This window comes from Ceratotherium simum, chromosome 5 (genome assembly GCF_057802395.1).
Source record: "Ceratotherium simum simum isolate JZ-2026a chromosome 5, ASM5780239v1, whole genome shotgun sequence".
In the NCBI taxonomy this organism is placed as follows: Eukaryota; Metazoa; Chordata; class Mammalia; order Perissodactyla; family Rhinocerotidae; genus Ceratotherium; species Ceratotherium simum.
Genome location: NC_141904.1, coordinates 248,463 through 512,622, shown reverse-complemented (window position 1 = coordinate 512,622; position 264,160 = coordinate 248,463). Strand labels below are relative to the sequence as shown.

The following is a 264,160-nucleotide window of genomic DNA, read 5'->3' as shown; positions in this document are numbered from 1 at the left end:
ACGAGTGATGAAAGTGGATACTTAGCCGAGGAGATTTCTAAGCAGAATGTTGAAGGAGCAGCATGATTCTTCCTGACTGCACACAGTAAAGTGCAAGTGGAGAGATGAGTTGAGGTGAGGAAGGAATTATTAAGCAGAAAGGAACCAGAACTTCGAGATTTGGAAAATTCTGAGCCTATCCATATTGCAAAAAATGAGAAAGCTTGTTCTGAAAAGAACACTCAAGGTGTAACTGAACAATCATTTGATGGAGATCACGGTGCAACTCATGGACTTAACAGCCATCTCCACAGAAGTCAGGAAGAGAGATGGGATAAACCAGCAGAGACACTGCCAACTGGGACTAAAGGGAACAGAAAAAATGGACAGAACGACAGAAGATTGTCAGACTTCTGGGATTCTACAGGACCAGACCACAGGAATAGAGCTCTTGGGCTGCAAACATCTTGATTCCTCAAGAAGAGGGAGGAATGCCCTGAAGGCAATTCAGAGCTGTCAGTCTGCTACTCCCACCACAGGCCGAGGCCCGAGGCTGCTTCCTCCTGGTTCCAGGCCCTCTCAGAGAGTGGTGGGGGTGGCGCCCAGTGGGGCCACAGGGGATGACTCTGCCGCCCCAGTGGGCCTGGGGGCAGAGCACCAAACCAAAGAGGATTATTCCCAAGCCTTAAGACCTCATGGAGGGCCGGCCCTGTGGCTTGGTGGTTAAGTGCGCGCGCTGCGATGCTGGTGGCCCGGGTTCGGATCCCGGGTGCGCATCGAGGCACCACTTCTCCGTTCATCCTGAGGCCGAGTCCCACATACAGCAACTAGAAGGATGTGCAGCTACGACACACAACTATCCACTGGGGCTTTGGGGGGAAAAATAAAATAAATAAAATCTTTAAAAAAAAAAAAAAAAAAAAAAAAGACCTCATGGAATTTGTTTTGCTAGCTTTGGGACTGGCTTAGACCCACTGTCCCTTTCCTCCTCACAGTTCCTCCTTTTGCACTGGGGACGTCTGTCCTGTGCCTGTCCCACCAATGTACTTTGGAAGCACATAACTTGTCTGGTTTCACAGGTTCAGTTGGAGAGAAATTCTGCCTCAGGTTGTCTCACCTGATTTAGATAATATTTAAATAAGACTTTGGACCTTAGACCTTAGAGTTGACGCTGGAATGAGTCAAAACTTTTGGGCACTATTGGGATGGAATGAAGGTATTTTTCATGCAAGAAGGACATGAATTTGGGGGATCCAGGGGTGGGATGTTGTGGACCGAATGTGTGTCCCTCCCCAAATTCACGTGTTGAAGCTCTAACCCCCAAAGTGATGGTATTTGGAGATGGGGCCTTTGGGAGGTAACAGTGGTTAGATTAAGTTATAAGGGTTGGCCCTCACAATGGGATTAGTGCCTTCATAAGAGGAAACTCCAGAGAGCTTGCTCACGCACACACTTCTCTCCTCCACGTGCAGACGCAGCAAGAAGGCAGCTGTCTGCAAACCAGAAAAAGAGTCCTCACCAGCAACTAAGTCAGCCAGCACCTCAATCTGGGACTTCCCAGCATCTAGAACTGTGAGAAAATAAAATTCCAATGTTTAAAATCCCCAGTCTGTGGTATTTTGTTATGGCAGCCCCAGCTAACACAACATCACCTGGGGACTTGTTAGAAATGCAAATCCCCGGGCCCCAGACCAGCCCTGGTGACTCAGAAACTGCCATGTTTTAACAAGCCCTCCAGGGTGTCTGACACTTTTCTCCAGTGCTCGAAGTGCGGTTTTTACTCTTTCATGTTCCTCCATCACGAACAACTCAGAATATTTTTATAAGAATTCAGCGTTGGACTCTTTAGAACTGAGAGGCTCCTCATTCCATTGTCAGCAGGATCTCTATCTCCATCAAGTTCATGAATACGAAATGAGGCTGCTGTTGTAATCTGTGATAAATTGTTATACCTGGCTAAATATACCAAAAGAGTCAGACAATATGCTCTATCTCCAAGAATTTTCAGATGCTTCCTTTTGTTTCAAATACAACATTTTTTTCATACTTTCATCTTCTTTAAAATCATGATAGGTCTTAGAAAGGGGTTACTAAAAAGCACATTTGGGGAAGACGTATCTCTCTGATTTATCAAATTTATATTCACATAGGCGTAAAAATCACGAGGGGACATGACAGCTGTTTGTTGCTTCAGCTTCTTTCCTGAGCTTCTTGGGAGAGCCACGTCTCCGTAATGATCTTTAAATGAGAAGAGACGGGGAGGGAATTGGTATAAAATAATGATTAGTGTGTGGACCCAGGTAACCACAGGCTGCAGGGGTTGGTATGCGCCCTGTGAGCAGAGCAGGACAAGGCCTCATACGTCCAATCTGCTTGCGAGCGACTCTTCGCACACCCCATGTGTCATCCGACCACAGCACCTGGGGGTTGGGGGCATCGTCCCCATTTTATCAGTGAACAAACGTAGACGCCCACGGCTGCACATGTACCCTACTGACGGCAGTTGTCAGTAAGTGGAGGCCTTGGGATTTGAACCCAAGTCTGTCCACCTCCAAGGAAAGCCTACATTTTCCCAGAACGTCCCAATGTCCCTTACACTTGAGGACACTGCACTGCCTCCTGACAGCCTGACCTTCTCTGGAGAAGCACTGCAATGTTGCATTTCTTTGTTCTGGCTCTCATAATTCTTTTTTATTTTTATTTTTTTAAAGATTTGCCCTGAGCTAACATCTGTTGCCAATCTTCCTCTTTTTTTTTCTTCCCCAAAACCCCAGTGCATGTTTGTATATCCTAGTTGTCAGTCCTAGTTCTTCTGTGTGAGCTGCTGCCACAGCATGGCTACTGACAGATGGATGGCGTGGTTCCATGACAGGGAAAGGCACCTGGGCCACCAAAGCAGAGTGCCCCAAACTTTAACCACTAGGCCAGCAGGGCTGGCTCAGGCTCTCCTAATTCTCGCTGCACTTGCTAGAAGAACCTCCCAACAACTGTCCGCATCTCCAGCCCGAGTCTGTCCCCAACCACTGCTGGAGGTTCTCTAAAGGGAATTTAATCATGTCACTCCCCCAACCCAGAATTCCCACCTCAGCTTCAAGATGAACCTCCCTAGCCTGCCCCCCGAGGCCCTTCCGAACTTGACCACTAGGTAGTCACCTCCCTCTCACGTCTCCTCCCGGCTCCACCCTTCCATGGGCGGCGCAGCTCTGCCCTGACCAAGCCACCTACAGGCCTGCTCACATCCTGCCTCTTGCCTCTACCGGCACCACCTCTTCCTTCTGCCCAGAAGGCCCCTGCTGACCCTTTTCCTTAACTGCTCCCACTTGTCCTTCGGGCCGACGTGCAGGATCACCTGTTCTCAGGAGCCAGCCTCAACCTTCAGAGTCTGACTTGAACGTGTCTCTGGTGTGACTCCCTCTGTCACGGCCCTCACAATGGGACACGGGACAGTACACCTGCACAAGCGCTCTGCCCAGCTGTGCCACCCAGGACCACTGACCTACGAGCTGCAGTTTTCTGGCACTGGCCCCCTGTGAGGGACCTCCTGCACCCTCGAAGTTGCACATTCGCTCATGAGTGAGTCCTTCACCTGCACCAGTGACCGAGGTCCTACCGGAGAGCACTCCTGCCCCTGTTTCCAGACCATTCAGTGGGGCTGCTTCACCTCCCACTGCTGCTGAGCATGCTGACGCCGTGAACCCGCCATACCCATCCTCGGGTGTGACAGAATCCACACTCGGCCAGGGGAGGCCAACTCTCCTGCTCCCATCAGAGGTTTCTGTGTGAAAACAGTTCTTCCCATTTTATTTTGTCTTTCACTAACAGCTCCCACTCTCTGCTGAGGCTGCAGATATCCAGAGGATTGAGGAGGTCCGGGCACCACTCTGTTCTCAACACCACCATTCCACCCTGACGGCGGAGGCCGTAAACGTGGGCACAGCTTGTCCTGACTCTTTATGTCTCAGGAGAAGTTCTTACTTCCACACGCAAATAGACTCCTGGAGGTCCTGTTCCCAGGATTCTAGACTTGCCCAGAAAGCTCCAAATCCCAGAAATAAACTCAATTTAGGCTCCAACTGTATCCCCACTACCATCTCACCCATCATGTGAGGCACTGGCCATAAACATGGCGGTTATTTCTCGAAATTGAAGATACGATTATAATTGAATCCGTCACAGAAAGAAAAAATGCACACCTTCCAGATCCCCCTTTTTGGTAAGAGAGAAAACCTAAGGAACTCAGGTTATTCAGGATTCTACACAGGTGTCGGCCATGGTCTTGGCTTTCCTCAATCTTCTAACTTCTTCCAGCCCCGGCAGCCTAGCCTGCAGAGGGACGGGATGATCGATGGGCTGAAGGAGTCAGAGCTGAGCATAGGGACCCCAGTGGGCCAGACAGTGGTTGAACCTCTCTGGGGAAGAAGCTGTGCACATGCTTTGTAGTTTCCAAGCATCCTCAAACAGCTAAAATCCCCCCGAACCCAGTGTTTCACTTAGTGCTGCTTTCTTGGCAGAGCTGACTTGGTCTCCCAGAAAAGTCAGATAAAAACCTGGCCAATGGCCTCCAGAGACGCCTACTGTTTTAGGAAGCGGATGAGTACCATCAAATTCCTTTCTTTCCCTTCAGATGTGGCAACTTGTTAGATCTGGGGCATTCTACCCTGAGGAGTGTCTACCTGGGGAAGTCCCAACTCAGAAAGTTCTACCTTGTGGCCTAAAACCAGCCCATTGGAGGCAGTCTAGTCTGGGATGATCATGGGCTCAAAGTGAGACTAGAGACGCTGCGGCAGGATTCAGGAAAGAGAAAGCCTATCTTCCCCCGAAGTGGAAGGCCAGTGCCTGGCTCTCAGAAAAACAAGCACATCTCTGGTGCAAGGAGTGCAGCTGTTGCCATGACACCCGTCCGGCCAGAGCTCCAGCCGCTGAGGAGGCTGCAGAGACCAGGTCCGTGGAGCTGACGGCAGCAGTCAGATGCAGCTGCTAACCGTATACCAAAGCAACAAGAAACTCTCCTTGACATGCTGCAGATGGGGTCACGATCTGAGGTAAGCTCTTGGCAACATCAGAGCAGCCATGAGTAAATTCCTTGTTTGCCCTTAAGAAATGCACCCTGCTGGGTCACGTCTAGGGCAACCAAACGCGATCTATGGACCACGGAAAGTATACGCCTCCTTTGGTTGTCCCTACAGTATACACGGTAATTCCACCCTTTTTTATCTTTAGCACGTTGGGGCACTATTTTTTTATTTTCATGGTATGATCTTAGCATCCATTTGTCCAATTCTCTCATTTAACAGATGAGGAAATTCATATCCCAAGAAGTATATTACCTTCCTCAAATTCACATGGCTAGTAAATGATGGAGCCAGGATTTGAACCCAGGTCTGTCTGATTCCAAATAAAACTCATGCTTCTCTGTGTCAGTCTGCATTGTTTCCCAGGATTAGTGGGAACTATACTATGTCCTGTGGCAATTAGGAATGATTTCAGCTGCAAGAAACAACAACAACAAAAACTAAGAGTGTCTTAAACGAAAAAGAAATTAGATCTGGACATAGGTGGTTCCAAAACTGGCTCAGAAGCCCCACAGAGGCAGAACCCCAAGGCAGCATCTCTGCAGTTCCCAGGCCCTCTTCACGTGACCACACGACAGTCATGCAAGTGCAGGCATCAGGTCTACACAAGAGTGTCCAAAGCCAGGATCAGGGAACAGCACAGACCAGGAGGAGGAAGCGAAAAAGAACTATCGTGGTGGGCTTCTCTCCTTTTATCAGGAAGCCAAATCCTTCCCTGAATCCCCTAGTTGACGTTCTCTTGAGTTTCACTGGACAGAACCACGTTATGTGGACAACTAGCTGCAAGGGAGGCTGGAGGAGTGGGCACTGGCTTTTCTCAGCTGCCACAATGGGAGGTGGCTAATGGGAGCACATTGGAATGGCCACTAAGTGACCAATGACAGTGTCCATCATGTGTCCTCACAACCTCCAGGGCACCTTGGCTGTGGCCATTCCTTGGTTCGGTGCTCATAATCTTGGTCCGGCATCACTGTAAGAGCCTCGTGATGGATGTTCCGTCCATGATTCATCACTTTAGTGGAAGGATTTGGCTGAGTCCCGGTTGCCTTAATTCATACCCCCAAGCCCCTTCCACCAACAGCCCTAACCAACCATCCACGCATTTAGCACAAAAGCATTTTGAGAACAGTTGTTTAGATTTTCTATGCATAAGTGGAAAATAGTCCCAACAAAAACACAGCAGAAGAACCCACTGTCTTTCTCTTCCCCCTGTTAAAATAGAGACAACAGGCCCCAAATGGAGTCACTGGTGCTAAGTGAGCCCCATGCCAGCAAACCAAGACTTCACACCCAACCAACCGCAGGTGCAGCCTGGGCTGGAATGTGACCTTTAACCCATCAACCCGGGATTTCCTGGTCAGCATCAGTGAGGTCATCCACCGACAGACCCCTTCCTTCCCCCATAGGAAGGTGACCTCACTGGAAACAATCCACTCTTTGCTAGAAACTTCCTTTTCCCGCCCCTTCTGCCTATAGAAGCCTTTCATTTTGTACAGCTCTTCCAAATTAGATCTTCACATTTACTCGGTTGAATTTTGGTTTTTGATGCCCCCACCACCGTGCTCACCCTGCTCAGCCCCAGGGTCGTTTCCTACAGACCCTCCACATGATCCAAACCCCAGACAGACCTGAAGTATTGTACCTTGAATGGAGGAAGACACACACACACACATACACACACGCACACACACTCAGATACTAAAATCAAGAGCAAGACTTAAAATCCTTACAGACTTACAAATTGACTACATGGAGACTTAGTGGGGTTTTTAATGTAATCATTTCAGTGTGGCTGCTGGTTTTCAGATTTATTGACTTGGAAAATTAAGACTTTCCTATGGGATATTTTCACTCGATAAAGTCAATGCCTATTTGATTTAAAGGCCCAGACTTGTACACTTCATCCTAAAAGCCACGGAAAATGTCTGAATTGACTTTTCATCATAAACAAAGGCTAGAATGATGCTCATTAAGAATGCACAGCGGCATCTCCCGAGCTCTGCAGCTCCAAGAGCACTCGCACTCTACCCACGTCAACGCAGCCCTGGGGCTCTGCAGCACCAGTCCTAACGCAGCCGCGCCAAAATATTCACCTATTATCCCAAGAGCTCATCCCCACGGGCTGTGCCCATAGCCCCGAGACAGTCTCCTGCCAGTGCCAGAGCCCATCTGTGGAGGCTGTGCGCAGGAAAGGCTGTCCTGCTCAGAGCCCAGGTTGACGCCCCCTGAGCGGCCAGCTGCTCCTTCCGTCCTTACAATGCAACTCACAGCTCATCTTCTCAAATGACATGAGGAAAGGAACCCCAGTGTTCCAACCCCCTCCCTTCATAGAGAACAAAGACAAAGGGCAGAATGGGGTGAAGGTTTGGTGAGGGGCAGAGGCGTGTTCCAGGGAGAGAACGGGGGGCACACAGCTGTTGGGTCTCTGAGAAGAAGATGCAGCTTATTTTCTAGGCAGAAAACATGCCAATCTGGGGGAGCCTGAGTAGAGTGTGTTGGAACAAAGAGAAACCCCCACAGTGAGATTAGTCTGTGGGGAATCAGATCGAGAGAGCAGTCACAGAGTTTTTATTGTGCTTGTGCTCTTCATTCATCCAACAGAAATGTCTCCTGTGTCTGCAGTGGGATTAGCTGTGGAGGCAGACGCGGTCCTTGCCCCCAGGAAGCTCGCTGTCTGGTGGGCAAAGCAGACTTTACCAAACAGCCACACAAGTGTGCAATTTGAATTGTGATCGGTGACAGGGTGCAGGACCTGCTACCCCAAATTACGGCACCTGGCACGTTGAATATTTCAAGCTGAGGTAATCTGAGAACCGGCCCGTGCAGGAAGGACTTTCTGGCTTCCCCTGACGCAGGTCATACGACCCTCGCATGAGAGGTGCCCTCCCTCTGCCGGAGGAAAGAGCAGCCTCGTCTGTCCTCGAGGACAAGGGACAGAGAGAAGCCCGAACAGGCCCTGCTGTTCCCTCCAGTCTGGACACTTGGCTCACCTTTGTCCTGTCACATCTGTCCACTCTTCACCAAACCGAGTATAAAAACACTGGTTTAACCATTTCTCAGGTCTTCATTTCCTCATGAAGGCTCCTGTGTCACATAAAACTGAAATAAACTTGTGTGCTTTTCCCATTAACCTGCCTTTGTCAGTTTAATTGTCAGACCCAGCCAGCGGCCCTCAGAGGGTCAGGAAAACGTTCTCCTGTCCTAAACCAGCACTTCAGAGGAAAAACACAGGCACCAGACTGAGGGAGCGTGCACCCAGGGAAGGACGCTTGAGCCCTTCAAGGATGGTTGGGGTCCCCCAAGGGCAGAAGCGGAGAGCATTCCAGGAGAGGGAACAGCAGTCGGAGACCTCAGTGGGAAGAACTCGACACACGGGTGGACAGAACGGAGGCCAGCGGGAGCAAGGATGACCGCAGGGGAAAGCCGAGAGCTTGGACTGGCTGCAACGTGCAGGGGCTTTCGGAGAAAAGGCCCCTCTCGGGTCCTGAACCTCAGTTCTGGGTCACGTCTGCTGCGAGGCACCCATGGGTCAGCTCATCAACCCCGTGCACAAACCATCTCTGAGGACACAGGTCCCTGCTCTGAACCTCAGCAGAGTGGAAGTGTGTGCCCTTCAAAACTCAGAGGTGTCAGCAGAGGAAGCGCCGGTTAGAGCAGCCAACGGCAATTCAACTGGGGGACATTCTGGGCACTGTGTCAGGTTGGGAGACCTCCCTCAAACCACACGGTGACAATGGGCACCACACAGTGACAATGGGCACCACACTCTCCCCTCCCACTGCAGACCTGGGTCTGGCTTCCAGGTCTCCTCAGCTGTATCTCCTACATTTGGAAAAGGAATCAGTTTCCACAATACGAGGTTTCAGATTCTAACTGTTTCGCTTTCCTGTTGCACCAGCAATTCCCCCCAGCTGACGGGAGAGGAGAGATCTACCTAAGTGTAAGGGAGCTCAGGGGCCCCAGTCACCCGCAGCCAGCGCCTCCACTGCCCCTCGTGTGCTGCACACTCAGACCCTGGGGCTCCACAGCCAATAGGAAACAAGTTCTTCCCAAGGTTGAGGTTGTCATCCTCATGCAAATAGGTGCAAAAAGTTGTTCATTCCTCACATTCCAAACTCTAGGCACGGGCTTCGCATTAGCAAGGGGCCAGAAAGAATTTTCCCACGCTAACTTCCACTAAAATGCTAACGTGGAATTAGCTGCAGCTCTGAAGGTCTGTGCACCCCAGAGAGGGGCTGCTCCAGAACTCTCCAGAACAGCTGCGGGCAAAATAGCAAAGTGGAGGGCAAACTCTGGTCTTGTTTTTTTAGTTTTTAAAAAACTAAAATCAAAAAAGGACTCAGTAAGGAGACTAAAGATGCCAACGGACGATGGCCAGAATATATACAAAGCATAACCCGGACCCACAGGCTGCAGCCACCAGCCCAGGAAAACAGTCCATCACCCACATTACCCAGGCTGGGAAGCCAGCCTGCTCTCAGTCTGCGTCAACCCTGCAGGAGGTCAGACGACTGCCCCCAGGAAAACCCAGGAATCCACACAGAACCCCCGTCACAGTCAGCCAAAACAGCCAGGACTCGATTAATATCTGACACTTCCCTAATTTCTGCCCCAGCTTCCAACCTAGGACCAATTAGAGAAACCAGACGTGCATCCCTAACCACTCCCAGCCCCCTCGCCTCCAGTCAGGCATCTCAGGCCGTCAGCCTGGGGGTCCCTGCCACACGAGGGTCCCCTCGTCCAGCGGTGGATGCCCCGCTGGACCAAGCCCAGACAGACAACTCTGCTTGCTCTCGGTATCTCCGCAGTAGGGGTCCACGCTTGCTGGGTCCCGGATACAGCCCTGATCCTCTCTGGACCTCAGTCTCCTCCTCTGTTCAATGGAGTTAACATTACAAGCGCTGCCTCCTTCCCAGCGCTTCGTGAACTGAAGCAGGGAGGCAGCAAAGCCGACGGCACCCCCTCTGCCCTCCTTTCTCATCTCACTGTCGTGTCTCTTGGCCTGAGGCCAGCATTTTAACTTTAACATATAAACACGTGGGAAGTCATACAGACGTATCAATTTACATGTTAGCAACAGAGACACGGAGCGTCCCTGCTGCAGCCCTCCCAGCCGATGCCCTCCTCCTCCCTCTCCACCGTCTACCCTCCGCCCTCCGCCCCCCACGGGCCTCTCCTCCGGAGTTATTCTCTCTCCCTCCTCCTCTCTCCTTCCTTTCCTCGGTGTTGTGGATTGTTTCTGTTCTCTGATGCTAGATTTAAGGATTTTCAAAATTATAAAACCCTGCAAATTTTCCCTATTTGAGGACAAATGTCAGCCTGGCGGGTCTGAGAGCATTTTAAAAGAAATACAGTTTCATTACTTCCAAGGACAAAAAGAACTCTGGTTGAAAAGAGGATAAGAAAGCCTTGCTCTCGAAGGGATCAGAGCTGTGATTAGCCTCTTCATTGTCGGAATGCAGATTCAGGCTCAGAAACGGATGAACAGTTCCCTTGCTTCTGCTCTTAATTCCATTAGCAAATTTTACTCTCTTGAATGCACAAAATCCCATTACAGAGTAATATTCATCACAAAAATTAATCCCAGGGTCTCTCATAATCACAAACATTAATCCCTGGGCCTGGCCCTGTGTTTTGTTCACATGATCACAACACATTTTTCACACACGATAACTTCATACAATAGACGCTGGGTTGTCCTGCTGTGTGGGCCTGGGGGGGATTCCCGGCCGTGGTTCTCAGACCTGAGGGTGATTCTGCACTGCTGCCCCATCCCCACCCCGAGTTTCTGAGTCAGGAGATCTGCTGTGAGTGAGAAACAAGCACTGCTAGGAAGTCCCCAGATTATTGAACCCAGGGACCCACTTTGAGAACTGCTGCTTCGGGTGCTCGAGGGATTGGGATGCACTGGAGCCCAGCCGAGCCAACCCCTCCACTGACACGTGTTCTGAGATTCCCAGCTGAGACCAAGCCTTCTGTCCTTAGAAAACAGAAGGTATCGGAGGACCTCAGTTCATGCAAAGGTGCGGATGACATCAGTTCCTACACGACCCCACCTTGGGAGTAGGCTGGAGGGAGGAAGGTGATGGTAAGTCCACTGGACCGGCAGAGCCAGAGGCAGAGGGGAGGGCTGAGAGCTGGGTCCACACCATCTTGTCAGCCCCAGCCGTCTTTCTAAATGAGAGCCTCTCCCCATAAGGAGATGCCTGTTTCTCTTGTCTTTGGGTTGTCAGTGAAACAAGAAATGGAGAGCTGAGAGAGTCGGCTGTTGAATGACTCTGCGTCCTTGTTGAATGATTCTCCCCAACCTGCCAGTCACCTCCTGTACCGGCGCGTCTTACAGCTCCGCCCACAGTTATCTCGCTCTGTGATACTTGAATCCGACAGGGTGGAGCCATATTGGATAACTGGTATGTTTGGTTTAGATGCAACGAACTGGATAGATCTGTCTTGGTCCACTTCACCTTGGGCTCTAAGAAGCATTGATTCCCAAGTTCACTAACTGTGTGCACTGAGCACAATTAGTAATAATTAGGTTCCCCCTTCTCTTAGTGAGTCTGAGGAATAAGACAGGCAATAAGTTCCTGCTGCTGCTGGAATAACTTGGGGTACAAGGATCTGAGAGGAGGAGGATTCAACAGGCTTGGAGAAAAATGCGGAGCTCAAGACAGGGGCTAAGTGCAGGCAGGGTACCACCCGGTGCCCGTCCACACGACGAGTTGAGGCCCCCTTGACTCCACTGACTTCTTCAGCGAGAAACCAAGCAATCAAAGGACGTGCGGTCAGAGACAAGTCTGGCCCCAGAGCAGAACTGCAGCACATGGGGGCGAGGTGGGTGCTGGTACTGTGAGCCACTTTCTCCCCGTCAGGGACTTCACAGCAGCTTTCAACGTCACATATGGACGTGGTGGTTGTCAAGACAGAGATGAAAGAATTTAAGGATGAAAATAAAACTTCCTATACAGGCCCGTTCTACTCCTTCGAGTTCCTCTGATTCATCGTGGGTTGGCTGATGGTGGAGTGAGGACACATCCTATGCCAAGCACAGTTTGTAGGCTGATTATCTGGGAAGCCCCAGGTAGTGGGGAAAAGAGCACAATTGCTAAGTGAAATAATAAGACTACAATCGCCTCTAGGAAGACTTCTATTGAAAATGGTGGGCAAGCAGGTCCTCTGGGTCCAGACTGGTATGGACTTGATTCTTCTGTGACTGTGTTTCATTGTGGTCATGAAATTGTGATAATCACTAACACAGAAGTGACTAGTGTATTAAGTGCTAGTGATTGTCTTAAACTACTCTTCTCTTGGCTTTATATCAAAAGTAGCTGATTTGAAGTCAGTTATACAACCAGTACTTGAGAAGTAGGCTCCTCATCGATAAGTTAATACACGGAAGGGTAGTCATGACTTCTACAAAGGGTCGGTATCAGACGGCAGCTTCTAACCCAGTGCTGATTAGACGTGAAGTGAAATCTTAGTTGATGCCGAGAGCACGCGATTAGGAGTGCTGTGTCGATAATTGCACGTAACCCGTGACATCCTCTTTCTCTAAAAAACGTTGAGCCACAGATGCTGTCATAAATGGTGACCCTCTTCCATAATATTCTGAAGTGTGTAATAATGTAAACTCCTAGAGCAAAGGTGATAAGCATGGGTTGTAACATTTGTTTATGATTTCCTTCTATTTGACAAGTAATAACACCAGAAGCTGGAAGGATTGAAGTGTTAAATAATGGCTCTTCTAGTGCACATACGTAGCCTCTTGTTGCTCAGCATCTGCTGAGTTCTAGCATCGGGGTTGAGTGTGAGGAAAGCCAGAAAAATCCTGCAAAGAAAAACACTTCTGGGGCCAGCCCTGTGGTGTAGCGGTTAAGCTCACGCCCTCCGCTGCCGTGGCCTGGGGTTCACAGGTTTGGATCCCGGACGCAGACCGACGCACCACTTGTCAAGCCATGCTGTGACGGCATCCCATATAAAGTAGAGGAAGATGGGCAGGGATGTTAGCCCAGGGCCAGTCTTCCTCAGCAAAAAGAGGAGGACTGGCAACGGATGTTAGCTCGGGGCTAATCTTCCTCACAAAAAAGAAAAAAATGCTTCTGACAGAACCAAGAGGATTTTTTCATATCAAAGTCATCTTATACAACTGATGTGCAACAATCTAGGAAAATACACTCCCATACAATGCCCCATTGAACACCATTAGTATATTGTTAATGTATTGGCTAATAATCCTAGTATTAATAGGGTTGATGAGTTGAAATGGAACCATATAATCAATCCTGAGATCACTAATAGGTAATAGGATCAATACTACTCCTGTCAATGGCCAAGGGCTTGGGTGTCCTAGATGGTAAGTATATATTTGGTGAGTCTTGACGTATTTCCTAAGAAGGTGACGACACATGGGAATTAAGGCAGCTGTTAGCTGTTCAACTGTAAGAAGCACTGAAATCATAAATCAGTCAAGAGTGCCAATGGGCCAATGGACAGAGGGGCTAATCTTCCTCCTCTAATCAGTGAACTATAGACAGCAGCTGCCACATTTGCTGTAAGTTGCACGGCGAAGACTGTTGGTTGACGACTAATATAGGGATAAATGAAACAGATGTTCCTTGGGGTAGAAAATGTACAAATGAGGTTTTGGTTTTATAGTGGAAACCAGTAATAACTCTTCCAGCTTTTAGCAGGACTGCTATTTGTAGAGTTTTTAAGATTTGAGTGAGTGGGGTAAATGTCTGTATAGCACCCATAACAGGTTTGTAGTCCCAAAAAATAAAGTAAGTGACATAAATATTAGAGACCAAGTTTGTCCTCAGTGGCTGTGAATTAACTTTAGTGGTTTTTAAAGCAATTAGACTAATCACTGCTGGAACGTAATGAATTATGCAGTTCTTAATAAAGCAGTTTGGTGAGAGGAACAGAAGTGTTGGAAATATAATCAAGATTACAAAAGGTAATTCTAATTTTGTGAGGTAATGAAAGAGGCAAATACATTTTGCTTCATTTTGTTTCTCAAGGGGCTGGGTGTTTTGGTGTTTCAAGTGTTTTGAGTGAGGACAACAGTGTAAAAATAGAACCAGAAAATTTAAGTGGAAAATTGCTAAATGATGTTGGAATTACTGGTAAGACAGCAATGGTTCCTGGTGCTGTATCTAACTGGGGCATGCCACTGAGGAGCAATTTAAACTCTCAATGTTTAACTGAAAAGGTTAATGCTACGTGAGCTCCTCAATCTATAGTGTGGATGCAGATCAGCTTCTGAAATATACTGTGGGCACGATTTCAGGTGCTGTGGGCTGAATCATGACCTCGAAGCACGGCCCCTAACAAAGATCAGGTCTCGTGAATGCTGACTTTCTTGATTTAAAACTCCTGGAATAGCATATGTGATTTTAGATCTAAGGATGGCTCAGGAGTAGAGCACATCTTTTCATGAGATTAATGTATGGATCAGAAGTTCTATGAGTAGTATTATTTGATTATCAAGTTCCAGTAGATAAAATTGTCCAGGCTTTAAGTCTGTTGTTGATATTATGTACAAATCAAAGTTAAGATTTTACAGTCTGTATATTCATAACTTCAACATCATTGATGTCCTACCATTTTTGTGGTTAAGAATAGATTATTAATTTTATCCATAAGTATAGAATTAAGCAAAGAATTCATAAAGATGAAAAAAAAGAAAATTAAAATAATGGCAGGTAACAACATTCCTGTTGTTTGTACTTCATGAGTGTCTACTGTACTTGTGTAAGACAATTTTGCACATAATGAAATGCAATTATAAGGGCAGTGTCATGGAAATATGGAAAATAATAGAAGTCACACTTTGAAACTACAGTTGCAATGAGTACACCATTATGGTATAAGGAATTTTAACAAATAAATCACTTTGACAAATTTATATAATAATTTTTACCAATAATTTGTTAAATATAAGATTGAAACTAATTTTGAGGAATTTGCTTCTCAAGGGGCAGGATATTTTAGTATTTCAAGTGTTTTGAGTACTTAAGCTTTTATATAAGTTGGTTCTTCAAATTTTGATATGATGGAGGGTTATACTTCTAGTTTTCAGGCAAATGCTTCTCCAATTATAAATATTGTTAGCATTCCCGTTTTTAGTGAAATAAATCACCCTATAGATGAGACCTGTGTTTCATGTTGTGTAAACACGTAGCATCTAGATACCCTGAGTATTGTCATAGCACGGGTACCAGAAAGACTGAAAATATGTTGGGGAGGGAGGGGTTAAATTAACACCTAGGAATACCATGTAAGGTGGGTTTTTGGCTGATGTAACATATGGTGTATATCCTGAAAATAATAGGAATCAGTCTACAAGGCCACCTCCACTAATAGACAGGACATAGTGGAAATAGAGAAAAACATAATGTATATTGTTGTGATGGTTAATTTTATGTGTCAACTTGGCTAGACAATAGTACCCAGATATTTGGTCAAACACAATTGGATGTTGCTGTGAAGGTATTTTTCAGATGAGATTAACATTTAAGTCAGTAGACTTTGAATAAAAGAGACTACCCTCCACAATGTGGGTGGGCCTCATCTAGTCAGTTGAAGGCCTTAAGAAAAAAGACTGACCTCCCTCAAGGAAGAGGGCATTCTGCCAGCTGACCACCCTTGGACTCAAGCTGCAACATCACCTCTTCCCTGCGTCTCCAGCCTGTTGGTCTACCCTGCAGATTTTGGACTTGCCAGCCTTCACAAGTGTGTAAGCCAATTCCTTAAAATAAATCCATTTCCCTCTCTGTCTCTCTCTCTATATATATATAGATAGATAGATAGATATGATTGGATGGTTGGATATACATATCTATCCAATCAGTTATACTCAGGGTTCTGGATCACCTGTTTGTGGGGACTGGTAGATCTGAAATGTGTAGGGCAGGCAGGCAGGCTGGAAACTCAGGCAGGACTTGATGCTGCAGTCTTGAGGGAAAATTTCTTCTTCTACAAGAAACCTCAGTTTTTGCTCTTACGGCCTTCCTGATTAGATGAGGCCCACCCATATTATCAAGGGTAATCTCCTGTACTGAAAGTCAATTGATGGCAGATGTCAACCACAGCTACAAAATAACTTCACAGCAGCACCTAGATTAGTGTTTGATTAAATAACTGGGTACTACAGCCTAACCACATTGACACAAAAACTAACCAAGGCACCCCCAACAGTACATGGGAAAACCAAGCCTAAGGCTTACAGCCTGTCTGACCATCACTGAATATTTCCTCTGTGTAAAGCAGCTGGAGGAATTTCACCCTTCTTGGGCAATCAATAATTATTGTAGTAGATGTGAAGGATGCTATTGTCTCTAAGACTATTTCTGTGGGAAATATATGATTTACTCACAATATATCCTAAAAACCCAACTGCTAGTATTGCTCATATTATTTCTATAGAACCAAAGGGTTAATTTTGCTCCTGAATAATATGTTATGATACGTGAAATTATTCTGAATCCAGATAAAATTAGAATAAATCCTTCAAGAAGGTCAAAGAATCAGAATAAATATTGATATGAAATTGGGTCTTCACCTCCCACTTGATCAAAGAAGGCCTTTTAATAGTACAGTAGTTATGGCTTTAAGTACTGGAAGGAATAATAATAATACAACTGCAACAATTAATTCAGATAGAAGGGAAATTGGTGTCTTGTTTGGGATATACCAAGAAGTTCCAACTCTACTGATAGAGCAAATTATCTTCATGGGTCTTGGGGAAGATGATAGACTGGGAACTCAAGATCATAGCTGGGACCCTGGGTCAATTAGTTGGTATATTAGCCAGAGACATAAGGCCCTCAGGATCTGGTATCATCTCTCTTCACTGTTCTCCACCCCCATCCCCACACTCCACTTATGCTCCAACAATCACATCGTGTGTATGCACCCCCTCCACACTTTTGAACATGCTGCTTCTTCCAACTAGAAAGCCTTTCCCCTCCCTATCATCTTGGAAAGTCCATACTGATTCTTTAAGACCCAGCTCTGTGAAGTCTTTCCTGACCCTGTCCTGGGCAGAACTCACCACCTGCTCGCCTGTGCCTCTACAGCATCACACCATTGCACCGCTAGGCTTTTTCCATGTCTGTCTCTCCACCAGGTAAGCATCCTCATGGCAGGAACCGTATCTCAATCATGTTTGTATCTCCTAATTTTTTAATCTCCTAACATATGGCCTGGCACAGGGCAGGCACTCATTAAATGCTTGTCGAAAAAATAATGACAGACAGCAGATTACAATCCTCAACTGCATGTGTGGTGTTTGTCAACGTGACCGACTCTCTTCCCTCTGACCCCACCCCCAACCCCCCACGAGTCACTGGTGACACTGTAGCAGAGCTCAGGGACAGGGACACAGTCTTGTTCACTGGAAACCTCTCCAGAGCTCAGAGGGCTCCTATGTTGGATGATTTCCAGAGCTTCCCCTGGAGTCTCCTCAAGGCAGGACCAAGATGCAATGCACCTTGTTGGGCTTTCCTCCCCCAGGGGTGTCCTCCCACAAGGTACACCTTGTGGTTCTACCCCCTTCTGACACCACCATGGCACTGGCAATGGACCCGTGTCCTCTTCACGGCATCCCTCACGAGGATGAGGAGTGGTTCTATTGACTAAGTCTGCCACAGGCCACCTGTTACATTTGTGGAGTTCTCTGTACATTTTGAAGCAATTTCACACATAACGTTTTCATTTGACCACCACCATGGCTGCCTGTGCTAAATAGCAGAGTAGATCTAGTCTCCCATTCTGCAGATTTGGAAGAACTCCAAGAGTCCTCAGCCACTAGGTGAGGACCCTAACCTAAACTTGACCTCAGATCTTAAGACACATCCCAGCACCCACACTCTGTGCACCAGACCATGTCACCTACATTCCAAGCTATCTCCAGGATCTGTTCATCTGGTACCAGCTAACTCAGTTAACCATCTCCTGAACTAGTTTAGGGAATGCCCAGCTCAAAGAAGCAACACTAGCAGCAGAGCTGGTAAGCTAAGCTAGAAATACTAGCTAACAAAAGTAATCTCAACACAAGTCCCTTGTTAGTTACTGCTGGAACTGGAATGTGACCAAACTGAAAATATTTTTATTCTTCTTTGATTAAAAATTCCTTTCATTTCCCTCATGTCTGTCAAGTATACTGTGCATTTCAAGAGGTGGGGAGAGACTGTGTATCTCAGCTGCCAACAAAGGAGACTCTGAGGCTCCCGCTCACCCTTGTGTGAACTCACCCCAGTCCTTCCCAGAGACTTCTATCCTGAAATGTCAAAAGGTAGCTGAAGGGGAGAGAAGGTGAATTTTTTTCCAGAAAGCCATAGTAACGTGTTATTTTCCTACAATCTATTCTGTTTCTTATCTCTCTGTCCCCCCCTCCACCCTTTCTCTCTCTCTTCCCATGCCTATTTCAGATTTAGTTCTTAGAGAAAATCATCTCATCCCGTTCAAAATAAAATTAAAGGACAATTTATTCAAAGAATACTAATAAATGACAGACATTGTCAGAGGAAAATTAAATAGTCTAATGATTTTTCTCCCCTTTTGGCAAGAATTCATCTTTAAAGAAAAAATAAAGTACGTGTTTTGCAACGTTGAAGTGATTCATCTTATTCCTTCAAGGTGAAGTGACCCACACCATTTCATCATTTCAGACTGGCAGTCATGTGAGATTTCAAAACGAAATGTGATTGCTCAAAGGAAAGAACCAAGCACACCACAGTGAAAAGTCACAATATTCAACCTTTCACCTCTCTAGTTTGCATTTTTTCCATCTTTCCTCCTTACATCTCCTTCCTGCTTGCCAAAATGAGACTCTTATGAAACCAAGTGTTTAGATGTGGAACTGTCTGCCTCAATTTCACTGTATATGGAAGAGAAGGGTCAGAGGGAAAAATCCAATATTTTCTCTGATCTCCCTATACATCCCAGGACCCTGACCCTGTTCTTTAGGAATGGCCAGAGCCTAAATCTTATTTTCTTAAGAACCATAATCCCGACATTTGGAATGAGAATAGTAAATTTGCCTACTCCAAAATGGCATGGATTTCCCAAAACATTCCCCCTAATCTATCAGATTTTCTAGCTTTCTTGCCCAGACAATATAGAATTTTATGTTTACTTTTTTGTTCCTCCCCCTCAGTTCCTGGGTAACTCCTCAGGATGTAGTCTGGATGTAATCTCTAAGTTTCCCTCCCTCCTCCTCGAAGGTGGGCGCTCCTCCCTCCTGCTCCCACGGAGAGCTGTGCACAGTGGCTGAAGTGTCTGAAGGCCGAGATTGGAACCCAGGTTTTACCATTCATTAACTTTTTCTCTACTTTATTATTTTGGTTTCAATGTTCTCTATGCTATTTAATCCCTTTGTGAGCTGCTTCAAGAACCAAGACTAGACATTTACCACCAGCATCAGGGTTTCTGCTACAACCAAGAGAGAGCCGAGATGGAGCTGGGCAGGGGGCTGAAAACGTCCCATTGCCCTCTGGAGTGACACAGGGACACCAGGACAAAGAAAATCACAGCTGTGTTTCTTTCCGGGAATGGTGAGGAAGATCTAACGTAACCTAAGGGAGAAAGAATGGAACATCGCACGAGAATTAACACATCTTCAGCTTGGAACACACCTAAGTGCTTATTAGCAGAAACTAAAAACCAAGAATCATCTATGCTTTTAAAAATGTGACCCAAATATATTTAAACTATCTGGAAGAGGAGGCTTTACAACATATGAACATTCATAAACCTGAGACAGAGCGAGTACAAAGCCTGCGTCTTCCGGGTACGGGCATTCTGAACAGAACCAGGTTAATTCCAGGTGAATAAACATGTGGACGCAGCTATGAAGTGTGCACATTTATCCAAGTAATTGTTCTCCCCTAAGGAAAATATTTTACAGCCATAACAGGCAGTAAGGAGAAATCAAGCAAGTTAAAATGCCCTTCACCTGCTGCGTCCTTCCCTGCAGGGCCTCACCCAGAAAAATGTGCAGGTTCCGAGGAGAGACCCGACTGTACCCTCAAAACTAGAGGTGGGGTTGGGAAATGGGCAGAAACACCCAGAGAAAAACGTGAATAAATGTAGTGCAGGTCTCTTGTCACTGGCTCACCAAGAACCAAAAATAATTTTCCTCCTAGTTTCTTGTTAGGGGCTGCAGAGCCCCTTGAATATTAATATCTGTCATCTCAGGTTATATATTAAAAAAAAATAACCGATTGGTTTCAGAATTCCTAGGAAAGTTTTCTGGGTCCCATATCTCTCAGATATCACCTACTGCATTCTGTGCTTTCTGCCACTGAATGGAGCACGTTACACAGGAACTCCGAAAGGAGAACATTCTCTCATGCGTTCCCAACCCAGTATCACAACCACGGGCCAGATTCAGAGATCCTGACAAATCCAAAAGAATGTCAGCATCTCCCCCACATAAGTGGTCTTGTTTACATTAAGAAAGAAGATGGAATACTACTCAGCCATAAGAAACGATGAAATCCAGCCATTTGTGACAACATGGATGGACATTGAGGGTATAAAGCAAAGTGAAATAAGTCAGAGGAAGAAGGTCAAATACCGTATGATTTCCTTCATTAAGTAGTAGATAATAACAACAATAAGCAAACACATAGGGACAGAGATTGGATTGGTGGTTACCAGAGGGGAAAAGGGGAGGGAGGAGGGTGAAAGGGATAATTCGGTACATGTGTGTGGTGATGGGTTGTAATTAGTATTTTGGTGGTGAACATGATGTAATCTATGCAGAAATAGAAGTATAATGATGTACACCTGAAATTTATACAATGTTATAAACCAATGTTACTGCAATAAACAAAAAATTAAAAAAATAAAAATAAAAAATAAAAAAAAGAAAAAAGAAAGAAGAAAACTTACTGAGAACAACCTGTTAAATATGTTCACAAGTACAGCCTAAAATGGACAAGCAAATGAAACTCTGATCTCCTTGTCAAACACAGGCAAGAATGGCCAGGCCCAGATTTTCCTCCTCTGATGGTGAGACCTCCGAGAAGCAACATTTTCAAAGGTTTTGTTTATCACTGTTGACTACAGGAGAGTCTGAAATGTGCAGTCATTGAAACAAGCTAAATAGCAGCATATCACCGCCATCATCTGTAGCCATTTGGGTTTCAGTTTTCACTAAAGGTTATTTCATTCTCCCCACCACAATAGACCTGATACTGTCAACTCCATAGCTCTTCTTTGCTCTTTGATCCAATGAAATTAGTTGTTTCCAGAATATTTTGCATGGCTAAGAAGAAAGGGATTGAATAAAATATTATAATTTACAAATCTCACTTAGCAAAATATGTGCATATAAATCAACATTTCTCGTGAAAGCCCCCAAATCCTTTTAGTCTCCCACTGAATTCACTGTGTTCCACATATGAATACATCCAGAGGAATAACGCATTTTGAAAGGGCCTCACTTGATAAAGATGGTTAAAAAAAATAATTCAACAAGACAATCCCAGCGTTAAGCCTCACTCGAGCCTTCAAGATAGAGGTGGGATCAGTCATACTGTTTTGTCCTAAAGCTGCCAAGGTGACGGCATAAGGGAGAAAGGCCATATAAGTAATGCCATTCTACTCAAAATAGGACTCTTTACACACACACCCATGCACGTTCTGGGAGACGGTGTGGTAAAATGAACAGAATCTGCTCAGGGCTTTGGAGCAGGGCAGAACTAAATTTGAATCCAAGCTCTTCACCATGGTCAAACCACTCTTGACCTTGGACAAACCATTTCACCTTGCTGAGCTTCAAGTCTTCCTTTGGAAAATGGAGGGCATAATACCTACGGGAGGATTTTGTGAGGATTAATAAGGTATCATGTGCCCATGAACCTGGCACATAGTAGGCTCGCATTCAATGGCGGTCATCACACCTTTCATCCTCCGCATTCCCCAGATGAAAGGCAGGCAAAGAAAAATAAAAGAACCGTAAGTCAAGCAGTGATTCATAAATTATGTCAGTCTTTCTGGCTGTATGCCCTCTGCCTAGGAAAAAAAATCGCATAAATGCTCCTGAAACGCTAGTAGCATTGGCTTTTTGTGGAGAGGGTGGGGTAGTAAAGTCTAGATCTACACTGTCTTACTGTTAGCCCATCGGACACATGAGTCCAAAAGAATGTATACAACAGTGCATTTCCTTAGATTTGACTTCTCACTGGGGAGGGACCTTAGTTCTTAGCCCTTAACATACCACCACCTTGGACACAGCAGAGAAGCCTCCTCTTCCACTCCAGCTTTATCTTCCTCAAGTCTCCGTGGACACTAAAGAGGTTCCTCTTTAATTTTACGCCTTTGGAATATTCTGTTTCTCTGTGCAGGAAATCATCCTCACTCCACCAGTGCCATCTGGATGGCCCTTGGGCAGAGCATTCTGGGAGGCAGAGGAGAGGAGGGGCAGATGGAAAGAGGCATTCACAGATGTCTTCATTTAAAATGTGATGGCTTCCCGGTGAGGAGCACTTGCACACCACCCAGAAATCCTGTCAGCATCTCCAATGTGTTCTTATGTGTTTTTCCACCAATGAGAACAGGAGGAGAAAGCAGCCCCGTCCTGCTTTGCCCCCTCCATGGAAGCTTTTCAATCCTCACAAAGGCCAGTGCCTCTCCCCAACCCCACTTGAGGGTGAAAAGTTCCTGATGTTTCTCCATGTGTACTTTGCCTACACCATTCAGTCTCCAGACTCATTGTGGCTGGTCTCCCAGGACCAACAGCTTGTGCACAGCTGTCCACCACCAGCACCTCCTCTGTCACACTCACACACACCACAGGTCACTCTGCTCCCCGTATACCATGTGCAGTTCCATCTGGACACTGCTGGCTCCAGATCAAGCTCTTTACAGGTGTGCCCCTCCATCCTGTTTAGGAATGGTAGAAATCTCCCCCACACCTGAGGGGAGGAGTCACTGAGCCCTGAGCCCTCACCTTCGACTGTCACCCTCCACTGTACATACCTCCTACCCCTAGATGGAGTGGAGGGAACTCTTGACTTTGGAATCAGGCCTATTAACCTCCTCATGGGAGATAAGGTGAGCCTCCTAAGAAACAGAAGGACAGCATCCTGAGCCCCAGCTCGGTCCAGCCTTCAAACAGACTATAAACTCGAATGTATCCTAGCTGGCCTTTTGTTAGACTGACTGTTGGGTTCAAATTCTGTTTAGTAGAGATCTGGTAAGCATCCTGGATTGCTGATGCCTCTGCTGGTGATAATGGACTAGTCTTAGACTTTTTAATCCCAAACACTGAAACTTTTCAGGTGGTAAACAACTCACAATTTCTTCCTTGATCAAAACGGACCCAAGTGAGAAATCTTCACATTGTTAAGATTTTTTTCCTGAACCTGCATGTTGTGTGCCTGGGTGGGGAGGAGTGGATAAACAGTCCACTGCTACCAATATATCACCAAGGATTCAGATGTCTAGCCCTCAAACAAAAGAAGTCAATGTGGATTAATTCTCAGGTTTGCTGATTGAATGATTTCTAGATGTGCTGCCTTTGGGGTAATCCTCTCCCTGAATGCAGTGACCCGGTGGTCTCATTCTGCACCACCTTCTCCACCATCAGAGGCAGAAGGATGGCCCTAGTATCCCCAGTGCTTCTTTCCTTCCCAAGTGGCTCGAGTTTGCATGCATTGGCCAGGGTCCTAGAAGGCACTGTTTCCAAATGCTCCCATAGCCCATCTGCGGTGCACTTGACGACCATACAACACTCCATCTCTGGAGAGAGCCCTTGGTCCTGGAAAAGCCACATACCTTCCCGCTGCAGGGCTCGCTTCCCCTCCTCCACTGCCCACAGCTCTGAGGCTCTTCATTGAGGGTCTTGCCCACCCCAGTCCCAAAGGGGCAGTGGTGAGGAGCCTTGCCAGACAAAAATTCTATGCAGAATGTGGCCATCTCTCCGGGGCTAGGCTACACTGTCTGCCATGCTGTCTCCTTGATGGTTGTCTCATCTTCCTCATCAGGAGTCCCCAGTAAGCCCCACATCTCCAACATGAAACTGAAAACAGTGACGCCCTTCCCAACAGTCTGAGGCATTCAGAGTCTGCAGCACAGCATGTGGGTCCATTCTTGCCCATTTGTCTAATATTATTATGCTTTCTTAAAGAATCCGTCTCCTTCCACTATCCTGGCATTTTGTATGTCCAGTGCTGGGAGGAGGAAGGGGAAGGAGGAAGAACATGTCCTTCCACTCACCCACACACAATTTCGTACACAATTTCAGGACACACACTAACTGCCTGCGTTAGTTGCTAGGGCTGCTGTAACAAAGCCCACACACTGAGTGGCTTCAGTAACAGCAATTTGTTGTCTCACAGTTCTGGAAGCTAGAAATCCAAAACCGAGGTGTCAGCAGGGTTCTGGGGGCTGTGAGGGAAGGATCTGCTCCAGGTCTCTCCTTGGCTGGCAGACAGCATCTTCTCCCTGTGTCTCCACATTGTTTCCCCTCTGCCTGTCTCTCTCTGGGTCCAAATTCTCCTTTTTGTAAGGACACCAGTCATGTTGGATTAGAGCCCACCCTAATGACCTCGCTTTAACTTGATCACCTCTGTAAAGACCCTGGGTATCTTTGGAGGAGGGAGGGGTCACACAATTCAACCCACGGCATTGCCCATTCGCAGACTCTGTTCAAGAGTCCCCAGCCAAAGCGCCGTCCTGGTACAAGACCAAGATTCCAGTGGCCATTAGGAAGGAACTCTGTCTGGTTCCTGGGTTGATGCTCAGTCAACAAAACAACAGGCTATACTCCCATCCAGTGATTCATCGATCCTTCCTCTACACAGAGTCCACAAATGTTTTTATTCCAAGTTTCTATAGTTAATGTCAATTCTCTCTGGCATCTTAGAGCTCGACTTTCAAATGGGTAATTTTAAAAATGCTCTTGCAGTGCCGGCCTGGTGGTGTAGTGGTTAAGTTTGCACACTCCGCTTCAGCGGCCCAGAGTTCAAAGGTTCGGATCCCAGGCACGCATATATGCACCACTTATCAAGCCATGCTGTGGTGGCGGCCCACATATAAAGTAGAGGAAGACGGGCACAGATGTTAGCCCAGGGCCAGTCTTCCTCAGCAAAAAGAGAGAGATTGGCAACAGATGTTAGCTCAGGGCTGACCTTCCTCAAAAAAAAAAAAAACATGCTTTTGGTGTTTTTCAATTATTTTGTTCACAATATTATGCATAGTTATGGAAATATTTTTTGAAATTTATTGACTCTAATGAATCAACAATATGTGCTGAACAAGTGGCCAGAGAGAATAAAGCTGCACAGGAAGAGTGTCCACTTGCCTGGCACTTACCCACCTGCTTTCATACTCCAGCAAGACCAAGAAATTATCATTGCCGTATTTACCTATTTTGGTTCAGGGCTGGCGGGGTTGAGGAACAAATTGGTAACGTTTAAAGAAATGTTTGGTGACAGTTGAAAATTTTCACCTACTTTGGAAGTTTGTTCTTCAAAAAATAACCCTTCTTTCACTGTCCTTCAAACAAATGGCTCCGCAAGACAAATTAAGCCAGACAGGCAATAACGTTTTTAGGAGTATTGGTTTTACACAGATTTGAAATTTCAGAATCACACCTGCTCCTCAGGCCCAGAGTCTATTTCAGAAATGAAAATCAGTTTTTGCTTTCAGCTTTCAAAGCTTGACAAAACCTAAATCCTACATTTTTCACCAAAATTCCCTGTCTTAGAATGACACTATCTTTTAATAAAGATCAAATACTATTATATTTTTTTCTTTTATATAATTCTTTAAAAAAGAATTCTGGAGATTTCCCTCAAATAGAAACCCAATGAGAAGAATCAATGGTGGGACGAAATGTGAGCTCTATTCTCTCATCATTCCTTTAATATTTAGGTTCCTGAAGTGTTTAGTGACCCAAAGTTTTCAGGAAGGGCAAGGTCATCTCAGCCTTAGGCCTTGAATGAGGGCAATTCTAGATGGTGAAACTAGGGGGAAGGAGCGGGTAGCCGGGAGAATGTGTCATACTCAACCGCTGTGACAGCTGGTTGATGACCAACATCACTTTTGGGGTGCAGACAGTTGAGACCCTTCTACACTAACTCTGTTGGACTTAGTTTTCAGAAATGTGTCCTGGGTGATCTCCCAGCCTATTCATCCACTCTCAGTACTTTTCATCTGAACATTTGAGGGGGTTGGCCCTTTGAACTCACAGTAGCACAACTATGCCTGCACGTCAGGTACAAGTCTGAGAAACTGACAGTCTAGCTCACCTGGTTCCTAAAGGGTAACCGCCATTTCTGTCCTTATGTTTCTACTTCTGGGTTCCCAACCCCAGCCAGCATCTCTGGTTTTGCTTGGGTTAACCCAATGGACACAATTATTAGCATCTCCATGGTTGGAATTTGTGAACTAATTTGCATCCCAGTTTCTTCTTCGGGAAAATTATGGATGATACATCAATACTTAGCCACCTAGATTTGTGGCTTGGTGGGTAGACCCAGTGTCATATGGAATGACTGGCAGTAAGAAGGTACCTTCTTTTCGATTGTGGCTCAGGGGGTTCTGGGCTCCCACTTCAGTTTCTGATTTAGTGGAAATTGGGAAGTGAAATCAGATCTCAGAGCATTTCCTAAATGCGCAGGTTACTTTGGGTCCTGTCTTCTTCTAGTGTTTTTTCTCAAGTCAATTATTGGAAATTGGGGATTGTTTCTCATTGGTCTATGTATTAGTCAGAGTTCTCCAGAGGAACAGAACCGATAGGAGATACATATAGAAAGAGATTTATTATAAGGTATTGACTCACACGACTGTGGGGGCTGAGAAGTCCCACCATCTGCTGTGTGCAAGCTGGAGATCCAGGAGAGTCAATGGTGTCATTTGATGTCCTGAGAGCTGGAGGGCTGAAGGTGTAGATTCCAGTCCAAGTCTGCAGGCCTGGGAACCAGGAGTGCTGAGGGCAAGAGAAGATTGATGTCCCAGCTCAAAAAGCCAGGCAGAGAGCAGATTCAACTTTCTCCCGCCTTCTTGTTCTAGTCAAGCCCTCGACGGATTCGATGATTCCCACCCACACTGGGAGGGCCATCTGGTTTACCCAGTCCACCAATTCAAATGTGAATCTATTCCAGAAACATCCTCATAGACACATCCAGAAATAATGTTTAACCAGTTATCTGGCCATCCTGTGGCCTCGTCAAGTTGACATAGATTTAATTATCAAAGGCCCTGTCCCCTGGGATTGCCACATGAAAAACAGGAGCTTACTTCCCATTCACTCACTTCCTTCTAAGTCATGGAAATGGGGATTTATTTCTCTTTGACACACAGCTTATATTTTCCTTAGTAAACCATCATTAGCAACATTGGGGACCAGCACGTTTGCAGCCAGCAGTTACTGTTTCATGCAGATTCACTCGGCTAACTTTAAATGGTATGTGCTGCACATAAGCTAACTTAAGGCTTCTCTCACTCCCTTCTCTTGTAAGGCAACAGAACAGAACATTGAGAATCCTCAGTATATTCGGGGTAACTTGACCTAGAATTACATTCCTGATGAAGACATGAGGGGGACACCAACACAAGAGAAATGGACTGAACAGACAAAACGGGAAGTCAAATTCTTTCAAGCTGCAAAACAAGGAATAACCTCCCTCCACCACTGCGTAGATCTCACACCACACGAAAATGACCATCGTGGTGGAGACACGTCCAGATTCGCTCACCAACCCTTCAATTATCCAGGCAACGTATTTTATAAAAACTCCACTATTTACAGTGTGGAATATGTCTTTTCTCTTCCCTTCCCCTTTTTTTTCTCTTGGTAAAGGCTTAGTGGTATGAGGATGGAGGGCATTCATAAGATTGCAGTAAATTGTTCTCCCCTATGTACCTTACGTGATGGTCTGCAAATAAAGGGAATTTAAATCAGTAACACTCTAAAATTTTAATGGGGAGAAGACAATGTTAAATACAGCAGTTTATAATTACTGAAGGAACTACTACCCATTATATTGGTTTTTTCTCATTAAAGAGTAATTTGTATTAATTGTAAAATGCTTTATGTTCAATTATGTATAATTTTCATATAAAATTCATCTATAAAAATAGTCTTACGATGTAAATCATTTTGTAAATGACTTTTTCTTTACTTAGCTAAGTAATGTGAATTTTTTTGCCATTGATAATTTTGGACAAATTTTTTAAATTGCTCTCCAGACAGGTTAATTTATATGTCTACTAGCAATAAACGAAAATCTTTTCCCCCTGTAATAGCAATGATCTTCAGATAAAGACCTAGTTTGTCAACATATAATTGAAAAAAGTAGCTCATTGTTTTGTTTTGAATTTCTTCGATTATAAATGAAAAATCTGTCTCCAGTTTAATGCCTGTTTCCTCTGCAGGTGTTCTCATTGGGGTCTTCACCTTGTTCTCTCTGGCACGTGAGAGCTCTTCATGGATCAAGGATATTAACTCTTCGTCTTCCACCAATGTTACTAAAGCTTTTTTCTTTTCTCTCACTTTATCACTTGTCTTTCTATTTTTTAAGTGTTTTTAATCTCATGAAGATTTGCATTTTCATGACATCAAATCTGTTTATTGCACCTGACTGTTCCTACCTCTGGTGACTGTTACCACCTTGGTTTGATATGCTCCTACTTGTAGCTGAAAGCATCCTAACTGATACGTACATAGCAATTTGACCTGCAAACAACTGTTTCTGTAAAAGGAGAGGGTTGCATTCATGGTGAAATGGATATCCACCATTCTCCCCTGCCAGCTCCCCGTCTCCTTCTTCTAGTAACAACACCCCAGTTTTGCTTCAGGAGACCACTGTCACAGACACGTCTGTGCCTTGACCATATCTTCTCAGCACCCACTTCTGCTCACAGAAGTCTGCTCACTACAAACTCCTATGAGTCTCTGAGAACTTCTGTCTAGTTATTACAGCATGCTCAACGCATACACAGGACAAGCCAGAAGTGCCCAAGAGTTCACGTCCCAGAACCCTCCACAGACCATGTAAAGGGATGTGGTTGGAAAATGTCTTAGCTTCCTCATCTCTTGTTGAGATAACTCTGGTGTGTGTTCTAAACTGTCTCCCTGTGGATTAAACTCCAGCTGCCCAGAGTGGGAACTGCTTTGATGACACATCTTTTATTGGCGTCTTTCCCTTCGCTGCCTCTCTTCCTTACTCACAAATAAACCTCCCTGGGATCAGCTCCCCACTGAACCACTTGCTCCTTGTTTCAGAGTCGGACTCTGGGGGAACCCAAACTGAAACACCATCCCTGCCAAGTGGACCCCATTTGCTGGGACTGTCAATCAAGGTACACAACTTTCTCTGTCTTTGATATTTGGACCTTGGGTGGAATTAACAAAGACTATCTTCAGGGAGGCAGAGGCTCTGACAGGGTCTACTCCTTAGTTCCTTCCTTGTGGACTCCTCAGCCTCCTGACAGATTCCCTAGTTGTTCCCCCACATCCTTTCAATAAGTTCATTTTGGGATGAAATAGCTAGAATTGCTTTCTGTGACTTGCAGTCAAAGAGACCAATGAATATAGATGATATATTAGGCCTCTTTCAGCTATAAAGATTTTGTGATAAAAATGAATGAGTTATAAAAAGTATAAGAGCACTAAATGCTACATATTTATTATTCAGAAAATCAAAACCATAGAAGTCACTTTAAAATGTCAATGTTTTCATGTTTCTTCACATTTTACTTGAAATAGCATCTCTAGTTGGTGAGAATGTCTTTCTAACACTTCAACACAATTCCCACCAGCAGGGATTGATCTGGGAAAGTAAGATGACCTGGCTGTGGTGGGGGGTGGGGTCACGTGGCTGCTGCCGTTTTGTTTTGTTTTATCCGGGCTGGCTGTTAGGTTCCCACTATGTAGTGTAGTAACTTTAATTAAATGTTTTTCAGAACAAAAAGTTCTTAAGATATTTCTATGCAAAGAAATCTGTAATGCTATAATCATAGAGAAATCTTGTTTATTTCCAGTAATCTTATATACTGAACACGAGAATTCACAGAGCAAAGCTATTTAAATATGGTTTGAAGAGAGGCTCCTAACACCCAAATCTAGGACAAGTTGAGAAACAAAATAAACAATGAGAGTAATGGACTATAACCCAGAATATAAAATATGTACATTCATGAGTCCATACTAATATAAATAATTGAATAAATAAATAAATGGGAGAGAATTCCAACTGATAAATGTAGAAGGAATGATGGTGATATAAAATCATAATTTGGTAACATTACAGTAATGATTATCTCAGTCAACAATCTAATAGATGCTAAAATTAGCGGTGAGAGTGTGATGAGAAACAGAATGTTTACATAGTCTCAAGTATCTCCCCACAAGACACTCACCAGATACAAAGAGGAAAACAGTCGTGTCACGGCAGAGAAACTAGCAAGACTTTGCCTCATGCAAGTGACTCAAGTCAATATCACAGGTCACGAGACAAAATGACACCGTGTGCCTCCTGACTGAAGTGCTGAGAAGGAGCGATGGTTAGTTTTATGTGTCAACTTGACTGGGCCGTGTGGTGCTCAGATATTTGGTTAAACATTATTCCGGGTGTGTCTGTGAGGGTGTTTCTGGATGACTTAACATTTGAATTGGTGGACCTAGTAAAGCAGATGGCCCTCCCCTCTGTGGGTGGGCCCCATCCAATTGGCTGAAGGCCTGAGTAGAATAAACAGGTTGAACAAGGAAGAATTCTTTCTCCCCGCCTATTGTCTTTTAGCTGGGACATCAGCCCTCGCCTGCCTCTGGGCTCAGACTTGGAACTACAGGTCTCCCCTGCCATCTGAAAGCAGAGCATTCCCATGAAAACTGTCATAAGCCAAAATGGCGTAAAGTGAGGAAGCAATTACCATTCATTTGTATGGGAAAAGTTTTCCAGCGTTCCCAGACTCCAAAAATAACCTACCAAATCATATCAAATAACACACAAAACCTGAGATGACACTAACATATAGTGAAAGCAGGAATGATCTGATAAATACACAGCCTGTATGGAATGGAAGTTATGTCTGTGCAGTGACGTTTCACTTACCAGAATCGGGTATACAGCAGCACACGGGAAGGCTGAGAGGTGGGGGTATTAGGTGAGTCGTCGGAGGTTGGGGTGGGGGGAGGCGCAGGAGACTAGGGTGTGGGAGAGAGAGGAGGAGGGTCATCTATCAACATCTCGTCAGTCTTCTGATCCACGAGGGCAGGCAGGTCACTGACATCTACACCTTCTGTGTCAGCGCCTCGATGTCCCAGGTGAAGGTTTGTTGACCACTGTGGCTGCTGTGAAGGCTTGAAATACGACAGCATGCCTGACTGCTGAGCCTCTATCACGGCTTGCTGCAAAACAAACGCTGAACGCTAGTTTTGATTTTCGCCTTTTTTCGTCAAAGCAAAAATCCTCTTCAGATTTCCTTCCATTGGCAAAAACAGGTACTAACGTAGGTCTTGCGCAAAAGCAAAGCGGTGCAAAACAAAAGTTTGGATAGTGGGGGAAACCTGCATACCATTGTCTCTCCTGAGTCTGGATTTCTCAGTCTCCATAATCGCGAGAGACAATTCCTTTATATATAAAGTGTGTGTGTGTGTGTGTGTGTGTGTGTGCACTATTGGTTCTGTTTCTCTGGAGAACCCTGACTCAGATATTCTGATACTGAGAGTGGTTCTAGAGGAACAGAATTTTAAGGATGAGTTTTCTGAATTAATTCTGGGGTTTCTGGAATTAGCTCTCTCATCTGATTAGGTCTAAAGAGGCTAATGACTCTGTTGCTAGTGGTCAAGACAGCACTGAGAGTCCATGGCAAGATCTGGCAATAGAGACATGCAAATATCCGCACTGGATACTCCTAATGAACCCTTATAAGAAGTAAGGAGCTGGGTGACTATGTATGTGATACTTGAAACATTTTTGGAAATCTAACAAATATAATGAGGTTGGCTGGTTCCTCCTAAGGTTGCTGGACGAAGTGATGAGAAAAAGTGAGTTCATGGATTCAAGTCCCCAGCTCAGGCACCACATAAAGGACCGGAAAGCTTCTGTGCGTGACCTGAAGGGTGAGATGCTGACAATCAAAAGCAGAATCTCCTCCTGTGACAAACTAAATCACAACACAAGCTGAACTCCCAGCCTCACGGAGCATCTACTCTTAACGTGAGGGCATTGACTGGGAAGGAGTGGGCTCCTGCCAGTGGGATGGGACATCCCTGATGAAGCTGGGGACATGGAGCCCTAAATTCTGATGAGTCTTCTTACCAGTGGAAGAGGCCTCCCCACCCCCATAGAAACGACATCACATCATGTCTGTGGGATCTTTTCCAAAAATGCATAACCTGAATTTAATCATGAGAAAATATCAGACGGACCAAAACAAGTGACATTTTACAAAATAACTGGCCGGTACTCTTCAAAAGTGTCAAGGCTATGAAAAACAAAGGCTAAAGAACTTCCACAGATCAGGGAGACCAAGAAGATACGTCAGATAAATGTGATGTGGGATCCTGCCTTGGAATCTGGTCCAGAAAAAGGTCATTAGTGGGACAGGGGATAAAATTGGAATAAGGACCATGGATGAGCTAACAGTACTATGGTAATGGTACTGTGGTTAGCTAAGACGTTAACACTTGGGGAACCTGGCTGAATGGTATGCAGAAATTCTTTGTGCTATTTTTGCTGTTTTATAAGTCTTACATTATCTCAAAAGGAAAACTTCAAAAATTAAAAAAACTTCAAAACATTGTTTAAAGTAAATTACACAAACATGCACTCAAATGCAACAGGAGGTGAAGGACACACCGAGGGAGTGATGTGCACAACGTTGGAGTACTGCGCAGGCCCGGAACTGAACTGTGTCCCAGTGAGCTGCAGGCTCACCCTGGAACGCACAGTGGGGATGAGAAACTCACTGCAAAAAACTCACAAAGGAGCATGAAGAACAAGGCAAAACGACCGCTTATCCAGCCGTGAACGTAAAGGAATTCAGAGCAAAGACCCGAGTGAAGAAGGGGTTGGGAGCGTTAAGAAAAGTCTGACTGGAAACAAGTGAAGGATTTTTATGTATATGCGTGATTTCCTTCCTCTGCTAATTTCTGATAATAAATTATAAATATATATTTCTCTTTAGGTGAATATATATATTCTATTTCTTCTAATAAGTATGCACATGTCTATAAATTATAAATAGAAATCTCTCTATCTCCATAAGAAGAAAAAGGAACGGTACATAAGTTGGAAAATTCTGTGAAAAAATTGGAATTGTACTCCAGAGAGAAAGAAACTGATGGCCCCAGTGGTCACACGAGAACTAAATGGGAAGATACTCAGTGTGACGCAGACAACGACAAAGACAATGACACAGTGTGGCAGCAAAGACTCGAGCCTTTCCTGTACGCCCAGCACTGCTAATGAAGGACTCTATGTGTTAACTCACACGATCCTCACAGCAGACGAGGTGGGTCTACTGCGATTCCCGTTTGCAGATGATGGTAAAACCTAAGTGGCACAAACGGTCTGACTGCGAGCAGCTCGACCCAGATGCGAAGCTTGTCACCATAAGGCTGTGCTGCTTTGAATTTGCAAGAAAAGACTTGACTAAACAGACCAGTCTCCCTTCTGCTGGAAGATGAGGCTTCCCATTTACACAACTCTTACGCCCTGCCATCAGGAGTACGCAGAAGCAGGACCTTCCCGCCACCTGAGGCGAAGGACGAGGGCCAAGCGGCAAGGTGAGGAGGAAGGCAGGAAGGGGTGAGGAGGAAGGCAGGAAGGGGTGAGGAGGAGGAGCCCGTGGCTGTAGAGCCCCCACCCTCACTCCTCGCCCGCCGTGGCGCTGGGGAGGCCCTGAGGCCAGGGCTCTGACCGACCCGCGTGACCACTCCTGTCACACGCGCACACCACGGCCTCGACCCAAGTCTCCTGCATGTGGCATGGGCGGAAAGTGGTCTTCCGGGCAGCATTCGATTTGAACTGGCAACGTCAGGCCTTGTCGCAGGAACCACTTGGCTGGGAGGAGAGTCCGCGGGAGACAGTAGAGAACGCCCCTGAGAGTGAGTTCAGGTTTGAGAAACGTCCTCAGAAAGTGTGGAACCAACAGTCGGGCCTCGCACAGGTCAACCGAACAGGCAAGAAAACCCAACGAAAACGTGAGACATGTTTGTTCTGGGAACCCAACTTGCAAATGGACTTAGAGCAGGGTCAACTCAAAAGCCTATGGGAGGAGGAAATGGATCTTAATTGAGTAAAACAGGCAGCGTTCCCTTCAGAGAGGCTTGTTTCCTTACTAAACACATGGACTACTCTTTGCCTCCACAAAAAAACACGCCCTCTCCGATTTTGCTTTAGGACACACGGCTCTCTCGGGTTACCCTTGTTTTCCTGGCTTTGATGGAGAGACTTGCGCACAGAGAAATCGTTCCCGCCCGCAGGACCTTCAGGGCCATGAGCCTGGCGATAAACGAGGATGACAGGCCCGGGTGGCAGCGAGAGGAGGGTTGGAGGATGGGAAGCCGGAGCGTCCACGCCACTGACCAGCCAGGCTCTGCGCCTGCAGCCAGCTTTCCCCGGAGAACACTGGGCAGGGTGAGAGCCCAGCGCTGTCAGAGCTGCCCACTGCTCCAGAAAGCTGAAAATCGACATCTTTATATGAAATGCCTTGACCTTCCAATATTTACTTTAAAAAGTATGTGCAGACCCCCTCCTTAAAACACTCTTGTTTTTTCTTCCTTGACACTCTGCTGAGCTTCCTCCTTCTTTACTGGACACTCCTCTTCTGCTCAGCATCTGAAAGGACGGTGTCCCGGACCCCTTCTCTGCTCTACACCCGCTCCTGGGCAACCTCACCCGATCCCACGGCTTCAAGTCCCCTGTGCCCGACACTCCCACTGCGCAGCCCCGACCTCCGCCTGACGCTTAGACTGTCAACCCCACAGCTCCCACCGGGAGTTCTGACAGGAGTCTGATCACCACGGACAAGAGGGCACTGCCCTGACCACCCACGCCTTCTCCGCCCCATCTCAGGAAACGGAACTACCATCCACCAAGATGGTGAGAGGGAAATACAGCACGGTCTGCGTGTAGGTGACACTCTGTGCCTCACGCGCTTGTTCCCGCTGCTCCCTCTTCTCAGGAGACACTTTCAGCCCCTTCCCCCCGTCTCCCGGAAAACCCCTATTTTTCCTTCAAGGATCAGCTCCGGCTTCCTCACCTCCAGGCAGGGCTGATTGCAGACCCTCCCAGCCCAGTGCAACGTGAACATGTGGGTGGGGAAGTCAGTCTGCCCGTCCCACGGACCAGTCACCCCAACTTGAGGGACGGCCTCTGCACAGGGACACACCGGGGACCCTCCCAGAGGGAGGGAGACAGGCCTCCACCCAGTTGCCTGTGGTGCTGCCAGCCCAGGGGGGACAGTTCGCCCACTCCGAGACACCAGGGGCAGAAGCCTGACCTTGACACTCCTTGCTCCCCGCCCCGGTCCTTGCTTGGGATGGAGGTGAGGGCAGCATGGCGGCCTCCCCCGCCGGGTTCTCTGCCCCACGGCTCAACGGGCTGAGAATGGGCTGCTGAGAGCCCCTCCCCAGGAGACAGGTAAGCCGTGACAGTGGGATGGCACTGAGCTGAGGTCCAAGCCCCTGGCACACGCTCCACTGTCCCCCTGGACCTCGCTGTCACGCACAGATAAAACCATCCAGAACTTCAAAAGGGGACGATGAAGCATTAACCCCCACGCATGGCATGTCTGAGCCTGCAGCCTACAAAGCAGGTCCTGCCTCCCACTTTCCCTGACCAGCCCCCACAGCCTGAGCCTGCCGCCCCTGTCTGTGCCCCTGCTGACCCGTTTGCATTTACCACTGCAGTTAGCACATTATGTTAATATTATTTACACGTATGTTTCACAGAATATGCTGTAAACTTCATAAGGCAAGGAATTTGGCTAAATCTTTCTTTCTTTTTAATTTCTAGGTCTCAGTATTGCAACTGCTTCTCAACAGGCCTTCGATATGTGTTCAAATGACCTGACAGATACACTAACTGGCTGATCTGGACCGTCCTGCTTGGCCCTGCCCACACCACCACCACGGCCGCCTCCTTGCTCCCCAGCCAGAGCAGCCCCAGCGATGGATCACACCTGACCCACAGCACTGCATCCAGCTGCCTGGCCACCACCACTGACCGGGGCATTCCCACACCCAGCTCTGAGTGACAGGAGGGATCGCCACATCTGAACACTTGCCAGAGGGACCCACAGAGGCTCCGGCCTCCCCAGGGAGGCTAGGAAAGGCTGAGTGACAGTGGACAGCTGGGAAAGTTAACACCCCAAGGAGGCAGGTTTCACAAGAGGCAGGAAGGAGTCAGCAGATGCTGTCTGTCCTTCCTGCCCCTAATAGACAGCTCTGAAGTGCAGTCATTTTAGTTGGCCTCTCCGGAAATGTCCCAAAAGACTGGCAACCTGCTGTTTTCTGAAGCCACGGCCAGCTTGGTAGCCCTCCTCCTCGTGGCTTCTCGCTCCTTCCTTGTCCCTCTCCTGTCCCCGACTCTTGCTTCCCTGGGTCTGAACCCCAGTAAAACATAAAAAGCTATCCCTTCAGATTCTTCTCTAAGAAACCCAGCCTGAGGCAGCTGGGACCAGAGTGGGGGAGTGGTAACAGCTGGCATGTGATGGCATCAGAACGACTCATGCTATCACTGTGGTTGACTGGGACAGGGGGCAGGTGTGGGGTAAACCTTGGGATATCACGTTATCACTACAACTGATCAGTGTGGGGTAATGATCATTGTAGGGCTTTCGCAGTGGTTGGTTACTTATGATGGCATTGAAATCCTTGATGGTTCAGGGCAGCTACTGTCATTTTAAGGCATTCTGTGAAAGCCATGGTGGCTCTGAGGCAGGTGGTTAGACCAGATCATGAACACCAAGCAAGAACCAGAGAAACATCTGTGGGGGTAGATATTGAGGGCATTAGACCAGGCAAGTGCAACTCAAGACTGATCAGGAGGGAATTTGTTGAAATGGATAACTCATTCATGACTTGGAATTTAATGTCTAGCGAGTCTTAATAATGTCCTAATAACATCAAATGCCTAGCAGTCCAGTAGTTGTGGGGATGCTCCCTAAAGCCTGGATTCACGATGGCTAAGTAGGTTGAGGTGGCTTTGTTGAAACTCGGTTAGCAGAGTAAAGAGGAGTTCAGAGGCTCAGGTAAGAGAGTATTAGAACGAAGACGTGCAAACCCACCACTGAGTATCTTCTCAGGAAGGCCCGGGACTCTCCCTCACTAAGAAATGCACTGATGATGGAGGCACTGACATCACTGAGAAACCCTCTGTTGGCCATCCTCTTCAGGCCAGGGCTGACAGCGGGAGACCCTGGAATCGACGTGGGTTCTTAATATCAATGGGATGTTGGGATTCTGGCAAGGCAGAGGCCAGGTGGGTGTAATTACCATACTGAGCAGTACGGTGAGAATGCCAGTCAAGGCGCTAATTGATGATGTTTTCCCAAAGGTAGCACAGAGTGAGGTTGTCAAAGCGTGGTCCTCCGATCGTCACCCAGAACTTGTTTGAAATGAAAATCCTCAAGCCCATTTCCACCTACTGGGGCAGAAATTCTAGGGACGTGGCCCAACAATCTGTTTTAACCAGACTTCTAGGTCATTTGGACGCACGCTGAACTTTGAGAGCTGCTGAACCAGGGCTTTGCTTAATTTGTATATAAGGCTGATGTTAGACACTATGACAGAAAACTGCAATTTCCAGTTACTGGATCTAAGTCAGTTCACAGATCCAGAGTCTGCTGATGGAAGGGAAAGCTGGGCCACCACAATACCACCACAAGCATGGCAAATATCTCTCTAACCCCTCCTCTGATTCGCACACATTGTGCAATGGAGGAAGGGAATACTCAGACTTCTAGAGGGTGGTCAGAATGAGGTCACAGCCGACACTGATATCAGGGAACCCAACCCTCCACCCTGGTCCTCCAGTTAACATGGAGCCCCATGGGCACCAGATTGTCAATGGTGTTTGCACTCCAGCCCATCTCACAATGGATCCCACAGATCCAAGGACGCACCCTGCTGCTATTTCTCTAGTCTCTGAATGCCTGATGGGATAGATATACTGACCTGGTTACAGACACAGATACCTGGTTCCCTGACCTCTGAATTAAGGGACAGTATGATAAAAAGGTACAATGCTTCTTCCCTCCAGGCTGAGACAGCAAATCAGAAGCAATGTTACCTCCCAGAAGGAACTGCAGAAATTAGCACCAACAAAGACTTAAAAGATTCAGGGATGGTGATTCCTATGATATACCTCTTCCTTGCACCTCTCTGGCCTCTGCAAAATCATGTGGGTTATCGTGGGTGCCAGTGGACTACTATAAACTTAACAAAGTGCTGCCCCAATCACAGTCTCTGTGCTAGACACAAACTGTATTGGAGCAAATCAGCTCGACCTCTGACGCTGCGCTTGCGGCTGTCTTGCTGAATTCTCATCAACAGAGAGGTGAAGGCAGCTCACCCTTACTTTGCAAGGACAGCAGCCTCGCTGTCTCGCCCGAGGTCTGCGTTGATTTTCCTGCCGTCTGTCATGGTCTGTTCTGTAGTGATCTTAATCATCCCGATATGCCACAGTACAGCGTGCTGGCCCTCTAGATTGACTGACATGTTACTAACTGGACTAATAGGGAGAACGGGTCAAGTAATCTGAAGGCCCTAATAAAACACACACGTGTCAGAGGGCAGGCGGCAAGTCCTTGATGATCAAAGCCAACCTCAGCAAAACGTTTAGGGGTCCAGTGTTCTGGAACATGAAGGGACACACCCTCTGAAGTAGAGCCTGAAGGCCTGACTACGCCACACCAAGTAACCGTGCGACTGGAGTCATGAGCTCGGTGTCAATGGAAACTCCCAGAAAAAGCTTCAGGCATAGAGACGAACTATTGCACGAAGGAAATGGTATATTTAGGAAAAGACTCAAGTAGTCCAGAAGATGCAAAAATTATGAGCTGTTGGCCTGGACCTCCAAGTCACCCACCTCTGCTGCACTGGTGCCACTCTCCGCTCACACCTATTGCCTCAGGGGAAATTCCCTATAACCAACTGATAGAGAAGGAAAGATCTGGAACCCAATTTAAAGACAGTTTAGTACATTATATTGGGGTTCTATTCTACAGAAATGGATCACCACCACAATACCATCCCTCCCAGCTGTGACCCTAAAAAAACTGGCAGAGCCACAAGCAGGCTCTCGACAACCAGGCAGCTGGGACGACCCATTTTCTTGGTGTCAGCCAGCTTCTCCCCTTGGTCAGTCCACTGCTTGCACAATGGCTAATGAAGCAAGTGGCCATGGTGGAAGGCTCAGATCCTACAGAAGGATCCCAAAGCAGGGGCTCCAGGAGCCACGGGTGGAATGAGGACCAGCCCCTCACCATCTCTGTCAGTAACCCTCGTGCAGACTTTGCTGTCTGTCCCTACACCCTTGTATCTGCTGGTTTGAGACCCTAACTCCCAGGGGAGCACTGCTTCCTGGAAAACACAGTAAGTGCTTCACTGACCTGCAAGTTGAACTACTTTGAACTCCTCGTGCCAGTGGACAAGCAAGAAAAGGACTGTACCACTGGTTTAACCGACCTGGACTGTCACGGGAAGCAGGTCTTGCTACACGTGGGGACAGATATGGGCACACCTGGACTGCAGGAGGCGCTGAGGCACCTCTGGACGATTCTGTGCCCAGTGACAGTGGTAAGGGGCACTCACAGCAGCTGTCGCCTGAGAAAGGAAAACAGCCGAGGGTCCCACCCACCGGGGATGAGGGACAGAGTCAACCTCCCAGGCGAACCTGGAGCAGCTGACATGCTGAGGCGAGGGAAACCAGAATGGGTGACAGATGAATATCAGCTGTGACCCTGGGACCAGCTGAGCAGCGAGGACTGTGGCTGGGTTTGCTGACCCTCTTGAAATCTTGTTTAGGGGACTGAAACTGACTGCTTCTTGGGAGAAGGGCCTTGCCCCTCCCTGCCTAAGTGGAGAAAGCATCTCGTCCTCATACAAGATCAAGATGATAACAGGATGGAAGGCACAACTGGTGCAGGGCATGCTGTGCAAGAGACCTGGTGTATGGACCACCCTGGATCCACTCACCCCTGCCTCCTCCATCCCACCCAGGCATCAACCATCTGCACTGCTTCTAGCTATTCGAAATATTTGCACAGTGCTTAAGTCCCGGCCACCGCCATTGCCACCCTACACGGAGGGTCCCCGCATGTAGCCCCAGCTGACATGGAGAGACTGCTGCCCTGCAGCCCAGAGGCTCGGCTGCCCCAGTGGCTGCACAGCACAACTGGCAGCACAGGAAGTCAATGCCCTGTAGGGTGGACTTCACCACTGCAAGAGTAGATGGCAGGCTGCCAGGAGACACATTCCTCGCCCTTCCTTCTCTGCGATGGTCTGCTCTGAGATGCAGCCTTTCCAGACGGTATCTATGGAGACATCCTGCAAATAAAGCATCTGGTGGGCTGTGCTGTGAAGCTGTGGCCATCCAGTAACGCATCCCCCTGAACTTTCTCTCCTTCCTTTTCTGCCTCAATTCCCTTTTACCTTCATTCTTACTTCCATGGAATCGTACCCACTCCCCCCCAATAAAACGTTAGGACGTTAGATTTTGCTGTAGGTACTTTTCCTGTGATCCTGAACTAAGACGACAGCTATTTTAGTCAAAAAAACTGGGTGATTCAGGACTCAATTTCCAGTTTAACATGTAAGGAGCTTACAAGTCACCACTCCATCCCAACAAGTAAAATGCTGGACAAGTGAAAAACCAGCTCTTCTTAGATCTGCCAGAGAAGTGAGGTCACAGGGCAAACTCCTGCCCCCAAACTGGAGAGACACACAGGGGAATACAAAACATCACAGCTCCCCAGAGCAGAAGCCCACGAGCAAACACCCGCAGAGCTGACACCCGCAGGGCTGACACCCGTGAGCAGACACCTCCACAGGCACCAGCGCTGGGGCAGGAGAGCCCAAGCTCGGACGAACCGCTGGATGCTCCGTGTGGACAAGTCTCAGAGGTAAAACTCCAGCAGGACCAGTCATCGGGGCCCCCACACTCTTGAGAGTTTTACCTCCAGGAGCCCTAGCAGGTCCTCACAGTGAATACTGGAGAAAAATCCCCCCATCTTCCAGCAGGGGGAAGGGAAAAGAACCGTGTTGAAATACGCCAGAGGATTCTGTTCTTCTTCACAAGACCTGCCCTAGGAGAAGCTATGTTACCAGAACCTAACCTGCCGGGGTTTTATCAGAGCCTAACCGACCTGGGGAAGGGAAACACCAACTCCAGCCCCATCTAGCCTGTCCCACCTGAGGGGTACACTGAGAGATACTCGTGAAGTCCACAGTCCAGGGGCACAGACTCACCAAGAGACTGAGACCTAATCCCAGGACCATAGAACGCACCCCCACACATGACCTTCAATCACTAGAGCCTTAATACTGCAGAGCCCTTCAGCCAGACATCATGTCCACCTTCACACCCAAGAGCAAAGGGCACGATGACAGACGAAACACACAGCTTGAAGAGACGTGAACAGCATCAGAACCAGAGTCAGATATGGCAGGGACGCGGGAATCATCAGAACAGGAATTTGAAGAAACTGATTAATATGCTACAAGCTTTAATGCAAAAAGTAGACAACATGCAAAAACAGAACATGTAAGGACATGTAAGCAGAGAGATGGAAACTCTATGAAAAAATCAAAAAGAAATACTAGAGATCAATAAATGCCTTTGATGGGCTCATTAGAAGATGGGACACAGCTGAAGAAATAATCTCTGAGCTTGAAGATGCAACAACAGAAACTTTCAACACTGAAAAGCAAAGAGAACAAAGATTGGAAAAAACAGAATATCCAAGAACTGAAGGACAACTATAAATGGTGTAACATATACATAATGGAAAAACCAGAAAGAAAAGAAAGAGACAAAGGAACAGAAGAAATATTTGAAGCAATAATGACTGAGAATTGACCCAGATTAAATGTCAGACACCAAACCACAGATCCAGGAAGCTCAGAGCACACCAAGCAAGACAAATGCAAAACAACAACAACAACAAAAAAAACCCTATATCTTGGCATTCAAACTTTAGAAAATCAAAGATAAAGGAAAAATCTTGAAAGAAGCCAGAGGAAAAAACACTTATCTATAGAGAAGCAAAGATAAGAATTACATCCAACTTGTCCCCAGAAACCATGCAAGCAAGAACAGAGTGGAGTGAAATATTTAAAGTGTTGAGAGAAAAAGACCTACAAACTTAGAATTCTGTATCCTGTGAAATTATCCTTCAAAAGTCAATGAGAAATAAATGCTTTCTCAGACAAACAAAAACTGACAGAATTTCTTTCCAGTAGACCTGCCTTGCAAGAGATGTTAAAAGAAATTCTTCAGAGAGAAGAAAAATGATAAAGGTCAGAAACTCAGATCTACAGAAAGAAAAGAAGACCATCAGAGAGGGAATAAATGATGGTGAAATGACGACATTTATTTTTCTTGTTAATTGATCTAACAAATAACAGTTTGTTCAACATAGTAATACCTACAACATTTTTGACTATGTATGCTTGTGTGTGTGTGCATGTGTATACACACTTATGTACACTTACATATAAGTGAAATGAGCGACAGAAACGCCACAAGAGACCAGAGGGAGGAATCAGAATTATTCTGCTATTAGCAGATACACTACCCATGAAGTGGTATAATGTTATCTGAAAGTGGACTTGGATTAATTGTGAATGTAGATTGCAAACGCTATGGTAACCACTAAGAAAAGTAAAGGAGAGAAAATGGAATCATATAAAATGCTCAACCGAAACCACAGAAGGCAAAAAAAGTGCGGAAGACAAAAACAGGAACAAAGAACGAGGGCAACAAATAGAAAACAGTAACAACTATGGCCAATACTAATCCAACGGTATCAATAATCACTTTAAACATCAATGATCTAAATAAACCAATTAAAAGACAGATTGTCGAGTGGATCAAAAAACAAGACCCAACTATGTATTGTCTACAAGAAACCCACTTTAAATGTAAAAACATATAGATCAAAAGTAAAGGGATGGACAAACATACACCATGCTGACACTAATCAGAAGAAGGCAGGAGTAGCTATATTAATGTCATACAGAGCAGACTTCAAAGCAAGGAAAGTTATCAAGGATAAAGAGAGATTACATAATGATAAAGGAGTCAATTCTCCAAGAAGACATAACAGCCCGCAATATGTATGTGCCTAACAACAGAGCACCAACTTCGTGAGCTAAAAACTGATGGAATTATAGGGAGAAACACATGAATCCATTCTTACAGTTGGAAACTTCAACACTCTTCTATCAGAAATGGGCAGACCCAGCAGGCAGGAAACCAGGCGGTGGTGTTGAACTCAACACCACCATGAATCAACTGGATATAACTGACCTATGTTAATGACTTCATCCAACAACAGCAAATTACACATTCTGCTCAAGCTCACAGGCAATATTCACCAAGGTAGACCATATTCTGGGCCATAAAACAAACCTTAATAACTGAAGCAGAACAGATATCATACAATGTCTGCTCTCAAACCTCAACTGAATTAAACTATAAATCAGTAATAGAAAGACAGCTGGAAAATCCCAAAATACTTGGAGACTGAACACCACATTTCTAAATAACCCATGGATCAAAGAAGAAATCTCAAGAGAAATTTAAAAATGTTTTGAACTAAATGAAAATGAAAATATAACTTATCAAAATTTGTGAGATGCAGCAAAACAGCACTTCCAGGGAACTTTATCGCATTGAATGTACATATTAGAAAAGAGGAAAGATCTAAGATTAATAACATAAGCTTTTACCTCTGTTATTAGAAACAGAAAAGAAGACCAAATTAAATCCAAGGTAAGCAGACAAAAAAATATAAAAATTAAAGCAGAAATCAATGAAACTGAAAACAGGAAATCAATAAGAGAAAATCAACAAAACCAAAAGTTGGTTCTTTGAAAAAATCAATAAAATCTGATAAGCCTCTAGCCAGGCTGAGAAAAAAAAGAGAAAAGACACAAATTACTAATATTAGAAACTAAAGAGGTGACATCACTGCAGATCCCATGGACATTAAAAATAATCAAGGAATATTATGAACTGTATGTTCACAAATTTGATAACCTAGATGAAATGGACCAATTCCTTAAAAGACACAATTTGCTAAAACTCACACAAAAAGACAATATGAATAGGCCTACATCTATTAAAGAAATTGAATAAATAATTAATAACCTTCCAAAACAGAGAACACCAGACCCAGATGGGTTCACTGGTGAATTCTACCAAAGACTTAAGGAAGAAATTATACCAATTCTCTACAAGCTCTTCTGGAAGGTAGAAGCAGAGGGAATGGTTCCTAACTCATTCTATGGGGCCAGCATTACCCTAATACCAAAACCAGACAAAGACATTATTAGAAAACTACAGACTAATATCTCTCATGAACATTGATGTAAAAATCCTCAACAAAACATTAGCAAATAGAATCCAACAATGTATGAGAAGAATTATATACCACGACCAAGTGGTATTTAGCCCAGGTACGCAAGGCTGGTTCAATATCAAAAATCAATTAATATAATCCATCACATCAACAGGCTAAAGAAGAAAAATCACATCATCATATCAATAGATGCAGAAAAAGCATCTGACAAAATCCAGCACCCATTCTTGATAAAAATTCTCAGTAAATTAGGAATAGGGGGGACTGAGGGCAGCCAGGGTCTGGTCGCTTCCCTCCCACCCTCCCCACACAAGGAAGCCTCAGGCAGGGCCACCTGACAAACAGCACCTCCCTGCCTTCCCCATGGCGCCCCCTACCCAGGGCAGGATCTGGGGAGGATTATTACTTAAACTACTGTATCAACACCAAAGGCAAAGAAACTCACTACTTTTGATTCCTTTTCAAATCACCTTACAAATACAGCCTTTAACACATAATGAAAACACTCAGAGACATAAATTAAAAAAAGGAAAATATTTCTGAGAGCTCCGGGTCCCTTACTCAACAGTCATCAGATGAGCTTCAACTGAAAAAAAAATTCACCAAGTGTTTAAAAATCTGCTTTAATTATATTTCCATGAATTCCAAGAACATCATTGCAGCTATTGTTACAAAAAAGCAAAGAGGAACATCTGAACATGCAATAAAAAATGGATTCACGGTGAAAATCACGTACGTTGATATAAAATATAGGTACTTGGCTCCCTGAAGGAAAAGTTGTCTATTCACTTGGATTTTATTATGAGAAAATATTTTTTTTCTTGAAAGCTTTGGGAAAGTTTTCAATTTGTGCTACTATCATTGTTAGCTTGTGATGGAAGTCCCTCACTCTGAAAGCCATTATTTGAAGTCTATAATTTAATCAGGAAATTCAAAAGTACAACAAATAGCTTGGCAACTGTGTTCTTGTTACATACAAAGCCATGAGCAAAAATACGCAACAAATTTATGGAAAACAAACAATTTTACCCTTATATACAAAGTTTGCCTTCATCCTTAATCCCTCACAGCCTACTCTAAAATGAGGGAGTCTGGGGGGGCAGCTACCAATCTCTCATGGGAGGGGGAGTAGAGAAATCTTAAAAGGTAGGGTCACGCCTTCAATCTTCTTTTAACTGAGTTATAAAACTGCATCTGGGCTTCTCAACAAAGGGAAAACTAGGAAAGATGATAATGGCTTTAAAATAAAGAATTCATCCCTTTGTCCTTTGCAGAGTCTCTTAACTCAGCAGAGAGTCGAAAGGACCACACTGTGACTGTGACCTGAGGGCACGGAGCAAAGGGTATCTTGGTGACACTGCATCATGATCTGCTGAGAAGAGTCAGTCTAGGCCTGCACACGTTGACACCAGGGGAGCGAGATCCTAGTACTCGGAAATGTCACTGGAAACTGCACAAACGCAGGAGCAGGAACAACAAAAGGAGTCAGAGGGAGACCAAAATCAAGCTTAAAATCATTTCAAGGCAAGGACCACAGTTACTGAAAACGCTGACAGTTCTACAGAATACCTTGTAAACAATGAAAATGCAGCTTTATATAATTCACAGTCTCAAAAGAAAATAAATTTCTGGTTTAGCATCACTGCTTGGCTCGGTCTGCACAACAGAATCATCAGAACCGAACTGGTGGGTCCAGCGGGAGCGCAGGGCTGTGCAGGCGCACGCACCCTCGGGGGGTCCTCGGCCGTCCTCACGGCCCGGGGCGCCCGGCAGGTGGACTCCGCGCAGGTGCAGGTGGGCCAAGTAGGAGCCCGTGGAGTGCCGGTTCCCCGTGGGCGCAGGTCCCGAGCGCTTGCTGCGGAGAACCACGCCGCCCGCGTCGCCGGGGGTCGCCCCTCTTTGCTTGCTGGCCTCCTGCCTCTCCTTGGCCCGACTGGCAATGTTGCGCACTCTGCTCTGGCTTCTGGATGACAGCTTTCTGACCAGCGACCTGGGGAGAGGGCCGGCGTCCTGCTGCGAACACAGCCCCGGGCAGCCGTCGTCTTGGTCCAAGGACACGAGCTCTCGCAGCTGCTGGGTCAGGGCATCCACGGGCTCTACAGACTCTGCCTGCACAGGCACGCCCTTCCCGTCTCTGACGCCAGTCGTAACAAAGCTCTTACTGATGCACTGATACGTGCTCTCAAAACTGCAGGCAATGTCCTCCGACGTTAGGTCGCCCAGACTTTTGGATTTGCAAGGACTGGGCAGCTTCAGAGCTGGCAGAGGAGGCCGTCTGGACCACGTGGGTGCAGGCGCATGCACGTCCTGAGCACCAGACAGGGGCACACACGTCTGGTTCATTTTTGCTTCTGAATTTGAGAAATGGTTATGCACAAAACCAGCACCCTGATAGGCTAGACTAGAAATGCTTTGATTTTTGACATCTTGAATATTGTTGACTATTTCAGAGAGAGAGCAGGGGAGAGTCCCTCTACAGTAGCCATTTCTCAAGCCTCTTTGAAAATGCCCCACCACATCCTGGCTGTACTTCAGTTTTAAAGGAGAAGCAAGGTGACTTGCGCCCTCTCTCCTGTACTCACAGGTTGTTACAGACCGATTTTCCGAGTCTCCATCCACTTCCACGAGGCTGCTCTCTCCAGAATTTAAACAGAGGGTGGGATCGGCTAGTAGAGCCTCCAGCGGCACGTCCGTGGACGCGGCAGGGCTGTGGTTCTGCGCCATTTCCCAGTCCTCTCCACTGGGGGGACTTGGTGCCCAGCAGTGAGAAGGGCCCGAGGACCAAGGCAGGGTGCCTTCCACGGCCCCCGTCTTGGCCTGACCAGGAAGAAGGTCCCCTGGCTTGGTTTTCGAGACGAGAGTGCAGGCAGCTTCACAAACAGCCTCGTGCGCCAAGCGAGCGGGGGTCTCGGGGCTTGAGAACGCACTCAGCTCAGGAGACGAGCTCAGGAAGGGTGACGCAGGTTTTCCCTGGGAAAAGCCACACTCCAAGGGCATCTCTAGGTCTGCTGTGGGGAGGGGAGGACGGCCTGACCTCACCCTGGGGCCATGAAGATGAGCAACGACAGTGGGGCCGGCCTGGTCACTGGTCTCATCCAACTGGCCAATGAGCTCGGAGACGGCACCGCCCAGCTCGCTCCCGTTCGTCGACATGACATCGTCAATGAGGCAGGAAATGGCACTCTCCTGCAGAACTGCGGTGGACTGCGCGTCAGGTGCGGCGGAGCAGAGCGCAGACACGTCCGACAGAGACGAGGACGTGGCACCTCTGCCCTGGCCCCAGTGGCCGTCCAGGGTCTTGATCTCCAGACTGCTTCGGGAAAGGATGCTTATCCCTCCCACAGGGACCCCCGCACGCCGGTTCTCCTTGGTTTTCACAGCACGCAGGTCTTGCGCCAGGTCACCTGCAGGGTCCAGAGCCCAGCGCTGCCTCGGGGAGAGGGACTCGCGGGGGCACTGGTGTTCCTGGCAGTCACCTGCCACCCGGGATCTGGTGCTCCCACCCGGGGGGCCCAGCACTGCCGGCTGCCCTGCTGTGACGGGCAGGCTGGCAGTGGAATCCCCTGGGCTGATGTCCCTGAGGAGAGCGCTGGAGGAGGAGAACTTTCTGCTGAAATGTGGAAGCTGTGGGTCCTTCATACCTGCCGCCCCGTTTCTTCTGCCGTCCTCACCTTCTGCTGGAGGAAACAAACAACAGGTTAGGGGACGTGCGTCCCTTTACATAGGACCTGCACACACTCACGTTTGCCTTCAGACAGACAAATGAGAATGTAAATCTGCTACATCGTGACAGAATAGAATCATGGATTGTGTAGATTTGCAACAAAGTGTCTGTGTGATGAAAAAATGGTAAATATATTTATAGGAATTTCACTGAAGCTTCCCTTTGAATATCTATTACATCAGCTAAGGATGTAATAATTCTTGTCAAAAAAATGTCAATGAGTTACCATACTTTTACAGTGAGGATTACCTTCAGTTGTTTCCTATTCAGAATTGTACTACACAGAAGCATGGCAATAAAAACAGAACGAGACAGCTCTGTTAAACAAAGGACTGTGGTACCTGTAAGCAAGATATTGTAAACTTTCAAAGTTATACAAGTATTAGTAAAAAAACCACCAATCATATCATTTTAAAAAACATTTTGGCAAAGGACCTAATTTAACCAATTAATTTCTAAAACAAATTGGAAAGTGTAATAAAAGCATTAAAATTTCAGTATCCGTTGACTTTAAAATGTAAAAGTAAAGAATTGGTCACCAATTCTATGCCACTGCTAATATCTAATTTTGTATTAACAATATTTTTATTTTTAATACATAAATTTCATATTGCATTCTCCCCTAAAAGAGGTGGTAAGATATCAGGCACAGTAAGGAAAACTATAAAAACACACAATTCACAGTAATCTGGGGTACCCATCATGCTTAGTTTAGTGCTAAGACAACATTAGGTGTTCAATCAAGCGTTCTTGATCAGATTATTTTAATAGTTTTTTAATGCTTTCAGTCATGATATACAAGAAAGAAGAATGTTTAACTTATTAAATATTTTCTTAACTAAAAAAAATCATAAAAATTTGATACACCCCAAAATTACAAGGAAAAAAATTAAATCTCCTATGATGTTACCACTCAGAGACAGCCACTGTAAGCTTTGTAGAGGGACAGAATTATGTATAGAATTTTGCATTCTGCATTTTCTCCACTTAATATCTTTTCTACATTATAACGTGAATCATTACACAGCTATGTAACGTTCCATAGGTACCACAAGTTTTATGAATATATATGAATGACTACATATAACTATTTTTTAATGGAAAGAAAGAAATATCACCTCCATATTACTAACTCACATCAATGATATTAACATCTTAACTGTGGCATTAACAGGATTAATTATTACCAATTTCTACTGAATATAGCTTTATCTTCCACCAAAATGGAGTTTTGAAATAAACTTTAAACACACATTTCATCTCTTCTCTGATACTGCTCTTAGCAAAATCTGAAACTTTTCAACTCCCTTTTTCTCCTTCAAATAAACTATTCAAAAATTGGTCTGTCTCCCTAGGATAACTTACAATAAAAATCAATACAAGCAAATGCTGTTTCTGAGAAAGCAGATCACTGAAATTAGGTCATACGATAAAAAGAGAATTTTGCTAAAAGAAACAAGCACAGTCACACATCACCTAACGATGGGCCACATTCTGAGAAGCACGTTGTTAGGTGATTTTGTCGCTACGCAAACATCACAGGGTGACTTACACCTAGACAGTGCAGCCGACTGCACAGCTGGGCCACACGGTGCTAATGTTACGGGAGCACCGTCGCACGTGTGGTCCGTCATCGACGGAAACGTCGTCATGTGGCGCATGACTATATCACATTCTACTTGTCTGAGACGATTCTGATCTAATTAAGACACGCTTGTTGGAGAGACATCAAATGGACACTTTTGGTGCTTAAATCACCTGAACAGGGTGGGGAGGAGCCACTGCACAAGTCAGGAGCTCTGCAGTGCATCTTGAGGCAGGCACAGCTCTCTATTGAGCTCAATGTGAGTGCAACCTTATGCTCAAATCAAGGGAGAAGAGGGGAAATGCCTGGCCCCTAAACTTGAGGAGCCCACATCTCGACAGGCGCACAGACCCGCTCCTTCCCTGCCGACATCCCAGAGTCAGGGAAACGAGCCACAGGAAACATCGCCTGAGCTGCCTTTGGAGGAAGCAGAGACTTCTCAAGTGATAGCTGGCTTGCTCCTCACATCTGGATTTTCCTCCTTCTCCACAAACACTTCCAATCGTGGAAATGTGTCATATGGTGGGGAAAGAAATACAACCGTACTCAACCTCAGAAATGTCAAGATAATCCTACTCAACCTCAGAACACTCAGTATGTACAACACCCACGTGCACAACCAAGACCTCTGTCCTACCCTGCAGGTCGCACCTCACAGACAACAGGTCCAGGCCAACACACCTGATGGCTCTCCTCATCCCTCTCTGTCAAGTTCAGATACCAAGGTTATTTTACGGCTTTAGGTGACTATGAAATAGCTCTTCTACTACCCTCTCCCCAAAAAGCCTAAAATCTAGTCTAAAAGAAAACATTAAAAATTACTAACTTTCCATTATATTTTACTTTGACTACAAAATGTCAACCATGTCATAACAGTAATTAGGGACCAAAATGCAGCTTAGAAGGGTTCACTCTTAGAGAAACTGAAAGCATCTCACCCAGAGAGTTCTCTTTTCCTTCAGTGTCTTTCACTCTTTCCGGCAGAGGCAGCGACAGGGCCCCCAGCAGACTTCTGTCAACGGGCATGGAGACGGGGCGCGCTTGCAGACTCCGCGTGGTCCTCCTCAGGACACCATCTGAATCTCTGGCAGCCTCAGAGAGAGAATCCTTTATCTCTACCATTTCCTGGAAGCCCATTTTGCTCCTTTTTCTGCCTTTGGCTGGCGCACTGGCTGTGCGTCGCAGAATCCTGTCTCCCAGCGATCGCCTCCGAGTGTGATGGGAACTGTTCTCTGAAGAGCTGGGCCGGGGGTTCTTATGGAACAGTCCCTTCAGACCCTGGAGCTGTCTGCTCTGAAGACACAAAGGACCAACCGCAAGTCAAGCAGCGCCATCGTGTTAACAACCCGCCTTCTACATGATGGCTCCATGAAAAATGGATACAGGACAGAACTTTCCAGCCACTGAGTCTATTCACACCAATAAAGCAGCAGCTCACAGCACATTCACACAACCTCATGCACACCTCGTCACCTCGCTCTGTGAGGAAGGCAGCCTTCCACCCTCACAACCAAGCTCTCCCCGAGTTTCCTGCCCAAGGGTGACAAGTGGTAGGAACAGACTGTGATGAACCTCAGCCGCCTGAAAGCCACGGATGGTGTTTCTGAGAGGTGAGCAGGAAACGGATGAGCGAGAGCATGCTGCCACACGTTCAGAACGGAACACGCCGGCAAGACCCGAGCAGCATGCCGACACTACCTTGGTGGCTCCTAGAAAGTGCAATATCGTGTAACTGGGGTTGAGTATTAAAGGGCTCCACTGCAAGGAAAGACAAAGCACGGCTTGGGCTCGTTCCAGAAGGGGGCGAGAAAAACAAAAGAAAAATGCATTTGCTCCCCTCAGCCCCTCGCTCCACTTGGGGGATTTTTAGTCACAGGTTCTCTCATTTCACACTGTGGTTCACGCATCCTCGACCCAAACAGCCGTGAGAGAATAAACAACAGGACTCATACGTGGACATTTATGTAGGAGGGAGAACACGGGACACTTTCAAGTTCTAAACAAATCTGCATTTTACTGTTTCCCTCAAGCATGATAAATGCTGCAGAACCTCCTTCATTAACCTGGGAACCCTAGAAATCCAGGAATCACTTTCGATCATTCACATTTGCATGCGTTTAGGCCAGAGGGAGACCCCAACAAGCAGTACAACAAAGGCAGCAGGCGTGGAGTTAAACCTCACGCTCGGGGAGATTCGGCCCCCGGTGCCACCCAGACTGATGGGAGGACAGACACGTCCCGGTCCAGGCTGGTGGACGCTCCCTAGCAGGTGACTGTGGTCACAGTGACAGCAGCCAGCACTTCTGAGCGCTCACTGTGCCTGTGCCAGGCAGCCATCTGAGGATGACGGGCACTACCCATGAGGGGCACTTTCTACCCCGCATCCAGCTGAGGAAGCCGAGCACAGAGAGAGTGACTCCTCTGAAGGAGGAGTGCAGACTCCACGCACTTCCTGAGAAAGAGGCCTGGACCTTCCGGGCCCTGGTCAACGCTCTCGATCTCTCCACACCACATCTGGTCCTGCATACTCATCCCGGCAGCCTGATTACTTGGCACAACCAGAGGACAGCCTATTGATATGCAAACCTCAGCTGAGCTCTGCAGTGAAGGAGCCACATCACGGGGAACTGAAGACATTTCTCTGGTCTCTGTTTTCAAGTCCTGTGGGTGGCTCTAAATTCATTCATGATTTTTAGGTTGTCAGTGAAATACAACGGCACCAGATGAAAGATTCCTGCCTGCCACGGGCTGGGATCACAGCTCGGTTAGTGCAAGACATCAGAGATGCTGCACGTCCACCGCAGCTAACTGGGTCTTTTTAAGGATTGAAATGAAATTCAAAGTTTAACTATATCTTCACTGTTTTAGCCAAACAAATGATAGCCTGAGAGAATATTAGTTTTCTTGATTTCCCTTAGCCCAGAGCAGGCCCCAGGTGGCAGGAATGAGGACACACCCCAGACGGAGGGAGGAGCACAGGGCGGGGCCTGAGGGTGGGTTTTCTGATGGAGAACAGCTTGACCAGATGCACATTCCTTTTAGGCAATTAGTCAAAAATAGCCTGGTTCAGGTCCATACTGTTGCTGCACGTGCTTTAAGCCCTACCCTCTCTCACCTTTCCGTAGATGTCGTGGATTGTGATGTGGACAAATATGGACGCTTCTGTCAGCCCTTCCAGGTGGACGTGCCGGTAGCCTGAGAAAAGCAGAGAGCAGTTTCCTCTTAGCTGACCCTCCATCTGGCTGTCCCTCGGGGGGCAGGACCAGGCACCCTCCTCCTGCCGTTCTCACATTTCACAGGGCCCGTTAACACTCGCATGGCCATACCCACGTCTCACATGCCAGACACGCCATGTACCAAGTGTAGCACGTGTCACACATTAACCCTGCCAAGGGAAAACAGATGGCCAGTCTGGAGAGAACTGTACCCACCAGGCACCAAGCTGCTGAAGGTCACCGTTCTTTGCCCAACGAAGTCTCGTCCGATAGGATCGTGATCCCACACGAGGAACCGAACCAAAGCTATTTCTGGCATGTGGACCGTAAACGTCAGGGTTTCTTCCCACATGGGGTTAAATCCTCAGAGAAATAGGAAAAGAAAAATCAGAAGAGCAAACAGCTCGGCTGAAAACAAACTGGCAGCAACACCAGCAGAGCGGACATGAGAACGTTCGCAGCAGTGATGGACACGTGACGACGACCGGCCACTCCAGGACTCGCTGCTGAAGCAAAGCCTCGGTCCACCCCACTGCTGGAAAATCACCGGTAAGAACACTGCCTGTCGATTATTACACCAATGTTGGTAACCTTTAGGGCCAAATTGCATTGTAGAGAAAGCTCCTTTAGACATTCAGATATCAGAACACTTCAATGAGATAAACAGTTATCTACAGTCATGACGTAAGAGTAATGTTTCAGCAGAAATAAGGAATGCTTCTCCTCACAGAACCATGCTCCTCACCCCCCGAGATCCCACCGCTGGAGGGGGCACAGCCGAGCGTCATGGGGGCCACTGCACACAGCCTCCTGCTTCATTCTTACAGCGATCCCTGGGGGCAGTGCAGGGATTCCGGTTTTTCCAATTAATAAAAATATATATTACTGGCTTTCCAAAATATACAACTTTTTAAAATTACACAAGTTACACAAGCTTTTTTTAAAGTAGGAAATTTAAGTATTTGTAACTCATTTTATAGTTGAGAAAACTGATGTTTAGAGAAAACAATGTGCCCGTGGTCACGCAGTTGGCAACAGACCTAATCAGACCGCGCACTGCTTATTTCCAGCGGCTACTCAGGAATCAAGACCTTAACACATGAAAGAGGATATATTTTCATAGCTACTGAAAATAAATAGAAAGGTATATAATTCAACTCAAATTCTAAAAACAAAAATCTATTTCTTGGCAAAGTTCAGATAAAATAATTATATAAATGATAAAAATTCAAGTACTCTATATAAGTTTCTCTTTTCTAAAATGAAAATAAGTTTTACTAACAAATGCATTCAGGAGGCATCAGCCACACAACCCTATTGAACACCTCAGCTAATGAAATAATTACAGACTGAAATCACTGAGACGTCCTCCTGAACAAGAGACAGGATTATCTTGTATTGACTTAGTGATGACCTCTCAATTACTTCTGAGACTAAAAAATATAGATGTATTGAGCAGTGGAAGGAAAACACAGTATAGGAAGTTTGCTTTCTTCAAGCGTGTTATTTCCTAAGTAATAGGTCTGCACTATAGTCACACGTCACTTAACGACGGATACATTCTGAGAAATGTGTCGTTAGGTGCTTTTGTCCTTGTGTGAACACCACAGAGAGTACTTACACAAACCTAGATGGCACAGCCTACTGCACACCTAGGCTACATGGTACTAACCTTAGGGGACCCCTGTTGTATATCTGGTCCGTCATTGACTGAAACGTTGTTATGTGGTGCAGGACTATACCCTTGCACCCCCAAATTTCTTTCCTTAAACGAGCACTTACAAAAACTCCTCTTAAGGTCTCTCTATGAACCTCTAACTTCTCAAACGTTTTGAGGATTGTGGTTTAGATTTATTGTAGAGTACTGATGACTAGAGATTGAGACAAACAGGTTTATCGAATGTATGAACAAACACAATTTTAGAAGACTACCAAGAAAAGACATGAGGACTGGGTAAAAGCCTTTTTTACACTGTGGCCAAAACACAATAAGAACGCTGCCTGTCTACCACACGTACATATTCAAGAAGTCAACCTGCTAGAGCTGCACTTGCCTTTACAGTTTTATGTGCTCCAAAAAAAATGAGAAATCATCAAGACGTAGGCTCCACAAATGAGAACACGATATAAATATACAAAGGAGGCATTTTCCTAAGGGAAGTTTTAACCCAGCACTTTAAAATATCATTCATTGTTTCCAATAGAAAAAAATTTTGCTTCAAAAGCAAGAGTCTTGAGAGCCTAGAAGACAACAGCCGTCAGAACGTGCCTCACCTCACCCACCTCACCCAGTCTCAGGTGGTGGGAAGACCCTGGCATCAACTCCAACAGCAGTGATGGGTTTTAGGGCTGTCTCTCTTCTGCATGACAATTTCTCTGTCACTGCACACTCTGTGTCCAGACCATCCTGAGCACAAATCACACAGGTCACCGCCTTACCGTTGTCATCCACCACACGGGTTTGATCTTTACAACAATCCACTGGCAGTCCAATAATTTCAACTTCAACAAAAGGATCAATGATCTATGTAAATAAAGAGAGAGTATTGGTACAACAGATACATTTCTACACGTGTGTTAATTAATTTGAGAATATTGGCCAAAATGTCCTCATTTCAACAGCAACCCATTCTATTAGATGCTTACCAAGAAGGAGAAACTATACCAGATGCAACAGGCTCAGATATACAGACGGGAATAAAAGAAAAGATTAAATTTTTGTTTGCCAATATTTACTAATACTACACACACTTTATCCAATGAGCCTACCATCCAGTTCAAGTGTATGAAGGTGGATGAAGTCTCCTGGGGGATCTGCATATGCTTTATCTTGATCTGGGTCACATAATAATTAATCAAGCAATCCACATTTGATTTGTGCACTTTAATGTATGAAATCAATCATTACTATAATGTAACTTTAAAAGTAGTAAAAAATGAAAAGATTAAAAAGGAACCAAAAGAAACAATATGAATGTTTATCCCCCCCACCTCCCCCGTCTCCTCTGGGGGAGGGTCCTGCTTGTTGGTCATCCATAAACTCTTGTTTGTTGTGCAAGTTCTGGATAATAAGCAACTAGGACTAAAAACGTAAAGAATCCAGAAAGAGCTGATCTAAAATAAAAGTCGAAAGGAGAGAAAGTTACAAAGTCTGAGAACACACATTTTTAGGAGCATGGAGAGTAAGGAGAATATAGAGTCTGGGGGGAGTTTCAGGGCATAAGAGCTGGAGGGACGATGGAAAACACGTTGAGACAATTAGGTGGACAGACATAACTAACCATGGTAAAGTTCACTCGTTCTCAATTAATGATTTTATGCTAGAAGTTTTTCCTTTGAATAGAATCCTGTGGTAAAACTGGACCATTGGGGATCTCAGAATTTTTTGGGCAGCTAATGAATATGATTTCTGTTCTGAAGGAATTCAAGATGACCACAGACTTGAAGAGCAACTTCCTGTTTCAAACGAGGCTCCTGAGCTGAGCTGCGGCGAGTCGTGCAGCCGTCTGTGCTTCAGTCCCCTCACAGATAAACCTGAGACAACAGTGTCTGCTCCATCACACTGTCGCCTGGGCGAGATGCTGGAGGGTGGGACTGGACAGTGCAGCAAGACCGGGGAGAAATTTGGAAGGAAGAATTCCCGGGAGAGCAAAGAAAAGGTGAAATTAAAGATGACAATCAATTTTCTGATTGGGAGCAAGAAAAATTGTTACTTCATTCTCAGAGATATAAACAACACGAGAGACCATGGGCTGAGCACTCAGGGAGCCGGACGGGGGAAATCTATACCCTTATTTCCATTAGCCTCTGACTAGAGCACAACATAGTAATTTCATAACGTATAAAAACGTCAGATCACCAGGTTGTACACCTGAAACTAATATAATATTGTATGCCAATTATACTTCAATTAAAAAAGGATGGAAAGAAGAAGAAACGATAAACTTCCTGATACTGCCAAGTCAATTGTTCTTGCTGCTGAGAGGAGAACGAATGGACCAGGGGGACCAGGCAGCGGGGGGCCACTGCAGTGGAACTGGCAAGAGGTGACGGCGGCTTGATGAGGCTGGAGGCAACAGAGATGGAGAAATGGTCCATCTGAAGCTCCTGCTTTCTGAGGTGTAGGACATGGTGCCATCTGTTGAAAATGAGAAGAAGAGCTGAGAACAAATGTCTGAGAGAGAAGACTGGACAAGGCCACCACAGAGAACACGACAGAGGGCTGAGAAGTGACTCTGGGATGCCAGCGCAGCACCACGGGCCAGCGGGGAGCCAAGACAGAGTTTATGGTGGTACCAAATGGCGGAGCCACACAGTTTCCATCAACAGTCAAGATCCAGAAGTGATGGCTAACGGGTGGGAGTGGCAAAGAGCCTGAAGCAATGGACCACTCCTGAGAGGAGGGACATGAGCACGGGAGGGGCTGACAGGCAGGGAGAAAACACAGGCCAAGAAGGCCAAGGGGAGACGTAATGGGAATAACGGGATGAAAGCTCTGGAAAGAGAGGCGGCTGTGATTGCAGAGGGAGACATTTTAAAGTCACGCTGCAGAGCTGAGCAAGGATGTGGCCAGGAAGCAGGCAGCCCATGTGCAGCAGGGGCGAGGGCCACAGGGGACAAGGGCCACGGGGGACGAGGGCCACGGGGGGCGAGGGCCACGGGGGGCGAGGCATGCGGACGGAGGTCAGGGCGTTCTCTCAGGCAGTGCGCCTGGTAATAACGCCATTCTCTGCACCTCAATTTTAGTACTGCCAGTGTCAGCCTTGAATTGTGATAGAACTGCCTGCACTCGTGCCTCCACAATAGTCGACGCAATGCTCTCCAGGAAGAACCGTGCACGTCGCCAGTCAGTCAGGTCCTATCTGGTGAGCTGAGGTCAGTGCTCGTCTACACACACACACGAAGAACCCTGAAGATATTTCGGATGAAATGTAAACCGTAAAATAATCACCTAAGGCACCGCCTTACCTCGCCTCGGTCTCCAAACACGGAGTCCGGGGGTTTGGGGAGCTGCTGCCCGCTGATCACTTTCAGGACGAGCTGCTTCTTGGGGCTGGCAGGGAGCGGATCACCAGAGAAAGGGTTGAAGGTACCTGAGCCAAGTAAAGCAGAGGTTCAGAGGTCAGGTGGCAGCATGAGAAAACACACACACAACACACACCCTGAAAGCCTGCAGAACAAAGAAATAGCAAATGCTGAATTGCTAGTGTCTCTTGGAGCAAAGACACTGTCACCCCACCATCAGTGTGGCTTCTGCCTGGAGACAACGGCCACTGGCATTTCCACACTGGTTTTTATTAGAATCCAATCTCCCAGAGGCCGGAGGGACGGGCCCATTTAAAGCGAGTGTCTGTGACACAATTAACACCATGGCATGGGGGACGAGGACATGTCACTTGAATGCCAAGAGAATAGAGAAGCGGAGTTATTCAGATTCAAACAATTTTCCAACCTAAACCATCTGGGTAGAGAGTGGACACAGCAAGAAGAAGACCTGAAGGTAAGCAACAGCAGAGCAAGGAAATGTGCAAAGCATGAAATCCTGAAGACATATCTTCAACACTTCTTCACCAGAATTGTTAAAATCCGATTTGGAAAATTTTAAATACTTGTAAAGAGAAACTGTTTTTGATTTGACACGACATTACCTTTTCTTTTTTGTCAGCTGTTTTGTAATTGGACTACACTAACTAAAACAGCTGATGAAACTGTTTCAGGTGGAATTTTAAGTCTGCCGGTTTCAGACTCAGACTCCCTCAGGGGGTTTCTGAAGACAGGGCTCAGGCCTTGGGAGGCCGTCCAGTTATGAGTAATGCCCAGTGAATATGGCACTGGGCGGTGCAATTCAGATGAGTCTCCTGCTATCCACGCCTCTCTTTACAGGCACAACCTCAGAAGAGGACATTCCAAACATCCTGACACCCGGATGCTCAATAGTGTGACAAAGTCCTAATTTACATTCCAACACATCAACCTCTGTCTTTTAAAAAAATCATGTTGCAAAACCCTGGGGTGCCACATTTTCCAGAGACCTCCTTCAATAGAGGTCACCTGCATTCAGAGACAGGACTATGAAATCAACACACACCTTTGCACATCTGCTGGGGTTTGAGGACGTAGCCACAATTGCCATTGGTCTTGAATTTGGCTCGATTTAACTGCATCATTCGCCCTTCAGACTGGTAGTTCAGTGCCACTGTGCAAGTTCAAAGTTGGAGAGAGTTAGGCAAGACGGCAGCACAGAGTCAAGACACGCAGAGAACACTCCTTTGCGAGGCATACGTACCTAGCTGGCAGCCCGCGTTCCAGTAGGGCAGAGGGTTGAAGTTACTAGAATCGATGCGGTAGGCAGAGGGGTAAATCCTCGTGAGCTGCTGTTGGTTATAAACCATGAGCTGCTCTGCTTTCTGCTGGACCACCTGATGTGCTCTTGTTTCACTGAATGATAAAACATTTCCTGTGGTTCCTGGCAGTGTTTAATAAAAAAGAAACGTGAGAACTACAGCAAAGAAAACACACTCGCACAGACCTTATAACATATCGGATTATACAAAGTCAATCCAGGGCCGAAGGCAGAGCAGAGGAGGCACAGCTCCTTACCAAGAAAGACCCAGAAAATTCCATTCTTGGGACTCTCGTCACTTGGAGCCAAATCAGAGCTGTGCATCTTGCTAGGATAACCACCTATTTGTGGGTCCCACATTCTCCAAGAATTCAAGCATCTCAACTAATCCACATCCATCTTGCTAGCACCAAGAGGGCAGGCAGGAAAACGATTTTCTAGGTGTATGAGTCAGACAGAATATCTTTGACCAAAGATGTCCACAGTCACGGATAAACATAACAATCTGTGTAATGTAACTATGTAGCCTATTCCTGCAACAGGGAGACAGGCACTGAAGGCGTTCATCTCAAAAGTAACATGTGAAACATGTGAAATGCGTATTAACTGATAGCACTCAAGGTCCAAGAAAATAAAGGAAAAAGACCAGTTCCAAAAAAGAAAAATTGAGTTTTAAAGTTAGTTTGAAAAGAATTATGGAACCAGTTAAAAACTGTTGGAAGAAGAAAACAGCAAGGGAGAAAGAGTTCGAGAAGAGCATTATAAAGAAACAAAGCTTCGGCACAATCATCCACCTCACCAGGTTTATAAACAATGGAAAAATAAAGGAGGTGAAAGACCAGGAAGCCAATATTAATGTGTCTGCTCGACCTCCATGGGGGTCAATCCAGGGCCACGCACGCTGCAAGTGTGGGGGTCACGATGGAGTCAACCTGCAAACAGCTGACCTCCCACCTTCTCCCAATCCCCCCATTTGCACCGCGTCTGCGCCGCCCCTGCCCTCCCACCCCTTCACCAAACATCCACACCCCACCCCAAAACGACCACCCACACATCTTCTGGACCTGCTGCAAGAGGCCAGTCTGGAGGAGACCCCGACTTGCCCAGAGCCTCGGTCTCACTCCCGTGTGCACCCCGAGGAGCTGCGTGTGTCCGGCCCACACGAGGGACATGGCCATGAAACTAACGGCTGAACTGTCCTCTTGCTGGGCCAAATGGGCCTGAACTGTATGCAGATGGTGCACGTCTAGTGCACACAGTCTCCCAGGGCCCCTGGTGTCCTTAGGTTGTGCACCCTGAGATATTTAACGCCGGCCAGATGACTGACAGGTACACTCCAGAGCAGGAACTTGGAAGAGTCATGAACACAAGTGGAGGCAAGAGATCAGAAAATTCCAGTTTCTAATCCGATGAATTCCCCTGTGTAGACTCTCTCTTCATCATATGTATTTTATCGACATGACATGGCATGCACATCTGAAGCACGCTAAGAAGGATCTTTACAGATTTTGGTGAGGCATGCTTTGAGCATGATAGGAGACAGTATCAATCTTTTGGACGAGCCATACCCAGATGGCAGAGCCCTGTGACCAGCACCACTGTTTTCTCTCTCTCCACATAAATACACAGACTGCGTTATCATCAGGGTGACCTTGTAACCAGGCACATATCAATCAGTTATCAACAGAGTTGAGTGGCTTTGCACTGGAATAAGCCCTGCATTCATTATCTACTGCTCACTTTGTGGCTAAAACACCCTCACCACAAAAGACAAAAACAGCTAAAGTTCAACAGCTAAGTAACACTAAATGTTATTTTAATTAAGCTAATAGGATTATGGTTTCCTAAGGCATTTATTAGAAACTATACTGCTCTAAACCAAATACACCTTTTGCTCCATTAAACCACCATCTGAGCTCGTCTCCTCGCTGTGGGCAGTTAGTACAAGACTTGTTGTCCACCCGCTGAGAGTCCCATAGTGTCTCACGTTCCCACACGAGCAATAACTTAAATTTTTGTAACTGTCACCATTTGAAGAAGGAATCAACACCAAAGGTAAGAAAACCTGCAGATAGAAAAAGACACACTTGTGGAATGGGGACAAGGGGCCCACGGGCAGGATCCTGGAGGCTGCTGAGGACATGAGACACACCGTTTCTCTCCACCAGGCTGAGGAGACGGGAGACCCGGACTCCACGCCTCCACCACTGGAGTTAACGTGGACAGGAGACATGCCGTTTCCCTCCACCAGGCTGAGGAGACGGGAGACCCGGACTCCACGCCTCCACCACTGGAGTTAACGTGGACAGGAGACACGCCGTTTCCCTCCACCAGGCTGAGGAGATGGGAGACCCAGACTCCACGCCTCCACCACTGGAGTTAACGTGGGCTGAGAAGACACACGACGTGGTTTATTCTGTAAGCGCTCATCAACTGAGCAGAACTGGGACGAGGAGGGAGGAGGATAGGGGGAAAGGACCAGGTAGCGGGAGTCCAGGGCGACAGCAGCTGTGAGCAGGATTCTCAAGATCTGGCGACGACGGGTAAAAACAGGGAGACAGGCCACGCCTCTGAAATTTCTGCTCTTTTTGTTAAAACTGTGACTTAAACCATTTTCATCAAAGTCAAAGTTTCCAATGAGAAAATATGGGGCTTTTTGAGGTGCTATTTTAGCCAACTAACTTCTACCCTCTCCCGGCCATTCACACTGGCACGGCCAACTGTGAGCTGTGGGGACCTCGCCTGCTGCACTAGTTTTGTACAGTAACAAAGGCCTCCCCTGCCCTGGGCCAGTCAGGCGACCACAGTAACCAATAATCAACAGGGCCCTCCTGCGCTAAGCACCACACCAGCCGTCAGTTTCCGGACACACAAGCTGGACTCCACGCGGTTCCAGAAATGGGTGCTGACCATCTGATGACAAAAGAAAGGTCAAGAATGTTCATCCAGAAGAAAAACACGACTCCTCACCATCGTCCACAATGTCCTGGGCTGCCACAGAGTTCGTATACACAACCAAATCAGAGAGCTCTCGGCATAGCTTCATGGTCTTCCTCCGGCGACCCAACCTGTGAAGACACACCCAGGACCCACGACATTTAGAGCTGGAAGAGGTTCGGGCTGCCTTTCCTAATCCCTGGGTCCTGATGGAGCCAGGATCAGAACCTAGTGTGGTCTTAGCTCAGCACTCTTTCCACCACAGCACCCACCCACGTGGTTTTATTCACTGCTCAACCAGGAATCCCAGTTTCTTCTGTTTGTGGGCTGTGAGTTCCACCGTGAAGGGCTTGCCTCCCCCCACTACCTGCCTAGGTCCGCTCTGGCAGGTGGGGAACCTGGACTAAAGGAATCACGAGAGCTCTACACCTACAGGGAAATGCACCAACTTTCCATAGTGATCACCCTGATGACAATGACAAGTGATTTCTATTTTCTTCTTTATGCTCTTTCTATATTCTTCAACTTTCTTAAACATCCATTCCTTTGTTCTCTCTCCTAGGAACCACTCCTAGGATCCCCTCTACAACTTGACAGACGCTACCACAGACTCACCTCCTCCTCACAGATAGACTTCTCTCCTCTAGGGGACATCTAACTATCAAAAACTCTAGTCCTCACCAAAGGAGACACACAACTGGCCAATCAGCACATGAAAAGACGCTCAACATCATCAGTCGTCAGGGAAATGCAGATCAGTTCACAATGAGACACCACTTTACACCCACCAGAATGGCCGTAACCAAAAAGGCAGGCAATAACACGTCGGCAAGGATGAGGAGAAAGTGGGACCTCATGCACTGCTGGGGAATGTAAAACGGTACAACTGCTTTGCCAAAATAGTTTGGCAGTTCCTCAAAAAGTTAAACAGTTACCACATGACCCAGCAATTCTACTTCTAAGTATGAACCTGAGAAAAATAAAAACATATGTCCACATAAAAACTTATAAATGAATGTTCCATAGCAGCATTATTCATAATACCCAAAAAGTGAAAACAACCTAAATGTCCTTCAACAAATGAATGGATAAATAAAATGCAATATGCCACACAATGGAATATCATTCAACAATGAAAAGGAACGCAGCACTGACATAGGCCACAAGATGGATATACCTTGAAAATATTACACTAAGTGAGAGAAGCCAGACACAAAAGGCCAAATATCATACGATTCCATTTATATGTAATGTTCAGAAAAGGCAAATCTATAAAGACAGAAAGCAGATTAGTTGGTGCCAGAGACTGAGCTGGGAGAGGAGGGTGTGGCTGCTAATGGCAGAGTTTCTCTCTGGTGTGATGAAAATGTTCTGGAGTTAGATGGTGATGACATGGATTTATTCACTCAATGAATATCTTTTGAGCACCTATTGGAGATAAAATAGTGAACAAATCAGGCAAAACCCTTACCCCAATGGTACTTATATACATTCAATAAAAGAACTAAGGTCAAAATGCACCAACAACTCATTTTACCAAGAAAGGAGACGTGAACACACGCAGGTATAAAAATCAATGGAGGAAAGAGTGCGTGTTCCTCTTTACCACATAATCTGGAAACTCTGTAGCCATCGGTGAAAATCTGGTTTCATGAAGGCTAATGATTATAAATCAATGAGAGGTCATGCCTAGAAATTACAAGTGAAACTGCAAGACACTCCAGGAAACAGAGAAATTCTGCAGAACTCCTTATCCTGGGAGGAGAACAATTCACTCAAGTCCCAGAGGGGCAGCATAACAGACGCTCAGGCCTTGACAGCTGCAGGGACAAACCTCCGACTTGAGAGCAGTGTAAACGTGATTTCACTAGACACTGCACTGCTGCCTCCTCGGCACGGTGGAGACTGTCATGGTTCTCCTCAAACGCTGCCCCTCCCTGGCCACCCGACTCGGAGCTGGCCTTTCTCAAACTCACATCTGAGAGCATTCAGGGCGGAGTTCTCCTGGAAGGTGACCCTATTTCTCTTAAATCCTTTACTGCAACCACACTTGCATTTTCTCCAGGGGGGACCACACATATCCCCTCTGCGCTTACTCGTTTGTTACTGTTTTACGTACAGACGTTCTGTTGGGGCAAAGCTCACACATAAAACTCCACTGGACACTAAACGTCATCCATTCCTACAGGACCTCTGTGCTTCTAATTTCATTTAATTTCAGTCTTTCAATAAAGGTGCAGGGGTGTGTGTGTGGGTGTGTGCACACGTGTCTGTGTTTGCATATTTCTCTATGATATAATTTACATCCCTCTGCGAGACTTAACGGATAACACAAACTGCCAGAAAATCCCACGTCAGATCATATTCACAGTTTGGGTTCTGAAAATATGGTAACCTTACTCATCCCAAATTCTACTGCCAATAATAAAGAAAACAGCAGCTAATACTTTTGAGTGCTTAGTTAATTGGGGCAGGGCTTATCAGGCTGAGTAGTTTAATTCCTTAAATCCTTCCCATGACTCTAAGAAACAGAAAGAAACGAGGAGCCTAGCTTGCCCGTGTTACATTGGGAGGAAGAAGATTCTGAATCTGGCTGATTTCAGACGCCTGGCCCCTAACCTGTGTTTACCCTCTCTCTTCTCCTTTAGCCCCAGTGAGAGCCCCGCTCTCGTCTCTGCAGACACAGCCAGCACAGCGAGTATTAAGAGCTCACGAGGCACCAGTGTATCCTCAGGTATCCTCATCTCACATCCAGGCACTGAGCGCTTCACCTGTGATCCAATTCTCTGCACACGTATGATTCAGACAGCCAACCTGATGGGAGAGGGGCCCCAACATGGAGGCACCTCCTTACCTGTACAGCTGGCCGGTCTCCTTGCCAGGATTCTGCTGCGCGTCTTCCCCGTCATCAGTACTGCAAGACTTAGACCGTGATTTTGTGGTTTTCTGCTGGAAAAATCACAGTAAACTTAACAACAAACTCACTGCATCTGGTACATCTACAACATACAGAGAATGGACTGGCTTTCAAACACACACAAAGACAATAACTTGGAGGAAAAAAAACTGACCAAGTATCGCAGCTTGCCTCACTATTAATAACAAGCATGTCGATGGCCATGATTATATTAAAATACGAATGCAAAACTGACGGTTTCATGCTCTGAAGCTGATTTCTAAACCACATAAAATGTAGTCTTAGAAAGACTTGATTAGTCATGCATCGAAGGCCTCATGAGGGATCAAAGTTGTAACATCTATTTAAACGATTATAAGGGATAAAAATCCACTTACATAGGAAGCTCCTATTCCTATTCACTTATAAAAGGCAGATTTGATAAAAAAGACAAATAGTATTTTTTTTAATGAATAACTATCATTCCTGCTTTTGACTAGAATGCACTCAAATAACCATCTACATCAAAATGCTCTTCTGAGATTCTGACCCATTTTAATTTCTAGCAGCAGAACAAAAACCCGTTACCCACAGGATTCGGGCTCAAAGGCTGAGGATAACCTGGGGTCTTCTGGACAGACTGGCTATTAGATAGAAAACCTTTTTGGAAGGATACAGTTTCATCTCCACCACGTTGGAGACAACCCCAATATTTGTCAACATGTACCTCAACAATACCAGTGATGGGGAGGGACCCCAGTAATCGCAGGAAACCTTGCCACCAAAAGTGCAGCTTCCCCAAACAAAGGGAAGCAAGAGCTCTGGACAGAGTCTCCCAGACAGGTAGGGAACGGGGCTCAGAGAGGGAAAGGGCTCCCTCCCCAATTACCACGGGGCCACACCACCCTCCAGAGTCCTCACTCTCAACAAACAAAAACAAGCTACACCATCGGCATAAACACACTCAACACTACTGCACTGACAGTGAGGCATCAATTTAGTCTGGAACCTTCCCAGGTGTCATCTGTGCGAGAACCTCGGTGCACACAGTGGGGACCTGAGCATACAATGAACTGTCTCAGGTTCCAGCCTGGCCTCTCAACAAGCTGTAAGTCGGCCGACCTCTCCGGCTTCCCGTTGCATTTTTGTTACCAAATACTATTAAATAATCTATATGTAGTCTTGTGGACATTCATCCTATGAGTTGAGGCATAATAAATTCTAATTCTCTAGTAGCTAAAGTACTCCTGAAAAGATTTACTTTGGAAAATAATTTTAATTTAAATGAGTAGTTTATAATCAAGAAATGAAACATTCTCTAATTCCACATATAGTTAGTAATTTGAAGTGTTACAATAATAAATCTCTTTTTAAAGTTCATTTTAAATATAAAATGCAAAAAGTAGAAATAAGTAATGAACCACCACCGACAGATAGTATTTGGAGAAATGATGACTACCTTCTTTGCGTCCAATCTGGCACATCTTGTCATGGCTGAGACACCACACTGCCAATTTTCATCTTAACTTGTACTCAGTGTTTGCACCTTGAGCTCCGCAGGGTGACCACGTTTTAATGCTGCATAACTGTGCGTCATGTGAATGAACCCTGGTTCACCTGAGCACTCTTTGTGGGTGGACATTTTGGCTGTGTTCAGTTTTTCACTATAATGAGTATTTTGTCCGGCCTTTTAATAAATTATCCTATTGATGGGGTGGGAAATTCCAGATATAACATTCCTTAAAGTACAAGAAACAGCCTTGCAGAAACCTTCTGCAGAGCTCACCATCCATAACTGAGGTCTTACATGTTTACTTTGCCAATGAAGTCTAGTGATACACGTCTACAGAAGTGCACCCATCCCAAGTGCACCTGAAGGCCCTCCACAGACAGAACCACCCAGATGAGGAACGGACTCCCAACTTTCCCCGGCAGTCATTACTTCTCCCCGAAGGTAACTCTTCCCTGACTTCTACCCCAGAGATTTTCTTTGCCTGTTTTCAAGCTTCCCATAAACGGAAGCAAACAGATGTATTTTCTTGGGTCTTGACTTCTCTTGGTTAATGTCATGTTTATAAAGATCATATTATTGCATATACTTGTAATTTTGTCATTCTCATTGCTGATAAATATATTCCCTTATGTGAATACACCATGGACACTTGAACTGTTTCCTGTCTGTACTATGACACATGACGCCACCATAAATACTGTTGTCTCAGCCCCATGACACACACTTAGCTGTGGAGCTGCTGAGACAGACCCTGTGGAACAGGTGCCACAGCAGCTGCACATGTGTGTTCCCTCAGCCGTGCAGGGTGCCGGCTGCTTGGCGGCCTCGCTGCACCTGCTCTCAGTCTCCTCTCGGCTGCTGCTGTAGGGGGCGTCCAACCCCGTCGTCACGTCAACTGGCATTTCCCAGACGACAGATAAGGTGAGCACCTTTTTCACATTCGCCATCTGGGCATCTTCTTTTGTGAAGCGACGTTAAGTTGCCCACTTTTTAAAAATTAGGATGCTTGTGTTTTTTAGTGATTTGTAGGAATTCTTTATATATTCAGAATACAAGTCCTTTGTTGGATATGTGCTTTTTGATACTTCTGATGATCAGAAGTTCTTAGATTTTAAAGTAGTTTAATTATCCTTTTCTAAAGAAAATTCTGAGAAATCTTGCGTTATCCCAAGGTCACAATGATATTCCCGTTAGCTCCCAGGTCTTTACATTAACTGATTACGCACATTCATCACACTAATTCTTACCTTATGTTTCCCGAAGTTGGTCATGAGGGATCGTCCATGTGATTTCTTCCCACTTTCCTTCATGTCTGGATTCTGAGTAAACAAAGCAAGTGTGAGTATTTTTCTTTCTGTTTTTGCGTTTTCCTTAGTTCTGGTGGAACTGCGGGGACCCTCTCTGTCTGCCTCTCAGTGGAAAGCAAACAGGCCCTGCTCACCTCGTCCTGCTCCTCCCACCCCCAAAGGGCAGCTGAGTCGGCTCGAGAGAGGACACTGGTGTGGAGGGGCCTGAGCACCTGCCAGGACACAGCACCCGCCACGGCTTCCCGGGGCCAAGTCCGGGCCTGGCGCAGCACTCGTTCACAGCTGTCCCAGCACAGGCGAGTCCTCAGAGGGCCCCGAGTGCGCACAAACCGTCTTCAGTGAAAGGAGAGGTAAGTATGGAAGACGGGAAAAGTCCTTTAGTGTCAACTCTGTTGAATTAAGTCAGTCATCACATTGACTGAATACTGCTATTTGGGATTTTAAAACATTAAAATTAAATAAAATCCAAGCATACTTATGAGGTAATAAGATAGTTTTTTTGTCTGTTTAGTGAACCACAGCAAAGCTCCTCTGTTCACTGGAAGAATTCCCTCGTGGCAAGCACGGGAAAGAGGTATTATAACCTCTGAATTTCTCCTCATTAGGTTAATTTTCCAGGCTAGAGATCTCCTTGCTCGAGCCTGTCTGATGTGGACACAGAAAGGCCACCTAGCTAATGGGTTTAGATTCTCATTCAACTGTCACCCTAATGTGTGAGTTAGGCGGTCACTGTAATGACCTGTAAGGAGAGGACAGTGTGTTCCCACTAACAGAGATAACCACACAGATGGAATAAATGCAGCCGAGCAAAACCACACAGAATCTAAAGGTCGGGAGGCCGTCTCCGCGTATCCACAGAGACTCATCAAAGATGCAATTCGGGCAGGGAGGGGGACTGAGAAGCAACTGGGAAAAAGGCAGCTCAGAGAATGCTGGCGGGGTGTGGGGGCGGGTCACAGGGTAACCTAGGTGACCGGTTTATGTATATCGATGGCCTTTGAAGATCTACTAAAGCCAATCATGAACTGTTCAAAAACCCTTGAATTAGAAAGTTAGCCAGATGGGGTCACAGAAGCAGGACTGTTCTCCAGGTCGGGAGACCCAGTTCTGCCACCAAGGAGCTAACGTCCTTTGGAAGCCCCTTCTCTTGGCCTCAGTTTTCTTTTCTGTGAAATTGGGGAGAGATGGGCCAATTAACTTCTGAGTTTCTTTCTACTTCTAATAGCCCATCAGTTGGTAAGGGGATCATGTCATTTACTTACTCCTTAAATGGGGTGCTTTTAGTAACTACGCTGGGACAATAAAGCAGGGCTGTCAGGGTATGTGGCCGTTAGGCACCCACTCTGCTCCAAGGACTAAGTGCATTACCTATACTCTCACTTACCGTATTCAACCACCCTGGATACAGGTAAGACAAAACCTCAGTTCGATAGATAAGAAAAGCTGAAGCAGAGCGAAGTTAGGCAGCATGCCAAGTTACAAAGCTAGCTGGTGACAACACGGGGACTCTGTGCAGCTGTCTCCCCCTGGCTCACCCCCCTCCCCAACTTCTCCTGCTGCAGAGCCCTCTCTGTAGAAGGGTAATATACACAGATCTCTCCAATCTGGCCTCTCCTTGAGCACCATATCCACGTCCGTCAGTGAATTCACGGGTCAGACAGTGTGCTGGAACTCGGCACGTATACAAGAGAGCAGCCTCTCCTCACTGTGCTGCAATCTAATGGTGGAGACAAGAGACCAGACGACACCGAGAAAAGACCGTGATGGGAAAGTTCAGGGCCCTGCGGGACGGCACAGGAACGCCACCTACCCAGACCTGAGGATCAGGGAGGCCTTCCAAGGAGACGAGGTGCAAACGCTGGGGCTGGAAGACAGGGGACATTCTCTACCTGAGATGAGGAGGAGCTTCGGCCAAGGACAGAGCCAACTCGAGGCCAAGTGCTACAGACAAGGGACCTTGCAGGAACAGACAGCGGAGTGCGCGCATGCTGTGCACGTGGGTGTAGTGGACGCGTCGGAGCTGGGGCCAGAACATGGAGAAAGGATCTTTTGGGCTACATCCTGGAATCGGAACTTTACCCCCAAGCTGTGAGGTGCCTTTGAATGGTTTAGAACAGGAGAAGGACCTGGTCAGATGACAGGTCTGAAATACCACTACGGTCGTGGTGTAAACGGGGGACTAGAGGGGCAGGACGCAGGAGAGCTGGAACAGGCCATTTAGGGAACAACCATGGCACCCAGACAGCTGCTGCTGGAATGAAAAGGAAGGAACAGATTCAAGACCCCTAAGAAGGCAGGCACCTTGCTTGTGTCTGCTAAGTTGCTCTGGCCTGAGGGATGAGACCCTCACTCCCACGTCACTGCAGGCTCCCCCGGGAAAGGACAGCACAGCGGCACTGCACCAGCGGATGACGGCCCTGGATGGAGGAGGCAGAGCAACAAGCTGCCCGGAGCCACAGCACACACTCAGACCTGGATGTACATGCACACGCGTCTGACACAGATGGACTGGCCTTCACTTGCCCACTGAACCAAAACCACATTTAAAGTCGAACACAGCAGCAGGGTGACACCCCTCAGCGCTTTACAGCCCAGTCTGTTAAAGTCACAGGCTCCATTTATTCTACACGAGTCGAATGCATTCTTGCAGTCGCCCAGACTTAAGGGAAAGGAAAAAATAAGAAAAAGGGGATGAGTTTGCTCCACCACATCTGAAATTTGAGGCCCTTGATCATCTCACCTGACGGAGAATTATCATTAGGATCTCTTCAATGAACAGTGAAAGAAAGATGTGCCTACTTTGTTTCTTCCAAAATCTCCCAGACCTGCTGTTGCCTCTGCAACTGGAACAATCTGGGATGGAGCAAAGATGTCCCCAAAACACAAGGGGAGGTGATTGGTCCAGACTGGCCAATGAGAGCTCATCAACGACAAGAAGCAGAAATTAAGCTGGACTAACCACAGGTGACTTTACAGACATTTGTGTGGGTGAAACTAAGTGGCTGGGGGGGGAACGGGAAAGTGTATTGCTATTTCTAGAAATTTTTAAGAAAATTCAGAATTGTAAGATAAACTGTGAGGGCAGACATTCTGGTTGCCCCTCAGTATTCCATTCTTCTCTAACGTGCAGTTTCAGAGGGGCCAACCTTGGCACAGGCTCCAGGGCTAAGCTCCCGTCGGCATTAGCAGCATTCCCCTATACCCTCACCCAATTACTGCTCCAAGAAGGACACAGTGACCAGCTCAGGGGTGGGCACAGGAGCTACGACTCTGACGGGAGCTCAGCACAAACTCTGCTTTGTTGGATGGCGCATACACTCTCACCCTCTCTGGACCTGGACAAGAAAGGGCAGCTCACGGGCCTACTGGCAGTCACCCTACAGCCACCCAGGGAAGAGGGACCAGACATAGATAGGACTAATCGTGTGGAGTCAGAGCAGGAGGACAGGTCTCTGATGACTGGATTAAGTCCACCTGAAGGGCACTCTGCAAACGAACTTGCCACTTACACAACGCGACATCTTTCTTCATTTTTTAAGCCATTTGGAATTAAGTGTTCTACGTTTGGAAACTAAACAGACCTTGGAACAGCCTAGTGGCTGAATGGCTGGACTTCTGCAGGGTCCAGAGAGTAACCACCGTTGCTGGGTGGTCACCCACATGATCTTCCCTCTGCCTGGGGATCCCTGAGCCCTGGAGGACAGGTGACAGTAGCAGGAAAGGCTGCCATGAGCTGAGCCAGGGACGCATGGATCTCCTCTGGGCCAGAAAAAATGCCCCCGTGGCCTCCAAGGATAACATCAGTAAACCCACTACCCCTCTTCCTCACCCATTTATGATATTTTCCTTAGAAAGCAGAGTAAAAACCTCAGCCAGAGCCCAAAGCATTCATTCATTCAACAATGATTTATGAAGGTCTCACTAAGTCCCAAGCACTGTACAAGCCAGAACAATAAGGGTTATCAAGAACGACATGGTTCCCATGTTTATAGAATCCATAGTCTAGTTGGGAAGACAGACACTGAACAAATAATTGCAAATGTGTTTTTAAAAAGCTCCAGAGAGCCGGCCCCATGGCTTAGCGGTTAAGTGCGCGCGCTCCGCTACTGGCGGCCCGGGTTTGGATCCCGGGCGCGCACCGACGCACCGCTTCTCCGGCCATGCTGAGACTGCGTCGCACATACAGCAACTAGAAGGATGTGCAACTATGACATACAACTATCCACTGGGGCTTTGGGGGAAAAAAAAGGAGGAGGATTGGCAACAGATGTTAGCGCAGAGCCGGTCTTCCTCAGCAAAAAGAGGAGGATTAGCATGGATGTTAGCTCAGGGCTGATCTCCCTCACAAAAAAAATAAATAAATAAATGAAAATTTAAAAAAAAGCTTCAGAAAAGACAACACATAACAGACGGCTGTGGACAACATAAAGAGGACAGCTAATCTAACCCAGGGGTCGAGGCAGGACTCATTTAGGACATCACATTGCAGCTGGAATTCAGGACAGGAGTGCTCCGTGCAGAGGAACGGAGCATGAGGAAGACCAGGCACGTGGGCAGTTAGGGCTGGTGTGACAGTGGTGGGAGGCAGCGTGAGGGAAAACAGGGCATCTGAGACTGGAGGGGCAGGCGAGGATGTCATCATGCAGGTCCTCGAAAGCCTGGTTAAAGAGTTCGTAATTCACCCCAAGTGTAATGGGCAGCCACTGAAGAGTTCTGGACAATGGAGCGACACGATCAGAGCTGCGTCTTAGAGACATTCTGCTGTCAGAGTGGAGACAAGACTGAGGAAGGGCAGGAGGAATCTAGGGGAGAGCTGACAGTGGCCTGGACCAGGACACAGCACGGAAACGAGAAGTGGACAGATGGAAGATGCGCTCAGGACATGCGACTCAGGGGCGTAGAGGCCAACCATGGGGCGTGGAGGCCGACCATGGGGCGTGGAGGCCGACCATGGGGCGTGGAGGCCGACCATGGGGCACGGAGGCCGATCAAGAGGTGCAGAGGCCGACCATGGGGCGTGGAGGCTGACTGAACGTGGAGAGGGAGGAGGGCGACGTGCAGGTGGGCTCAAGCCACCCCTGCCCCTGCAACGCCTGGGGAGGGGTAGTCCAGGGCCCTGGGCTTTGTCCTGTCATTTTCACCCCACCCATCCAACTTTTAGCTCTTTCTCACATCATTTTGTAACAGGAGATTTTCACTTCTCAAGCAACTGGAGGATAGAAATGGAAGAACTAGAGGAGCACTTCACAAACGACAAACGATCGGAAAGTACCAGACGCTTCTCTTCCCTGTGGGGGACGACACAGAGGGCTGGGTACCTGCTTCACGTGTGCGTTCAAGCCTTCGTGCGTGGCCTTCAGCAGCGCCCGCACCGTGAAACCGTCAGGATCTTCTTTGTCTCGAATTTGAGATTCTTTTAACAGCGACTCCAGTTTTTTCCTGATGAAAGATTCCACCTGATGCTCGGTGGTTCCGTTATTCTGCAAAGAAATAAGCAACGGAAGTAATCTCCCTGAAGAAACACAGAATCAACCAGAACAATCCTTCACTCAGCCAACAGCACTTCCACGATGTGATTCTCTCCCAACTGCCTGCAAGAACATAAGCTCACCGTGCCATGTCGGTCCCTCCCGCACACACCAATTCCATAAAATAACGATTACTACGACTACACTCAACTCGCGAGAACCTTACAAAGTCGTACCACCATTTCCACGTCAGAGATGGAGAATCTGACGCTTAGAGAAGTTACGTTGCTCAAGGTTTCGAAGCTGCCAAGTGACTGTGGCAGGATTCAGGCTGACGGCCCCTTCCCACCGTGCTGCCTCACTCTTTCTGTAGAAGAGAGGTTGGCCAGAGTTTCTAGAGAGTAAGTTTTCTATATCCACATAGGTAAATCTGAGCAAAAATATGCTATTTAAAACAAATCACTGCCTTCACTGGGGGGGAAAGGATGCTATGGAAACCTCCGGAACTGAAGATTGTCCTGAGATAGAATCCGCTTCCCGTCTCTGACCTCACTGTGTAAGGGGAGGCCTCCTCCGGCCCACGCTGACTTCATCACAGCCACGTGAGATCACAACCAACCGCAGACGTGCTGATGACAAAGCCATGTCCGTGTCCAGGTGATGACTTACGCAGTTTAGGGGATGAAGGGACACAGGCTTCCTTACGTCTTGCTTAGCACAGCGTCTCGGCCACCGTGCTCTGCCTGAACCCAGGGGCCGCTCGGCACACGGCTCTCTGTCCTTTCACCTCCACATCCCACACTGTCCTGCAAAGCCTGCAGCCACCTGCCAAGGCCACCCCCAGGTCAGAGGGGGGACCCCTCCACAAGAACAGACCCCTCCCCTAGAATCTCAGACCCGTTCCTCCACTAGCAGATTTGTTACTAAGAGGTCATTATATTAAACCCTTCAGAAGGGGCAGTTTTCCAGTAATACGATCTCTATACCGTGCTTCTAAGAGCACGGTAATATAAATGCCCGAAGAGAAATGTGGATAGGATGCTGAATTTCTGTGTTAATATCACACACATGAACATCTTTAATACACCCAGTGAGCGAGGTCCTTGGGTCCTGAAGGAGATGCAAAGATGGAAAAGAGCTGGCTCCTGACCTCAGGAGCAAACAGCCCCTTATGCTCACAAAGGCATGCCCTGGTCTGCACAGACGCCTACAAAAGCACACACGGCCAGCACAGCAGCGTTTCTGAGAAGGGACACGGCCTTCCTGCCCGACTGACGAGAAAGGGCTCAGAGAAGGGGGGAGGTGGCTGGGCTCCGCGGTAAGTAGGACCCCAGCAGTGATGAAGAGCAGGGCTCTCCTGTCATCCCCAGCCCAGCACAGCCTCCCCGTTAGTAAAGTGTGTCCTGTAAACACAGGAACAGACTGGTTTTCCAAGAGCAGAAGTTCACGGAGGAGGGTGGTGGCAGGTGAAGCTGGAAAAGGACTTTGGGGCCAGGCGTGGAGCCACTGAGCCTCTGGGCAGACAAGGGCCCGAGGAGCATCAGGAAGAATGTGAACCTGCAGCGTGTGTGGAAGGGGAAAGTGCCCCCAACGAGAGGATGGACACCCTGGCCCCATGAGCACCGAGAGCCCAGGCCAACGTGTGGTGGGGATTCAATGAAGATGAGAGCGAGGTCGAGAGCAAAGTTCATTTTGCATAAAACAAACGCATATTGAGCTGCTCTATGTCAGGTGAGAAACACTAATAAGGCACGACCCCACTGTTAGAACCCTCAGTGTCACAGAGCAGACAGTCACATCCACGGATAGTCACACAGCAGGTGTGGTGGATGTCAGGGCAAGGAGGAGGTGGGGAAGCAGGCGAGACCTCCAGGAGCAGAGCACACCTGAGCCAAACCTTAAATGACGAGCGTATTCATTTTCTGTGGCTGCTGTAAGAAATTACCACGAACCTGGTTGCTTCAAACAGCAGAAATTTATCCTCTCGCAGTTCCAGAGGCCAGGAGTACAAAGTCCAGGTGTCGGCAGGGCTGCGCTCCCTCCGAAGCTCTGGTAGAGATCCTTCCTTGCTTCTTCCAGGTTCTGGTGGCTCCCACCCTTCCTGGGTGTGGCACAGCAACGCCAGGCCCAGCCTGTCTCCACATGTCCTTCCTCTGTGTCCCCCTTACTGTCCATCTGCCCCTCTTCTCATGACAACACTTGTCATCGGATTTTTAAGGCCCACCCGGCTAACCCAGGATGATCTCCTCTTGAGCTCCCTAACTTAATTACATCCGCAAAGACTCTTTTTCCCAATAAGCTCACGTTCACAGACACCGGGGGAGGACTCAGCATATCTCTTGTGGCCACTGATGAACGCACTACCGTGAACAAGAGCTGATCATCTGGTGAAGGGCAGAGTGATAGCAAGCCGAAGCATGGAGAGCAGCAGCAGCACCAAGGAGAAGTGTCAACACGTGAACACGCAGAGAACAGAGCACACGTGTGTTCATGTGCGTGTGCCTTGTGCATGCGCCTGCATGTGCGCATGTGTGTGTGCACATATGCAGGAGAAGCAGCTGAGCCTGCCCCGTGCTGAGCTCACAGAGCACCATCCTGTAAGACTGCACCTGAACTGCCCAACGCCCTTCAAGGCAGCACCACGACTCGCCAAATTTGACTCGTAACGACACCGAGGCAGCAAGGCCGTCCAGACACGCACATCTGTGAAGTGGCTGAACCGGGACTTGAACCCGAGACTGCCAGTCCAGAGTTCTGTGTCTGTGCACTACACGACATGGCACAATCCCTCTGTGGGGAACAGCAGGTTTCACGGGTCAGAACGGACCCAAAGAAAGAACTCCAGGTCTCGAACTCCCAACGCATTTGATCAAGTGGCCCAGAGCCTGACAAGGGCAGAAGCGTGTGCAAGTGCCTGGCGTGCCCAGGGAACACGGAACGCTCCACGTGGTCATCGGCTTCCTTCCCGGCTTAGGCTGCGTAACAAGTCGGAGACGGTGAGGAGATGAACTGGGGCCACCATGCCTGGACACCGTCCTGGTCAGCAAAGCCCAGCTGAAAGTACAGAGCCGGGCCAACGGGGGCCGGTGAAATAATGAATGCTTAACACAAAGCTACCGTCATTCACTTCACGTCTGCTAAACGCTGGGAGTTGCTGGAAGAACAGTATATCTGACCATGGATCCTTCCCTTCTCTGTGATTCATAGCACAAGAAAATCAGCCACCGTGGAGAACAAATAAATGTGTGGCTGAGGTTTCATTACTATGTTATCACTCGGTCCTGGAACCCAAGAGCAAAGAAAGAAGCTGAGACAGACACTTGACCTCCATACCTGCCAGCCAGGGCCACAGCTGGAAGCCATGTGCATCATGCTGCTTTGTCCCGAGCCAGGGAGAGAGAGGATGCCGCACAGAGGGTGGGAGTGGGGAGTAGCCCTTACATGTGCTCAGGAGAATTTCCACCAGAGAAGTCCTCAGGGTGCCCAGTTCCCATTTCTGAGAGGTAAAGAGGATCTAGGAATATCCACCACAAATAAACAAACACAAATCATATTCTTGTTTTGTCTCCAGCTTGAAACAGAAGGATCCCTGGGAAGGCAGAGGGCTGCTCAGAACCACGGCCCCCACTCCAGGCCAGGAAGCAGCAGGAAAGGGCAGGGGCAGGGTGGAGGGCTGCCCTTGAAGAGGGGTCCTCTCAAATAGATGCTCCCCCTCTGCAAACACTGGAGTCCCCAGGGGAGAATTCTCAGCCCCCCATACCACACCCCAGGCCAGTAACGTGAGAATCTCTGGGCCGAGACCCAGGCACTAGGGTGTTTGAAAGCTCCCGTCATTCCAGTGTATGGCCAAAGTTGAGGATTTTGCTTTAAGAAAATGAACACAAAACAGTGGAACATCTCACCGTCCCCAATGTCCTTATCCCCTCTGGGCTAGAGTCCGGAGGCAGGAGGGACAGTGACTCAGCTGCCCTTATGAGGGCCGAGAGTTCCCCAAGCCCTGACTGGAAGGTCTCGCACTGCAGAGCAGCTGCCCTCAGCCTTGGAGTCTGTGCTTCCACCCGTCCTCTCTGTCCCCTGCTCCATGGCTCCCTGGAAACACCTCTGCTCAGGACCTACGTTACAATGACCACGTGCTACGGCTGCTCTGGTCACCGACGGTGTCTGACAATTACTGAGCACAAACCACGTGCCAAGCACTGTTCTGAGTTCTTCACACGGTTTGAACTTACTGAGCCCTCATGATGATCTTTCTCCTTTTTTTTTAAGTTAAATAATGATTTCACCCTTCAGTACATAAAAAGCCAAATTTAGGCAACCACAGCAGAGAGGATGAGAGTGACTTATGTTTCCAACTGGGAGAAATCGCTTATTCCTACAATACAGAGACTGTTGATTCAGCTGCTCTCAGTAAGAATCAGATAGAATTTAGATTCCTGATTCTTTCTGTTTGTCTCAGTGGTTTTCAAGTAGCAACAGCTCTTGCAATTAACTAGTAGAGATCCTCAGGAAGATCAGGAGAGAGATTTTTGGCCTTCAGGATTCTCAAGATTTTATGGCCTGTCACACAACGTACTTGTGCAAGGTCATTGGCGTCCCCAGGATTGTAGATCTGCCCCTTCTCAAGGTCAGGTGTGCATTTCAGCCAGGAGAGGACACTCCTCACACAGTTCAGAGCCAACAGGGACAGCTCCTTCCCAGCAGTGTGAATGCAACTTACAAAGGTGGATGGAGTCGGGCAGAGAAGCCACAGCTGCATTCTGAGGCATCATTTTGATCTCCATTTAGAAGATGAGGATGAAGAAACTGAGGCACAGAACTGCAGACGAGGGATGTCAGCATCACGGTGGAGTGAGTTGTTCTTAGTCCCTCCTCTCTAAGTTACAACTAAACCGACATTCATCAACCAGCAGAGGATTCCCTGGACAGCACAACAGGAGGCCTAAGAGATCCATGCAGCCGTACGTCTGAAGATGGGTGGACTGGATCCCAGGAGGCAGCGGAACTAGATGAGCGGACCCCTCCCCTTCCCGGGTGGCAGAGAGCCAGGACACAGATCCTCACACAGGCGCCAGCACAACTGTGAGTGGAGGCGGGGACAGCCCAGCCCACACACAAATGTTTTCAGGGTGGTAGCCCAGCCCACAGGAACACCCACTGACTGCAGCAGCCCTGCCCGAGTGCAGGTTCCCCTCCAAGTGGTGGTGGCTCAGCCCACATGAAGGCACCACACCTGCCAAGCGCAGGAGCCCAACCAGCCCCACCCATGAGCACAGTAGCCCCACCCACATGAAGGCACCCCGCCCACCACACAGAGGCCCTGCCTGCATGAGCGTGACCTGCAGAGTGGCTGCTGCCAGCTCATGCAAACACAGAGCACCCTGACCAGCACAACCACCAGGAGATGGGGCAGCATCAGAAAACACAGCTCCTGGCGCCTGCAGCAGTGGCAGGTGGGATCTACAACCCGATACTACCAAAAATGCACCGCAGAGGATCAATTCATCAAACACCATGAAGAACTACAGTAACACTTCAAAAGAGAAGAAAAATGACAAGTCTCCAGAAACCAATCCTGAAGTCACAGATTACAATCTAAATGACAGAGAATTCAAAATAGCTATCATAAAGAAACTCAGTGACTTACAAGAAAACACAGGAGAGTTCGATGAGCTGAGGAATAGAATTAGTGAACGCAAAGAATACTTCACCAAAGACTCTGAAGCCCTCAAAAAAACTACACAGAAATTCTGTACAGGAAGAACACAATTAATGAGATAAAAATAATATAGAAACCATAAAAAGTAAAACAGACCTTACACAGGACAGAATTAGTGACTTAGAAGACAGAAATATAGAAATGCTGCAGGTGGAAGAGGAGAGAGAACTAAGATATCTAAAAAATGAAGAAGTTCTCTGAGAAATATCCAATTCAATTAGCAAAAATAAGATAAGGATTATAGGTATCCCAGAAAGAGAAGAGAGGGAGAAAGGAGAAAAGAGCCTCTTCAAAGAAATAATAGCTGAGAACTTCCCAAACCTGGGGAAGGAACTGGACTTACAAGTACTTGAAGCCAATAGAACTCCTAATTACATCAACGCAAAAAGACCTTCTTCAAGGCATGTAACAGCAAAACTGGCAAAAGTCAAAGACAAGAAAAAATATTAAGGGCAGCAAGGCAGAAGAAAATAATCTACAAAGGAAGCCCTATCAGGCTTTCAGTGGATATCTCAGCAGAAACCTTAAGGCTAGAAGACAATGGAATGATATATTCAAAATATACTAAGAGACAAAAACTTTCAGCCAAGAATGCTCTCTCCAACGAAATTATCCCTTAGATGTGACAGAGAAACAAGAGCTTTCCAAGGGTGATGTCAGCATCATGGCAGAGTGAGTGCTTCCCTTAGACTCTCCCCTCTAAGATACAACAAAAAGGACACTACAAACCAACTGAGAAGAGTCACACAACACAAAAGACCTCTGAGAGACCCACGCAGCCATATGTCTGAAGGTGGAGGTCCTGGACCATCCCCGGGAGGAAGTGGAAGGAGGTAAGGTGATCTCCTCTCCTTCCCCAACAGCAGCGACCCAGGATGCGGGACCACACACAGCTCTGAGAGGAGAGGTGGGAGGGGCGGCCCTCCACAATAACACCTTCTCTCTCCAAGTTCCCTCACAGCCCACAGGAAAGCCCCATACACAGGTGACTAAACTATTGCGGGCTGTCTTCATCAAGTCGGCACCCCAGGAGAACAGATAGTGAGGGCAGAGCAAAAACGCCCCCGGGATCGTGCAGGCAAAAGAGAGTGCCCCTCCCCCCGCCCAGCACTCTAGCTCAGTGGGTCAGCCAGAGCACCCACACATACGATAGAAAAGCAGCAGCTGTGAGCAAGCGAGCCACAGATCACAGCAGACTCAGAATACACGGTTCTTGAGAACCGCCCAGTGGTGGCAGGTAGAATCTGCAACCAGATACTATCACTATGCAGAAAGACAAATCCACGGCATCAAACAGTATGAAAAAATATATTAATATTCCAGACAAGAAGGAAAATGACAAGCACCCAGAAATCTATCCTGAAGGCACAGAAATTTATAATCTAAATGACAGAGAATTAAAAATAGCTATCACAAAAAAACTCAACGAGTTACAAGAAAATACAGATAGACAGTTGAAAGTAATCAGGAACTTCTTCACAAAAAAGATTGAAACTACAAAAAAAAAATTAGAAGCGTTGGAGATGAAAAACACAATGGATGAAATAAAGAAAAATCTGGACTCCCTGAATATCAGAGCTGATATTATCGAGGAGAGAATCAGCAGTCTGGAGGACAGAAATACAGAAATGCTTCAGATGGAGGAGGAGAGAGAACTAAGACTAAAAAGAAAAGAAGAAATTCTCAGAGAAATATCCGACTCAATTAGGAAATGCAACATGAGGATAATAGGTATTCCAGAGGGAGAAGAGAAGAGGAATGGAGCAGAGAGCTTGTTCAAAGAAATAATAGCTGAGAACTTTCAAAACCAGGGTAAGAAGCTAAAAATACAAGTGAAAGAAGCTATTAGAACTCCTAATCATATCAATGTAAAAAGACCTTCTCCAAGGCATACAGTAGTAAAGGTGGCAAAAGTCAATGACAAAGAAAAAATATTAAGGGCAGCAAGACAGAAGAAAATAACCTACAAGGGAATCCCAAACAGGCTTTCAGCGGATTTCTCAGCAGAAACATTACAGGCTAGGAAAGAGTGGAATGATATATTCAAAACTCTGAAAGACTAAAACTTTCAGCCAAGAATACTCTATCCAGCAAAAATATCCTTCAGATATGAGTGAGAAATAAAAACTTTCCCAGATAAACAAAAGCTAAGGGAGTTCATTGCCACAAGACTCCCCCCGCCCAAGAAATGCTCAAGAAGGCCCTCATACCTGACAAAAGAAAGAAAGCAGTTACAAAGCCTTGAACAAGGAGATAAATACACAGACAAAATCAGAACATTGCAGCTCTCTATCAGAACTGGTTAGCAAACACTTAATTATAACAATAAAGACAAAGGGAAGGAAAACATCAAAAATAAATATAATCTTGTCATTTTAACCACAAACTCACAACACAAGATAGAATAAGTTGTGACAATAATAAATTAGAAGGGGAAGAGGAAAGGGATGGAATCAGCTTAGTCTAAGGAAATAAGAGGCCATCAGAAAATGGACTATCTCATCTTCAAGATTTTGTATACAAACCTCATGGTAACCACTAAACAAATAATCAGAACAGGGACACAAATGATAAATAAAGAGAAAACTATGAAAACCATCATAGAGAACTACCAAACTGAATCGGTAGGCCAAAACACACAGGACAAGAAACAAAGGAAATGCAGAAGAACAGGAAAATGAGCAATAAAATGGCAGCATTAAGCCCTCATATATCTATAATCACTTTAAATGTAAATGGATTGAATTCTCCAGTCAAAATACACAGGGATGGATTAAAAACAAGACCCAAAACAAAAAACACGATGGCAGGATGGATTAAAAAACAAGACCCAACAATATGCTGCCTCCAGGAAACTCACTCAGCTCAGAAATACTGGCTCAGAGTGAAAGGATGGAAGATGATACTCTAAGCTAGTGGCCAACGAAAGAAAGCAGGTGTTGCCATACTTCTATCAAACAAAGTAGACTTCACGACAAAACAGGCAGTGAGAGAAAAAGAGAGGCAATACATGATGACAAAAGGGACACTCCACCAAGAATACTTATAAATACATATGCACCCAACACAGGAGCACCAAAGTATATAAAGCAACTATTAACAAACCTAAAAGGGGGTATTAACAACAACACAATAATAGTAGGGGACCTTAACACCCCACTTACATCAACAGATAGATCATCCAGACAGAAAGTCAACAAGGAAACAGTGGACTTAAAAGAAAAACTTGATGAGATGGACTTAATAGATATATATAGAGCACTCTATCCAAAAACAGCAGAATACATATTCTTCTCAAGTGCACATGGAACATTCTCAAAGACAGACCATATGTTGGGAAACAAGGCAAGCCTCAATAAATTTAAGAAGATTGAAATCATATCAAGCACCTTTTCCAACTATAATGCTATGAAACTAGAAATTAACTGCAAGAAACAGATGGGAAAGTGACAAATATGTGGAGACTAAACAACATGCTACTGAACAACCAATGGATCATTGATGAAATTAAACAAGAAATCAAAAAATATCTAGAGACAAATGAGAATGAAACTACAAACTCAAGTGGGATGCAGCAAAAGTGGTCGTAAGAGGGAAATTCATAGCAATACAGGCCCACCTTAACAAACAAGAAAAAACTCAAATACGCAATCTTCAACTACACCTAACAGAACTAGAAAAAGAAGAACAAACAAAGCCCAAAGCCAGCAGAAGCAGGGAAATAATAAAAATTAGAGCAGAAATAAAGGAAACTGAAACAAACAAACAAAAAAAAAACAGTAGAAAGGATCAACGAAACAAAGAGCTGGTTCTTTGAGAAGATAAACAAAATTGACAAACCCTTAGCCAGACTCACTAAGAAAAAAAGAGAGATGGTTCAAATAAGTAAAATCAGAAATGAAAGAGGAGAATTACAACAGACACCTCAGAAATACAAAAGATTTTAAGAGAATACTATGAAAAGCTACATGCCAACAAATTTCACAATCTGAAAGAAATGGATAAATTCTTAGAATCATACAACTTTCCAAAGCTAGATCAAGAAGAAACAGAGAATGTGAATAGACCAATCACCAGTAAGGAGATTGAAACAGTAATCAAAAACCTCCCCAAAAATAAAAGTCCAGGACCAGACAGCTTCCCTGGTGAATTCTACCAAACATTCAAAGAAGACTTAATACCTATCCTTCTCAAACTCTTCCAAAAAATTAAGGGGGGGGTGAAGCTCCCTAATTGATTCTACAAAGCCAACATTACCCTGATACCAAAACCAGACAAGGACAACACAAAAAAAAGAAAATTACAGGGCCGGCCCCGTGCCTTAGCAGTTAAGTGCGTGCGCTCCGCTACTGGCGGCCCAGGTTCGGATCCTGGGCATGCACTGACACACCGCTTCTCCGGCCATGCTGAGGCTGCGGCCCACATACAGCAAATAGAAGGATGTGCAACTATGACATACAACTATCTACTGGGGCTTTGGCGGGGGGGGGAAAGGAGGAGGATTGGCAATAGATGTTAGCTCAGAGCCGGTCTTCCTCAGCAAAAAGAGGAGGATTAGCATGGATGTTAGCTCAGGGCTGATCTTCCTCACAAAAAAATAAGTAAATAAAAATAAAGAAAGTAAGAAAATTACAGGCCAATATCACTGATGAACATCGATGCAAAAATCCTCAACAAAATATTAGCAAATCGCATACAACAATACATTAAAAAGATTATACACCATGATCAAGTGGGATTTATTCCAGGTATGCAGGGATGGTTCAACATTTGCAAATCAATCAATGTGATACACCACGTTAATAAAATGAAGAATAAAAATCACATGATCATCTCAATAGATGCAGAAAAAGCATTTGACAAGATACAGCATCCATTTATGATAAAAACTCTGAATAAAATGAGTATAGAAGGAAAGTACCTCAACATAATAAAGACCATATATGAGAAACCCACAGCTAATATCATCCTCTATGGTGAAAAACTGAAAGCTATCCCTCTAAGAACAGGAACCAGACAAGGATACCCACTCTCACCACTCCTATTTAACAAGGTACTGGGAAGTCCTAGCCAGAGCAATCAGGCAAGAGAAAGAAATAAAAGGGATCCAAATTGGAAAGGAAGAAGTGAAACTGTCACTATTTGCAGATGACATGATTTTATATATAGAAAACTCTAAAGAATCCACCAAAAAACTTTTAGAAGTAATAAACAAATATGGTAAAGTTGCAGGGTACAAAATCAACATACAAAAATCAGTTGCATTTCTATACACTAACAACGAAGTAGCAGAAAGAGAAATTAAGAATACAATCCCATTTACAAAAATCAGTTGCATTTCTATACACTAACAACGAAGTAGCAGAAAGAGAAATTAAGAATACAATCCCATTTACAATTGCAACAAAAAGAATAAAATACCTAGGAATAAAATTAACCAAAGAGGTGAAAGATCTGTACACCGAAAACTATAAAACATTGCTGAAAGAAATTGAAGAAGACACAAAGAAATGGAAAGATATTCCGTGCTCTTGGACTGGAAGAATTAACATAGTTAACATGTCCATACTTCCTAAAGCCATCTATAGATTCAATGCAATCCCTATCAAAGTTCCAACAACATTTTTCACAGAAATAGAGCAAAGAATCCTAAAATTTATATGGAACAACAAAAGACCCCGAATAGGTAAAGGAATCCTGAGAAAAAAGAACAAAGCTGGAGGTATCACACTCCCTGATTTCAAAATATACTACAAAGCTAGAGTAACCAAAACAGCATGGTACTGGCACAAAAACAGACACACAGATCAATGGAATAGAATCAAAAGCCCAGAAATAAACCCACACATCTATGGACAGCTAATCTTCAACAAAGGAGCCAAGAACATACAAGGGAGAAAACAAATTCTCTTCAACAAATGGTGTTGGGAAAACTGGACAGCCACATGCAAAAGAATGAAAATAGACCATTACCTTACACCATACACAAAAATTAACTCCAAATGGATTAACGACTTGAATGTAAGACCTGAAACTATGAAACTTCTAGAAGAAAACATAGGCAGTACGCTCTTCGACATCGGTCTTAGCAACATATTTTCAAGCACCATGTCTGACCAGGAAAGAGAAAGAATAGAAAAAATAAACAAATGGGACTACATCAAAGTAAAAAGCTTCTGCACAGCAAAGGAAACCATCAACAAAACAAAAAAACAACCTAACAATTGGGAGAAGATATTTTCCAACCATACATCTGATAAGGGGTTAATCTCCAAAATATATAAAGAACTCACGCATCTCAACAACAAAAAACCTAACAACCAAATTAAAAAATGGGGAAAAGACCTGAACAGACATTTCTCCAAAGAAGATATACAGAAGGCCAACAGGCACATGAAAAGATGTTCAACATCATTAACTATCAGGGAAATGCTAATCAAAACTACAATGAGATATCACCTCATGCCTGTCAGAATGGCTATAATTAACAAGACAGGAAACAAGTGTTGGAGAGGATGTGGAGAGAAGAGAACTCTCATACATTGCTGGTGGGAGTCCAAACTGGTGCAGCCACTATGGAAAACAGTATAGAGGTTCCTCAAAAAATTAAGGATAGAATACCATACGATCCAGCTATTCCACTGCTGGGTATTTATCTAAAGAACCTGAAAGCACCAATGCTTTCAAAAATACACGCACCCCTGTGTTCCCTGCAGCGTTATTCACAATTGCCAAGACTTGGAAGCAACCTAAGTGCCCATCAAGGGACGAACGGATAAAGAAGATGTGGTACATATACACAATGGAATACGAATCAGCCATAAGAAACGATGAAATCCAGCCATTTGTGACAACATGGATGGACATTGAGGGTATTATGCAAAGTGAAATAAGTCAGAGGGAGAAGGTCAAATACCGTATGATCTCACTCATTAGGTGGTAGTAGATAACAACAACAAACAAACACATAGAGACAGAGATTGGATTGGTGGTTACCAGAGAGGAAGGGGGGAGGAAGGAGGGCAAAAGGGATAATTAGGCACATGTGTATGGTGATGGATTGTAACTAGTATTTGGTGGTGAACACGAGAACATGATGTAAACCATGTAGATATAGAAGTATAATGATGTACACCTGAAATTTATACAATGTTATAAACCAATGTTACTGCAATAAACAAAAAATTTAAAAAAAAAAAAGAAGTAAATGAGGGATGGGTAGATTAATACAGATATAATGTTGGAAAAATCGGCTAGTTTGGAGAAATGTTTAAAATTTAGATTCTCAGTTCACGTTATACACCAAATCATATTTTGGGTTAAATTAAAAAAAGAAGATAAGATATATATCAAAATGTTAACTTTAGCTATATTTATGTGATAAGATTTGACATAACTTCATTTTCTTTTTGCTTATCAATATTAAAACTATTATTGTACAAGTAGAACTTGTGGTCTAAAAAAAGAAAAAATTATACCTGTTGATCAAATTAATAATTCTATTGTATGAGTCTATCATAAAAAGATATGTAGGCAAGAATTCATCATAGCTTCGTTTATGATATCAAAAATTTAGGTTAAATTATGGTGTGTAAACATGATGGAATGGTATGCATTCATTTTTAAAAGATATTTAATGATGTGAGAAAATACTAACAATATAATATGATATACAACATAATATATAAAATATAAAATAAAATAATACAGTATTATATAATGTCAAAAAAGCAAAATACAAAATGCTGTAAGACCTCATTTTTATACAAATACACCAAAATACTAACACTGAAAAAAAAAAGAAAGAGGAGAAATTACAATGGATACCACAGAAATACAAAGGATAAGAGAATACTATGAAAAACTACATGCCAACAAATTGGACAATCTAGAAGAAATGGCTAAATTCCTAGACTCATACAACCTCCTAAAACTGAACCAAGAAGAAATAGAGAATCTGAATAGACCAATCACAAGTAAAGAGATCAAAAAAGTAACCAAAAACCTCCCAAAAAACAAAAGTCCAGGACCAATTGCTTCTCTGGAGAATTCTACCAAACATTCAAAGAGGATTTAATACCTATCCTCAAACTATTCCAAAAAATTGAGGAAGATGGAATGCTTCCTAACACATTTTACAAGGCCAACATCACCCTGATACCAAAACCAGACAAGGACAACACAAAGAAGGAAAATTACAAGCCAATATCGCTGATGAACACAGATGCAAAAATCCTCAACAAAATATCGGGAAACTGAATACAGCAATACATTGAAAGGATCACACACCATGATCACGTGGGATTTATACGAGTGACACAGGGATGGTTCAACATCTGCAAATCAATCAATGTGATATACCACATTAACAAAACAAGGAATAAAAACCCCATGGTCATCTCAATAGATGCAGAGAAGGCATTTGACAAGATACGGCATCCATTTATGATAAAAACTCTCAACAAAATGGGTATAGAAGGAACGTACCTCAACATAATAAAGGCCACATATGACAAACCCACAGCCAGCATCATACTTAATAGGGAAAAACTGCAAGCCATCCCTCTGAAAACAGGGACAAGACAAGGGTGTCCACTCTCACCACTCCTATTAACATAGTACTGGAGGTCCTGGCCAGAGCAATTAGGCAAGAAAAAGAAATAAAAGGAGTCCAAATAGGCAATGAAGAAGTGAAACTCTCGCTGTTTGCAGATGACATGATTCTATATATAGAAAACCCTAAAGAATCCATCAGAAAACTATTAGAAATAATCAACAACTACAGCAAAGTTCAGGGTACAAGAATACTAAAGAGCAATTAAGTGACAGAGAACAGACTAAGAGATTCCAACATACATCTCATGGCCTTTCCAGAAAAAGACAACTGAAGAAACGCCATAAAAACAATATTCAAAGAAAAAAAATGGCTGAGAATTTTCCAGAACAAAAGAAAACATGAGTTCTCTGATAGGAAGTGAATATTCCTAGTCATTTAATAGTGAAATTACAGAATGACTAGGATGGAAAGGAAAGACAGACGACCGACAAGGAAGAAAACTAGAAAGTGGTAGGCTTCTCAGCAACAGTAGCTCCCAGAAGACAATACCTTTGAAACGAAAGGGAAAATACGCACGTACACATGACACATACAGAACGTCAGATGTTAAATGTTCATTCCCTTAGCTCCTGGGCAGGGTGGGGGCAGAGGTCGTATCAGGTACTAGAAACAGCCGGACTCTTCCAGTCCCCTTCCGTGCCTCAGCCCTGGCCACCAGCACGCCCAGCACATGGGCGTTTAATCTCTGAGCCACACTCTCAGTAGCAAGACCTCAACCTCGGGGGGCAGCCCATCCCTTCTAGGAACACAGACAGCCTTAAACCAACAAGATCCTTCTTAAAATGGCTCAAATCATAAAACAAATAACTTAGGAAAGAAGAAGAGCCTGTGGCTAAGGTGGAAGGAAGGGAGGGAACCTGCTACAATGTCTAGTGTGCGGTGCACACAGAGAGGATGGTGGTTCAGGGGTCAGGATGACACAGGAAGTCGCCACAAGCTTCTGTACCAGGCTCACTGGAACGCGGTGGAAGGCTTGGTGTTTACGGGATGAGCTTCTTGTAGGAGAGAGAGAGCCAGCATTTGTGCCAAAGAAGCTGGCCAAACCCAGATTCAGAGAGTGCAAGAACAGAGACTGAACGACTCAGCAGAAGAGGAGAATCACCATGAGGCTGAAACGCGGGTGGAAAGTCTGGAAGGCACACTGACATTAGCGGACCCCACAGAGGTGAACAACGGTGAGCGGCCTCCTGGATCGAATGTGTTAGATTGCTGTGTGGTGTGGCTGGAAGGAAACGGTCCCGAGCCTTTGAGCTGTATGATTCTCGGGTCACTGTACACACGGGCTTTACCTGTGGCTTACCCATCATGAGCCAGATTTTCTCTACGGCTGAAGCCACAGAATAACTAGGCAGAAGTTTAAAGGATTCAATTAATTCAACAACAGAAAGCATTTATTACAAGAGCAAAAAACCTCTGATGTCGTTTGAATCCCTTCATTAGCAGATGAGGAGGCGCCGTCAGACCTGGGGAGGGTCCTGCCTCCCACTCGCCAGGGGAGGCAGGCGAGCCGCCAATCCTGTTCTGACCTCTGCCTGGAACGTTCTCCCCAGATACAGCATGGCCAGCTCTTCACTTCCTCCAAGTCTTTGCTCACACATCACCTCCCTGTGGGACCTTCCTGGCCATCCCACCTAAAACTCCCCGAGACCCTCACACACTCACGGGCACAGAGTCTTCCCTCCCTTCTTTCCATTAGCACTCACCCCTGCCTTGGACACCACTCATGCTGCTGATTTGTTTGTTTCTTGTCTGCCTCCTCTTCTCCCATTAATGTATAAACTCAACGAAGGCAAAAACGTTTGTCTGTTTTGTTTACGGACATACACACCAACACCTACACATCAGGGCCGTGTCTCCAACATGAGACGCTCAATAAGAACTTGCTGAACGTGCCATGAATCTTGTAAACCTCTTGAGAGGTAATGTTCATACAACATAAATCTAACCGCATTCTGTTAACTTAAAACGCAGGTAAGAACTCCCTCTAAGGTAATTATTGGTTTCCGTAAGCTACGCACAGTACGTCCTCTTTTACAGAAATATGATCAGCCATTCGGTTTAGGTCATGCAATTTACATCAACACTCGGATACGGCGTCTGAGCCGTCTGCTGACAAGAGGACTCGAAACCGACCGAGGACAGGGTGACACTTTGGCTTTCTAAATATAGCATTACCTTTTCTCAAAAGAGCTAAAAAACAGAGAAACAAGATTTGAAAAAGTGGAGTAAAAACTATACATTTCCACTAGAAGGTTGGTTTCTTTATTATTTTCTCTCCTAAAATCTAACAAAGACACCTGTAAAAATTTACAATTAAGGTGCTGTCTGCTCTCACTTGGGCCTGAATCAAAGAGCCCAGCGACAGGCTACATCCACCTCTATGGACCATGTTCTCAACTGTGTACCTGTGTGGACTCCTACACACCAACAAAGAGACTCTGGAGACAAGAGGAATCAGGTGCACATCTTTACAGGTGAAGTGACCAGTTTGTCTCCGTAAAACTACAGCTAACTCTCCATTATTATTAGATATTTAGCTTGGAAAGTTAGAAGGCTCACTGACATGGGAAGAAAAATGCCGTAAGTGGGTGGATTTAGAAATCATAACAACGTGGGTTTTACTCAGAGGAATAAAGGACTATATTGTGATAGAAGTTAGAGTTCCACCACCCATTTTGACCAAAAACAGCCTTCCCTAAACATGTAACTTAGTCTGACCTCTCTGTTCCCTGCTCTCAAATGATAGACTCCTCTGAGGCTAGCAACCAGGAGATTTGGGAAACAAGATGCAAAGATAATGGAAATCAGAGACAAAAACCTGGTTTATAAAATAAAGCTAAAAAATTGAGCTAAATTACCCATAATCACAAGTAATTAATTACAAAAATAGCAAATATCTAGAAGAGAAAAAAGAAACTATTTAAATATTAACTGTATTTTTACTTATGTAAATCTACTTAGAGTAATCTCCTGTGACCAGAGCCCTATTAGTAATATTTAATTGAATATAAACTATTAAAAGGCAAGAGACTGATGTAGATGGCAATGCTTCCTTTTCCCTTCAAGCTGAATCTTCCCCACTTCGTCCCTCTTAAGCGCATTAAAGCCGAGACAGGAGTGCCTACTGGGACCTCTGAAACGGCACCAGCTCCTCTTGGCACCTCCAGGAAGGCATCACAGTCACCATGATCCAGGAGACAGAGGACCCTTTTTAACAACGTAACAACTGAATTCAGGGCAATGACACAAACTAGAAGATTTTATACAAAATTTCTATGTTTTTCAGAGGGCAGGAAATAGTCCTGATATCTAGAGGAATACCACTTTTCTGTAGAAATGAAATTGTAAACCCTATCACAAACCCAACGTGGGCGGGGGCTGCCCTCAGGTCGTCACGCAATCCCGGCATCACCTGAGTGTAGAAGGGGGTGGGTTCCAGAGATCCTGGCCCCCATGGTATGATGGGGGGGTCTCTTCACACCTTCATTCCCTCCAGGTCTGCATCCCCTGGGATTACCTGGCTAAGTGGTGCTTTCTACAAGCGGTTCCTTGATCTAAGACAGGGGTCTGAAGCACCAAGCAGATAACAAACCATTCTACACCATTTTATTTAAGAGGGGCAAATTAAAGATTTAGCCAAGAGTTCCATGTCTGGAAGAGCTTGGAAATCCTCTGGCCACAGGCACGTTTTCTTAGGGAGGGGATGGGCATCCTAGAGAAGCAGACCCAGGGCAGCTGGGTTCCATGAGCCCGCCCTGATAGGCCACATGGTGGGGGTGCTGCAGCAGACAGGAAGACAACTTGGATGCCAGCATGTGTCATCAAAGACAGTGACACTCCCAACCACAGTCTGAGTTTTGCCCAAGTTGTAACAGGAGGGGACCTGTCCCTGGAGAGAGGGTCAGGTGGGTTAATCATAACATTCCTTCCAACTCTAAGACACACAAGTCCTTGACTCATTCGCTCAATAAACATTTGTGTGTCTGCGCACCAGCACACAGAGTAATTTTCAATAACTATCCTTTTTACACAACAGCTACATTTGTTGGAGCCAACAGAGCAGCAATGTTTACTGCAGCACGTTGAGGGTGAAAGTCGCAGCCAAGCCCGTAACTCACACAGTGAACCTTGAACTTGCACGCATCTTCGATTTCATCTGCACTGTCTTCGTCGGAAACGTCTCCCTCCTCCGCATCATCTCCAAGGTGATAAGGCAACTTCTTGCCCTGAAATGGAACAAAACACTCGATTTAAAAGTGAAAATAAATTTACAATAGCCAAAAGATGGAAGCAAGCCAAGTGTCCACCAACAGATGAATGGACAAACAAAATGTGGCACATGCCTACGATGGAATATTATTCAGCCACAAAAAGGAAGGAAATTATGACACACGCTACAACATGAATTGGGCTAAGTGAAGGTCACTGGGCTCGGTGAAACACCCAGTCACAAAAAGACAAGTATTGTGTGATTCCACTTATATGGGTCACCCAGAGTGTCAAATTCAGGGACAAAAAGTAGAATGGTGGTTACCGGCGGCTGTGTGGAGGGGACATGGGGACGTGGGGAGTTGTTCAGTGAGCATGGAGTTTCAGTTTTATAAGATGAAAAGAGTTCTGGAGATTGGCTACATGGCAACGTGAATGTACTTAACACTGCTGAGCTGTACACTTGAAAATGGTTAAGATGATAGGTCAATTTTAGGTTAGGTATATTTTACCACAGTTAAAATTAATTTTTAAAAAGTGAAAAAAATAAACGTGTTACCCCTTGGACAATCATTACTTTAGACTGACCAGAAGGTAGACAGTTGGAATTAGGGGCAAAACAAGAGGAGAGACTTTCAAAACAGGCAATTTTATTACTTTCAATTAAATAGGGATACTACATTTATAGGGATACTTAGAGAGCCTAACACCAGTCACATTGTTACCCAGAGATACTAACTCCCATCACACTGCTACCCAGAGATACTAACCCTGTGACACTATTACCCAGAGATACCAACACCCATCACACTGTTACCCAGAGCTGCTAGCACCCATGGCACTGTTACTTAGAGATACTAATACCCGTGACACTGTTACTTAGAGATACTAACACCAGTCACATTGTTACCAGAGATACTAACTCCCATCACCTTGCTACCCAGAGATACTAACTGTCACAGTATTACCCAGAGATACCAACACCCATCACACTGTTACCCAGAGATACTAACCCCTGTCACGCTGTTACCCAGAGATACTAACCTCATGACACTATTACCCAGAGATACTAACCATCACAGTATTACCCAGAGATACTAACACCCATCACATTGCTACCCAGAGATACCAACATCCATAACACTGTTACCCCGAGATACTAACACGCATGACACTGTTACTTAGAGATTCTAACACCAGTCATATTGTTACCCAGAGATACCAACACCCGTCACATTGCTACCCAGAAATACTAACACCCATCACACTGTTACCCAGAGATACTAACCCTGTGACATTGTTACCCAGAGATACTAACACTGGTGACACTTAAAGGTGCTAACACCCATCACATTGCTATCCAGAGATACTAACCCCCATCACACTGTCACCCAGAAATACTAACGCCCGTCACACTGTTACCCAGAGATACCAACACCCATCACATTGTTACTTGGAGATACTAACACCCGTCTCACTGGTACATGGAGATACTAACACTTGTCACACTGTTACCCAGAGATACTTACCATTGATAACTGACCATATTTCTTGCCAGAGTTTTCATACGTCACTGAGATCATAATGTCTCTGTAACTTGGGTTTCTTACCATTGTATTTTAAGAATTCCCCTTTTTTGTCAAAAAGCCCCTGGTTCCTCACGTGGGTTGGTGAGTGGTTGTGGGGAGCATGCTCCCACTGGCAGGAGGCTCCTTGCAGTGTCTGTGAAAGAGGAGCCGGTTGGTGCAGAGGGACCTGGCAAGTCCACGGAAAGGGCACGTTCACCCTGCTCAGGAGGACACGCGCTCTTCAGGGCCTCGGTCGGTGATGCTTGTGACGAGTCGTATGTTCTCTCGGAAAGAAGCCTGGGCTGTGCACCTATAGATAACTAATCCGATTGCCAACCAAAATCACAGGGCAGAACTAACACACTAGTTACCACTTGCAGCGCCACCAGCACAGACTCACGGCTTCACCTCCACCATCCACACGGCAGACACGAGAACTACTGCCAGAAACGTCACCCTCGGCCCCGAAGACCGCTGCCACCGCTTCCAGCCCTCCCCAGCTTCTGCTTCCGTGTCTGACGTGGGGCGGGTCCACTTGACCGATGGCTCTAGACCACTGCCCAGACCAGCTCTAAGGGAGGCTGCAGAAGTGGATGTTCAGCATTTGAGCCCCTTGGACGGAGGAAATTCCTTAGACGTGGAGGGATGTTCATACGCATGGCAGCCAACAATAACGATAAATTCGTAAATATCACCCCAGACTGCTCTGCACTGACCTTCTCTCACCCTGAACTCCAGGGATTTCCAGGGCTTCTGCCCCCGCACCATTACGGCCCCAGCATTCCGGATCCTCCCCCCTCTCCTTCCACAGGACCTCCGGCTCCATCAGGTCTTCAGAGAAACCTCCCTCCAGTCTTCCTGCACTGTTCTTGAGACCCAAAGCTCCCGGCCGTAGGTCCTCAGCAGTGACAGTTTCAAGGCTATTTATCATTTATGTAACGAACACAAAATCCATATTAAGAATCCAGACCCTTGGAGTTTGGAGACTTCAACATATCTTCAATTTACAGAGGGACATTTATAGGAGTAAAAAAGTGGGATTTAACTTGTCTTTGTACTGATAATGTATTTATTATAATCCTCATTTGTATGGGCTATCTACAAAGTGAAAACTACATTCTTTTCTTCCTTTTCCATAAGCATATATATAAATATAGATATGTCAATTTCTACATATTATGATTCTAAGTAAATATGGCAAAACATTTTCTTTATTTTCTCTTGTGTATTATTAATAACAAGGTAGCTCAGAATTAAGGCATTTATGTCTATATATTACTTCAAGTCTTATTGATACAGAAGTCTCCTATAAAATGAATTTGGTTTTCTTTCTTTTTGGGGGCATTGGTAGAGTAGCCACAATAATACAGTGGCACCAGAAATAAGGCAGTCAGCTAAGTGGTGACCAGACAGACTCAGGAACACATGGACATCAAGACATCAACCTCCTTTTATTTATTCACCACCAACTCTTTACTTACAGTTGGAAGGCGCCAAGACGGACCCGTACACAATACATTTTAAATGTAGTGCTAGCAATTCCCTCTTTTGAAACAGCATCCAAGCCAATATATTTTTTAAATGTTCAGCAGAACAGAGCTGACAAATACGAGAAATCGGTAAGTAAGGAATAGCAACACTCGAGTGACACAGATAGTTCTGACACCACAGGATGGAAAGGGACAGGCAAGCTGATAAGCAGGTACGGGCAGGACACCAAGCTTTAATGGCCTTCACTGAAGGGTGGCTGTAGGGGAGGGAACAGAGGGAGAGCCACCTTCTCAGAGCATCCACAAGGCGCCCTCCATTTCAGCCCTCTCCAAGTCTAACAACAGGCACACCTCAGAGACCACCGCAATAAGGCAAATATTGCAATAAAGTGAGTCACGTGAATATTTTGTTTTACCGGTGCATATAACAGTTATGTTTCCAGTATACTGCAGTCTATTCAATGTGCAACAGCATTACATCTAAAAAACAATGTACATACCTTAATTTAAAAACACTTTATGCTAAACAACGCTAACCTTCATCTGAGCCCTCAGTGAGTCGGAATCTTTTTGCTGGTGGAGAGTCTTGCCTCGATGTTGATGGCTGCTGACTGACTGATCCGGATGTGGTTGCTGAAGGTTGGGGTGGCTGTAGCCATTTCTTAAAATAAGACAACAATGAAGTTTGCCGCATCAATTGACTCGGCCTTTCACAAATGATTTCTCCGTAGCGTGTGATGCCGTTTGATAGCATTTTACTCACAGTAGAACGTCTTTCCAAATTGGAGTCAATCCTCTTAAGCCCTGCTGCTGCTTTATCACCTAAGTTTATGTCATATTCTAAACCCTTTGTTGTCATTGCAACAGTCTTCACAGCATCTTCACCAGGAGTAGTTTCCATCTCAAGAAACCACTTTCTTGGCTCATTCGTAAGAAGCAATTCCTCATCTGTTAGTTTTATCATGAGATTGCAGCAATTCAGTCATCTCTTCAGGCTCCACTTCTAATTCTAGTTCTCTTGCTGTTTCCACCACATCTGCAGTTACTTCCTCCACTGAAGTCTTGACCCCTCAAAAGTCATCCATGAGGACTGAAATCAGCTTCTTCCAAACTCCTGTTAATGTTGGTATTTTGATGCTTCCCATGAATCACGAATGTTCTTCATGGCATCTAGAATAGTGAATCCTTTCTAGAAAGTTTTCAATGGACTTTGCCCAGATCCACCAGAGGAAGCACTATGCATGGCAGCTACAGCATTATGAAATGTATTTCTTAAATAATAAGACTTGAAAGTAGAAATTACTTCTTGATTCATGGGCTGTAGAATGGATGTTGTGTTAGCAGGCATGAAAACATTAATCTCATTGTACATCTCCATCAGAGGTCTTGGTGACCAGGGGTGTGTCAATGAGCACTCATATTTTGAAAGGAATCTTTTTTTTCTGAGCAGTAGGTCTCAATAGTGGGCTTAAAATATTCAGTAAACCATGTTGTAAACAGATGTGCTGTCTTCCAGGCTTTGTTTTTCCATGTACAGAGCACAGGCAGAGTAGATTTAGTATAATTCTTAAGGGTCCTAGGATTTTTGAAATGGTAAGTGAGCATTGGCTTCAACTTCAAGTCACCAGCTGCATTTGCCTCTAACAAGAGAGTCAGCCTGTCCTTCAAAGCTTTGAAGTCAGACATTGACTTCTCCTCTCTAGCTATGAAAGTCCTAGATGGCATCTCCTTCCAATGTAAGGCTGTTTTATCTACATTGAAAATCTGTTGTTTACTGTAGCCACCTTCATTAATGATCTTAGCTAGATCTTCTGGATAACTTGCTGCAGCTTCTACATCAGCACTTGCTGCTTCACCTTGCACTTTTATGTTACGGAGACAGCTTCTTTCCTTAAACCTCATGAACCAACCTCTCCTAGCTTTCAACTTTTCTCCTGCAGCTTCCTCACCTCTCTCAGGCTTCACAGAAGAAGAGAGTTAGGATCTTGCTCTGAATTAGGCTTTGACTTAAGGGAATGTTGTGGCTGGTTTGATCTTCTATCCAGACCACTAAAACTTGCTCCGTATCAGCAATAAGACTGCTTCACTTTCTTGTCATTCGTGTGCTCACTGGAGCAGCACTTTTAATTTCCTCCAGGAACTTTTCCTTTGCATTCACAACTTGGCTAACTGTTTGGCACAAGAGGCCTAGCTTTTCACCTATCCCAGCTTTCCACATGCCTCCCTCACTAAGCTTAATCATTTCTAGCTTTTGATGTAAAATAAGAGACGTGTGGCTCTTCCTTCCACTTGAACACTTAGAGGCCACTGCAGGGTTACTAACTGGCCTAATTTCAATAGTGTTGTGTCTCAGAGAACAGGGAGGCCTGAGGAGAGGGAGAAAGAGACGAGGGAATAGACTGGTTGGACGAGCAGTCAGAACACACACAACATTCATAGATGAAGTTCGCTGCCTTATATGGGCAAGTTTTTTTGGCACCCCCAAAACAGTGACAACAGTAACATCAGAGATCACTGATCACGGATCAGCCTAATAAATGCAATAAAAATGAAAAAGTTTGAAATATTGCAAGAATTACCAAAATGTGACATAGAAGCACAAAGTGAGCAAATGCTGTTGGAAAAATGGCACTGATAGACTTGCTCGAGGCAGGATTCCCACAAGCCTTCCATCTGTAAAGAATGCAGTGTCTGTGAGGCCAATGAAGCAGAGCACAATCAACACAGTACGCCCGTAAGAGACATCAGGCCCCATTGTCTGCTGACTTTTTCCACATTCCTAGTTCTCAAAAGACACTTCATCTAGGCAGACAGAAAAAAAAGCAACACAACAATATTTTTTTTTAATGCTTCTTTTTCCACAGTGTCACTCCTAAAGAAAATCACAGAATAAACCCAGGTACAGTCTTATGTGACGTGGTCCAGTGAAGATGTAAACGAAGAATGACCAGTGTCTCCTAGCCGTCCCCTTCCGACCTGCGTACTATTTCACGCAGAGGTTTCACTCAAGAATTAGATTCATTCATCCACGGTACATAGAAACGTTGGTAGAAACTGGAACCATAGCTACCCCTCCACTCTGAGCTGCATGGCCCCAGGAGCGTGGTGACCACTCTGGGACTCACAGCTGTAAAAGTGGGAACCTTGACCGGACAGTTAAATTTTCTTTCAGCAATAAGAGTCTATGGAAAATTACTAAACTGCTTATTATTTTTGTTCAAAAGCACTTTTTTGTTTACTTTTCAGGAGATACGTGTGTGTGTATATAAATGTGTATGTATACATGGTTGAAAAGTGTGCATGTGTTACAGTTATAATAAAGCACTTGCCAACCTCCAAAGTGGTAAGTAGCCATCCAAACGCTGCCTTTCGGATCAGAGATGGCTCTGATGCTAACAAAACACAGGGAAATCAGTTCCCTTGTTTCTACTTTAAATGCGAGTGTGCTGGTCCACAGACCTAGGAATCTTAGAGTCTGAAGAACGTCACTACATCGTCCCTCGGTGTCTGCGGGGGAATGGGTTCCAGGATCCCTTGCCGACAGCAACACCCGCGGATGCTTAAGCCCCTTAGTCGGCCCTCCGTATCCGCGGGTTCCACAAGCGCGGACTCACCAACCGCGAGCCGCAAAGACAGTCCAAGATCCACGGTTGGTCGAATCCGTGGCATCGGAAGCGGATACGGAGGGCCGACCGTACCCGCCAGGGAATGGACCTCAGCGGCCATGAAACACTGCAGTCCACCTTGCTCCCCTCCGTCCAAGTGCCTCAGACGTTCTGGTTCCAACTCATCTTGGTGCCCGTCAGCCCTGGGGCATTCTGTGCCAAGGGACCCAGACTCCAGCTTCGCAGAAGGAACTCGATTAGCTCAGATCAAACATCTACCTTAAGTTCCCCGCCGAAAATGGAAGGATTCCAGTCAAATCAACTTTTACCTCTGTCTGCTGGTAAAGAAGATTCAGGAAACACGGAAATATCTGCAAGTCTGCAAAAGTGACATTTAACTTTCCAACCCAGCGATCAGTGTTCACCTCCTGAGTTTGCTTTAGAAAGACTTCAAGAGGATCGACCCTAATCTTCTCTCTCGCATTACTTGGAGCTTTCGTTCAAAATGCTTTCACACATACAAACGTCCACAATGCCTCTTCGATGGACTCAGTCTACAGTTCTCATTAACCGACAGGAGAACAGGTTTTGACCAATTCCAAGGATGCAGACTTCACCGCTTCCCCGTCTGCTGCCCCCCAAGTCTGGCTATGAGATCACACTGTTCCTCTGAGTTCTCTACACCTCCTACGTGACATTGGTGTTTTGGACACAGCCTTTCTAGGTTAAATATAACCCAGTTTGAATATTAATACCCTACTGCTCTTCCTTAGGTTTTTAGTCTCAAACAAAACAATATCAGGGCTGGCCTAGTGGCATATCAGTTAAGTTCACATGTTCGGCTTCAGGGGTCCAGGGTTCACAGGTTCAGATCCTGAGCACGGACCTACGCACAGCTCATCAAGCAATGCTGTGGCCATGTCCCATATAAAGTAGAGGAAGATGGGCACAGATGTCAGCCCAGGGCTGATCTTTCTCACCAAAAAAAAAAAAAGTCCAGGATGGTTTTAGTCCAAACATCCAAAATTAACTGGAATTAAGTAAAATCACAAAGTCAGCAATCTGAAATCTGAAGGAACTATCTTCCTGGTATTAATACCGTTTGTCACCAGTAATGAGTTCCTCCCCCAGAAATTCTGTGCAATGCCGTCCTGTTCGCCAGGCTCCCTCGCATGCACACGAGTCCTGCAGGGCCTCACGTCTGGGCCTGGCCCCTCTTTGAGCCGAGCTCCCCCACTCACATAACCAAGGCTGATCAACCGTGAAGACTCTTTTTTGACAGACAGTTATTGGAGCTTGAAATGGAAGAGAAGGATCTGAAAGAAACGCTTTCAGATGTGGACACGAGGAGCCTCCTCCCCCGCCCCCCATGCTCCTGCACATGCTTCTCTGCAGTGTGGACTACACAGATGGAGACAGTAGGCATGCTCTCACTTCATAAAAACAAACCTGAATACGGGGTCAGCCAGTAACAAGCTTCTTCTGCAGGTGTGCCTGTAAATAAGTTGGAATGAGGGGCATACACAAATCTGGACAACCCTTCACGCACTGACTCCACAATTATTCTGATAAACAGTTTCCAGTCCCACAGGAAGGGTGGGCTTAGCTGGCCATCAACGCCTTTTATTACATTCCTCAGGGAATTACCTTCACTAGGATTTTTCCTTTCAGACTTTGAGGGCTCGGAAGCTGCTTGGTCTCCCCCACGTCTACAGATGACAGGTCCAGTTTGTCCCGGAATATTCCTTTCAGGTACTGGGCAATCTTCCTTTGCTGCTGGACACTGCAGTGATTCTCAATGGACAGGATGACTGGGAACCTGAGGGAAGAGCATCACAGCCACAGCATCGAGCACAGGCCACCCACAGGGTCAGGGCATTCTGCACGTGAGGCTCTGTACACCCCGCAACAGCGTCGGCGAGACGGGTTACAACTAACATGCCTCAAAGTGAGAAGATGAGAGAGGCACTGACAAGAAGGCCCCTCTGAGCAAATGCACTCTGCCAGGCACAACGTCTGAACAAAGTGCAGTCCACGTGGGGTGACTCAGTCAAGGATTCCGCATCACAAAAAAAAATGGTACACACATTGTCTCTTTTAAAGGAAGAAAAGGAAGAGAAAATTTTAAGAGATAAAAAGCCTAAACAAATAAAACTCACATAATGTTATTTTGTCTTATTCATTCAAAAGTCTAGAAACATCTAAGAGACCACTGAATATCATTAAATGCAGATATTTTCTCTAAAAATACATAATCGGACCCAAGCTTGAAAATTACCATTGAGGAGAAAATAACACAATGGAACTTGTTTTTATGGTGTCCTGCGCCCAGAATTTCAAAATCATTTGTGTAGAATTACACGCTGGTCTCTACTTTCAGAAATAAAAGAAGTCAAGCATTTGCTCCATGCCAGCGCAGGCTTCTGCACAGAGAACACAAGGGTGGGGGAAGCAGTCACTGTGGACAGCCGAGGAGGTGGCGGCGGAGGCAGAGGGGAACCAGGATTGATTCTGACTTTGTTTTTTCCTCAGAATAAGAAATTATTTCAAATACAGGTTTATGTTTTTCCAGTTTTCCATCACAGGTCTTCCAAAGTAATAGGAAATATATTTTTTCAGAGTTACAAACCAATGTTCAAGTTCTGTGTCTATCGACGTGGGGAGGGAACTTTATCTCTGGGGTCGTGTGACACGCGTGAGCTGCACACAGGCGCTGACCCCTGAAGCCATGCTCTGTCCTCAGCAGCACGACCTGACGCAGAGGTGACATAGGGATGCAGCTGGTCTGTGATCTGAACACACCTGTGTGCGCTCGTGTCTTCACGCGGTACCCCAAGAGTTAGAAAGATGGAAAACAACAAACCAGCCGTCCAGCTGTGCAGTCACATCAGGGGAGGATAGACGTTTAAATGGCCGACCTGTTCAGGAAAGCTCATTAGCGTCTGAGGATGCTTCATGGGAAGCAGGGGGGGTGACTGTGCGGCACCCCCAAAGGGACACTGCCAGTGTCTGGGGACATTTCTGGTGGCCACAGTCTGGGAGGTGCTACTGGCATTTAGTGGGTAGAAGTCAAGGATGCTGCTCACCATCCTGCAACGCACGAAGATAGTTCGCAACAAAGAGTTGTCCAGCCCAAAATGTCAATAGTGCAACGTTGAGAAACCCAGGTGAAAAGATGCAACTAAAGTTTAAGAAAGAAAATAGAAGGACTGAACTTTTAAAATGTGCTAAACAAGCTTAGTAACTGTTTTAATTTGAAGTGCTTTTCTCCTAAGGATTCTCAAACTTGAAGCCAGCACTGTCAAGTCACCAGACGATCCTCCAAGGGACACAGGTAGCAGGAATTCTCAAAACTCTACTTCACATATTGGGAAAAAATGGCAAAATCACTTCATCACCTTGGCTAAGACTAGTAGTCATCGGGGTGTAAAGAGCCATCGGAAACCACACTGGGATTCTTCCATGCAGCAGACACCACGAACTCGGCCTGCTACGCAGCAAGTGTCTCGTATTTGAACAGCATTTTAACCTCATGGTTAATTAAGAAGACCAAAGTTAAAAATTATAAAGGCTACTAAGTTCTATACAAGTAATTCTATGCAATTATAACTCAAGTTCAAAAATCATGCCTTGAATGTCTGGTGCATTGTAGGTACCTGCTAGGTCATAAAGAATGAGTAAGACATTGCCCCATACTTTCAATGAGTTCACGGTCTTAAAGACTGAAAAGAAGGCAAGTAACCAACAAGTGTAAGAGGATGCTATATGATGTGACAGAAATATGCTCAGGATGCTAAGAACAGAAGAAAGGAGCTTTCAGATTGGCTGGTGTATCATAAGTTTTCCCACAAGCACTCCTGTAGGATGGGCAAGAATTAGCAGATGGAATAATGGGGACAGGCCTTCCAGGCAGGGGGAACGGTGTACGCCAGGTAGGGAGCTGTGACAGCGCTGGGATCACTAGGGAATCCCAAGACGGTAGATGAAGATGGAAGCCTAAGTCTGCGGAGCAACGGTGGAAGACGACGCCGAAAAGGAGGAAGGGGCCGGGCTTTGAAGGGCACGGAAGACATGACTGTACTACAGGGAGCTTGTGAAGGACCCTCAGACAAGAATTACAACATCATGCTTATATTTTCAGAAAGAAAACACTGGCACCAGCGTGGAGAACGACCCAGAGGGGAAGTGAAGATGGAAAGGCAACGGAGTCAAGAGATGATTTAGGAAGCAGAACTGGCTGAAGCCACTGGGGACAGTGCTGCCCCTGACCAAAGCCCTGGGGCCAGAGGAGGGCTGGCAGAATGCGACGGTGAGGCCAGGTCTGGAGGAGAGCCCTAGGACAGCATTGTGGCTCCCCGCCCCTGCTCCAGTACGCCTGGCTCAGAGTGGGCACCACTAAATATCAGAATAAATAATGGCATTTGTTGATCTCGCGGTACCTATGGAATACTCCAACGAATTTTTACTAGGAATTTTTCTATATAGCTCTGAAACTTAGGAAAAAACTTCCGGACATATAATTAGACAGATAACCAAAAAGTAGACCAAAGACAACTTAGGAAATAGTGACAATTGAAGGAGGGAGGAAAAAGAACAAGAGGCCACAGGCCAACAGAGAGCGCGAAGCAGTGACAGCAACGGAGGAGAGAACGTCACAGTGAAAACCAAAAAAGGGAAAAATTGGGGGGAAGACAGTCAACATTATCAAATGCCAAGGAGAGTCAGGTAACAAGGACACTAGACACTTGAGTATCTACAGGACACCCAGCAAGTCTGGAAACCTAGATATTATCAGTTTACTCAGTTGTAATATAGTATCAATAAACTATTCATTATGTATAGTAACCTGTTTCCAGACTCTGGACACTCGTCACACCCTGGGTTTAGAAAGGCTGAGGTGGCTCTCTGTAAGACCATGCTCCGAGAAGGCAACGTCTTCGAGGGAATGGGGTGAGGAATAAAGGAGCACGAGAAAGTGTGCCCACAGAGCCCGTGTTACTGGTTCACAGTGTTGGCAGGAAGGAAGGAGAAAATGGGCAGAGGGAGTGGTTCTGCAGCCACGCCACCTCGTGCAGCGCAGCACCTGGCGCAGCTCTACTCACTCGTTCTTCACGAAGGCATGCTTGTTGATGGTCTCTACCACGTCTCTGAAGAGGATTTTCGAGGTCAGAGTGTAACCGTGGTGCACCACCGGCTCTCCATCGGGGCCATCCCAACAGTCGACTGCCAAAAACAGAACTTCACGTCAACAACCAAGGTTTCTGGTGTTTACTAATATTTCTGGAAATATCAGACAAATATTAAGTTGATTATTTGAGATTATATGTATCATGACTATGACAGAGACGTCCAACAGGGAAACAGGTGTTCTGGCGCACTTATCGGAATAAGGAATTAAAGATAATACACGACTTTTTGAGAGCTTCTGTTAACACAGACGTTGTGTTCACCTGCAGCCTGGCACTTTCCAAGAGGTCCCATTAGAAACCGATCTAAGTCCAGTCAAGTGTACAAAGGACAGAGATACCTCCTCACAGGTGGTTTCCCTAATTTCACTTCCCCTTCTTCAATTCACTAAGGTCATTTAATAAGTTGCAGTGCCCCTCTCAACAATAATGAGGTTTTTCATTATCGTTCACTTAAAACTCATTATGTTTCCACTAGATTTATTTCTATTTTATTAATTCTACAGTAGTTATAAAATAACATGGACTTCCTAGTTCAAATCCTTAGGCTCTGCCAAGATTTATGTGAATATGGGCAAATGATTTAATCATTTAAAGCCTTGCTTTCCCATCTATAAAAGGAAAATAATAACAGCACTCGCCTCATAGGTTTGAGTGATGATTAAATACATGTGAAGTTGCTTATAACACCACATGGCACATAGTAACTGTTACTGTTAATGATAATGTTGATATTGCTTGTGTGCAGACAAACTCATTGGCGCCAGCTTCCTCACCATCCTCCCTGAGTCTGTCCTCCCTTGTTTGGCCACCAGACTAATTGCTCAAAACGCTGCTTTCAACACGTTGCTCCTTTGCTCAAAAGCCTATGTGGTGCATGACGCAGTGTCCAACACACAGCCTGTCCTCAGTGATACATGCTGAATGTATTAATAAACATCCTACCGCAGCCTGCCTGCTGAACCCAACGTCCCTAACTCTTGAGCTAGGGACTGGCTAGCCATCCACTCCTCCTGTTTTCTCTTTCCCCCTGGCACACACCGGACCACACTGCCCGCCTCCCCTCGCAGCAGGACAGCCACTGACTGGGCAGAAGCGATGTGCACCACTTCCAGGCCTGGGCTACGAGGACCCACCCCACACAATGACCCACGCTCTCTGTGCTGCGACTCAGAAGTCACATGCGGAAGATGGCACGGCCACAGATGGAAGGAGCCTGCACTCCTAAGTCACTTCCTGAAAGATTCACCCTTAGGAACACCTGTTCTGACTTCACATAAGCAAGCAATACGCTTCAGTTGTTTTAAGGCATAGATTTTAGGTTTGACTATTAAAGGAACTAGTATTGCCTTAATTAATATCTTAGCTCCTGGCTGACAAGTCAACCTTATTGCTCCTATACCCCAGCTCACAGGTTTGTTTCCAGTTACAAAGCTTCCTCACATACAATCCCACCTTTGCTTCTTCCTTTAAGGCCATTTGAAATGCCCCCTTTCACTTTCCCTATCTAAATCCCAATTCGGGCTAAACTAGGACCCCCACAGAATCTCTCAGGATGTTGCCCTTCCTCATGGAGGGGTCACAAATTCAAACACCAACAAGAGCCTAGCAGGCAACATAAGTGGGGCAGCATGCTAAGAGCAAATGTGTGTCGAGATGAGATAACCACCTCTCAGTGTCAACCAGTCATTGCTAAGAAGGAAAAAGGACTCAGTGCCAGATCTGAGAAAAGTCAGAAATCTAGACTTATTGCTGTGAATTTTCCCAATTTTTAATTGTTGGCAATTAATCCCTTTTTTAAATGACAATATGGGTCAAACATAAACAACTCTGCAGGCTGGATGTGGCTGATGGAATGCCACTTGGAACTCCGCCTTTGACTTGGGGCCACACAGTCCAGGACCACCCCCATTCTCTAGTTTAGTAGCACCTTCCCTGCATGTGTGTTGTGCAAATGAGACAATATCTCCATTTCCTTCTCAACCTTCAAACTGTCCACCACAACCATGATGTGATTTGATGGTTAATTTTGTGTCAACTTGGCTAGGCTATGATGCCCAGCTGTTTGTTCAAACACCAGCCTAGACATTGCTGTAAAGATATTTTTTAGATGTGATTAACACTTAAATCAGTAAACTTTGGGTAAGGCAGATTATTCTCCATAACGTGAGTGGGCCTCACCCAATCAGCTGAAGGCCTTAAAAGCAAAGACTGATGTTTCCTGAAGAAAAAGGAATTCTCCTCAAGACTACATCAACTCCTACCTAAGTCTCCAGCCTGCTGGCCTGCTCTACAGATTACAGATTTCAGACTTGTCAGCCCCCACAATCAATCATGTGAGCCAATTCCTTAAAGATCAATCAATCTCTCTCTCCAGAGAGATCTATAGATAGATATAGACACATACCTATATCTGTATATATCTCCTACTGGTTCTGTTCTCTAATACAGTTACCTATACTAATCAATTAAACATGGCTATTAGAATATCCTTAGAGGGAAAAGTGGAAAAGGTAAAAAGAGAAAGAAATTTCAAGGTTAATACCATAGGAGTGCTGGAAACCAAGTTTAAGAATAAAGAAGCTGTGGAGAAGGCCAAAGATTTTGGGATAACACCATACAGTGTTATACTATATACTATACACTATACCATACAGTATTCATCACATCATACAGCCTTACACTGTATACTATATACTACACTGTATGCATACTATAACATCATACAGTGTTACACTATATACTACACTATACAGATACATACTATAGCATCACAGTGTTACACTGTATACTACATAGTATACACACGATAACACCATACAGTATTACACTATATACTATACTATACAGATACATACTATACCATCATCCAGTGTTACACTGTATACTACATAGTATACACACTATAACATCATACAGTGTTACACTGTACACTATATACTATACCATACAGTATACACACTATAACGTCGTACAGTGTTATACTATATACTATATACTATACCATACAGTATACACACTATATCATCATATAGTGTTATACTATAAACTATACTATACTGTATACATACTATATCATCATACAGTGTTATACTATATACTATACTATACAGTGTACATAGTATCACATCATACAGTGTTACACTGTATACTATATACTATACTGTATACATACTATAACATCATACAGTTACAACGTATACTATATACTATACTATATACATACTACATCATACAGTGTTATACTATATACTATACACTATACCATACAGTATTCATCACGTCATACAGCCTTACACTGTATACTATATACTATACTGTATGCATACTATAACATCATACAGTGTTACACTATATACTACACTATACAGATACATACTATAGCATCATACAGTGTTACACTGTATACTACATAGTATACACACGATAACATCATACAGTGTTACATTATATACTATACTATAAAGATACATACTATAACACCATACAGTATTACACTATATACTATACTATACAGATACATACTATACCATCATCCAGTGTTACACTGTATACTACATAGTATACACACTATAACATCATACAGTGTTACACTGTACACTATATACTATACCATACAGTATACACACTATAACATCGTACAGTGTTATACTATATACTATATACTATACCATACAGTATACACACTATATCCACATATAGTGTTATACTATAAACTATACTATACTGTATACATACTATATCATCATACAGTGTTATACTATATACTATACTATACAGTGTACATAGTATCACATCATACAGTGTTATACTGTACACTATATACTATACTGTATACATACTATAACATCATACAGTTACAACGTATACTATATACTATACTATATACATACTACATCATACAGTGTTATACTATATACTATATAGTATACATACTATATCATCACACAGTGTTATACTATATACTATGTCATATGGTATACATACTGAAACATCATATGGTGTTATACTATATGCTATACTATATAGTATGCATACCATATCATCCTACAGTGTTATGCTATATACTGTATTATAGAGTGCACATCCTATACCATCATACAGCATTACACTGCTCCTTTGGGCCTACAAATGAGGTCAAATGTATCACAGATATCTTCTTAGAAGAGAAGTTCCATACGTCCTTTGACAGGTACTTAACATTCTTTAATTTGTCTTTGGATATTGGTGTGGAAAGAATGAACCAATGTTTCAAAAATACATAACTCCAACAATTTATACCCTGATGTACAGTCCCATCTTGGAGGAGAAAGGGCATAACAGGGTTCCTCATAAATGAACTAATATCTTTTCAAAAGAATGCAAACTAGACAAGCAATACAATGCTGACTTGATTATCAGGGACATACAAAAATTGCTTTTGAACTTCACGGGTTATGAAAGAAGTTGCTCTTTTGCTAATATTTATAACACAGGCAGAATATCCATAGTCGAGGATGGTTCTCTCAATGTCCGCTTTTTAGGTTTCATTGCACGCTTGACTGTTAACAAGGATAAAAGCACTTCCAATGGTGTGGCATCCTAACCTGTGGTGTTCGTAGCCCAGTTCAAACGGCGCTGAAGTTTCCTGTAAGAGCCAGTGCTGTAATGGGATGCTGCCAAGGCAGAAATCCTCTAACCAATTCCCCTAGCCACAGGACAGCCAGGGCCCATTTTTCCATCACACATTAGAGGCCCGAAAGCACTGTGACAAAGTGTTGTCAGTTCTGAAGGGTGGCGAGCAGCTAACATGACAGCTTTTCATCCTGGAATTTAGAAATGTTCCACCCTGATAGCACCCCCAGAGATAACAGGGAAGCTTGAAAACCGATTACAACAGCAACACGACATCAGTTCCATAATGAGTGGAAATTCCCTGGGCAGAACATCCATATTTTTTTTTTTTAATAAATGCATCTTTTTTTTTCCCCCTTTTCTCCCCAAAGCCCCAGTAGATAGTTGTATGCCATAGTTGCACATCCTTCTAGTTGTTGTATGTGGGACGCCGCCTCAGCATGGGCGGACAAGTGGTGCGTCGGTGCGCGCCCGGGATCTGAACCCGGACCGCCAGTAGTGGAGCGTGCGCACTTACCCACTAAGCCACGGGGCCGGCCCATGGAACATCCATATTTATTAAGCAACTTGGGCTGAAAATCAAGAGAAGGAAAGGCCATGTAAAACATTACCAATTCGATTTGCTGACAAGCCCACTTCACCAAAAAGACCTATTAGTCTTCCCTATGACATACAGTCGACCAATGACATTATGGCAGCTGAACTAATGGAGATGGAACAACCACCTTATCAAAACAGAAGGCCGAGAGTGGAGAGCTTCTTCAGGTCACGATGCCAGGAAGAAATGGTCCAGAATCGTGACTCTCCATCTCTAGGTGCCACACTCGGCAAAAGACGCTTCTGGAAAATATTTGCAGGACCTGAAATTTTCACTCTATGACCTGCTACATTCTATAAATCAGGCTCTTCAAATGCTAGCTGCAGCTGTTTAAGAATAAAAACAACTTCCTCTGGGCCCAAGGTAGCTAAAGGATCTCTGAGTGTATATACATCAGCGTCTCTAGGCCCAAGCTTCAAATGTGAACTAATATCTTCACATCACAGGCCGACAAACTGTTAGGAGTGCACAGAAGACCATGTCAACAAATTCTAAGTCTCAGGAACATCTAAATATTTAGATGCCAGGCCCTATCATGAGACAAGCAAATTCCTCCTTTCAAAGCCAACCTCCCCTCCGTGTGTGCACTCTGCTTTCTCCAGCCTTCCTTCCATGACCTGCTGGCCCTCACTGATCCCACTCAGGGCTGGTCCTGCCTTTCAATACTTGCTCCTCCAAAAAGCATGCAGGCTTCCTGGAGAAGAGTGGAGTACGGGGGTCAGACAAGAAGGGTTCAAATCCCATGAGCTGTGGGACCTTGAGCCACTTACCCCTCCGCAAGTTGGAGTATCTTCTCAACGAGGTTACTCCATCTCCCTCGGTGTTGTAAGAATTAAATGAGAATGCATGGAAGTGCATTAGTCAGAACCCAGCCCACAAAGTGGCTGCAGTCATGGTGGTTCCCTGTTCCTTCCCACAGGTCATTGAAAGCCAAGTGACATCCACAATTTCTAACAAGAAATAAATCAAGTACAAAGCTGACCAAGTCTCCCTGATGAATATAATTCTTCTCCTCAAGAAAAACCTTCCAGAAATAGTAGCCGGACTTTCACTGTCTCGTCATAGATTATTCCAATGGTAAGAACTTCAAGCCAAGGAAGAGAGGAGGAATTCGCTGATGAAGCAGTGAGGGAGATATTTGACAGACTGCACGTCCTGTAAAGTTAAGCCGTGGCTATGCACATTCTCAGCTGGCGCGAATATGAAGAGCAGGCCACGTTTCCAACAAGGAGGGCAAAGGAGCTTCTTTCTCTTACTTTGGTGACTGGCAGACAGGAAGGAAGAAGGTCTGAGGGAAGGCTGGTGTCCAATATCACCTCCTGCACACAATTTCTAAAAGCTCTCATTTTAAAATTAAAAGATCCTTGAAAAAGCTAACTCTAAAAACCATTTGTGTCTTACTATAAATTGTCTTAATCAGATAACTCTCCTTCTTAATATCCCAAACAAGGCTGGAGCATTAGTACGAGCAGTTATCATGCGAATATGGTTAAGCTTGGGTGGGACACAGATCCTGGACAGAGAAACCAAGAAAGCGAAGACTGGGCACCTGAAGGGCCTGAAAAGCAGGAGGAACAGAGCACAGGACACAGAGGTAAAGAAACCGCAAAACTGCGTGAGTCAACTCACTTCCCGGAGTCACTAAGTCAGGTCCACGTGGCCCCAGAAAACGTCATCACTTAAAAGCTGGGCGACTGTCCTATGGATCAGTGAGGGTGTGTGCCGGGGCCCCCACGTGTCAGACACGGAAAACGTGGTGAGTGCTGAGGCAACAGAGGGCTGAATGGCACCTTTTGTTGCTGGGAAAGGTTTTCTTTGTGTTCACCTTTTCTCAGCATCCTCATCGCTCAGCTGCGTAAGCTGCTCCGCTGTCAGTCAGTACTGTCAGCAGGCGTGCTCTGCGTCTACTCTGCCTCGTCTCCAGCATAAGCTCCCAGAGCACTGACTGCGCAGTGCTCCTAATGATCTGTGTGCAGACAGCTACCAATGCCCAACCATTTTCAAAATGTCGATTTACCTTTATAACACTACTACTAGTTTTACTCCTACTATTACTACAATGTTACATCTGCTCCCTAGGTGGCAGAAAATGCTTCAAACTGACAAAGAAAGGCCTACCCAGTCTCCAGTCGCATCCCACCGCACGCTGCTCTGTTCACCCCTACACCGTTCCACCAGCCCAAGAACAGCCCACTGTCCACCGGGACCCTGGCACACTCCCACCAAAAAGCAACTCCCCTCTGCCCCACGGACCCTCCTTTCCATCATAAACAAACTCCCTTTCACCACCAGACTCTGGAATTCTCCCTCAACCTCCCTATCTAGGTTAACAACCAGCTTACCTTGGAGGACACAACTTCCTTTCTCCAGAGATGCTTATTACACAAATCACAGAACCAGGAGGCATCCTCCAGGCCTTTATTGCTACTTTTAAACAACTGTTGTTCTCCACTCGTAAAAACTCCCCCCACTTCTGAACCTCACTTTATCCAACTCCACCTTTCTAGCATCTTCCAATTGCCTTTCTATGGCTTTCTCTTAGCACTTAAGTACCTGGTTTATAGTTTTTAATCTCCAACGTTTGATCTCCCTGTCAGCACTCTTTGCCGATGAAAAGCCCATGTGGGCAATCTGCTCACTCTCTTAGCCTCGACGTCCTCAACGCCAGCGGTCCTTGCTCCTCCCCACCTCAGTCACGCTCGCCCATGACATGCCCTGCAGACAGTCTTCACCTGCAGCCACCCCCACCTCCACCTGTGAGAATAACCCTCTGTTCTGTTTCTTGTGTGTGTGATGACAACTTTCTCCATATTTCTATTTCTTTGCGTCTTCTAGTCTCTCAACCTCATTTTGCGGCCCCTCGTTCACTCATTTCCTTTCCTAGATCCATCAAGCTACCCTCAGTTACTTCAAAGAGCTCTCGCAAACACCTTGAAGGTATTTTATACGACCTAGAAATCCAGAGGCCTGGATCAATTCTACCATCTGTCTTCGCTGCTCCTCTATAATCTGTTGAATGGGTGGCAGGGGTCTAAGAATGCAGATTTTGTGTAACAGAAAGATGATTTTTTTAAAGACTGTTTTTGAAATTAGCGAGGCCATCCCCAATTTATCTTGTCAATTCCTTTCCTACTGTTTGCTGGTCTTCTTAAGCCTCCAAGCCAACCCCCGCCCCCTCTGCACCTAGTGGACAATGGTCTCTCCTACTATGCTGAGGAAAGAGAGGCCATCAGGCAGGAAGCCTTTCAGAATCTCCTGTCCCTTTATCACATCTAACAACAAACCTGTATCCTCATTTCCCCTTCTTCCAACCCTCAGAACCTCCCCAACCTGAATCTTCAAGTCTTCTCCTAATGCAGAAAAGTGTCAAGTGACTGACTCACTGCAGATCAGCTACCCCCACCTTCCCACTAACGCCACCAAAACCGTACAGCAAAGGACACCACACCCGCCTCACCTCCCGCCTGCACCCCCCGTGCTGCCCAGGCATCTTTCTGAACGGCGAGTCCCATCGTATCACTGTAGGCGTTAAAATGATTCACTGCACCCTTGTTACCAAAAGCTCGAGCTGAAATTCCTCACCCCAGCATGCAAAACCCTTCATGACCGACCCCAGTCGACCTCCCAACCGCCAGATTTCCCATCACATCTTGCCTCACACCTCACCCTCCATACCAGCACTTCTCCACCCTGCATGGGATGCGATTGCTGGAATTCTCACCACGCCACTGTTTCTAATGTCCACCCACTCCACCTGCAGACAGAAACCATGTCCTATTTCTGTGTCCTCACCCCCAGGAGCCCACCAGAAATTTAATAAATGTTGGCTGATTGATAGACCATGAAGCATGTTGAAAACAAATAGTTATCCTCAACTATTTTTGCCATTTGTTTCATCAAAAATATCTTGCTAGGAAAACATTCATGTTCATCACAATTTTTCAGCAACCGAAGGTGTGCTTCCCGAGTGCAGAACATCTCTCCCGGCCTCCTGACTGAGGGTGAGAGACCCAGGGAGGAGCAGGAGCTAAGAATGACTTGACAAGGGATTAGCGCGGGGGTGTCTTGGTCTCCACTACTCACACTGGACTCACCCGCCCAAGGACGTGCCCCCCAGCCGTGGGCTGGCCGAGCGCCTACCTTCCACGCAGCGACAGCCCTCCTGCAGCACGCGCGCGTACATGTCTGCCCTGGACTGGGACAGCAGCTGGTCCCCTGTCAGGTAGGTGTTGTGGGAGGAGGCGATGTAGTAGTTGCACAGGGGCTGCTCCATGTCCTGGTAGACCTCGCCATGCAGCGGGTTGAACACGTCGCAGGCCGGGCTGCGCATGAAGCTGGTGAAGCCTTTGCAGAGAGAGAGAGAAAGCGCTGTGGCTTTAAAGCACAGTTGCTCAGTTACCTCACCAGGGACACGAGGGGTCAGAGGGTACTCAGAGCCATCGTCTCAGTCACCCTCAGGACAGCCGCTGCAGGGAACACGGGCAACGAGAGGTTGGCTTCAGGTCACACAGACAGGGACAGGGTCAAAATTGAAATACGGCTTTGGGGAGTAGCAGCTTAAACACGACCCACAGAAAGACAGACTCTAAGAATTGTGACTGAGGAGGGGAGCGGCTTACTGCCCAGCTCCTCAGAACCAACGGATCAGGCTGGGACTCCGCAGTGTGACCTGAGGACACAGGGCTGTGCCATATTTAGTCCAAGTGGGATGCCCATCAGCCCAGAGTCTGACAGGTTATTATGCTGATCCGAGAAACAGCATCGTCAGTGCCACGTTGAGGCAGCAGGTCAAACAGCTGGACGGCCTAAATTCAGGGTGTGATTGTTTGACTACGAAATTGGTTTGGGAAGATGCTCTAACAGCTAGCACACTTGACAGCTGTGAAACAGTGCTTAAAAATTACAGAGAGAACCCTCTCCGTTTTTCTACAGTTTTTCAAAACATAATGCCTGGGCAGAAGAGGCATTCACTCATACATACACAAATACGTGAACGCCCCACAAGGACCTGAGTGGGTGATTACCAGGGTAAAGCGTTTCAAGTCTTCAAGAATCGTGTGCTAAACTTTATCTGTAATACCCTATGAGATAGTCGAGAGTTTCTTCATGCCCACCTTTACGGCCCTAAATTAGAAATCATGTTTAATTCCATCTTTTAAGGCCCCACCAAGGAAAAGATTCATTTCTTAGTAAAGAAATGGTCCAAATTATTTTACCTTCTCTGGTTGTTTTTAAAATGGTTTTTAAGAACATGTTAAAATTATTTCTCTTGATTTTAATTGCCCTCCACTCCCAGAAGTAAACAAGGTACCAAGGGGAACTGGAGGCAACAATCAAGTCGGGAAGATGAACCGAGGCCCTGGGTGCTCTCGAGGGTGGCAGGCCTGGCGGTGGTTCACCGAGACGATCTGCTCTGCCTGGGCCTGTTTATTTCCCGACATATTTTAAATGCATACGACTGATACATACATGCAGCTATATTCACACCATATTATTTATGTGTCAGATCCTAGCAGCTAGATTCTCAGTATATAAATTTGTGGGCAAATTACTTCATTTCTCCGAGCCTCACTTTCCTAGACTATAAAATGAGATCGTTGTATTAATGAAACTTCTTCTTCCAACAGCATCCCCGCCACTACCCACAAGGTAAAACAAGTTTGTTGCCAACATTTTTAAAGAAACATTTTTACATTCCAGTCACTAGTTTCAGAGATTACTGATTTTAGGACCAAATTTCCCTTCATGAAATTATCAGGATGAGGCCATTTCCAAAAATTAGCCATTTGAGAAAAGTCCAAATATTTCTTGCCATCTATCACACATAATGCCATCAAGTTGACTTGCCTGGAGTGGAAAATGCATATCATGCTTGCGAAAGTAGGAGAAATAGCAATATCGTGGCATCTATTCTGTAGGAAAATACACGCATGTTGTGGGTTTCATCGGAATCATCTGTAGTTCCATGGATATCTCCTGATTTCTTTTCCTGAAAATTTTGCTAGAATTTAACTTAGTGGACTTGAGAAATGAGAAATTAAGAATATTGGTTACTTTACCTTCTATGCCAAGAACATTTTTCGCTTTATTTTCTTCTGAAACTTCAAATTTCCTTATGATGTCGAGACAATAGTCTGTGGTCACATTATTCATCTAAACAAAGCAGAACATTAGTTGAGTACTTGCAATTTCACGAGCTATTTTTCTCTATCCTAAAAGGTATACCAACTTTTTAAGCATCCTCAATACAGGGCAAAGTGGTTAAATGAGCAGTGTTTGGGGTCACAAGTGTCATAGATACTTTATCTTTGGAAAATGGTCAAGATCTCAACCTTCCTACGCATACTTCAGATTTAATCACTGAAAACAGCCCTTCAAGCACTGGACAGACATTCTCCATGAAGCCATAAAACTAATAAAATCAAATAAATAATGAGTGCAAATCCACTGCCAAAAATCCACTCTCTATAAGCTAGTTGCTATCTGCAAAATTAATGTTTTCTACACAAATGCTGAAGTTTGCTAATCATAAATATATGTAGAAAGAAAACGATTCCCAACCAAAACCGAATGCTCTAGGTAAATTCACCTGTGCATCTCTGTAGGTCCCTCCCCTGAATCTCAAGAGCAGGGGTTCAAGGAGACGGGGGTCAGCACAAGACAGTGAAAACCAACAGCTGGGGGCAGAGGATGCAACAGAGAAACCAGCGAGCTCACCTACTCGCGGTGTGATGCTGAGCAAGGCTCTCACCCTCTCTGTAAGGCAGCCGGGAGGATCAAGTGAATTAACATTTCTAAGAACAAAAAAGCCCTGTACGCTGTTTTACTGAGCCCGTCACACGGCTGCTGTGTGAACATTACAGACTTAGTGTCACTGGGAAAAGTAACTCCTCAGGAACAATTTCTTTAATTAAATACCAACATAAAGAATGCTATATTTTCATCAAAAATCCACTCAGCCCTACAACGTAACAGCGATATTTACATACATTAACGAATAATGATAGAAGCAGCAAACTTTTGAGCCAGTATTTCATATTTCAATGCTATTTCTCAAAGATTCCTTTATCTCTCAGGTTCAATACTTAAGTGTTAGTGAAATCTAACTTTTCTATTAAATTAAACAATTTAATAGCATTCAAATGTTTTGCAGAGGGAAAGCTCTCTTCATGGGTTTTTTTGGCCAGTTTGAAAGAGCACAGAATGCATTTCTCTTTCTCAGACTAGCAGTGTAACGGCTCACCTACCCTTCGAGTCAAGTTTATACCTCTTGCTTCACTCGGAGGCCTGCATTACCAGACACCACCCAGAAATATCCTAAGTCGTGGAACCACACTACCTGCGAGGGTCCACTACCCGCCAGGCTATGAGCAGCTCACTGATTTGTCCGCTACAAGCCAGAGAGACGCATCACACGCAGTCTGAAAGGTAAGTAATTTCTCACAAAATAAAAAGAACCAAACTGATAAAAACTGTATGTGCCGCAGGAAGACTGAGTTTACACTGCAATCACCTGGTTTATGAGGCACCTGCTCAGAGATGGGGCCTTGAAGTGGATGCGGCTGGTTTACCAGGAGCCCCTGAGCTCTGAAAAAGGAAACAACAAACTGCCCTCCTGGGACTGAGCTAGTGGCAGACGAGCAGAGAACACGTTACTAGTTCAACATACAAAGCAGAACGTATGAGAAAAAGCATCATATTTGAAAAGTACTCATTAAATTGGTGAAAATATTAGTAGGCATTCTAAGAAGCTCACAATTTTCTGGGCACTGTTTAAGAATTAATGGGAAATAATCCACTTTCTACCAAAATTCAAGTATTAAGGATTAATTTGGTGAAATACAGTAAAACCTCTTAATAATGAGACTTGAAATGTAAGAGTCAGTCAGCTCCCATCCTTCCCCAACCCTGGTCTCATTGCATTAACCTCCCAATCGCAAAATCCTGCACTTGACACAGCTGAATTCTTCAGACCTCACTTGGGTTCCACTGCAGGAACGAGGGTCCAGCACGGGTGAGTGCTCTGCACGTCCCTTCCTCCTCCCTCTGCCTCCCGTGTCACACAGCTGATGAGGGGGGACGGAAGCCGCTTCTCCCTGCTCCAGCCCCATTTCCCGCGTACTTCACCGGAAAGTTTTGTTTGCTGTCTGTGTCAGAGTCACCTGCTCCTCTAACACTGAGGACTGTTCTTTCTTTACCAGGCAACTGGTGCTCAAAGAAGAACTTACGGAAAATGTGATTTATTTTAATAACGACTCTATACATTTACATAACATGGTCAATGCTGTTTATAAAGAGCCTTTACACACATAATCTTAAACGGTTCTCACAACAGGCTCGTAAACTCAGCACTTCTATCCCCATTAACAGACAGGAAAACTGACGCCGAGAAAGGCTGACCCTCTCAGCCAGAGTCAGAAAACCTGCAGGAGGCAGAACCAAGGCTCCTATCTGACCACCTAACTTCACGTCCAAAGCTTTTTCGTTTACGCTACACCAACAGTCTGGCTGTTTTTCCTTATTTCTATTGAAAACTTGAAATGCTTACTTTCAAAACTAATTGCTTTTTCAGTATAGCTGAAATTCCTAAATCTTAACTTTCAAAATTTTTGCAACTTTCAAATCAGTTATTATAATTTGACTTCTTTGATTATTCCCAAGGGGACCCCATTCTCTTTTTCTTGTTTACTATAGTTCTTTACTCTCATCCCAAAGAGAAAAGACACTGGTCCTCATTGGTCAAGTTCCATCGACTTCAGACGGACTAGCTGTAGAAACCAAAGTCATGAATCTATAAAATACTTGTCTTCTGACACTAACTTTTTATCCCTAGACTTCTTATAAGTTTTCTAGCAAAGCTTTTTCAGGGAGTGCAAATTTCTAAACAAAGTCAAGAATAAATAATTGTATGTCTTATAGCTATGATTCTCAAAGCACGCCAAACACAAAATCGTAACATAAATTGCAGAGGATTTTAATATTGCTAAACTCTTTTCAATTTATTTTTATCAAAGTAATATATCCATAATTAAATAAGTCAAAACTAAGATGCTTATGACTAAAAGCAGAATTCCCCCTTCTATACACAGCACTACTCTCAAAAGGAAATAACACCAACATTTACAGATATGTATTTTTTTTGGAATGAGTCTTTATATTCCTAATTATTATTATGTTAATGATGCTATTTCTGTTTTATATACTTTAAACATTATCTATTGGTCTTTTATTATGTTAAATAAAGCTTTAGCTCTTTGGGGCGAGCAAAACTAACTTTCTCCCTCTACTCACCCTCCCAGTAGGGTTATATCTTAATTTTTATTAAATTACTATTCAATGTTTAAATTATTCTAAGGAAATGTTGAACATTGATATACTATGATTATGCTTCTTTTCATAGAGAATATTTTCTCTAATCTGTTACTGCAATTCCTACACATTTGGTTAATTTTTACTGTCCCTATTACAAATTCTTCCTGATGACTCTAATGGTCTCTCAGCATTATTTCCCACAAAACCGAAGGCAACAGACAATCCATGAATTCCATTTCTTCTCTATCAAGGTCCTGCTTTTTCCAGGCTGGCTGAGGTCTAGAACTTTATTCAGCTCTTGTCTGGACTTCATTGTGTCAGTCTCGTCAACACTCAAGACGTAAATTATTTTAGTTCTTGCATGTGTTTGTGTGTTTGCCCTTGTGTGTTTTTTCACCCTGCATACACATTTGGTGACAGATCAGCCAGGTAGGAGATTCCAGGTCAGAAATCATCGCCTCTTTGTTTCCCGGCTTCCAGAGTTGCTGTCGAGAAGTCTGATGCCATCCTGACTGCAGTCCTTTGCACAGGACCTGTTTCTGATCATTAATTGATGAGTCTTTTTCTCTCTCTCTTGCTGCCAGCTTTGAGGGCTTCACTCTGTCCTGGGCACTGCGACCTTTCTCGATGCCTTGTCTCTGGGTGGACCTTCCTCATTCACGGTCCTTGGCACTCATCAGGCCCTGCCAATCTACAGATCCCCATCTTTCAGTGCTAATCATTTTTTGCATTATTTATTTGGTAATTTCCTCCCTTCTATTGTCTTATCTTTTTCTGTAACTCCTGTTATTCAGATAGTGGACCTTCTCGAACAATCTACTAATTTCCTTATCTTTTCTTTCCATTTTCCATCTTTTTGTTGTTTGTTCTACTTTCTGGGCAATTTTCTCAACTTTATTTTCTAAGCCATTTATTGAATTTAGTTCTCTGATCCTTTCTTCCTCTGCACCTTCCTTTCTCATAGCATACTGCTCTTGCTTCATGGTTGCAATTTTTTTTTACCACTCTGATGATATTAATGTCAACTTTTAAAATTTCCTTCTCCCTGTATTGCCTCTATTTCCTCCAAGTTTCTTTATTCTAATTTTTTGCCTTGGTTCCTGGTTTTTAAGGTAGAAGATCTCCTCAAACATGTAATAAGCCTGGCTATTTTTAAAATTGGCTATTTAAAAGCATATTTAAAACCAAGGCAATAAAAATTGGTTGGAAGCTCCATATTTCTGAGTAGAGCTTATCGACTGCTGGGCCTCACTGCAGAATTCTCTGGCTGGACCGTTTTATTAGTCTGACGACAGATGTAAATATTTTTAGAGTTCTTTTCCTTGGGTTGGTGTATTAGTTTCCTGCAGCTGCTGTAAAACATTACCACAAACTTGGTGGCTTAAAACAACAGAAATTTATTCTCTCACAGTTCTGGAGGCCAGATGTCCAAAACCAAGGTGTCAGCGGGGCTGGCTCCCTCTGGAGACCCTGAGGGAGGATCCAGTCCGGGCCTCTCCCCCAGCTTCTGGGGGCTGCTGGACCCCTGGTGTCCTCGGCTCGGGGCTTCACGGGGACAGTCTCCACCTCCGTCTTCACCTGCCCTTCTCTCTCTGTAAGTCTGTGTCTTCCTTCTGTCTCTTATAAGAACACTCATCATTGGATTTAGGGCACACTCTGAATCCAGGATTATCTCATCTCAACATCCTTAATTACATCTGCAAAGACTATTTCCAAATAAGTCCACATTCACAGGTACTAGGAGTTGGGACCACTATTCAACCTGCTACAGCTTATCATTTTCCCCTAAGGAAATTTTCCCAATTTCCTACCTGGAGGGAGAAACCTGGGAGCTGAGTATTGGAAGAGGGCTCTTGCTCTCACTGGTCAACACACAGATGTTCACTCAATCCTTGTATTCATTAACTGTTTCTGTGACACAAACCACCAGAAACTTAGAGGTTTAGAACAACTGCTTCTTTGAACACAATTGTGTGGGATGGTAAGTGGGCCTGCGTGCAGCTGGACGCTTATTCTGCTGCCCTCACCTGTGGTTATTCCATTGACCACAGGCATTGAGTCACCTGACCACAGCCCTAAGGCCCCAGGTCTGCATTGGTGCTGGCCCCTGGCTGGGCCTCTTTCTCTATGTGGTCTCTCGTCCTCAAAGCAACCAGCCTGGCTTCCTCTCAACAGCCTCACAGTTTCAACAGAGCTAGAGTGGAATGGTCAAGGCTCCCTGAACATTGTTTCTGCCACCATCTATTAGTCAAACCAAGTCACAGAGCCAGCCTAGATCCAAGGGGTGGGAAAGCAGATCCCACTTCTTGATGGGAGGAAAGGCAAAGTCCCATTGGGAAGGGACACGTGTGTAGGGACATCTTTACAAACCATCTGCCAGACCGTTATCAGGACGGTACTCACACTCAGCTGTGTGGCTCTGCCTCAGCCCGGATCCTCAGTCCAGCCTCCTCCAATTCTCAGTTCCAGTTTTATGCCAGGGTGGATGAGGGACAGCCGCCCTGCCGCAAGGGGCAGTGTAGAGGACCTTAGACTTCCAGTCGATGCTCGTGTTTTCAACCCTCCGCCTCTCCTTTCGGGAGGATCCTCTGACTAATTCCTGAGCTTCGCTGGGTTTTCTCGGGCAGACGAAGCTGCCTTGTGCTTCCTGCTCCGTGGGCTCTGGTCTCAGCGCTCCCGTCTCCTTTAGATCAGACGAGTCTCAGGATTTTCTTGTTCCTGCCTCCTCTCCTGTTCTCTTTGTCCTTCTGGTTTTACACAGGGGAAGAAAGTCTTTTTACTGTATTTCTGGGTAATTTCAGGAGGGAGTGGAGAAACAGCTCTAGTGAATGGTCATTCTGTTTTCAGCTGACTAAGACAACCACAATAACTGTTCATCTCCCCAACACAGCCACCTCTAACTCATCCCAAAGCTCAACCACAAATTTCAAAGCATTTAAAGATATGATTACTTCACAGAAAACGTTATTTGGGAACTATAGTCAAAGGAGAAAAAATAGTATAAGATGAAATTACTCTGAACAATCTCTCAACTGCTTTAATTGTGACTAAGAAAAATGAAACAAATTCAGATAAGGCTCTTAAAGGAATGCTTTTATGATGAGGAAAATGCTAAACAAACAAAAAACGATTCAGGCACACTGGCACCAGAAAGGGTTTGCTAATTTGCTAGTTTTAAGCAAAGAAGAGTTGATGATTATTTCTCACAGGAGAGAGATTAGAATGTGACTCTCACCAACCACTCTGGATTCAGTGAGGGGAAACTGAGGGACCAGCCCAAAGGCACCTGTCATTGGATCAGAAGAACCAGGGGTATCTCAACAGAAAGAGCAAAGGGGCAAAGGGGCCCCTGAGGGAAGCACCCTGAGGGATGTGCAAGATTGACGCAGAGAAACAAGTCGAGTGAGGAGAGGGCCCTCTAGCCCGGGGTCAGAAAAGACGGAGCCGTCCCCTGGGTGAACATCCCAGGCATATTTCCAACTGAAGCGCCACATAAATACAAATCTGCTTTTGACTCATCCACGGAGGAAGCCTCGGCTCTTAGTTAACGGCTCGGAGGTTTCTCATACTATCAGGTGCTTCGCTATTCCTGCCTCCTCTTCCCCTCTCCTCAATCCATAAGAAACACAAGGATAAAAGGAGGGTGGAGACTCATCAGGAAAGTTGTCAAGGGGGCTGGGGAACCAGAGCTCTGAGAAGGACTGAGCACACAACACCTCGGCCCCGGGGCCAAGACACGGACGGGACTCTGGTGGAGACGGAGGCTGTGTCTGGGCAAACACAGGGAAACGAAACAGAACACCGCAGCCAACCCTAGTGCTTTGCAAGCACAGACTAGTTAGTGGAAGTCAGTGATCTTTATCGGTGGACATGAGGAAGCGATGGAGGAGAAACCACAGCCAGCTGGTGTCTTCCTTAACTGGTACTTCTTCATGGATATAAAAGACAGCGGGAATTTCCCTTAGCACATCCACATTTCAGGGATGAAAGTCCTAATCAAACAGCAATTGGACCGGTCAAAGGCATAAATTCAATTTTCAGAGAGCTTCAGTAAAATAAAGATCTGACCTGTGGGCCAGCATCTGATTTCACGTGATCCGTGACAGCGTACATGGCCCCAGTGATACCTCATTTCACAACTGAGTAAATCTATAGAAGTTGAATACTCTCTACACCAATCTCATGCCATCAGAAACAATAAATTACTGCCATATGGCTCGTCAAACAGCCTCAGATTTGTTCCATTGTGAAAATCTCATTTCAAAACTCAAAACCTCACGAAACTCGACTAACGACTCTCTCGCTGCACGTTTAGATCACGTCCAACTTTTCTCTATTATAAAGAACGGTGAAACGCACAACTTTATAACTTATTTTTCTGTACATGCTTAATTATTTCCTTAGGATGAAGCACTAGACGTAAAATGAATTGGTCAAAGTTTTATAAGTTACATAAAACTTGATAAATAATAAAATTGTCCTATAGAAAGATTGTACCATTCCACAGCTTCACTAGAAATATAAGAAATGGACACTACGTTTGGTAGTATCTTTTTTTTAACCTTTACTAATTTGATGGTTTAAAAATAGCCTCTTGGTTTTATTTCATATTTTTAATTTATTAATGAAGGGTGAACATTTTTAATAGATTTACTTTTTATGAAATTTTTTATATGTTTCAAATGTTTTGCCCATTTTTCTATTGAGTACTCATTTTTTTCCTCCATAGTCTATGAGAGCATTTTCCATATTAGGAAATTAACTATTTCTTCTTTGTATGTTGCAAATATTTTCCTAGTTTGTACTTGATATTAATTTTATGGTGTTTGATAAGCTGGACCACATGTAAACAAAGTTTCAAGACATTAACATTTTCCTTCGTGGTTTATGCCTCTGGATATACGACAAATTTTTTTAAACTTCTTTCAGGTTATGCCCACATGTAGCTTCAAGCTAGTTTCGAAAATTAAACTGGATACAGGTGATCCTCCACCAGGGGCAGATACAGAACACTGGCTTCTGTTTCCCCAGCTAAAATTCACTGGGTGAATGCAGCATAACCAAAGGGAGGGACGAACATACACCCCTTAGCAAGTGACACCACTACTGCCATTCACACGGATGGGGCTCATTCCACTAGCTGAGGTGAACTTGAAGTCAGTAGCTTCAAATATTTTAATTTTAATTCCTCACATTGCTGTGCTTCTCACTATCTCTGTGAAAGTGTTTTCTCACCATTACACTCAATCTTCAATTTGACTTTGTGAGACAGGAAAGGTGGGCTCAGCTCCCTTCGTTCAGGTCAGGAAACCAAGGCTCAACCAAGATTCTCCACCCAGTGAAGCTTGCAGGGTACAGAAGTAGGTCTTCTGGCCTCCCGGTCTAGTGTTCTTTCCACTAGACCACGAAGAGTTCTCCAGGGGGAACGGAGAAGCAGTTACAGGAGTGGGAAACAGAGGAGCAGAGATGTAGAAAGGATATATTCTCTGGGCAAAGTTTCTTCAACCACCCCATTCCCATTCTCTACCTGTCGAACAGCTGACTGTACAGCTCATGGAGAATCTCCGCCTTTGCCAAATTTTCAAACTACTTAAAATAACTGATTTTGATAGAACATTTTACTAACACTATTTAGCTTAACCCTCAAGAAAGCAACTACAAAATTCATAAAATCTGAATCTGTTATTCCTAGAATGTATGTGACTGTGATGATGAGGTAAAGAAAATATTACCAGGTCTAGTGTCTTTTTTCTGACACCAACCAGATCTCAAGTTCTCCGACACTAACTGGGAGTCCAACTGTTCAACTCAGTTCTGACACTAACCACCCAGGGTTAGCTCAGACCACACAGATGGAAGGCTCAGTCCCACAGACTGCCCCGCTTCAGACGCCAGCCACAAAGGGGGTGTCCAGGCTACCCCCGTTTCTGCCTGGTCTACCACAAATGTGGGGGATTCTGCTAAGGAAAAAACAACTGGACAGTGGTTAAAGCAGTAAAAGCAGATTTTAATTAGTAACCATTGCAACAGGGCAAAAGAGAACTCAGCGTAGAACTGGTCCAATTCTGAACACAGGATGGACAAAAGGGATTACAGCAGGGTGCAGGGTGGGGTTGGTGGAGGAAACATCGGGGGAGGGAGGTTCTGGCTAAACTGACCCCACAGGATCCTTGCTGAAGGCAGGCCAGTGATGGGACCACCTGCCGATAGATGGCGGAGGGTGAGGAATTTTATCAGATATCGAGGAAGGGGGTTCTGGTGAAACAGACATCGAAGGATTCCTGCTACAACTGGACCCTTGAGGACGAGGCCCAAGGACCGGGCCCAGTCAAAACAGGGCTCAGAAGAGCCGGCCTGGAGGTCAGTCAAGGAGAAAGTCTCTATGAGTTCCCACAATTCACCAGAGTGACCCACCAAGCTCAGAAAAGGGCTTTACTTAAGCTACGGGTTTATTATTCAGTAGCCAACTCAGGAACAGCACATGGAAGACGCGCCAAGGGCGAGGTTGGAAGCCCCCGTGACCCCCAGGGCACAGCCCCTTCCCAGCACCTCTGTGTGTTCACCAACCTGAAAGCTCTCCAAACCCCACAGTTTAGGGGTTTTTATGGAGGTTCCATTACAGAGGCATAACTGATTAAATCATTCCTGCAATTTGCAACAAGGATGAGCCTAGAGGAAATTTTACAAGTGAAGTCAGTCAGACACAGAAAGACAAAAACCACCTGATCTCACTTATACGTGGAACCTAAAAAAATCAAAATCATAAAAGCCGAGAGCAGAATGTGGGTTGCAGCGACTGGGGGAGGGGAGAGCATGGGTCAGGAGCACAAAGGTTCAGTTACTCGGGAGGAGTAAGTTCTGGGATCTAACGCACAGCTTGGTGACTACAGTTAACACTGGATTATACACCGAAATCCACTAAGAGAGTCCATCTTAAGAGTTCTCACCACAGAAAGAAATCGCAACTACGTGAGGTGAGAGATGTGTTAACTAGCTTGACTGTGGTCATCATTTCACAATGTGTACATATATCACACCTCACGCTGTACACCTCAAATACATACAATTTTTTTTGTCAAGTATACCTCAATAAAGCTAGAAAACAAACCAAAATATTCATTTATGCTTCTACTTTAGTGAGAAACGAACAGAGTTTAAGGCAATACTAAGAAAGAAGCAGGACAAGACCAGCCTGGGCGACCATAATTCAGCCTACATTACAACTAAAACTAAAAAGTCTTATTTTAAATATATTTAAGAACTCCCTTTGCTAATCAGGACTTAATTTACTTATCCTTCTCACATGATAAAATGCCCATTTCCTATCAGAATTATCAATGAATTACTACATTGCTAGTTAAACATTATGTGATAGTTACAAAATACCTAGCTATACTATTAGTCTAAAGAAAACATTGCCATTACATCTAAAATGAAACGCGTGAGTTCACATTCATTTCTTTGTGGGAAAATATGCACATCCATACTCAACATATTTAAAGTAAAAAAAAAAGTATGTGTTCAATTCATCACTCCATCTTAAAAGCTGCTGGAAACAGGTTTTAAATAACTCATAAACAGATTTCTGTGGAATTGTGATGTTCACCCCTCCACCCCCAGTTTAAGGCATAGGCACACCCAACCCCAAGAGAAACCTGTGCACCTCTCATGCGTACGTTTAATAAACGCCCCACAGTCGGACGGTACCTTCTGCTCCACCTTCAGAAACTGAGCCAGTTCCTCCACGGTCAGGTGATCCTTCTTGTCACTGTAGCTCAAGAGCAGCAAGTAAAGGTCCCGTCTCAATGACATCATCTTGTAAAAAACACAGAACTCTTCAAATGTCAAAGTTCCCTGATTCTCATCGGTATCAGCTTCCTGCAAGAGGGGAGAGGAAGCGAGGCGGTGTGCGAGCCTGCGGTGGGAAGCTCAGCACTGGGAATCACACACACCATCAAAAGGCTGGTACACGTCTCACAGTGAGCGACCCTTCTTCCTAAGCACACAGGGATCACCCTAAAAACGGACTACGTATTAGTCCACAAAGACCTTCAACAAATTATAAAGAATCAACCTTATAAAAATCAATTTCTCTGATCACAGTAAATTTATAAATTAACAAAGAAAGCTTTAAGAAAAACGGAAACAGGCCAGCCCGGTGGTGTAGTGGTTAAGTTCGCATGCTCTGCTTTGGCAGCCAGGGGTTCACAGGTTCGGATCCCAGGCCCACACCAACGCACGGCTTGTCAGGCCATGCTGTGGCAGCGTCTCATGTAAAGTAGAGGAAGATGGGCACGGATGTTAGCCCAGGGCCAATCTTTCTCCACAAAAAGAAGAAGATTGGCAACGGAAGTTAGCTCAGGGCTGATCTTCCTCTCACACACACACAAAAAAACAGAAACAGCATGATGCATTTCTAAATAGGAAATACACAGAAGTGAACACGCACTCTCCATATTAAAACGTGTGTGATGAACTGAAAGCAGTCATTAGAAGGAAACCTGAAGTTTTAAATTTATTAGAAAGCAAGGTAGATTAAAAACAAATAAGCTAATAGTTGAATTCAAAAAGCTAGGAAAAGACCAAGATAAAGAAAACAGAAGGAAATGAATTACAAACAAACGCAGAAAGCAAGGAAATAGAAAATAAACAGATATAACATCAGAGGTGAGCAATGAAAACAAAAGCTCATCTTTTGAAAAAATTAATGAAAAAGAGAAATCTTGGACAAGACTATCCAAGAAAAAAAGCGAGAAGATACATTTAACGCACGACGCAGATACCAGTCTCGCACCAGCTTCTGCACTGTAACTCCATCCACGTAACCTCTAAATGTAACAGCATCTCTCTTCGCCTGTTGGCAGCTTCCCGCTCTCAGTCATCAACATCGTGGCTCCTCCCCACTCTCCCTCCACAGAAGTCTGAAAATCCATCTGGACCCATCTCTAGTGGAAATTATTTGTTTCTAGGAATTACTGACTGCGGCTTTCACCCTGTTTCTTACTTCTGATTGGCTGCATGTGTCATAAAACCACAAAACTGTGGGGGACACATAATGAGCAACCAATCCATTTACACCATCTTCTTCATTCCACATGAACATAGGTGTCACCGAACAAAAACTGATGGAATGAATGGCACTTTGAAATGCGTGGATTTTGTGAGTATACTCAGCTGTTATGTGGTTTTAAACATAGTTTTGAAAGTCAAAGTGCTCAGAAAAAGATATATTTTTAAAAACTTTGCTAATCTTGGGCCAATTATGAGCAAATACTTGGACCACATTTAAACAACACACAGTGTCTCTGTGAGGCCAACAGCTGTCGCCGTCTGTCTTTTTAAAGGTGGAGACAGACGGGTCCACAGAATATCAGCATTTTTATCAGTGTGTGAGGCTCTTGGCCGTCAGGTATTTGCATCCTAAGAAACAGGGTCTAATGCTCATATTTCTACCACAGCTTTGTTTCAAAACATCTAACCCTGGATACAGAGCTGAAACACTTTTCAAGACTTCCTTGTAAATACCTGACAGTCAAGAAAAGTACAACTCTGAGGTTTAAACAATGGCATCTAAAGAAGCTATCCACACCTTGAAAGATTCCTTTAAAATAAAAATCAGTTGAATCTTGCACTGCAGCAAAAAAGCAAAGAGAATTCTAGGAAGTCTTGGACATCGTCACCAGCAGTTCAGTCAAAAGAAAGAGAAAGCTCCTGAAATAACAGCAAGACCCCTGGTCCTGTTGCTCCCCCCATGAGCATAAAGGACCCTGCGAGATGGGAAGGCTGCGGTGGAAATGTCCTGCATGCGCAGGCACAGCTGCCATGCAGCCACTCCTGGCTCTAACAGTCTTTAAATCTAAGGTCATAAAAAGAGACCCTTAATGTGTTCTTAAAACCTGTCTAAAAGATTTACTTCCCTCTCAAAAGACATTTGACATAAACACTGCCTGGTTTACCCTCTAAAGTACTTCGTGCGCTAGAGATAAAAGGTATCTGAAGGAAAAAAATACAGAAGAGGTAAAAGTAGTTCAATATCTATGTTACCTCCTTATCTTACTTCAAGAAAGCACCCCAAAATAGATTCTTTCTGTAGGTAGGGACTTTCCCCTCCTCTGTAAGCCTGGCATCTCTGCTTTAATGAGCAGCCACCTCTCCAGTGCGAGAACACCTCCTATGGAAAGGAAGAGACGGGGCCCCGGAGCTCACACAGGGCAAAAGGGAGCTGTCACAGGAGTGCCAGGTCACGCAGACCCCCTGCAGTGTAAAGACAGCTCACTCTGTCTGCGACAGCCCATGGCCCCCCCACAGTCCCACTCCCTCTCTGGGAGCGTCTACAGTGTATCTCCTTCCTTCCCCCTCTGTCCTTGCTCTCCAGTGCGACGGGACCAATCCCACAATGCAAACCACTCCAGCCAAGAGCTTCAAGGACAGGACCACCAAGAGGCCCCAGAACCGGGCCGGCCTCTGTCTTCCATCATGGCTTCATCTCAGCTCTCATGTTCCTCCTGCCCTTAGAACCTCTAAGAACAAGCGGTTAGAAAACAAAGGAAGCACAAAACATTACACGTCACAAAATATCACCCCCCCCATCCTTATTTTTACATGTACAGAACACTACCTACCTAGTCACTAAGAACAGAAAATCATTGCAAAACACAGATTATGCCTATGACTTATCTCCAGGTAAAAGCCTTTCCCAAATTAATATTCTAGCAAGTACTAAAACTCTGACACTGCTTTTGCACCAACTTAAACTCAACAGAACTCACTTCTGCCCCATAGGCTGAGGACTAAGCACAATCCCAGCCGGAGGCCACACAGTAAGTCTGGGCCCAAGGATGCTCCTTGAGGACTTCCCACAGGGGAGCGGCGTCTCCTCTCACACCAACGGGAGGCCGAGCACACTCCTGCAGAGCTGCCTACACGGCAGGAGCGACAGGCACTCCCAGGCCTCATGGATCCTAAATCTTAAATTCGTCTGAAACAAAGCAGAGGGTTCTCGAGGACTTCGACAGTGGGGTTTTTTCATGTTACTTAGTCTTGGTTCTGATCCTCACGACAGTCTGCGAGGAGGCAGATGAGACAGCATGATCCCCTCTAAAGGACTCGATGGCACTGACTCCACTGTGTAATGTCAGGTCAGGTGCTTATAATCACTATGAAAGCAGCAGCAACAACAAAAAAGCCTTTTAGGAAGTGAAATTGTGGGTGCATGTTCAGCTTAGGAAGTACTTTTTCCTTGATGAAGTAAAATGTCTCTTCTATCAAAGAGAAATAAAACAGCACAGAGCAGGTAGCATTGGCTTCCAACAGAACACACAGCCCCGAAACGTCTAAGTGCGCCAACAACCTGTGTCGCGTGTTTTATGGGAGGCCAACGCCATGGAGGAACGTACCTGGAACATCTGTCTGACTTTTCTCCGGGGCAGGTTGACGTTGAGTTTATGCATCAGCTGGTGTATCTCCTCAATGTTCAACAAGCCGTCGCCATTCTTATCCGCCTCCTCAAAGGTCTGTTTCACCCATGTGCACAAAGGTCAAGGGAAACGTGTGTTTTCACCACAAGAACAGCTGCTCTCTCCCAGGATGGTCACGGACATTTAACACTGAACTGGGGGAGAAAGTCTTCTGAGGAGCCTGCAACGCCCAGGCTCCGGGAGCCACTGACAGTGACACCGGAAGGAAGGGAGGGAGGAGGGCCCAGGGGGTGACTCCCTTCACTGGGACGTGAGACGGAACTAGTGTTCTGAGAGCCTCTTTACCTCCAGCCTTCTCCTGCGACCTGCTAAAGAACCTCTAAGATGTGCTGAGGCCTCAAAGAACCAAAGTCAGGCCTCATCGCCTCCCTCTATGACTTCTCCTCTAGCATCTTCTTTCATCACACCCCACGCTACACGATCTTCTCAATTCCCTTTTCTCAGTCCCACTCCCGCATTGAGGAATTTAGATCTTCCAGTTCATCAGCCTTCCAGAGCGTCTCCTCATTGTTCAGACGAGGATATGACTGGAGGAGAGGAAGAAATGTGCTAAGGACAGTAAGAGAACCAGGTCTCCACCCCAGGCCTCCTGCCACCAGTGCCGCTCTCCTCGCCCCACCGACGGCCGTCTCCAGACTGTCCCTCTTCCTGTTACCAACTTGGACTGTTCCAACCTGAGAGCCACAAACCCCGAGTCAAGGCCGGAAGATGAAGCACGAGCCTGACAGCAAAGCTCAGGTCTGACACGGGTGACTGAGGACGTGACACTGAGTTAGATACAGAGGATTTACACCACGTGAGCCGAGACTGTAAAAGACACTCCACTGCATGAGTCTTGGGTTGTCTTACATAGTGAGCAAGCAGAATAAATCGTGACAAATGGATGAGTTAAAAATTCCCAGTTAAGTTTTAGCAGAGGAATTTTTATGATTCATAGTTGTTGGGGACGAATTACAGAAGGCAGGAATCAGATGTATACTCAGAAAACCAGACTGAGCTTCAGAACGTGAAGGGTAACGAAGAGGAAAAGAAGAAAGGAGACGGAAGGAAACCAGGGAATCCAAGTTGCGGAAAAGCACAGGTTTAAAACCAACAAGTGGGAAAACGGTGCGGTCAGAGGACAGGGTGGATGGATAATACCTGCTTACCAAGCAGGGGACATCAAACAGAGATTTTCATTTTAAGTCAAACTATTAACGTACCCGAGCACATTTACATTTCTTAGGTGATTCAAATTACGACTGCGGGAGACTGCACCTTAGAAAGTAAAAATACCAGAAAGTGAGTCTTATTTCTTCTCAAGTTAAATGGAGGCGATTTTCAGGTTGTAAACACCTTCTTCACATTCTGTTCCCTTTATAACATGTGAAAATAGCCAGCCTGGTTCTTTTAAGTTCAATCTTTCCTCCTAGAGATCAGGCAGGACCTCAGTACCCCTGACACCCAGGAGCGAAGGGTGGCCAAGACTAGGGAGAATGACTGAAGCATCGAGAGTGAACCTTGGCCATTCCCAGTAGGAACCTGATCTCACTTCTCTGTTTTCTGGGCCCACAGCCCCATCCATGAGCTCCACTTCTTTTTACTGTGGACACTGCTCTGGGCCCCACAAACCGTGTTCCCAGAGTCCAAAGAAGTGATGACGTGAGTCCAGTGGTGGCCGTATTTCCACCCTTTCATTCTACACTTCTTCACCAAAGCCTCTCAGAGGCTTCTCCAGAGAAGAGCACAGACAAGCAAACCCTAAGTGTGAGTTTTCTGCAGGGATATACATACCCTTGAGGGTGGGCCTGTGTCTGCAAGGCCCTCAGTGGCAACACACAAGCTGGCCTCGTGATTGGGTCTGGTGGAGACAGAAGCATAGCTAGGATCAGGCCACGAAGCAGACACCAGTTCTGATTCTACACTGACCTGGCCCTGGGATAGTGGGTCACTTAACGTCACTTCTAATGTCAGTGAGCACAACCAGATGACCTCGAAGTCTCTTCCACCTCTAAGATTCAATGAAAGGAAAACCATTCTCTCCAGGAACAGCACACGTGGTATAAGATACAGTCGCAGGTGAATGTATACTGATATCCTGAAGTTGTTCTTCGTAATTAAAACACGAGTGCCCAAGAAAGCCCTGAATTAATGATTCATAGCCATATACATGATAAATTTAAGGACAGAAACAGTCATCCTGCAAAGAAAAATGGAGAGTAAAAACTGAATGAAAAGTTACAGCCCAGTACTTTTTATCAAGAAATTATAGGAAAATGTAAAGCACTGAATGGTATTTTTTGTACAGGGATGGGCAAACTTTTTCTGAAAAGGGCCTGACAGTAAATATTTTAGGTTTTGCCGGCCACTGGGTCTCGATTGCAACTACTCGACTCCGCTGCTGTTACACAAAAGCAGCCGTAAACGATACATAAATGAGCTGGCAGGGCTATGTTCCAATAAAACTTTATTTATGGACACTGAAATTTGAATTTTATATCATTTTCACATGTCACAAAATGTTCCTCTTCTTTTGACTTTTTCAACCACTGAAAAACCATTCTTAGCTCAGGAGCCCATACAAAAACAGATTGTGGGCCAGATTCATCCTGCAGGCTGCAGACTTCAGGGCCCCTGACTCAGGGAGAAGGTGTACAGGTTTACAACATCCATAAGGGACTGCTAAAGTCTTCTAGAAGCGATAATTTCCCTCATGGGGCAAAGAGACAACGTGGGGGAATCACAGAGGAGAATGGTCAGAGGGAGAACAAGGCTGAAGCTAGGTGCCAGCACCACCATCTCTGCAGGCGGGGCCCAGTGAGATTTCAGACTGTAATCTACCTGCATAGGAAAGCAAAACATTCGCCAGTTCTTACCTCTCTTCAGCAATAACAATAGCAGTTGTTATTTACAGCGTCCAATATGTGCCGGACAGTGTTCTAAGCACTTTGTGTACATCAGCTCAATTGAGGGTAGGGAGGCAGTGTGATTAACATCATCACTATGTTACAGATAAAGACGCTGAGGCAAGAGTGTAAGGGACTCACCCAAAGGTGCACAGAACACGCAGAACAAGAGCTGGACCCCAGGCAGAGCAGCACCAGCCTGAGGCCTTAGACACGATGCCATGTTGCTTCTCACACACAAGTACCGCGTCCACCTCCATTCAACACGGCCATGCTGCCAAGATAACTTGAAGTACGCTGGACACCAGACGGATTTCTTCATACAGCCACTCAAGATGCAGTATTCTCATCATTCATTCACAGTTGAAATTTTCAGGAAATAATTGAAATGTAATAATAATGAACATCCCAAAGACATTCTCCACAATTAATGTAATGACAGGTGTGTCCAATCGAGGATGTCATTCTGTTATTAAGATATTATCTAAAACCCTATCAAATTCTGACAAATCTGCATGAGAATGGTCCCCTGACTCAGCACAACTTTCCCTATTTTTGACATCAGCCTCGGCTTCATTATTTGTTAATTTCCTCCTTCCTCTTTTCTCCTCACTGACACAAATATCAACGGCTTCTATATTTCTTGTGAAATTGTTTCTCGTGCAGTTTGGAGGTACGCTTGCTTTCCAGAGAGCATATTTTCAGAATACGAAATCCCTCAGCTGTCAACCTTGTTAGTTCAAATATAAAAACTTTCTACTGCCAGTAAACATGGACAAATCAGGTTCAAAAAACTACTGAGGTAGGCTGGTATAAATTCAAAGTAGAGTACTATAACTTCAGATGTTAAATGCAACCCCCATGGTAATCACAAAGAAAACAGCCACAGACAAAAGGAAAAGGGAAAGGAATTTAAACGTTTCACTGCAAGAACTCAACTAAACACAAAGAAGACAGTAATGCACGAAATGAAGGACAAAAAAGCTATAAGACATACAGAAAATGAATTGCACAACAACACAAGTAAGTCCCTATTTATCAGGAATTACTTTAAATGTAAATGGAGTAAACTCTCCAATAGAAAGACAGAGATTGGCAGAATGGATTTAAAAAATGATCCAACTATATGCTGTCTCCAAGAGACTTGCTTGAGATCCAAAAACACAAACAAGTTGAAAGGGAAAAGATGGAAAAAGATATTCCAAGCAAATACTAACCCAAAGAGAGCAAGATGGCTATACTAATATCAAACAAAACAGACTTCAAATCAAAAAGGGTTATAAGAGACAAAGAAGGACATTATATACTAATAAAAGAGTCAATACAAGAAGAAGATATAACAATTATAAACATTTACACCTCTACTGGCAGATCATCAAAACATATGAAACAAAACCTGACAGAATTGAAGGGAGAAACACACAGTTTTACAATAACAGTTGGAGACTTCAATACCCCACTCACAATAATGGATAGAACAACCAGACAGAAGATAAAAAAACAGAGGACTTAACACAATAAACCAATTAGATCTAACAGACAGATACAGAACTCTCCACCCAACAACAGCAGCACATACATTCTTCTAAAGTGCACATGGGACATTTTTCAGGATAGATCATATTTTAGGCCATAAATTAAGTCTCAATAGATTTTTAAAGATAGATACCATACCAAGTATCTTCTTTGACCACAATGGGATGAAGTTAGAAATAAATAACAAAAGGAAAACTGAAAAATTCACAAAATTGTGGAAATTAAACAACACACCTTTAAACAATCAATGGATCAAAGATTAAACCACAAGGGAAATTAGAAAATACTTTACAGACAAATGAAATGAAAACATAACACACCAAAACTTGTGGGATGCAGCAAAAGCAGTGCTAAGAGGGAGATCTACAGCAATAAATGCTTACATTAAAAAACAAGAAAGATCTCAAATCAACACCCTAACTTTACAACTTAAGGAACTAGAAAAAGAAGAACAAACTAACCCAAAGCTGGCAGAAGGAAGGAAATAATAAAGATTAGAGCAGAGAGAAACGAAATAGAGAATAGAAAAATAATAGAGAAAATGAATGAAATCAAAAGTAGGTTCTTCAAAAAGATCAATAACATTGACAAGCTTTTAGCCAGATGGACTAAGAAAAAAAGAGGAAGGACTCAAATTACTAAAATCAGAAATGAAAGTGGGGACATTACTACTGACTCTACAGAAATAAAAAGGATGATAAAAGAGTGCTCTGAACAATTGCATGCCAACAAATTGGGTAAACTGGATGAAATGGACAAATTCCTAGAAACACAAAACCTACCAAGACTAAATCATGAAGAAATAGACAATCTGAATAGACCTATAACTAGGAAGGAGATTGAATCAGTAATCAAAACTCTCTCAACAAAGAAAAGCCCTGGACCTGATGGCTTCACTAGTGACTTCTACCAAACATTTTAACAAGAACTAATACCAATCCTTCTCAAACTTTTCCAAAAATTGAAGAGGAGGGAACACTTCCTAACTCATTCTATGAGACCAGCATTACCCTGATACCAAAGCCAGACAAAGACATAATATGAAAAAAAAACTATAAACCAATATCTCTTATGAACATTAATGCAAAAATCCTCAACAAGGTACTAGCAAATACAATTCAGCAGCATATTAAAAGGATTATGCACCATGACCAAGTGAGATTTATTCCTGGAATACAAGGATGGTTCAACATACGAGAATCAATTACTGTAATATGCTGTAAATACATAATGAAGAAAAAAAATACATGATTACCTCAATTGATGCAGAAAAAGCATTTGACAAAATTCAACACCCTTTCATGATAAAAACACTCAACAAAATAGGAACAGAAGGAAACTACCCCAACATAATAAAAGCCTCATATGAAAAAACCACAGCAAACATCATATTCAATAATAAAAGACTGAAAGCTTTTCCTCTAAGATCAGGAACAAGATAAGGATGCCCACTTTCACCATATCTATTCAACATGGTACTGAAAGTTCTAGCCAGAGCAATTAGGCAAGAAAAAGAAATAAAAGGCATCCAAATGAAAGAAAGAAGTAAAATGGTCTTTGTTTGCAGATGATATGATCTCATGTGTAGAAAACCCTCAAGACTCCACAAAAAAGCTGTTAGATCTAACAAATGAATTCAGCAAAGTAGCAGGATACAAAGTCAACACACAAAAGTCAGGTGCATTTCTATACACGAACAATGAACAATCTGAGAAGGAAACACAAAAACAATTCCATTTACAATTGCATCAAAAAGAATAAAGACGGAATTTTTATAGTCAAGGGACTCTGAGTAGCCGAACAATCTTGAAAAAGAACAAAATTGGAAGACTCACACTTCCTGATTTCAAAACTTACTACCAAGCTAGAGTAATCAAAAGAGTGTTGTATTAGCATAAAGACAAACATACAGACCAATGGAATAGAAGAGAGTCCAGAAACAAATCCTCATATATATGGTCAAATGATTTTTGACAAGGGGGCCAAGACCATTCAACGGGGAAAGGACAGTCTTTTCAACAAATGGTGCTGGGAAAACTGGATCTCCACATGTAAAAGAGTGAAGTTGGACCCTTACCTAACCGTACATACAAAAATTAACTCAAAATGGATCAAGGACCTAAATATAAGACCTAAAATAATAAAACTCAGATGAAAACACAGAACAAAAATTTCATGACATTGGATTTGGCAATGATTTCTTGGATATGACACCAAAGGCACAGGCAACAAAAGAAAAAATAGACAACTTGAACTTTATGAAAATAAAAATTTGTGCATCAAAGAACACTATCAACAGAGTAAAAAGACCCACAGAATAAAAGAAAATATTTGCAAATCATGTATCTGATAAGGGATTCATATCCAGAATATACAGAACTCCTAAAACAACCACCAAAAACCAAAAAAACGATTCAAAAATGGGCTGGGAGAAAAGTGTGGGAGGGTGTGCCTCAAGCTGTTACCATCAGAACGGGGGGAGAAGGTGCAAAACTGCTGACGACCACTTTCCTGTGTGCAGCTCTGTACTCTGGCTTACTGCAACAGGCACGTATCTCTCATCTAACCAGTAAAATCTAATCAAGGGGAAAAGAGTCTTCACAACATACGCCCATTTCTCACTGTCTACTACTACATGGATTATGAGAGACATTCGTGTCAATGGCTAAAGGCCTTGAAATATTGTGAATTTGCTCCAGTTAGCTGAGTGAGGATAGCAGCTTCTAGAACTGATGTCTCCCACAGCCGCTGCCTTCCTCGACTTTGCTCAGGAACCCAAGAACCCTGTGCTGTCCTGGAGCCGGGGAACTGGAGGCAAGAGGAGAGTCTCAATTAGCCTTTACAGCCATCCTCAAAGTACAGTCCAAGGGCCTCGTAACCACAAGGTCCCCCTCCTCCAGCTATTTACCTGTGTGAGGCTAGATTTTCTTCATGCATTTCAACCAAAACAACACATCACGACAGACTGAGCGCAGAGGCAGATATGAGAATCCATGTTTTCCGAAGCAAAAGAGAAAAGCAATACTACTCTGCTCACTGATTTGTTTTGCTTTGAAAAATAAAGTTTTTTTCATAAAAATGTTAACATGTAATAGAGTTCATTACAATTTTAAATGAATTAACAAACATTTTTTAAATTCTCAGATTTAATTTCTAATATGACAAGTATCAACAGATGAAACCTACATGAACAGAAACTCTTTGGAGCCTCCAGTTTTTCAGAGTGCAGAAGGGCCCTGAGACCCAAGCCCGGTGACATTCACTGGTCTGTCCTGTCAGAGCTGGTGTAGGAAGGGCCTGCAACAGCACTCTGGCCAATGATGAGAGCTGGCCTTTCGGGAGGCTCCCGGGAAGTTTTTCTTTGCTCTTAAAAAAAGATTTGTGAGCAGCACTCTGCTCCCTCTGGGCAGGGCTGTGTTCGGAGCTGCAGCAGCTCCGTGACCAAACAGCAGCCAGCTGAGGACCGAGCCAGCACGCTGAGATGGCAGCACCGGGGCTCGGCCAACACCACTGCACCACAGACTGACCGACACCTCAGGTCTCTTGTTCATGAGAAGTGAATACTCCTTATTGTTTCAGGCACTGTGGGCATGGTTCTCTGGCTTGTACCAGAAAGCATTCTTACTGATTCAGTATTTTTGTTTGTTTTTTACAAAATGTAAAGGAGTTAAGAACCAAACTACCAGCACAAAGCACAGAAAATTAGCTCCTGTGTTAGTGTTTTGTTCATTTATGAATCCTAGTTGCATTTATCTGCACGCTGCGAATCCTGATGAAAGCATCACGGCTCATCAGCTCAGACCTTCACACTGTCAAAACTCCTTTCAGGGGCTGAGCGTTTCCACTCGGCCCCAACAATACCCTGGGTGAGGGATTATAGCTAGAGCAGCACGCATCTGTCACCACTCTGCGGAAAACCAACAGGGCGCACATCCCAATGACAGCAGGAAGTGGTCCACTCCCTGCGTAGATGGGGCGCGTGTATTTTAGGGCCACTCAAAACTCAAAGGAGGGAACCAAAGCATCCACCCACTCTGACACACTCACTTTACAGATAAGGAAACTGAGGCCAGAGAGGCCAGGCCACATGCCAGCTGGATCCGGAGAAGAGCGGCCTCCAGACCAAGCACAGTGTCAGCACGGCAGGACCACAGGAATGGTTTAATCAAGGATGAGACCCAGACTGCAGTTTCTCAAGCAATTTACAGAGGGTAAATGTTATTAAGTGAAAAATAACTTCCCCTCGAGTCTCAGTCACTCCAGTTTCCAAACTGTAGGTTACAGAGAGCGAGAGCAGGGAGGGGCTTAGTGCTCGGACATGACTGTAACTCAAAACGTACCTGTTAAACCAAACTGACTTTGTAACACAGCAGTATTTTCTCTAACCTAAACAAAGGCTGTCCGGTCCCTCGCCTCTCCTAGGACACCTCAGGCTGCATCTGGAGGCTCGACTGAGGAGCTCATTCAGGCTCTGAAGGAGTCTGCTCCACACGAGCTTGTTTCTACATCGTTCGTGCATCATTCACTAGGGTGAAAGTGAGGAGGGGACAGAGGGGCAAAGGGAGACAGATAGGAAAGTGGCTTCAAGCCTCAAAATTATGGGAAGAAATAAAGCAGGGTTCTACGCTCACTTCCCACACACGTGCACACATACACACACACACCTGAACACGCACACAGCTCAAGAATAACGTTCTGGAGGATATTGGTCATGGGTCCTCTGCCTTTTGGCAAGGGAGTCTTCATCGCTGATGCCGGCCATCAGGTACTTGAGGCCTGTGATCCAGGTGCGGGCCTCCTCAGGGTTGGAGGTGATGAGGTCCAGGGCCTCCATGTGGCTGCCATGGTAGATGGTGAAGCAGCAGCTGGGGTCAAAGTCCCCTTCCGCTTGCCTGTGGAAAACGTCCGACTGCCGGCCCTCGGTGACTTTGTAAATGGAGTCAATAAGAACTGTGAGGAGAGAGACACATCACACGGCAGGTGAAGATATGTGTGCGGATTAAGAAAAAGGAAAAGCAAAATCGTTTTACATTAAAAAAATAAGCATGAACAAATTCAGTCTGTGAGTTGCGGTTTTCAGTCCAAACGTGAAATACAAGCCCCACCATTTCCTGCTGGGGACATTCTCCACGCCGGGCCGTCCGGACATGCCCTCCCAGGCCCCGAGTCAAGATGCGCGGGAATTTATGACGGGAAGGGAGATGAAGACTGGTGGAAATGGGGTCATGAATATGTCAAATTTACAGTTTACGTTCATGCAGAGAAGACACACGAAGACCTAGAGCCGACTGTGGTGTCTTACAATATGCATAAAATGACAGTTAAAAGTTGAAAAGAAGAAGAAACATCTGGTGATAACCGAACAGCACAGCAAAGCGTGACTGATGTTTACAGAGAGCGTTGACGGTGAAGGTGCAGCAGCCTTAGAGAGGCGGCGCCAGGGGAGACGTGAAGACATGGGGACAGAGGCCCACTGCAGGGGCGCCGACTCCGGGGGCCCCAACTGGGAGGCTCAAGAGGGAGATGCCAGAGATGAGGCTGGACAGGCAGGCAGAGGCTGGCCTGTGCAGCGCCTGCAGTGACGCCCAGCCACCAGCCCCATCCACGAAGTGGAGCGACACTCAGGCCGGATCAGAGAAGCACTGGCAGGACGACCCCTTTAGATAAACCACGTCTTTCGTTTGCTTGCTTGCTTGCTTGCTTGCTTTTCAGCAGGAATCACAAGTGCTGCCTTCTTCCCAACTGCCCACATGCACCGTCCGCTCCTCGGCTCCGCCTTCACGGCTGCCTCCTGATTCTCTCCCGGCATCAACTCACTCCCCACACGACCCACCGGGAAACTAGCCTGTGTCCAGGCCCAGGGCAAGTTCTGGGGGGTCTAAGCCACGGGGGTGGCCTCATTCCAGTTTCTTCCGATTGATTCAGGAGTGGGAATGTGACCCGGTTCTAACCAAGGAGACACAAGCCATCTGCTTCGAGGGAGGGTTCTTCTCTCCTCAAGAGGAAGCACCGGAAGAAAAGGTGCACCTTCTCCATCGGTGCACCTTCTCTGTCACGTCAGTTCTGAGGCCCAGAGTAGCTGAAGCCACGCCGCTGCCGCCCTGGTCACCTCAACACAAGGGACAGGGCCACGAGCGCTCAGAACACAATGGAGACTCCACGTCACCCACCTGTGGCCGCCCAGCTCTGACTTCTCCTCAGGTGAGACAATAAATCTATCGTGTGAGCCTAATTCAGTCGAGGTCTCCTGTTACTTGAAGAGGGAAGCATCTTAACCGATAAAAGCAGGAGAAACTAGCAAAATGGAGACTGGTTAGGAAACTTGGCAGTAGGCCACCAGAAAGGTGAAGAGACCCTGGACCAAGGAGGTTCCTGCGAGCACAGGAAGGAAGGGGCAGACGCGAGAGACGTGAGGGGACTCAGTGCAGACTGGTGCTGAGTCAGAAGGTGTGGGACAGAGAAGGAGTCAGAACAAAGCCATTTTGCTTGATACTAAAACAATTTTGTTGACTCATTAATCAGTTAACTATGCTGAGAATATCGTGATACACTTTAAAGTCCACTGGGTTTATGATATCCTTCACCTTTTATAGGAAAACCAAAGGCCTCAGACTACAAAAGCTCACATCCCAACTAAAAAACTATATATCACATCTCCAACACGGGACATATTAGCATTTATAGCATTCATGGATAAGAAAACTTTTATGGATTTAAATTCCCCAAAGAATTAAAAAAGCAAAAAATGGTCATCACTTATTCAGTCTCTCCACATCCTTTAACAACTGACCCAAAAACTTGCAAAAATATGCAAGTTCCACAGATGTGAAGCTCCCACAGGGCCCACCCAACATAACCCATGTGTCAGTGCATCGAGCCAAGCAAAGAACTCAGTTGTCTTACTTTTTGCCTTCTCGTTCTTCCTGGAGGGTCTCCATCGGAGGCGGGTCCGGTGTTCATCCAGGTAGAAGAGCCGGACCAGCCCCTTGGCCCCACGCTTCAGTTTGATCATCTGCGTCCCGGACTGCATTACACTCATGCATCTCTCAACTGCAAAAGAGGTTCGGGCACACTCAGCTCTTAGACACACATGCAGACTGGTGTTCAGAAACCCTGCCAAATGAAACCTCTGACTCACTCCTAAAGACTCCGAGACCAGAGACAAATTTGGTAAAGGTAATCTGGAAGAGAGTTGTTAAGGAAGGATGCACCAGGCTTCAGCCAGTAGAAAGCTTTACTGATTGAAATAAAATTCTACTTCCAGGTTAACAACGCGTTACTGCTGCACAGAGCCATCTTTGGTTCTAAGTGGCAACATATTTTTTGGTATGAAACTCATGATCATTTGATACTTGGATTTATGGTCATAAAGCAAGTTCTCAGACTTCATGTTAATCTTGTGAGTTTTTATATAGCCAGTTGTAAAAAATATCTTCTGATAATGCTTTAAAAAAGCAATCAACAGAAACAAGATTGCCAAAATGTTGACAACTGTTGAAGCTGGATGATGGCTACCTAGGGTTCATATTATTATATTTTTGTGTATATTCGAAAATAGTTAAATAAATATCATTTTTTTAATGTGATCAGCAAAAGACCAACTTTTCACAATTGAAGACAAAACATATGTTGATGAATTAAACGGCTGGGATCTTCCACCTAGAGGAATACCTCGGTGCCTGAATTCAGGTGATGTCCACACCACTTACAGCCCGAGTCTAAGCCATCCCTGACGTTCTCTGCTCTGAGACGGGCCTTGGTGAAGTGGGCATCTGTGGTGGTGCCCATCTCCCCTCCTTTCCCACTTCATGTGCCTTTGGTGGCCTGTCAACCACCCCAGTTAAGAACTGGGCTCCTGACTTAAGTTAGAGGAAATCCGATTCCCTTCCAAGGAACATGCATCCTGGGCACTGAGTGTAAACAGAACCGAGCCGTTTCCACGGCCCGGACTTCAGAGATGCTCCTGGGCAGCCACCCCACGATGCCACTCTTGTCACTCTTGCCACAGTTACTCCTCCTGAGGCTGACGGATCACTCCATGTTCCCCTTGATCCTGTAGTTACGCACTTCTCTTCCAAATACCCTCTTATTTTGTGAGCCAGAGACAGCTCTTACCTCACCAGCTAACACACAGGCACACACCTGACCCCCACAGCACCCCGAGGACCCCCCTGATCAGGCAGTGTGACGAAAGAGGCCCAGTAAATAAATGTCAACAATGTAGACTCTTGCTGTTCTGGCTAAGTATCTTGTCTTTACTAGGAAAGATAATTTGATCCCGAAACTTAACACTGTATGTGCAGGGTACTTGTTAAAGGTAACTTCAACAGAACCAACTTCACTATTTCCTCCATGAAGAGTGTCTTCTCCCCTAGAGAAGTCAAGGAGGATCTGCATAAAATTAAGGTTTTAGGATTTGAAGTTGCACAGAAGGCGAAGTACAGGTTGCCCTTACTCATTTTATCTGACATATCAAATACCCTAGTAATAAAAATACTGCTTAAGAAAACAAACACAAATTTAAAATGTTTACTTTGAAGCACAAAACAAACTTTGAGACACGGTTTCACACACGTTAGTGAATTCACTCCCCACCAAGCACCATTCATTTAGGTAACAGAAGCCGCGGATCTGAATTCTCGACAGCCACGCTGACCACCTCATACAGCAATTAGGGGGAGAACAGACAGAGCGTCGGGGCATCAAGATAAAACCATCAGGTCAAACCAGCCAAGCCAAAACTCCCAGAACACCTATCAGAACTTCACTGCCCACTGACAAGAAGTCACATCAATAAACAGATGTTCACAGAGGAACTCCTTACTCCAGGTGCAGGGCCACATGACAAGGAAAAGCAGAGAAAAAGGAGGCTTTGCCCTTGACTTAAAGGGGTTAAACTTTAAGAGAATGAAACATCTAGAACGATAACTTATCCCTGGTAGTTGAGAGCTGTGGTCACGAGCACAGGACCCAGAGTCTGGGGTGGAATTCCAGGTCTGCCTCTTACTGGCTGCGTGACTCGGGGCACCTGACTTAACCCCTCTGTGCCTCCGTTTCCTGTGTAGAAGACGGGGATAATGTTGTTTACCTCTTGAGTTATTGTTGAGCACTGAATGAGCAATTCACATAAAGGACTGAAAACATGCCCGGCACACTATAAACATTATAAACGGAAGCTATGATTACAGTTTTATTATTGAAATATTTAAACATAAGTAAAGGCAGAAATACTATGGGGGTCCACAGAAAAAGGAAAATGGAGTGGGCTGAGTGGGGAGAAGCATGGTAATAAAACAGGATGAAATGAAGACATGGGTACAGGAGGGAGCAGGGAAGTGACAGAGGACAGGGAAGAGACCAACTCAGCAGGTGTGTGACTCCACGGCCCACATGCCCAGGCCGCAGGGCTGGGGACACTGAGGCAAGATTTTAACCCACTGGCTTTGATAGGTTCCTTAGATGTTTGTGAGCAAAGGAGTGGTGGGGTAAAAGACATAATTCAGGAAGATGTCTCTTTGGGAAGAGAGAACAAAATACGTTGTTTAAACCTGAGTAGAAAACTGAATTAACTGTGCCATCCAAGATCTACAGCAGGACCGTCTACACATCTGACACGCATCCTCTGCTCTGTTCACTCAGCTCAAGATCTACAGCAGGACTGTCTACACACCTGACACGTGTCCTCCGCTCTGTTCACTCAGCTCAAGATCTACAGCAGGACCGTCTACACACCTGACACGCGTCCTCCGCTCTGTTCACTCAGCTCAAGATCTACAGCAGGACCGTCTACACACCTGACACGTGTCCTCCGCTCTGTTCACTCAGCTCCTTCTTTCCCTTTGCCTCAGTTCCACTTCTTTTCCCTGAAATGGAATTGCTACAGCATCTCCCCATTTTAACAAGAGAGGCAAGTGATATAAAAGTGCAGTTACCTGAGCAAATAAATACCACCTGCCACTCTGCAGGCATCGTCCAGAGAAACCCAAACCCTTTAGAAAGCGGGATCCAATCCCTTAGAGCAGGATTCACTAGCTTCACATTTATCCCACCGACTCTGCCATGGGCTGAGACCCCAGCATCCTCCACTGCAGTGCACAAGCACACAGGATCAAAAAGGGCTTGGCAGAGGGAGGCCTGAAACAGTGTGCTGCTTCGCTGTTCGTGTAGCTGCTTTCCGCTTTCTCCAGGACGTGCCCACCACCTAGAAGGCCACTTGGTTAGAGTCAAATTGAAAAGTCAAGTCCCATGGAGTCTGGAGAGTCGTCTGACCCTCCTCTCCCTTCCTCGAAGCTGACAGCAGACAGCCCACTGGAGTGTGAGGCTAACCAGAGAAGGAGGAGCCTCGACCACTCTCTAACGCATTCCAGTGCGTAAGAATCACCATCGGAGACAAAATACTCTTCCCGTGTCATCTAAGTCACTAAAGTATCAGCATGAGCCAATTTCTTCATGTTCTGCCGTCAGCAAAGACAGGTAACAGCAGTTACTACCTCTATAAAAGGCATTCTCCAGCCATGCCAATCGGCAGATTCCATAAACAGGCTGAGAATGGAGGGAACAAGGGAACAGTCCCAGTGGCCTAGGGTGATACAGCCTGTCACACACACTGCCAGTGCTGGAGGGCCTCTGGGGAGGGGCTGCAGGTGCAGGCATCTCCCAACACAAGCACACTCCCTCAGATCCTGCATCCTCCTTGTAGCAGTCTTCATATTTTCAGAAAAGAAGTTTATCTGGATACAGTGCAGCAACATTCAAGAAGAGTCAGGGAGAGATGGCCATCAGCCCATCACATCACACGTCCTGTTCTTGTCTGTCATGCTCCAAGCCTCAATACGCACACAAATTTGACAAACTGGTTGCAATCATGATATTCAAGTCACTTGGCACTCTGCTTTTTTTCATTTGTATTATAAACAGCTTTCCATGTTTCTACACAGTCTTAATAATTATTTTAATAGCCGCCTAACAAAACAACATAAATATTTAAAGAGGAGAACATGAGTAAAGGACTGTATTTCTAACTTTATTATATAATTAGAGCTTTAAAACTCTTAGAGTCTCATCTGTGAAATGAAAGGCGTAACAAAGTGGTCTACGAGGTCCTTTAGAATTCAACTCTTTAAAAGGATTAAATCAATCATTTTCAGTCAGTTTAAAATAAGTCAATTTCCTTAGGGGTTATCAGTTGACTAAATCCTTCAAGTAGAAAATGCTGTAAAAAAATACACCTCTCATTTGAAGTATGATAGTAGAAAGTGTATATAATTTGTGGGAGATTCTCAACATTTCCACTAAGTATGCATGACTTCTAACAGGTTTTAATTCTTTAAGCCACGTTTGAATCAAAGATAATCATGTTTGGTTAGGAACGTCATATATGCCATCTGATGCTGATTTTTTAACAGCTTTATTATTGAAGTATAATTCATAGACAATAAAATTCACCTGTTTTAAATGTACAATGACTTTGTATATTACCGAGTGTGTGATGAACTAATTTTAGAATATTTGCACCCCAAGAGGAAACCTCATGCCCATTTGCAGCCACTCCCCATCCTCACCCACAGTCCTGGACAACCACAAACCTGCTTCCTGTCTACAGATGGGCCTTTTGGATATTTCATGTAATATCCAGACATACACGTACGGATTATATGCGAAAACCATACGATATGTGTCTTGTGTCTGGCTTCTTTCACTCAGCATCACGTTTCTGAGGTTCCTATGGGATTGTGTTCATTTGTTTTTTGTCTTCTCGTCCCCCCTCCCTCACGTCGCACTAAAGCCTCCACTGCCACTTCAAGTAAAAATGATCCTGAATAGGAGACTGGGTGAATACAATAATACACACACACTGGACTATGAAATCAGCACACGAGATAATAAAGAGGATCTCTATGAACTAATTTCCAGGAGATATTAGTAAGCGAAAAAGGCCAAGTGTGAGTAAGCTCCTTTTTGTGCAAGAAAAGGATGAGAACTTTTTTTTTTTTTTTTTTGGTGAGGAAGATCAGCCCTGAGCTAACATCCATGCCAATCCTCCTCTTTTTGCTGAGAAAGACTGGCCTTGGGCTAACATCTGTGTCTATCTTCCTCCACTTTATATGGGACGCCACCACAGCGTGGCCTGACAAGCGATGCCTCAGTGCGAGTCCGGGATCCAAACCTGCAAAGCCCGGGCCGCCAGCAGGAGCACGCACACTTAACTGCCACGCCGCGGGACTGGCCCAGGATGAGAACTTTTTTAAACATACAAATATCTGTTTATCAGTTAAAAAAACACAGGAAGGATGACCCAGAAGAGAGTGAAGCTGGTTCCTACGAGGGTAGGTGAGAACAGGGCGGTGAGGACAAGAAGGAGTGACTCTCAGCGCCCTACACAAAACCACAGCTAAATCAGTGCAAACAAGAGGACAGGAGCAAACCCAGAAGGTGAACAGACACGGACTCACACGCCTGTGAGTGTGTGTGTACACACCTGCATGTCTGCATGCATGTGTGCTTACCTGCATGATTGCGTGCACGTGTGCCCACTTGCATGTCTGCGTGTGTGTGCGCACACCTGCATGTCTGTGTGTGAACACCTGCACATCTCTGTGCACACCTGCACGTGTCTGTGTGTGCACACCTGCGTGTCTGTGTGTGCACAACTGCGTGTCTGTGTGTACACCTGCACATCTGTGTGTACACCTGCATGTCTGTGTACACACCTGAGTGTGCACGCCTGCATGTCTGTGTGTACACCTGCATATCTGTGTGTGCACGCATCTGCACATCTGTGTGCACACCTGCACATCTCTGCACACCTGCACGTGTATGTGTGTGTGCACATCTGCACGTCTGTGTACACACCTGCACGTCTGTGTGCACACCTGAATGTGTGCACACCTGCATGTCTCTGTGTGTGTGTGTGCACCTGCATGTCTGTGTGTGTGTGTACACACCTGCACATGTTTCCAAGCTCTGCTCTTTACAGAAGCAACGTCCCCTGTGCAGTAAGAGCACAGCTGGTGCTGCTCGTCCTGTGCTGTAACGTCACCCCATGCAGGGTCTCATGTCACACGTCACATGACTGAGCCCATGACAGTGCCATACAAGAACAGCACCTGTGCTCTTCTGTAAACACATCTATTCCGGGGCAGTGACCACCAGACCGTGCATTAACAGGCAAACAAGTCCAGATCCTCCACTAGAGAACCTCTCCAGCAACAAGGTTCACAACAATGTGAACTAACTTCTTGCCAGCTTCCACAGATCAGAGTAAATCCGAGTGACCAAAAGGGATTAGCTTCTGAAAACAATTTCATTTCTATGTCGAAAAAGTGCCCAACAATGCAGGTAATGTCTCTCTCAAGGGAAGGAAAGAGAGATGCCCTAAAATCATAGAGCAGAGGTGAGGGGCATGTTTAATTCTCAGCACAGACCGAAACCCGCTGGGGGCCGGGTGCCCAGGAGTCCTGAGACCTGGCTGACGGGCAGTGCAGCTGATGGCCATCTGTCCACAGACTCGCAGGCAGAAGGACAGGGAACAACGAGTTCTGGTTCGGGCTCTGTCACCTCTTCGCTGTGTGGACTTCAGAAGGTCCCTGAGTATCTCTGAATATCCCACTTCCCTCAACCTACAAGTGCATTTTCCTCTAAGTTCTGTGAGTCTACATAAAACAGCTGATCTAGCTTTCATAAATATTATCTTTCAAAAAGACAAAATTCCAGTTCATCCACAGGCCTTTTAGAATTACTTTGAAGAGAAAAAACTGAATAACATCTGGATATCTTGCTACAGACATGAATTTTGAAAATGATATTTATATAAAGTAAAGCTGCTCTTCATGGGGAATGGCTCCACATGAGAAACTTGTCCTCGCCAGTCGTCAGGCCTTCGAGTCAACCCACATCAGCTTATAAATAAACGTGCTTACAAACACCATGGAGAGCTCAACTCACATTAAGTCATGATTCTTCCCAGTGCAGAATTCATTGATTTATTTTTTCAACGCCTAAATCACTCCTGTGGAGAACATAAGATTATTTGAAAGGCTTTTAGAAACTAATTGGTTAGCAGTAACACTTCGGAACTTGTTTGCAAACCTTATATGCACATAGTCAGTATGTCTGCAAAGTTGATAAATACGTATGGGAGGGTTTAAGCCAAAGAAAGGGTGAAAAGAATTAGTCAGTAATATTTTAAATGTCAGAATCTTTTTTCTGTTTTATTAAAGCCTTCCACATAACACTTTCTTTTTTAATGAGGCGTATTTTATATTCAACAATTGTTTCTGTTCCATAGCTGTTAGCCCTGGGAAACGAATGAAATACAAATGAGAATTCAGGACAATATAGTTCTGTTGGTTTTATTTAGTGTTATCCCATAGAGGAGGGACATGAATTAAAAATCCTACACTTGGTTCCATCTAATATGTAAAGAGTTTTCTGCTTCAACATAGCATCAGACATGACAGTGTCATCACCACTCCACTGTACAGTTTGTTATAAAGATATATTTGAAAAGACCACAGATGCTGTTCCTTATTTATTCAGGAATACGACCTTGTACTGGACATTTCGGAGCAAAATTCCCAAGCCACAGTAAATACTGGCTATTACGACATGGCTCATGGTTCTCCACCCTGGCAGGACATTAAAATCACTTGGGGACCTTCTTAAAAGTGTTGACCACAAAGCCCCACCATGTACCAACGAAATCAGCCTCCTCGGGGTGGCACCGGGTGTCTGTTGTGTCTGTCAGTTTGCTCTCGGGTCTTCCTGGGGCCTCTACTGTGCACCCAGAGTTAAGACTACTGACACACATGATCTCGCTGCTCCTCCTAATGTCTCTGCGAAGTGAGGAGAGATAATTGCCTCTCACTGGAGAGTGGAAGAAACAGACTCTGAGAAGCTGGAAAACGGCAGAGCCATGGCTTCACACCAGGGGCCCCGAACCCCAAAGTGGCCCTCTCTCCATTTCACCACGTGCAGCGTCTGCCTTCAAGTCCCCCCTAGGCCAGTAACTGGCGGATCGCTGGCAAGTCTTCTAAACAAGCTTGACTCTAATTTTCTGATCTATAAAAATAAAGAAATCAGGGCCGGCACGGTGGCACAAGTGGTTAAGCACGCGCGCTCCTCTGCAGCGGCCCGGGGTTCGCTGGTTTGGATCCCAGGCGCACACCGACGCACTGCTTGGCAAACCATGCTGTGGCAGCGTCCCATATAAAGTGGAGGAAGATGGGCACGGATGTTAGCCCAGGGCCAGTCTTCCTCAGCAGAAAAAGAGGAGGACTGGCAGATGTTAGCACAGGGCTGACCTCCTCACAAAAAATAAAAATAAAACAATAAAAAATAAAAAAAATGAAGAATCAGGGGCCGGCCCGGTGGTGAGGTGATTAAGTTCATGTGTTCCACTTCAGCGGCCCGGAGTTCATCTGGTTCGTACCCTGGGCACAGACCTACTCCCCGCTCATCAAGCCATGCTGAGGCGGCGTCCCGCATAGAAGAGCTACAACTCTACAACTATGATACACGACTATGTACTGGGGCTTTGGGGAGAAAAAAGAAAAAGAGGAAGATTGACAACAGATGTTAGTGCAGGGTCAATCTTCCTCAAAAAAATAAATAAATAAAAATAAAGAATCAGGTTTGCTGGTTCCTAAGACCCTATCTACCAAATACTAGACATCTATAATACACTAGGTCCAGCTTTTGCAAATTTGACGTACCATGGTGATACCACTCATAGGAATGGCGAGACTAGCAAACAGTGTGTAAAAATTAACAGTAAAGTAGGGGCTGGATGCAAAAACTAGCTACAACAAGGAATGGAGGGCACAGATGGAGGTGAACTCCAGAGGAGACAGAATTCGACCTGACCCCTGAAGGCCATGATAAGAACACTTGGTGCATTTTCTTTAACGGTTCTTGTTCTAGGTCTGTGTACATTTTCTCTCCCCATTTAGTGTGTGTAAATGGTAGCTGTGATTATTTTAAACGAATTATAAATACTCTGGTTCACCACATTAAGAAAATTAGATCTTAATACTTGTTCTTAGTAACTGGAAAGCCAATTTCACTATCGCTTACTCCTCGTCTTCTTGGCCATTTCTTGAGCAACACTGAGCAAGGGGCGACTTATTCAGCTGTATCAGGGAGGCTTAACACTCCCTAAAGCAGGCATAGTACTCTCCCTTGGTTCCACAAGAACGTCACATCAGGGCAGACAGGCGTCCACCGGGCACGTTACCATCCACACGGTGACCTCGGAGCACAGGCTCCCTGTCTGCTAACGGCTGGGTCAGGATGGAACGCTACTGAGTGGAAGCGCATGGGCTGCTGGACACAGAGGCTGACTGTGGTCCGCAGACGAACCCACCTTCTCCCAAGGCAGCAACTGGGCCCAATCCTGGCTTTGCTTTAGAATACAGACGTCCTGACCACATCTCCAGATACACCCGCTGCTTGAGAACCTGCATCTTAAAATCTCTCCCAGGCAACTCTGAGGCCTGTTTCAGGGTGGAAGCCACAGCCCAGCACCATTACTGCTCAACTTACTGCTCACCTGTGCTCAGTGGGAGCCAAGCAGCGTCCTGGGCATGGCGCGGAACCTGAGTTCAGAGTCACTCAGAGAAAAGAAGCAAAGGCTTTCTGCCCGGGTGCGTATCTGGACATTAGCTCAAGGTCTCACCTCCACTGATAAAATATGAAATATCCCCATTAGAGCAAGCGTTAAAAGATATGAAATTCTGGGGCCAGCCCAGTGGCATAGTGGTTAAGTTTGCATGCTCCGCTTTGGCAGCTGGGGTTCACGGGTTTGGATCCCAGGCATGGACCTACACATCACTCATCAAGCCATGCTGTGGCGGTGTCCCACATACAAAATAGAGGAAGATGGGCATGGATGTTATCGCAGGGCCAATCTTCCTCAGCAGAAAAAAAAAAAAAAGATATGAAATTCCAACTTCCAAATAACCATTATCAATTGTTTCTCCCTAAACCTCTTGTCCCCCCGGGGCTGCTCAGTACCTCTCAATTTCAGACCTGTTCTAACTTACTAAGTAAGGCAGAGGTGCTGTCTTAGTTTTGAGCCGACTGACCAATCAGCACATCACTGTCCATGCCCACACCCCAGAGTCATCCCGTTGAAAACCACTGACCTCAACAGGATTCTCACACCTTGCGTTACACTCACTGAACACAGAGTGAGTATCGGTCAAGGTTGTTACCGTTTAATCCATTTCTTTTTTTTTTTTTTTTTTTGGTGAGGAAGATTCGCCCTGAGCTAACATCTGTGCCCATCTTCCTCTATTTTGTATGCGGGACGCTGCCACAGCATGGCCTGATGAGCAGTGTGTAGGTCCGTGCCCAGGATCTGAACCCACGAACCCTGGGCAGAAGCGGGGCACACAAATTTAACCACTATGCCACCGGGCCGGCCCCTGTTTAATCCCTTTCCTAAGTCACTGTGCACACTTTCCATCTACCTCCTGCGTTTCTTTAACTGCATTTTAAAAGAGAATGTCCATTCTGTGCTCCAACAAACTAAACACCCCAGCAGTTCCTGACTCTCACACCAGAGCCCCCGTGTCTTTCACCAGCTACTCGTTGATGGAGTTGATCCTCTTTTGTCAAAAACAGCAAAAAAAAACGTCAAGGAAGCTTAACTGATTTCATGCAAACTGTCCTAATTTTGCTCACGGAGGTCCCACCTCTGCTTGCAAGACTCTCATCCAAGAGTCGAGTGACAGGAAGTGGAAGGAGAGATGACATTTTCTCTAGAGATCAGAGCACCCCTCCCGCCCCTCAGGGCATCTGTCGTTCTCAGGTCAGTGGTCTGGTTGCAGAGGCGGCCCCTGCACCTTCCCGCCCGGCCAGCTAGAAATCGAGTCACACAGCATTTGATCAGCTCCTTAGTTCTGTGGCAGATGTTTGTGGGGGAAAAAAATGCTAAAAAGCAAAACTACATCTCCGTGTGGAACGGAAAATGCCTGGGAGAATCCCCTCCAGTTCACTTTTCAAAAATCGTTTGTCCTCATCAAACCCTTGTCCTGAGATCACAAGCTTCTCTTTCTTTTTAATTGAATACCACATAAGCATCACTGAGTAACTGAGCATTCATACAGCTATTTGGGGGATTATGATTCGAGTCACTCTGCCAAATCCCTGTACTACAGATCACAGAATCATTTTTTAAGAAAAGTAGAAACAATCTAAAAATAGAAAATGAGAAAAACTGAAAACTTCTTTTGAGCAAAGTTCACATATAGAATCAGAGCAGACGTGCTATAAAGTTTTCTAAATAGTCAATCCCAGAAAACTGCCAGCATTAAAACCATAACTATCTGGACACAAGGTTCCTTGAGTCTCCCTGCATTCAGTAATAATTACACACAGTAACACATGCACACAAGCACAGACATTCACACACTTCTTGTGCGGTACGAGGCTGGCCACCAAGCAAGAATAAACAGGGCTGAGAAGTGTCCAGAATTACCCTAAGAATGGTGGGAATTTCAAGTAGACCATGGGACAAGGTGATGGAGGCAGGGGGCCCACCAAGGGCAGACCAAGAAAGCAGGAATGTTAGATACAGCGGTGGCAGGGACAGGAGGGAGCAACTGGAAGTAAAACTTTGGATGGTGAAAAAGAGAGCCAGCAAGAAAGAACCAAAAGAAGAGGAAGAGCTGTGATCCAGGAAAAACGCAGGAGGTGAGCAGGAAAGATGAAGAGCGTCCGACGGCCCCTCAGGAGCTCATCACATCAGAAACAGAGGACACCAGGAGTCAGACCGGACCCTGGAAAATTTCCTCCAGGAAAATGCAGGATGTTCATTTCAGCTGTTACTGTCTACACGATTCTAAACAAAAAAGCAATGCCACATAACTAAGACTGTCCTTCTAGAAGTGTTTCCAGAGTAAGGATGCTACACTTCTTATAATGTAGGCAAAGGACACAAGTTCTAATGGAAAAGGATGATAAATTTAACTACATGTAAAAATATCTATATAAACCATAAACAAAATTCAAAATAAGCAATAGACTAGGAGAAAATATTTGCAAAGATACATAACAGATAAAGGATTAATATCAATGATATAAAAGATCCTACAAGTCAGTAAGAAAAGGAAGACAAACAACCCAATTAAAAGTAGGCAAAAGGATAGGGAGAGACAATGCGCAGAAGTAGAGACCAAAAAAATATATAAGAAATGTTTAACTTTACTCATAGTGAAAAGCTTAAAGTCAGAGGGAAATAACATTTCACTGATAAGCAAAAATTTTAATGTTTAAAAAAAGCCATTGTGGATGAAGTTGGGGGACTGATAAGAAGATTATAAATCGGGTGACATTATTTGAATCAATTTGGCAATATTCACCTAAATTTAAAATAAACATGCATTTTAACTTTGCAATCATAGTACCAAGGGTTTATCCTGTACAGATACTGGCATCATGAAGCATAGAAATAGATACAGATCTAGATAGAGACAGGGATACGAATACAGATGGAGATATAGACACAGATACAGATCTAGATCTAGATACAGATATGAGACAGGGATATAGATACAGATAGAGACAGGGATACAGATACAAATACAGATACAGATAGAGACAGGGATATGGATACAGACATAGATATAGATACAGATAAAGATATAGATCTAGGTACAGATACAGATAGAGATGGATATGGATACGGACACAGATATAGACACAGATACAGACACAGCTATGTGGCTGTTCACTGTCACTTTGTTTGTAATTGTTTAAAAACAAACTTGAAATAATCTAAATGTCCATGAGGCCTGATTAAATAAATGACAAGTTAACCATAAAATGAAATATTATGATGCCATTAAAAAGAATATCTTAGATCTAAATTTGCTAAAACGGAAAGCCATCCAAGAGATTCTAAGTGAATAAAAAAGTTACAGAACAATATTTACAATGTGATTATTCTATTTGAGTTTTATAATGAATAGACATAAATATATGCTAATTGGTCTTCGAAAATTCCTGGAATTTGCGGAAAGGTAATGCTCCTTAAAGAAGAAGAGACAAGGGTACTTTAATTCCCACCTTAAAGCCTTCTGATTGTTGAGAAATTTTCTTGTCTTTGCCGTAAGCAAGTATGGCTTTGATAAATTTTTAAAAAATATATATGAGAAATGTTATATTTACTTTAAAATTGCACATAATTTGCAAGAGCAAGCAAAAGAACATATGGCCACTCCTTCACAGCTCTGCCACCTGCACACACGCTGAAGCCAAAAGGAGGTGGAAAGCCCTGCATTCGAACCCTGGACTCTCTGCTCCGCCACACGGCCGCCTGGCAGCTGAGCTGACTGCGCAGCCTCCTCACACGTTAAAGGCAAGAATCATGGTGAAGTTTCAATGAGACAAAGTATAAAAAGTGTCTTGCTCAATTCTCAGCACACATTAGACCTTTAACAAATACTAGCTTCTTTTCTTCTTCCTGAAGGCATCAGCGCTCAGAAAAAGCAGCAGCTAAAGGTACTGTCAGCAGATTCTGAATCATGGGAAATTCTGGGCAGGACAATAAAACTGCTTCCAAACGTTGAAGGAACTTGAACCCTACACCACCCTAAGCAATGTGGCCTCATCCTGGGGCAGTGATTCCAGTCCACACACTGACGAATCCAGAAGTAAACCTCCAGCGCATCCTCTGCCCTCAGTTTCAGGCTTGTGTGCACAACTGCCAGATGGCAGCACTGGGCTGTATAACAAGATCTCAAACATCACGTCAGTCCTAACCCGCTCCCCACCAACCTCTCCATCGCAGTAAACAGCTCCACCACCCCTAAATGTTCAAGCACCGAACCAAGAAGTCGTTGTTGTTTCCCTCTCCAGCCTTCACAGCCTGGACTCTTCACCTAAAGCACACCCAAATCGTTTGGCATGGCGACCCCTTGATCCAAACCCCACCATCATCTGTCTCCTGGATACCTGGGCATTCCCGCTGGACCCCTGCTTCCTTCCCCCGTAAAAGGTTCTCTGTGTCATAGCTAACGTGGTACTTTTTAAAGGTCAATGACACTTTTCAAAACCATCCAACGGCCTCCCAGAGGAAGTATAAGTAACCCGACCATGCACTGCAGGCCCCCAGGTCCTGCTCCTCTTCCCCTTGACCCCTGGGCCCCACGTGGGTCCACACCACACTCTGCACTCACTGCTCCTTCTCCCCGGAATGCTTCCCCCCTAGATTTTTACATGGCTGATTCCTTCTTGAAATTCAGGCTTAAGACTAAGTAACCAGAGGGGTGGGTCCTGATCACCCACTGAAGGGGCCTCCCGGTTACCTGCTATTAACAGCATTTACTTCTTGTCTATTTTCTGCCATTGCCCACTAAAATGTAAGCTCCCTGAGGACAGAAACGCTTTATTCACCATGATTTCTGGAGCCCAGAGCAGCACCTGGCACACAGAAGCGACACCACACGTTCTTGTTCTTTGGGTTAATGAATTTGTGGTTCCTGATGAACAGAGCTAAGAGATCCCCAACTCTTGTCTGTTGCCATGAAAAAAATTAAAGAGTATTTGACGAATAAAAGCTGGGGAATAACTTGTGTTTATCTCAGGAACAGAGACTCTTAGCATTTAAACCTAAGACTTGACTAAGAGTCAATACAAACAGTGAAAAATGATAACTATTAGCTTAAACGGTAATCAACGTGTTGTCACTTCTGCAAATAATGAAGAGCACGATTTGAAAGTGTCTTATCAGACCTTTCAGAGTATAGTGGAGTCACCCAGCTGGCTGGAGAACTTCTCCAGTCAGAATATTTTATTCTCCCAGAACTCTAAGCTCAACAGAGGGACACTTCCTATGGCAGGCCTCTGGGCGGCCCCAAGACTTCACATCAAGACAAGCACCATCACTACGGGCCTCCAGTTTTCCCAGTGACTCACCCTCATTTGCTTTCTTCTGACTGCGCTGTGGGGGACCACATAGGTGAGGTGCCAACACATCATCTGTATGTTGCACATCACGGGAAAAGGAGAAAAGAGTGGAAGGCTTTATACCAAAGTGCCAGCTACAGCTGTTTCCGGATTACAGATCTGCAGATGACTCATATTATTCTTTATTCTCTTCCATGTTTTTCATTTGTTTCCAGTTAACAAGTAATATTTTTAAAATAAAAAATAACATTTTGTTTTTTTTAACTATCTAATATGCTATTTGCCCATATGGAATAAGAACTGAAAAAGAGATCTGAAAATTAAAAGATAAATATTAAAATGCTTTAATATGATGGAGGAAAATTTTAGAATTTAAAATATTCCTTATCACCCACCACAGAAACTAATTCCAATTTTTAATTTTTAAGGGAAAAATATCTGTCTTATTCCTAAAAGTTATTTATCTAACTCTAAAATTCTGACCCAAATTTATTATTAAAAATTATACCTAGGGCCGGCCCTGTGGCTTGGTGGTTAAGTGCGCGCGCTGCGATGCTGGCAGCCCGGGTTCGGATCCCGGGTGCGCATCGAGGCACCACTTCTCTGCCCATCCTGGGGCCGAGTCCCACATACAGCAACTAGAAGGGTGTGCAGTTATGACATACAACTATCTACTGGGGCTTTGGGGGCAAAAAATAAAATAAATAAAATCTTTAAAAAAAAAAAAAAAAATTATACCGGTCCACATTTGAGTCACATTTGCCTGATTTGGAGCCAGAGCAAACGATAATATAGAAACAATTCTGGTAATTTGGGTCAATTCACAGGAGCACAGTAGTGGACCCAGAGCAGATGCCCAACAAACAATAAATTACAAGCCTTAAAAGCAGGATGGTGCTCTGCATAAAGGTGGGTGTATCAGCCCCCATATGATGCCAGGATCATTGCCAAGTTCAGGGTATGCTGTGTTTAAACATGATGCATGCACTTGAAGCAACAGGGCTTCAGTTCAAAAAAAAGCAGTGAGGGGTGACATAAGCATCATGGTGGCGTGAGACGTTCCCTTTGTCTCTCCCCTTCAATCAACAACTAGCAAAACATCCATAACTCGGCGCAAGTTCCTCTGCCCAGCACCCCAGGACGCTGGAGAGACCCACACACCTGTACATCTGAAGGGAGGTGGACTGGAGCACACAGAAGAGGTGACCCAGGGAACAGCGGAGGTGGAGCCCACAGCCCCAGTGGAGGTGGCACACACAACTCCAGCCTCTTGGTTGCAGTGGCACCTGTGGCCACGGGGAACCAGGCAGCAGCAGCAGCAGGGCCCATGACCCTGGTCCCTCTACCCACAGTGGTGGCACGCATGAACCTGGTTCCATCAAAGCTGCCCTCTCCCCCAACCGCAGTAGCAGTGCCTGTGACCCAGGAGACCCCAGACGTGGCAGAGGCATTGCCATCCCAGTGCCCCCAGCAACTGTAGCCACATGGGCAGCAGCAAGGCACCAGTGTCTTTTCCAACCATAATGGTGTGAAACTAAAAATCAATGACAAGAAGAACGCTGGAAAAGTCAGAAATATGTAAAGACTAAACAACATGCTACTGAACAACTACTGGATCAATGAAGAAATCAAAGAATACCTAAAGATATATGAAAATGAAAACACAACATACCAAAATTTATGGGATGCAGCAAAAGCGGCACTAAGAGGAAGTTTATAGCAATACAGGCCTACCTCAAGAAACAAGAGAAATCCCAAATAAACAATCTAACAGTGCACCTAAAGGAACTAGAAAAAGAAGAGCAAACAAAGCCCAAAGTCAGTAGAAGGAGGGAAATAATAAAAATCAGAGTGGAAATCAATGAAATAGAGACTAAAAGGACAACAGATCAATGGAACTAAGAGCTGGTTCTTTGAAAAGATAAATAAAATTGACAAACCTTTAGCCAGACTCACTAAGAAAAAAAGAGAAGGTTCAAATAAAATCAGAAATGAAAGAGAAGTTACAATGGATACCACAGAAATATAAAGATTATATTTATAAATAAATACAAAGGAAATATAAAGGATTATAAGAGAGTACTATGAACAGCTACATGCCAATAAATTGGACAACCTAAAAGAAATGGATAAATCCTTAAAATCACAGAACCTTCTAAGACTGAATCATGAAGAAATAGAAAATCTGAATAGACTGATCACTAGTAAGAAGAATGAAACAGCAATCAAAAACTTCCCAAAAAACAAAAATCCAGGACCAGACAGCTTCTCTGGTGAATTCCACCAAACATTCAAAGAAGATTTAATACCTATCTTTCTCAAACTCTTCCAAATATTGAAGAGGAGGGAATGCTTCACAACTCACTCTACAAGGCCAACCACAATACAAGGCCAACCACAATCCCAAAACCAGACAAGAACAACACAAAAAAAAAAAAGGAAAATTACAGGCCAATATCACTGATGAACACAGATGCAAAAATCCTCCAAACAATATTAGCAAGTTGAATACAACAATACATTAAAAGGATCATACACCACAATTAAGTGGGATTTATTCCAGGGATGCAGGGATGTGTCAACATCTGCAAGTCAATCGACGTGATACACCACATTAACAAATTAAAGGATAAAAATCACATGATCATCTCTGCAGAAAAAGCATTTGACAAGATTCAACGTCCATTTATGATAAAAACTCTCAATAAAATGAGGATAGGAGGAAAGTACCTCAACATAGTAAAGGCCATATATGACAAACCCACAGCTAACATCACATTCAATGCTGAAAAAGTGAAAGCTATCCCTCTAAGAGCAGGAACAAGACAAGGATGCCCACTCTCACCACTCCTGTTCAACATAGTACTGGAAGTCCTAGCCAGAGCAATCAGGCAAGAAAAAGAAATAAAAGGGATCTAAATTGTAAAGGAAGAAGTAAAACTGTCACTATTTGCAGACAACATGATTCTATATATAGAAAATCCTAAAGAATTCACCAAAAAAAATTAGAAATAATAAACAGATACAGTAAAGTTGCAGGATACAAAATCAACATATAAAAATCAGTTGAGTTTCTATACACTAATAACAAACTAGCAGAAAGAGAAATTAAGAAAATAATCCCATTTACAATAGCAACACAAAGAATAAAATATCTAGGAATAAACTTAACCAAGGAGGTGAAAGACCTATACACTGAAAACTGAAAGACATGTTGAAAGAAATCAAAGATGACACAAAGAAATGGAAAGATATTCTCTGCTCATGGATTGAAATACTTAATATTGTTAAAATATCCATACTTCCTAAAGCAATCTACAGATTCAATGCAATCCCTATCAAAATTCCAACATTTTTCACAGAAATAGAAAAAAATTTTTTTATTTGTATCGAACCACAAAAGACCTCAAATAGCCAAAGCAATCCTGAGAAAAAAGAACAAAGCTGAAGGAACCCCACTTCCTGATTTCAAATTATACCACAAAGCTATAGTAATTAAAACAGTATGGTATTGGCAGGAAAACAGATGCACAGATCAATGGAACAGAATTGAGAGCCCAGAAATAAACCCACACATATATGGACAGCTAATTTATAACAAAAGAGCCAAGAGCATATAATGGAGAATGTCTCTTCAATAAATGGTGTTGGGGAAACTGGACAACCACATGCAAAAGAATAAAAGTAGACCATTATCTTGCACCATACACACAAATTAACTCAAAATGGATTAAAGACTTGAATGTAAGAACTGAAACCATAAAACTGCTAGAAAAAAACATAGGCAGTACACTCTTTGACATCAGTCTTAGGAATATTTTTATGGATCTGCCTCCTCAGGCAAAGACAACAAAAGCAAAAATAAACAAATGGGACTATATCAAACTAAAAAGCTTCTGCACAGTGGAAGAAACCATCAACAAAATGAAAAGACAACCTACCAACTAGGAGAAGATATTTGCAAATAATATATCCGATAAGCAGTTAATATCCAAAATATATAAAGAACTCATACACCTCAACAACAACAAAAAAAACAACCCGATCAAAAAGCGTGCAGAGGATACAAACAGACATTTTTCCAAAGAAGATATACAGACGGCCAACAAGCACATAGAAGGATGTTCAACATCACTAATTATTAGAGAAATGCAAATCAAAACCACAATGAGATATCACCTCACACCCATCAGAATGGCTATAATCACCAAGACAGGAAACAACAAGTGTTGAAGAGGATGTGGAGAAAAGGGAACCCGCACACACCACTGGTGGGAATGCAAACTGGTGCAGCCACTATGGAAAACAGCATGGAGATTTCTCAAAATATTAAAAATAGAAATACCATATGATCCAGCTATCTCATTTCTGGGTATTTATCCAAAGAACAGGAAAACGCAAATTTGAAAAGATTATGTACCTCTATGTTCACTGCAGCATTACTCACAACAGTTAACACATAGAAGCAACCTAAGTGTCCACTGACGGATTAACAGATAAAGAAGATGGTGTGTGTGTGCGTGTGTGTGTGTGTGTGTGTGTATATATATATATATAAAACAGAATACTACTCAGCCATAAAAAGAATTTAAAAAATCTTGCCATTTGAGACACCATGGATGGACCTTGAGGGTATTATGCTAACAGAAATAAGTCAGACAGAGAAAGACAATTACTGTATGATTTCACTTGTATGTTGAATATAAAAAAAATAAAAATAAATGAACAAACAAAACAAAAACAAACACATAGATACAGAGAACAGATTGGTGGTTACCAGAGGGGAAGCGGGTGGGGTTAAGATGAAAGGGGTGAAGGGGGTCAACTGTATGGTGATGGATAGAAACCAGATTTTGGTGGTGAGCACACCGTAGCGTATACAGATGCCCAATTATAACGTTGTACACATGAAACTTTTCAATAAAAAAAAAAGCTCCGAGGCAGTAGTGCAGGTCAACCCCCAGGAGGCTGCTCGCCTACCCTGGGTCACAACACTCAGCTGGGGGGTGAACAACACATAGACCCCCATCCCACAGGCTGCTTCTCTAAAGATCTATTCACAGGACAATTATGTTCCCATTGGCCTGCTATTTTGAATTTCTGCAACTGATTCAGCACTCCACTTGCTGATAAGTACTGTAATCAGAAAGTCTTTTCCTCCAGCAGAACAAAGCAATTCAAACATCTGAGTTTATACCCAGAATCAAGATCTGAAAGCTAAAAAAGCACCAACAAGGCTTACATCTTAATTTAAATCTCAGAAACCATTTTTGTAGCACTGTGAACACAGTGTGATTCTAACAATGGAAGAAACTTTGATGAATAATGCAAAAGCATCTGTCAGCATTTTGGGCCACCACCGGCCATTTAAATGAGTCCATCCGGGTGGACAAGTGACCAGAAGGACTCTCGTTGTTAAGTACTCAACTCAGGGACATACAAACAATCAACAAGGTTCATTTAACTGAAATCACATTTTGACCAGTGGACCCTTCCTTCTGTTCCTGAGACGTGGGGTCCAAGGCTCAGCCACTGGCCAGCTCGCCTCTCTCCAGCCGCTCTCAGCAGTTCCACAGTAACCTCAGCCATCAGGCGGTGATGTGGCTTGAGAGGGCCCCATCAGCAAACCTTCATCACCGTGTTGGAAAAGAACTGCTCTCGGAAACAGTCCAGCTACCGAAAAGCTACCAGTGGAAACCCCACAGAACCAGCGGATGTGTAGTCACAACGTGCCCTAGTCCCACCCACGTTGGCACACACCACACCTTGTCTCTCTGCCGCAACAGAAGTCACATCTTTAAGCCAATTACCATGCTTTAATCCAGACCTCGGAATTATTCAGGACAACCGAACCAAGTGTCTACTACCTCCTACAGCCATCACCATATCCGTGAGCAAATCAGCTGTAATGCCATTTACCCCTGGGGAACAAATACTTCTCAGGCCAAAGTGCAGTTTTTACAATACGATTTTCTGCCTCTCTCTTCTGCGGTCAGAGATGACCAGGCCTAAATCAACTCAACTGTGTCCCCATAAAGCCACATCACGAAGGCACTTGAAAATGCTGGGCCACAGAAGATTTTTAAGAGCTCTGCTCAAAGGAAGATCTTACAAAAGAAAAAAAAAAAGTCCTGGTGCAGTTTATTTAAAATGAAAAAAGAAGAAAAGAGAGAGAGATAAAGAGAGAAGGAAGGAAGGAAAACAGGCAGGCTTTCTTAAGGTTTTGTCTGATTTATGGGAATCTTTTATTAGTAAACTACAGATCTGCACATGATCTATAACGTTAACATTATGAAAGCTCACGGCACTCACTCTAGGGAAGTAATCCCCATTTGGATTTTTGATATTAATAAAAAGCTCATTCCAAACTTGCCCGATTCCTAGGCTGACCTCCTCGCCCCATCCCACTTAGACACACACATCAAAGCTCTTTCCTGGAAAAGAAAAATCACTTTCACTTCTACTTCTACTGCTAACAATGCCAATGATGGCAACAGGCTACACAAAATATTCCAGGCCCGGCGCTGCCCGCTCCTGGGGTATGAAGAACTCTTGGCCATCTGCCTTTTTGCAGCGGTCAGTTCTACTGACAGGGTGAGGGGGAGAAGGGCAGAAGAAGTGGAGGAACATGCAGAGGTCACCCGGAAAGGTGGAGAGCGGTCTGCAGCTCCGCCTGGTGAAGGGACCAAGAGTTCCTACTGTTCAGATGCCCACCTTCTCAAACACATCACAGTCCAAAACAGAAATGCTCTAAGAGGCCACGTATTTTAAATGCCATGACCTCACTTGTTTTATTGACTGTCTGTCCCTCCCACCAGAATATAAGTTTCATGAATTTCCGTCTGTTTTATGACTGCTGCATCCCCACCTGCCAGTGGACACTCAGCGAATCGGTGATGCACAAATCAGAGGACAGGTTACAACAAAGGCTCCACGCAGACGCGTTCCCGACTCCACCACTCTTTTCTACTTAAGGTAAACGTACCTTTAGGGGATTATGGGCTGAAATCCGTGTCTTCCCCAAATTCCTCTGAGCTGTTCTAACAGTATCAATAAGTAAGCCTAGAGCAGACCTATAACTCTCTACCGTTCATCACCCTAGGGTCGCAGGGAAATGTGCATTTCAATACCAAATTAACTGTTTAAGTAATTTCATGTATCCTTCCAAAATGATCAGTCTAATTTCTTGAAATCAAAACAGCTCAGAGAAAATAGTATGTTCATGACCAAAAGAAGGATGTATGGTAAATCAAAGAGGCTGGCCACTGTCCCTCCAGCCAATGGTCAGGCAGTGAGCGGTGCTAGGAGGGCGCACCTGCGCTGCAGGCAGAGGGAAAGCACAGCGCTCGACTGCCCTCCGCCTCATGACCGCAGGTGAGGAGTGAGCACTGTCCAGGGTGGCCTCATCCCCCAAATCACAAGGCTGATAGTGGCATCGCCCTTCTCGTCTCGCCGAACGGCTCTCAGTGGTGAGAGGGACTGCGCCTGTGGGGGAGCCGTCATGACCACCAACACGGGCCTCGGGGGTTGCTGAGCTCTTGTCAGGAAATGAGGACCAAATGAAGGCTGAAGGGGCTACCCCATAATGGGCCCGGGGTGGGATCACTGCCCAGGAGCAGACGGAGGGTGTTCTGGGCTCCGGAGAGGAGGAGGAGGAAAACTCCTTCCAGCGGCTTCCAGACGTGCAGCTCCGGTAAGCAGGACCTAGGAGGCCTGAGAAAGCAGACGGGCTCCTCCACCAGAAACCCAACCAAACCCCATGCCAGAGAAAGAAAGATCACAGAAAGAAGGAGAGGGAGCAGGGCCGACTGCGTCTGCAAAGTGGTGTCTCCTCAAATGGCAGAGCAGGACGCTGGTCCTGGGTCATCCCCACACCACTCTCTGAGCAGCTAACTAGTCCATGTGGGGAGAGTACTGCCCAGTGGGAAGAGCACAGATGGTGGAGGATGGCACCTCGGGCCACTTAGTAACTGCCCTGGACCCATTTCCTCTAACTGTAACAGGGCTCGATAATGGTATCCGCTTCATTCAGGATTAAATGAATTAAAATAAGAAAAGTGCTTAGAACAACGCCTCATATAATAACGTCTGACTCTTAAAGCACCATTTATTCCATAATTTAGAAAATTAAGATCTCCCAGCTCTAGTGCCAGCTTACAGGGCAACTCTTGTAATACAAGCTTCATACAGCCACCCTTACGTGGCCTCACTTGGTCTCTGTCTCCTTTTTCCTTTTCATCCACTTCTCAAACACTCCAACTTCCAAAAGGCCTGCTAATAGTTCTTTTCACACCACTGGGTATTTCTCAAGTCCTGCAGCCTCTATCTTCCTCCATCTGGGCATTTCAGAAAACTTTACAGGCTGGGAGCAGAGTGCCCAAGAGAAAAAAAAAAAGAATGTGCAGCCCTTCAGCAAGAGCTCCCCGCAGTTATCGACCATCTAAATCGACAGCGTGCTCTGAGAGTATCACGTACACAGGGCCCTTTCCTTCAACTCAGACAAAGGACTCAGACTTGATTCTAACCTGTCCCATCCCAAAGGTCAGATACGCCCAGATCTCAAACAAGAGCAGTCTTCACGGCCGCAGGACACCTTGTTTTTTGACACGTGCTCCTCCTTAAATGTTTGGCTTGGGAAGCAAATCCTGCAGAGATCCGCTGGCTCCTGGCAGGCTTTTTGCCTGCAAGTCAAGAGCTGCCACCTGACGGAAAGCCACATCCTGGAGAGGCCACTGCATGGAAAATTGACTTCCAAGCATCTAATCAATTATTGCTTTTCCTTAAAAATTGAACTCATGATGAAAATACATGCATGGAACCACTCCTCAATCACTAACTGTTCAGACGCTGTGGGGCTGCAAGTAAGAGAAACACCAACTACAAATTGCTTACAAAATAAAGACTTTTTTTATCCCACATAAAAAGAAGTCTGAAAGGTAGTAACATGGTTATTAGTTTATTTATCGGTTCAAGAATTCATTAAAAATCCAGGTTTCGGGCCGGCCCCGTGGCTTGGAGGTTAAGTGCGCGCGCTGCGATGCTGGTGGCCCGGGTTCGGATCCCGGGCGCGCACCGAGGCACCACTTCTCCGTCCATCCTGAGGCCGAGTCCCACATACAGCAACTAGAAGGATGTGCAGCTATGACATACAACTATCTACTGGGGCTTTGGGGGGAAAAAATAAATAAATAAAAAATCTTAAAAAAAAAAAAAAAAAAATCCAGGTTTCTTCCTGAACAGACAAGTTGCCAGACAGCTGCTGCAGCCCCAGGCATCCTGTCCCCACCGTTTCATCGTGTCTTTTTTAAGAGGAAACGAAAACTTTCTCAGAAGTGCCCTGATTTCCCTCACATCTCATTGGGGAGACTGTGTCACATGTCTCCACCTACACCAATCACTCCGAGGACACTGGAATGACCAATCTGATGGAGATTCGCCCACGGGGCAGATGCTGAGACTGCCCTTGAACAGAATTAACCTGACTGAGACTCTGTGAAAAAAAGTGAGCAGTTGTTCGGCAGCAATATCAATATAACAGATTTAAATCAATACACAATTCTGGAAATTTCTTAAATGGGAGCTTCTAGGTATGATTTGACTTTTTCTATTTCAACTAAATAATTAGATTTGGTGTCTCAAAGTATAATCCCAGGACCCACACGAGTCTGCAAACTGGCTGTGACAGGCCCAAAACGAGATAAGTATAAAGAAAATTCTCAAAAAAAAAAAAAAAGTAATAAAATCACTGCTAAAGGCAAATATACAGTAAAGGTAGCAGATCAACCACAAAACAAGTCTCCATAAATTTAAGAAGATTGAAATAATACCAAGCATCTTTTCTGACCACAAAGGTATGAAACTAGAAATCAACTATAGGAAGAAAATCAGAAAAGCCACAAATACGTGGAGATTAAACAAAATGCTACTGAACAACGACTGGGTCAACGAAGAAATCAAAGAAGAAATCAAAAAGTACCTGGAGACAAATGAAAATGAAAATACGACATGCCAGAATTTATGGGATACAGCAAAAGCGGTTCTAAGAGGGAAGTTTATAGCAATACAGGCCTATCTCAACAAACAAGAAAAATCTCAAATAAACAATCTAACAATGCACCTAAAGGAACTGGAAAAAGAAGAACAAACAAAGCCCAAAATCAGTAGAAGAAGGGAAATAATAAAAATCAGAGCAGAAATAAATAAAATAGAGACCAAAAAAACAACAGAAAAAACTAACAAAACCAAGAGCTGGTTCTTTGAAAAGATAAATAAAATTGACAAACCTTTAGCTAGACTCACCAAGAAAAAAAGAGAGAAGGCACAAATAAGTAAAATCAGAAACGAAAGAGGAGAAATTACAACAGACACCTCAGAAATACAAAAGATTATAAGAGACTACTATGAAGAGCTATATGCCAACCAATTCGACAATCTGGAAGAAATGGATAAATTCTTAGAATCATGCAACCTTCCAAAACTGGATCAAGAAGAAGTAGAGAATTTGAATAGACCAGTCACCAGTAAGGAGATCGAAACAGGAATAAAAAACCTCCCCAAAAATAAAAGTCCAGGACCAGACGGCTTCCCTGGTGAATTATACCAAACATTCAAAGAAGACTTAATACCTGTCCTTCTCAAACTCTTCCAAAAAATTGAGGAGGGGGGGAAGCTCCCTAACTCATTCTACGAAGCCAACATTACCCTGATACCAAAAACAGACAAGGACAACACAAAAAAAGAAAATTACAGGCCAATATCACTGATGAACACTGATGCAAAAATCCTCAACAAAATACTAGCAAATTGCATACAACAATACATTAAAAAGATTATACACCATGATGAAGTGGGATTTATTCCAGGTATGCAGGGATGGTTAACATTCGCAAATCAATCAACATGATACACCACATTAATAAAATCAAGAATAAAAATCACATGATCATCTCAATAGATGCAGAAAAAGCATTTGACAAGATACAGCATCCATTTATGATAAAAACTCTGAATAAAATGGGTATAGAAGGAAAGTACCTCAACATAATAAAGACCATATATGAGAAACCCACAGCTAACATTGTCCTCAATGGTGAAAAACTGAAAGCTAGCCCTCTAAGAACAGGAACCAGATAAGGATGCCCACTGTCACCACTCCTATTTAACATAGTACTGGAAGTCCTAGCCAGAGCAATCAGGCAAGAAAAAGAAATAAAAGGGATCCAAATTGGAAAGGAAGAAGTGAAACTGTCACTATTTGCAGATGACATGATTTTATATGTAGAAAACCCTAAAGAATCCACCAGCAAACTTTTAGAAGTAATAAATGAAAATGGAAAAGTTGCAGGATACAAAATCAACATACAAAAATCAGTTTCATTTCTATACACTAACAATGAAGTAGCAGAAAGAGAAATTAAGAATACCATCCCATTTACAATTGCAACAAAAAGAATAAAATACCTAGGAATAAACTTAACCAAAGAGGTGAAAGAGCTATACATGGAAAACTATAAAACATTGCTGAAAGAAATTGAAGACGACATAAAGAAATGGAAAGATATTCTGTGCTCTTGGATTAGAAGAATTAACATAGTTAAGATGTCCATACTTCCTAAAGCAATCTATAGATTCAATGCAATCCCTATCAAAGTTCCAACAACATTTTTCACAGAAACAGAACAAAGAATCCTAAAATTTATATGGAACAACAAAAGACCCCGAATAGGTAAGGGAATCCTGAGGAAAAAGAACAAAGCTGGAGGTATCACACTCCCTGATTTCAAAATATACTACAAAGCTATAGTAACCAAAACAGCATGGTACTGGCACAAAAACAGACACACAGATCAATGGAATAGAATCAAAAGCCCAGAAATAAACCCACACATCTATGGACAGCTAATCTTTGACAAAGGAGCCAAGAACATACAATGGAGAAAAGAAAGTCTCTTCAACAAACGGTGTTGGGAAAACTGGATAGCCACATGCAAAAAAATGAAAGTAGACCCTTACCTTACACCATACACAAAAATTAACTCCAAATGGATTAAAGACTTGAATGTAAGACCTGAAACTATGAAACTTCTAGAAGAAAACATAGGCAGTACACTCTTCGACGTCAGTCTTAGCAACATATTTTCAAGCACCATGTCTGACCGGGCAAGAGAAGCAACAGAAAAAATAAACAAATGGGACTACATCAAACTAAAAAGCTTCTGCACAACAAAGGAAACCATCAACAAAACGAAAAGACAACCTAACAATTGGGAGAAGATATTTGCAAACCATACTTCTGATAAGGGCTTAATCTCCAAAATATATAAAGAACTCATGCATCTCAACAACAAAAAAACTAACAACCCAATTAAAAAATGGGCAAAAGACCTGAACAGACATTTCTCCAAAGAAGATATACAGATAGCCAACAGACACATGAAAAGATGTTCAAAATCATTAACTATCAGGGAAATGCAAATTAAAACTACAATGAGATATCACCTCACACCCGTCAGAATGGCTATAATTAACAAGACAGGCACCAACTTGTGTTGGAGAGGATGTGGAGAGAAGGGAACTCTCATACATTGCTGGTGGGAGTGCAAACTGGTGCAGCCACTATGGAAAACAGTATGGAGATTCCTCAAAAAATCAAGGATAGAACTACCATATGATTCAGCTATTCCACTGCTGGGTATTTATCCAAAGAACTTGAAAACACCAATGCATAAAGATACATGCACCCCTGTGTTCACTGCAGCGTTATTCACAATAGCCAAGACTTGGAAGCAACCTAAGTGCCCATCAAGGGACGAACAGATAAAGAAGATGTGGTATATATACACAATGGAATACTACTCAGTCATAAGAAACGATGAAATCCAGCCATTTGTGACAACATGGATGGACATTGAGGGTATTATGCAAAGTGAAATAAGTCAGAGGGAGAAGGTCAAATACTGTATGATTTCCTTCATTAAGTAGTAGATAACAACAACAATAAACAAACACATAGAGACAGAGATTGGATTGGTGGTTACCAGAGGGGAAGGGGGGAGGGAGGAGGGTGAAAGGGATAATTTGGCACATGTGTGTGGTGACGGGTTGTAATTAGTATTTGGGTGGTGAACATGATGTAATCTATGCAGAAATAGAAGTATAATGATGTACACCTGAAATTTATACAATGTTATAAACCACTGTTACTGCAATAAACAAAATATTTTTTAAAAAAAGAAACATAATGATATACACTTGAAATTTATATAATGTTATAAACCAATGTTAACGCAATAAAAAAATTAATTAAAGGAAAAAGAAAATTCTCAAAAAAACAAAAGTAATAAAATCACTGGTAAAGGCAAATATACAGTAAAGGTAGCAGATCAACCACCTATGAAGATAATATGAAGGTCAAAAGACAAAAGTACTAAAATTATCTATTTCCATGATAAGAGGGTAACAGATACACATGCATAAAAAAAGAGGTTAGATACAATATCAAAAACATAAAATGTGGGTGAAGGGGAGTAAAAGAGTAGAGCTTTTAGCAAGAGGTCAAACTAAAGAGACCATCAACTTAATACAGATTGCTATATACATAGGTTATTATATATGAACCTCATGGTAATCACAAACCAGAAACCTATAATAAATACACAAAAGATTAAGAGAAAGGAACCCAAACATAATACTAAAGAAAGCCATCAAACCACAAGCAAAGAGAGCAAGAGAAGAAGAAAGGAACAGAGAAGAACTACTAAAACACCCAGAAAAAAAATAACAAAATAGCAGTAAGTACATACTTATCAATAGCTACTAAAAACGTCAATGGAATAATGCTCCAATCAAAAGACATAGGATGGCTGATTGGATAAAAAAACAAGACCCATATATACGTGGCATACAAGAGATACACTTCAGACCTAAAGACACTCACAGACTGAAAGTGAAGGGATGGAAAAAGATACTCCATGCAAATGGCAATGAAAAGAAAGCTGGGGTAGCAATACTTATGTCAGAGGAAACAGACTTTAAAACAAAAACTGTAACAAGAGACAAAGAAGGGCACTACATAATGATCAAGGGAACAATCCAACAAGAGGATATAACACTCGTAAATATTTATGCACCCAACATAGCAGCACTTACATATATAAAGCAATTATTAATAGACATAAAAGGAGAAATAGACAGTAACACAGTAACAGCAGGGGACTTTAACACCCCACTTACACCAATAGATAGATCATCCAAACAGAAGATCAATAAGGAAGCATTGGCCTTAAACAAGATAAGTATAGAAACTGAAAGAATTTAGATACTTTTATAACATCTGACAAATTAATGTTATATCTGTTAAATTTAATAAAAATTTAGAGCTTGTCTTTTTAGTATCTTGGTTTTTTATTTTTTATTGATTTTTATTGTATTCCACAAAATTATCAGTCCATGATGGCCTGAAAATTGGAAAAAAAAAATAGTCCTTCACCAGATAGATTGACCTATGTGATCTACCTTTAGTTTAAACGTTACACATAGAACAACTTAAATTTTACCTTTAACTGTCATGATAAATCTCAGCAGCTTCTTCCTCCAAACCTAACCACGGTCTAGGACTTTTAAATGTGGCGCCTGAACATTGTAAAACATACTGGAACGTAAAAACGGTATTGAAAAATAAAACTGGCTAGGACAAATGGACCCGGGTCAGAAGTCCATTCCCTGTGGGCTGCCAGCTCCAGAAGAGGCTGGCCCGTTAACCTCGGCCAGTCCCTGGACACAGGAGGAGGAGAAAGCACATATGAATGTGACCAGGCCAGCATCACTGGAGAGACGGGAGTCCCTCTCCCAACACAGCATGATGCAAGTCCTCAGGATGAGCCAATGCCAGAGTCCACAGGACTGTTCCGAGTTCATACCACTTTCCCTTCAAACAGGGAAAACACCCACATTCAACCAGCACTCTCTCTCTTCTGCTATGGAAACTGTGTTTGTAAACAGTCCCACATCTTATTCTATTTATCATCTCAGACAGAAATCATACTAGTTCTGGCACCTCTCCACAAAGGAGGACAGGACAGACATGCAGTTAACACCACAACGAGGAGGTGATCTTTGCCATAATCAGCATCCATCAAGAGCATATCTCATAACGAAACACAGAACCTCTCACCTACTCCACCGCGTTTATTCAGTGGATTTAAAGTGAGCTTTCAGATCACCAGCTGCAGAGACAACATTCCATCTCAAAACGTACTCAAACTGGGCTCCTGGATGGGGCCATTATGAAATTATTAACATGCCATCTTCCTATGAGAAGCTCACTGACACAGAGCGCTGACCAGGACACAACGAAACAAGAGGCTCAACAGTCAGAAGTCCAAACGGACTCAAACTAGAATTCGAGCGTGAAGTCCGCTGAGCTCCAGCACACCTCTGGTGGCACGTGTGGTGGATTACACTTCCATCTCCTTATTTACTTCCCATTGGGTATCACGCACAGCTCTCCAAATGACTTTTTTTAGGTACCCAATTTTAAGACCACAAGTTCAAGTCTGCTCCCTCCCTCACCACAGGAGGCCCTGTATTTAACCCAGAGTTCACCTACAGGTCTCTTCGTAGGGGCTTCCTACTCATCATCCACTATCATCCTAAGAAACGCTCCCGTGACACAACCCCTTCCACAGGTCCCATTACCACACGTTAAAAACACAAGGCCGCATCTTCCAACACGCCCAAGTCCTCCAGGCAGGACGAGTCCCACCAAGAGCTGAACTGCAGCCTGACACACGAGGGAGGCACAATCCAGTCCTCCTGGACTCTCCTGCCTCGACTCTGGGCCTGCAGAACAGCTGACTTCACCACCAAAGCTCATGCTCCTTTTCCCAAAGCAGCCAGCTGTGACTTAATTTTGGACTTAGGCTATGATTTTTCTAATTTTTCTCACTGCACGTGAATGTTTATTTGTGAAGTCCTGAACTTTGCGCTTCCTCCAAGGCTAGAAATGATCTGGGCACATCGCCATGTTCCTAATCTTAAAGCCCCAGCTTCCCAGATTATACAAAATCCATCTCTCGTTATTTAATTAATGTCAAACCCACAACGTTGCGCAACATTGCTGTTGGAAAATTTCTATTTTTCCAACATGTCTATTCTCCTACACATAATAAGAATGAATAAGTGAGAGGCATCTGTACAGGCAAATGATTAAAGGGTTTGGCCATAATATTGGAACAAGATCTGGGGGAAAATATTAATGAATAAAGGATTATAACCCTGGACAAGCAAGTATATGCAGCTTAAATATATAACATCAGCCTCCTCAAAAAATAAGCTAGACTTTAAACTATATATGATTAGATTCCGTGTTTCTCCATATTATAGTACCTTAAATAATCTAGATAATTAATAAATATTTGTTAAACAAATGAATAAATAAATGAAAAAATCCACAAGATATACAAGCTGGGTGGAAAGGTAAATCCTTAGCTGCATTAAGCTTCTCCTAAATAAGCAGTGTAGACGGCAATCATGGTCCTTGGCACCAAAGACAAAAGCCCAGGTCTGTCTGCAGGCATCTGAGAGTAATGGGGGCAGGGGAACAAAAGTTGAGTATCCACAAGAGTTCCCTGTGTTTCTATCTGGGAGCACTGTGAACACTCCCACCCTGAAAAATGGCAACCTGCTCTCACAGCCAATACCCATGTGACAACCCCAGGCTCAGGGGAGCACGGGGAGCCCATCAGACTCATGTTCCCAGGAACTTGCAATGGGGCCCAAGAAACGAGTCTCCAGTCTGCTGATCACTTGCAGTAAAGAGATCTAAACAGGGAGTTGTGGGGTGGCCATTTCCAAACGTGCCAAAGCAGAGAAAGGCAGTCTGCAGAAAAAGAACGAGATGGACGGCGGGAAGAGCACGGAGATCAGAGCTGGGCATCAAGGCTGCCCATGCTCCCTGCTCCAATCTCTTGTGAAGCCTAGCCATCCTCAAGCTCCTTGGGATGACTCGATAACTCGATATCCAAGATGTCGGGATAATAAAATGGTGGGTGGAATAAAAATAAGAATTGGAGAGAAAGGATGCGATATCAGCCCAGACTTCCTCTGAGGGCTCTGGGAGCCAGTGAGGGCTCCGTTGAGTCTTAAGCAGAGAGTCACCCACGATTGGGAATAGTCCTTACAAACACCACCCTGGCTGAGGGCAGAGAATGGGGTGGAACGGAGCACAACCGCACCAAGGGGGCTTTTGTGGTCCCAGGGAGGTTGCTAATGTGCAATGCTGCCTGCTGGCATAATTCAAACAGATGGCTATTTCTCTTCAAAAGGGCATGTTTTATGTAAGATCTCTAAATATTACAGGAAAACTCATTGTTCGTCCCCCAGCACAATGAATTATTAGACTGTTAGTTCAAAATCTCCATGATTATGTAACTAAGTCATTAGGACCAGAGATTAAGTCACTGGGGAGTCTCCATCATTTCCAGTGCTGTGTTGCAGAATCCCCAGGGAGAACGCCCCCACCACTCTTTCAGCACGGTCTCCAACGCTTCCTCCCGAACGGCACCATTCTTTCCTGAGCTTCTCAAGGCAAACTGCCACAAGTGAATTCACAAGGTAACACTTGGTAGCAGATACTTTTGCTAATTTCACAAAATCTTTCTCAATCCCTTAAGATTTGGGGCTCTCTACACTACTTCTAAATGTAACTGCATATTAAGCTGCTAAAGGGAGGCAGAGCAAGTCAGGTATGGAAAGGCGGGCCACCAGGGCTCTACAGAAGGAACGACTTCCCCTTCTGCAACTACTCAGGCCCTGACTTTCAATCTAAAAAATAAACCACAAAACAAACAAATACCTTTTAGGATTAGTTCACTGGCCCTGACATTTATCATTTCTTTCAATTAAAAATCTTGAGGGGCTGGCCCGGTGGCATAATGGTTAAGTTTGTGCCCCACTTCGGCGGCCCAGGGTTCACAGGTTCGGATCCCGGGCACAGACCTACACACGGCTCATCAAGCCACGCTGTGGCAGTGTCCCATATACAAAATAGAGGAAGACTGGCACAGATGTTAGCTCAGGGACAATCTTCCTCACCAAAAAAAAAAAAAATAACCTTGAGAACTTAAGTCAGTGTTTCCTACACCCTGTCTTTACAGATCTTTTCTTAGACTTAAATGCCATAAACATCACTGTCTTGTATTTCTATCTATGTAACAAAACCAAATAGCCTCTAACTATGCTTGATCTACTTTGTGGTCAAAATTGGGGAGGGGGAAATCCTCATCAAAACTCAAGTTCAGGGACCTGAACACTGCCAACTGAAAATTCAACTAAACCCTCAAAAAAAAACCTAAGTGCTTTTCTGGCAGAGAAGTCATTAACCACTAGGCGAGAATTTAATCCTGTTTAGATCAGCCAAAAGTCTTAATAAAAACACTAATTCAAAGACTCACCAGCTGCTGAAGGTTGGCATACTAAAAAATGGGTTAAGTGTAATTTTTTCTAGCTACAAGAATAGTGAAAATATTAATACAACAATAAAAAAGAAGAGCTAAAATTTACCAAGCACTCAATATGTACTCACAAGGCACTATTCACAGTGCTTGGGGTCATTTACTAATCAAAGCCACCTGTGAGCAAGTACTATTTTTGTCCCTATATTACAGCAAAGGACACCGGGGCATAAATAAGCTAAGCGACTTCCCCAAGGTCACAGGACCAAGAAGTGAAGCAGGAGTCCAGCCTCCACACGGAACCACCCTCCACGGCCCAGATGCTACTCTGATTAAACATCACTGCATTCTTTGGTACAGCGAAAGCAGAACTCAGGGTAAATCGCAGACTCGTCCACGCTGCCTCCACCACCACTTTCACAGAAAGAAGCCTAAGGGACTCCACTCTAAGTTTCTCATCCCTCTACAAAGAGCCAGCTTTAGAAAGACAAATGTATAAATAAATGGCATCCTCAAGACCTCCTGCATTAAAATGACACAACAGAACAGTCCTGTGGCACCCAGAGGTAAGGTGCGTTTCCCAGGTGAGACCACAGGAACCGGAAGCCAGGAGAGGCATCAGCCTCAGGGGCAGAGCAAGAGCAGGTGGCAGAGTTCCCTGCGGGACACAACCCAGGCTCTTTGAGGAGGACCCACACTGAACTCCACCCTCCACACAGCGACAAGGACAGAGCCGACCCCCAGCCAGATGTCCACAAAGAAACCAACCAGGTGTGATCTGCTACTTGCATTCTCCCCATTAATACTATTGATCCTTTTAGAACAACAACAGAGTTCCTTCATCAACGGTCTGTATTCACGTGGAAACAGATACCAAAAAAATTCGTTTAATGCATGAGAATATCCTTCCTCTAACTCAGATTTTCCTACAGTTTGTGTAGTGGGGGTTGGGAAACCTCCATTAACCAAATTTTAACTAACTAACCTTAGCTTAGCTAACCAAATTTTGTTTTATGGGAATATGATTTAAGAATCACTGATCTAAAGCCCTCTTATCCCTTGTGATTAATCTAACAATTTATCCTAAATAACTATCTTCCATGCTAACGAGGAGAGATCTTTGCCTTTCCCCTCACACTTCTAACTATTAAATCTATGTTTGGTCTTTTTAAATAAGCAGGGCAATAGAACTAAATATAGAACTAAGACCAAGCATTCCTATTTTCTGGTTCAAGGAGATAAGGCTTCAGGCAAAAGAGCAAAGCAAGCCATGATAATTCGCTAACCCAGTCACAAATGGAGACCAGAATGCACACATGCTCTCTGTCCACGGTGAGGATGTCGGGCGCTCGACATGTGTTCATGTGTAGGAAGTTCATGTGGAGAGCTGCTAAAACACAGGAACTTTGTCACAGCACTGGAATTTCTATGAGCATATAAGGAAAACAAATTCCCCTAGTCAGATGGTTCTCAAACATTGGGACCCTAGAACTCATCTCATCCAGGGAAATGTACATCTTGACTTTATTTTGTTATATCTTTTGCTAAACATAATGGCCCATGTGATCAGAAACACACATTAGCAGTTTCTATTTGCTATTGAACACAAAGGTGGGTTTAGTAGCCCACAGTCAATCTACACGGGAGCAGAGAGCGTGAGATCTGTTCAACCTCTGGCAGACATTGCTCATTGCTCATACAAGCACCAAAGCCATGTGCCTCGTTTAGCATACTCCCAGCCTCCTTTGCACATATGGGTGGTCACGTGACCAAAATCTTGCCAATGTGAGGTAAGTGCAAGTTCATGAATGAGTTTCTATGAAAGGAGGTGGTGTTTTTTTTTTTTGAGGAAGATTAGCCCTGAGCTAACATCTGTTGCTAATCCTCCTCTTTTTGCTAAGGAAGATTGGTCCTGGGCTGACATCCATGCCCGTCTTCCTCTACTTCATACGGGATGCCGCCACAGCATGGCTTGACAAGCGGCACCTCGGTCGGCACCCGGGATCCGAACCTGCAAACCCCGGGTGGTCAAAGCAAACCCCGGGTGGTCAAAGCGGAGCATATGCACTTAACCCCTGCGCCACGGGGCCAGCCCCTATGAAAGGTATTTTAAAAGGGGACTGATTCAGTTAACAGGTGCCCTTTGTTCTTGGTCCCTCCTGCTATCTGAATGTAGATTTGATGGCTAGAACTGCAGCAGCTATCTTAAAATCATACAGCTTCCTTAAACAAGGGACGTAGCTCTTTCCCTAATACCCGCATCCTTCTCCCTTATCACACAGCTTAATAATTACAAAAGTCCTAACAATGGTAGAGTAGAAAGACAGAAGAAATCCAAGACCTGGATGGGTACAGATTTGCCAAACTGGACTGCCTACCCTCAGGGTTTTTACATGCAGGAAAATGAATTCTTATCTCGTTTAAAAGGTGCTGCGGGCCAGCCAGGTGGCATAGCAGTTAAGCAAGCGCGCTCCGCTACTGGCGGCCCGGGTTCGGATCCCGGGCGCGCACCAACGCACCGCTTCTCCGGCCATGCTGAGGCCGTGTCCCACATATAGCAACTAGAAGGATGTGCAACTATGACATACAACTATCTACTGGGACTTTGGGGAAGAAAAAAAGGAGGAGGACTGGCAACAGATGTTAGCTCAGAGCCAGCCTTCCTCAGCAAAAAGAGGAGGATTAGCACGCATGTTAGCTCAGGGCTGATCTCCCTCACAAAAAAAAAAAAAGGCGCTGCTGTTTAGATTTCATGTTATATATACCTGAACTTAATCCTCAAACACCACCTGTGGGGCCAGCCTCCAAGAGAGTCCACCCTGCCAGACAGGCAAGATAGCCTTGACCCCTGGTGCTTATGTCTTTACACAGTCTCCTCCACACCGAATCAGGCGGTCACCGAGCATGGGGAAAGTGACCAAGTGATTTCCAAAGCCGGGTCAGAAATGGCCTTGCAGCTTCCAGCTTGGTGTCTTGGATCGTTCTGCTCTGGGGCTAGTTACCAAGCAGCCCGGTGGAGACGTCACATGAAGAGGAACTCAGCAACAACCTGAGAACCACGTGAGTAAGCCACCTTGAAAGTGGACCCTCCCACCCCAGGCAAACCTTCAGACGACTGTGCTCAGCTGATATGTATATGACTACATGCTCATGAGACGCCCAAGCCAGAACCACTTAGCCAAGGGGCCCCCAACTCCTGAGTCTGAGAAACTGTGAAAGTTTATTCATTTTTGGGTAATTTGTTATCAGCAATAAATGAGAAAATGCCTGTGTGTCGGTTGGCATTAATCCTCCAGAATGCCCTACACTGTAATATGGCTTCCGGGAAATTAATCTTGAACTCTCAAAATTATCCCCCTAGTTGTGTCCTGCATTACCATTTCCTCAGACCTGCCAGCAAGCTGCCTGCAGCATAGAAGCTCAGAGAGAGCAGGGACACGTCTGTGTCTGCTCATCCTGCATTTCCCTGACACATACTGGCACAGAGGCCACGTTCAGCAAGTCTGCTGATAAGCCGACCTGAGGCTGAAGAACGAACAAGTCAGCGCCAGTCCGTACTCAGGTCTATTTCGTGGAGGGATTTTTCCTTTCTTCTCTCTCTGTGGCCGGTCTGCCTGACCAAGAGCATGTTGCACATCAAAGAGCCTGCCCAGTCCCTGACTGTATCAGACCCAAAAAGAAATTAACCTGAGGCCACATCCTGAACTGGTTTCCAGTGCTGGATCATAAGGTTTTCACTTTGAATTCCAAAGGAATACCGTCCCAGCAAAGAAGAGTCGATGACGTTAACAATCACAGAGGAAGGACCTTGTATCACAGAAAAACACAAGCCCTGGGGGATGAGGCACATGGGGGATCACACACCCAACTCTCCAGGTCACAGCCCCCATCACCCTCCACCCCGAGCCCCCCGGGTCACGGCCCCCGTCACCCTCTACCCTGACCCCCCGGGTCATGGCCCTCACAGTCCTTGTCAAGCTCTCTCCATGGTCAAAGGACCCAGAGCTACATAACCCCCACTTTGACAAAAACTTGAGGTGAATTTAACAAGTCTAAAAATACTAATTCCAACAGATATACAATAAAGGAAACAATTTTTTGAAGAAGAAAAAGGATTTCTAGGAAAGGAAATTCAAATCTGATTTTATGCTAAATCATGTTTAGTTTATTCTTATTTTCACCTCCAACCACTCTCTCTGGATTGGAACAAAGGAAAAGATTCACTTCCTAACAGTCCCTTCTTCTCTTCCCAGGACAGGCTGCCCTTCGTGAATCAAACCCCAGCCAGTATGGCCCCAATGTTCAGCCGGGGGCTCTCCTGTAAAGCTTCTGTCTAAAGGGAGAACGGCCAACGAGGGGCCGAGAAATTCTCCTTCCCGCCCCTCAGGAGCTGCGGTGAACCCCACGGCAGACTGCCCGGGCTCTGAAGGGAGGAACGAGACAAGAACACGTGACCTCACTACTTCCCACAGAGACCCTCTGAGACAGAGTGGGGGACACTGAGACCTCTCCCCAAAGTCCTTACGTCCACCCAGATATTCCAGGACTTCAGATCCTTCAAATTCAACAAGCGTAAAACCAAACTGTCCATCAGCACCACTGTTTTAAGAGTACCGGGATTTGTTAAATCCCGGTACATGTGGTATGACAGACAGACGCAGAAACGGCTGTCACAAAGGAAGAAGTTCTGCATGCTCTCGTTTCCGAGAGGAGGCGGCACGGGAGCCGGCAGTGAAGCCCCCGTCTCAGGAGGCAGAGGGATGGGCCGAGGTGAACTGTGGTTCCGCAGGAAGGATCAGGCGGGCAGGCGAGCAGGCTCAGGACTGGCCGGCCTGGAATCACTTTAGCCGGCTGGGAGGCTCAGGGCCCCGGCCTTGGGGGGATAAGGGAGGTGCAGTGACCTGTGCCGAGAGACAAAGGAGGCGGGGGCCTCTCTGAACGGGTTGGTTTGCACATGACAAGTGCTCTCACAGGTGAGTTGTCAACCATCCCCAGGAATTAGTGACCCCGGGAGGGCAGCCCCCCAGGGTTACCCACACACCCTCCCTCTCCCCCGGGGATGTTCCCCCCTCCCCTCACTGCTCCTCCCTGTCTCTAACCCTGGCGATCACCACAACCTTTTAAGTGACATCCTGGAGGCAGGTTGGTGTCATGTCCTCCCTCCCCCCTCCCTTCCCCAGCACTGACAACAGCGACCTCAGTGTGCAACTCAAACCTCTTAACTCCATCCTCAAGTCTTTCGAAAACTTTTGTTTATCTTACAAAGTAGGAGAAATTACATCCATAAGAAGAGTCCCCAAATATCCGTGAGTACCACTGCTCTTCTAGAAATAGCCCCCTTTTTATCCTGACCCTCTTCCCAATGACCTAGAGGGTAAGGCCACCAAAGTTCGGGAAACAGAGGCCTAAGTAGAGAACCTGGTCCTTCCTGGAGCGGCCTTGTGTCCCACTCGGCCTGCCTCCCACGCCAAGCTCACGCCCTTGACACCCCACCAACTCTGAAAACACAAATCCGTGAGCACATCCTGCCTCTCACCATCTCTGACTCCATCTTGCTGGGCTGGCTTTTGAGAAGACAGCTCAAGGAAGCAGTGAAGTACAGGGGACATTACGACACACGCCTGCGGAGGTCTTAAAATAGATGCACAAATCTCCACACTCCTATCACAGAGTCATCAAGTCCAACCCCCACCCCTAGGAGAAGGCCAGGCTTAGTGACGCGTATCCAACAGACAGAACACATCACGGGGCAAACACTGAGGGAGAGCCACGATCCGCTGCAGCTGTACAAAATTAACCATCACCTTCATTCTCGATTTCCAGCTCTCTTCCCAGAGCATGAAACAATTCTGTGTACATGCAGTATCACGCAGGGCCAACCCCATTTGCTTTACCTATTCAGCAGGCTTAGAATGTAAAAGCTTAGCTAATACAAAATGCATGTATTCTTAACCTGACGGTCAATAAGGAAAATGAATATGCTCTCTCACCCAGCACAGAAATAAGGATTTGTGCTGCTAACAATCTAAGTAACTCCCTACATACACATTATCAGTCCCAGGATGAGGGGCGTCTGGCTGCCTCATTGAACAGTACTTTAACGAGAATGTCCCTGAGGACAGCACCATCAAGCCAAGGCACATTTCCTGAACCTCTTTCTCACAAACTTGCAGAATCTTTGAGATAGAGGACACAATTAACAGGAAATTGCATTTTGTTTGCAGATCAACAAAGCAGCCAATGTAGGAGATCAGAGAGAAAAAAGATGTACAGAGAGCTTTAGGAAAAATGCAGAGTCCAAAGGCTCCTGGTAAAGCAGTCAGCCCACGGTCTTCGTCCTGGAAAAGGCTTTAATCCATGACTAGCAAACACTTAAATCTATCCCGCCCTCACTCTAAAACTTCACCAAAACTTCAAGTCTTCTAAAAAATAAACAAAAATTTTACAAAATTTAAAAGCCCTATGATAAGAGAAAAAGAAGTAATTACAGAGAAGACAGAGTCAACGTTAATTCTTCTATTTACTCAACAAGTAGTTTTAAGCATCTAGGGAGTGTCTAGTCCTGCACCATCTGAGAATTTCTGGGCCTATGGCAAGCTGGAGTCTTCAGTCCTGTCCTCTCCCTTCCTTAGCACTGACTGTCCCCACTCGACACAGGAGAGGAATTTTGGCAGGGTTCTAGGAAGGAGCAATTGTGTCTTCAACATGCCGAGTCTACCTGAAGGCAGTGAAACAGGAATTGGTACATGTGCTCAGACTGAAACCTCAGAAGACTTGAAATCTAACTCTTGGATCAAATGAGAGAAAAGGCATAACTTAATGAGTGATGCAGACATCCTAAAATCCCCCAGCCCAAGGAGCAGCGAGACCTTGTCCTACCAGCGAGATAGGGTCCTGGGTGAGGAACTTAAATTCTTCCCCAACCCCAGGGGCAAGGGTGGTGCTGGGAGGTGTCCTGACGCCCAGCCTCAACCCTCTGACATTCCTCAAGTCAGATTAAACACAAAGAAACAAACAAGAAAGGGCAGAAGAACCGGCGCCTTGAACATGAAAAGAAGTCATAAGAAGGCAGCTTTACGGTGGGGAGACCACCTATAGCCCAGGCATGTCTCCAGGCCTCTGTCTGGTGTCCTCCCAGCAAAGGGAGGCCCCTCCTTTGCAAAGGCCCCGCTTCCCTGGTGAGTATCCCACTGCCCGCAGGGAGAAAGGCCTGGTCACATTTAGATTTCTCAAAGTGCCACATCATTTATACATCATCCTTCTATCCTCCAGCAAATAAACAGTGTCCACTGCGTACAAGGGGCATTTCTAGGTGCTAAGGATACAACAACAAATGTGACAGACAGAACGCCCAACTGCGGGAGGCAAGAGTGATCGACAACACACAGCAAACTGACAACATTTGTCATAAGTGCCACAAAGAGAGCAGGATACAAAGAGAGAGCAAGTGACAGAGGGCCTGACGCAGCCTGGGCCGTCAGGGAAGGCTCCTCTGTGGAGGTGGCGTTTCATCTGAGTTCTAGGCTGAGCAGCAATCAGTCCATTATGAGGGACGGCCACACGCCGGAGCATGGTGACAACACAGCACCAGGGATGACCACACGCCGGAGCACAGTGACAACACAGCACCAGGGACGACCACGCACCAGAGCACAGTGACAACACAGCACCAGGGATGAGCACGCACCAGAGCACGGTGACAACACGGCACCAGGGACGGCCACACACCAGAGCACGGTGACAACAAAGTACCAAAGACGACCATGCACCGAAGCACGGTGACAACATGGCACCAGGGACAGCCACGCGCTGGAGCACGGTGACAACAAAGTACCAGGGACAACCACGCACCAGAGCACGGTGACAACAAAGTACCAAGGATGACCACACACCAGAGCACAGTGTCAAGGTGGTACCAGGGACAACCACATGCCGGAGCACGGTGACAACACAGCACCGCGAACGACCACGCTGCTGAGCACGGTGACGATGTGGCAGCAGGCGAGCAGGGCGGACCCCCGAGGGCCTCTTAGGCCACACTAAGGATCTTGGTTTTCGTATGACGGGCACTAGGAATCCACCGAAGGCTTGTGAGCAGGAGGGTGGACGAGGCTGGCCTTTCGAAGATCAGCCTGGCTGTGGCGTGGAGGATAGTTTGGGAGGACGAGAGTGGGGCTGAGGGGACAGCTGGAGAAACCCAGGCACACAGGGCAGAGCTGAGATACGTGGGCTCATAACCAGGGGTCGTCTTCGCATATTATTTCAACACTGATTTCGAGACACGTCTGAAACTGCTTGAGGAACGTGAGGCAAAGCAGGCTCTCCTCCACTGCCCCACAGAATTCTGTTTGGCCCCCAAATAACACCCTGATCCCCAGAACCAACCATGCCACTCAGCAGACCTCATCCTCCTTGCGAGGAGGCCAGGGATCATCCACCGAGCCCATGCCCTCAGGAGGGCCACCCACACAGCGTACATGGTGCGCACCCATGCTGCAGCTCAGAGCCGCTCTGCTGGCGCAGGGGTCTCACGTCTCTGCCCCCAGTGACCGACTCCCAGCCAGTTTCCTCCACCTCATGTTTGTAGTCATTTAGCACTCAGCACCGACCACCCTGGTCAGCCACCCCACAGACACACCTTTAACTCGGCTCTGACTTGGACTAGGGTGACTGTAGTGGGAATGGAGGGAAGGAGAACAACTCCAAAGCCTGTTAAGAAGTAGAATTAATGAGACCCGGAGGGCGCGTGATGCAGGGCACAGGAGGCGCAGGTGAGGACACTGACGCTTCTGCAGCTTCCTGTGGTCTTCCTCCAACAGCTCCTGACCAGCCAGAAAACCTGCCACACGACCAAGAAAACGTGCGCAGAGCCCTTCGTACGTACAACACGTTACTTCCATTCTGTCACAACAGTCCTGTGAGACACGAGTAGAACCCTTGTATCAAGTGAGACTCACCAAAGATCACACAATTAGTAGAGCAGGAAAAAACCCAAATCAAGAACGTCAGCCTAAATCCCTACTCCAGCTACTAGAACACAGACCAAGTGCAGAAGTGACGCAACACCCTGACAGCCACAAGCCAGTGCTCGGGGGCTGCTGACCACCGGGGAGCACAGGGCAGACCCCGGCAGCCCCGCAGGGGAGGCTACAGTCGGGGCTGGGGCCTCTCACATCCAGTGCTACCTGGGAGCCTGGGATTCGCCTCGAGTCCCCAGACGGGAATATTTCGTTTAAACTGCAGGAGAAAGGGCAAAACACACTATGAACAAAACCAGAACTAAGAGAAAGTGGGTGCACAGGTTTGCAACATACGTAACAGGCATGGCATCGTTCTCACGTTCAATGCACTATCACAAAACAACAAGATAAACCGACATAAAAACGGTCATAGGAACAGACAGCATCTAGAAGAGGAAACTACCAATACACATGAAAAGACGCTCAACAATGCTAACGATTCAAGAAACGCAGATTAAAACAATGATATTCCATTGTTGGCTGTGTTTGAAAGGCTGAATCTTGGCTAGAATGTGGGTAAACAGGCATTCTTATAGACTGGGGAAATTTAGCCACATTTATCAAAATTTTCCTATTCTTCAAGCCTGCAACTTCAATTCTTGGAGTTCACATGCTACGCAAGGGCACAAAGCATATGTAAACGAATGTCTGTTATAGCATTATTTGGGTTCTTTTGGTTTTTTTTGCTGAGGAAGACTGGCCCTGAGCTAACATCCATGCCCATCTTCCTCTACTTTACACGAGACACCACCACAGCATGGCTTGATGAGTGGAGTGTAGGTCTGCACCAGAGATTTGAACCTGTGAACTATGGGCTGAAACAGAGCATGCAAACTTAACCACTACGCCACTGGGCCAGCCCCTGTTATAGCATTACCTGTAAGAGCAAAAAATTTAAGCATCCATCAGTAGAGAACTAGTTTCTTAAAATATGGTACATACAGCCATGATATAGAAAACAATACAGCTGTTAAGCATGAGGCAGACATGTACGTAACAATATGAACACATACATACACATGTGTGTTGTGCATATACAGAGGGAGAGAGCAAGACAAGAAAATGAAGTACAACCAGAGAATCACACAGAAGGTGTACTTGTTAGGATGACATTGGCATGCACACAGGGTAAAGCTGGGAGGCACTCGCCACCTGCCACGGTGCCCCTGCACAGGGCGGAGCAGCTCCAGCCGGACTTTCACAGCTCATTTCACACACTTCTGTGCTAGCAACACTTCCAATGATAAGCATAGACCAATATTATAATTTCTAAAACTAATAAGAATATTTTAATACCAGAAAACCTCTGGAGCTTAGTGTCCTTCAGCAAGTAAACTGAAATGTTGAGTGAACACATCATTCTTAGTCACTCAACTTCTGGACCGCCGTCTGTTTCAATGAGATGACTCACCAGCGGATCTCACACAAAACACCACCGTAAGAAGCCCCTATGTTCTCCGTCCACTTCTACTGATAGGCAGATTAGATGTTCCAATTATCTTCTCTGAAGTGCTACTTCTAAATCAGTCCTCGGAGATGATCAATTCTTACCTAGAATAAACTAAAAGAAAACCTGAATATCCATTGGCCACCATTTTTCAAGTCCTAACTTCCTAAGCTTTCCTCCCTCCAGGAATCTCTAAAAATATGCAAGTTATGCCTCAGAGCCTTTGGACCCACGCAGTTAGCCACACAGATCAAGCTTATTAATTTGACTTTCTCAGCAAACACAATGATCAAATCATTCCGAATGAGCAGGAGGACAGAGCGAAGCCCAGGTTGAGGTCAGTGTGTATCTGACTGCATCTGATCCTACTTCTCATTTTCCATGCATTCCAGGAGAGCCTTGCCCGTGGACGCCCGTTAACTTGAATCATTCTTGCTGCCTGATCTCTCAAACAGCTGTAACAATTAAACTAAGAAGCACCACGATAAACTTCTCAGATCTGATCACTTTATAGCTTGCTAATCTTCTACATTTGCGCTGCATCATTGATCTAATGCACACAAAGAAGCTGGCAGGGCACAGATGGCTAGACTAAGCTTATTACCCGCCAGAGTTCTCTTGAGTCAGGCACTGGAGGCCAGAACTCCCCTTCAGGTGAGTGAGGGACCCTGCTGACCACAGGCACAGGTTCTGAGCCCACTCTGAACAAAGCACTGCCCCTTTAAGACCATTTACTCACCAAACCCTTAGGACCAGAGAGGACCCACCACTTAGAGTGCAGATCACATGCAGGAAGATCTTCGGGGCTTTATCTCATTTCCTTGCCTCACTGCTGCTTTCAGACCACTGCTCCCCCTCACACCTAAAGACAAAGCACATGCCCCTGCTTTCACACCTGCGACCTTCCACACCTGTGACCTTCCACACCTGTGACCTCGCACACCTGCAACCTCACCTGGCTGCAGTGGTGCACTGCCCTCTCCAGCACGCTCCTCTTCGTTGACGATTTCTGCACCAAGCTCCACTGCTACTCCTAACATCATTCCTGGTGACAGTGACTTAAAAGTGGACGATACACCCAACACTCAGGCATGTTTGTTCCTGGGCCTCCTCACTTCACATAATCTGGTCCTCCACCCACCTCAGCTCCCCACTTCAATAGGCCCACCCCAGACCTCTCATTATACAATGACCTCTCACTGCAAAATTCCTAAAACCTCCACTTGAAGCTTTCCACTAGACTACCACCCTGGTTTTGTTCCATTTGTTTCCTCTTCCTCCGGAATCCCAATTATTTGACCCCATCAAGAATTCCAAATCATTGGCCTTTTGTTTTTACTGTCCATATGCCTTCCTCATATGGCCTCTCCACCCAGCGCTGGTCCCACAGCCCGGCACACACACTCAGGCCTTTCACCTGGCTCTCCTTCACTCGGCTAGTTCCTGTCCTCCACTTCCTCTGTGCTGCACTCGTTAGACTAACAAACACAGGAACAAGGCTCACTAAATGCATGTCCCCGGCTCTCAAATGGGCCCTCAACTCCCTTGTCTGTGCACTCCGTCACACATTCGTAGAAACGACTTCCACAGAACTTCTCTCTTGAAATCTCCGACACCCTTCCCATTCTCAGCTTATAACTTTGCTTCTACTTTCACCAGCAGGAGAAACAGGTAGGGAAATCCTCATTCCACTACCATCTCGATCTTTCTCCATGTGCACCTCCTCTCCCTCCCACTTCTCCTGCATCGTCAATTTGTTCTCTCTCCTACATCATTCTTAATAGTCTTCAACTCTGCCAGCAAATGTCCCTTAAAAAACCCCATCCCTTGACCCCACATCCTTCTCTAGTAACCACCCCATGTCTCTACATATCTTTAGGGAAAAACTCCTTAAAAACAGTTCTCTCTCTCCACTTCTTTCCCTCCCGCTTTCTCTTCAATCCACTCCAACCAGGATTTTGTCACCACCTCTCCAGTGAAACCATGCTGACCAGTCTCCATGCTGCCACAGCCAGTGGGCGCCCGTGTCTTCAATGTACGCAGCTCTGCAGTGGCGTCTGACCCAGCTTCACACACTCCTCCTTGAGACCCGCTCCTCCACGGCTCCTGGGACACCGTTTCCCTGGTGTTTCCCAGTGTACTGGCCAGTCCTCCCAGGTTTCCTCTGCTGGGGGATCCTCCCTTCCCTGAGCTCCACATCTTGAGAACCCCAGGACTCAGTCTGTGACCTTCTTCTTTCACTCACTCCTTAGGGATCTGAGCAAATATCATGACTTCAAATATGCTGATGGCTCCAAAGTGTATATGTTCAACCTACCACATCTCCCCTGAGGTCCAGAATCGAGTACTCAAGCTGCCCATCAACATCTCCACCCAGATGTCTAACGGACATCTCCATCTTAACACACCCAAAGAAGAATTCCTGACACACACATACTCCACCACAACCTCCGCCTCAGTCAAGCCACTCCATCTCAGAAAATGGCATCACCATCATCTCATTTATCCTGGATGGTCCTCTGGCACATTCCCCACCAGGAAGTCTCATCAAGTCAACCCTTAAAACATGTTCTAAATCTGATCACTTCTCACAGCCTCCCCAGTTACCACTCCAGTCCAGGATGCCATTATCTCCTGCAATAACATGGTAACAAGTCTCCCTGTTTCTCTCAGCTCATAGGAAGTCCATCTTCTGTGCTGTAGCCCAAGAAGTCTCTCTAAAGAGGACTCTGTCACTTCCCCGTTAAAACTCTCCAATGACTTCCAATTATCCTTAGAAAAAAATCTAAATCCTGTGGTCTGACCCCTGGCTACTTCTCTGACTCCATGTGCTACTATTCTTCCCATCATTGACTTTGCTTCCACTGCCCTGGCCTCCTTGCTACTCCTTAAATGCACCTTGTTGGCCCTGCCACAGGGCCTTTGCACCGCTGTTTCCTCTTCATGGAACACTCTTCCTTTAGCTGTTATAGGGCTCCTCCCTCACTTTATTCAGGCTTCTACTCAAATGTCAGCTCTTATAAAGGTCTTCTTAGATCCTTCTATCTAAAATATGCCCCTCTGGGGGACCAGCTCAGTGGCATAGCAGTTAAGTGCGCGCTCTCTGCTGCAGCGGCCTGGGGTTCGGATCTCTGGCACGCACTGACGCACCGCTTGTCAAGTCATGCTGTGGCAGCATCCCATATAAAGTGGAGGAAGATGGGCACGGGTGTTAGCCCAGGGCCAGTCTTCCTCAGCAAAAAGAGGAGGATTGGTGACAGATGTTAGCTCAGAGCTGGTCTTCCTCACAAACAAAAACAAATAATTAAAATAAAATAAAATATGCCCCTTTGGTTGCTATTTCTCTTTTGCACCTCTTACTTTATTGGACCAACCTTGCACTTTCAGAATCCTCACAGACAACAGAAACTGCCTGAATCCAGATCTGCCCACACATCCACCAATGGACAGAAAGTAAAACCCTCCACAACCCAGACTAAGAGCACAACCAGGAATCAGAGGATACCGCAGATTCCAGTTCACATCTAAGGGATAAACTAAATGGCACAACCCACACTCATACATCAACTGGGTGGAAAAGAGAAACAGGTGGAAACAGAGGAAACCTCCCCAAAGGGAAGGCGCCCCCTAAAAGGCTAGTAAACCAGAGAATGCAGGAAGGAAACAAAGATTTAAAAAAGAGTAAGATTACCAAATAAATTTTAACATGCAAATTCCTTGGTGGAGGGAATCAAAATAGACAAAAAAACACTAGTGAACCTACTCAAGAAAGTATAAATAAACAAAACAAGAAACTACAAAGGGGAAAGGATACTAACACAGAGGCTGTGTTTAAAACACCAAGAAGATCAGTCACTAATCTAAGCAAACAAATTTGAAAACCTAGATAAAAGGGATAATTTCCTGAAAAAAAAAAAAAATTCTCCAATTTTACCCCAATACTCATAGTAAACTTAAACATCAATTTTCATAAAAGAAATAGAGAAAATTATTCCCCCTGATAAAAACTATACCCCCATAAGGAAGCACCCAACTCATGTGGTTTTATAGGGGAAATTCTACCAAACCTTCAAAGAACTGACAATCTCTATGCTACTTAAATTGTTCCAGAGTGGAGAAAAGGAAGCAGAAACTGCCAGATTTGTTTTATGAAGCAGATATAACACTAAGACCTAAACTTGACACCATAAAAGATTGCACACAAATAAAACTACAGACAAACCTCACTTATTGATGTAAAAATCATATATAAAGAATGAATAACACATAAAAAATATAATGCTGCATTAACAAGTGGGATTTTTCCAGGAATGCAAGGATATTTCACTTTCAGGCAATCCATTAATATAATTCACCAATTTAACAGACAGAAGGAGAAAAATCGTATGATTATCTCCAGAGATACCTTTAGTATCTCCAACAGAATTCAATACCATCCCTGATTTTCAAAAAAAACAGCACTCAGTAAAGTAGAAACTAATGAATATTTCTGCAGGTGGGTGTGTGTCTTTCAGTCACAAAGTCAGCATCCTATTGAATGGGGAAACGCGAGAATCCTTTGATTAAGGTCTGCAATGAGGCAAGGGTGCCCACTACCTCTATGTAACATTGTATTAGAGAAGACATTAGCAATACAATCCAAAAAAACAACCAGGGGCTGGCCCGGTGGAGCAGCAGTTGGATTTAGCACACTCCGCTTTGGCGGCCCGGGGTTCACAGGTTCAGATCCTAGGCACGGACCTACACCACTTGTCAGCCATGTTATGGCAGCAACCCCCACACAAAATAGAGGAAGACTGGCACAGATGTTAGCTTAGAACTAATCTTCCTCAAGCAAAAAAAGAGGAAGATTGGCAACAGATGTTAGCGCAGGGTGAATCTTCCTCAGCAAAAAAAAACAAAAAACAAAAAAACAATCAAAGACCTGAAAATTAGAAAGGAAACAAAATTATATCCATTTGTAGATTATGCATCAGCATACCTGCAAAATCCAAGATAATCAAAGATAAAAATTAAAATAATTTAGTAAGGCAGAAAGTTATAAAATTAACATACAAAATAAAATGGCCTTCATATAATCATATGGTAACCAGTTAGAAGATAAATTGAAAAGAACACTCCATAAACAAAAACAAAAAAAGAATGTTTTTTAATTTTTCTGCAGCTAGACAAGTTGATCCTTAAGTATAAAGAAAAATAAACATGTGAGAATAGTTCAGAAAAGGGACTTCTACTTCTGACCAAGATGGAGTAACCCACCTAAAAAAAGAAAAAAACTGAACAAAATATATGAAACAATAGTTTTCAAGACTTTGGTTAACAGGTAAAGGGGAAGAAAAATATCTATTTCCCCTACCCTTCTAAGTTCTGAACTGGGACCTCAGTAACAAAAGGCAGATTAACAAGAGAAAAACATACAAATTTATTTAATATAAGTTTTACTAACACAAGAGCCTTCATAAGGAAATGAAGACCTGAAGAGATGGAGTGTTTTTGTGCTAGGTTTGATGAAGGGTGGAAAGTCGTGGTGGGCAGACTATGAGGTGAGAGAGATAAACTGCAGGAAAGTGAGCAAGTGTGTTTATCCAGATTCCTCCCTGTCCCTCCACCTTCAAAGATAAAGAGGCTCCTTTCCTCCAGTTATACGGGCACTGGAGGGTTCTATGACCCACTTCAGGGAAAGGTCAGAAAGTCCTTCTTAGAGGAAATTCCAATTCACTTTACAAGACCAGCATTACTCTGATACCAAAGCTAAATAAGGACAATATAAAAAAAGACAACTAACGAATATAGATACAAAACTCTCAACAAAATATTGGTAAACCAAATTCAGCAAATTAAAAGGATCATACACCACAATCAAGTGGTATTTATCGCTGGGATGGTTCAACATATGCAAATCAATAAATGTGATACAATACATTAATAGAATGAAAGATAAAAATCATATGATCATCTCAACAGATGCAGAAAAAGCATTTGACAACATACAACACCCATTCATGATAAAAACTCGCAATAAGTTGGGTACACAGGGAACATACTTCAGCAACACAATCAAGGCCACATATGACATCATACTCAACAACGAAAAGCTGAAAGCTTTTCCTCTAAGATCAGGAACAAGACAAGGATGCCCACTCTTACCACTCTTACTCACCATAGTACTAGACAGCCTAGCCAGAGCAATCAGGCAAGAAAAAGAAATAAAAGGCATCCAAATCAGAAAGAAAGAAGTAAAATTGTCTTGTTTGCAAATGATATGATCTTAGAGATAAATAATCTTAAAAATTCCATAAAAAAACTGTTCAAACTAATTAACAACTTCAATAAAGTTGCAGGATACAAAATCAACGTACAGGAATCAGTTGTATTTCTATACACCAACAATAAAACATCTGAAAAGGAAATTTAAAAAAATCAATCACATTTACAATAGCACCAAAAACAATAAAATACTTAGGAATAAATTTAACCCAGGAGGTGAAAGACTTGTACACTGAAAACAACAAGACCTTGACGAAAGAAACTGAAGAAGACAAACAAACAAGAAGATAATCTCATGTTCATGGATTGGAAGAATTAACACTGTTAAAATGTCCATTATACTGAAAGCCATCTATAAATTCACTGCAATCTCTATAAAAATTCCAATGACATTTTTTCCAGAAATAGAAAAAACAATCCTAAAATTCATGTGAAACCACAACAGATGAGGAATAGCCAAAGTAATCCCGAGACAAAAGAACAAAGTTGGAGGCATCACACTTCTGATTTTAAATTATATTACAAAGCTACAGTAATCAAAATAGTGTGATGTCGGCATAAAAACAGAAACAAAGACCAATGGAACAGACTCAAGAGCCCAGAAATAGGGCTGGCCCTGTGGCTTAGCAGTTAAGTGCGTGCGCTCCACTGCTGGCGGCCCGGGTTCGGATCCCGGGCGCGCACTGACGCACTGCTTCTCCAGCCATGCTGAGGTCGCATCCCACATACAGCAACTAGAAGGATGTGCGGCTATGACATACAACTATCTACTGGGGCTTTGGGGGGAAAAAGTAAATAAATAAAATCTTTAAAAAAAAGAGCCCAGAAATAAACCCTCATATACGTGGTCAACTAATACTGGACAAGGGAGCCAAGAGTACTCAATGGAGAAAGTATATGCTTCAATAAATGGTGCTGGGAAAACTGGACAACCACAGGAAGAATGAAATTAGACCCCCATCTTACACCACTCAGAAAAACTAGCTCCAAGTTAATTAAAGACTTAGACATAAGACCTGCAACTATAAAACTCCTATAAGAAAACATGGCGAAAAAGCTCCTTAACTTGGGTCTTGGCAATGATTTCTTGAATATGACACCTGAAGTACCAGGAACAAAAGCAAAAATAAACAAAGGGGACTACATCAAACTAAAAAGCTTCTGCACAACAAAGGAAACAATCAACAATATGAAAAGGTAACCTACAGAATGGAAGAAAATATTTCCAAATCATCTATCTGATAAGGGATTAATATCTAAAATATATAAAGAACTCATACAACTCAGTAGCAAAAAAAAAAAAAAATCTGATTAAAAATGGGCAGAGGATCCGAATAGACATTTTTCCAAAGAAAACATACAGATGGCTAACAGGTACCTGAAAAGATGTATTAATCATCAGGAAAATGCAAATCAAAACCACAATGAGATATCACCTTATACCTGTTAGAATGGCTATCATCAAAAAGTCAAGAAATAAGTGTTGGAGAGGTTGTGGAGAATGTCTGAATGTCACTGAATGTCAATTGGTGCAGCCACTATGGAAAACAGTATGGAAAGTCTTTAAAAAATTAAAAATAGAATTACCACATAATCCAGCAATTCTACTTCTGGATATTTATCCAGAGGAAATGAAAACAGGATCTCGAAGAGATATCTACATTCTCATGTTCACTGCAGCATTATTCACAATAGCCAACATACAGAAACAACCTAAGTGTCCATCAATGGATGAATGGATAAAGAAGATGTAGTGTGTGTATGAGATACACACACACACACACACACACACACGCACACACACAGGGATATTATTCAGACATGAGAAAGAAGGAAATCCTGCCATTTGTGACAATATGGATGAAACCTGAGGGCATTATGCAAAGTGAAATAAATCAGACAGAGAAAGACAAACACTGCAAAATATCTGTTACGTGTGGAATCTAAAAAAGCCAAACTCACAGAAACAGAGAGTGGAGTCGTGGTTGCCAGGGGCTGGGAGTAGGGAAAATGAGGAGATTTTCGTGGAAGGGTATACCGTCCAGTTACAAGATGAGTAAGTTCTGAGGATCTAATGTTCAGCATGGTGACTACAGTTAACAATACTGTATCATATACTTGAAAATTGCAAAGACAGTAAATCTTAAATGCTCTCACCACAAAAAAGAAATGCTAAAAACGCGATGTGATGAAAGTGTGACCTAACACTATGGTGGCAATCGTTGTGCAGTGCATACGCGTATCAACATGTCGTACACTTTAAACTTATACAGTGTTATATGTCGATTATATCTCAATAAAGCTGGGGGAAAAGTCCTTCTTAGGTTTTATGACCCACTTCAGGGGAAGGTCAGAAAGTCCTTCCTGCACATGCCATTTCCCAAATTCCTTCAGCTTAAAATCTTCAATACGCCAAGGAGCCACATTTTAGGGTAGCATGTCTTGAACCCCATAACAGGCAATGAAGAACAGCGATCCCTGAGAGATGAGAATCAAATGAAGTGGGCCCTATGCTTGTCCTGGCTTACTGCCTGGAGAGATTTTCCAGACGCTAGTGTGGAAAGGAGGAAACTGAACAGCCCAGTGGTCTCTCTGAGTTGAGAAGAGCTGGAGCCCAGGGAGACCGAGGCAGCTGGAGTTCCCAGGACAGGGTACAGGAGAGGAGAGAACTGCACAGAGAGGGCCCTGGAGATCCACAGAGGAGTCCCTGCAGTCTTCAGCTGAGGACTGACTAGCACACGTATGTGAGAAAACCACCCACAGTCAGCAAGGGGCCACCCTAAAGGACGAGAGGAAACAAGAGCTGAAGCTCACAGTGTAATGTCTGGTGACACTGACGGGGTTCAGAACACACTACCCCAAAATAGGACACCTTCGCGTACTGAAGATATTAAGCTGAAGGAATGTGAGAAACAGTAAGTGCAGGAAGAACTCTCTGACCCCCTCCCCTGAAGCCGGTCATAACACCATCTTTTGAGAGGTGCCCTCCCTCAACCTCCCTGTAAGGAGCATCCTTCTCTCTGAAGACAGAGCCACCCTTAGCTCAGACCCTCTTGTCCTGACACGTCCTTCTGCTCTTCATCAAACCTGGCATAAAAACCCTCAGGCTTAACTGCTTCTTGAGGTCTTCACTTCCTTATGAGGGCTCCTGTGCCATGTAAGACTTACATAAAACAAATTCATATGCTTTTTTCTTGTTATTCTGTCTTTTTCAGTCCAATTTACAGGGCTCCCGCAAGAGAACGTAGGAGGGTAGTAGAATTTTTCCTCCCCTACAATATACTATTTCAAAAATATTCATTGCAGTGTAAAATCTAAACTATACTTATGAGAAAAAGCTAAGATATTCCCAATCATTTCCCATTACTTACTCCTTAAGCTTTTATCAGTAAAGTACAAAATAATTCATTTAGTAAAGAATATTCCTTAAAAATAAAATCTGTTTTTAAGGATTTGTTTCTATAGCTAATCTCTATTCATCTTTGATGCAACTCCCTCAGTCTGTCTTTTTTTTTTTTTTAAAGATTTTATTTATTTATTTTTCCCCCAAAGCCCCAGTACATAGTTGTCTGTCATAACTGCACATCCTTCTAGTTGCTGTATGTGGGATGCGGCCTCAGCATGGCTGGAGGAGTGGTGCCTCGGTGCGCACCCGGGATCCGAACCCGGGCCGCCGGCAGCGGAGAGCACGCACTTAACCGCTAAGCCACGGGCCCGGCCCTCCCTCAGTCTGTCTTGATTCAACAGTTAAATGCTCCCACCTACAAGTATGCCTTTCATATTTGGAAGGAAGCAGACACACAGGTAATTGTACTCCTTCCCCTGCCTGCCTGCCTGCCAAAAACAATCATAGTTCAATATTACAGCTTCTCCTTCAGAAGTAATTAAAAAGTTAATCTTACTTAGAAATCTTACTTAGAAAACAATTACCCAGCAGACCACAGAACCAACTTCTCTACTTGTCATTAGTTAAAGCTCCAAGTCAAGAGTCGCAGCACCACATTCACAAAGAAAAACCCAGACGGTCCTCCTAGCTACCCTTCACCACTGTTTGGGGATGTGGAGCCCATCACAACCCTCAGTCACCAGGAACCAAGCCTTCCCAGCTTCTCGGAAGCATCAAGAAGCATGGAGCTGAATACCTGGAAGGACACCGGGGTGAGTTTAGTTCCCAGTCCGTCAGGATAAGGGATGATGCCTCAACAACTAAGAAGCCGTCCTGAGCTCAAAACTGCAGCGTTCCTTCAGCATCCCTGACCACCTGCCAGGGGCGAGATACTCATCCACTCCCAATCTTCCAACCTCAGTCCATCACTGGAGAAAAGGACCCTCTGCTTCATTTGACACTGGGGTATCAGTGCCTACTGTGTGACTTCTCTTACTCAACATGGACAGCATTTCCATTTTCATCTCGTTACCGACATCCACGCACGGGGGAGCCGGATGTCTTCTAGAATGGACGGATCTTTCCAGAAGGCATCCACACCTGTATTACAAAGGCACTGCCCCCGCTCTGTGTAGTGGCCCTCACAACTGAAAATCAAGCTTCTCCCAAAACCACAGACCTGTGGCTATCTAAACACACCAGCTCTGAGGGGACTGTATTCTTCTCAGAAGTCAACAGCCACTTGATCAACCTATTCTCTCTCCAAGCTGGCTCTCAGAGCAAATTCTGAAATTCTTAAGAACGCTGCAGGAACTGAAGGCATGTGAAATTGAAATTGCAACAGGAGACCCACTCCGAGGCTATGTCCCGTCAGCTACCGTGGGTCTCATACCATAAGGACTGTTCAATAGCTAACGGGCCTGTGTGCACGTCACTAGTCTGAAGACTGCAGGGTTACAGAGGAGACAGCACCCATCCTCCACCCTAACATCCTGGTATTGGAGGCACCTAACTCAAGCTGCTCCTGAACTTTGCTGAATTACGTACTTCAACTACTGCAGGAGCAGAGGGGGAGCTCTGAAATAATTCTTCTACCCATTTACCCACATCAGTCTCTGAGTTTTGCCTCATCTTTTGCGCATTTGGATTTTACATTATTAAAAGAAAATCAACATGCCCCTTTTGTAAAAAAAATCCCTTCTTGGAAAGTAAATTGACAGTTTTCCTTTTCCTATGTACCTGAAGATGAGTGGCTCCCCCAGGTGACTTCTTAGGTAATTTAATTTCATATGCAATTTACCAAATAACAAAGGTCTGACGAGCGCTGCAGAACATTCCATGAAGCCCGAACCCTCACCTGCCTGCGTGCGGCTTTCAAACATAATGCCACATGGAGAAGCGGGACATTGAAGAACAGGGAGGACTGCCCCTTGGTGGGTCTGCAGAACCTATGGGGAAGCCCAGCAACTGACCCGAATCTGTCGGGATTCAGAGCGAACTTTCACCCCCACATCCCAGCTGGGGGCCCCTCACCTGCAGAGTTCAGTGAACAGTCTCAAATGCTGCTTTGTACAAGCTTATGATGGGGACGTTCACGAGAATTAGAGGAACTACTGCCACGATCTAAAAACAGTATTTTCTTTACCATAAGCCTGAGACTGGTAAGGTAAGAGGCCAGGGACAGAGAATGCATGGCAGCCAAACATGCCCCCAGCAAGAACTCTGGACTGCTCACTGAGCGTTGCTTCTGTCTCTAGGTAGCTCTTTCTCTTTTTTTGCAATAATTAAAGGGGTATTAAATTGTTGGTTCCAATTGCAAAATTCCCAATATTTTATCAATAAACAATTCCTGAGCACCAACTTCACGCAGGACACTTGTTGTGGATCCACTCTCCGTTCTGCAGATTTCTTAAGAGTTACAGACCCTGGTATTTTCAACGGCTAGATTCTACAAAGGTTTTCTGAGTAAGTATATACCTTGTATGTTCGAATCCTTTTAAAATCTGCTCAGAACAAAAAACAAAAGAGAAAACTACAAAATTGTATGTACTAAACATAGCTGCAAAAACAAGTCTGTTGTAACACGTAATTTAATCAATTTAGACAAGTGCCTTAGGTTAGACTTGGGTAAGCAAGAATACACACAGAGAAGCAAGTCCTGACCCGGTTCTCGCACTAACTAACTGCTGAAACCTTTTACTCTTGTTCTCTTTCCTCTTCTGCCCCTCTCCCTCACGTTCCACAAGCCAGCCAAAGTATTCAACCACTTGATTACTCCTGTTGAAGAGACTGCTGCTCCAGACATTAATGTCTATAAAAGTATTATCTTCCAGCAAAATTCTCCCCATCTCTCAAAGGTAAGGAGGGATCTGCCCATTCCCTTTGTATTTGCTCCCATGAAGCTGCACGCACCTCGAGCAGGGACCTCGGCTTATTCCTCCTGCTATCCGTGGCCCCTAGTACAATGCATGATGCAGGACAGCTCCGAGGCAGACAAAACTGTCAGCTCCATGAACTCCCCCTCCATCATCTAGCCTAATATCTCTACATGGTAAATGCTGCATTTGTACTGACTGGCTGATACACACTCCGAATTTGCCAATTATTAGAGGAAAAGAGTTACTATCAAGTTTGCACCACTATCGTTCCGGCTGTTATGTCTTCAAACCCGCAGAAGTTAGGCTACACATCAGGCAGAAACAAACGCTAGCCAGACGGGGCACTTGTAACCGAGCATCCCTCCTCAGTCCCGTCTTTCGCACTGCCTCCGCACCCTGCAGTGGTCATTCGCTCAACGTCTGCCCACCACAATGGGCTGAGCAGTGATGCCCCACAAACAGTCTGATGACTGTACAGTTATCACAACGAGAAGGGGCACTTGCTTATGTTCAGAAAAAGCCTGGCAACAGCAGCGCACAGGGGGGATCCAGCTGGGACTGGACTCGGGTGCCTGGCTATTTAGCTCCTCAAAGGGTGCTCGTCCCTCTAGTGCAGAGGCATCTTCCTACTGCAAGTGCCTTCCAGCTGCATAATTTCTGAAATACACGGCTCTGAAAAGAGATTTCAGCTCCTCGGTAGAGATTTTCTGGGCATCTGTATATCTCAGACACCACGCTGAATGTCACAGGAATAAGACCTTGGACACTCACAATCTCGTCCAAAGGTCGGCAAGCTCTTTCTGTGAAGAGCCAGATAACGGATGTTTTAGGCTTTGCAGGCCATACAGTCTCTGCGACAATCACTCAGCTTTGCATGGAGTGTAAAGCAGCCTTAGAAAATGTATCAATTATTGAACATGGCTATATTCCAATAAAGCTTTATTTATAAAAACTGGCAGCTCGCCAGGTTTTGGCCCACAGGATGTAGTTGGCCAATTCCTGTCTAACCCATGAGTCAAGCACGTTTTTTTTTAAATGCAAAACAGTGAGATCTGTGTTAATGAAACCTTTCCCCTTGTATTTGGGTAACATTTCAGAAATAATGAAACTATTTCATGTAAGGACGATTTCAAATTTAATCTCATACCAATGCTTTGCAGTGGGTAGGTCTTATTATTTTTATTTTATAAGTGAGAAAACTGAGGCGCAAATAAATTAAAGAACTTTCTTTAAGTCACTGCACAGCGAGGGGCAGAGCTGGGATTTGAGCTTCTGCCCAGCAGGCAGAGATCACTGGGTGTCCACCAAGCCACTTCTTCTTCCTTCGGGGCAAACACCAGACTGTATTTCTCAGGCTCCTCTGCAGTTGGGTACTGCCATGTGCCTGGGTCTGGTCAGTGGAATTTACGCCTTGACCATTAAAAGTTCCTGCACATGATTCTCTATTTTCTTTGCCCCTTTCAGCTGGCTAGAATGGAGACAGCCCTGCGGTAACCTTGTGAATCACATGTTGACAATGGCAGAACTGCAGATGGAAGGAGCCTGAGCCCCTGAATCACCACCTGGAAGAGCCACCTACCCAGGAACACCTGCATTAGACTGTGAAAGCAGCAAGAAACTTGTATTAACCCCCGAGATACAGAGCTTTACCTGTTACAGCAGCTAGCATTACCTTATCTAACACAGCCTGTGCCCAGGTCCAGAGTCACTAGCATTCAACTATAGCAGAGACGCAAAGGATGAGTCACAGGCTGAGTAGGCAGAAGAGGTCATGTGTCAGACAGGAGACGTATTAGGAAGACCCAAGGGGGCCTTCCAGAAAAAACACATTGTTCTAGATGCTAGGACAATAACCAGCCAAGCAGCGAAGGAGAGGCAGCTGAGACCCGTGTGGCAAAGGACTTGTGCACCCACCACTGGAGAGAAAGGACGGCAGGCAGACCTGCCCTCAGCACTCCCACCAGAGGCCGAGGGGCGGTGGCAGCAAGACCACCTTGAGGGTCTAGGACGGTACCGGCCTGAGCAGAGCAGAGCTGTGAGCCAGCCAAAGACTGTTCTTTACACAGTCTGATTTTTAAATAGACTTGATTTGTTTCCTGATTATAAATGTAGTACACGCTAATTACAAATGTATAAAGAAGAATGAAAAAAATAAATCACACATAATCCCACAGTCAAGGATAAAGCAGTATTACTATTTCGAGGCATAAAATTCCAAGCTTCTTTTACTTTTTTTCAAGCACATACGTTTAGACATTAAGAAAAATGAGAATATACTATTTTCCATTGACTATAACCGTGTGCACCTTCTCGTGTCAGTCAACATGGATCTTCACATCACTGCGAGCAGCTGCACTGTCCCCGTGGCACAGCTGTGCTGTGGTTTGTAGAAAGTCAATTTTCTACTGGAGTACATTAGGTCGCTCCCCTGTTACAAAAACAAATCACTGCAGTGAACATGCCCCTTGATACGCCTTTGTGCAAATGTGCGAGTATTTTTATGGGACTAATTTCCGGAAGCAGAGATGCCGAGCAGAAGGGGTTGTCTGCTGTCAACCTGCCCTCAGGGACACTAACCAGGCTCCCACCAGCCGCACACGAAGTGGCCATCCCCGCCTTCGCTGACGCGGGGGATCATCATTTTTGCAATCCTTTGCCGTGGTAGTAGGCAAAAAAATAACTCCCTCCTTCTTTTAATTTTTGAAAACACAATTTTTTAGTCCTCCTCGTATTTTTTAAAAACATTGCGTCTGCTTGGTCTGGAACACATCTGACCTCTAAACACGTCGTATTCAGACGTCACCTTGGGGAGGGCGAAAGCACGAGCACCTCATACGACTGGTCCAAGCGACCAGAGGCAAAGAGACTTTGGAATCTGAGAGACGTCGCGTGAAAGGCCCAGAATTAACTCTCCTCAGGGGACGCGGAGCACTGAGGGTGACCTGTGACCTCACAACCGAGCAGGTGGGAGGTCCGTCTCTGCACTAGTCAACGCATGAACTCTAACTACAAACTGATTTCCTCCTAAAACCAGCTCCGGATCTGTTCAAACTCCGCTTCCGTAAGCGCCTTCCGGCTCCATCACTTGCTCGCCTCACTTCCAGCTCGGCTGTGGCAACGCGGAGAGCGGTCAGCGCACGAGGAGGAGGGGAGGGCCACGCACGGGCGTCGACGGGGGGAGGGCCACGCACGAGGAGGAGGGGAGGGCCACGCCGAGGAGGAGGGGAGGGCCACGCACGAGGAGGGGGGGAGGGCCACGCACGAGGAGGAGGGGAGGGCCACGCCGAGGAGGAGGGGAGGGCCACGCGCGAGGAGGAGGGGAGGGCCACGCGCGAGGAGGAGGGGAGGGCCCCGCGGGAGGAGGAGGGGAGGGCCACGCACGGGCGTCGACCCGAGGGAGGGCCATGCACGAGGAGGAGGGGAGGGCCACGCACAGGCGTCGACCGGAGGGAGGGCCACGCACGAGGAGGAGGGGAGGGCCACGCACGGGCGTCGACGGGGGGAGGGCCACGCACGAGGAGGAGGGGAGGGCCACGCACAGGCGTCGACCGGAGGGAGGGCCACGCACGAGGAGGAGGGGAGGGCCACGCACGAGGAGGGGGGAGGGCCCCGCACGAGGAGGGGGGAGGGCCACGCACGAGGAGGGGGGGAGGGCCACGCACGAGGAGGGGGGGAGGGCCACGCACGAGGAGGGGAGGGCCACGCGCGGGCGCCGCCCCGGGGCGGGGGAACCGGCTGAGCGAGCCGGGAAGGACGCGACGCTGACGAGGCGCACGTGTGCGCCAGGTTGGGTGAGACTTGTCACACACGCCTCACTGGGTCCTCCCAACCCTTCGAGATGCGCAGAACCCATATTTTGTAAATGATTAGCTGACCCCGGTGATTACCTGAAAAGCTGCCGTTAGGCCTTGTGTGCGCCTTCTGCTCCGACTTCACTCCAAAGCCTGTTCTCCCCACTGTAGCAAAGCCCTGGCTAGACTCCCTGTGCTCTCGCTGACACCTGCGTCCCTGCTCTCCCACGGGACAAAGAAGACCATGGGAAAGCTGCACGTGAGAATGGGGGAGCCTCCCGGCAAGATGAATAAAAGAACAAGAAAAGAAACTGTACTGAGTAATGAGAAATCGAAGACAGTCCTGTAAACTCCGAAGTGTGTCCAGAAGACAAGGGTAAATGAGCACAGGATAAAGAAGGAGCACAATAAAACAATGGCATGGAAAAACCATACGTATTAGTCAAACAAAGAAATTTAAAAAAAAAAACCCAGGGCCGGCCCCGTGGCTTGGCGGTTAAGTGCGCGGGCTCCGCTACTGGCGGCCCAGGTTCGGATCCCAGGCACGCACCCACGCAGCGCTTCTCTGGCCATGCTGAGGCTGCATCCCACATACAGCAACTAGAAGGCTGTGCAACTATGACATACAACTATCCACTGGGGCTTTGGGGCAGAAAAAAAAGGAGGAGGATTGGCAATAGATGTTAGCTCAGAGCTGGTCGTCCTCAGCAAAAAGAGGAGGATTAGCACGGATGTTAGCTCAGGGCTGATCTCCCTCACAAAAAAAATAAATAAAAAACCAGGGGCCGGCCCAGCAGTGTAGTGGTTAAGTTCATGTGCTCTGCTTTTGTACCCCGGGGGGTTCGCAGGTTCGGATCCCAGGCACACACCGAGACACCGCTTGTTGAGCCATGCTGTGGCAGTGTCCCATATAAAGTAGAGGAAGATGGGCACAGATGTTAGCCCAGGGCCAATCTTCCTCAGCAAAAAAAAAAAAAAAAGAGGAGGATTGGCATCAGATGTTAGCTCAGGGCTGATCTTCCTCACAAAAAAAATAAATAAAAAACCAGGGGCTGGCCCAGCAGTGTAGTGGTTAAGTTCATGTGCTCCACTTTTGTACCCCGGGGGGTTCGCAGGTTCGGATCCCAGGCACACACCGAGACACTGCTTGTTGAGCCATGCTGTGGCAGTGTCCCATATAAAGTAGAGGAAGATGGGCACGGATGTTAGCCCAGGGCCAATCTTCCTCAGCAAAAAAAAAAGAGAGGAGGATTGGCATCAGATGTTAGCTCAGGGCTGATCTTCCTCACAAAAAAAGTTAAAAAAAAAAAAAAAAAACAGAAAAAGGCAAATAATAGCTAGAAACCACAGAATTATAAAAACTGATGGTTCAACCAAGAAACAACCCTTCCAGCCCCTTAATCCTGACCTATTCCTAAAGGAACCCATTTTCCATTCTGTTCATTGTCATTTGCCAATTTCCCCACCCCCTTTTTATTTATTTTTTTATTTTTATTTTTATTTTTTTGCTGAGGGTGGACAGTGACCCTCAGTGACAAGAGTTCATGGCCATGATACGCCTGAACCAATTTCCCAAGTAGATTACACTTTATCTTTTGCCTGTTGAATCTATCCTTCACAGCACTTCTTTTTTCCTAAAATACTCCTTTTTCCTAAAATACCAATTTTATATCACTCATCCACTGCAAAGCTTACCATTTTCTCCCTTCTTCACTAGATCCAGCCCAAACTGCTCAGGAGGTGTTAGACACCTTCGTAGTCTGGCCCACCTCCCCATTCCCACCCCTGCTTCCCCACACCAGCCCTGGGGGATCTGCTCCATACTCGCTGTCTGTCTCACTGGGGAAGGACTCACACAGGTCCACTTAAGTGAGGGAACACAGGCCACCCTGGCAGCGGGGGAAAGCATGTGCAGACAGCGGGAAGGTCACACTGAGGGTCTCTGCAGGGCTGGGGGACAGCCTTTTACAGAGAAGCAGTTGACTGCTTCCGGCCTGTGAATCTTACCACCTCCAGAAAACCAACCAGCATCCAGGCTCCCATGTTGGCCAACAGGACTCAGATGTCAGCTCTACCAACGACAGTACAGCCAAGGGGAAGTTATGTTTCTCTCTGCACCTCAGGTTCCTTGTCCCCAACAGGAGGATAACTACACCACCTCATTGAGTTATGATAAACACTGCTAGTTGTCAAAATTATTATTAGGCACTCAACTTTTTCTAATGAATTTGATGCCATCATCTGGTACAGCAAGGTCCAGAGTCTGTTGTTCTCTTCAGATACCATCTTTGGAAGCAGTACCCTTAACTAAAATCAACTTAGGTAATTACTCTGCTCTAGTGAACATTTATACAGTCAAAATAATGTGAATTTATGTAGTCATATTATATAAACTTGCCTTACTGATATTAAACTTTTAAAATCAATCTATGATTGAAACATGGAAGGAGTAATTATGAGTACAGAACAAGAATGGAGAAATTCCTATATATGAGAGAAGTTAGGGGGATAAGTGAGAGGAAGGATCGGTAAGGGGCACAATGGCCACTTGACAGAGTATTTCTATTCGGCAGAGCAGGAAACAAAAGTGTAAGTGAATTGTTAGTCACAAAGGCAGCCAACCAACAGAGCACCGGAAAGGGTGGAGGTGAGTTCAATCCTCACCTGCCATAGAGGAAAATCAACAGATACTATCAAAAATCAAGAAAACAATAAATAGTAGTATAAGTACATAACTTAGAGATATGAAAGTAACAGTAAAACTCTACAAAAAGGATAGTAAAAGAGTCAGAAGTGGTCTGTTTAGGAAGGAAGTGAAGAGAGAACCACACATTTTGCACCAGTTCTTCTAGACCACTGTGTTTAAAAGTTAACTGTCTTTAAAAATAAGAAAATGCAACTGAAAAAAATCTATTTACAATACCAACTAAAACCACAAGAATAAACCTAACAAGAAATGTGGATAACCCACATGAAGAAAACTCTAATCTACTGACAAAACACCTACAAGACAGTGACTCCTGCTATGTTCCCAAGAGGGAGGGTCATCTCAGGTTGGCTGTTCTCCTCCATTAACCTATGAATGCAGTGCAATTCCAACCAAAAATCCCAACAGGACTATTTCTGGGACTAGAAAGGCTACTTCTAAAATTCATCTGGAATATAAAGTTCATGAAAAGAGCCAAAAATTTCTGAATAAGAACAATGATGGAGAACGTGCCCTAACTTCAAATAAGAAAATAGACTAACAGATCTGTGTAATAGAATAAAGCACCATGAGTATCACCCTCTTCATCAAATAAGGAAAGAGCCATCTTCAACAAAATCAAAGTTAAATACGAAGAAACGGCTCCTGACTTCCCTAATGTAACGTGACAACATTCAAACCAATGTCCTGCAACCTAAAAAAGGTTGAGTTGGGGTTTTCTGAGCTTCTTGGGGATGTAACTTTTTTGTTCTCTGTAAAAGAAGAACAGAGATACTCGTAATTAGGCACAATTCGGTCTAATGGACAAGAGGTCGCAAACTTAGTAAGAGGAGAAACGTTAAATATCCTATCAGGAAATTACCGGCTTGTAAGTGACTAGCCCAACTACGTGACTCGATAAAAAGCACATGCACAGGAAGCAACAGCGTGAATTCTAGGGCAGCCACGATCAGGGGCCAAGGAAACCCATGTGGACTTGCGAGTCCAGTGTTTTCTCACGAAAGAACATCCAAGCTAAGAGACTTGAGTTGAGACCACTGTGTTCTCACCTATTTACTGCAATAGCCTCCTGGTCTCCCGTGCTCCCTCCCCTCCCTCTACACTGCTGTCAGAGATCCTTCTGAAATTCAAATCAGATTAACCACTCCCCAGCTTAAAACCTCCCCAGCTTAAAACCGTTTGCTTTTTTTTTCTTGGATAATGTCCAGATTTCTTAACCTGGATTATGAGGTCTTCATGAGCCCTTGCCTACTTCTTCATCTTCAATTCTTGCTTATCCACCTCATATAATCCTTATCCTTCAAGGCTCAGTTCAAATGTCACCCCTAGAAATCTTTGCTGACTCCCCCATGCTCGAGGCACCACTGGAATGCTCCTCAATCACAGTGCTAGCGTGATTACAGTGATATGTTCTTGCAATATACCATGAGTTACTGGAAAAGAGGTTAATACTTTTACTCATCTTCATATCCCCAATCAGCACCTTGGATATAAAGCATTCAATACATCTTTGATATCTGACATATTTGATTATTATTAGAGTTAAGGATTCCATCAGAAACTCGCATCTCCCCCCTAAAAATGACCTTGTACAAAGAACTCAAATGACATGACATGAGAGATGTCACAAGTCTCTAAATGTCTAGCATCTCGTAGAAGCAGAAGTCTGTTGATTGAAAAGAGTGGATCCAGCCATCACGATCTGGGAGTCAGAGGACTCGATTCCAGCCACAGATCTGCTCCATGTCTTGGAGAAAACTGTGCAGCCTATGTTTTTTTCCTAAAAAAGAGTGAGATTTCTATGGTTTCTTCCTGGTCTAGAAATCTAGACTCGCTCCTACACTGACATCAGCCCTCCCTACCCACTCAGACACAGCACACACTGCCAGCATGGAGGCTATGCTAAGCCAAGGGGAAAATCAGTAGCAGACAGTACCCAGGTTCTAGGTCAAAGTGCTTTTTATTTGTACTCCAGAACAAACACGAATTCTTCTCAACTAAAGTAGACAAAATGTGCATTATCCTTATTTCCATGGCTATATCATCTTACATTTCTGTGGTCCTTTTCCATCTTCCAAATGCTTTCAGAGACATTATACCAGTAATTCTCATAACAACCTTGTGAAATGAGCAAGAAAGCAGTATTCTCTCTTGTTACTAAAAAGGAAGTTGGGGTTCATTGACATAACAAGATTATAAAAACACTTGCCTTACATGCCTGAAGCTTGCTCTGACTTCTGTTTTCATATTGCAACTCAAGTCCCTTAGGTATTCAGTGTTGTTCTAAGAATCACTAAGATGCCTTCTCACTCAGTGGTTTAATACATTAGATTAAATTATGAGGCAAATAATAACAATAATAATTTCCTAAGTATATACATAAATATGAAATGTAGGAACAAACATGAGTTTTACACTTAACAGAGAATTTTAAGACTAAGAATATACCATCAAAACTCAGGTTTCTTCTCTTTGGTCTTCCTGGCTCTGAAGGAAGATTTTTCAACTTTGTATTCCCATCAACTAAAACCAGTTCCACTAACATTTCTATTTAATAATGCCACTCAGATTTCATGAGAATTCAGAATCCATTAATTTTACAGACCCAGAAATGCAGTTGATCTATATAATCTAATATGTTTCACTTAAAACTGATTTGGAATTCAGAAGAAAGGTTTCTTAAAAAATACTCTTGCTACCCACCAAGACGATTTTAATATCAAGATGGTCAGGAAAGGAAATTTTTCAGTCAGCAAAATAAATCATTAAAATAAATGACAATCCATTACGTAAATATGAAGTGCGCTCATTAAAAAAATCTCTAGAGGGGCTGGCCCGGTGGCACAGCGGTTAAGTGCGCGAGCTCTGCTTTGGCAGCCCGGGGTTCACAGGTTCAGATCCGGGCACGCACCGATGCACTGCTTGTTAAGCCATGCTGTGGCGGCGCCCCGTATAAAGTAGAGGAGGATGGGCACGGATGTTAGCCCAGGGCAAATCTTCCTCAGCAAAAAGAGGATTGGCATCAGATGTTAGCTCAGGGCTAATCTTCCTCACCAAAAAAAAAAGAAAAAAGAAATAAATATATGAAAAATCTCTAGAAAGACCATCTGTATGTGAAGACATCAACTTTCAAACAACACTCCTTATGTTTGTCAACTTTAAAAGCTTATATGACTAGAAAAATTCATTCAAATCTCCATAATGTTTAAGAATTAAAGCTGAATTTTAACTTTAATCTGAAAGATTACTTTATGTGGTGAAAGTAACAGAAGTCATTTTCATCCCTACTTCCATGACGTGTAAGTGAGGCGGCCCCGAGAGCAGGCATGCAACTCAGCTGACCCCAGAGTCGGCACAAGTGTTTCCAGACACAGGGAAAGACAACTCCAAGTGGAAAATCCTTACGACAAAGTGCATATCAAGGAAACCAAATCCCACCCTATTTCTGAATAAATGCTCCTTCCAAGGATTAGAAAACTCAGCTATACTCAGAAAATCTCAAGCATGGTCTAATTTATATTTTGAATAAAAAGCAAGCACACGCCAGCTCTGTGAACACGGCACACACAACGCCATACAGTCTCGAGACGCTCTCAGACGGAGCCCCAACACGATAAAGCTACAGCTGAGCAGACGCACAGGAATAACCTGAAACGACAGGTGAATTCCAGCTTGAAGGTAAGTTTAGAAGACATTTCTTGACATGTCATTTATCCTCTCTGCCCATGCAGGAACACTGCTCATAATTCAAGAAAAATCTCTCTACACTTTAAATTTCTGATCTCCTAACTCATACTTGGAAACGTTTCTCTCACGCTGCTGAGATGACAGATAGGTTCTAAGAACCTGATACACGGATTCTGCCTCCATTTTATCTATGCTGCATACTTAGGCCATTTCATTTTATAAAGCTAATGATTTTCACTATTCATGACTATCTTTAATTGATACAAATTGGGAGTCTTCTGTCCAGATTACTGTAGAAAGTTAAAATATAGCTTTATCTATCATTATTCAAACTGAATAAGACTTGACAATGTTTAAATTAAAACCCACTGTTTATAAGTGTCAGACAAATGAAATTTTTAAGCATGTCTGAATCCTCAATTTGTAACCTAAGAAGACAAATGGTTTTGACCACTTTATTATAATGATGCACTTCCAATTTGTTAGCATGCAAATTCTACCTTTAAAAAAGTACACATTTAAACAGTTTTGTCTCATCACAAATACTTTGTTACCTTTTCATCTCATATTGAAATATAATAAATCTGCTGTCAAGAGTTCAAATAAATCTCTAACTTAAGGAAACATGAAATAAAATAAGAAATGCATATCGTGTGTTGCTAGGGCTATTACACTTACCTCAAAATTACTAGTATGACTCACCTTTTTCTGGACTTAAGTTTTTATACACTTCAAGGTCTGCCATTAAATTTAATATTGCTACACATTACTGGCAAGAGCAGCAAGATTCCTCTCTAAAGGCAAAGCCTTTTCCTGACAAACGTCTCCAACAAGGAAAAGAAAAAAGGCAAAGAAATCCTTGGCAGCCCCAAGAACTTGGCTCAGGCAGCCCTTTACAGCATAACAGGATCTTCACAGCTCAGCTCTACAGCGTGGAGAACACAAATCCACAAGATACCCTCGTGGGACTTTGTCCCAGAGAGGAAAGCACAGCCAGATGGGGACGCGGGCAGCCTCTGCCCGGCTGCTGCCACGCGGGCACGCAGGCGCTGCTCTGCTCTGCTCTGCTCTGAGAGCCGCAGGCTCGCAGCGGTGCTTACAGCCCTCCAGGCATTATGCTCCCCCAGCGTCGGGGAAGGGCAGGTCTTTAACCATCAAAGAGCCCTCCGCACCTACAGAGGCCACTGAGACACACTGACTACCAGGCAGTGACGCAGGCTGAATGCAGAAAATGAACACGCACACACACAGACGCACAGACACACACACAGAAACAAACATCCCTCCATCTGAGGCAGAAACAATCCCTCAGAAAACAAGCTACGCGGGGTCCTCTCCACACACTCCTCGTGCAGCTCAGGCTCAGCACAACGCACTGACAGTGTTGCAGCTTTTCCTGGATTTTTGTCCTTATTCCACACACAAACATAGCAATGGTCACGGAGAAGACTGGAATGTTTCCAACTTAGAATGAATGAGGTTACAGTTTCAAAACACGTATGCAGGGAGGGCTGCTTCTCGGGTAAAAATCACATTCCTGTGTGCAAGTCGCATGAATGGGTCTGAAAAAGCCCGTTTTTAGTAAATGGACCAACATGTTATAGGAGTACAATTTCCCTTGAAGTACATATAAGCATTATTTGCTTATTTTAATCAACTTCTTCACAGAGACAGGCAGACAGACAGGCAGGCGGATACTTCACAAGCCATTTAATACAGTTTCGCGTTTAAAAGCTGTAGGTCTCTCCATCCTAAGCCTTAACACCCTTTCTCCCAGAATTCTCTTTCTAAAATCAGCCCCTCCTACCACTTTCTTCTCCCCACTCCCCCAGTGGCCAGCACCTCCCATTCTGTACGTGCCAGTGCAGACCCCTTTACTCCATCCCTGCAGACGCTAACCCACGCTCCTCGAAGGTGCCGAGCTCCACCGCAGTCTCATTCACCTGTTTCCCAATTTGCAAACCCCACGATTTACCCTAAAATACTCCTGAGAAATATGAACTTCAAAGGTGTGTGTGTGGGTACACATAATTAGAATATCCTTCTTGCAAGACTGCATCCAAAATACATATTATACAACTACACAAAATAGCGGGCAAGAGTTTAGGAGCCCATCTGCCTGTTCAAATCCTGACTCCACCACCAACCAGCTGTGTGACCTCGGGCAGATTACTTAAGTTCTCTGCTTCTCAGTTTCCCTATTTGTACAACAGGCATAATAGCAGTTCCCACTTCCGAGTGTTACTGCAAGAAATAATTTAATATACATAAAATGCTTAGAATCACAATTATTTTATTTTATCATTATTATACTCTTGTTATTAGTCGTGAAATCCTTACATCAACCCAGAAAAGCAGTGGCTTCATTGTTTAATCTGAACTAACCAATACTTTGAACACAGAGTGGCACCCTAAGATTTGAGACACCTCACAAATACCCACTCCTGGTAAATAATTCAAATGTTTAATACCCAGGTACTCTTACACAAAAAGGCAATGATGTTTCCATCACATGCAATGGGGGCCAAGCGATGGGTTTCTACCTCATTGGCTTCCCACTCAACCCAGAGAAGAGACGTAGACCAAAGTGCTCCACCGAAGGCTTAGGAAACCTCCCTTCCTTTTTCCTTCCAAAGATCCCTCACCACAGTCTTGTGATGTCAACACAAGGGAGGGTCAGGAGAGGGGAAGGAGGCAAACTGCTCCTCATCCTCCTCATCCCCAGGGATTCTTCTCCTCCCAACAAGTTCTTTATCCTCCTTTGTCTCAAATCTCCCCAGGCTCCTTCCTGGAAAGGCTGGTGTGCGTGTCAGATGTGGAGCCCAACACAACAATGGGCAGTGCCTCGGGTTGATCCTGAATGGCGAGGGAGCACCTTGGAGGGCCAAGCCACGCACCCGGGGTGAGCACTCAGTGGCTCCACGGGGCAGTGGGGCGAGCTTTTAAAGAGCAGGCATGGCCCGTGAGTATGCATCTGACCACCCAGGAGCACTCAGGGATTTCTGAGAGCCTGAAGATATCTACGCCTTACAACTATCCAATCCTGCAGCAGCAGCAAACACCCTTCTAGCAGCCCACTGGAAAGAAGCCTGAAACTTAGACAGCTATCCTCAGGTGGGCGGGGCACTGGATGAATGACCAATGGTGCCCAACCACCTCCAGTATCCTCCCCGGCCAGCAGGGAGGCCAACAGGCTTGGGGGGCAGTGGTGCTTCCTCTGACGGTCACCTCAACAACTAGAACCTTTACCTTCTTGCCTGAAACCCGGGCCACCTACTTCTAGCCCAGTACTTGGCACACAGTAGGTATCTTATAAACCCTCATTGGCTTTCTCCCCTTTCCATCATTAGACCTAACATGGAGTTATCTTCCACCAATCAGACGAAAGAGATAAGTGTCACTGAGGTCAGCTTCTGATTTACAAGGAGTGAAGGATTTCAAACCCAACTCACGGCATTTCCTCATCTTTCACACCTGAGTTCTACTTCCGAGTTCTTAAAGAAACTTCTCAGAGTGACTTCAGCGTCGGGTGGAACGAAGTCTGCGTCCCAGCTTTCCCCTTCCTCACTGCGTGATCTTGGGTAAGTTACAGGCAGGCGGCCACATAAAACAGGACGCCTGGTTAAATGTGAATTTCAGGTAGACAACAAATAATTTTCTAGTGTAAGTATGTCCCATGCAATATTCCCTGTATTTTCATTTGTTAAATCGGACAATCCAATTGAGGGGTCTCTCTAAGCCTCAATATCCTCGTCTGGGGATTGCAGTACTCCCCTTCACAGGGCTCTTCTGAAGAGGAAATGAGCTGGCACGGGCCAAGCCCCGAGCCTGAACAAGCAGGTGTCAGCAGCTGGAAGCCCTGTGAGTGGCCCCTCCAATCACTGGTCTGATGCAACTTCACTTCATCGAGTCTCGTGCTGCAGAGGTGAACCACACTCGCCACACCTCAGCCTCAGCAGCTGGGTAACTCTGAACCGAGATCGCCAAACTACGTGCGCAAGTGGCACGTCTGCCCCCGAGACTGCCCACCAGACAGAACACGGGAGCCACGTCACTCCACGAGACGACCAGCATGACAGCTGCCACTTACCAAACAGCACGACACAGGCACCACCTTCTGTAGTCTTCACAGAAGCTCTGCAAGGACATGCACTGGACCGTATGGTAACGGTCAGGAAACAGATTCAAACTGGACAAGACGTCCAAGACCGCATGGCTGCCTAGAGCCGGGGTCAAACCCAAGCCGACTCCAGGTCCAGGCCCTTCCAGGCTTCGGGCCATGGGAACCATCTGCAAGACTTCAGGCCTAGCTTCAGAATCCCTCCTTCTTCCAGGCAGAAAATATTCCCACACGATGCCAGAAGCTGTCTGTGCCTCTGGCACAGGAACACAGAGAGGCGCAAAGAGAAACACCGTCTATAAAGCCACAGTCCTAAATTGCCCCTTCCATTTTTAAAGCATATTCAGTTTTCCTCACAAGATGCAAAGTGGTACCAGAGCAAGCGTGGGCGGCAGCCTCACAGTGGGGCCTCCAGCGGGGCCCAGCCACACCCTCCGGGACTGGACCTCCGGCCTCTGCTCACAGCACCTGGCAGCTCGGGGAAGGCTGATTTCCCAGGAACCCTCACACACTGCTGGTAACTAACAGACTCATGAAAAGTCACCAGGCAAGATGCAGCAGGATTCGTAAAAACGTTTGTACTTTTTTTAGTCAATAATCATTACTGCTAGAAAGTATCATAAAGAAATCATCAGAAATATAAAAATCTGTATACAAGGACGTTTCCCTAGTATCAGTCATAACAATGAATCAGGCCAGCAACCTAAATGTGTGTCAACAAGACGACGATGAAACAAAACACATACTTGTACTTTTTTTTTGCTGAGGAAGATTTGCCCTGAGCTAACATCTGTGCCAGTCTTCCTCTATCCTGTATGTGGAAGGCCGCCACAGCATGGCTGCCCACAAGTGGTGCATGTCTGTGCCCAGGCAATGAACCCGGGCTGCTGAAGCAGAGCATGCCGAACTTAACCACGAGGCCACGGGGCCGGCCCCACACTCATACTTTGGAGTACTATCTATCTGTTAACAATGTTTTTAAGATGTTGCAATTATCTGGGGAATGTTTGACGTACTAAGTGGAAAAAGGGGGACATCAACCAAATGCACAATGTGATTCTAACGATGTAAGACAGACGCACACAGAAACACAGAATAAAGGCCTAGAGAAATATACGAAAAGATTAACAATGGGTATCTCCAGTTGCTTTTATTTTCTTCTTAAACTTAACTACATCATTGCACATGCCTTATTTAACCCTTACATTGCCCTATGAGTGAATCAGGTGTCAACCTTTTTCTAATCTCAGATGTGGAAACTGAGGCAGACAGAAGTTGAGGAACGTCCCTGAGCTGGCACAGCATGTATGTGAGACCTGGGCTCTGGATCTCCAGGGCGGGGCTCCTCACCAGATAAGGCGGTGCAGAGGTCTGGAGTAATCACTTATATCCTGCAATCTGTTTTTTCATCTGAAAGCCTCGTAGAACATGGAGCTACCAGAGCTTTATTCCTTTCAGGAAACCTCACTGTGCACTCAACTACACAGGAAGCCCCAAATCCTCCATATGCGTCCTTCAGCCAGATCCCCAGTGTAACACACAACACACGAGACCCCGACAGGAATCCCACACGCACAAACACACAGAGCTGGGTGCAGGGACACTTCCAAGTGGATGCTCCACAGAGATGTTCCCGGGATGAGCAGGACGCGTGCTTCCGTAAAACAAGAGAACCGACCACTGAGGCACTGTCCCGTCTAAGCACCCCTGCGGAGGCCCGAGCCTTTCCGGTCATTCTGGGGACACTGGGCACCAGGTCTTCATGAAAATCCTCTGACCACTCAGGCCACCTGGACTCACCTGGCTGTCCTGAGAGCGGCAGGGAGAGGCAGGGACAGCACCACCCTGTTACCTGGCCGGTACCAATCAAAGGCACGGGAGCCCCCGAGGGCAGAGACGGTCCCTGAGTGTCTGCTAACAATCTGCGGGACAGCACGGGAAACCTGCTCTCTGTGCACACTAACCACCCATTGACCTGCTCCCCTCACTGCAGGCTTCGAGTGAATGGATTAACAAAAGGAGGGATCGTACACCAGTTCAAACAAACCAGCACGGTACACGCCTGTGGCCTCTTCCTCACAGCGCATTCTAGGAAATCGCTATCGTGTGAAGTGCAGAAACCCCCAGGACCACCCCAGAAAACTGCTGGAACTTCTGTGTCAACAAAAGTTCCATGGAACAAAACGGAGCACGAGCAGGGGTTCATCGTCAAAGGGGAAGTCAGGGCGCCCCAGGGACAAAGGTGCACACAGCATAGCCACACGCTCAACAGCGGAGGCGATGATAAAGCTCAATGCTTTAGTTCCCTCATGAAGCCCTCTCCAGAGAAGGGGGCCCGGCGCACCTGCCTCAGCCACAGGGCGCAGGCCAGGCTCCTCCAGCATCCGGCTCCCACAGGCAAGGAAGCTGACCCTCCGCGACTCTCCACGATCACAAACCTCACAAGTGGGGGAACTACCTGAAATGGGGCTTTCTAATCCAAACACAGCGGTCCTTCCCCTTCCACGCATACACGCTTTAACATATTATTGCCAGCAAGAATTAACCACCAGATGACAGAGTATAACCAAAAATTTAAACTGCAAACCCAGTGTACTACAAAACTTTGGGGAGCCAGAGGAAGAGCTAGAGGTGGAGTCCGTCCAAGGCCTGCAAAACTAACGCCGAGAATGACAGGAACAAGGGCTTTATTAGACAGCAGACTTCCACGGCTATTCACTCATCACTGGCGAGATAACTCTACATTCTAACAACACAGGACACGTCCCACAGCCACACACGCTTGTCCAGCCAGTTTGGACGCCCCCACATTAAAAACCTGACGCACATCAGCAGGCAGAAATTGCTACACGTCTTTAGCATCTGAAGCCCAAACAGAGTATTCCCCTACTTAATTTTGCTACATCCACAGGACAGAGAAGAGCCACCCTTTGGCCCGACTGCCTCTTTGAAATGATGGCTCCTCGATGATTTATTGATCTCCCTTCAAGACTCTTGGCTTTAAAATAAAAATTTCACATTATTTTTTTGAAAGACTTTACTATTTATCGGTCACATCACTTTAAATTTTATAGGTTAGCATAAAAATTTATTAAAAATAGGCACATCACTGTCAGTTTGATGAAAATGTCAATATAATCCAAAATAAAATCCTTGGCAGGCTCAGAGCTTGATTTCGGCTCGAGCTATCCACAAAAACAATCGAGACCTCATGGGCAAGGTTTTATTCACAGGCCTGCAAGAAACGGGAGCTTGCAGCCCGTGAACACATACGCACTTGAACTGCTTTGGGGAGAGACTGGGGAAATGTGCAAGTTTAACCAACATCTGGGTTCACGAACTCACGTCCAGACAAAGGTACCCAGACTTTACAGATCAGCTTCAGCTGCTTGGGCATCTACTGCCAGTTCCGATCAGTGCCAACTGTAATGTTAACAAGGCGAATTAACCAGAGATGGGCGGGCACGTGGGAACCTCTGATGACTGCTGCCAGTGACACATTAAAATGAATATCCACTCTGGGGGCTGGATCTTCAATTAAATTCTCAAAACCTCAGTAGTAACATACTCAAACCCCCCATCGCACCCAGGAGGCACTGGTCCCCTTGGACAGAGAAGCCCCTTTACCTCTTCCTTGGGGAGAGGAGCCAGGCAGCTGGAGTATGCGAGTCCAAAAGAAACCCCAAAGGCTGTACTAGCCAGCCTGCCAGCTCAGGGAGGACCTGGGCTTATGTAACCACCACTTCTGCACAAACAACATGCTTGTGCATGTCTGATATTTAAGCGGAGGACATTTGACCATGCCCGAATCTGACGTCTCTGGGTCCGACAGGAGGTAAACCACACTGTCTGCCCAGGTGTGGCGTGGCTCGTGGTCGTCCAACAGAGGTCACAGTACGTGCCTTCAGATGGAAGCAACGCTGTCATCAGAATGCACACCCCCTGTCTGGTGACACTGAACCCCGACCACCACAGATACAGATGGGTCCCCAAGGAACGCAGCACAAAGACAGCCATAGGAGAGAGAAAAGAGGAGGAGATTCTGGATTACAGACACCCTCCCCTCCAGACAAAGCGCTTCTGAGAACAAAGGGAGTTGAGAGCCCCTCAGACCCCTGAACAGAGTCAGCAGCCACACCAGCTCAGGCCAAGAGACAGCCACGTCTCTGGGAGGTCTCTCACAGGCAGACAGGGCCGAGGCCGGGCCAAGGAGGCCACCAGCCGACCCCAGGGCTGCCTGCTTCGTGGCTGACCCAACACTCTCCTGAGAGCAGGTGGGCACAACCCCCTGAAGGACAAAAAGGAGGTGCATTCCTCTGAAAATCTCCTCCTGCAATGTCTGGGAAGGACATTTTAAAACAAAACGTGACCTTCAGAGAAATGACCTTAAATGATCTAGGCAGAGACGTCACCCCTCTTTCTGGAAGAAAACCAAGGAAAGAGACTATGCTGACTCCTCTGGTAACAGTTTCAGTAGTCACAGCACATAGCACTGTCACAACAGTCTAAATTCTTCACCTGAATTACTCCACAGAAATGAGAAATCGACTCCTTCGTCTCTTTCTTGATGAAACCAAGTGGCTGCTCTGCATGACTTCAGCATTCACACCATCAATACTTTCACCAGTCTCTTCTTCATGTCTTCAGCCTTTCTCCTTATATTATTTTCCCAGCAGCAGTCCTGACGTATGAAGTTTTGGTTCTGCCTGAAGACGCCACAGCAGGCAGATGGCACAGAGCAACAGGGGGACTTAATGTGAGCTAGCTGCAAGCAGGTCATGAGCGTCCGTTCACAGAGGCATCTCCAGGGACATGTCAGGTCAGCAGTGAGCAGGTGTGAGAGCAGAGACCCACCCGACAAGGCCACTCAGATTCCAGATAGCCCTCCAATCCCAAGAATAAAGCAAGACCCAGACCCTAAAGGATGACAGGCAGGGAGACTGTAAGAGCTGGGGCATAGAGGAATGGAGCCACTGGAACTGTGACATATGGTACATCACGGCAAGGATTAAGATGGAAACTACTCAGGGGCAGTTCCCTTGAAATAAAAATCATCAACTTATTAAGTTTTCCAAATGGCCTTCTAGTTAGGATGAGAGAGAGAAAGCCTCTGGTACCAAAAGAAGGCAGAGTTCCTCAAGAGAAAAAGAGAAAGGACAGGAAATTCCAAATCCAGAGGTAATTAAACACAGTGGGGGAGCTGAGGACACAGAGAAGCTGGAAGAACATGACGACAGCCAGCAGATACGCATCAGGAAGACCTGAGCTCAAGTCCTGGTCCCACCAGGCTCAGCAGCCCGACCACGTTGTTTTAAGTTCCTCCAGGCCTTGGTTTCCTCATCTACAGCAGGACCTGCAATCACAGATTCAAAAGTTCCCAGCCCAGACGTGGATACTCCAAGCAGGGCCAGCGACACAATCTACGGGTCCAGTGCAAAATGAAAACACGGGGCGTTTTTTTTTCCAACAACTAAACAATTTCATGATCGCAACAGCAGAGCATTAAACCAAGCACAGGGCCCTCCTCAGCTGCACATGCAGCTGGCCCTGACCCCAAGAACATGATGGGTTTTATGAATCCTTAACATTTTCTCCATGCTCGTTCCTCTCCTCCCAGGTCTGCTCTGCAGAGATCAGATGGAAAAAAAGACAAAAAAACTTTCAAAAATAAAGGACCTTAAAAAAAAAAATTAAATGGTCTTAATGTTAAATTGACTTAAGTTGATGACTGAACTGCGATTATATAAGGATACCCCCCTATTCTTAGGAAGTGCACACTGAGGTATTTAGGGGCAAAAGGCCACAAGGTGTGCAACTGATTCTCAAGTTGTTCAGAAAACATAATGTGTGTGCGCATGTGTGCGTGCATATGCATGCAGAAAGAGAAGGGGCAGGCACGTGAGTAGAAGGCAGATGGGGTCAAGGCTGGCCCTACGCGGGACTGGGCGCAAGATGCACGCAGGTTCTTGTACTCTCGTTCTTGCAACTCTTCTGTGAGGATAAAATCATTTCCAAAGGAGAAGCTAACATCACCCAGAGGTCCTGTTGAGCATGGGGGAGAAGGGAGGGAGGAACGGGAGAGAGACAAGGTGTGACTCCACACAGAGAGCGGCCGTTCTCCTGTTAACTGCTGAGTCCCCAGTACAGACCCAGGTCAACAAATGTTTAAGGCAGGAAGGAGAAAGGGAGCAACACCTTGTGTTCAAACTACCCCGGGGAATAAGGACCCGGAGCACGGACACGTGACTGATGGTTCTGCCAATGCCTGGGAACCAGGGAGCTGCCCCATGGAGCATGAAACCCCGGGATCCAGTGAGCACCACACATGGTGTGGCACGGCAGGTACCACGCACTGCACCGTGCACCTGGAGCCTCCTTTCTCTCCACTACTAACAGGTCCATAGGCCCCTAGGGCCCCCACTCAACATTCCCAGGCTCAGGGTCCCAAATGATCACGTGGGGTTACTGACTCCTTCACCCATGCACCGGGCATCTCCCACATGCCAGTCCTAATGCCACGCTCCCTGTCCTCAGAGCCTTCATTCCAGAAGGATCTCACAAGCTAACGGCATTAACTAATCTCTCGAGGGCTTTTCCAGCCCTGAAAATTCTATACAAAAACTCTGCGCTTTTTACTTCAAAAACAAGCATGAGTATCATGGCGTGACCACTCTCCAAAGTACTGGTACAAATGCACTCTGTCGTAAAGGTGAAAATACACTCAAGACACCCCCCGTTTCTCAACTTAAAAAAAATCTCCACCTTACACCTATTAGAATGGCTATAATCACCAGGACAAAAAACAACAAATGTTGGAGAGGATGTGGAGAAAAGGCAACCCTCATACATTGTTAGTGGGAATGCAAACCACTTCAGCCACTATGGAAAACAGTATGGAGATTTCCCAAAAAAATAAAAATAGAAATACCATATGACCCAGCTATTCCACTACTATTTATCCAAAGAACTTGAAATCAACAATTCAAAGAGACTTACGCACCCCTATGTTCATTGCAGCATTACTCAACAATAGCCCAGATGTGGAAGCAACCCTAGTGCCCTTCAACTGATGAATGGATAAAGAAGATGTGGTATATAAATATAATAGAATACTACTCAGCCATAAAAAAAGACAACATCGTCCCATTTGCAACAACATGGATGGACCTTGAGGGTATTATGCTAAGTGAGATAAGCCAGACAGACAAAGACAAACACCATATGATTTCACTCACACGTGGAAGATAAATAAACCCATGGACAAAGAGAACAGATGAGTGGTCACCAGAGGGGAGGGGGTGGGGGGCGGGCATAAGGGGTAAAGGGGCACATATGTATGGTGACTGACAAATAATAATGTACACGTGAAATTTCACAATGTTATACACTATTATGACACCAATTAAAAAAAAACTCCACACAGTGAAATGCTTGAGAGCGTATATAATTAAGCCTTCTGCCAATGATCAAGTTGATTTTAGCTGTCAAAATTCTTATTCCTTAACAACTTAGACAAATAGCAAGAATTTCAAAAATCTAACAAAGCTCTGTAGCTAGCAGAACATTATAAAAGATAGAAATACTTACTGAAGCAATAAACTTATCAATGAGGGAAACAACTTTGAAGTGCAGATTAATGATCAATATTAAAATTAAAATATCAAAAGTATTTTACTTTTCTGCTTCATTAGTCCTCCTCATTCACAGTCAACTAGCACAAAAACGGTTATGAAGACTAATTTTGTTAAAGACCTTGGAGAAAAGAGGAAAGAACTGCTCCTTCATGAATACTAAAGATGATAAAATAGGAAACCAATAACATTTTATCACTTTATATAAATTAATCTAATTTAGAAATAATTTAGTACTATAATTTATGCAGAACTTATAATCTCGCCAAGAAAAATTGTTGTATTACTAGTATCAGAAACATGGTTACCTACAGTTGCCAGATATTAAACATCTGCAGTGATTTATATAATTTGAGAGAAATGGTAAGGGATAGAGGATCAAAAAATATAATTAGAGATCAAAATAGGAGGCATCTGAGAATACTATTTGCCAGATGGGTTCTCAGGAGCTAAAATAAATCAGAGCACACACCTACAAAAGATGGTCTCGATCACAGGCTGCTAGTTGAGATATCGAGACCAAGTATTTGTTCTTGAAAAACCACCATTCCTCCTCACGCCGACACAATTCACAAGGATCTGGACATAGTTACTTTCTGGTAGATGCAGAGGGACCACTTTAAAGACTTAGCTTCCAAAACTAAAGGCTGTTCTTCTGTGGTTTCACAGAGCGGCAGCTTAAAAGCTCTCGCCCTAGGAATGGAAAGTGTTCTGAACGTCTTTTGGCTTCATGGAGTCAACACATCACCAGACAGTGAAATCTTGACTCGATCTAAATGCTACATGGATTCTAGCACTCTGTTTGTAAAGTTCAGCACCTGGCTCCCCACAGAAAGTTAATAATCATTTATTAGGTATGAAGACACAAAAAAAGTCAGTTGGATGCCACCAGGTGGGGAGAGCCCTGTCCCACGGAGCCTGGCCGTCCTCGGTGATGGGAAGCCAGGGCAGAGACAAGGAGTACTCTCATGCTCACCCGGCCAATACGCAGAGGCTGTGAAGCGCTTTCACATAAAATTCCTAATATATTTTGTCACAACATTCCAATGCTATAAAGATCTAACCGTTTCCAATAATCAGAAAATGCACAGATTTGCAAGATTTATCCCACAGAAAATCCACTTAGCATTTCATAATACTTAGCTCAGATCATAAAGGCCAGCTGAGTTGGAAGGGCAGAATGCTGGCTTTGAGAATTAAGCCAGCCACTAGCTGGCTGGTATGAATGTGCACTACTTTCTCATCTAGAAAAGGAGTGGTTTTAGTCAGAGGTTGATGACAGATTACTCTGAAATATGATGAGAGCTAAGGACTTTGTTTATGGGAGGGGATGCACAGGTGTATATGCATGGACACGTAAAGCGCTTTGAATGTTTTCAGAGATCTCACAAATTTCCTGAAGCCCAGCTACGGGCTCTGTTCAGAATCCTCAGTCGGACGGCTTCTCAAGTCCTTGCTAGCTCTGATACGCCACACCACTGCAGACCAGGGCACTGCTTACCTCCTTGACTATATCTTCCTGTGTCTTAGACACAGGAGGTTCACATTTTAAGCCCATTCTACAAAGAAAATCACCTGGGCATTTGTATCCCTCACGTCTCCTCCTTGGAAATTTGAGCCTTGGGATACCATGTGGGGTCTTTGTCACCATCTGTCCCCTCACACACAAGTTTCTGCCCTCTAAATCTGTTGTTTGGTGGGAAACAGTTCTTCTCTTCCCCCTACCTCCCTCCCTCTCCACCTGTTCTTTGGAGAGTGGGGACTAAGCCCTCACTTACAAGGACTCACACCCAAGCCAGGGCCTCTCAGAGCAATGCTGCTCACACTCCACCGTGTATACAAACCACCTGGGAATCTCGTTAAGCTGCAGATTCTGATTCATAAGTCCCAGCTGGGGCTCGGTCTGCATGCCTAACAAGCTCCCGGGGGACCACTCCAGTGACCGCCACTCTCAGCCCTGTCTTGACATGAGTACAGCCATGTTTGGCCGCTCCATTGACCTACAGCCACCAGCACAAAAAAGAAATACAAAGCTGCTTTCTGTGTGGTGGGAACTGGCCTTTCTCCCACGGAGAGAGTTGCAAGTTGTAACATTTCAAGGCTCTTGGAGCGTTGTAGGCCAGAATGGACTGGCCATCTGTGCCAGGCTGAGACGATAACCAAAGAGAACAATGCACGTACACAACTACTGGGCTGGGACGTTAGCCAAGGGGCTCAGTGCACGTACGCCACTGATAACCATTTGTACATGGAAACACTAAATGCTTGCTCTGCAAACTCTGTAATTGCTTACTCTGAAAATTACTGATGGTATAAAAACTGCTGGAAACTGAGCCCTAGTGAAAGTTCCACCTGTGGAAGGGACACCTTGCCCAGGACGTGTGATCCTTGCCCAGCCGCCTCGATTGACAGGGCTCTCCCGGCAGTGGGGCGTGGATGTTGTGAGTAACTGATTTGATGTGAAGTAATTGATTTGATATGAAGTAATTGATTTGATGTGTTCTCTTTTCGGTCAACCTGGTGTTTCTCTTTCCGGTTGATTTGTGTCATTTCTCTTCAGCCGATGTGCGTGTTTTCCCTTTCCAGTCAGGCTGATGTTTTTTCCCTCTTAATATTTGACCCATTTGGATCTGTTTGCAGACCGTCGCCTTTACTATCCTCTATATAATAAAATATACCTTCGGTCCATTTGTTTGGAGTGGAAAGTGTCTTTTACGTCTCCGATCGAATCCCCGAACCTCTCATAACAAGCCCCCAGCCCCGTTCCCTAAGCTCCCTTCTCAGCCTGAGGTCAACTCGCCATGTGTCTCTGTGGAGTCTTCTAGTGGCCTCTAAAGGGTCTCGAATCTCTTTAAAACACCCAAACCCACCCCCTCAGTTGCTTCAAAGAAACAAGTTTGCGTAACACATCACCTTATCACAAAAGTAGAAGAACCCCGGATTTTAGAGTCTGACAAACCTGGATTTGAACACCATAATCTAACAACGCGAGTTGTGGCAAACTGTTCACCTCTCTGAGTTTTATCTATAAAACTGCTTTGTAGAAAGACCTAAAAGAGACAACAGGTAAAGCAACAGCACTGCCAGTTCTAACGACAACCCTGATTCAGCGCCAGCCCTAAACTGCCCTGATGGTGCCCCAAGAACATGGGCGTACAGGACCACTGGTTCCTCCTGACAAGATCTAAACTTGGTTATCTTCACGTCGGCCCCAAATTCCTGTGTGTCCCTCATACAACCCCATGTGCAAAGAAGGAGGCATCTGAAGAGACAAGATTTCTCCTTCACAACTCTGAAACTTGTGGACCAGCATGGGACCCTGAGCATGAGCTTCCTCGATGTAGAGCAATGGAGGTCAACGAAGCCTGCCTTCCACAGCAGCAGGTGTGCTTCTCCAAGTCTACAGGCACCCCTTAGTTCTCCAGTGTGGACAAACGCAGTTCCAATAGGACTCAAGATTACACGCAACGTTTCCCAGTGACGGCACTCTCCTCCCAGTTCCTGCGTTTCATGTTTAGGTCTGTATCCATTCTTGAATTATCCTGCTGTGAACTGCATAGTCCTCATTATGGACTAATCAAAACAAAACACTATTCATCCATTCTCTGCTGCCATGGTTAAGAACCTTCCTAAAGTATTTCTGTTCACCATCAGGAGGCCACAGACAACACTGTGAGGTCAGCTGCTGCTCAAGGTATATCTTTGTATCATGTAACAGACACACCAGCTGTAAAGTTAAGACAGATCACACTTCAAGGGCACTAAGACAGCATGATATTGAAAGGAGTATGAAGTAATTTTGCTGGGAAAGAAAAAACAACCATATGAAGGTGAGCTATCACTTGCCCCCACTCCTCTGCATAAAATCAAGATTTTCATGTTTCACTTTTGCCCAAACTAGAGAATAATTACATACTGTATTAAATCAGTAAACTAATCAGGTTAGTTTACTGATCAGACCAATATTGTAGTCAATCAACAACTTCAGTCCAGTGATGCTCACTCGCCAGGGCATCAAAATCACCTGAAGATGAATACACCTGGATCTGGACACATGGGTAAATACACAGAGAAGGAGGGAGGGAGGAAGGAAGACATCCGGATCCCACCTTAACTGGGCGTGGGTGGGTGGAGCCCAGCCACCAGTATTTCTTAAGCACCACAGCAGATTCTAATTTATAACCGGAGTTGAGAATCATGACTTAGTCTTTGGTTTTAAAATCCTTTTAAGAAAGTTCAGACTTAAGACACACACTAAGATTAGAGATTATTCTCTTTGCTTCTTTAGTTGTTTCTGTACTCTACAACTTTTCTACAATGAGCGTGTATTGCTATCATCAGAAAAAATAAAGTGAAAAAAAAATTTTAAAGAAAAGCCACATCCACAAAATCGCAAACATATGACTCTTCTGCATTCTCCTGCTTCTTCTGTGTTCAAACACACTACTGTGTCCAAATCTTATTAGATGTGCCCCCTTCCTGATCCTTCAAGACTCTATAATATAGGCCGTCATCACAAGAAACAGCCATTATCAAACTCAAGAATTCTGTAGTTCTGTTGAGACAATGTGTATTTATCACCTTAAGTCTGGGGTTTTCAACCCACTGGAATCTAACTGGCTGCCCCCAGGAACCACCTGGGGAGTTGTAAACCACCCCCCCAGGCCTGGCCACACCAAGACCAATTAAATTAGAACCTCTGGGCTGAGACCCACCCAATGTTTTACATCCGCGGTGATCCCAGTGTGCAGCTATAGCTGGGACCACTGGCTTAAAGAGTTGGTTAACACACGTCTCCACATCTGGAGGTGAGAAGCTTCCAGCTTAAAAGCCCAATACCTTGAAATTCTGACACTGGTGTAATTTCAGAGAACAGTCATTTGTGGATACGCACTGATGTTCAATTTCAAGTTGGCAAGAAATAAAAATAGGACACTACCCCTATTCTCTCTATAACAGAGAACGTGTTCACTGTTCTCCCTTCTAACTGGACATAAGTTACCATCTTCCACATTTAAATACGAGAAATGCTGAGAACACTGTTATGTGTCAGTCACATATTCCGACCCAACAAAACTGGACAGAATGTGCTTCCACAGGATCTCTGTAGCTCCTGTGGGTCGGTGCCACTCCTCAGAGGGACTCTGCCGCCCAGGGTCAGGCCTGTCCTCTCACCGGGCCTGCGATTCTCAGATGAAAGGCGGGATGCTGACATTTTCCTTGTTTGTAAATCTGAAATAAAAGTGCGTCTTCGTAACTCTTAAAGAAGCCCTGTGCTGTCTGATTATTCTCCTCCCATGCCCCCAGCCCCCTCCCCTCCTCTCTCCCAGAAAACAGGGGCTGCTGTTTGTGCGGGTCTGTTCTCTGTTCTCTGTCTCGGAGAATCACCCCAGAGACAACATTTGCTCTGTGATGGGAGATGTTCAGACACAAGCGGCAGAGAATTTTAACAGCATGCAAAACACTGCAGCTAAAGAGCTTTTACTAATAGTGTAATTTTAATGAGTGAAACCTCCATTTTCAGAGTTGAATAAAATAAACATATATATAACCAACATGGAAATTCTGCAAAGTATTATTAAATGAATCCAAAAAGTCTAAGAAATTCTTTCAAAGAAATGGGTTTGTCCTTCTCCATTTCAACGCATTATACATTTGTAGAAATCTTTTCTAAAGCACCCCAGGATGCTCAGGCTCGGGAAGGAAGGCGCTGTGGGATGCTCAGGCTCGGGAAGGAAGGCGCTGTGGGATGCTCAGGCTCGGGAAGGAAGGCGCTGTGGGATGCTCAGGCTCGGGAAGGAAGGCGCTGTGGGATGCTCAGGCTCGGGAAGGAAGGCGCTGTGGGATGCTCAGGCTCGGGAAGGAAGGCGCTGTGGGATGCTCAGGATCGGGAAGGAAGGCGCTGTGGGATGCTCAGGCTCGGGAAGGAAGGCGCTGTGGGATGCTCAGGCTCGGGAAGGAAGGCGCTGTGGGATGCTCAGGCTCGGGAAGGAAGGCCCTGTGGGATGCTCAGGCTTGGGAAGGAAGGCGCTGTGGGATTCCTTCGTTCTCTGAGGCAAAAGCACGCATGAGGGAAAGCAGAGGGTGTGCAGGCAGAGAACCGGGACACGACACAGCACAGAGACTCAGGCCCACCTCACAGGGAGCACGAAACAGCCACACGGTAGGGGTTCTTGTCTCCCCTATGAAAAGAAATGAGTAATTCATTCAGCAATGTTTTATGGAGCACCTGCTGACGGAATGCACTCTCCCAGGTCCTGGAGACACAAGTCAGAACAGGCCCTGCTCTCCTGGAACTTGGAAGGAGGGGGACAGAAACTAAACTGGCTATCATGAAATTGGCTGTGTCCTTACAACAGTGACAGTGCAACGAGGAGGCAACACAGGGTGACGGGAGCATGCAGGGGCCTGACCCGGTCTCGGCAGTCAGGAAAGGATTCTCTGCAGACGGGACCTTCACTGGGACCTGAAGGATGAGCTGAAAGCTGGCTAAGTGAAGGGGCAGGTTTTGCAGGCAAGGAACACAACGGTCAGCGTGGCTGGGGTGCAGAGAGGGAGGGGAAGGCCGGAGAAGGCTGCAAGGCGGACGGCACCACGGGACCAAGGGGAAGGGGGGGACCTGCCCAGACATGCGAGTCTGAGGACGTCGGGAAGGAGGACGGACACGTGGGTATGGAGCAGAGGGGCAGCCTGAGCCAGGGACGCCGGATGGGAGTTGTCAGCAGAGATGGAGCAGAAGCTGTAGGCGGGGGTGAACCACCTCACAGTCCGCTGTGGGCTTTAAATAAAAAACCTGAATACCCCTTTGAAGCCATAGTTTGCACCTGTAATAACCTCAAGCACACTTGCTGGAAGGAATGAGTCCTAAGAAAACACGGTCAACCCAACGACTCTTCATTTCACAATCTGAAGGGACCAACTGCGATGTTTAGTCTTTGCTTTGATAGATGGGAGAAGGAGGTTCTGTGACTACAGATGCGACCACTAATAGTTATTCCCAGGGTCCAAGAAAAAAATCTGGATCTTTTATAACTGATTAAATAATAATGCTGCCCTCAAAGAACCCTGAATCAACTCGTGGCAAGACACCTCATTCTCCCGTCAGCCTCTGTGCATACGTTAGGTGCAGAGAGGAAAACACAATTGGGAAAATGAGACAGCAAATAAAATTAATTATAATTATGGAAATGCAGCTTAAAGAACAAAGGCTTAAATCTGTAACAGTTCTAAGGGGAAATAATTCTCATAAGTAACCATTTAAAATGTGACAAGTCTGCAAATCTGAAGGAAATGCTGACTTTTTTTTTAGATATTTCTTCTTCTTTCTAATTTAGTAATTAGAATTGGTATTCCCAAGCATAAAGGAATTAAACAATCAAGGGCCTATCTGCTTGGCGACTCCCAACGGCCACAGTTGAAGAGAAAGAACTTGAGAGTCTAATGGGAAAGGCCGGGCACAGACCTCACCTAACAACATAGGCTTGTTTCCGACAAGAACCAAGGCTCAAGCGTCAAAGACCAAACACGGCTACTTGTCATCCACCCGGGCGTCCCAGGCACCAGGTCTTCAAGTGGCCATTTTGCTGTGCACTTAACCCGATCTTTTCATCCGTTGGTTATTCCAGAACGTGAAGGACCTCAACACGAAAGCATGACAAGAGATCACAGTGGCTTCAGTCATCCAGCAAGATCTTCTCATCACATTAGATTCCTGACAGGGAAAGGAGGGTGAGATGTCTCCACAGGGATTTTTATAAATCTAGACTTGCCTGGTTCTCATCAATCCAGCTACACAATCTTGCAAGAAGCAAGCACAATAAAGAACACCAGCACCTTTGGGGAAATAAAGTCACCCTATCCCAAAATGTAAGTGGACAAGGACCAGCCTGGGTGGCTCTAGAGGGATCCAAGGGAACTGTCAGGGTGCGGGGGTGGGATTCCATCCATTCCCAGGCACCTCACCTGAGCCCTCCTGACGTGCACAGCCCACAGCCTGGAGCAGGAGATACACGCTGAGGACCGAGGTGGGAGGAAGCTCCCCGCACCCAGAGACACGCAGAGGAAGAGCCGCGAAACGAACGATGCAGAGACTTCCCATGGCTGTGGGAGCAACGCCCACAACAGTGTGAGACAGGACAAAAGGAGACTGCTCAGCAGGTCTGGGAAGAGGAAGGAGCAACCTCACACCCCATCCCACCCCCAGAGCCCGCAGCAGCCTGCACAACTCCACGTGAGGAAACACGAGAGAAGAGACAGGGCCGGGCCTGACCTTTGCCCAAGTGTCCTCAGGCAGGGAAGCTGTGCCTCCGACGGAGAGAGTTAGGTGCAGACAACGGGTGGGCTCGAGGGAGACTCAGGTCCTCTCTGAAGGGCCCTTGGTCACAGGCGCCAGGGTGGAACTGACATCCACAGGAGTCCCGACCACCTCACACCATCAGGTACAACAGGGCCCCATTTGGGGGTGGGAGACCTCTGCATCCCCCACCTGTCCTCCGTGTGCCAAAGCCTAAGGAGCTGGGCCTTGAATTCCTCATCAGGGGCAGAAGCTGGCAGACCCAGGGAGCCTCCACCCTCAGCCCCTGGCAGCCAGGCCAGGCCAGGCCTGTGCTGGAGGGAAGGGAGGACACGGGAGTTCAGTGAGGTTGAGATTAACATTTTAAACTAGATTAGACCCTCGATAACCAAACGCAGCCAGAAAGTAACAGAATCTGCCCAAGATGTTGCAAAGAGGACTTTTTTTTTTTTTAAAGATTTTATTTATTCAGTTTTTTCCCCCCAAAGCCCCAGTAGATAGTTGTATGTCATAGGTTCACATCCTTCTAGTTGCTGTACGTGGGACTCGGCCTCGCGTTGGACGGAGAAGTGGTGCCTCGGGGCGCTCCCGGGATCCGAACCCGGGCCGCCAGCATCAGAGCGCGCGCACTTAACCGCTAAGCCACGGAGCCGGCCCGCAAAGAGGACTTTTAAAAAGCATTAATTGAAGAAAAATAGAACAATTTCACGTATATGCTACACTAAGTTGAGATGCTCCATAAACCAGTCACAAACAGAAGGCCCACCATGGAGAAAGACAGAAAAGAAAAGAACTTCAAATTTTAAAAAATAAATAAATAGCATTTCACGGAGGCTTTGACTGAGAATTTTCTGTATCTCCAAGAAATGAAGGAGCAGCACATGCTCCCAGAAGGTGACGGACGCGTCTGTTTCACACCAGCTCACATGAAGGTGACAACTGAACCTAAGTATCCACTCCTGGCTCTGATTGTCTCAGATGAGGGAAGAAGGGCATAAATCAATTTGGTCACTCAATTCACAGCAAATTCTCTAATTAGCTTCTAGGGTGAGGAGAGGAAGTCAAAAAACATAAGCCTTTCTTGAAATGTTAGCACTCAGAAAGGAGTGTAGAGGTCACTTGTCCTGAACTGCAGCATTAGGCTGACCTGGAAACTCGGCCCCACAGGGAACAACTCACCCAAAGCAGCCCGCTCGTGGGTGGCCCGGAGGAGCCTCGTGGTCGGGCCTGCCTGTGCCTTCAGTGCCTCTGGCTTCTCTGCAGGACACACCTGAGCATCACAGACCTGCCGACGTGCCCCACCCTTCCTGCCTTGGTGGCCATGGTGGGGGCGGGGGGTGGCTAAGGAGGAATCTAGTTCCATTATCATCTATAAAATGTAAATGACTCAATTCACTTTCTCCTTAAGGCACAGCTTCTTTTTTTAACTCGTTCTCTCAACTTGTCTTTGAAATTTTTTCCACGCAGTATCCCTCTCCAAGAGATAATACTTTTGATCTTAGTGACGCTCACTGTCACTGCGTTAACAGGAGTTCTGTGTGCACTAGAGTCTTCTGGACCTAGAAGTGGATGTTGTACAGTCGTTCCCTGGAAAAGCCAGGCTTCATCCCAGGAAGAAACGACACTCTAACACCATCTGGCAGTGCCCACACTCCCTACAGCAGGCCGGCTGCCCAAGTCGCAACTTGCTAATAAACTGGCCTAAATTAATGAGAACATAACTCACTTCTGCATAATTTCATAAATTCACTTCACATTTACCAGGCAGGATCTGGCATTCTTCTTTCTTTTTCCAATAAAGATGGAATTTCAGCGAGGGGGAACTTCTCCACTCTTCTTTTCAAATATAATGACATTTGTCCTGAAAGCTTGCTTGTCAGTCCTAGCTGCTGGTCTCTCCATGGTCACCAGGCACTCGTGAGCATCCCTACACACACACACACAGACACAGACAGAGACACACACACACACACCTCTCTCCCTACAGGGAAATGGAGCTTTTTGCCAGTGCAAAGCTAAGTGCAAAGTTTACAGTCAAAAGGAAGTCCTTCCCCCTCTCCCTCCTCATCCTGCCAGCCTTTCCTTCCCACGTCCTGGCCTGGAGGACACTTCCCTTCACCACACACCCATCCTGATGTTGACACACAGGGGCCTCAGACACTGCTGCTACAGGGAGCTGTGGAATCTGGCAAAACCCTCACTTTAGAGACAGGGAAACTGAGAATCCCCCAGGTGACAAAGGCGACACAGTCAGCAGGGAACTAGAACTCGTCTTGGTCCCGGTCCAGCCTCCTTTCCTCACAGACTGGCAGTCAAGTCTCTATCCTCACATCACAGACCAGGCCTGTCCAGAAAGAGGAGGCTGGATAGAAAGTAATTCATTTAATTAATTAACTAAAGTAATTAGTTTCATTAGAAGGTTGTTGTGAGGCAGTAAAAGTACATAAAAGGTACTTTTTTAAGAGACATTAATAAGAGAACTATCCTTAATCTTATCCTTTGACAGTAAGAGACACTCATAATTCATTTCAGAACCTTTCTAGTCTAGATTTGTGATGGTCATTCACAAACATTCATATAACAACATGATAGCAACAGAAATAAATTTCAATGTAACAAGCTGAGATGATACCAAAATAACTTAAAGGAAAGCAATTAATAATTTTTTCCAACATCACAATTATAACCAGCAGTGCATGAAAACAAAATTTAAATCACTTCCAAGTATATTCTATTAAGGAACTCAAATATTTGGAAAAACTTATGTGCATAAGAAATTATGTATATTAATTGCAAATATACTGATTATTGGCTTAAGAATCTGTGTCCTAGGTCAAAGAAAAATGCTGCAATTCGCTGCAACCAAGAAAACCAGCTGAGGGTATAGGTAATTTTCAAATAAGAATAATTTATAAAAGTAGAAGCCAGTGAAGCAAAGTCCACACTCCACAAATCACTCTTGGCCCAAGTGTTTTCTCTATTTCACACATTTCAGGAGAATAAACACCAAGTGGAGAAAACCTCAGTGACTGGCTGCTTTGACAGGTGCACCATCCCTCTGGATTCGAAAGATTCCCTAAAAATCTGGGCACAGGAGAGACAAGGGGGAAATAAACAACAGCTTCACATGATTCCTAACAGGCTCCTCTCATTACGGACACAGAAGTCGGTCGGCTCAGCCAGCTCACCATTGTCAGCCAGCACACACCACTTCCCGACTTTCCCAGAGCTTCCATCCCTATGTCAGGACTGCTAGAAGATGAAATAGTAGATAAAAGACCGACAGACGATGAACAGTGTTTTCTCTGGGTGGTGGGATTGTGGGCAATTTTCACAACTGTTTCAAGGAGGACATACCACCTCTACACTCAGAAAATGAGGCTACGAATACGTCTTATGAACTATGAAACAGCATACAGTCGTGCATTTTTATTTTAAGTTTTACTGACCATTTTAGCCTGCAGAGTCTTCATTTTAATGTAGCTCTTTTCTCCTGGGAATACTGCTTAAATCTGTGTATATAAAGAGTCTGGCTCACACGATCTGTACAGCTGAGTCTGCATGTCCTAAAAGTCTCTTATCTTGCAGAGGAAATGGTTCTTTTCTGTTTATCATGAAGAAATTCTGTTTCTTTCTGTCTGGACTGATTTGGTTATGTAGGAGAGTCATCAACATGGACAAGGAGAAGCCAAGCTGGCAAGCAAGAAGCACCCCACTGCTCACTCCAAGTGCCCGACTCACAGTGTCCTGTCCCCCTTCTCAGAACGTTCTGAACCCTCCACAAAGACAGCATCACTAGGGCTCCCTCGGCTTAAAATACACCAGGACTTCTCACGACCGTCCAGTGAGGTCAGTAAGTTCCTGTCTCAACAGGCAATAACTTTCTGCACAGGTGAATACAGAGGAAGAGCAGAGGTGTATTCTTTCCCAAATTACATACCCTTAGGCAGAGACATCCAAAATGATATTTTACAGTATTGGAAATACTTAAAGCCATTGCTTTATTATAAACGAACAGATCATAATTCTACTTGGCTTGAAACCTTTTAATGTCAGGAAGATTTACTTTCTCTAAATCCTCGCAAAGGAGTAATTCTCAGAGGCGACAAGTAACCAAGCATGTTTTCTGTACTCTGCTGCCCCCCTGCGTACCTGCTGCTTAGTGACGAGGGAGCTCACAAAAGAACAGCCACTAATTCTCAGAAGCATGACAGTGGAATCTCAGAGAGAACCAGAAAGAACCTCAGAACCGCAGGGACCAGCACGCTCATTTCAGAGGAGAGACTGAGAACCTGAAGGATTATATGACTTGCTCAAGATCATACACTGAGCGTTAACAGCAGAGCAAATACTACCAAATAGAACTTAAACCTCTCAGAGTGTTAATTTCTCCCTCAAATTATGAAATGGAAACGGCAGCCTGGAAGAAAAGAAATCGTGAGGTTTTGGGGGTAAGCAGATCAGGGTCTGAATTTTAGATTACCACTTCACAACCTCAGTTTCCCCATCCACAAAATGGATGAATGATGACTGCTGCAAAGGTGTTGAAAGGATTCGATATGACAGTGTTCGTTGAGCCCTCAGCACAAGCATCTGCAATAGAGTGATACACTAAGTGTGGTACAATGGCTAAATACGCACGAAATCGTTTTCAAATCGTTACAGCCTTTGAGATCTCTGGACAGAGACATTCTAAAAAACTGAACGAAAGCTTTAAATCTGAACTTTTTCAAAACTGGCACAAAATAAAATGAAAAATATAGCTAGTTTTTCTAACTCTTATGTTTCTTTGACTATCAAATCTATTCTTTTTTTTGTCTTTTGTTTTTTGTTTTTTTTTTGTGAGGGAGATTAGCCCTGAGCTAACATCTGTTGTCAATTCTCCTCTTTTTGCTGAGAAGATTGGCCCTGGGCTGACATCCATGCCCATCTTCCTCTATTTTGTATATGGGACACCTGCCACAGCATGGCTTGACAAGTGGTGCGTCGGTCCATGCCCAAGATCCAAACCTGTGAACCCCCAGGCCGCCAAGCGGAGCGCGCGCACTTAACTACTATGCACCGGGCCAGCCCAAATCTATTCTTTTTTCATACAACTAAAGTTGTAACAGAAAGTACCACACAGCAAACACTGTATGAGATGAAGCAGTGAACAGGATCCTTAGATGAGGTTTACAAGAACACGAGGCAGAACTCGGGGCCACGGTGTAAGGTCACGATTCCCATCTCCCTCGTAAGGGCCCTTCCCCACTGCAAGGCCCAGAGAGCCGGCCTGCAGACATGAGGCCGGAGCTTTAGTCCTGGCCTTGCTAGAAATCACATCCACCTGGGCAGTCCCACAGCAAGGGGGAGGATGAATGTGAAAAGACACAGGAAAGTCTAAAGCACTTTAGTAAAGTAAGCTTAAGTTTACCTTAAACTTAATTAAAGCAATAATAAACATTAAGGCTGTCACCAAATTGAGGAAGAAAAGCCAAACTTAGAAAGGTGAAGACAGCTTAGACCACAGAATTGTTAAATACACTCCACTCCCCACAAAACTCTTCTCTGTAATCTCACCAGTTCTTGACGGAGATTACTCCAAAAATTCTGGCAACACATAAATCTCTGGCTCCTACATAAATTTCACTCAAGGGCATCCTGACAGCAGGGTAGACACAGCTTTTCCTCGACTGTATACCACAAAACAAACACACCAGCAGGGCAAAGGCAATTCATCTTGTTTGCCATGAAAATGACTAATATTGATTACTCTCTGATTCAGAGCTGCAGTGACCCACCCTGATAGTGATGGTTGGGTGCTGCGAACAGTCTGCTTGTGGACGTGGCCTGATGAGCCAGACCCAAGCTGGGGATAAGCACACCAGTACCTGCAAGGCCGCAGTGGGCCCAGACCTCCACCATTCAAAGGTCAGGAGGGATGCCACTGGAGTGGACACGTAGCACAAGAGGAAAGGCCCTGACGCGGACCAACCTGTGAGGAGAGAGCGTAACACCACCACGGCTGTCGGGGTGGGCACACTGCTCACCCCAGCAGGGGACGTGCCCAAGGGGGCTTCTCGGGTGACTGTCCATCAACAGGTTCACTCAGGCTCTCGGATCAACCCCACAGTTATACCCTATCTGCATCCAGAGTGCTGGAATCAAGCACTGTCAGAAGCAACACAGAAGATCCAGCTCCCTAAATACAGAAGGCAGCTCACCGTGAAACACACTGTTGTCCACCAGAAAATGCCTGCGGTACTGCGCACGGCTCCTCCGCTCCACGTTCCAGTAGCTCATCATCAGACTTCTGACACAGCATCAAACCAAAGTGCCCTGTCGAGGAAATGGAGAGACAACAATGAAGAAAACGGCAGCCACACACTCATTCTGGCCGTGTAATGCCATCAGTTACTGGCACAGCTTCTCCACGGGGAGCCAGAATCCCCGCGCTCCCAGAAACTGCCCACAAATCTCCCCAGGGGTGGGGTGCCACTTAACACACAATACAGCAGCTTTTTCAAATAGCCCCTTTCAGGGCTCAAAGTTACTGCCGTCCCCAGGGAAAATAAATCCACCATCAGGAACAAGTTCAGGACTGGTTTACATGCCCCAGGCCTTACCCATGTTCATATTCAGCCAGGACCCAACCCAGTCGGCACTGGTAACTTCTTGGGAAATTTCAGTGGCAGGAAGGGAGTACCATTCCCAGCTCCTGAATTCTGGGTCAATACCACTCTGGTGGACTACGCGATCAGTCCATGGAAATCCTGGAAATCACAACAGCGTCCACGCAGCCACGGGCAAGCCAAACACAGTGACAAAGGCTGCCTCCCTCTGTTGGGTTCATTACAGTGTCCAGTCAGGGCCACTTTGGCCTGCACCTGCCCGGGCGGAACTTACTGGTGTGACCAGAGCCGGCACAGGCCTCGAGCCGGTGACCTGCCCCTCCACAGCGCTCACTCGAGCAAGGACTTGAAAAGCAGAGATCTGAGCTGATGAATTAAACTCCTCCAAAAGCTGACATGTATACCCCTGAACAAGGCCCTCTTTGTTCTCAAGAGTTGGCTAAGCAACTTTTCAGAATTCCAGCTTCTTTCCTAGTCAAAGAATAAAGCCAGGAAAGATCAAGCAAGGCTGGGGCAAAGGAAAACCCGCAGGTGGGAACAACCTGTCATCTGTCCTGTTGAAGCAATCGAGAGCTCTGTAAAGTTCTCCGGGAGGAAGCTGGCCGCACTCTGGAAACAATCAATCCGCAGAGCCATGTGTCCACTCGAGGAACCGCACGGCAAGGGCTCCGAGGCTTCTGTCAAGCTCCTTGCTCCCTGGGCTCCTTCTGACCGTCCCCAACAGTGGGCTTTCAAACTCTACCCCATCCTACCTCTTCTCTGGCTCCACGCTGACTCCCCCTTCTTCCTGCCCCATCCCCACCTGCTGGATCTGGCTGCTCTTCCTCCTCCCTCAGCCCGAGGGCGAGGCCCATCACCCTCAGATGACAGCTCCTATGGGACCAATCATAAAACATGACAGAAAACAGACGTTTACGGAGCCAGCCCCTGTCCTCTCCCCACCCAATACTGCACAAAGATCTCTTTAAAACAATAGTTATATATGCTCATTAATTTTAAAAAAACAATACTGAAATTCATCAAATTTTTTTTTTAATTGAAAAATTCCCTCTTCCCTCATTTCGTGTTCCTCTCCTGGAACGACCACTTGGTTTGGTGTGTATCAGTCCAGTTCTCTTTCTATGCATTCACTTATCTATTTGTACATACATTCATGTATGTAATTTGGAAGACTTTTATATTTTTAATAAAAATATCGTTTTTCAAGAATTGGAAATAATTTTCAGTAATATCTGCAGTAACCATTTCCTACCAAAAGCATATTTATGATTGACAATAGAACCATTTTAAGTTATACAGAAGTAAAGAGAACCCTGTCTGTATTCATGCTCATCTCTCCTTGCTACTTGATCTTACGGTTTCACATGTCATTCTTCATGAAACCACTGCCCTCTCTGTTCATCCTCAATTCAAGGGAGAAGGGATGAGAAGAGGATGAAAGAATAATGTGCATGGTATACAGAGAGCAAAGCACTTGCACACACCTGACTCTCGTGTGGCCCTTCCTGTAACCACACGAAAGAAGAGAAGGTGTCGGACTCACCTGCTGCTGGAAAAGGTAGCAATGGACTTGAAATCCTGTCTTCAGGTCCCAAACCCAAGGCTCTAGCCCTGCCAGGCCAGAGGAGCTAGACTGTCACGTAATGTGGAGGTTTTTTAACAAATCCTACGAATTATTTTCATTCCTCCCTTCAAACGGAGGAATCTAATTCACCTTCCTTTGAATACGGGCTGGACTCAGTGACTCATTTCTAACAAAATCAGTTGGAATTGATGCTATGAGTCTTCCAAGACTAGGTCATAAAAAACATACAGTTTCTGCCTGGCTCCCTGTCTCTCTGAATGCTTCCCCTGGGAACCCAGCCACCAGTCATAGGAAACGTGCACGTTCCAGCTGATAGCCCCAGCGAGGCCAACAGCCAACATCAACCCAGACGTGTGAGTGAATGGAACCCAGCCTTCAAGTCTTCCAGACGAGGCCCCAAATGCAGAGGAGGACACGCCATCCCTCTGTACTCCACCTGTATTTCTGACCCAGAGAGATAGCAAAAGATAGTAATTATTGTTTTAAGACACTGAGATTTGGAGTAATTTGTTACATAGCAATAGAAAATGAATATAAGCACCACCCTCAGATCCATCCAATAAGGGTATGGACCTGCAACAACGTGAGGACAGAAACACAAACCACAGAGATGTATTAATACTGAGATATCTGAGCACTGGTTCACATCAGTGGACCAGGCTTTCCAACATCCGGATCTTTCTGCTCACACTGTAATCACCGCTCTTTTCTTCGAGGGCTGGGTAAAATGCCACTGCCTCCCTGAAAGGCCCCCCGGAGTCTCTCCCTCCAATTTACCTAAAACCCTCTCCCGCACTGAACTATCATAATCCCATCTGCCAACTACAGAGCACCTACTCTCCACCAAGAACTGGGTCAGCTTTACACCTGTGGGCCTCAGCCGCGAGTGCACATCAGAACCAATCACTGGGAAGCCTGGGAACCCCGACCCCCAGCCCCCCAGACCAATTACATCAAATCTCTTGGGGTGGACTCAGGCCTCCTGGGTCTCACGGCCCCACAGGTGACTCCCACACGAGACAAAGCTGGTAGTCACTCTTTGTACACTTTCTCTCTGCTCCTTGAAGACCCCTGCAGGCAGTGCTCTAAGGATGAGGGGACTCAGAGTGTAAATGGCTGAGCACAGGGAGAAGCAGCTGACCCTGCGGCCCCCCGGGCCGTGTGCCCCCTACTCTGGCTGACTCGCTGGTCTTATCTCCGCGGGCATCTGCTTGCCGAAGGGCAGGCTGGAGGCTGCCACAGGCCCTCAGGGAAGGTCAGCATCACCTTCATTGTGTGCCCCATTTCCTGGGTTCTGCCAGTGAGAGACTGAAGGAAGTAAGTGCCCACTCTGGCCTCCAGAATCAGAGCAAATGATTTTAAAATTTAGAGAGAGTGGAGGAGGAGACAACGAATGAGGTAGTAGGTCTGGGGCAGGGAAGAGAGAGCTGAGCAATCGACCCAGTCTCAGCTTCAACTGGATTAGGATGACGAGCCAGGAACAGTGCTCATTAAGGGGAGGTAACCGAAGGGAACTTAGAAACCAGCGAAGCCCCGTGGCCGGTGGGGCGGCCAGGAGGGAAGTGGGGCCCAGAGAGGATGTGTGACGAGCACTGCCGGCCTTGGTCAAGCCAGCAGCAAACCAGCCTCGCAGTCCCAAGAGGGAGCCTCCGGTGTTCACGGTCCCTCTGTGTGAACACAATGGGCAAAAACATCTATGAAAATAGACTTTCAGGGACTTTTCAAACAATTACAATTTAAATTACATCAGAGATGTATTTCCATTGCACTCTGTACTCAATTTGAAGTTGTTCGTTCAATATTCAGGCAAAAGCAAAGATGTTTAAAAACTGATTTTTTTAACTTTCTTTTGGGGCTTACAAAATGCTACTCCTCCTCCTAAGAAGTCTACGTAATACACATGTTACATTTAGAACTCTCTAGAACATGCAGATCCCAATCCTTGACTGTCACAAAAATAACTCACAGTGACTAAGGAACATTCCGTAGAGAAATGACTGACCGTTATTAAAACGAGTTTCACATTCCGCCTCCAGAATAAGGTTAATGTAGATTTTTTTTGTTTTTTAGTGGATGGTTAAGTTATAGGAAATACCATACATATATGTATATAAAAACCATGTATTTATTATATATGTATTTTATTTACCATTAACAATTTATTTTTATCCATTTTTAGAGTTTGAAACACACAGAAAAGCTCAAAAAACTTACATAGTGATACCACCCACCACCCAAAAACGACTACCGGGGACACTGCAGTCTATTTTTTTTTTAAACACAAACGAAAGCCAATTATTTTGTAGTCTACTTTTTTGCACTTAATAATTTACTAATATATTATGACATTCTAGCCATATCAATAAACATTCTTCTACAGAACATATATGTGATTTGAAAAAGAAACTGTAACCAACTCTACTCAGAGACTCCGAACCCCAATAAGAACTAAAAGGAGCCACGTAAGCTTGCAGAGCAGATTCCTCAGATGGACTAAATTTATCTAAAAAGTTTACATGCTCCAAAGCTCACTTTATAATCATTCTACATTTCTTTATTTTTATCCGTGGGTACATGACCAAAGTTGCCGGCATCACACGGCAGGCCAGTCATAGACCAGCAGGAAGTTAAATCCTAATTTAACTAAAGCCCCCATGAAAAAGCTCACAGCGGCTGCGCCTCCCTCTGGCTTTCCTCTAGGAAACTCCTTCTCCACTTTCTGTCCATGAGATTTAGCTGGTGTCAGCTCCATCCCGATTCAGGTGGGCTCATGGCTCAGGCCTGCGAATCAGAGAAGTGCATCCTCCAGGCCAGAGCAGAGGAGGCCCACATGGCCCGTTTCAGATCACTGAGAGGCAGGCACGGATTTCTATTCGAACTGTTGGAGAAAAGAAACTTCTTTTTCTGTTGAACTTGAAGTTGTAAGACTGTGAAGTTGTGAAGCCTCAAAACCTAGTCCTCCTGGCAGCCATCCTGTCACTACAAGGGGAAAATCTGTGTGAGACTGGATCCAACCCAGAGGAATGAAGAGAAACTAAGTCCTGTTGACATCATTTCAGTCATACGTGAAGCTAGAGCTATCCCTGCACTTTTTAGTTAAATGAGGCAGTACATTCTCTTTTCTGCTTTGTTTAGTTGTGTTTAAGCCACACTGAGTGGGTTTTCTGTCACTTGCAACCAAAGAGTCCTGACTGATTAAAACTATAGAGAACCCACCTAGCGCTCATGAGCTCTCCATTCTGATGAGAAGTGTCAGCAGAGCCAAACGTATAGACAACCCACCTAGTGGTCATGAGCTCTCCATTCTGATGAGAAGTGTCAGCAGAGCCAAATGTATAGAGAATCCACCTAGTGGTCATGAACTGTCCATTCTGGTTTCAACTATAAAAACTGACTCACTGGGGGATCTTGGGCAAGTTTTGAAGTGGTCTTCTCTGAGTTTCAAAATATGAATCTGTATTTACTTGGGCTTTCCCTAGGCATATTTTGCATTCAGGTCCTTTGTTCTGGTAGTAAAGGACGCCCTCACACCCTCTGAAGCCGTATTTAAGCAGAGCAAAACCTGTAACCTTATCTTCATCTTTAGATTCCCTTAGCTGTTTCTTACTGTGAGGCAAATCTATGTCAACTGCTTTAACATGAGTTTTATGAAACACCACAAATGTGTTCAAGTCACTTGAATGGCTTAATAAAGACAAGCTATTCAAGCTCATACATGGAACTCAGAGTTCTAACAACCTGCTAAAGGGGAAAAAGAAATAGGAAAATCTAAAAGAAAACTTTGTAGAGGGGTAGACATTCTGTGTGTGTCTATATCCACAGAAAGTAGAGGGGTTTGTCGAGGTCATGCCAACTGCCATCTCCACTCTCTATCTACTGCGACTCCTATCACCACAGCCCACTCAGAAACCCACACCCTCAGTCTCATTCGTTTACAATCTTTCTTAATAATAATATATTACCTGTAAATCTCTTTTTGGCTATACAATATTTCCATCTTATCTTTTTAAAAAATGACCCTTACGATAGCCCTATGAGTCACAAACTCATGTCTTCAGACTCCAAATCCACTGTCCCCACCCAGGGCTACACCCTGTCCAGCAGTGTGTCCTCCTCAACACGCTGCTTCCCGCTGGAAAGCACCCAGAGCTGTAATACGACAGACAAGACTAATTCTTCCCACCTCCACTATTCAGTCCAGCTCCACTATGGGCCAGTGAAGGAGAAGAGACAGAGATGACTAAATGAATCGTTACTTATTCAAGAAATGCGTACCTTGTCCCTCCAGCCAGGAGCCTCTGGGGTGCACAGACTGGAGAGGATCAAAGCGTCGGCCCTTTGAGTATAAAATGGTGGGAGGTTTTCTGCAATGAAATTTGAGTGAGCTACTTGGACAAGTTCAGAAACACCAAGGCCAGACATCACGGGAAAATGAGGGGTGCATGTGTCCCCCAAATCCTAACAACAAGGAAGGAGGCTACAGCCAGAAATAAAACATAAACTCACCCTGTTGTCAGAAAATGCAACTAGTTCATGGGAGGCGGTAAGGCAACAAGGGGCAATGGAAACAAGCGTGAGGGATGTCCAGAGGCCAGAGCTGCAGCCCAGTCCTCCCTCGCTTCGGCTGCCTCGTCTATGCGACAGAAGAGGGGTGCTGGTGAATGAGGCACTCTCTCAGAGCTTCCAACCTGAATATGCCACATTCTATTAATAAGGATTACGGGCAACCCCTCCCTAATACCCCAACCCACTCATCTTTAATTATAAATTAAAACAGCCCTGAGACACCACAGAATTAATTCCCATTAGCAGGACAGCACTTCACTGATGTGGAGAATGCTGATTCCCTCCTCTTCAAGCCTTGCTGAGAGACAAAAGACATAATTAATAGGCTCTGAAGTCATATTCGTAGAACAGTAAGTGCTTATAAACAGGAAGGCAAGGGGAAAAGTCCCAAACTGTGTCCTGCACCTCACAGCCTCTGACACAACACGTTTGGGAATTTTTGCACCAGGGTATCCCGAAAGGTTGAGAATTCAAACTAAATCCACTTAAAAGCTAAGATTTCAAAGACAGCTGCTCTTCTCATTTCTCCACTACTTTTAAGACAAACAACATAGAGAATGACACAGTGCAGGGATGGGTGGGAGGGGCAGCCCTCCTCCTGTGGCCCAGTCCCCTGCGGACAGCTTCCCCAGCAGCTCAGAAGCCCGGGTCAGGCCCAAGGCCTGTCAGAGGGGCCCACCCCACTCTGCAGATGCAGGTCACTGTCCTCCCCTCCCCCTCCATCACAAACTCCCTCCCCCACTTCCCACAGGTTCCAAGCACTGCCACACTGGTTGTTACAGGGCTCTGCAAACAGCCTAATTCCACAGCTAGCCCCTCCAGCCATGTACACAAAGGGAAAGAAATAAAAGGTACTTCGTTCATTTTTTTAAGGCTCACAGGAGACACCACTAAACCCCAAGTTCCAGGTGTGTTTTCTTTTCTATAAAGCAGCTGAAAACGCTCTTGTTGAGCAATGAGATACACTGTCCACCCTCCAAAGACCCTGGATGCTTCATTTGAAAGGGGTGGTTTCAAGTATAATCATATGTATCCAGTGCTTGGAAGAGTTCATACCTTTTGGTTCAGTAATTCACCTTCTGGAAATACATCAAAAAGAAATAAAGATACAAAATGTACACAAAAATTTTCACTGTATCATTTTTTATGACAAAAATTAAAACACTAAATACCAACCATTGGGTAGCATTGACTGTAGTGTAGGTTATTTACAACTGTGCTTGCAAAGACTTTGTAACAAGGATGGAAAAATGCTCTGATATAATGCTATGGGAAAAAGTAGGAATAGTATGATAGCAACCATGAAAAACAATGTTGCATAGAATAATGGATCCTGATTTTAATAAGAAACAAAATGCTTTTAATTTTATTGTTTCACCATTAAGTGTAATGCTTGCTGTAGGTTATTTGTAAATATTCTTTATCAGGTTAAGAAAGTTCCCTTCTATGCCAATTTTCTGAACAGTTTTTTGCATAATTTGATATTAAACATTATAAGACACTTTCTCTGCATCTTTTGATACAATCATAACATATATCTCCATTAATCTGTTAATGTGCTGAATTTTCTAATGTTAAATCAACCCTGCAATTCCAAGATAAATCCAATTTGTTCACAACGTGGTGTCTTTTTTATACACCACTGGATTTGGCTCGCTCGTGTTTCATGATTTTGACGTGTATGTTCCTAAGTAAGGTCGGCCTATAATTTCCATTTCTCATATTGTGCTCAACAGGTTTTTGTATCGAGGTTATCATAGCTTCATAAAATGCATTTCTCTATTCCCTGGAAGGATTTATGCAAGTATGAAATTATCTTTTCCTTCACTATTTGGTAGAACTTCCTCATAAACCCACCGAAGCCTAGACCTTCCTTTATGGAGAAATATTTGACTGCTAGTGTATTTTATTTAAGAATTATAGAATTATTCAGCCTGTTTTTTCTAATGTAGTTTTGGTAAGTTGTATTTGTCTAGAAATTATTCATTTCCTCTAAGCCTTCAAATGTTTTAGCATAATGCAGTTCATCATATTATCTTCTTAATATCTACAAAATCTGCTTTTCCATTCCTAATGTGGTTTATCTGTGACTCTCTCTTCTTTTTACATTAGTCTTGCCAGGTGTTCATCAACATTACTAGTTTTTACAAAGAGCCAAATTTTGTCGTTATTGATCCTATCCATTGAATAACATGGAATTATTACTATTATTTCCTTCCATCTATTTTCTTTGGGTCTATTTTGTATCTTTCCTGACTTTCTAACTTCGACATTTGGCTAATTTTCAGGCTTTCTTCTTTTCTTACACAAGCATTTACACATGCTTTCACTGCCTACCCCACCCAAAGTTTTGACCCACAGGATTTTTGTTATTCAGTTAAGAATATTTTCTTATTTCCATTACAATTTCTTCTTTGACCCAAGGGTCATTTCGAAACATACTTCTGTAATTATTCATGGCTCTCCTTCTGTTATGTTTCTAGCTTCGCTGCACTGTGGTCACAGCTCTGGCCTGCGTGCTCTCCATCAATGACCCCTGTAAAGACTTGCCTGATGCCAGCATTGAGGTCACTTTTCATAAATGCTCTATGTGTGTTTGAAAATAAGGTGTACACCGCAGTTTTGAGATACAGTGACCTTCACATGTCCATCAGCTCAAACTTGTTAACCACACTGTTCAAACCTTGTAACTGACCTTGTTCCCACTTTATCAAGTACTGAGGAAGTGCCCTAAAATCTCACTGGGAATGTATGTGTTTCTCATGGTTGTTCTCTCAATTTTTTCTTAATATATATTGAGACCACGTTACTAGATGCATACAAGTTTTTTTCTGATGATTTGAAACTTTAGAACCAATACGACCCTCTTTATCTCTAAAAATGCTTTTTTTGGCATTTAAAGTCTATTTTGTCTGGTGTCAATATTGCCAGCCTTCTTTTAGTTTTTAATGATCCACTTATCTTTTTCTGTTATTTTACTTTTAACCTTTCTGTATCCTTTTGTCTTAGACATGTCTTTTAGAAGCAGCAAATAGCTGAATTTTTACTTTTCATCCAGTCTAACAATCTTTGGTTCCTTTAGCTTTATTGTAACTACTGATACATTTGGATTTATTTCTTCTTCTCATTTGTGCCTGCTACTTGTCTTGCCTATTCTATATTTCTTTTCTCAGCTTTCTTGACTTCGAGACAATATTATTATTTTTCTCATTTCAATTTTCCCTGTTAGCTAGTAAGTTATTCATTCTTTAACTAAATTTTAGTGGTTGCCTTAGAAATTTTAACACACACACTTACTAAAGACTAAATGTAATCAATATCTTTAACTTCCTCCCAAACCATACAAGAACTCTACAAGATATTAACTCCTTTTCTTCTCCAGCTTATGTCACTTATTTTACCAAGTTCCCACTGAAGTCGTCATTGTTACTATTTTATACAGTCAATATGTGCTTCAACTTACAAACTCCCATTCTCCGCGCTTCATTCAAACCTTCATGGAAGGTTTCTGAGACCTTCCATCTGGGAATAATTTTCTTCTGCCTGAAGTATATCCTTCTAAGTGAGGATCCGCTAGAACTCTCTAGGTTTTTCTAAGTGTAAAAGTCTTTATTTTGCCCTTGTTTTTTAAAGATATTTTCAATGGAAATTGATCCTAAGCTGACAGTTAATTTCCGCCAGTGCATGAGCTGGAACACTCTCCTGGCTTCTCCTGCTGCAGTCAGCATCACCCATCACGTCTCTGAAGATAAGTTGCCTCTTCTCTCTGATCTTGCTTAAGATCTTCTCTTTATCTTTTGTGTTCTGCAATTTAATCATATTTTGTCTATGTGTGGATTTCTTTTTACTTATCCTGAATGGGATTCATATGACTTCACAAATATGTGAAGTGGTGCTTTTCACTGGTCCTTGAAAATTCTCAGTCATTATGTCTTTAAAGATTTTATTTATTTATTTTTCCCCCAAAGCCCCAGTACATAGTTGTCTGTCATAGCTGCACATCCTTCCAGTTGCTGTATGTGGGACGCGGCCTCAGCATGGCTGGAGGAGTGGTGCCTCGGTGCGCACCTGGGATCCGAACCCGGGCCGCCGGCAGCGAAGCGCTCGCACTTAACCGCTAAGCCACGGGGCTGGCCCAGTCATTATGTCTTGAAATGTTACCTCTTCCTATCCTCTCGCTTCTTTTCTGAAACTGCAATTAAACTTATGTTGAATCTGAATTCCCTGTCTCCCACACCGATTAGCCTTTCTGTTGGGTTTTTCACTGCTTTGCCTGTGTTACCATCTGAAAATCTTCTTCAGATCTATCATTCACTTGATTATTTCCCTGTTCGGGTTGGATTAATTTGTTGTTAAATCCATTCACTGAGTTATTTTCAATTATTATATATTTTTTCAAGTTCTATTTGGTTCTTTTTCCAATCAGCTTCTTTAGTTTCTTGTTCTCAGTTCATATCTTGTGTTCAGTGATTTTTTTTTTTCTTTTTTTTACTATGAGATGCTCATTTTCCTTCTGATTTTATTGGTGGGGATTCTCTGCAGTCTGGGATAAAAATAGACTTCTCCAAAAGCAGGGGAAACTGGCTTCTGTTCAGTACCAGGGACACTCCCAGTGTGGGAATCTTGAAGTCAAACTTCATCTGAGGCTTTTCTGACCCCTACTGACTGGGATTCCAGCACATCTGTATGGGAGCTGGCTCAGGGTCACAAACCCTCAGGCCCAAACCATCAGGCATCTGCTCAGAACCAAGGTTTTGATACACGATTTTCCTTACAGCCTTACAGGGCTGGAATGGGAGTCGATGATTGTTTCATTTTCTCTAATTCACCCTTCCCCTGGGGGAGAAACCTCTGGAATCCCAGTTTTATGACCAGAGGGTCCTTCTCCGATGTCTTTCTTATCTCAGGCCACAAAAACAAAAGTTCCAGTTAACCTGGTTTGGCAAATGTCTTCAAGGCAAAAGCCAGCTTCCTGGCTCAGCAGACACCTCTTCACTTACCTTTGGCCTGAATATTCATTACTTTCTTACTGCTTCACTGTATTTAAGAAAATAATCTTTCTATTGTATCCAGCATTTTTAAATTGTTTCAGTGGAAGTGTTGGTAACCTACATTCCTAGAAACAGAATTGCACCCTGGGAATTCACATACAAAGCCAGAGCCAAATCTGGACCTGATGGAGCCCCAGAACATGTCAGCTCAGCACCTGCCACTCTGTACTAACTGCTGGTATTTTAGCACTTCCTATGGGCCAGGTATTGTGGTAAATATTTCACAAGTATATTTTATTTAATCCTTACAATGATCCTAAGGGGTAGGTGTAATTATCTCCATTTTACAGATAGAGAAAACTGAAGCACAGAGAGGTTAAGCATTACCTAAGATCCACAGCCATCAAGTGACAGCACCGGTATTTGAACTACTGCACTCTTAAGATCTAAGCAATTTTGCTTCCTAATAAAAAATGACCATAAGAGAGAGAAAGAGAGAAAAACAATGAGAGAGAGACAGAAAGATGGAGAGAGAATGAGACCACAATGCCAGGTACGGCAGAGTCTGCCACGGGATCCAGACTTCCCAAGTTAGTGTCATTCCCACTTCCCTATGCTCATGTCAGGGTTGGCATATTTCCATCATTTTTTATATTTTCTTTCCTTTTAAAAGTGTGCACAATGGGGCCAGCCCCGCGGCATAGCAGTTGACTGCATGTGCTCTGCTGCTGGCAGCCCGGGTTCGGATCCCAGGCACGCACTGATGCACCGCTTGTCGGGCCATGCTGTGGCGGTGTCCCATATAAGATGGAGGAAGGTGGGCACAGATGTTAGCCCAGGGCCAGTCTTCCTCAGCAAAAAGAGGAAGATTGGCATGGATGTTAGCTCAAGGCTAATCTTCCTCACACAAAAAAATAAATAAATAAAATAAAAGTGTACACTAAGTGCAGCTTGAAAATTAACACTACTTGAAAAAACAACACCCAGAGGATGGCTGTTTGGTAATTAGATTTCAACTCTCAGTGGCTGTCAATCTTGAAATCTAGCCCAATAGTGACACCTTAGATCACAGCTGAAGATTCTTTTTCCTGATGACACACTAACAGATTTTTTTACAATTCTAATTTCATCTATTTATGTGTAGATCTAACATCCAAAAAATCCTTGATTCATACTAATTGTCTCTAAAACCAGTGATTTACAGAATTTTAAATATTAGAAATGGACTTCAGAATAGTTCTGCCCCTAATTCCTTCACATATAAGGATGCCCCAAATTCAGTCTGAGGAGGGGCTCCCCCAGGAAGGGCCGAGCTCCCAGCTCTCCTGAGTTCATCTCCCCTCTTCTGCCCACTGCCCCACCCACCGTGAGAGAAGGGAGGTCATCACAGCACCAACAAGACACCTGTCTTGAACTGGGCAATTAAACCTCCAGTCAACTCCATCCCTCCTTCCCGACCACAGAGCAGGGTCAGAAGGGGGAGGGCCTCCCCTTTTTGTGCCCAAACATAGGAGTTCAGGAGCCCTTGAGGTGCAAAAGGCTATAACGGCCGCCAATCAATTTATGAATCAAAGAACCCACAAGTATGCTCTGTGCCATGCTGTAGGCGCCATCAATACGGAGGGGATGGAGAGGGCCTAAACACAGTCCCAGTCACCAAGGAGCTAACGACCCAGACGGGAGAGGGCACACGTAGAACAGAAAAGGTTTATATAAAACCTGCACAGAAAAGGGCAGAACATATGAGAGATGGCAAACGAAGCATGCTGTGTGAGTCCACAAGAGCTCCTGGAGGGTGGGGTCAGAGCCAGACCCCAAAGACCAGTAGGTTTACAAGAGGGGTCGGGCATCCAGTAGGAAGGAGCTGCAGACGTCCAAACTACCGCGCTCAGTTATCAAGGTAAAACTCACTAACGTGTGCTGTTAATGTGCTATTTAAACACAAATGATAAAACAAAGAACATACACAGAAATTGGCAAAAATAACATTTCACCAAGAATGCTTAAACATAAATTATTCAGAATATAAATCCTGAGATAGACTTCTCTTTAGAAAGATAATAGTGATCATAAAAACAGTAATTTTATAAAGATTTTAGCCTAAGATAGTGGTGGTAAAGATAAGAATTAAAGTTTAGTTTTGGGCCAGCCCCGGTGGCCTACTGGTTAAGTTCGGCATGCTCTGCTTCGGCAGCCAGGGTTCGGTTCCCGGGCACGGACCTACACCACTTGGCTGTCAGTGGCCACGCTGTGGTGGCGGCTCACATACAAAAGGAGGAAGACTGGCAACAGATGTTAGCTCAGGGAATCTTCCTCAGCAAAAAATAAAAATAAAAAAGAAAGTTTAGTTTAGCCAGGAGAGATGTTAACCTTATAGAGTTGGTCAATAGAGAGCTTATTATCAATGCAAATATAAGAATATCAGAAATTATAAAAAAAGAAACGTACAAGGTCCTCAAAGCAACAGAGAAGCAGATGAGACAGTAAACCTAATTTGGTCATAAGAATTCTCAATTTAAAAAAGCGTCAAGGGCCGGCCCCGTGGCTTAGCGGTTAAGTGCTCGCGCTCTGCTGCTGGCGGCCAGGGTTCGGATCCCAGGCGCACACCGACGCACTGCTTCTCCGGCCATGCTGAGGCTGCGTCCCACGTACAGCAACTGGAGGTATGTGCAGCTATGACATACAGCTATCTACTGGGGCTTTGGGGGGAAAAAATAAATAAAAATCTTTAAAAAAGCGTCAAAAAAAATCTAGTCAAATATTTTAAATTGTGGAAACTCAGCTTTGTTTTTCACATGCTGAATCCTTAATTCTTATGAAGCTCTGTGAAAACATCAGAGGCTGGTGGTGGTAGATAAATGCACCCAGCATACTTCACATGAACAGTTCTCTTCAAGCTTGTAAGTTCTTGATCCTTTAAGTCTAACTAACTGCCCATCTGAAGTTGCTGAAGAAACAATCTGAAGAAAAGTGTCTAGAAAGCATTAACGAGAAAAAATAGGGAAATAAAACCAAACAGTATTACCAATTCCTCAAATGAAATTTATAGTGTGGATTTTGGTGGTTTTTTCTTAAACGAGTACAAAAAAAAAGATTAAATTAAAGACACTGAAACCAATCCCTGGTTATTTGTCCCTGGTCTATATGTCTTCACATATTATATTCTCCGGCACAGTTTTCTCCCCTTGAATACCTAGTACGTTCACTCTAAAATTGTGGGAACCGGAGTGAGACACAATATTCTGGTGGCCAAAACCCAGAATATTGTCACTGCCACCCTCAGAATTCTCCATTATCCCACGAGAATCTCATCCCCACCAAGGAAGAGCAGAGATCTCCTGAGTGTCCGGGCGAACAGCAGCAGAGCCGACAGGAGGCTGAAGGACAACACTTCTTTCCCCCAGCGATGCGAGGAGATGAGAACCCATGCAGCCCCAGGCACAACAGGAACTGAAGCAAGCTTCAACTCTTGGACCGGAACCAAGCGGTGCTACAGCGAAGCCCCACGCGGACACCATCGCGCCAGGACTGGGGGTGGTTTTGGGAACCAAAGATGTCAGCTCCCTAGACCTGGGGAGATTCATGAAACGTTGCGATTTGGAAGGAAGTTTGAAAGGCAACTAAACATATTATTTAAGAAAAGTAAATGTGCCGACTCTGCTCCTCTACCAAGCAGCGGTCAGACGCCTATTCATTTGCTTCTTCTTAAAAGTTGCTCTTTTAATCTACACTGGAAAGAATCAAGTGACATCCTCTGCTCTGAGGCTATGCTCAAAATGGAAATTTGTAAAGTCACCCAAAAGTGAAAAAGAGAACCCAAAAGTGAAAAAGAGAAAGGCAAGTTTCATCTACGCCAAGAAGCTAATTTTTTACCTCTCAGATTAGCAAAAATCAAAAAGTTTGATGAGGAACTGTTGGTGAGGGTGTGGAGAAATCGTCACTGTAATACATTTCTGATAGGAGTAAAAATTGTACAAGTTCTATGAAGGCCAATTTGGCAATATTTATCAAAATTACAAGCATACATACCTTTGACTTAGGAAGCCCACTTCCAAAAATATATCCTATAACTATATTTGAACATGTGCAAAATGGTGTATATATAGGGTTATTCATTGCACCATTGTTTTCAAAAGATCAGAAGCAACTTAATTGTCCATTAATCTGGTTAAATTTTAGCATATCCATACAGTGGAACACATGTAGCCATTAAAAAAATAAAGAAACACAAAAGAGCCAACACAACATTGAAAGAGAAGAACAAAGCTGGAGACTGACACTATCCAACTTCAAGACTTACTCTAAAGCTACAGTGATCAAGACATTGTGGTACTGGAGACAGAACAGACAAATAGAGCAATGGGACAGAATAAAGAGCCCCGAAATACACCCACATAAATGGAACCAACTGAGCAAAGGCAATACAACAGAGCAAAGACAGTCTCTTCAACAAATGTTGCTGGAACAACTGGACATCCACATGTAAAAAAATGAATCTAGACACAAACCACACACTTCACAAAAATTAACTCAAAATGGATCAGAGACCTAAATGTAAAATGCAAAAGTATAAAACTCCCAGAAGATAACATAGGAGAAAACCCAGGTGACCTCGGGTTTGGCAATAACTTTTCAGATACAACACCAAAGGCACAATCCATGAGAGAAAGAATTGATCAGCTGGACTTCATAAAAATTTAAAACTTCTGCTCTTTGAAAGATACTGTCAAAAGAATGAGAAGACAAGCCACAGACTGGGAGAAAATATTTGCAAAAGACACATCTGATGAGGGACTGATATCCAAAATATACAAAGAACTCTTAAAACTCAACAATAAGAAAACAAACAACTGGATTAAAAAATGGGCAAAAGACCTTAACAGACAGCTCCTCAAAGAAGATATACAGATGGCATATAAACATATGAAAACATACATCATCAGGGAAATGCACATTAAAACGAGATACCACTTAACTACCTATCAGAATGGCCAAAATCCAGAACACTGACAACACCAGATGCTGGGAGAATGTGGAGCAACAGGAACCCTCATTCACTGCTGGTGGGAAAGCAGAATGGCACAGCCAGTGTGGAAGACAGTTAGGCAATTTCTTACAAAACTAAACATACTCTTAGTATACAATCCAGCGATCACACTCCTTGGTATTTACCAAGGGAGCATCCTTGGTGTTTACCTTGGGAGCATCCAAGATGTCCTTCAGTAGGTGGATGGATAAACAAACTGTGGTGCATCCAGACAATGGAATATTATTCAGTGCTAAAAACAAATGAGCTATCGACCCATAAAGACATGGAGGAAACTTAAATGCACGTTACTAAGTGAAAGAAGCCAATGTGAAAAGGCTGCATACTGTGTGATTTCAACTATGGATGTTCTAGAAAAGGCAAAACTATGGAGACGCTGAAAAGACCAGCAGTTACCAGGGGTCGAAGGGTGGGGGAGAGATGAAAATACTTTGTATGATACTATAATGATGGATATCTGTCATTACATACCTGTCCAAACCCACAGAAGGTACAACACAAGAGTGGACCTAATGTAAACCATGAACTCTGGGTGACGACGACGTGTCAATGTAGGTTCATCGATTATAACAAATGTACCCCTCTGGTCAGGGATATTGATAATTGAGGAGGCTATGCATGTCTGGGGGTAATTTGCTGTGAACCTAAAAATGCTTTAAAAAAATAAAGTAAAAACATAAAAAAAAGAATTAAGAAGATCTATATGCTGATATGGAATGATATACAAAATATTTTGTTACAAGAAAAAACGCAGAGTCATGTGGATAGTGCAACACCATTTGATTTTTAAAAGAAGGAAAAAAGCATCCATATGTATTTGCTTATATATATAAAATATCTTTTAGAAAAAATACATAAGAAACGAATAACAAGGTTGGTCTATTAGAGAAAGAACTGGATGGCTGAGGGACAGAGCTGTGAGAGAGAATTTTCATGAAATGCCCTTTTAAGCTTTAGAAATCTTTAAGCTTGAGAATGTATAGTCTCTTCAGTTATTGTTTTCCAACAAATAAAAAGTAACACAGTAAAAAGAATTTTGTGAGTAAAATATATGCTTTTTTATTGACTTCACCAAATTTGAGAGGAGAAATTTTTAAGAATATGCTGAGAACTGGTCCTGATTGAGTTTCTGCTTTTGACTGAAACTTGGACACTAAATAACAGATTTCACATTTCTCTCTTCTGAGGAGTGAAAAAGAAGTTGGTACACAGTTTGTGTTCACTTTCTCCCAAGACCGTATTTTAACGATTCACCCAGTAAATACAAAAATGCTTCCAATTCACAACCTATTTAAAACAAGAAAAGCTGTGGTTCAGAATAAAACATTTGTATTCAAGCCTTTTTTTTCCTTTTGCAATTTGAAAAGAAAAGATTCCTCTGACATTCACATTTAGACACTGCTCAAGAAAATAAGAGAATAATCACATTACAGGGATTTCCTCATGGGAAAAAAAAGACGTGGGGGCAGGTGATACTTTCTAGCCTTCACTCCACAAACTCTGCGACAGGACAGGTCTAGCTCAGGAGGGACGACCTCCTTCCCATCAGCCACCGAGTCTGGCTGCAGCCAGTAGCTGATGCTTTAGGGGACGGAAGAAAACTACGAAAACTCTAAAAACCTCCCCAGACCTGTTATCGAAATCCAGGACTTAAAGAACACTGCTTTTAAAAGTTACTAAATGTGAAAAAAAATTACTAAATGTAAACTTCAGTGAGACTTGAAAAGACAGTAAGAAATAAAATTGCTTTTCTTTTCTTTAAAATTGCTTCCCAGCCTCCTATTCCTACCAGTTAGGAGCCAGGAGGTGGTTACTTATTTATTATTAAACATATTCTCTTTTTTACTTTAATTTTGTGTATTATGTTGAAGTTTCAAAATTCAAAAGGCACAAGTCTACAGTGACTAGTTCCCTCTGGTGTCTGTCTCCCAGCAACAACATTGTTAGTTCCTGGGTAGAAATAGTCTATATGCAGACAACAAACCTTCCCTTTTTTCTCTTTTACACAGACGATTATATGGGACCAAGAGTCCTTAAATTGAAATAAAAATCAAAGGATCTTTACATAATCCTAACTCCTTATATGAACATATTACTCTTTTCTATAAAGAAATCTCTTTTTAAAAAATAAATTTCTAGGGGGCCAGCCCAGTGGCACAGTGGTTAAGTTCGCATGCTCTACTTCGGCGGCCCAGGGTTGGCAGGTTCACATCCCGGGTGCAGACCTACACACCACTCATCAGCCATGCTGTGGCAGCTTCCCACATACACAACAGAGGAAGACTGGCACCGATATTAGCTCAGGACCAATCTTCCTCACCAAAAAAAAAAAAAAGAAAAAAAATTCTTTTCAACATCTCCCTTATCACTCAAAGTTAGAAAGTTGTTCGGCTAAAAGAAATAAGAGGTCTAGAGAACCAAATTGCATACGATTACACAGCAAATCAACTCACCTAACTTCCGGTCCAAGATTCAGACCCCCGAAAAAAACGCAAAGATCTTCAACTTTCCCAGCAGGGGCAGTGTTGTGAGGCTCCACCTGCACTCCACGGAGACCCGCTCCAAGGTCCAGGGGCCCCTTCAATTAAACTGAAGAGGGAGTAGAGAGGGAAGCCGAATTCAGACGTTTGGTTCTTGTGGACTAACAACAAGGAAGTGACGGCAGGTGCAAGAGAAACCGTGATTGCCGTAGATGAGTTAATCAGTAACTCGCATTCGCCAGCACTCACCGAGATCCTTCTGCCTTCCAGTGGCAATTTAACAGGGAACGCATGGGCACCAGAATGGCGGGACAGGCTTGCAGGTCCCTTGCTATATTCAGAAGAACCAGCCACCAAGAAAAGAGGCTGCTTGTAGGATAAGCCACAGAAAACAAACTCATGAAGAGGGAAACCCAGACAGCCCTCCAGACCCTGTGCGGTACCCGAGTTGAGGCTGAATCCCACAGTGAAGGCCAGCATCCCATTTTCCGAAACCCTCAGCCTTTTCCTCTCCCCTGGAGTCAGGGACACAGGGAGGAAAGAAGCCCAGGAGAGAGGTGTGGCGTGCTGCTGAGAACACTAGACCAGGCGTCTGCCAGCAACGTCAACGTTCAAGTCCCAGCTCAGCTGTGAGTGGGGACATCCTGAGCCTCGGTTTCCTTGTGGGTAAACCAGATCAGAAACACTGCAAATCTGAAACCAGCTCACTACAGTCCAATTTCAATCTCTCAACACCACAACAGAGCAGTTTCAGGAGCACCAAAACTCCAGCTTCTGGCATAAGTTTAGACATTTTCAGCAACTGTCCAAGGTGATTCTGGTCTTCAATTTGAAAAATGTTACAAGACACCATCTGGTTCTATCCAGCAGTAAGTCTCTCAACACTACTGCAAGTATTGAGTGAGCAAAGTTTTTCTAAGATAAAAGCAATATCGAAGTCTTGGGATGCCAGAAAATACACATCAAAATCATGAGGGGTCCTCCTAGACCCACCGCCATGTGACGACAGCCCAGAAGTGGTAAGTGGGCCCCTTTGATGTGGAGAGCATTTGAAGAAGGGAACCTAAACAACTTTCGCTTCTAAACAAATAGCCAACACAGTTTACACAAAGTCTTCAATGTTTTTCTGGAACCAGGCCTGAATTTACAACCTCCTGGACTCCATATGGGGCATACAGCTTCTCCACTCACCAAAAAGCTGATGAGAAACACTTCCACCTTTCTATACTTTGGATGGAATGGTGAATTTGAAAAGAAAACCAAGTCAGTATTTTTCATAAATTTAATGTTGCTTTTCTGAGTGGCAACATGATGTAACAGAGCACAGAGGCAGACAGGCCTGGGTTCAAATTTGAAATCTGTTCCATACTCACTTAGATCTTGGGCAAGAAACTAACCTCTCTGAGCCTCATCAGTAACATGGGATAATAATTCCTGCATCTCGATTATTATGAGTTTTAAAGCAACATAAAGTAAAAGCTCAGGCACATGGTTGGAATACATTAATGTCAATTTCCTCCTTCTCTTCCGGAACCCCTTGTTTAACTGGACACTAAGTAATCAGAAAAACTGTCCCCCCTTGTATTAAATCCTAATCTTGTCAGAATTCCTCAGGCCAAAACAGATACTGAACAAGATTTCTCTTGCATTTACGCACGTGCACCAGAGGTGCTCGTAATACACACATGCTTATAACCAAATATCAGAAGGTGCCCGCTGTCGATTCCATTCAATGAAATTACATTAAATCATATAACACTGCTGATGTTTCACCATCTTATACCCACAACTATAGCAATTTCATATAGCTGCAAACACCAAGTCTAGAGCAAGGATTTCATATCTGCTCACTCTAGATTTCCTGGACACAAGAGGATCATTAGAAATCAGAACTTCGGCACTTTCATCCCAGTTCTGCAATTTATTAGCTGCGTGACTTTAAGAAAATCATTTAGCAACCTTGGGCCCTGGTTTCCCAGTTATGTAACAAACATGGCAAATGTCTTTCTGCTCTGTAATTTTATGATGACAATGAAGCACAGGCACTCAGTCTAGTGCATCCAAAACGCAGAGTCGGTGACGACGTTTTTAACTTTGCTATAAAAGTTTTCTTAGTTGTCTCTTCTGCATCCACTCTGCCCTCTTTTACTCTGAAGCACAGAAGACAGAGACCTTGATGATAATAACACAAAGCTGTGTAAACTTCTTCATGGGCTTCTTAAAATGCACTTCTAATCGGCACACCCTCCTACAGCAGTACTGGATTTCTCCTTAAACAAAAACGGTCACAGCTGTCAAAGAGATGTGAGTGAGTGTCCACTGAACTGTGTCTAAATGATTTTCCTTGTGAGCAGAGCCAGCCTGGAATAAGCTCCTACCAGAGAGGAGAGAACATGCTTCCCAGGCCGAGGAAGCACTGTTCAAAGTGATGAGTTCTGCATCACTTGGGCCACATTCACAGCTAAGTCTGAGCCTCCCAGACAAAGAGCAATAACCCAATGGGGATGCTCTTCAGCAAGCTCTCTGAGCCGATAACTGTTATTAGACTCACGAGGTGGTGAAGGAGAGGACACGACACTCTCCCTAACCGTCCATGTCCTGGAATGACAAGAGGGAATGTTTGTCACCCTTGGCCAATATGTTAACACCAGAGGTCTGTCACGGCTGTAATGGGTTTCAATCGAGTCCAGACTCACTAAAAACGCCTAGAAATTATTCCAGCTCAAAAGTTAAAATGTTTAAATGCCCAATTGTATTCCTTTTATCCTTCTATCATAATTTTATATCCCTCTTTTTTCCTCAGAGAAATAATAGTCATGATCCTTCAAGTGTGCAGACCCACTCTTTTGAGAAGGGAGCTGCGGAAGGTTTATCATGTCATGAAACACGGAGCCAGAACAAAGGACTGCAGAATCACTCACCTTATCTTCATCTGAGAAACCTGAGAATCACAGGGTTTCTCTGTTCCTCCCAAACTCAAAGCTGCGCTCGCCAAGACTGCAAGTTTTAGGGCAAAGTCTGTACTACAAAAATGTAAGGAGACAGGTGCGCACAATGCTTCTTACCATGTATATACACTCTTATCTAAAATGTTCACAAACAATGTCCAGGGTTTTTTTAATCTAAGTGTAAGCATTTGTTTCTGAGTCTAGATGTCTGACTGCACAGCACTAAATCACCTCTTCTCCTGAATTGCTCCACACAGATAGGGTTTTACCCTGACACCGGAAACAGCATTAGAATTATTCCAGAACTCACCACTCTTTTTTTTGTGTGTGTGAGGAAGACTGGCCTTGAGCTAACATCCATTGCCAATCATCCTCTTTTTTTTTTTTTTGCTGACGAAGATTGGCCCTGGGCTAACATCCGTGCCCATCTTCCTCCACTTTATATGGGACACTGCCACAGCATGACTTGACCAGGGGTGTGTCGGTGCGCGCCGGGAATCCGAACCTGCGAACCCCAGGCCACCCCAGCAGAGCACATGTACTTAACTGCTGTGCCACCAGGCTGGCCCCTAGAACTCACCACATAATTCATTGGGGCAGGAATCTGGATTTATTTAACCTGCCTTGTATATAATTTTCAATAAATATTTGTTGACTAAATGAATAAATTAAGTAGAAAACATTTAATTAGGAGTTTTCCCAGTATTATGGCACCCTAACATAAAGCACCTTTATCATATTTTTTTTTTTTTTATAATTTTATTTATTTTTCCCCCAAAGCCCCAGTAGATAGTTGTATGTCATAGTTGCGCATTTTTCTAGCTGCTGTATGTGGGACGCGGCCTCAGCATGGCTAGAGAAGCAGTGCGTCTGTGTGCGCCCGGGATCCGAACCTGGGCCGCCTGCATCGGAGCGCACGCACTTAACCACTAAGCCACGGGGCCGGCCCAATCATATTCTATTTTTATAATTCTATCTTTATAATTATTGAGAAGATTAATTCTAAATATAAGTTTGATGTTGATGATGTGGGAAAATGTATCAAACAGAAGCAACGACTTGAGCAGCTTTTATGAAGAATATAAATCCTGGCTCTGCCCACCAGCCTCCTCCCAACCTTCCCCAAGCACTCCCAACCCCATTATCCCATGATCTGCTAAACTGCAGTTTACCTCCTGGAACCAGCAGAAACACATGTCACTGAGAATTAGGGAACTGGAGCCAGTTACAAGCCATCAAATAGGGTCACAAAGTATCTGAACCTGAAAATGACAAGTTTTTCTTTTTTTTTAGTTATGAGAAAAGGGAAAAAACTTAATTGGATATTTTTTAACATTTGAGCTAGATAGATTGCATAATGTCTAGGCATTTATGACCAATGGGATGGGAGAGGTAACTTTAACAGCATGTTATTTGCTAATCATCTGAAGAGTAATATTATGCGGACTCCATTTGCTGATGGTGGAAGGATATTGTCTGAAAACTTCTACCACTAACGAACATTTGGTATTCTGGAAAGCAAATTATTTAAAAATAGGATACAGCAAGACAGTACTCATATATTACTTCAGGTAAGGTATTTTTATGTCACACTTTATCCCAGGAAGAGTAACTCCACTTTTAAACTTTTATTAGCAGTTACGTTAATTCTAACCAACGTCTACCTAACAGCAACTAGTTTTATCAATCATGCTGCCCAATATTGACCTAAGAAAAATGAGCAACAAGAAGCTACAGCTCCATCTGCACACCCCTTATGATGTGGGCCCTTGCCAAACGCTAATCTGTGCGTAGACAAACGGGATTTTTAAAAGAATATGGAGCTGTCAAGACTCACAATTTTAAGAAATGACTCTCTTAACAGAAGGCTTGAGAAATCTGACTGGTCCGCGTCAAGGTTTCTTGAAACGTTCCTGCAGAAAATTAACCCAGAAGAGACCAAAACGCGGGGCAACTGGAAAACCAGCACCTCTGCTGGGAAAGCCCTGGTATCTGCTCCTCGACCTCGGTGCCCCGGGAGCGCAGCTCGTCTCCACCTCCCCCAGGACGCAGGTCCCACCCAGAGCATCGCCCGACGGACGTCTACCTGCCTCCCGGGAAGCAAACGCACCTTATCAGTCTGCACGTTCGTGGGCCAGAAGAGGGGACACTCCGTTACCGCCCCGATAAGCACTTTCTCACCATTTTGGTAATGCGGGGGGCCGGGTAGGGGCGTCTTCTTTTTCAGCTCAGTTAGCCATTGTTCTAATGCCGAACTCCTAACCTCAAAGTGAGATCACAAAGTGACGCCGAGCCACGAACAACAAAGAGAAGGTCCGGGGACGAGGCCGCTGCGCCGGGACCCGCGCCCGGCCGACCGCGCGGCGCCGTCGCCATGGGAACGCGCGGGCGCAGAGCGCGCAGGCGCAGACACCCCCCCACCCCCGCCGCCCGGCGCCCCGAAGCTCCCGGGAACCTGCGGAGGAGACGGAGCCCGTCGCGCGGAGCGCACCTGCTCCTCCGAGGGGCCCCGGGGTGCGGACACCGCAGTCCCCTGGCGGGGGAGAGACGCGGTCCGGGAGGGGTCGGGACCCTGCGGGTGCAGCCCCCCGGGCGCCGCCTGACCCTCCGCAGGCGCACCCTCCGCCGCGAGGCCCAGCGCTCAACTCCGGCGCGGGCTCGCACCCCGCGTCCTCGTGAATGAGGGGACCCCAGTTCTCCGCACGAGGTTTTGGGGGACCCCACGCACAACAGCGCTCACGAGCGTGTCTCGGCTGGGCTCGGGGAGCGGAACTCGGCACCGGCGCTCCTGCGCCCCCTGGCTCCTGCGCCCCTGGACCGGCGCACGGTCCCCGCTCTCGGCCCCTGCTCCCCGAAACGCACCGACCTGCTCCACTTGGAGTGTCCGGCAGATGAAGAGTCCTCGAGACCTGGGCACGGGGGCGCCCGCCAAGGTGTAGGGGTGACGACTTGTTGGCCCTGTGACTCCAGCTCCAAACCCTGTCGAGGTGGACAAGACCTCCCCCAGAAGGGCACTTCTCCCCTCGGCCAGCAGAGCCCCCGAGGCGGGCCAGGAAGAGCGAGGGCCGCCGCCGCAACCGGTTCTCATTCAAGTCCTCACGCGCGGCCCGACCCTCCCCCTCCTCGCAGCCCCTCCCCCTCCTCGCAGCCCCTCCCCCTCCTCGCAGCCCCTCCCCCTCCTCGCAGCCCCTCCCCTCTCCCCACCCCTCCGGCCCGGCACGCCCCCTTCGCCCTGTCTCCCTTCTTCCCTCTCCCTCCCTCCCCTTCCCCCAGCCCCTCCCCACCGCGGACACCAGGACAGGGGCTGGGAGACTGACCCGAGCTCCCGCCGCCTCCCGCCCCGCCGGCTGGAGGGGCCGGGCGCCGGACTTGGACCCCGGGCCCGGCAGGCCAGGGCAGAAGCACCGGCGTGAAGTCTTGTCTTTTTTCCCTCGAGTTTCAAAGGTTCCCAAACCCATGGACCCCCGATCCTCAGCCTCCGGCGGGGGGTTGAGAGGGATCAGGGAGACGGGCGAGGCTGGAACGGAGGTGCAGGGAAGGGTCAGAGCACGTCCGCAGGGACGCCGGACCCCCAGCTCGTCTGCCTCGTGTTCTCCGTCCAGGAAAAGTGTACCTGTCGCGCGGTCACGACCCACAGAGAAGCCCTGGCCGGGGAGGGGCGCCGAGGCGGGGCAGTGGTGGTCGCTCCCGCCGCCGCCCCCGCAGACCCTCCGCCCGGGATCGGAGCCACGCGCCCGCCCGGGGGAAGCCTGCGCACGGCCGGCGCCCGAGCGCGTGCGCCCGGCCTCGGGCACCTGCCCGGCGGCTGTACGAAGCCTAACGGGGCGGGACTGCGCGACCCTCAGTCGCCTTCGGTTCAAAGTTCCCCACCAGGACGGAGCTCCTGGGAGCGCGGACAGCAGGGGTTGGCGGGGATTTCGGGGCGCCGCGACAGCGTAAACTAAAGTCATCTTCTTTCTCCTGCGTGGACTCGCCCCGGCGGTTACAGACGAGCGGGCACGGCCGCCCGGGCGCTCGGACCGTGGTGGGGGCGGGAGCACCGTGATCCCGCGGCGCAAGATCTAGGGTTTCACCTTTTCATCCCGCTTAGCCGATACCATAGAAACAACCCATTTGTATTATTCGGTTGAGCAGAGGCGATTACAATGTCACAGCAAAGCACCATGGGCAAGAAGAAACGTTATCCTGAAAGCAATCCTGGACTCTCCGAAAAAAGGGAAAGCCACCAGAAGAGTCACTCGATTTCTTCCTGCCAAGGAGCCAAGAAGAAATTCGTTTGGAAGAAGATGTATAAAGTCCTTTGGCTGCATAGAAAGAAACATCTCCAAATTTCCCGGTTTCTTTTTTTTACATGCCCACACACAAATCCCCAATTTATAAGAAAATGAAGGTAACCCTTCTACCTCCAGATTGCTTTTTGCTTTCTAGACGTGCGCGTTTTGGAGATAAGTTTTGCTGGTAATCTCCATGGTGAATAGGAAGGCCAAAAAAAAGAGAAAAAGATAGCAAGACGACCCCTCACACAACCAACCGCCTGTGTTTGTCTTTCTCAAATCTGAGAAACCGCAGAGGCGCATGTTGAAGCAAGCTCGAAGTTCCTAGCAAGAGCGCTTGTTTGCTATGCATTCTTTGATAGTTTTAATCAATTTCTTTAACTTGGCGAAGTTTAAAGTTCTTTAATTGTGCAGTATTTCTGAGCTACCCAAAACAAGGCGAACACCCACATAACGCTCTCGCTCCGCCGCTTCTTTTCAAGCAAGCGTTACAGACGCAGCTAAAACCCCCTCTCCTGGCCCTGCTCCCTCCCGCACTCCCCAAAGATAACCATTCTGAAGTTGGTGTGAATCATACTTAATCATGGTCTTAAGTGTTTAGGGCATATGTATATATCCATAAATCTTTTAATGTAGCTTTTCCCTCTGAGTCTTTTTTTATACCATTAATCAGAGAAAAATCACTAACTAAAACCAAGAAAATATTGTTGTTACATTTCTAAGTATTTAGAAGCCGGTCAGAAGGATTTCACCCTGCTGGTGGCATTCGGAGGGAATAATAACAAAGGGATTAGACAGTGGGTAGTAAACAGCCTCTAGGTTACAAACCCTTCCATGGTTACCAAACAGTCAATAGGAAAACAATACAAATAATACCCTCTTCCTTCACTGGGTACAAGGGAACTGGAGGAAGCGGGATCTAGGTTAACACCTCTTTGGGCAGATAAAACAAAAGTCCTATCTGGTACCAAATACCTTTTTTGAATGGTCTCTTGGTCACGTAAGCTGTAATCTTTTTAGTAAGGATTTACCATTTTCCAAGTGTAAGGGGCTTCTGCAATTCAAGGGTGAAATCAGCCCCGCTGAAAAGTCTGGGGTTGAATCCTCCCTGCTTCTCTATCCAGGGGACCTCCCTCCCTCTGGTGCAGTGAGTTACAGAAAGCCCCTTACAGAAGCCCTTTGACTTAACCTCCTCCCAGCAGTAAAAGGGCTAAGAAAGCATCGATTTTTCTTAAATGCCATTGACTGGTGAAAGACGTCCTTCCCAACCCCCACCCCCCTCTGGCTTGCAGAGTAAGGACTCTCATTAATTATACTGGCACAGGACTGCCTGGCCTCCCTTCTAAATGGCTGCCAGATTTCTACGTATCACCTCTGCCTTGATACAGAATGTGCACTGACACCAGGATCACAGAAAATCCTGTAAAGGGAGGCCGATACACGTAAGATGATTGATGGGCCTTATGGTGGGCCCGCTGTGCTGCATATCATAAGGGGTTTCTTAGAAAACTGCACTAGGAATCTGTGTGTTGGAAGCAGATTTTTCTAGCTGTACAAAAATGGTGCTTTCAGTTGCAAAAATAACCATATATAAGATACCCAAATTTAACCAGCAATAATCTTTAAGTTATATCCATGAAGCAAAAGAGTGAAGGAGATGAATATTATTCCTATTTAATCAATGCGCCAGGAAGTCAAGAGAATGACCAAAGAGCTTAACGATTATCAAGGAGTTATCTCTCTTTTTACACATTTTTTTTTTTTTTTTTGCTGAGGACCATTTGCCCTGAGCTAACATCTGTGCCAATCCGCCTCTATTTTGTATGTGGGTTGCCGCCACAGCATGGCTGACAAGTGGTGTAGGTCCACGCCCAGAATCCGAACCCACAAACCCGGGCCACCAAAGTGGAGCCTGCAAACTTAGCCACTATGCCACAGAGCAGCCCCTCACCGCATATTTCCTGAGTACTTGCCATGTACCAGACGCTGCTCCAGATGGGATGTCTCCACTGGAGTATAGATAATACTCCTGGAGTGCAGAGCAGTCACTGTCCTACCACCCTACTCCCTGTATTGGTCAACACGTTTAGATAAAAATAACAAGACCCCAAATCAAACTAGCTTGAGGAAAAAAACCCATGTACTGACTCCCACCTGAAGATAGGGCAAGGATAGGGCTTCAGGAATGACTGGACCCAGGAATTCAGAACCATCATTTCTCTCTCACACTCATTCTCACTTTGCTCCTACTCCTTCTCTCCCTGATTTCTCCATGTTTTCATCCTAGTCTCTCCTATTACATATGAGCTTCCTCCAGAGGCTGGTGGGGGTGGGGAAAGTATTCCAAGGGACAGCTCCAGGCTTCAATCATCTCAGCTAGTGATCCCAGGGGAAGAGAGGCCTTCTTGTTTTTACCATCTGTAAATAAGATTGTAGGAAAGGATTCTAACTGACCTGGTTCAAGTCACATGTCCATCCATAGGTCAATTAACGTGGTCAGCAGCAAGTAGAGAACATGTGTGGCCAGTCCCTGATTATACACCCACTCCTTACCCCGGGACATGGGGTGCAATGAGTGGCAGCCCCCCAGAACTCCATGGAGTCAGGGAGGACTTGTTCCCAAGAGGAAGGGGGCTGCTCTCCCCAAATGAGGGTAGAACGGGATTCTGGCAGATAAACAGAGCAGGTGTCCCCTACTGTGCCCCCTCCTGAATCCGCCACCAAAGAAAGACATGAACACCTTTGTACGGATTCATATGTGTATGAGAGAGAGAAAAAATGGTAAGAGAAACTTACTGAGTCCGTCAGGAGGGACTGGGGGGTGGACTAGTGTGTCACCACTCTTTCCTCCCCAGCTGGAGGCATGTGTCCCCATATGTGGCCAGCTGTCATGCTGAGCTGGAGATGAGAGAAAGGAACCTAAGCAGGATGGCTGATCTTGGAAGAGTTGTTTTGTTTTGTGTTTTTTTATCACAAAAATTTTCATATGCACACAAAAGTAGAATAGTATAATGAAATCCTATGTATTGGTCACCCAGTTTCAACAATTATTAATATTTTGGCAATCTTTTATCTATCCAGGAATGTAGGGAATTCACTGAAATACTTAAATTCATATATTAACACATTTTTGTAGTGCTATGATCTTGTTAATGGAAGAAATGCAAAGTAACTGAATTAAATAAGACCAATACATGTGAAGCTCTTAGCAAACTGCCTGGTACAAAGTTAAGCTCAAAATGTCAATTATTTTTACTGTTGTTATTGGCAACCTACTTAAAGCTTTTAAATGCTAACAAAGTCTACACATTAAAATATATTTGGCCTATGGAGGAAAAAAAATTTTAAGCCTAAACTCCTTACCAATAGACAATAACATTTTCAAATCATCCCTTTTTAATGGACTATTCATATTTTTTCTATAACAAGCCTATATAATTGTTTCCCCTTTTATATGGAAATGTCAAAAATATTACAAGCAAATGCACTTTTCACCTTACAATTCAGGAGAAAACATAGGTTAAACTGTTTGTCAAGCTCAGGAATGAGTTTGGCCTAGAAATCAGAATCCCAAGCTCCAGGCTCTGTATTTCAATACCCTGAAGAATAATTCATCCTGTGATGCTGGATGAAGATAAAACAGTAGAGCTGTGCTGCCCACGT

At 45.1% G+C, this 264,160-nt stretch overlaps 1 protein-coding gene across 10 annotated transcripts; it reads right to left on the bottom strand.

The window, feature by feature from the left end:
- Nucleotides 1-45,017: 45,017 nt before the first annotated feature.
- On the bottom strand, nucleotides 45,018-259,222 carry PLCH1 (phospholipase C eta 1). 10 transcript variants are annotated; one of them, XM_087430352.1, is made up of 24 exons: nucleotides 259,090-259,222; nucleotides 234,199-234,313; nucleotides 141,308-141,454; nucleotides 139,111-139,354; nucleotides 129,903-130,032; nucleotides 126,214-126,384; nucleotides 115,254-115,347; nucleotides 113,335-113,538; nucleotides 103,899-104,019; nucleotides 100,444-100,615; nucleotides 92,043-92,150; nucleotides 73,442-73,603; nucleotides 68,064-68,135; nucleotides 65,262-65,356; nucleotides 62,441-62,538; nucleotides 59,414-59,593; nucleotides 59,216-59,323; nucleotides 58,096-58,220; nucleotides 55,567-55,651; nucleotides 53,344-53,490; nucleotides 53,028-53,107; nucleotides 51,611-51,670; nucleotides 50,851-51,205; nucleotides 45,019-48,280 (listed from the first exon to the last, which is right to left on the bottom strand). In XM_087430352.1, exons 2-24 carry the CDS (start codon nucleotides 234,278-234,280, stop codon nucleotides 46,206-46,208), a joined length of 5,115 nt encoding a protein of 1,704 aa, XP_087286478.1. In that variant the 5' UTR covers nucleotides 234,281-234,313; nucleotides 259,090-259,222; the 3' UTR covers nucleotides 45,019-46,205. The 10 variants fall into 10 exon arrangements, with proteins under 10 accessions (XP_087286485.1, XP_087286486.1, XP_087286478.1 ...); XM_087430355.1 differs by having other exon boundaries at nucleotides 45,019-48,277; XM_014796612.2 differs by having other exon boundaries at nucleotides 65,262-65,353.
- Between the last annotated feature and the right edge of the window lie 4,938 nt (nucleotides 259,223-264,160).

What these genes read in the sequence shown, in the direction of transcription:
- PLCH1 (XM_087430352.1), bottom strand. Translation starts at nt 234,280, where the DNA reads ATGATGAGCTACTGGAACGTGGAGCGGAGGAGCCGTGCGCAGTACCGC. An exon ending in TGTTTGGAGACCGAGGCGAG is followed by an intron (nt 55,652 to 58,095) that starts GTAAGGCGGTGC and finishes TTATTTACATAG; the next exon opens with ATCATTGATCCTTTTGTTGA. An exon ending in ACTTTCTAGGAGCCACCAAG is followed by an intron (nt 51,206 to 51,610) that starts GTAGTGTCGGCA and finishes TTGTGTCTTCAG; the next exon opens with AGCAGACAGCTCCAGGGTCT.